Raw genomic sequence first — 288,358 nt, 5'->3', positions numbered from 1 at the left:
GCCTTTCGGCTAGTCCGGAGCTGTCAACCCTGGTACCTCTCGACGAAGGCTGGAAACGGCCAGCAGCGGCGGCCCCTGCGTTCCCTCAGCGGCCCGCGGCGCAGCGCTCTCCCCAGCGCCGGCGTCCCCCTCCAGCCACCAGTGTCTGCTGTAGCTCACAACAAAGGAAACATGTGACCGTCCGGGCCAAAACACTGAGCGTCACCGACCCCTGGCCAATCCGAGTGGGTGCCCCCCGCCCTGGGGCACCCTGGGATATGTAGTTCCCACTCCTGGGGCGCCTTCCGGGCCACTAGGGTTTCCCGCTATGGGTGCGGGGGGGGGGGGGGGTCGGTGCCAAATGTGAGGAGACCCAATTAGCAATCTAAGGGTGCTAATTCGGAAACACTTTGTTTTAGGTAGAAACGGGTTAAGGAAATCCATCCGTGTTAGGAGCCTAGTGAGAAACCCCGAGTCATTTGTTTATTGCCACGTCCCCAGGCAAAAGCGCGTTGCCGACAATTCTCAGAACCTTAGAGCGTGGGCCTAGGCATAGAGATCTTTTTTTTGACCCCTGTATACACAACCTGGAAATTTGAGGACCGGAGGGGTGAAAGGGACTAGCTCTGGTTGCTAGACAGGTCAGGGAAACTGCCTTTCTCTGCAAATCTGTTCATTTCACTCATATCAGTCATATCAAATGCTAGGTTACCTTTTATTTTTTTAATGTTTATTATATTTTTGAGAGAGAGAGACAGAACATGAGCGGGGGAGGGCAGACAGAGAGGAAGACACAGAATCCCAAGTAGGCTCCAGGCTCTGAGCTGTCTAGCAGAACCCCAGGCAGCTCAAACTCGCCTTAAGATCATGACCTGAGTCCAAGTCCCAGGCTTAACTGACTGAGCCACCTAGGCACCCCTACCTTTTATTTTAAACCTAGTGCAAGTGAACAACGTTGTCACAAATCCTTATTTTCTCAGGCAGATAGATACCTCAAAGGACAGCATTTTCTCCTTTTGTTTCTGCAAATATTTTGTCAACCACTTGATTTTTCAAACATTTAACTAGGTTTTGGCTTCTAATATTGGGATAACTTCTCTCCCTTCTATACTTTATGAATACATTCATACCTTTTTGTTAAATAATGGAATGTATTCCAATAACCGGAGGTGGAAATAAATAAAGAAGGCATGTTTCCAGTCCTTCTAAATATACTTTTTAGGCCTCTTTTCCATCTCTTATTAAAAACAAAAATACTCAGGGAGCACCTGCTTGGCTCAATCAGAAGAGCCCAAGACTCTTGATCTCAGGGTCGTGAGTTTGAATACCACCTTGGGTGTAGAGATTACTTAAAAAGAAAATGCCTGCAATTTATTATGTTTATATATTAAATATTTAATAAATATTGAATTATTTACTAAGCTTCAGACTCAGTGCTATGCACTTCACATATATTCTCTAATCCTCATAATAACCCTGCAAAATAGGTGTTACTATTCCAATTTACAGATGAAGAAACTACAGATAGGATAAAGAGTTGTCCCCTGGTCACTCCGTTATTGAGTGATGAAGCTGAGGTTTACACATAGATACTTAAGAGTTTTTATTTATATTAATATAGGTACATAATTATCTTTCTAAAAAGCTTATTTACAAAGTTACATATTACAAGGCTAGTGGTAAAACAGCAGTCCCATCTCCCATCCTTTCTACTCCTCATTCTTTAGAAGCAAACCACAATTATTTGAGCTATTCCGGTTATTTGTGTCTATATTTTCACATAACATGGCTATGTCTTTTTTTTTTTTTTTAATTTTTTTTTCAACGTTTATTTATTTTTGGGACAGAGAGAGACAGAGCATGAATGGGGGAAGGGCAGAGAGAGAGGGAGACACAGAATCGGAAACAGGCTCCAGGCTCTGAGCCATCAGCCCAGAGCCTGACGCGGGGCTCGAACTCACAGACCGCGAGATCGTGACCTGGCTGAAGTCGGACGCTTAACCGACTGCGCCACCCAGGCGCCCCAACATGGCTATGTCTTAATAAGGAAGCTGTCATGCCTGTTCCCGCCATCCTTCTAATATTATAATTTCTGGTTAAATTGTTATTTAATGTTTATGTTATTAAGACTGTGTATTATTCAGTGCTGACTCAAATAATATACAATTTCCTGTCTCATATGGCTTTTTGTTTTTCCTGGAGTAGGAACCCATGGCTCTCCCTTCCTTTATAAAGTCCCAATTCCCTGGCAATGCATACAAGATCCTTCTTGATGCACCCTGGGGTCTACCTATGCAGCCTGAACACCAGCTTCGATGAACTACTCACAGCTGCCCAAAGGACTTGCTCTGTCTCCAGGCCATTTGCATCCACAGCTTGCTCCCTATGCCTCTTATGCCACCTCCATTCCTTCACTGGGCTAACTCCTGCCTTTCCTTCCAGGAGTCCTGGGGAACTCTTCTTTCCTCCCCAATACCCTCTGGACTAGTTGCCTCTGCTCTGTCTTTCCACAGCAGCCCTTCCTTACCTCCTTCTTAGCAGTTAACACATTACTTATCCATGTTTATTTACATGTCTTTCTCAACTTCAACTTAGACCCCTGAGGTCAGGGATCAAGACTTTTCTTTTTTTTTAGATTTTATTTTTATTTTATTATTTTTTTTAACGTTTATTTATTTTTGAGACAGAGAGAGACAGAGCATGAATGGGGGAGGGGCAGAGAGAGAGGGAGACACAGAATCGGAAACAGGCTCCAGGCTTTGAGCCATCAGCCCAGAGCCCGACGGGGGGCTCAAACCCACGGACGGAAGGCTCGAACCCACCGACCGTGAGACCCACGGACTGTGAGATCGTGACCTGAGCTGAAGTCGGCACTTAACTGACTGAGCCACCCAGGCGCCCCTAGATTTTATTTTTTTTATTATTTTATTTTATTTTTTAATTTTAATTTTTATTTTTGGGACAGAGAGAGACAGAGCATGAACGGGGGAGGGGCAGAGAGAGAGGGAGACACAGAATCGGAAACAGGCTCCAGGCTCCGAGCCATCAGCCCAGAGCCTGACGCGGGGCTCGAACTCACGGACCGCGAGATCGTGACCTGGCTGAAGTCGGACGCTTAACCGACTGCGACACCCAGGCGCCCCCTAGATTTTATTTTTAAATAATTTCTATACCCAATGTGGGGCTCGAACTCACAACCCTGAGATCAAGAGTCACATGCTCCCCCGACTGAGCCAGTCAAGTGTCCCAGGGATCATGTCTTAATTCATTTTGTATCATAGATTCCCTAGTAGATGTTCAATATGTTAACTGATGGAATGAGCTCTACTTCTTGAGGTTATAGGGATCAGAGTGAAAAAATTGCACGGGCATCTGGGTGGCTCAGTCGGTTGAGTGTCTGACTCTTGATTTTGGTTCAGGTCATGATCCCAGGGTCGTGGGATGGAGCCCCACATAGGGGCTCTGCACTGAGCATAGAGCCTGCTTCAGATTCTCTCTCCCTCTACCCCCTTTCCCCATTCACTCACTCTCTCTCTCTCTCTCAAAAAAAAAAAAAAATGATTTGTTAAAAAAAAAAAATTGCCACCAGACACCCTGGACTCATCTATATACGGAGGTCCTCAGACTCTGTTACAGCAGTTGTGCAGGGTAATCTAATCAATCAGAGTTCTGAGAGTGGAAGAGATTGAGGGGACCCATAGAATAGGCAGCTCTGTAGACAGGAAGAGGCCTACTGGTGGGTGTGGGAGCTCCTCAGGCAACCAGAATACAGGTAGTTTCAGCATTGGTGGAGGGCCCTGGGAATTACACCTCTCCCACAAATCAATGAGCATGGCCGGGTGGCAGTCTTTTCCTCAGCTAGGGCTGGAATAGGAGCAGAGCAGAGATGTCAAATCCAGGGGGAATCTACTGAAGTTGAGTAAGATTAAGCTGAAACATGATTTATCTTATACAACGTTTACATTTCAGGTTGGCTTAGTCATTTGAAGGAGGCAGCTACGTGGAGTAGGGGAATCAGAGGGTCTTCAGACCTATTTTCTCTCCTTTCAGGGATATAGCATACTGTGCCATATTCTTTTCTTGCAAATACCCCATTTCCCTCTGTTCTGCTCTCCAGCACATCCACGACAACCTTTTTTTTATTTTTTAATTTTTTTTTAACGTTTATTTATTTTTGAGACAGAGAGAGACAGAGCATGAACGGGGGAGGGGCAGAGAGAGAGGGAGACACAGAATTGGAAGCAGGCTCCAGGCTCTGAGCCATCAGCCCAGTGTCCGACGCGGGGCTTAAACTCATGGACCATGAGATTGTGACCTGAGCTGAAGTCGGACACTTAACCGACTGAGCCACCCAGGCGCCCCCCACAACAACCTTTAAGGTATGGCCTTGATAGTTCTTCCATAGTTCTTCCAGCATTCTTTTTTTTCTCTCCAGCCTGCTCCATTTCTTCATGCAGACAACTGTCAGGACATAGTAAATCACCATTCTCTAAACAATATGAAACACTTTCAGACCTTTCTGCCTCCCCTCTTGGCCTCTCACACTTAAAGCCCCTGTGCACTATTGTAGTAGAAATGTTGGTCATTGGTTAAGGCTCATCTCTGGTGCTACCTCCTCTGATTGTTTCCTCTCTCTTTGACCTGCTGTGAAGCCGTGAATACCTCTCAGGTCCTTTAGAAGTGACACTCACACTGTGTTTATATCCAGTCTCTGAATGTAGCTGTGTCCTTTGATCTCCCTTGTAACAAATCCCAGTTGCAAAGCACTGATGAATGGAGATTTTACTGAAGGTTTCATAAAGAGAAAATCATAAGGCATTTCACACCACAAAACTCCATAACAATTCCCTTCAAACATCTCTGCTCCCTCATCTTACCTTCTCTATTGGTATTAGCTACTCCTCTTTTCCCCACCAGGCACCCTCTCTTTGGACCTCTCTCCAACCACAAACTTGGGCTTCCTCCCTTTCCATGTTCTTTGCCAACCTTCCTCCTAGATACACCCCCCCATCTCCTTTTCTGCAATTCGTATTTTCACACTCTTCATCTTTCAAAGAGGAGAGTTCCATTCTTCCGAAGACAGAGAATGTTGAGGCTCCTGGCTAGCTCAGTTGGAGGAGTGTGAGATTCTTAATCTCAGAGTTGTGAGTTCGAGCGCCACGATGGATATAGAGATTACTTAAATAAATAAAACTTAAAAAAAGGGGGGGTGCCTGGGTGGTTCAGCTGGTTGAGTGTTGGACTTTGGTTCGTGTCATGATCTCATGGTTTGTGAATTTGAGCTTCACATTGGTCTCGCTGCTGTCAGCGTAGTGCCCGCTTCGGATCCTCTGTCCCCGCCTCTCTCTGCCCTCCCCTGCTCATGCTCTCTTTCTCTCAACAAGAAACAAACATTAAAAAAAAAAAAACAAAAAAAACAAACCTTAAAAAAAAAGACAGAGAATAGCATAAATAACAAACGATCTCTGCCCACCCCACTCCCACCCCATTTTCCTCCATAGACTATTTAACGTCTTAGCAAGTCTATTACACAATACCACCTTGGAGTGTTGAGTGAAGGGGAGAGTAAACACAGCACACTATTTGCTCTTGGCACCTGAGTCTCTCCAGTCTTGAGGCCCACGCCTTCCCTCCCTTTTTCTCTGGTGAGGTTAGATGTGACTCATCTCTGAAGTCCTTTGAATGCAGAGATCTGACTCTCCCTGGCTATATAGTTACCAGGAAAGGTTTGAATTGTCCTCTTGAGGTTCTTACTCCAATCCCAACCCAGACAGTCTAGTCCCACTAGACCAGTTAAAACTTAAGGTCAAACATAGAAACATTAGGATTCCACAAGGAAAGATACAGCTGGAAATTTTTCCGTTTTGAGATCTGGGAAAAGAGGTAAGTCTGCCACCTGGTAGGTGAGCTCCCTCTCCCCTTCCCTGAGTTTTCCCCTCATGAGCACAATCTGCCATAAGGTGTCTTTCCTCAGAGCTGAAGCAAACCCATCTTCTGCTGGTGGGTGGGGTGGCATTCCTTGCTTTGTTCTTGAAACTGTCCCAGGTTGACGTCAATGAGATGCCAAGGGTTGATGATCCTGTTATCAAACTTGCTACACTAGTGCAGATAAGGGTGACTGGTCACCGTGAGTCCTGGGCTCTGACTTCAAGGGGCTGAGGCATATTTGCACCCTCCCTGCTCTGTGATGCCAGTCCCTACTCTGCTTTTCATTCTTCTGCCCTGAGGACATCTGATTTCACCTCCCTTTCTGCTTCCTTAATTCCTCAGTAGTGAGAATTCAGATGTTTCCTTTGGTCCCAGAGGAAACTTGACATTTTGGAAAAGTTTTGTCATAATTACTCCTGCCCTGATTGCCCTAGGTGGACCTGATTCTCCAACGGACACCCCCTAGCACCTTTTCACATGACTTGCTGTGAAACCCTCTCAGGTATGAACATATATGAAAAGTGTTTTCTCTTGTTCCTGGCATCTGGTCCCATGCTTAAGCCAGTTTAAAAAATGACTCTTCCCACTTTAAGCTCTGCTCAGCAATCTGTCCCACAGATGACTGTGAGTCCATATAGAATTCCTGCTGCTGGCCACGTGGACTTTGACGCCATCTCCAGTTTCTTGCTACCCTGTGTGACATTTAAGAGGTATATATAATTCCAACTTGATCTTTCTCTGCGGTCCCTAGCACTGCTCTCCTTCCAAATGACTGCAGTTTCTAAGAGTGTCTTGTCCCTTTGTGGTTCCCTTTTGCCTGATCGGAAGCCTTCCCAGGAATTCTTCGGCAGGTATGAAAGGGCTGGACCTGCCCAAGAATATCTGCAGCAGACCATTCCTGTTCTTGAAAGACCCCATCCAGTTTCTTAAGAAACTGCATCTGTTGAGGCTGGCACACTAATCTCCAGCCTGAGAATTCTCACTTTAGTAAGCTCACTTGATGCTTGCTCATCAGATCCTCTGTCTGCAACATTCATTTTGAACAGAGCAACCTTGCCAAAGCTTTAATGCAGATCTCAGAGCAATTCCCACACAGTGATAGATAGGCCAGGGACCACCCTAATTTGTGCTATACCATTTTTCACTCCTTACATAGGCTCGGCACTCTGCCGGTCATGTCCTCTGTCTCCCTACGAAGACTGAAAATCTAAGTGTTTCCAGTGGGGTTTTAGAGTTGGAGAGTCTAGGTTCAAAATTTATCTCGGTTTCTTAGTAGCTATATATCCTTGAGTAAATTACTTACTCTTTCCCAGTTTCCTCATCTGTAAAAATGAGGATAAAAATACCCACCTCATAGAATTATTATAAAGATGAACTGAGAAAAACAAAAACTATATATAGGGCCTGGAATATAGCAAGTGCTCAATAACAACCAAAGCTGTTACCCACCTTTTCTAGCTAAGTCCTATATGCTTTGTCCTCTGATTTAAGAATAGGAGGGGTGGGGGTGCCTGGGTGACTCAATCCATTGACTCTCTTGATTTTGGCTCAGGTCATGATCCCAGGCTCCTGGGATCAAGCCCCGCGTTTGAGATTCTCTCTCCTCTGCCCTCTGCCCCTCCCCTGTGCAAGTGTGCATCCTCTTTCTCCCTCTTTCTCTCTCCCTAAAAATAAAAAATTAAAAAAATAAATAAGGAGGGGTAAAGACTGAAAGAAAGGAAATGTAAAAGAACTTATAACCTCTGTTATCTATATTTGAAAAACAAGCCAAAGCAGCCTGTTTGAATATTCACCAGGGTCCTGTCCTCTAACTTCCTTTGTCTTTTCCGGTGGGTATTCGGAAGATTAAAAAATAGAGAGACTGACTACCAGATGTAGGAAAGCAGTTTGCCTCTGCTTTAAAATATCCACACTCAAAGGCCATGTATTTCCTCTGAGTTGCAGATCAAGGGGCTAGCAGTCAAGGGTTGAGGGAGATCTATGTTTTTTTCAGTAAATTTTTGACACTAAGGAAAAAAAAAAACTATGTACATATATACACTTTGCAAATTAAACAAAAATGTTTTAAAAAACACTTGCCTGACAAATGTGATCAAATAAGCTCCTGTGCTCACTACTGCAATCTCCTTTCCTTCCAGCCCCAGATCTCTTTGTAACTGGCCTAGAAACAGCAGGCCTCCTAGGTCACCAGTGCACAGGGACAGATACTCTTGACCCTGCTTGTGACAGCATCGCAAACACATGCCTGACATACCTTGGATAGCCAGTCTGGTTCTATTACTGGTACATGAAAGTTTTGCTCCTGCAGCAAATCTCTAAATTTAGATGCTTTTCAGGATGAACTCTGAATGATCTTTGTCCTGAAGACTAGTAAGGAATTGGAGGGCACCTTGCTTTTTATTTATTAATTCAAGTGCCAGAGTAAATGTTTCATAATATAAAACTTGTGAAGATTGCCATATTAATGGAAAATAAAATAAGACACAGGAAGTATCTAAGATTTCTCCTTTACAGTTCTCATAAAAATTTTACCCTGGCTTCCTTTTTTTTTTCCTTCACTTGAGTATGCAAAGCATTACCATATTATAGCAATACACTGTAGTAATACTTTGCACACTCAAGTGAAATAAAAATAAGTCCAGGGCGAAAATTTTTACCCTGGTAGCTTTATGAAGGTGTTTAGAAATAATACATTTTAGGAATTTAGTTCTCATATAATGTCAAGATGCTTAAATGTTGCCATTTTCATTAAAGAAAAAACAATTTCACTAATGAGAGAACTTTAGAGAATGATGAATTTACTTTACTAAAGGCTAGCCACATCAGAGTATCTTTTTCTTTTTCTTTTTTTGTACAGTCAAGGTATTTTTTAAAATTATTTTTAAATTTCTACTAGAATATATTTGATAATTAAAAATCATATAGGGGTGCCTTGGTGGTTCCGTTGGTTAAGCGTCCTACTTCAGCTCATAACCTCAGGGTTTGTGAGTTTGAGCCCTGCATTGGGCTCTGTACTGCCAACTCAGAGCCCGGGGCATACTTCAGATTCTGTGCTTCCCTCTCTCTAACTCACCTGGCTCATGCTCTGTCTATAAATAAATAAATAAAAATAAATAAAAATAAAATAAAATAAAATAAAATAAAAAACAAATTGTATGTATTTCAGGTATACAACTTCAAGATTTGAAATCATTGTGAAATGATTACCACAATCAAGCTAATTAACATATCTAGCACCTCAGATAGTTACCTTTTTTTTTTTTAAGATTTTATTTTTAAGTAATCTCTATTCTCAGTGTTGGACTCGAACTCACAATCCTGAGATCAAGAGTTGCATGTTCCATGACTAAGCCAGCCAGGCTCCCACTGTTTAATTCTTTCTTTATAAGAACATTTCAGAGCCCCCCTCTTAGGAAATTTCAAGAATACAATAAAGTATTGTTAACTATAGTCACATTGTTGTACATTAGGGTCTCAAACTTAATTCATCTTGCAAAACAGAAACTTTGTACTTTGCTAAACATCTTCACATTTTCCCAGCCCCCAGCCCCTGGCAATATCATTTTGTTCTCTGCTTCTACAGCTTCAACTTTTTTTAGATTCCATATATAAGTGAGATTATGCAATATTTGTCTTTCTGTGTCTGGCTTATTCATTTAGCTTATCCAGATTCACCCACGTTGTTCCAAATGTCAGGATTTCCTTCTTTTTTGAGACTGAGTAATAATCCATTATATATATAGTATAGTGTTCACACACACATACACACATGCATCAGGACATTTTTATGGATATTCAAGAAGGTAACTTCGGATTCAGATGGACTGGGTTCAGATCCTGACTCTGTTACCTAACAGGGTGATGGTGGATGGTTTATTTAACTGCTTTGATGCTTTGTCTGAAAATGCATTCTAATAATACCTTTTTATTATGAGAATTAAAAGACAGCTTATAAAAAGCACATAGGCCTCAATAAAGGATGTTATTCAGTCAGGACATAGTGGTAAGCATTATTCATCAAGATATTATGATAAATCATATTATGACAGGAGCTAACTTTGTGTTGATGTATCCCGGCAAAGAAAGATTCTTCTTGTTTAACATGGGGTAGTAGAAAACAAATACACAGAAAAAAGAGGGATCATGGGGGGCCCTGCCATACCTTACCCAGTCACCCTGGACAAATCACCTAATCTCCTTGGGCCCCGGTTTCCCCCCGGCTTTTAGAAAAGCCACAGTGCCTTGCACTCATGAGGGCATTTGGCTAAACTGTTTCCAAAGGCTTGTCTAGTTTTAGAAGTACGGGAAGTCTGTGTTTTTCTTTGTTAAAAGGACTTCATTGGAAAAGGTCGTTTAGTTAAAGAAGCACCTAAATCAGAACATACCTGCAGGTACAAAAAATTTTTTGGAAAGGAATTGGTTGGATCAGAGGCTACACATGACCAGAAATCAGGTTCCAGGTCTGGGAGTAGGAAAGCCTGCTTGACAGGCTAATGAGATTGGGGAGGATAAACTGAACATGGCTTCTCCACTGAACCTTTAAAACGACTCTTCCATTCATGAAGTAGTGCTCCCCACAAAGCCTCTCCAAGCTGCATCCCTGGCTGAGCACCAACTCCTTATGCAGTCCCCACTCCTAAGGGAGAGACTGAGCTAACCTTCCCTTTCTCTTAGTCACCCCACTCCTGTGCCGAACCCCAGTTTGCCCCGCTCACAGCCTTTCTTGTGGGACTTGTTGCCTCCCCAAATTCAGCCCCCAGCTCTTATTATTTTTAGCTCCCAACTCAGGGACTTTTTAGAGTAAACAATCACATGCACTAGGGAATTTACGACATCACTGGCTTGTGCTCTCCCTCTTCCCTTCTCATTAAAAATCCCTTGCTGTAAAAAGAAGAAATGAATATTTTTTTAAAGTTCTCTTTTTCCCGATTTAAAAGTATTATATGCTGAGTAGACAACTTTAGAAAAGACAAAGAAGAGATTGCTACCCAAAGATAGCTATTCTTAGCAATACATTTCCAATTTTTTACTTTATGTTTATATTAATACATCTATAGCTATTTATACATAGTTTTAAATGTTTGAGTCAATACTATACATACAAAATAAACTCATATATCAACATTTAATATTCAGTTTTCCATTTCCTTCTCTCTAATCTATTTTTTTTTTCCAACGTTTATTTATTTTTGGGACAGAGAGAGACAGAGCATGAACAGGGGAGGGGCAGAGAGAGAGGGAGACACAGAATCGGAAACAGGCTCCAGGCTCTGAGCCATCAGCCCAGAGCCCGTCGCGGGGCTCGAACTCACGGACCGCGAGATCGTGACCTGGCTGAAGTCAGACGCTTAACCGACTGCGCCACCCAGGCGCCCCTCTCTAATCTATTTTCATCTTCAACCTCTTGGCAGTCCCAATGACACTGACCTGTAGCCTGGAATTAGCTTCCATCAACATGTTATAACTAAATAATTGAGATCAGTTGGAGTTTTATATGTTAAAAAAAGATGTCTTTCCCCAAATTTTAGGTGATAAAGGCTCATCAACTCTGCAAACATGAATCCCATTTTTATTTTTGATGTTTTTTGAGTCTCCTACCGTACAACTACTTTAGTGTTACCTAATATTTTCAGTTTTATTTTTTATTCATCCCTCTCCTTTTCTAGTAAGAGGGAAGTTTGAAATAAGATTAAAATCTTTCATTAAAATATAATTCACAATGTCACTATGCCATCAATCCACTATTTCACATGTATTTCTCACAGGCTCAGCATTTGTTTACATACTATTTTATATATTTTTTTCACTTAAGACTGTACTGGGAACATTTTCTATGCTTTATTAAGTACACTCAATTAACTTCATATTAATAATGAAAACAGTAATGGCAACATTTTCTAAGCACTACTCTAGGTGTTTGTTAAGTGCTTTACTTAAAGTATCTTGTTCAATCTCCATAACAACAGTACAAGATAGCAACTATTATTAGCTAACCCCATTTTACAAGGGAAAACTGAGAAACAGGAACATTAACTACTTTGCACAAAGGATGAAGTTTAGAAAATCTGACTAGGGTCTGTGCTCCTTTTGAGCCATTATATAGTTCTTTGTCCTTCATAATGTGCATTGGTAGCTGTGCCTTACTTTGTTCAATTATTCCATTGTTTTTGGATACTTATATTACATCTAGTTTTTTTCTCCCCCAATTTTGATAATTCTGCAATGGACATCTTTCTGCATATAAACTTTTACTTTCAGTGCAGGATATCCTTATGGTGAATTCTCAGAAATGTAAAAGGGAAAATCATTTCGTCCAAAAATTTTATTCAAGGGGTGCCTGGGTGGCTCAGTCGGTTAAGCATTCGACTTTGGCTCAGGTCATGATCCCCTGGTTTGTGAGTTTGAGCCCAGCATCGGGCTCTGTGATAAGAGCTCAGAGCCTGGAGCCTGCTTCAGATTCTGTGTCTCCCTCTCTCTCTCTCTCTCTCTCTCTTTCTGTCCCCTCCCCCACTTGCACACACATACACTCTCTCCCTCTCAAAAATAAATAAATGAACATTAAAAAAATTTATTCAAGAGGCACCTGGGTGGCTCAGTCTGTTGGACACCGACTCTTGATTTCAGCTCAGGTCATGATATATTAATACATCTATAGCTATTTATACATATTTTTTGCATATTTGAGTTAATACTATACATACAACCTTAAGCACATCCTACTTAAGATTCTCTCTCTCCCTCTCTGCCCCTTCCTGGTGAGTGTTTTTTCTCTCTCTCAGGAAAAAAAAAAAAAAAAAAAAGACTTGTTCTCTCTCCCTCTGCCCCTACTGCGCCACCCCTCCAAATGTTTTTTTTATTCAAAAGGACCTTATTGGAGGAGCTGTTGGGAGAAGACAAGGAGAATTTATTCAGTTCTTTTGCCACAGGCTCTGAGCTGAGCCCCCCAACTTCATAGTATGGGGTAGGGGACATGGCACTGAGGAATCTTGTCCCTTTCAGGCTGTGTTTGGTGTCTCTCCTGTTACAGGACTTCCTATTGTCAAAACATTTATCACAGGCATTTTAACTTGTTTCATCATGTTACTCCCACTTAAAGAAAAGCACTGTTTGTTTTCCCTCTTTGTACCCAGGACTTAAGATAATGTCCTGTACATAGTAAGTGCTTTACAGACGCTTGTCAAGTGAACAAATGAAAAATAGAGAAAGAACTCTCTTAACTGTGAACTCTCAGTTTCAATGAAATTGAACTATGATAGTAAAGATCAATACCTCGTTAGGGTATGTATTAAGTACTGAGGTGTCTATTAAGTGTTTTTATTTTGGTGCTTTTGGGGCTTTGCCTGCTAGAAGGTGCTGTCTCTCCTGGGGTTAGCAAATTCCTACAGATAGCCAACAACTCTTTTAGGAGAGTATCTTTTATATGTAAACCAACCAATGTGAGACCTTATCCCAACCAGTGCTTCTCACTGGGCTCTCACCTTTGGGTCATTGTTCCCCTGCTTTCATTGCCCCAGGGCTACGTACCTGGCTACTAGAGACAGCCCCAAAGTCCTAGAGTCTGCTGAAATTACTCAAACCACCCAATTCTAAATCTGCTTCCCTGCCTCACCTATTCCTTTCTGTTCTTGGCCACGTTTTTCTCTTGCTTCCTCTGCCTCCTGATGGATTCTAGTGCTTCCGCATGTGGCCCCATGAGGCATGGTGTACCTCCTTTGCTGGGAACTATGAGTAACTATTTTTTCAATGACAGTCAACTGCTCATATGTTGGTCTTGCTATACTTGAATAATGAAATCTACATCTTCAAGCAGAGTAGTAAAGTTGACAATGACTGAGATAATGGCTGAAACATTGTGACAATGTAGGGGAACAGTAGGGCTGCAAGATGTAACTGACAGTAATAGTGGCATTGGGGCGCCTGGGTGGCGCAGTCGGTTAAGCGTCCGACTTCAGCCAGGTCACGATCTCGCGGTCCGTGAGTTCGAGCCCCGCGTCGGGCTCTGGGCTGATGGCTCAGAGCCTGGAGCCTGTTTCCGATTCTGTGTCTCCCTCTCTCTCTGCCCCTCGCCCGTTCATGCTCTGTCTCTCTCTGTCCCAAAAATAAATAAACGTTGGAAAAAAAAATTAAAAAAAAAAAATAGTGGCATTGACTACAGGTTACCATGGGTAACAGCCAAGGAGAGGGCATAATTATGATAGTTAGTAGCAATAATAATTTTATAATCTTACAGAGCACTTCAATAATCTCAAAAAATAATAATCTCACTGCTTTACACTTTCATACATAATATCTAATTTGCTTTTTACAACACGTATCTCCAGGTAATATTATTATCCTGTCTGATTACAGAATAGACTAGGTCTTCTGGTAAGTTCATAGAACCAGAAATAAAACTGAATATCACCAGAACCTATCTCCTCTTTGTAAAATTGAGGAAACTGAGGCCCACGGAGGGTATGATGGTTAATTTTAAGTGTCAGTTTGTTTAGGCTATGGGTTGCCCAGATATCTGGTCAAACGTCATTTCTGGGTGTGTCTGTGAGGGTGTTACTGGATGAGATTAACATTTGAATCTGTACACTGAGTAAAGCAGAATATCCTTTCTAATGTGGGTGGCCTCATCCAATTGGTTGAAGGCCTAAATAGAACCAAAAAGATGAAGAAAAAGAAAATTCTCTTTCTGCCTGATTGTCTTTGAGATGGGACCTTGGTCTTTTCCTGCCATTGGGTCAGACTCAAACTGAAACTATACCATTGGCTCTTCTGGGTCTCCAGCTTGCCAATTGCAAATATTGGGGCTTCTCAGCTTCCATAATTGTGTGAGTTGATTGCTTATTATCTATTTATCTCTCTCTCTTTCTCTCTAATGTACCTACCTACCTACTTTTTCCTATTGGTTCTGTTTCTTTGGGAAACTCAGACTATAACAGAGGGCAGGAAAGTCTGGCTTTGTTTGATTCCATCCCTCTGAATTGTCACCCTAGATGTCTTTTGCTGACTAAGCCTAACTTAAGTTAGGAGTCATCTCAGAGTCTGGCAGGAAACAGGACAAAGCCCTAGCATACAGTGGCTTGGGACCAACTTCTAAGGCTCCCTTCCTGCTGAGGTCTGGCTGACACTCCCTGGTTAGCACCCAAAGTCCATCCTTTTTGCCTTGGGCCAGAGCTGAGCCAAGAGCCCAGGTTGGGTCCTTTCACCTCTGCTCACAACATTTCACAACAGCACACATCACTCCTCTTGAGATGGTACCTGAGGAGGACAAGGCTCTCCTGTAAGGTAACTATCTTCAAGTTACTGGGATGCCAAGCTGGCTTGTCCTTGGGGACCCAGGCAGGGGATCAAGGTCGCTTGAGGTTTTAAGACAGAGGCTTAGATACAAGCCATTCCCATTCTTGTAGTAGGTTCAGAATGGAAGCAGCCACCAGACTAGGATATAGAAGGCTGAATTATTAGTCCAGGTACCTCAGATTGCCCAGAAAGGAAATTTGCCCTATAGTGTAAGGTTAGGCTGGATTTCCAGCCTAGAAGAGGTAGAGTTTAAAGCACTGCAGAATAGGGAGCTGGGCAGTGCTGCTGGAGACATTTCCTTCTGCTTATTTCATAACCACCCACATTTTATTAAAAGAACCATTGGGGGGCGCTTGGGTGGCTCAGTCGGTTGAGCATCCAATTTCGGCTGAGGTCATGATCTCACAGTTCATCAATACAAGCCCCAGGGTGGGCTGGCTGCTGTCAGCCCAGAGCCTGCTTCAGATCTTCTGTCCCCTTCTTTCCCTGCCCCTCCCCCGCTCATGCTCCCTCAAAAATAAACATTAAAAAAAAAAAAAGAAAGAAAGAAAGAAAAGAAAAAAAAGAACCATTGGGAGCTGAGGCATTTAATGTCCATTGATGGATCTGACCCCATTTAGAATCAGAGACCTTTTTTTTTTTTAACCAGAGAACTTTTATATGAGACAAATTTAATGGTAGCAGCAAAGCTTGGTGGGAAAAGAGAAGCAGCAGCAAGTTCAGACAAAGAGAAATGGCAAAAATAGAGAGCACTCAAATTGTCTGAGCTAGTTTCTGTGCTATTAACTATAGCCAGGAGCTACTCTGACTCCTGCTGATGTCACCACCAGAAATAAAATCTGACTTCTCTTCTGGATTGCAACCTTCGCTAACGAATGTTGTGTCTATAAAATGTGCTGAAGACATGACCAAGAGCTGCTGTGAGGGTGCTGGCTCGGTTGGTGGCCAGCAGGGGCAGGGAGCAAGGAATTAGTGCCAGGGAGAGAGGCACGGTGGAAGCCAAGGGCTGGGTCAACAGGCTCAGACAGGATCTGGGCAAGCGTTGGGCCTAAAGAGGTATCAGATCAGTAAACATTCAGAGGGAAGCCAGGTTCTCTGGTTTACAAAGAGATTCTGGACCAGAGGAATGGAGAAGGCAGAAATGGAGGCTGGGGGACAGATAGCATCAGGTAATTTTCAAATTTCCCTGAGAGGAGGTCACAGCCCTATAGCTTTGGATCAGGTTTTTAAGAAATGAAATTGAATAATTTTAATTTTTTTTTTGAGAGAGAGAGAGAGAGAGAGAGAGAGAGAAGGTGCATGCACGCTGGAGCAAGGGAGGGGTAGAGGGAGGAGAGAGAGAGAATCTTAAGCAGGCTTCACTCCCAGCTCGAAGACTGATGGGGGCTCAACCCCACCCTGGGATCATGACCTGAGCCTAAATCAAGATTTGGGCGCTCAACTGACTAAGACACCCAGGTGCTCCCTGCCTTTTTAAAAGTAATCTCTATATCCAACATGGGAATGAATGCATGACTTCAAGATCAAGAGTCACAGCACTCCTCAGCCTCCTTGCTCTTGCCTGTTGTCATCTCCTCTCTGTGGAGTGGAGAGTCTGAGAGAAAGAAACATAGGAAGAGACTGGAATTTCCTTCCTCTACCCTATCTGGTGCTGTTTGGTCAAGAGCCCAGCCCATGTTCTGATCTTGTCCTAATCTTTTATTTATTTATTTATTTATTTATTTATTTATTTATTTATTTATTTTTCAACGTTTATTTATTTTAGGGACAGAGAGTGTCCTAATCTTTTAAACTTGAATTCTTTTCCCTGGAAGCAGTAGGCTATAGAAAAATCTTTGGGTTCTGGAGTCAGAAAAAACTGGATTCAAATTCCAGTTCTGCTACTTACTAGCTAAGTGATATTGGACAAAAGTTGTTTGATGTGTCTGAACTTCAGTTTCCATATATGTGGAATGGGCAATATAATAGGGACGTAGTGAGGATTAGATAAAAGAGAAAATGGTGGCGTGTGGGTGGCTTGGTTAGTTAGGCAACTGACTCTTGGTTTCTGCTCAGGTCATGATCTCATGGTGTGTGATTTCAAGCCCAGCATCGGGCTCTCTGCTGTCAGCACAGAGCCAGCACAGGATCCTCTGTCTCCTTCCTCTCTGCCCCTCCCCCACTCATGACCTCTTTCTCTCAAAAATAAACAAACATTAAAAACAAAACAAAACAAAAAAACCAACAATGTGAAGCATAGGGCCTGGTGTACACAATGTATTTAACAAGTAATAGTCCTTCCCTATTCTTTTTTTCTATCATGAAGGGGTTAGATTGGGTCTGGAGTTGGCATCTTAAATGAGGCACTGGAATCATCTTTCTAATAACTGGAGTATGACTTGTATGACAAGAAGGTTACACATTTTCTCTACGCCTTTGACATTTTGTTCCGCAGCCTAGAACAGTGATTCTCAAACTTTACCAGGAACCAGAATCACCTGGAGGATCTGTTAAACAAATATTGGTGGGCCTGATTACCTAGAATTTCTGATTCTATAGGTCTGGTGAAGAGTCTAGGACCTTGCATTTCTAAGTTCTCAGTTGCTGCTGCTGCTGCTGCTGCTGCTCGTCTGGAAACACATTTTGAGAAGTGCTGGCCTAAAACATTTTATTACTCTCCTATCCTTCTGGTTAACTCCTACTCATCCTTTAAGTCTCAGATTTGATTTTTATTACCTGTAGAAAGTACTTTTTTAACTATTTATTTTTTTAAGTAATCTCTATACCTAATGTGGGGCTCAAACTCATGACCCCAAGATCAAGACTCACATGCTCTACCAACTAAGCTAGCTAGGTGCCCCTAGAAAGTCTTTCTTAAACCTGAAGTCCAAATTAGGCATTTATCCTCTGTACTTTCAAGGCTCCCTGGGCTTGCTTGCTCATAGGACTTATCACAATGTTCTGTAATTGTCTTATTACTTGTCTATATCTGTAATTACTTTAGAAAAGTGACTATGTCTGTCCTGTTCATGGTTGTATCTTCAGAGCCTTGCTCAATACCTGGTACATAATAGGTACTCAATAAATGCTTGTTGCATGGATGGGTGAGCTAGACCCTGGGTAATTGGAACCAGAGCCTAGTGACTCATGAGGGTGAGGCAGGTAAAGGGAATAAGTTCTAGTGGCCAATGGCCAGGCAAGTCTAGGAATTTAGTGCCAGGGAGAGAGGCAGAGCATTGCAGGAATTATAGGTACAAGTACTGGACCTGAGGAGCTTGGTTTACCCTCTGGGATATGGAGAACAGGGCAGAACCCCGTATCATAGAAGTTGAGCAGGGACTAAAGCTCTATTTCTGATTAAGATGATTGATTTATATATAGATGGACCTCAAGGGTATTATGTGAAATGAAATAATTCAGATGGAGAAAGACAAATACTGTATGACCTCTCTTAAATGTAGAATCTGAAAAACCAAAACCAACAAAATAAAAACCCAAGTTCATACATACAAAAAACAGATTAGTGGTTGCTGGAGGTGGGTGGGGTGAGAAAAATGGGTGAAGGAAGTCAAAAGATAAAAAGAAAAAAATGTATATATAATATGTGGCCATGAATTTGGACATTGTTATCTGGGACTTGGGACTTCCTATTGGTTTGGGCAAGAGATATTTGTGGTGTATTTTTGTGTTTAACATCATTTAAACTATCCAAAAATTTGTAGTATTTGGCAATTTCATTTTCTATTGTATAGACAGAGTGACACAACATATACCTCATTAAACTATGGAATTCCCCTCTCCCCCTAAAAAAGATGCTTGATCCAAAAAGCAGGATTTAAAACATTAGTGGTCCCATTATTGTTTGATAACTCAAACATATGGTCTATCTTGGTGACTGTTTCATGTACACTTGAAAAGAACGTATCTTCTGTTGCTGAGTGGTGTTTTCTACAAATGTCAATTAGGTCTAGTTAATCAATATAGTTGTTCAAATCTTTGATATCCTCACTGATTTTCTATTTACTTGTTCTGTCAATATTTGAGTGGGAAGTATTTATACCTCCAAATATAATTATAGATTTATCTTTCTTCTTTCAGTTCAGTTAGTTTTGCTTCATGTATTTGGAAGCTATGTTAGCTGTAGACACATCAAGTATTTTTATGTGTTCTTGAAAAAATTATTACTTTATCATTATGAAATGTTCTTCTTTATCTCATTCTGAGGTTCTGGGGTATAATCTGTCTGATTTTAATATAGCCACTCTAGGTTTCTTTTTAAAGAAAAGATGAGATACAGTTCACATACTACATAATTTACCAATTTAAAATGTACAGTTACTATTTTTCATTATTTTTAGATTGTGCAATCATCAATAAAATCTGATTTTAGGACATTTCATTGTCCAACTCTGTTTTGGCTAGTGTTTCATGGTATGTTTTTAATATTTTGGCTTTCTTTTTGTTTGTTTATTTATTTTGAGAGACAGAGTGTGCAAACAGGGGAGGGGCATAAAGAAGGAGAGAGGATCTCAAGCAGTCTCCACACTGTTAGCTCAGAGCCCGACGTGGGACTCCATCCCATGAACTGTGAGATCATGACCTGAGCCGAAATCGAGAGTCAGATGCTTAACTAACTGAGCCACCCAGGCGCCCCTCTTTATTTTTTATTTTTATTTTTTAAAATTCATTTATCTTAGAGAGAGAGAGAGAGAGAGAGAGAGAGAGAGAGAGAGAGAGAATGCAAGCACAAGCGGGGGAGGAGCAGTGGGAGAGGGAGGGAGAGAGAGAATCCCAAGCAGGTTCCAAGCTCTGTACTAAGCTCAACTCGCAGCTTGATCTCAAGATCTTGAGGTCATGACCTAAGCCGAAAATAAAGAGTTGGATGCTGAACTGACTGAGCCACTCAGGCACTCCAATCCTTTGACTTTCTTAAAAACAGCTTTATCAGCTTTATTGAGATACATCCTTTTACTTACAATCATTCTGTATTCTTACATTTAAAATGAGTTTCTTGTAGGTAGCATACAGTTGAGGGTTGAGTCTTGCTTTTTTATCAATGTGATAATCTCTATCCTTTAAGTACAGTGGTAGATAATTTACATTTAATGTAATATTTGATAAAGTTGTGCTCTAATTATTTTTAAAGTTTATTTATTTTTAGTAATCTCTACAAAGTGGGGTTCAAACTCATGGCCCTGAGATCAAGAATTGCATGCTTTCCAGGCTGAACCAGTCAGGTGCCTCAGACATAGCTGTGTTTCAATCTACCAATATACCATTGATTTCCTATTTGTCCCATTTGCTTTACTCATTTCCCCCATCTTTTCCTGTTTCCTTTTGGATTAATTGAGTATTTTATTTCCACAATAAGCTTATTATCTACATCTCTTTTCTTTGGCTTATTTTTAGTGGTGTAAGATTTACAATACACATTTTTAATTTAGAACAGTCTATTTTCAAATAATATTACACTGCTTCATGTGTAATGTAAGAAACTTATAACAGTATACTTCCATTTCCCTTTTTTTTGTCATTTGTGCTATTATAATACATTTTACTTCTACATGTATTATAAACTCTACAATATCTTGGGGAGTATTTTTGCTTTACATAGTTAATTATCTTTTATAAGAATTAAAATATGAAAGAGTATTTTATATTTACCCACATATTTACCATTTTTGGCATTCTTTATCCTTTATGTCAATTTAAGTTTCCATCTGGTATAATTTTCCTTTTGTTTGAAGAACTTTTTTTTTAACATGTATTCTATGACAGGTCCACTGGTGGAAAATTCTCTCAGCTTTTGTTTCTCTAAAAAAGTTTTATTTAACTTAATTTTGAGGGGATATTTTCAGGGTACAGAATACAGAATATAGAATTTCCTGGATACAGAATTCCAGGTTGACTTTTTTTTTATTTTTAAATTTTTTTATTTTTTAAATTTTAGTTTTTAAATTTTATTTTTTAAATTATTTTTTTATTTTTAAATTTATTTAAATTTATTTTTATTTTTTTAAGTTTATTTATTTATTTTGAGAGATTGCATGCGTATCCATGGGGAAGGGGCAAAGGCAGATTGAGAGAGATAGAGATAGAGATAGAGATAGAGATAGAGAGAGAGAGAGAGAGAGAGAGAATCCCAAGCAGGCTCTGCATTGGGAGCACATACCAATCCCGAGAACCTCGAAATCATGACCTGAGCTGAAATCAAGAAAGGGACCCATAACCAACTAAGCCACCTAGGGGCCCCTTGCTTTTTTTTTTTTTAAACGTTTATTTATTTTTGGGACAGAGAGAGACAGAGCATGAACGGGGGAGGGGCAGAGAGAGAGGGAGACACAGAATCGGAAACAGGCTCCAGGCTCTGAGCCATCAGCCCAGAGCCCGATGCGGGGCTCGAACTCATGGACCGCGAGATCGTGACCTGGCTGAAGTCGGACTCTTAACCGACTGCGCCACCCAGGCGCCCCCCTTTTTTTTTTTTTTTAATTGACACACAGCATTACATTAATTTCAGGTATACATAGTGATTCAACAACTATATGCTATGCTTACAAGTATAGCTACCATATATCACCATAAAATGCTATTACAATAGTATTGACTATATTCCCTATGCTGCACCTTTCATCCCTATGGCTTATTCATTCTGTAACTAGAAGCCTGTGCTTCTCCCTTTCACCTATTTTGTCCATTCCCCTACCCCCGCTAACCCTGCAACTATCAGTTTGTTCACTGTATTTATGGGTCTGCTTCTGCTTTTGTTTGTTCATTTGATTTGTTTTTTAGATTCCACATACAAATGAAATCATATGGTATTTGTCTTTCTCTGACTCATTTCACTTACCAATAATACTTTCCAGTTTCACCTACAAATGACAAGATCTCATTCTCTTTTTTAATGGCTCAGTAATATTCCATTGTATATATTTACCACCACTTCTTTATCCATTCATTGTTCAGTGAATACTTGGGTTACGTCTATTTTTTGGCTATTGTAAGTAATGCTGCAATAAACATAGAGGTTCATATATCTTTTCAAATTAGTGTTTTTGCTTTCTTTGGGTAGCTACCCAGTAATGGAATTACTGGATTGTATGAGATTTCTTTCTTTCTTTTTGTTTTTAAGTTTATTTATTTATTTTGACAGAGACAGACAGAGACAGACAGACAGACAGAGAAAGCGCTCATAAGTGGGGGAGGGGCAGAGAGAGAGGGAGAAAAAGAATCATAAGCAGGCTCAATGCTGTCAATGTAGACCCATGCTGGGCTTAATCCCACCAACTGTGATATCACAACCTGAATGAAATCAAGAGTGGGATGCTCAACTGATTGAGCCACCCAGGCACCCCAAATTACTGGATTGTATGACATTTCTATTTTTCATTTTTTTTTGAGAGAGCGAGAGAGAGAGAAAGAGGGAGAGAGAGAATCCCAAGCAGGCTCTGTGTTGAGCACAGAGCCCAACTTGGCCTGGATCTCATGAACTGTAAGACTGTGAGATCATGACCTGAGCTGAAATCAAGAGTTGGACGCTTACCTGACTGAGCCACCCAGGTGCCCCAGGTTCTTTGAAACTATTTTTAGTTCCCTGATCTCTGAAGCAATAGATTCTTTGTTGTCTTCTATGCTTTTTTCAAGCCCAGCGACTAATCGTATGACTATTATTCTAAATTCTTGTTAAGTTATATTGTTTATATATGTTTTGAACAATTCTTTAGCTGTCATTTCTTCCTGGAATTTCTTTTGAGGAAAATTCTTCCATTTGATCATTTTGGCTAGTTTTCTGTCCCTTATGTGCTTCAAAAGCTTGTTATGTGTCCTGCTCTGCCTATTTTAAAACTGGAGTTGAGGGGCAGCTGACTCAGTAAGTTGCCTTTTTATTTTTTTGGTTTCCTTTGCTGCGCAAAAGCTCTGTATTTTGGTGTAGTCACAATAGTTTATTTTTACTTTTGTTTCCCTTGCTTGAGGAGACCTATCTAGAAAAAAACTGCTAAGGCCAATATCAAAGGGATTATTGCCTATTTTCTTTTTTTTTTTTAATTTTTAATGTTTATTTATTTTGGAGATAGAGACAGTGTGTACATAGAGGAGGGGCAGAGAGCGAGGGAGACAGAAGCAGGCTCCAGGCTCTGAGCTGTCAGCACAGAGCCTGATGCGGGGCTCAAACCCACCAGCTGTGAGATCATGACCTGTGTCGGAGTTGAATGTTTAACCAACTGAGCCACTCAGGTGCCCCTGATTACTGCCCATTTTCTTCTAGACGTTTTATGGTTTCAGGTCTCACACTTAGGTCTTTAATCCATTTTGAGTTAATTTTGTGTAGGGTGTTAGAAAGTGGTCCAGTTTCATTCTTTTGCATGTAGCTGTCCTGTTTTCTCAGCACCATTTGTCGATGAGACAGTCTTTTCCTTATTATATATTCTTGCTTTTTTTTTTCATAGATTAATTGACCGTATAAACATGGGTTTATTTCAGGACTCTCTATTTCTGTTCCATTGATCTATGTATCTATTTTTGTGCCAGTACCATACTGTTTTGATTACCATAGTTTTGTAGTATATCTTGAAATCTGGGAATGTGATACTTTCAGCTTTGTTCTTCATTTTCAAGATTTCCTTGGCTATTCATGGTCTTTTGTGATTGAAATTGAAGTTTTAGCATTATTTTTTCTAGTTCTATGAAAAATGCTGTTGGTATTAATAGGTTGACTTTTTAAAAAAATTTTTCAGCACATTATAGATGTCTTAGTTTCTGATAAGAAGTCAGTGGTCACTCTATTTTTTCCCCCTCTGGATAAAATGTGTGCTTCTTTGTCTACTTTTTATTTTTTATTTTTATATATATATTTTTTTTTATTAAAAAAATTTTTTTTCAACGTTTATTTATTTTTGGGACAGAGAGAGACAGAGCATGAACAGGGGAGGGGCAGAGAGAGAGGGAGACACAGAATCAGAAACAGGCTCCAGGCTCTGAGCCATCAGCCCGGAGCCCGACGCGGGGCTCAAACTCCCAGACCGCGAGATCGTGACCTGGCTGAAGTCGGACGCTTAACCAACTGCGCCACCCAGGCGCCCCTGTTTTTATATTTTTAAAAGTAAGTTCTACTCCCAATGTGGGGCTTGAACTCATGGCCCTGAGATGAAGAGTCTCACACTTCATGACTGAACCGGCCAAGTACCTCTCTCTACTTTTTTTTTTTTCTCTCTACTTTTAATATTTTCTTCTTATCACCTTTTTTCAGCAATTTATGATATGCCTTGCTTTTATATATTTTAAAATGTGTGTGTATATAGGGAGGGGTTACTGTGTGTGTGTGTGTGTGTGTGTGTGTGTGTGTGTGTGTATTTGTCCTGCATGGGGGGTTTGTTGGGATTCTTGGCTCTGTGAATTTAGAGTTTTCATTAAATTTGGAAAATTTCAGCAACTTTTCCATTTAATATTTTTTCTGTCACTCTCTCACTTTTTCCTCTTGTACTCCTATTATATATATATATATATATATATATATATATATATATATATATATATTAGACTACTTGCTATTATAGGTCACAGAGACTCTTGTGGTTTTTTTGGGCCTTTCTCTCTCTCTCTGTGCTTTAGTTTAGATAGCTTTCACTATTATGTCACCAAGGTCACTGATCTTTTCTTCTGCACTGACTCATCTTTTGTTAATCCCTTTCAGTAAATTTTATTTCAGATATTGTATTTTTCATCTCTAGAATTTCGATTTTGTTCTTCTTATATCTTCCATTTCTCTTTGTATTATACTCATTTTTATTTTAAATACTTGAACATAGCTATACTTGTTTTAGTGTACATATTTGACAAATCCATCCCCTCTGTTATTTCTAAATTGTTTTTAACTGACTGATTTTTCTCCTTGTCATGGTTCAATTTTTTTAAAGGTTTCTTTGCATATCTTGTAATACTTGATTGGATGTTGGACATTTTGACATTTGTTGAGCATGGGATTTTTCTTTCTTCCTTTAAAGAATGTTGGTTACCAGCCTTTGTTCTGGTAAGCAGTTGAATTATTGGAAGATCAGTTTGATGCTTTTGAAGCTTATTTTAAAGTTTTGTTATTATAGGTCTAGAGTAGCCTTTATTCTAGGACTAGTGTAGTTCTGCTTGTGAGATGTGACCCTTTTGGATTCTTTACTGAATGTCTCAGGTGCTCAGTGAGGCTTCTGCACCCTGACTGATCAAAACTCAAATGTATCCTGGATCTGGGTAAGCTCTGGGAGTTTTTCAGGTGGTTACCACTGATTTTAATTTCCCGGGATTCTTGAGAGGATTAAATTAAGTTATGCACATATGAAGACTATTGCAGGGGGTTGTGATTAGGAATGGGTACATGAGGGATTTCTGGAGTGCTAGCAATATATTTTTTGCTGTGGGTGATGGTTACATGTTCACTTTATAACTATTTGTTAAACTAAACATATTCTTGCTGTATATTATACATCACAATAAAAATTTAAAGGAATAATGTAATAAAGTGCTGACATCTACTTAGAGCTTAATAAATGTTAGTCAGCCTGATTAAATGAGAGAAGATATAGAAAATGCTGGCACAGAATTCAATGTACAGGGGATTCAGGATCCTTTCCTGTAAATGAACTTCTCATGCAGGTAAAACCTATATGAAGACGAGTACACAAAACATAAACACACAACTCAATGAGTTTTTCCCTATGTGAATACACCCAAGTAACCAACCAAGTATGTCAAGAAACAGAACTGAATTGTTAATGTGCAAGGATATGGAATGGAATTTTTCTAGTGTCTCAGAAGTTTGGCCAAATTCCCAAAGCTGTGATAAGTACCTCCCCCTTTCTAAAGAATGTCATTACACATACCTTCAGAGCTTCTTAAAAGAAGACAGAGCTGGTGCTTTGACTATCAGCTCGCCCTCCATCTCCAGCCTCACAGCTCAAAGGTGGCTTATTTCAGAGTCTGCCTATGAGGGTGTGATGTGATTAAGTGATGGGCTGACAAGTCATCACAGCCCCTGTGCTTCTCGGCAGTCAGAGCTGGAGACTAAGAGAGTTTTGGGGGAGCCTGACATACAGACCCCGGAGTTCAGAGTTTGAGGGGGAGGGTGGTAGTGGGGTTAGGGGTGTTCCTAATGAAATAAACATTGGTGCTTGCTTGCTGCTGGGAGTATTGTGAAAGTAAGAGGCAGGCTAGAGCAGACGGTGATGGAGGGGCAAGGAGAGAGGGCAACAGTTTGGTGGCATACGGATGTGTAAGGTCCTCGGTCAAACGGAGTGAGCAGTAAGCAGTGGGCTTTGAGCTGTCCTGACGGGGTCCTGTCCTAGAGGGCTATCTGCCAGGACTCTAGGAGTATGACAAAGTGGGGAGGGAGGTTTGCCTCCGGGGGTCAGGAGCCAAGGGGTGGGTCACAATAAATTAGAGAGGACCTCATCCACATCAGGGAACCATGCACTGCCAAGGTACCACAGGGCCCCGAAGAACCCACAAACGCTTCCTCGCTAGAAGACCTAGTATTTGAAGTTCTCATCAAGTACTCATGGACGTGACTACGCTCTCCCCGGCTGGGCCTAAGCCACACCACAGGAGGGACGGCCATTCAGGCGAACGGGGCCGCTCTTCTCGCTCTGCCCGCAACCCCTCGCCTCTGCTCTCCGCGCATGGGCAGCCCACGGAAGGGGGGGTGGGGCTGGGGGTAGGGGGAGCGTGTGGGGAACCCGGCGCCCTCCGCCTCCCCCCCACCTCACGGGGGGCCGTTGTGCTCGTTCGCAGCGCTCTCCCTGGCCTCTAGACCCTATGTCGACCTCCTGGCGGTGTGTGGTGGCGAGGGTCGTGCAGCCACGCGCGCAACCTTGGCGGGGCCGCGTGTTTCTCTCGGCCCTCTGTGGTGACCCCGAGCGCTTCAGGTCTCCGCTCAGGTGCCCGCCCAGCGAACGCGTGGTTTCCTTTTCCCAGCTACCCCTCCCCCAGGCGGCCGCGGCGATGCGGTGTCCGAGCAGCCGGGAGCAGTAAGTAAGGTAGGCACGCCCGTCCAGTGTCCAGTCCGGCGGGCGGTGCTCGTCATCTCACTGAGCGCTGGGAGCTGAGGTGGCGGGCGCACCACGTGTCACTTCTGTCGGGTTGCACGCGGCTGTGTGAGCGATGGTGGTGGGCAGAGCCAGCCAAAGATGGCGCTTAGGCCATCTTTGAGAGCTACGGTGTGTGGCCGATATGTGTGTATTGTTCGCTTCCCTTTCTGCCCGAGAAGCGAACTTCCGGGCAACACAGGGTGCTCGGTAAAACTTCGACGAGACGAGGGAGGCAAAGGGAAGGCCTCTGGCACCACGGGGCATCACGATGCCCTAGGCTTGCTCATACCGCACCCCACCTCCATGCCCTGGTGTCTCTGAATGCCTTCCTGCCAGTGGGGGACAATCTGTGGCAGTGACCTGTGGAGTGGAGAGGAGGAGGGAGGGGAGGGGGGGAAGGAAGGGAAGGGTGGAGGGAAGGGGGACCTAACACTTGAACATCCGCTGATGTTAGTCAAGAGATCACAAACTGTACCCTTCTAAGTTAAAAGATCTTTCCCTTTCTCCCCCTCTCTCTGCTCCCCCCCCAAAAACCCCAAATAACTTAAAAAAAAAAAAAAAAGACCCTTCCCTTTCTACAAGCCAATCCTGCAGGAGCCAGGAGAGGTGGATGAGGTAGCAAGAAAGAGAAATTGCAGACCACACATGCCTTCTTACCCAATGTGGATTCTCCAGCCACAAGTCAGACCTGAGGGGTGGGGAAAAGTATGGAGTTCAATGTGAGGTTTTTTTTTTTGTTTGTTTGTTTACTATGGACTGGATTTTTTTTAAGGTCCTCAAATGAAGTTGTTCCTATAATCCTTCCACAGATCCTGGAAAACTTCCAGATCTTCCTGGGATGTTGGTTGTCCAGGGGCTTAAAAAGGAGATCCGGTAAGGCATGTTAAAAGACATTGTTAGACAAAGCCATTTCCTGTTTGTACCTCTTGAGTGCAGTCCAGTGTGTGTGTGTGTGTGTGTGTGTGTGTGTGTGTGTGTGTGCCCTTTGCTTCATCCAGGCTGTGGCAGAGTGTGAATTTCTCCTCCTCTGTTAGATGCACATTTCCAGAGATTAGAAGTAACTAAGTCATGTTTCTCTCCTGTGGACAGCCCTAGGTAAATGCAGGTAGATTTTTTTCTGTCTTCTTGGATTTATCAATCATTGAAGTATTCTGTATGTGAAGTTTTTCCTGATGACACTGTTTAAAAATATACAGTTCTTTTCCCACCAGTTGCATTTTAAATTCATGCCTTCTCTATAGGGAAGGCATCCTGGACCCCTTCATAATTGGTGATGCAATTAAATTCATTAGTAACAGATGTACAGGTTAGTGACCACATGATGGCATCATTGGTATTTCTGTATTTATCTCAGGATTTGTAAAATAAAACCCATGGAAACTAAATATTCATTATATTTCAGTAGAAAATAATTAAGTTTAGGGTGCCTGGGTAGCTCAGTCGGTTAAGCATTCTACTCTTGATTTCAGCTCAGGTCATGATCTCTTGGTTTGTGAGATTGAGGCCAGGTTCTGAGGCCAGATTTTGGTTCTGTGCTGACAGCCTCACAGTGTGGAGACTACTTGGGATTCTCTCTCTCCCTTTCTCTCTGCCCCTCCCCCTGCTCTCTCTCTCTCAAAGTAAATAAATAATTTTTTTTAATTTAAAAGAATAAAAATTAAGTTTGTTATATATCATTCTTCTGATCACTCCTGGTATGGCTGCTCCCTTGGATTCAGTCCCCTCTGTCTGGAAAGGGGGGGGGGGCTAGCAGTCAACAGTGGTCTTTTGGAGTTGCCAGATCCACCCCCTTCGGTATCTTTCTGTTCGGTTTAGCACTCAGGAATGAGCCTTCAGGATGACCTATTTCATTAGTTTCGAATTTTCTTTCCCAATTCTGGAGGGATGCACTTGGTTCTCTCCATGGCAGAGAGATTGGCCTCTTTGCAGGAGTCTTATGGGGGAATGGATGGAAGAGATGAGAGAAGGCAAACTGGCAGGAATTGATAGAACAAGAGAAAGAGTTTGTGAAAAGGGTGTCAAGGAGACAGAAAGAAGATACAGGGAAAGGGTTTGGAAAGAGGACCAAGACAGGTGCATGAAACTTTTGACTGGAAGTGGTCTTACATCAATTAAAACACCAGTATTTGGGTACTTAAAAAGTACAGTGTTGAACATTTATGTAATCACAATTGCAAATCTTTCCAGAAAGATCTCTATAGGTGGCCAGTAATAGGGAATATAATTTTGATTACTGCATCTTTTGGTCTCAAAGGTTTATGTCTTCTGATTTTTTTTAATGAACTTTGGGGTTTGTCATATTTCGATCCTGCAATTCCACGATAAAGTGGAAGGAATTTCTGAAAGGTTTTGAAGTCAGACAGACCTGAGTTGTCTGTCTGCTATTATTAATTGCAAACTTCAGCCCAGTACATAACTTATCTGAGCCTTAATTTCTCCATCCATAGCTATCTACCTAAGGTAGAAACTATTAAGCGATTAAATGCAAATACAAAATGGAATGCTTAAAAACATTGAGCACACTACCTGGCACATGGCAAATAAGTGCTTGATAGGTGGTTAAAATTGTAAATAGTGTTGTGTATAGTATTAGTTTGATTAATTATTTCTGTAGCTGTAGTCTTTGGCATTTCTAAGGTTTTCAAGTCTTGTTTGTCTGAACTATTCAAAACCATACTACTATAAAAGCTTTTGCCCAGAATGCAAATTTCCTTAGTGCTATATTCCTAGAAGTGAAATGATTAGGTCAAAGGTGTAAACAGCTTTGTAGCCTGCTATGGTGCTTAGAGACATTGGACCAATATGAAATGCAAATGCAATATCTGGGTGTATTTGTTTCCAAAGTCTAGTTGATAATGATACGTTTAAAATATTTAAATTTGTGATAGGTGCTGAAAACTTCTCTCTTATAAAAGATTCAAATCTTCATATTTAAAAAAAAATTTATTTATTTTTGAAAGAGAGAGCGAGCAGGGGAGGGGCAGAGAGAGAGGGAGACAGAGAATCCCAAGTAGGCTCTCCTCTGTCAACACATAGCCTGATGTGGGGCTCGAACTCACAAACTGTGAGATCATGACCTGAACCGAAATCAAAAGTCGGACACTTAAATGATGAGCCACCCAGATGCCCCTCATTTTTCTTCAGTAGTCATAAATTTATCTATCATACGTTAAAATAAAAATTTAAAAACATTTGGTTCTCTAACACAACTGCTTTATTATTATTATTTTTTAAAATTTTAACTTTTTTCTGGATTTTTATTTTTTTTTATTTTTAAATTATTCATTTTTTTTTAATTTTAGCTAGTTAACATACAGTGCAGTATTGATTTCAGGAGTAGACATCAGTGATTCATCACTTACATACAACACCTGGTGCTCATCAGAACAAGTGCCCTCCTTAAATTTTTTTTTAATGTTTATTTCTTTTTGAGAGCAAGAGAGACAGAGTATGAGTGGGGGAGCGGCAGAGAGAGAGGGAGACACAGCATCTGAAACAGGCTTCAGGCTCTGAACTGTCAGCACAGAGCCTGATGAGGGGCTCGAACTCATAGTCCTCAAGATCATGACCTGAGCCGAAGTCGGATGCTTAACCGACTGAGCCACCAGGTGCTCTGCAAGTGCCCTCCTTAATACTCATCACCCATTTAGCCCATCTCCCACTCACCTCCCTCCATCAATCCTGTTTGTTCTCTATAGTTATGAGTCTCTTGTGGTTTGTTTCCCTCTCTTCTCTCTACCCCCTTCCCATATGTTCATTTGTTTCTTAATTTCCACATATGAGTGAAATCATATGGTATGTCTTTCTCTGATTGACTTACTTTGCTTAGCATAATACATTCTATTTCCATCCACATCATTGTAAATGGCAAAATTTCATTCTTTTTGATGAATGAGTAATATTCCATTGAATATGTACCACATCTTCTTTATCCATTCATCAGTTGAGGGACATTGGAGTTCTCTCCATAGTTTGGCTCTTGTTGAGAATGCTGCTATAAACTTTGAGTTGCATGTACCCCTTTGAGTCTGTATTTTTGTATCCTTTGGGTAAATACCTAATAGTGCAATTGCTGGATCATAGAGTAGTTCTATTTTTAGTTAAAAAAAATTTTTTTTTCCACGTTTATTTATTTTTGGGACAGAGAGAGACAGAGCATGAACGGGGGAGGGGCAGAGAGAGAGGGAGACACAGAATCGGAAACAGGCTCCAGGCTCCAAGCCATCAGCCCAGAGCCTGATGCGGGGCTCGAACTCACGGACCGCGAGATCGTGACCTGGCTGAAGTCGGACGCTTAACCGACTGCGCCACCCAGGCGCCCCCCAAAATTTTTTTAATGTTTTATTTATTCTTGAGAGAGAGAGAGACAGAGACAGAGACAAAGCATGAATGAGGGAGGGGCAGAGACAGAGTGGGACATAGAATCCAAAGCAGGCTCCAGGCTCTGAGCTGTCAGCACAGAGCCCGACACCAGCCTCGAACTCACAAGCTGTGAGATCATGGCCTGAGTTGAAGTCAGATGCTTAACCGACTGAGCTGCCCAAGTGCCCCTTTTAGTTTTTTGAGGAACCTCCATACTGTTCTCCAGAGCGGCTGCATCAGTTTGCGTTCCCACCAATACATCTGCAGCTTTAAACAGTTAACACTGGGTATTAAAGATTTATTAATCCATTTGCCAAGATTTATTAAATAATGTTTCATTGTGTTATTATTTTGTACAGTTGGTGCTTATGGTCTAGTATTTTGAGTCTATTTCTAGGAGCTTGATTCACTTTCATTTGTCATTTTTTCCCTGATTATACTCCCATATCACAGCTGATTATGATTGTCTATTTAAATGATAATATTCTTGCTAGCTTTATTTTATTAAAATTCATGAAGGACTTTTAGTTTTTTGGAATATGATATTTTAATTGTTATCTCCTGCAATCTGTATTTAACTTTGTGTGAATGTTCATCCTATTTTTGTTTATCTGTATGTTCTAATTTTTTCCATAGTGAACATGGAGAAACAGTATACATTTAAAAATAAGAAAAATATGATATAAAAAATCTTTAGTGGTAATGAAATGCAAGAGGGCAGTAGCATGATTGTAACTTCATGACTAATGTTGATTTAAATAGGCAGAGAAACGTGGGTCATTGTCTCACTGGTTTCTGTACACAGATTCTCCAAGCTCTCCTGTTTGTTGAGGGCTGGAACATTTTATTCTTAACTACAACTCTCAAAGAATCACATTAAGACTTGCATGACCAGGAATAGTCTTGGCACAATATAGGTAGTTTGTTTGAATTTGCTAGACACCTAATAATGCCATCTTGGTATTTGTTCTTTTCTTTTATTGTGTTGACTAATAACAAATACCATGAATTAAATAAAAGGGTGATTTCTTGTCTGATTTCTGTTTTTTTTTTTTTAATATTTATTTTTGATAGAGAGAGAGAGAGAGATGCAGAGAGAGAGGGAGAGAGAGAGAGAGAATCCCAAGCAGGCTTTGCCCTGATAGCGTGGAGCCCAATGCGGGGCTAGAACCTATGAACTGTGAGATCATTCTCTGAGCTGAAATAAAAGTCCATGTGCAACTGACTGAGTCACCCAGGTGCCCCTGATTTCTGTTTTTGATTGAAATGAGATGACTTTGCTTCCAGACATGATAGAGTAAAATAGGGACTAGATTTACCCTCCAGATTTAAACAGCTAGAACTCTGGACAAAATATATAACAGTTTTGGGAACGTGGACAGCAGATAGAACAGATCTGTGATCCCTGAGAGAAGGAAAACAAATGAGATGAATTTTACAATTGACTCAGCATACTGCCTTGGATGGACTCAGTGCAGGGAAAAGAAACTCTCAGGCTATAAATATAAATTGGAGTTCAGAGAGGTTAACGCAGCTAGAGTTTTGGGGCTTTGTAAAGGAGAGGAGGATACTGTACAAAGAGAGAGTTCTGAATATTTATAGAGAGACCCCTTTAAGTCTTTGGTTGAGTGGTCTACACATTTGTAAGAGGAAACTACTGAGGCCATGGAAAGGATCACCAGAAAGCAGTAAATCAAACAATTCCTGGAGCTCACGTGGAGCTGGGAATAGCTGGTGTTTCAGCAGCCAGAGTAGAAAGATCTCATAATTTCCTTCATGGCACCAGGTAGACATCTCAGAAAGGTATTTCCTTAGCAGTAAGGCTAAATTAGTTAGCCCTAGACTAAGCTAAAGGCTGCTCTGGCTTCAAAGGAAGCTTTGAAAAGAACAAACTAATGCTAAGTAATGTGACTACACCAGAACACAATCCAGAACCAATTGAGGAAATTCAACAAAATCTAGCACTCAGGTGTAAAATTCATAATGTCAGGCATCCAACAACAACAACAACAACAACAAAAACCAGGTGGGAAAATATGACTTATAAACAAGAGAAAAGTCAACCAATAAAAACAGTCTCAGAAATGACAGACATGATGGAATGAGAAAATGTTAAAACAGCTTTTATAAGTATACTCCATATTTTCGAGAAGGTAGAGGGAAAACCTGAGACAGAAATTTAAGATACAAAATTGAAGTTCCAAATGGAAATTCTAGAGATGAAAATATATAAATGAAAAATATAGTAGATAAGGTTAGTTACTATACAAATAAAATCCGTGAATCTGAAATCATAGTAATTCAAATTCAAAGTGAGGCACAGAGAGAAAAAATACTGAAAATATATGAACAGATTGATTATGGTTTGTGGGATAGTATAAACAGTCTAGCATACATGTAATTGGAAGCCTAGAAAGAGAAGTGGGGAGGGGTTAAAGGAGGAAACAGGAAAAAATAATTGCAGAAACAATGGCTAAAATTTTTCCAAATTTGATGGAAACTATAAATAAACCTGTGCACAAAGAACCCCAAACAGAACAAATGTCAAGAAAACCACACCATGGCATATTATAATAAAATTTCTGAAAACCAGTGTAAGGAGAAAAAAAAAGCAGTCTTAAAAACTGGTAAAAAGGACAAATTACATAAAGAGGAACAAAGATAAGATTGAGAGTAAAGTTTTTATCAGAAACTATGCAAACTAATATCTGTGTAACTACTTACAAATTTCCTGTTGATCATTCCATTTAATAGAATATAATAGTTCTTCCTAAATTAAAAAAACAAGATTTTCTTTCTCTTTTGTGATTTTACTTACAAAATTCAGCTGACTTTGAAATTTGCTAATTCAAATATTGATGATTTCTATAGTTTTTTATTTCTATAGTTTTAAATTCTACTTTTTCATTTGCCTTAAACATTATTTTTCTTTACTTGTTTTGATTTTCTCCACTTCAGTTTTTTTTTTTTTTTTTATTTTTTTTTTCAACGTTTATTTATTTTGGGGACAGAGAGAGGCAGAGCATGAACGGGGGAGGAGCAGAGAGAGAGGGAGACACAGAATCGGAAACAGGCTCCAGGCTCTGAGCCATCAGCCCAGAGCCTGATGCGGGGCTCGAACTCACGGACCGCGAGATCGTGACCTGGCTGAAGTCGGACACTTAACCGACTGCGCCACCCAGGCGCCCCTCCACTTCAGTTTTTAAGAATATTTATAAACTCAGTTTAATAAATTCTTGTTTTCTATTTCTTTTTAAGATTATTTATTTATTTTTTAATTTGTGTTATTAAAAAATTTTTGTGTGTGTGTTAATTTATTTTTGAGAGAGAGAGACAGAGTGTGGGTAGGGGAGGGGCAGAGAGAGATGGGGAGACACAGAATCTGAAGCAGGCTCCAGGCTCTGAGCTGTCAGCACAGAGCCTGATGTGGGGCTTGAACTCACAGACTGCGAGATCATGACCTGAGCCAAAGTCGGACGCTCATCCGACTGAGCCACCCAGATGCCCCCAAGATTTTATTTTTAAGTAATTTCTACATACCCAACGTGGGACTCCATCCCACAACCCTAAAATTAGGAGTCACACACTCCACTGACTAAGCCAGCCAGGTGCCCCAATTACCAATTTTTTAAAAATGAGAACATTTAAGATCTTAGCAAATTTCAAATATAGAATACCTAACTATTAACTATGATCATAATGTTGTGCAGTACCTTCCCAGAATTTATTCATCTTATGATTGTACCCTTTGACCTGTATCTCTCCATTTCCCCCAGCTTGAGCCTCTGTCCACCACTATTCTACTCTCTGTTACTGTGAGTGTGGCCTTTTTAGAATCTATAGAAAGTGAGATCATGTAGTATTTGTCTTTCACTTTGTGACCTATTTCACTTCATATAATGCATTTAAGGCCAATCTATGTTGTTGCAGTTGGCAGCATTTCCTTCCTTTATATGGTTGAATAATATGCCATTGTATGTGTATGTGTTTGTGTGTGTATGTATGTGTGTAGTGTGTATCTCCATTTTCTTTATCCATTCATTGATCAATGGACATTTAAGATGCTTCCATGTCTTGGCTATTGTGAATAAAACTGCAATGAACATAAGGGTGCGAATATCTCTTCAAGATGGTGATTTTATTTCCTTTGAATATATACCCAGAGGTGGAATTACTGGATCATATGGTAGTACTATTTTTAATTTTTTAAGGAACCTCCATACTGTCTTCCATAGTGATGGTACAGATTTATATTCCCAGCAACAGTGCACAATGGTGCTAACACTTGTTACCTTTTGTCTTCTTGAGAATGGACATTTAACAGGTGTGAGGTGATACTTCACTGTGGTTTTGATTTGCATTTCCCCGATGATTACTAATGACGAACATCTTTTCATGTACCTGTCGGCCATCTGAATGTCTTCTTTGGAAAAATGTCTCTTTGGGTCCTCTGCCCATTTTAAAATCAGATTATTTGTGGGTTTTTTTTTGTGATTGAGTTGTATGAGTTCCTTATAGATTTTGGACTTTAACACCTTATCAGATATATGGTTTACAAATATTTTCTCCTGTTCTATAGATTGCCTTTTCATTTTGTTGATTGTTTCTTCTACTGTGCGGAAACTTTTAAATTTTATGTAGTCCTATTTGTTTATTTTTGTTTTCATTGTTTGTGCTTTTGCTGTCATATTCAAAAAGTTGTTGCCAAGGCCAATGTCAAAGAGATTTTCCCCTATGTTTTCTTTAGGAGTTTTATGGTATCAGATCACACATTTAAGTCTGGAATACATTTCTTTTTAAAAAAATTTTTTTTTTCAACGTTTATTTATTTTTGGGACAGAGAGAGACAGAGCATGAACGGGCAAGGGGCAGAGAGAGAGGGAGACACAGAATCGGAAACAGGCTCCAGGCTCTGAGCCATCAGCCCAGAGCCCGACGCGGGGCTCGAACTCCCAGACTGCGAGATCGTGACCTGGCTGAAGTCAGACGCTTAACTGACTGCGCCACCCAGGCGCCCCTGGAGTACATTTCAAGTTAATTTTTGTGAGTGACGTAAGATAGGAGTCCAGTTTATTTTTTTGCATGTGAATATTCAGTTTTCCCAGCACTCCTTATTGAAGAGACCATTCTTTCCCTATTGATTATCCTTGGCTCTGTTGTCAAATATGAGTTGACTGCATATGTATAGGTTTAGTTTTGGACTCCTGATTTTTTAAAAGAGAATCTCTGCACCCAAGGTGGAGCTTGAATTAATGACCTGGAGATCAAGAGTTACATGCTCTACCGACTGAGCCAGCCAGGTGCCCCTGGGCTCCTGATTTTGTTGTATTGTTTTGTTATGCATCTGTTTTTATGCCAGTAAAATGCTTTTTTGATTACTATTGCTTTGTTACATAGTATGAAATCAGGAAATGTGATGCTTCCAGCTTTATTCCTTTTTCTCAGGCTTGTTTTGGCTATTCAGAGTCTTTTGTGGTTCCATATGAATTTTAGGATTGTTTGTTCTACTTCTGTGATAAATGCAGCTGGAATTTTGATAGCGATTGCATTGAATCTGTAGATGGCTTTGGGTAGTGTGGACATTTTAATAACATTAATTCTCCCAATCTGTGAACATAGAATATCCATTTATTTATATCTTTTTCAATTTCTTTCTTTGATGTCTTATGGCTTTCAGGTCTTTGTACTTTGTGCTGAGCTGTCAGCACAGAGCCTGATGTGGGGCTCAGACTCACAGACTGCAAGATCATGACCTGAGCTGAAGTCAGACGCTTAACTGACTGAGCTACCCAAGTGCCCCTGCAGCTATTTTTTTAAAATACTTTGTCCTTTAACCTTTATACTAGAGTTAAATGGTTAATACATAACCATATTACTGTATTATTCAGAATTTGACTATATACTTACCTTTACCGGTATGTTGTACATTTTCATATATTTCAATGTTATTAATAGTGTCCTTTCATTTCAACCTGAAGAACTCCTTTCAGCATTTCTTGTAAGGCAGTTCTAGTGGTGATGAACTCTTTCAGCTTTTGCTTGTCTGGGGACATCTTTTTCTCTCCTTTGTAAGGACAACTTTGATGGGTAAAGTATTACTGGTTGGCAGTTTTTTCTTTCAGCATGTTGAGTATATCATCCCACTTTCTCCTTGCCTTTACAATTTCTTCTGAGAAATCCACTGGTAGCCTTGTAGGAGTCCCCTTGCATGTGAGGAATTTTCTTTCTTGCTGCTTTTAAAATTCTCTCTTTCTTTTTCTTTTTTTTTTTTAATGTTTATTTATTTTTGGGAGAGAGAGAAAGAGAGACAGAGTGTGAGTGGGGTAGGGTAGAGAGAGAGGGAGACACAGAATCTGAAGCAGGCTCTAGGCACTGAGCTGTCTGCACAGAGTCCACTGTGGAGCTCGAACCCACAAACTGTGAGGTCATGACCTGAGCTGAAGTCAGACACTTAACTAACTGCGCCACCCAGGCGCCCCAAAATTTTCTCTTTGTTTTTCAAATTAGACTGTTTTGTTATAATATGTCTTGAATAAAATCTTTCTGAGTTGAAATATTTTGGGGACGTATGATATTCATGAACTTGTATGTCTAAATCTCTCCCTAGGTTTGGTAAGTTCTCAGTCATTATTTATTTGAATAAACTTTCTGCCCCCCCCCCCTTTTCTTCTCCTGGGACTCCAGCAATGCACCAAATGTTTTCTTTAACGCTGTTCCATAGTTCACCTGGGCTTTCTTCACTGTTTTTCATTCTTGTTTTCTTTGTTCTTCTCTGTATAATTTCAAATGACCTGTCTTCTACTTCACAGATTCTTTTTTTTGATCCAGTATGCTGGTGATGCTCCTTATTGTGTTTTCGTTTCATTCATTGTATTCTTTTTAAACATATTTTTTTTAATGTTTATTTATTTTTGAGAGAGAAAGAGAGAGAGACAGAGAGAGACAGAGTGTGATCGGGGGAGGGGCAGAGAGAGAGGGAGACACAGAATCTGAAGCAGGCTCCAGGCTCTGAGCTGTCAGTACAGAGCCCGACATGGGTCTTAAACTCATGGACTGCAAGATCATGACCTGAGCTGAAGTCGGACGTTTAACTGGCTGAGCCACCCAGGTGCCTCATCATTCATTGTATTCTTTACCTCTAGAGTTTCTGTTTGTTCTTTTCTGTGATTTCTGTCTCTGTTAAATTTCTAATTTTGTTCATGTATTGTTTTCCTGATTTTGTTGAATTATCTTTCTGTGTTTTCTTATAGTTCACTGAGCTTCCTTAAAACAAATATTTTGAATTCTTTATTGGGCAAATCCCAGTTCTCCATTTCTTTGGGGTCATTTACTGGAAAATTATTGTACTTCCTTGGCTAGTATCATGTTTCCTTGATTTAAAAAAAATTTTTATGTTTATTTTTTTATTTTTGAGAGAGAGAGAGAGAGAGAGAGAGACAGAGTGTGAGCGGGGGATGAGCAGAGAGGGAGAGAGAGAGAGAGAGAGTGAGAGAGAGAGACAGAATCTGAAGCAAGCTCCAGGCTCTGAGCTGTCAGCACAGAGCCTGATGTGGGGCTTGAACCCATGAACTGGGAGATCATGACCCGAGCTGAAGTCGGACGCTCAACCGACTGAGCCACCCAGGTGCCCCTTACGTTGCCTTGATTTAAAAAAATTTTTTAAACTTACTTATTTTTAAAAGAGAGACAGAGAGAGCAAGTAGGGGAGTTGCAGAGAGCCAGGGAGAGAGAATCCCAAGGAGGCTCTGCACTTTCAACATGGAGCCAACATGGGGCTTGAACTCACAAACTGTGAGAGCATGACCTGAGTTGAAACCAAGAGTTGGATGCTTAGTGGACTGAGCCACCCAGGTGCCCCTGTTTCCTTGATTTTTTAATGTTTCCTGAAGTTTTGCATTGCTGCCTTCACATTTGAAGAAGCAGTCACCTTCAGTCTTTACTGACTGGTTTTGGGAGAGAAGTACCTTTTGTCAGCCCTGTTAAGGATTTCTGAGGCTTTCTCAGATCTTTTCTATGGATATCCCTTATACACATTTCTTGTTCCCTCTTGGGCCTGGGTGAGATTCTTAAGATTGTGTGCGAAGCCAGGCTAGGTGCTGACAGCCTTCTGTTTGCTTTCCCTGGGGTGGTGCTGAATGCTTAAGTTTGTTTGCTTCCACCTAATCCTGCAGAGCTGGCCAGCTTTCTGTGTGTGCTCACTAGCTCTCTGCAAAGGCTCACTCTCACTGCCCTTCAGGGCACACACAGAGAGCTGGCCGGGGGGTGTGGAGCTTTGCAGGTCCCTGTGGGGCCAGTTGGGGGGCCTCAGGTGAGGCATGCCCAAGAGCTCACAGGTGTGTTTTTTGATGGAGTACATGACACAGTTAATAAAAATCTCTGTCCCTTTGATGCTCTTCAAGAGCATCTTCGGTATTTTGGATGGGTGAGAAAGAAGTGGGATCCTTTAGCAGCATCATGCACAGCTGGGGACTCTGGGCACTTACTCACACACTCACTTTCCCCTGTGGGAGAAATCATGAGCTGAATAGGTCACTCATGACACTGAAATGTGCTGCCTTGAGGGAGGAGTGGTAAAGAGAAAATGTTTCCTCTTACCCTCATCAGTGTGTCCAACATAGATATTTTCTTGCTTCAACCGTCTGTTGGAACTTCTCCATTTGATTCCTGGACTTCCAGAAAGTCACTCTTGTCCGTGAGTGATTGTCAGAACTCCACTCTTTAGAGGGGAGTTGTTAGAAAACTCTTATTTTACCATTTTGATTACTTCACTCTGTGTGTTATAGAAACATTGGAAAGCGTTAGTCAACCTATATAGGTGCTTAACATATCAGAGAAAGAAAGAGCAGACCCAAGAACTCAGCAAGCATAAATTGTGGAAATTTAGTGTTAATTGTTGTTGCCAGTTGCTTTCCATAATTTAATAGGCCTTGAGGGCCTCATGATTTTTTGAAAGAAAACTTACTTCAGAGTTCCAGAAACTCCCTCAAACTTGCATAAGCTAAAAACAGACACAAGACTACAAGTGTTTCATAGAACAAAAGGTTTAGAGAGAGCCCCAAGAGGTACCAGATTGGATTCTGGAAAGCCACCAGAAACCATGCTGTCTCTTCTCTGTACCTCTCTTTGTGAGGCCCCATAGCCTTTTAGTTCTGTTCTCTTTGAGAGCATGCTTTGTTCTTTTCTTTCCTTTGCTTTTCTGTCTGCTCAGCCTCCCATCCATCCTCTTTAGTATCCATACAGCCTGATTAGAATGGCTATATTCAATTCCAAGTTTCCATAAAAGAATCTGATCAGCCCAGCTTGGCCAGGTCTCTGTCCTTGGACCACTTAAATGTGTCTGGGAGAATGAAATCAACAAGAACGTACCTATGGAAATTATGCCAATAGGAAAGAGCAGTTCTCAGAGGAGAATTCCCAAAGAGGTCTCTTATAATCATATATCATTGATGTTCATTACAAGAATTTATCATCAAGAGAAAGATCATTACAAAATAATTAATAACTGACTTTTTTTTTATTTTAGAGAGAGAGAATGAGTATGTGAGCAGGAGAGAGGGGCAGAAGAAGAGAGGGAGAATCTTATGCCCCCTCCACGCTGAATGTGGAACCTGACATGGGGCTCGATCCTGTGACCCTGGGATTATGACCTAAGCCGAAATCAAGAGTCAGATGCTCAAGTGACTAAGCCACCTAGGTGCTCCAATAATTGCCTTATTCTAAAAAGGGATATGAGGCAGCTAAATCTTAAAGTATGCAAAGATGCAGACTTTAATATAGTAAGCCTGGAAAATACATAAATTTAGTATTAATATGTTTTACTCCAAAATCATTAAAAATTTCAAGTGTGGCTTAGTTTAAGTTATTGTTGCTTTACTAAAGCCAGACAACTGGGTTGTAAAGTAAAGTTTTGTATTTTGTAAAGTATTGTAAAATAAAGTTTTACTCCCAGTGATTACAGATAAGTGTGGAGATTTTAAAAAGTGAGTATTTGACTGGTTTGTTTCTTTTTACTTAAACACAGTCTGTATTTTAGCCAAAATTATATTAGTAAGAAAATGTGATAAAAGGGTGCTGGGATGGTTTAGTTGGTTAAGTGTCCAACTCTTGATTTTGGCTCAGGTCATGATCTCACAGTTGTGGGGTCCAGCCCTGTGTTGGGCTCCCTGCTGGGCATGGAGCCTGCTTAAGATTCTCTCTCTCTCTCTCTCTCTCTCTCTCTCTCTCTCTCTCCCTCTCTCTCTTTCTCTCTCTGCTCCTCCCCAAGTCAAGTGAGCTGTCTCTCTCTCAAAAAAAAAAAGTGATAAAAATAAGAACTAGTAAATCATTTTGAATTTAACAGAGAGAGCTGGTTTTAGATATTTAAAATATCTTGGTCAATTATAATGTTCTGGTTAACGAATTGTTGAAATTTCGTAAGGAAATGAAACCCAGTTGTCTCGCCTTACCAGGTGTTTCTATATTACTGTAGACTGTGGCTAATCGTACCCCATAGCATGAATATTAAGTGGTTTAGGCTACATATCTTGTTTTACTGCTGAGTAGGGGAACTGAAATGCGGAACAGATCATTACTCTGGATAGGAAACAATAAAAAGGCAAATCAACGTTGTTCTTGACTTGGTCCTTTGCATTGTTTTTATACTTTTACTGGAAATGTTTTATAGAAATGCCCTTTTGGATCACCATTTAGTTGATCAGTAAATAGATGTCTGATACAGTGCAAGCCCTGCCTGGAACTGAATGTTTCTTTTCCCCTGGGGAAAGGCCTTATAGCCTGAGTTCATTTGCATATGACTTCAGGTGGCTGGGAAAGGGAGAGAGTGCTGCCTCGGGGACCAGGCTTCCCACATTTGAAAGGGACTATATTCTCCAACAGGCAACGGTGCATGCCCTTTTGTGCCATTATAATTAGAAGGTAGGAACGTTAAAGAAGGAGGGGGTTAAGTAACAACAAACTTTATTATAAGCTCAACAAGTTGAGCTGCTTGCAATTGCTGGGTGAGGTGGGGCTTACGGGTAGGCTCAGCTTGAGGCATAAACAAATAACTGCAAACTAGGTTCTTGGGTAGCTTAGCCTCTTGGGTCTCTATGTGAGGGGAAGTAAAAATTTGGAGGATTGGCCCTTCCTGGAGAAGAACCACAAGAGGATAAAAAGGTGGGCTCCTGCCAATTTCACTTGAGCTCAGAGTTCATCCTAAAGAGCCCAGACCTGCAGGGATCAGCCATTGCCTTTTCTCCAGACAAAGAAAGAGCTCAGAGATGGCTAGAGGGATTCTGCCAATAGGGAGAGCAATAGGGAGGGAGCACGCAAGCAGTTATAGTCAGAGAGTAGAAACAATAGTGTGAGAATTGGTGGCTCTTCCTCGATGGGGCATCCGCAAGATCAGTGAGGGAGACTCCCAGAGTGGCTGCGCATTTTAAGTGAGGCGGCAAGATGCCTGTACCTACAGTTCTGCCCACTCCCCTTTCTACTGGATCATTCCCATCTACTTACAAACTGGGTACAATGTCTCCCATCTTAAAATTTTTTTTTCAACGTTTATTTTATTTTTTTTTGAGACAGAGAGAGACAGAGCATGAACGGGGGAGGGGCAGAGAGAGAGGGAGACACAGAATCGGAAACAGGCTCCAGGCTCTGAGCCATCAGCCCAGAGCCTGACACGGGGCTCGAACCCACGGACCGCGAGATCGTGACCTGGCTGAAGTCGGACACTTAACCGACTGGACCACCCAGGCGCCCCTGTCTCCCATCTTTAAAAAAGCCTTCACTGACTTCTTCATCCCCCATCAGCTGTCAGACCATCTCTCTGCCTTTCTTCCCAGAGAAACATCTCAAAAGAGTCACCTACACTCTGCCTTTAGATTTTTACCTTCCTTAAGCCTATTTTTTAATCTTTAGGATGCTTTTAGCATTAAATAACAGAAAACTCAGCATCAACTGAGTATTTATGAGTTTAAATAACAAGAACCCCACAGTGGAGCAAGCTTCAGGCATGAATTCTGGCTCTGCTTTGTGGCAGTTCTTTTGACTTTGCTCTTCTTTTTGGCATTGGCTTTATCCTCAGGCTGGTATCCAGATGGTTTCTGCAGATCTAGGTGTCACATGCAGAAAATGACAATAGCCAATGGAAGAAGAGGAACTGTCTTTTCCTTATGTCTCTTTTTAAGGAAAAAGAGGCCTCTACAGAAATTCTCCAAAAAACGTCCCCTCACATTTTGTTACAACAGAATGATATCACATGCCCATTCCTAAACATATCATTGCTAGAGGAAAGTAGATTATAGTGTTCGACTTGGACCAGTCAGAATTTACATTGGAGCTGGCCACAGGATTCTGTTTGAGAGAAGGGGAGAACAGATTCTGGGGAAGTATCTAACATGTCAGTTTAGCTCTTGTCCCCAACACTACACTGAAATGGAAGAGCACAAGGCAACCAGATTTCAGTGAGCATTTCTTTATCTTCATCTTCTTCCACTTTTAGCAACATTTGGCTACTTGAGTACACTTTAACCTCTGCTACATCATGTTATCTTGGTTTTTATTTTCCCTCTAGTTGTTTTTTTCTTGGTTTTCTGGGTCCACCAGATTGTAAAACAGGATTCATCTTTGTCTTCAGCTTTAGCTTCCCCTCACAATCAGATGATTTCAATGTTTCTTTTTTAAAAAGTATTATTATTATTTTTTTTGGTGTTTATTTTTAAGAGAGAGGGGTGTGCACAAGTGGAGGAGGGGCAGAGAGAGAGAGAGAGAGACACAGAATGCAAAGCAGGCTCCAGGCTCTGAGCTGTCAGCACAGAGCCCGACGTGGGGCTCCAACTCAGGAACCCTGAGACCATGACCTGAGCTGAAGTCAGACACTTAATCGCTTAATTGACTGAGCCACCCAGGAGCCCCAGATGTTTCCGATATTTCAAAGTGAGGAATGAGACTATTAGCCAGGACTTGTAAAGGAGGTGGCTAAGTATGGGCTTTATGTCCATTAGTTGATTACAAATCCAAACTTCTAAAAGAGATTGAAGAGACCAAAGTGCATAGGAAATTGGAGAGAAAACTACTTTAGAGAGATCTGCAATATAACTTTCTCTCACAGTAGGGAGGCAGTGGGGATGCTTGGTCTTCTCTGCCAGTTTAGTGAAACGGGCTTTATTGGGGAGCACTTGGAGAGTGGGGGCACAGAGGACTGGAGTTTAACTGTGGCTGGCTAGCTCCTCTGATAGCAAAGTAAAAAGGTGATGCTGTGTTGGGGATGGCTGCTCTCCCAGAGTTTTGGGCAAATGATGTTCAGAGCTTCCCATAGACCTTATATAGTACATATAGAGAGCAGGCATGGGGTTTTCTTAGATCCTGCCCCAGAGAGCTGCTTGTGGAAAAACACACAAACAAACAAGCAAACCCTGGAAATATACCATTAGATTCTGGGGTGGTGAGGGGAGAGTTTTAAGTGACCAGCCCTAGGAGATGCATTTACTTACAAGGCAGCTGCCATTGCAAGATTTCCTGAGCTGATGGAGCTCCAAAAAAGCCATAGAATAGTCCCAGGAGATAAAGAATAAGCTCTAAATACCTGCCAAGCCCAAGTAGCTTTGTTTAGTTCGTAAGTCAATTAAGATCTTTCCTTTTCTCCCTCCCCACTCTACTTCAACCCTGGAGAAAGCAGAAGCAGAGAAATGGGACTGAAGGTTTTAGATGAGAGAAATAAAGAGCCAACTATACCCTTCTCCCACTGGAGGCAGCCAGGGTGGAGCACACCCAAGCTAGGGGATGGTGGGGAAACTTCAACTCTTCATTGATTTGGAAGTTGTTATTACTTTGGACCACTTGTAATACTTACTGAAATGAAACTCTGTGTGTGTGTGTGTGTGTGTGTGTGTGTGTGTGTGTGTGTGTGTGTCTGTCTGTCTGACCAGGGGTAATTTGATGGCTTTTTATTAAGAATGTCAACAAAAGTCACAGAATTGCCTTTGATTTTATTCAAGGAGCAGGGCACAAGTCCCACCGAGGGGGGTGGTTTTAACAGGTAGTGGAGGAAAAGAATAAAATGGTTTTCTAATTATACCAAGTGCATCCCTCTTGCTGAATGTATCATTAAGATAGATTTTTTTCTCTTTTATCCAACCTCTAAATGAGGTTGTGCCCAAGACCTGTCTTGGGTCTTCACCCCGTCTTTGTCTACATTTTCTTAATATGTTATCCCTTTCCATTTTATGGCTTTGACCCACTTTATGCTGATGACTTCCAAATGTGTACCAAATGGGTATCTTCAGCCCAAGCATTTTTTATGAGCCCCAGAATCACGAATCCAACTTGTTGCTTGTCTAATAGGCATTTAACATGCCCCAGATTTCCCTGTCCCATCTCCACCATTTGTTTTTCTCCAGTTCTTTCCTATAATTTTAAAGAGCATCACCTTTCAACCTATTGCTTAACCCCCAAATCTAAAAATCATTTTGGATTTCCCCTTTTTCCTTATCCCCTACTTCTAGCCCATAACCAAGTCTTATCAGTTCTACCCAAAGAAAAATCCCTAGTCCATCCTCTTCTTTCCATCTCTACCATCATCCCCTCCTCCAAGTTACCGTCAGCTTTTCCTGGACCACTCCAAGTCCTCCTACCGGGTCTCTCTTCTTCCATCCTGTTCCTGTTTGGTCTGTTTTCTACTTCACCAGAGTGAATTTTGAACATTTAAGTCCAATCATGTCACTGCTCTCCTTTCCTATTTCATGAAAATAAAATCAAACTCCTAATCCTGGCCTATAGAAGCCTTTGTGATCTAGCCTTTGTCTTCCTTTTTAAGTTCATATTGATCACCTCTTTGTTCACTGTGCTGCAGCCACTTTTCCTTGAATGGCCCAGTCTTCTGCTTACCTCAGGTACTTTGCACTTCTTGTTCCTTCTGCCTTGAATGCTTTTTTACTGACTCTGATAAGGCTGGATCTCTCTCAGACTTCATGTCTCTGCTCAAATGTCATCTCTTTGGGAAGGCTTTTGCTGAGCATCCCATCTAAAGTAGCTCCTTCTGAGTCCTCTGTTACTCTCTATCTGATCACTTTATTTCTTGGGGCACCTGGGCGGCTCATTCGGTTGGGCATCCGACTTTGGCTCAGGTCATGATCTCACCTCTCATGAGTTTGAGCCCCATGTTGGGCTTTGTGCTGACAGTTCAGAGGCTGGAGCCTGCTTCAGATTCTGTGTCTCCCTGTCTCTCTGTCCCTCCCCCACTTGCACTCTCTCTCTCTCTCTCTCTCTCTCTCTCTCTCTCTCTCAAATAAATAAACATTAAGAAAATTTAATCACTTTATTTCTTGTATCTATGGCACTTAACACAAATTTAAATGATCTTATCTATTTCCTTATTTTATTTTCTAGTTCCTTTACCCACCTGTAAATTTTATGAAGATAGAAACCTTTCCATCTTGTTCACACCAATACTCTTGGCACCTAGAATAATGCCTGAAAGATAGAAGGTGCTCAATAAATACTCAGTGAATTGATGAATGAAAGGGGCAACACCCAACAATGAGTAGGTGTCCTCTGAAGGAACCAGATGGACCTGCATTAGAAGAGCCTAGAATGAAAGCACAGTGGCCCTAAAGCTTGTTCAGAGGGGAAGATGTTATTTGAAGCTGAGGTGTTTCAAGGTGAGGGCAAGGTGAGGCCACTGCCCCCACTCCACCGTGTTACTTGGAACAAGGGGTATAGTATCCTCATGGTCCAGAGAAGATAGATGTTAGAAGTAATTAGTTTTCTCTTTTCTGCAGCCAGAAGATGATAGAGAAGGCAACTTGAAGCTTAGGCAGACTCTCCCCAAGAAAATCCTATTAGAATGGCAAAAAGGGCAACCTTTTACCCATTCCACCCTGTAATGGTCATGCTGAGTCACAAATCCTTCAGTACAGAGGGTCCAAGTAAAGACCTCTCTCCTTGGGGATGGAGTGCTTGCGTCTTCTGGAGCCCTCAAGACCTCCTAAAGCTGAAAACTTATTTAGTGTGCACCAAACCAGTAGAGGATCCAAGGTGCTTGGATAAGGTGCTGGGAGTCATAGAAGTGATGAGAAATTCTGGGATACCATCCTATTTATGTTTAGAACTTCCATCTCCTCCTCCACAGCCAAATTAATTCAAATTGCAAATAGCAATAGATGACAATGACCGTGTGACATTCCTGTGTGACAGAAAACACATGAGCATTGTGGGCAGACATCTGGGTTTGAATTCTCTCTCTGTCACTCACTGGCTTAATGATCTTGGTCAAGTCACTTAATCTCTTTGAATCTAAATTTCTCTATTTAAGGAATAATTACCTTTGTTAAGTTGTTCAGGTTTAAGGGTCTGATACATGGAAAAGACCTGACAAATAATGGTGTGATCATTATGGTGGGAGATTTTCTGCTTATAGCTAAGTGTGCTAAAACACTTCATAGGCATGATAAAATGCAAAAGCCTGCCTTACCTTTCTCCTACCATCTCTATAATAAACCTTAGAGGATATGAGTCTTTTAGTGAAGCTGAATGCTGTAAAGCAACAGTTGATTTCTTTTGGGTCAAGGTTGACATCCAGCATATCATTAGTATATTTTAAGACATGGAGACTCCTGTGATCCATGCTGGAAACAAAAGGCAATCTAATTCCAAGGGATAGGAAGTTGCCAGGAAGTAGCAGGGTTGAAAGGTGGCAGGCTGAATCATGACTTAAAAGATTAAGTCTAAACAAAGGAATGACAGTCTAGCCTGGTTCAACTTCTCAGTAGACAAATGGAAACTATTTTTCAAAGGCTGTGAGACTACATTAATTACTCCACATGTCATTCAGGTTCCTCAAAGCCTCTGTTTTCTAGCCATTTACCAATGACATCTTCCATATCCCCTCAAGCACTGGCATTGGATAATTGTTTGCCATGAGGGATGAGACAATTGTATATAAATGTGGGTGGTGGTAGCAGTCATATTTTCTGTCATAAGGATGAAGAAGCTAAAAGAGCCAGTCTGAGAAAAATAATAAATCAGATGTTAAGAGAAGGAATGTTTACTGGTTTATTATCTGCCCTGGAGAGCCTGGGAGCATTCCTGGGCATGGGTTCAAAGTGATCTCTGTGTATCTGTAACAATTTCATTTTTCACACTTGTGTCAATTTGACTTAGGTTTTGTTACTTGTAACAGCAAGAGTACTATTTTTTCCCTCCACTTAAATAGCACTGTTTTATTGGTCCCAAGCGGGTACCATTTTTATAACCATTGTTACAAGTATTTATAAACACTTCTCAAAATGCATTACAAAAGAGCTATCACATCCATTCTCTAAAATAAGACTCTTCTCAAAGTATCTTGCACAGAACATGCAAGAGTCCTGGGCAGTGCAAGTAAATGACAATGCTTGGTATATAGCAGCAGCTCTCTGACAAAAATGATTGCCATTATTATAACTGTTGCTATTGGTACCAGTCCATGAAGATCATACCCTTAGCCTCATTGGGGGCATTCCTGAAGCTCAAATGTCAATGTGGTTCTCAGAGATAGTTTGGGGAGGGTGATAAATCCTGGCCCTATTAAATTAAATCCTTGCAGCTGGTTCTACCTGTGGAATAAACCTGTTCCTACTTTTCTCTCTCCATCCATCCATCCATCCATCCATCCATCCATCCATCCATTGTGCCATAAGCTAGGGAAATAATTTCCTTTTAGTCAAATCATCCAAGAAACAGGAATTCTTCAACCTTCCTGAAGGAGACCCCAGCAGAAGCTACTTGGGAGTGAGAGAATGGATCTGGTGGTGGGGTTCTATGAAGGAAGGCCTTGTTGGACCCCTGAAGTTAGAGTTTTCTTGTCTTTGGACAGTGTTTAGATGAGCCATTCCTGTCTGTTAGCCTCTAACAGCAGCTACAGGCTCAGGCTGATCCGTGTCCTGCCTGACCTCACATCAGCTTTCTGGCGTCCTCTGCATTTTCCCTGACTTTAATTACCCTGTAACAGCTGCTGCCTCCTTTCCTGGTGTTGCCCCAAACTGGGCCTGCCTTCCAGCTGGCTTCAGGAGAGCAGGCATCTAAAGAGTTGGAAGAAAATTTCTCCATGTCTCTGCAGAGGGGCGTTTGTCCTGATAGCATGACCTCTTTGAGTTGCAGAGTCTCTTTTTTGTAATCTTTGTTATTAGCAGTGGCATTTTCTACTATTTGAGTTCACTGTTGCCAGAGATAGGTGGAAATGCAGTGCATATCACATAAGGAATGTGTCCTTGGATGTGGATCACTTTCATTAGGCAGGGAACCAAAATGCCACTCAATTCTGTCTCTCCTGAGAGTCACGGTCATGAAAGCATACAATGCATGGAGAGCTAAGCAGCTGCACTGATATGCCAGAAAATGCCCTGCAAAGGCATCAGCGCAGGAAATAGCCCTGGGACAGTGACATCACATCAGCCAGTGCTCAGCCTCCAGGACTGAGGCCTCTTCTTGGACCTATGTCAGCAGCCTTGGGGTGTGGTACTGCTAGTTTTAAGGGGGTGGGACAGGGAACCAAGGAGGAGCAAATGCTCCTGGGCCTGGGACTGTGGATTCCTGGTGGCCTGATGCCATTCTTTAGGACTGGAAATAGTCCTACTACAGGAGAGGGGCCAGGGCACAAGGGTCATAGGCAGGTCAGATGGGGGAGAGCTGTTGGCTTGAAGCAGGCTGTTGGCCTGAGCCCAGTGGCCAGGGTGGAGAATCAAAATCATCTCCCAAACAAGTACATATCAGAACGGAATAAGGCGTGAAAACCGGGTCAAGGAGACTGGCTCAAGATGAAGGCTGTGTACAGCAAGTTTGTGAGGGAGTCCTCCTTCCCTGTGGGGCCTGTGTGATCCTGGGGGTGGGTGTAAGGGCTTGAAGTAGCTGTTCAGGTGTACAGATGGAATGCAGAGCCTGGAACCTGGTGGAAGGGGAATCTTGCAAGTTCCTAGGGCTGTAGAACTGTGGGATTGATGGGATTCCTGATACAGTTGGCTGTTCTGACTATAAAGCTTTGTCTCATATGGATCTGTGGAATTTTGTTCATTTCCTTTGTCCATAATATGGACTGTTCTCATAAGAAAGGCACTTATGAAATTTGCAAGCCTATAAATAGCCTCCACTCTTTTAGGTGCTCTCTTTCAGACGCAGGATGAAGGCTTTGGTGTCTCCCATATGCTGAGTTATGGGATGCAGTCTTGCTAGTTTATAGGCAACCTCTGTTCCCCTATAAACATCAGTGTGGCTTCTGCAATCTGCTAAGTTACAGCTTAGGTACAAGTTTTTGGTAAATGTCTTCCATCTTTTCTCTGCAGCTGCTCCCACCATGTCTTTCTGAAGTATTTTTGTCATGCTGTCTAACCATTTTGTCCTCTACTAGCAGAAAAGGAAGCGTCTGAAAGTCTTAAGTGTTTTTAAAAATTTATGCTTAAAAAAAAAAAGAGAGGCAAGTTAGAGAGAGCTGTGATAAACTTGAGAAAGATCATATTACACACATTTTGAGGAATAATTAACTATTGGCTAAATCTGAAAAACACTAATGTAATGAAAACAAAGGGTCTAGTAGTAAAGAGGTCTCATTTGAGTCTCCAGTTAACAGAATGACCTCTGAAGTAACTTAGTCTTTTGGGGCCCCATCTCATGATCAAATGAGAGAGCGATCAGAGCAGTGCTTCTCAAATGGTGGTGTTACTACCTACCAGGTGGGTTACTTGGGATCTTACTGAAATGCAGATGCTGATTCAGTAGGTCTGGGTGATGAGACTCTGCTGTTCAGATTAGAATAGTTAAGGCTTAGGAGAACTTTACGGAGTTCTCAATCTTGGTTCTATCTCAGGATCTTCTTGGGAGTTTATTTATTTATTTATTTATTTATTTATTTATTTATTTATTGACAGAGAATGTGAGCAGGGGAGGGGCAGAGAGAGAGTGAGAGAGAAAGAATCCCAAGCAGGCTCTGCACTGTCAGTGCGGAGCTCAAACTCACAAACTGAACTGTGAGATCATCACCTGAGCTAAAATCAAGAGTTGGATGGATGTTTAACCAACTGAGCCATGCAGGCCCCCTCTTCTTGGGGGTTTAAAAATAGACTCATAGAAACTACAGGTGCCCAGGCCCTACTTCCAATGATATAATTGGTCTGGGATGGGCCAAAGCACCAGTCTTTTTTTAAAAAAGCTCTTGAGGTAATTCTAATATACTGTCAGGCTTTTCTATTACTGTGATGAACTCTAGGAGCCTATGAAAAAATGTATATACCCGAACATACACATATATGCATATACACATGTGTGTGTATGGATGTATGTATGTGTATGACTGTACACACACAGTAAGAGTGTTCCTTTTCATTTTTTCAGAGAATGTAGAAAATTACAATCTGCCCCCTTTCTGCTTGTTTTTTTTTTTTTAATTTTTTTTTTAATGTTTATTTTTGAGACAGAGAGAGACAGAGCATGAACGGGGGAGGGGCAGAGAGAGAGGGAGACACAGAATCGGAAACAGGCTCCAGGCTCTGAGCCATCAGCCCAGAGCCTGACGCGGGGCTCGAACTCACGGACCGCGAGATCGTGACCTGATCTGAAGTCGGACGCTTAACCGACTGAGCCACCCAGGCGCCCCCCCTTTCTGCTTTTGATGTGTGAGTAGGGATGGCAGGGAAGGATCAGAGGAAAAGGCAAAATGACTGTCAGCCAAAGAAGCTACAAAAGTAAACAAGACCGGCCCTTTGCCTTGAGAAACCCGTCTAACATCTAGGAGTGCATGTGCCACTGTGTGGCAGCATTCCTGAGACAAAGTTTGTCAACCAAAGGGACCTGTCAGATCTTGGGCCATGGCCTGACCAAGATTTTATACTAAAACTCTTTGTCTTTAAGCCTAAGTCACTAACACAATAAACCAGTAGGGCTAAACCACCTGCCAGTTGGTAATTTGGGAACTTTATTCTAAGCTTGGAAAATTTGAATGCATTGACCGTAAACCAAACACCTGCAATAAAAAGGGGGAAAAAAGGTTTCCACTGTTTATGCAAGCTGAAGAAGGAGGTTCAAGTACCTGATTTCCATTGCATCATTCATTATAAAAGCAAAGGCCAAGAGAAATGGCTCTTTGAAATCACAACTGTCTTCAAGAATGGTGAACGTTGTTAAAAAACAACTATAAGTCAAGGCCTCTGTTCAAAGATTAAATGGCCCCTTTATTCAGTTGAGCCCCTTGAAGGGTTTACTTTAAGTTGGGCCTGGGGTGACTCGGAAGGAGGAGCTGAGTGGCTCACTTCAAACTGTGTGGAGAATCTGGCCCTAGGGTGTGGTGGTGACAGGAAAGCAGGGAGAGGAGAAGAGAGAGAGGCATGAGCAAGGCCAGGATGTCCCTGGCTAGGTGTGAGAAGTGAGATATGTCTGGTAATGAGTGTCCGAGAGACCTTTGAGAACAGGTTGTCTACATGAGTGTCAGCTGGTGTAGGGCAGCCCTGTAACCTCTCCCCACAGCAGCCTTGTGTTCACATCTCAGGGTTCCAAGTGTAAGTGCTGGTCCCAAGTGAATCATACCAGGGCCAGGGTAAAAGAGCAGAATGCATGGCCGGGGAGGCTGGGAATTAGAGCTGAAGGAGCTATGAGAGCACAGTTCTTCCTGCCCTATTCCATTTGCAGAAACCTCAGGAGAGCCTGGACTTTTCCACAGGCCCAGGATTGGGGCTTAAACCTGTCCTCTCTAGATCTCAAAGGGGCACAGCTACCCCAGCTGTGATATTAAGACCACATTTCAAGTAAGGTTTATTGAATGATGTGATGGAAGAAATGATTAAGATTTTGCATTTTCCTTATGCCCGTGCTTTGAACAATTACCCGTTTACGGGCAATTGGAAGTGGCTGAACCCAAAGGATACAAAGAGTGGGTTATTTAATTAAATCAATTAATTGATTAATTAATTTTTAAAAGTTTATTTTTGAGAGAGAGAGCACACAAGTGGGGGGAGGGGCAGAGAGAGAATTCCAAGCAGGCTCCATGCTGTCAGTGCATAGCCCATCGCACTGAACCATGAGATCATGACCTGAGCCAAAACCAAGAGTCAGACGCTTAACCAACTGAACCACCCAGATGCCCCCAGAGAGTGGGTTATTTTAGTATAATATATGGCTAGAATGAGGGAACTTCTTTTTTTTTTTTAATTTTTAAGTTTATTTATTTTGAGAGAGAGACAAAGTGAGCAGGGGCAGGTCAGAAATGAGGGGATTTCTTGACTTGCTACTCGAGAAAAGTGACTTATTGCGAATTTAAGTTCCGAAAGACTCAAAAACTACTAGACTGTACTTCTTTAGTGATTTGACTTTGGCAAGTTGTGGGAACACTGACCTTGATATTTGTCCAGAGAGGTGCAAGGCTTTAGTCCCAAACCACACAACTGGAGACTGTGCTCATTTTCCATTTCTGAATTGCTCAGAGCTCAGTGAAGTCACAGGTTTTGAAGAGTTACAGAGTTATTTGGCAGAAATAAGTTGCAATCTTGGCAAAAGTTTAATGACTTTGAATCGTGTTTAACGTTTCCATGGCTGCTGCGTTTTAGGAAAGGATTTCCATACAGTTAAGTAATTTCACAGAAATACTGTTTTCCTTAGTTATGATGATAATTTAAAACACATATAATATAAAAGCACTAATGCATTTTGCTCCCAGTGCATGGGCTGGGGAGTTGGTAGCAGAGCTTCAGCATGGGACTATGCTGAGGGGGCATGCTGGGATTGAAATCCTGGCTGAGTTCCTCTTACCCAGCTCTGCACCCTGAGCAGGTCTACATCTGCTGGGGAAGAAGGGATGCCTTTTTTAATGTGCCTGCCAAGGGTGCTTCATAAGCAGGCAATTGAAAGACCTTACTTAGCAAATGATACTGCATGACATCCTTGTCTCCCTTAGGCCATTCTGAGATGGGTTATCCCTTTGCAGGTGCCCACATTGAAGATAGGCAAAAGGAAACTTGGATGTACCTCAGAACGGATCCCTTTGGACCGATCAGTTCTTAGTTGCCTTGGGAAAATTAAAATAGTTTAGCAGACTTGCTATTTTTTTAATTAAAAAAATTTCTTTAAAATATTTATTTATTTTTGAGAGAGAGAAAGAGAGACAGCGTGAGCAGGGAAGCGGCAGAGGGAGACACAGAATCTGAAGAAGGCTCCAGGCTCCGAGCTGTCAGCAAAGAGCCCGATGTGGGGCTCAAACTCATGAACTGTGAGATCATGACCTGAGCCAAAGTCAGACGCTCCACTGACTGACGCCCCTCCCCCCTTTAAAAAAATTTTTAATGTTTATTTATTTTTGAGAGAGAGAAAGAGAGAGAGAGAGCATGAGTAGGGGAGTGGCAGAGAGAGAAGGAGACACAGAATCTCAAGCAGGATCCAGGCTCTGAGCTGTCAGCACAGAGCCCAACATGGGGCTCGAACTCACAATCCATGAGATCATGACTTCAGCCAGAGTCAGTTGCTTAACCGACTGAGCCACCCAGGTGTCCCTGCAGACTTGTTATTCATTCTAGACAGCAAGTCTCCAGATGTTCCTGAATTAGCTTGGGCTTGCTTTATTAATGTATTGCATTTTTAAGAGCTTACAGATAAAAATGTATTATGTCCATGAGGCATTCTCAGAGTCTTTAGAGTTTCGGAAGTGAGGGGTAGACACCAGACCATAAGCTCCATGAGGGCATGGGCCTGGTTCTTTAATTTTCAGTGCTGCATGTCTTGCTTTTAACACAGTGCTTACCATAGAGTATGCACTCAATAAATATATTTGGGGCGCCTGGGTGACTCAGTTGGTTAAGCATCTGTTTTCAGCTCAGGTCATGATCTCGTGGTTCGTGGGTTTGAGCCCCGTGTCGGGCTCTGTGCTGACAGCTCAGAGCCTGGAGTCTGCTCTAGATTCTGTGTCTCCCCCTTTCTCTGCCTCTCCCCCGCTTGTGCTGTCTCTGTCTCTCTAAAAAATAAATAAACATTAAAAAAAATTAAAAACAATTTTTTGATGTTTATTCTTGAGACAGAGACAGAGCATGAAAATATTTTTAAAAATATATGTTTGAATTAAGTATGAATGGTGCTCCGTGGAGGTAGACCAGGACAAATTTCATACAATGGCTGACCAGAGACAAAACCATATTTATTTGGGGACCCATCTAAAACAGTGCCTTCTTTAAAATAACTTTTCAGGGAGCTGTGTTTTGTATTAGTAGGAAGAGCTAAGAGTCAATAAGATTTTATAGAATTACATGTTTATTTGTATTTAACCCTCAACATTCAAGTGACTTTACTGATGATAGAGCTGCCTGAGAAACATGTGTGTAGGGCATTCACTATTTTATTTATCAGATTTTACTGAATATCGACTGTGCCTGACATGAAGGAGATACAAATATCCAAGACATAGTTTCTGCCTCATGTTGCATATCAATATGTGTAATACAGGAATGGTTACTGTAATAGATGTTTCTAATAAAGGGTGTCAGGTGCCATGGCAGAAATGCTCCGGGTTCTCTGTGAACAAATTTGAGACACATCTAAACCAGTCTGAGTAGGATGAAGTAAGGATTCTTGGAGGAAGTGGTGTTTTTGAATTCCTCCCAATATATATGGTTCCTTTGGATTGGGTGGGCTGTGGCTTTCCTATTTTCTCAGTCTTCAAAGGTGTAGTCCCACTAGAGGTTCTGTCCTGGGTTTGGCCATCTCTCTTTCCATGGAAAGCAGCTTACACCTGAAACTTAGACCTGAAAAACTTCACCACTTACCCCGCGCTGCAGATGCTACTTGATTTTGTGGAGACCAGAATTGTACTTACATATCTTCTGACACTGGCCAAAATGTGTTGAAAAGAACCTAAGTAACCTTGTACTTAGGGATTTCTGAATGAAAAATAACCACTTATTTAAATGTTTCAGCTATAACGTTTACTGATTCTAAACTGGCCACATTCTTAGATTAAAAAATCTGATTTGATGTTGTAAAGTTTAAGATTCTCTTTTCAAGAATAAAAATTCAAATAACTTGTGTTCCATTCCTTAGTGTTAATTTTGTGAAGAACAGTAAAACAGGATGACACTACAAAAACTGGACCCTCTATCCTTTTTTTTTTATTATTTTTTTTAACGTTTATTTTTGAGACAGAGAGAGACAGAGCATGAACAGGGGAGGGTCAGAGAGAGGGAGACACAGAATCTGAAACAGGCTCCAGGCTCTGAGCTGTCAGCACAGAGCCCGACACAGGGCTCGAAGTCACAAACTCACGGACCGCGAGATCATGACCTGAGCCGAAGTCGGCCGCTTAACCGACTGAGCCACCCAGGCACCCCATGGACCCTCTATCCTTGGTGGTAGCAAAATAAAGAGCAAAAATTTGATTTGGGTTTGTCTCAATTTAAATAGAGTTTGTAGTATGTATGTAATTATCTATTGGTTGCACCCACGTCCTGTTCTCACTTAGGGTGCATTTTGAAAGGGGAGAAAATTTAAACTTATTGGTTATTAAAACAAGAGGCTAATAATATTCTAGATAGTAGGTGGTACTCAAGGCACTTATTGGTTGATTCATAGCTCCGCTGCTCGGTCAACGGTTGAAATGGAAAAAGATGTGGTGGTTTGCAGTTATCTACAGATTATCTCCATCTGGATGACCCCTTTATACTTTAAACTCAACCCTAAACCTGTATCTAAGCTCATCAGCTACTGTGTCAACCCTGCTCTGCCTTCGTGCCCCCTGTCTTGGTAAAGGGTATCACCATCCATCTAGTTGCCCAAAGTAGAAACCTGGGCATTTTCCTTTATTTCTCTCTTTTCTTGTTTCTTGTTTCTCTTGCCCCTCATTACCTACTTCTTATTACCTACCAAATCCTGTTGGCTCTACCTTTCAGTTTTGATTGATTGATTGATTGATTGATTGTTGTCCAGGGTTTATTAAAGATGTTACAGCACAGCAGAAAGATTTAAATGGTTCCATGTGGTATTTTGAAGTCAATTCATCCCAGCCGTAGGCTGGGTGACCTGAAGTTTGGATAGACTGCCGAAGTTTAAGTTTCATTTCCTTTAGTGTCAGGATCTACTTCAATGATCTCCTGATCCAGGACTGAGACCTCAGGAACGTAATTACTTCTTTCTCTCTCCTCCTGCTGCAGCTTGATGGAGATACCTGTCACTGGGCCTCTCTGAATCCGTTTCATCAGTTGTGTGACACAAGCCTGCTATCTTGTTGCTGAGCTTCTTGCTGGGAATAATGACGATCTCCTCTCACACGCACTTGTTGGTGTGGAAGTCATTGCCCAGGCACATGTAGTACTTCTCCATGATGACCTGGGCACCTTCTTCATGGTTTTGGTGCAAATGCAGCCCATGTTGATGGTTTTGGTAAAAGATCGGCTCTACCTTTTAAATGCTACTTGAATCCATTCATTTTTCTCCACCCTTATAGGGATACATCCCTCAGACCTCCATCATCTCTCACTTGGCTTGCTGGCAGGTAGCAGCTTTCTCATTTCCTTACCTTCCTTTTTACCTCACTCAAAGCCATTTTCCACATAACATCCGAGCTGATCTTCATAAAGTGCACATCTAATTGTCCCTCACTTGCTAAAAGCCTACAGAGGCCCTATACTGCCTCTAGTTAATGTCCAGGGTCCTGTGGCTCACAAAGCCCTGGAGGAACAGGTGCTGGGGGTCTTTTCAGCTTTGTCTGTTGCCCACCCCAATTTCCATGCCACAGTCAGCTTCCTTCCGTTCTTTGAATATTCCTTCCTCCCTCTTGCTCTAGGCTCCTCATGTTTTCCTTATATTTTCAGTGCTTACCAATCCCCTATTTGTGCTTCAGATTTCATCTTAAATGTGGCTTTTTCCACGAAAGCTTTTCCTGACTTTCTCAAGTCTACATCAGGTTTCCCTGTTAGGGGGCTCCTATACTTAGGGGGCTATATGTCCTTGGTCATAGCCCTGGTTGTGTCATCATTGCTTAACTGATTTCTCAAGTAGTTGATGAGACACTTGAAGATGAGGCTCTCTGTTGTATCTCCAGTAATTACCACATGGTTGGTGCTCAATAAATATTTGTCTGTAGTTCATGGGAGTCTAAAAGGGATGATTGCCCTCAGAAAGATTTGATAGCAAATATAATAAAATAATTTTTTAAGGAATTTTATTCTCAACTCCATCTCGATTCTTTATAGTTCTGACCTCCAAATACTGTAAAGTTTTGACGAGTGCATGTAACAGGATAGCCTGCTATGGTAGAAAAAGCCCCAGATGTCGCCAACTTTTTTAAGGCTCTTACAACATGCCAGGCTGTGTCTGTGTTATGCACACTACACATATTATCTCATTTAATCCTCATAACAGCTCTATTGGATAGATATTGTTATCTTCATTTGGCAGATAAAGGAATTGAGGCACAGAGAATCAGACTTCTGTTCAAGTCAATGCTCTGTCACCTATTAGCTCTGTGACCTTGGTCAAACAACCTCTCCTTCTGAATGTTCATCTTCTCAGCCATAAAATGGAGAAAACACTCGGTGACAACTTGGCTTCCAGATTTTTGGTTTTCTTGCACACCGTGTATATTACACCTTGGCCTCCCATAGGAAGGCCACTGATACAGTGCTGGATGTCATTGAACGAATGAATGTGAGCTGCAGCATGGTGATGTTCCAGCCCACCAGCCATCAGGACAGCATTAGCAGCATAGCTAGTATGTTTGCTCAGTTAAATATTTTGTTGCAACTTTTCCTTACTATACTATAAAAATATATGGAAAATGAAAATAAAAGTTCTGATGCTAGTGATTTATAAGAATAACTAACAGTTATTCAGCACTGTGCCAGTTATTAAGCTATTGGCTCTTAGCCTCAAACCCACTCTTCTATATTCTGCTTTGTGATGCAGGGACTGGGACTCTGCAAGCCACATTTTTCCTTTGCCAGCCGCTTCCTTTTAGGCTCTGTCAGTAAGGGACATTAGAGGGAGATTGCATGGCTAGATGAGGAGGAAGGGACTTACTCTTTCCTCTTTGCCTCTGTTTTTGTTTTTGTTTTTTTTCCTGGTTGGCCTCCTGTTGCTGACATCAGCATCCGGCAATGCTGCTTCTTCCGCTCTGGCAGAGGCAGTTCATTCCAGAAGCAGTTTGCTATGGTTCAACTGTGTCCCCTAAAATTCATATGCTGTAGTTCTAACCCTCAGTATTCCAAGACGTGACCTTATTTGGAGATAGGATCTTTAAAGAAGCAATCAAGTTAACATGAAGTCATTAGGGTGAGCCTTAATCCACTATGACTGATGTCCTTATAAGAAGAGGAAATTTGGACACTGAGATATGCATAGAGGGAAGACAGTGTGAAGAGACATAGGGGGAGGATGGCTGTCTATAAGCCACAGATAGAAGGCTGGAACAGATCTTTTCTTCACAGCTCTCAGAAGGAATGCACCCTTCTGATACCTTGATTTTGGACTTTTAGCTTCCAGACCTGTGACACAACAGATTTTTGTTAGGTCATCCAGTCTGTGGTACTTTGTTATGGCAGCCCTAGCAAATAACATACAGTTCGATCTAGTTTGAGGTTTTACCATCTCACAAAGGCAAACTCATTGTATCTCTGCAGAGACACCAGCTCAGATAGCTGGCACCTCTTTTGGGAAGCCTGGGTCCCAAACCACTGGGATTCGTCTCCAAGCTTCTGAGTTGTAATAATGACAACCTCTTCCCTTTGTTCCCCAAGCCCTGTGAACTGCTTCCTGCTGTTGCTACCTCTGTGATAGCTGCGTGTTCTTTTTGCCTTTTCAATTACTTAGTTAACAATTATATATTACCTAGTTAAACATTCTCTATTTTAAGTTCTCTCTGTTAAAATAATTGGAGCCTCAGGGGAAGGTTTGCTGCTGGCAGAGCCTTGGGGGCACTACCCTGGCCTGGCAGAACTATGGAGGTGGGGCCCCAGTGGGTCTGGAAGGCCAGGCATCAAGCCTAAGAGGGTTTTTCTCCAGACTAAAGATCTAATGGCATTTACCTTGCTGGGTTTTGTATTTACTTGAAACCTATCCTTCCTTCTTTCCTGTTCCTCCCTTTGGAATGGGAATGTCTGTCCTATGCCTGACCCATTGTTTTATTTGGGAAGCACATATAACTTGTCTGGTTTCACAGGGTCACAGCTGGAGAGGAATTTTGCCTTGGGATGAATCACAATTCTAATCTCACTTATAATTGATTTAGATATTTAAATGAGAGTTTGGACTTTAGACTTTAGAGTTGATGCTGGGATGAGTTGAGGCTTTGGGGGTTGTTGGAATGGAATGAATGTATTTGGTATCCAATAAGGACATGTTTGGGAGGGGGGCCAGAGGCAGAATGCTATGGACTGAATTGTGTCCCCACAAATTCATATGTTGAAAGCCCTAATCCCCAGTATGGTTCTCACAGAGAGAGTGGCAGAGAGATCTTTCCTGGCACAGCCTTCTCCAGGCTGTATTAGGTAACTTTCCTCTGTTGCTAGAGACGAGAATCAAAGAACTCACAAATTTAGCACAATCGAAACAAAGATGGCAACTCTTAAGCAAACCGAAAGTGATGAATTTTGTTTTCATTTGAATGCTCATTGGACTTAAGCCTACTTGCTGAGAGTTTAATTGTTAAGGAAAATAACTAAACTGCAGAACAAAATAAAATGTTGAAAATATATAAAGATTAGGTCCAAAAGGCCCCATAAAATTTAGGGTATCTTATTTTCTCACAGTAGCCTGTATGTTTCATATTCTGTTCAGTTTTCCTCTTCACATGCTGGCCTCATTAGGCTGGGAGCATCTTGAGGGCAAGACTGGGGGCTATTTAGTCACCTCTGTATCTCTTAGTATCCACTTAGTATCCAGCACTGGGGCTGGGCCATGCTTGACATTTAATGCAAATTAATTAAACTTAAACTTCAATTCTGGAAAAGGGCCTGTTTCAACTCCCCATAGCCAGTGTCTTCTCCGACCCGTTGATGACCCAGATCAGAATCCATAGATAAAGGGACAGCCTGGTGAAAGGGGTATACTTTGTCCAATTTAGACATAGAAATGACTTTCCGTTAAGGTGGGTTATTTTGAGAGGGTTAGACATGATTTACATGTCAGTCAGTCAGTCAGTGGCCAAAATGGTTCTCACGTCTGGAGGGAATTTATGTCTCTGCTCTTCTTTACTGAGGTTTTGAAACTTTCGTTACTTAATAATAGTTATCTGTTTAGCACTACTGCATGTCAGGTGCAGTGCTGAGGGCTTTACACACTGATCTCTCCTTTAATAACCGCAACAATGCTATGAGATGGTGAAGCCATCTTACAGGTGAAGAATCTGAGGATCTCCAAAGTTAAGCAAATTGTCCAATGCCACACTGGGAAATGTAGTAATGGGGATTAAAATGCACACTAGAGTTTGGACCTTTTCCAGTGGTGTTCTTTGCTGCTCAAGCAGAGCCTCTCGCCCCTTACAATGGGATGATGGATTTCCTAACCCTCTCTCCACACCAGGATCCTTTCTCTAGGCATAAAAACTCAAAATCCCAACTATCCCTCTGAGAAAGTGATGGCTAAATTTTCCAACCCCCAGGTTGAACTGGTTAATACATCTTCCCCTTCTCACATGCCATGCTGGAGGAGGCAGTTTGCAAAGTGGCAATGTGAGGTTCGGAGTGAGCAAGGACCTTTACTTTGTATGCACCCCGCACCAACATCTGTTGTCATCTCTGTACTTGGAAGGGCTGATATGATGACTAATTATGTTATAGATAGACTGCTGGTTATATAGGGCACATTTAATATTTTCTCTTTTCATTTATATATATCCACAGTGCTGAGCAGCAGCATTGTTAACCCAATACGGGGATCGTGTAAAAGTCTTTCCTAAATGGCTTTGGAATGTGTTAAAATATTTCTACATATTTTTATTTAAAATTTTCTTTAAGGTTGATTTATTTTTGAGAGACAGAGAGACAGAGCATGAATAGGGGAGAGGCAGAGAGAGAGGGGACCCAGAACCCGAAGCAGGCTCCAGGCTCCGAGCTGTCAGTACAGAGCCCAACATGGGGCCTGAACTCACAACCCATGAGATCATGACCGGAGCCGAAGTTGGACACTTAACCAACCGAGCCCCCCAGGCGCCCCAAAGTTTTAAAGAATCATAAAAGATAAGAGCTACTGGATCATATTTACTGTATCAGGTTTCCAGTATGTTAAGGCTAGAAGAACTTAAGTTAATTCAGAAATCTCTGGATAATGTGGATGATATACCCATAGATATACATGAAAGTTTCCCTTGAAATGGAGATGCAGAAAAAGTAGATTTTGTTAATTCAATGTTTTTCTTATTTTTCACCTGTCGTCTAAATGTGTATTGAAATTCTGTAGCTTGAAACTTCAAACAGACTTGATCACATTTCTTTACCCTGGGTGAAGTGTCTTAAGGGTGAGAAGGCCACCTGGCTGTTTCAGAATGACATTGATTGGAAGTCCCCGTTCCCCAACTCCTCTGCCCCAAGCTACACCTTGTCTTATCATCAGCTTATCAGGTTCACACATTAATTCTAATGGTATACCCAGAGGTGACCATCTCTGCTGGACTTATTTACTCAAGTTGAAGGTTGTTGTAAGACCGAGTCCTTGGGGGAAGCGATGGCATGGGTGTGATGGTGGCATTCCATGCCCTGCCCCAGCAGTATTACTGCTGCCATGCTTCAGCATCCTATGCTTGGAGGATGAGGAAAAGGGTGTCCTCACAGGCTGATCCTTCAGGGTGATTTTGAGCCTGTTCTTATCTGCCTCTCAAGCATCATTCTTCTAAGTTGGAGATTTTGTGCTCCCCATACACCCTCCAAACATTTTAAATTTAAAGTATAGAAGAATAGTATGATGAACTCCCATATACTCTTTGCTTTATCTCTCTCTTTCTATAAAATATTTTCTTTTGCTGAACCATTTGAAAGTAAGTGGCAGGTATGATGCTTCACTCTAAAAACCACATGTATCAGCTGAGTACAAGGACACTGTTCTGCATAGCTATAATGCTATTATCACATGCAAGAAACTTAACCTTGATATAAAATCACTGAGTATAGTTCATATTTAAATTTTCCTTAGTCCTTAAAACATCCTTTGTAGCTATGTTTTTTGGGCAATGCAATCAAACCTTTAATACCACTTTTGTGCTAAGATGAATTCATACATAATTGGAAATGTCTTAGATTATCTCAAATATCCCAAGACTCAACTTTGATTAATTTTCTATTTCAAACCTAAGTCAATTTTCAATAGTGTTTGATCTAACAATATATTGAAACATGTGACATTTGATGTTAGTACTTTTGGAACTGTGGAATAATGCATGTGCAATATTCTCAATGTGTTAAAACTAGAAAGAAAACTTTTTTTTAGCTGTTTTTGTTGTTCTTGTTGCTTTTTTTTTTTTTACCATGTTAACCATATATTAATACTGTTGTGCACCAATGTCCATAACCCTTCTCATCTTGCAAAACTGAAACTCTGTACCCATTGCAGAGTAATGGCCCCTGTGGGAGCAACACTTCTACTTTCTGTCTCTATGACTTTGACTACTCTAGGTACCTCACATAAGTGGAATCATGCAGCATTTATCTTTTTGTGACTGGCTTATTTCATTTAGCATAGTTTCCTCAAAGTTCATCCATGTTACAGCACATGATAGGGATTTCCTTCATTTTTCAGGCAGCATAATGTTCGATCCTATGTAAATACCACATCTTGTTTTTCCATTCATCTGTCAGTGAACTTGGGTTGCTTCTGCTTTTTTTTTTTTTTTTTTTAATTTTTTTTTTCTTTTTTCCAACATTTATTTATTTTTGGGACAGAGAGAGACAGAGCATGAACGGGGGAGGGGCAGAGAGAGAGGGAGACACAGAATCGGAAACAGGCTCCAGGCTCCGAGCCATTAGCCCAGAGCCTGACGCGGGGCTCGAACTCCCGGATCGCGAGATCGTGACCTGGCTGAAGTCGGACGCTTAACCGACTGCGCCACCCAGGCGCCCCGGGTTGCTTCTGCTTTTTGACTATTGTGAATAATGCTGCTGGGAATATGAATGTTGTTTTTCTATTTGAATCCAGGATCCAAACAAGAATTATGCATCCAATATTGTGTTAACAAATTCAATTTCTGCTAGAGATTAGCTGGTGTTGACTTATTGCTAGTCACCAGGGACTCAGACTCTATCCAAATGCACATGGATAGCATAGTATCTTATACATGATTGAGCTTGATTTAGAAACCTGATGCTAAACACAGTAACTCATAGTGGGTGTTGGTGAGTGTGAGTGCACCTCACTTCTGGTATTAGCCTTTCACCCCTGGCTTTTCTCCATCCGTACATCCTCCCTCCCTCATTGCGCCTCAAGGAAAATGGTGAGTGAGGAGTGAGGAGGTAGAAACTGTGTGTGCACGATCCAGAGTCTTCCTCTCCTCTTCCTTTGGTTTCTGGCTATTCTAACGTGTTTTGCAATTCTGGGGATAAGGTGGTGAGAGTGGGGGGCTGGCTCTGTTTCAGTGTTGCCACAACTGGGTAGATAATCTGTTGATTATACAGTTTGTCTCCCCAGCTTAGCTAGTACACAGGTATTTGGCCCACATCTCCTAACTCTTTGTTTTACTTGTCAGTTGGTTCATCTCCAGTATGAGGGGCAAAATATTTCTTTTTATTGGACTTCTTAAAATGCCTCAGTTATCAGGGGGACACCTGAATACCAAACTCGACCATCTATCTGCATGCTGGACCTCCTTCTGTTGTATAAATCTGATTAGGACAACAAGTTACAGTTTGGAAGATGCCTAGATCTCTGTAGACCCATGTAAAAGAAATAGGGTATTGCCAAAGAGTTATTAATGTTAAATTAATTTGACTTTCCTCACTCGAGAGACATTCCTGTTGAGGTTACTAATGCCAGTTATGAGAAGTAGAGAACTCCTCTTTGCTACAAGCACAGGGAAAATTTTACTCTTTTTAAAAACTCTGTTTAGAAAAAAATTATTTTTCATTGCTAAAAACATGAGAAATGCAGAAAAGTACAAAGAATAAAACAAAAGATACAAAAGCTTATCATCCAGAAAGAACCACTTTTCATGTTTTAGTACATCAGTTTTATCTCCAATCCACACTTCTCCTTTGAGCTCCAGACTCTGTATCAAACATCTCACTTGATAGCACATCTTGAATGTCCTAGAGTCCACATTCAGCATGACCAAGAATAAACTCATATTCCTCTCACCCAAACCTGTTCCCCTTAGCACATGTTTCCCATATCAGAGTGTTGGTGTCTTCCAGCTGTTCACACTAGAAACCTCAGCCATTCTGAAAGTTCTTTTTCCTTTACATTCCACATCCAATCCTACGTGAAATTCTATTGATTTTAATTTTTCTATATGCCTCAGATTCTTTACTTGTTTATATTCTCAGCACTACTCCCCCATCCATGCTGCCATCATAGGCCACGTGGATTATGATCGATTCCACACTGGTTCTTTTCTCTTCTAGCTGCCTCATGCTGGCCCCTCGTAATTTGTTCTCCATACAGAGACAAATATTTTCAAAGTGCAAATCTGATGATATCTTCCATACCCACCCTCACTTGTTTCCCCAGTCCCTCAGCAGTAAAGACTTCTGACCCTGGCATATAATGCCCCGCATGACCTGGCCCTATTACCTCTCTAGCCCCATCCCACACCATTCTCTGCCCAGCTTTTTTTACTTCAGCCACATGGCCTTTTTTAAGTTCCTTATACTTGCTGTAGTCCCTCATACCACTGGGCTTTGCCCATACTGTAGTCCCTGCTGAGACAGATCTTTATGTAGGTACTGCACAGTCGTCCATCACAGCTCAGTCACCAGAGAAGCCTTCACTGACCTCCCTAACCAGGTCAAATTGTCCCTGATAAAGGTTCTCCACCAAGCACATCTCCATCACAGCATTTAGAATGTGCAATGTATGTGTGTGTGTGTGTGTGTGTGTGTGTGTGTTGTTTGTTATTTAAGCTTTTATTTACATTCCAGTTAGTTGGGGCACCTGGGTGGCTCAGTCGGTTGAACATTTAACTCTGGATTTCAGCTTAGTTCATGATCTCATGGTTCATGGGATCAAGCCCCGTGTGGGGCTCTATGCTGAAAGTGTGGAGCTTGCTTGGGATTCTCTCCTTCCCTCTCTCTGCCCCTTCTCTGCTCACGCTGTCTCTTTCTCTCAAAATAAACTAAAAAAATAAATAAATTCCAGTTAGTTAACGTACAGTGTAATATTAGTCTCAGAAGTGCAATATAGTGATTCCACACTCCATACGTGTGTGTTTGTTTCTTAATGTAGGTCCTACCTCACTGGACTGGGAGCTCCTTGAGGGTGGGAAATGTGACAATATTTGCTCACTCTGGTATCCTGAACACCTAGAACATACTCAATAAACATTTGAGGAATAAGCAAATGCCTTTACTTCTGGTCTTCTATATACACTCATATTTGCAAAAAATGGAAACATAGTCTATCTACTGTTTTTCCCCCTGCTTAACAATAAGTGAACATTTGAGGACTATTCTTTGACAAAACCCACTCCTTGGAATTTTTGCTGTTTCCAGTTTATTCTGTGATTCTTCATTTGGAAAGTCTACTTTAGAGTTGGATAGGGATAAAGGATCTGAAATAGTACTGGCCACAGCTATGACATCTGATCCTCTTTCAAGGCCCATTTCTGCACCTGGAGACATCTCTGGTCTGTGGAGAAAGATAGGACAGTCGTTAATGTGTGGGAGCAGAGAGATGAGCTTTACAGCACTGCTCTGCTTCTGTTCCACTGAGGTCCTTTTGGATGTAAGGAACAGTTTCAATAAAGTTACTTCAAGAAAAGTGCGATCTAGGCAGAAATCTCTCTAAAACCCAAGAGCAGAGCCCTAACTAGGGCTGGAGGGTGGTTTCAGGATCAGAGTGGCCTCAAGGCTTCAGCAACAGGAGCCTATGACTTTCTACCTAGTTTCAGAGTGACCTGTCTCAGCTTCTCTCTTCATGTTGGCTTCAGTCTTCTCTTCGTACCTTCCAGGTCTTTCTGCTCTCTCTGCTTACTTACCTTCTGCATCTCTTCTGCTTTTCAAAAGTTGGCTTGAAATGGCTTTAGTTTGGTTCTGACTCTATCATCTGGTATTTCTTTATGCTTCCTTTTACCTCCTATTTATTCTCTCAAATGGCAAACTCTGTGTTTCTTATTTCAAATTAGAGAGAGTGTCTCTGATTGTCCTGTTGGATTTTTTTGAGCCAGCTCTTTGTGTCCCTAAACTAATCTCTATATACACTCTCTATGTATACCTTTGGATGGGTGCACCCACTCTAGTCCAAATAGCAAAGGGGAGTAGCAGAGTCACGTAGTACCCTAAATGGCTTCCTGGGCAACATCGGTCTGGGCTAGGGATTTTCCATTAAATTATGGCCTGGGCAAATCAGATGCTATAACTTGACTTCCCTAATACAGCCGGTGTAACTTGGGATAAAGTGCCCAACTTCAGTTTGGAGTCTTGGTTTCCTCAGGTTTAAAAAGGAGAAAATAATCTATTTTATCAAGGCATCAGGATAAAAGGAAATAGGATAACACAAAGCATACGGAGCACTTAGTCCAGTAACATCTTAACAAACGATGCTTTCTATAGTAATAGTGTCATCTATAGTGTATTAATATACAGTTGACCCTTGAACAACACAAGTTTGAACTGCATGGGTGCACTTATATGCAGATTTTTTACAGTACAGTGCTGTAAATGTATTTTCTCTCTATGATTTTCTTTATAACCTTTCCTTTTCTCTAGCTTTCCTTATTGTAAGAATACAGTGTATAATACATACGTATGATAATACATATAATATGAAAAATGTGTTAATTAACTATGTTATTTTTTTTTTTACTTTATTTATTTATTTTGAGAGAGGGAGAGGGAAACAGAGAGAGAGAGAATGAGAGCATGAGCAGGGGAGGGGCAGAGAGAGGGAGAGAATTCCAAGCAGCTCCGCATTGGGAGCACAGAGTCCGATGCTGGGCTCAGACCCACAAACCATGAGATCATGATCTGACCCACAACCAAAAGTCAGACGCTTAACCGACCAAGCCACCCATGCACTCCTCAATGATTTATATTATTGGTAAGGCTTTTGGTCAACAGTAGGCGACTTAGTTAAGTTTTTGGTGGTAGTCAAAGTTATATGTAGATTTTCAACTGCACAGAGTTTGGTGTTCCTGATCCCCATGTTGTTTAAGGGTGAACTGTATTTGTAATTAACATATATTAATATATTACATATATTAATATAATTGAAATAATATATTTTAAAATTGCCTCTGATTAGACTGGGTTACTTCTGGGAAGAATTTCCCAATGGATAAATTCTTCTATGAATTGTTGTGACTCTGGGTAGAACAATATTTCTGATGCACAGGGTGGAGTAATGGGAATGTTTATTTCCCTGGGGAGATGGTGGTCTATGGGCCTCTCTACACTGACTATATGGAAATTAGCCAAGATAACATGGGGACAATAGATAGCCTGTAGGTACTAACAAAGGTCAGTGTACTGAAAGAGTTTTTGGTCTGAAGCCAGAAGTCAGATTTAGACTGAAATACACATACTTTCTTTTATATAGAAAGGTTTATTTTATTTATTTTTTTCAATGTTTTTTTATTTATTTTTGGGACAGAGAGAGACAGAGCATGAACGGGGGAGGGGCAGAGAGAGAGGGAGACACAGGATCGGAAACAGGCTCCAGGCTCCGAGCCATCAGCCCAGAGCCTGACGCGGGGCTCAAACTCACGGACCGCGAGATCGTGACCTGGCTGAAGTCGGACGCTTAACCGACTGCGCCACCCAGGCGCCCCTAGAAAGGTTTAAAAAATGTTTTTTTACATTTATTTATTTAAAAAAATTTTTTTTAACGTTTATTTTATTTATTTATTTATTTTTTCAACGTTTATTTATTTTTGGGACAGAGAGAGACAGAGCATGAATGGGGGAGGGGCAGAGAGAGAGGGAGACACAGAATCGGAAACAAGCTCCAGGCTCTAAGCCATCAGCCCAGAGCCTGACGCGTGGCTCGAACTCACGGACCACGAGATGGTGACCTGGCTGAAGTCGGACGCTTAACCGACTGCGCCACCCAGGCGCCCCAACGTTTATTTATTTTTGAGACAGAGAGAGACACAGCACGAACAGGGGAGGGGCATAGAGAGAGGGAGACACCGAATCTGAAACAGGCTCCAGGCTCTGAGCTGTCAGCACAGAGCCCGACGTGGGGCTCGAACTCAGGGACCGTGAGATCATGACCTGAGCCGAAGTTGGACACGTAACCGACTGAGCCACCCAGGCACCCCTTACGTTTATTTATTTTTGATAGACAGAGAGAGACAGAGCACAAATGGGGGAGGGGCAGAGAGAGAGGGAGACACAGAATCCGAAGCAGGCTCCAGGCTCCGAGCTGTCAGCATAGAGCCCGATGCGGGGCTCGCACTCACAAACGGTGAGATCGTGACCTGAGCCGAAGTCAGATGCTTAACCAACTGAGCCACCCAGGCGCCCCTATATAGAAAGTTTTGAATAATAATAACTAATGCTTACATAGGGCTTCATATATGTCAGACATTGTTTTAAAGGAATCACATATATTCATTCATTTCCCCTTTTTCACAACACCTGGAGGTGGACACTATTGCTACCACCAATGTACAGATAAAGATACTGAGACATTGACCTGTTCTTAAAATCCTTTCAATAAACTGACCTTACTTTAACCTTATGCCTATCTCTAGTTCTTTGTCTTCTGGGTACCACGTTTGGTATTGCTATTCCTTCAGGGCTGGAGTCTTGCCTCACTCCTCCAGCTTATTTCCAGGGCTAATATTCTTCCATAAACTTCAAACCTGAGGGCTGCTGCCAGAGCCCTTAATACCCCCCACCGCCTTTTTAAAAACAGTCCAGAGTTTTATTTATTTATTTATTTATTTATTTATTTATTTATACACCTTATTACACCATGAATTCATAAGGAATGGGTCCTAGAAGTTCAGGTTCCTTTGTGTTGATTTTTACAAAGTATGATTTTTACAAAGGCTGGCATTTTGGTTTGTTGGGGCTCTGGGAAGTTTGTAATAAGATGTGCTATAGAGGCATATTGATTATCCTGAATTGAAGTTACTTAAGAAACAGCCAGTGTGAGAGAAACACTCTAACCTTCTTTTGTCTCCAGAAAGCAGGAAATAAATCTATCATGTGGAAGGTAACTTCCCTGTACCCAGAGGTATAGAGACATCCGTACAGTCAGAGATTGGAAATTGAGGGCCAAGAAGGCTATGTAAGCAAACTCTGTTTAGATTCTCCACTAATTAATAACCAAACCTAAGTTTGTCTTATCAATTCATCAGAAATTTATTTCTTTGTCTAAAAAGTATAAAAGCTACCTGCCTTGGTTACTTCTTATATCTGTGGGATCTCCATACATATGAATTAAATCTGTTTTTCCCCCCTGTTTATCTATCTTGTGCCAATTTAATTATTACACAAGCCGAAAGAACCAAGCAGGCTAGGGATAAAATTTTCCTCCTCCCCGACAAGTTGAACCCAAGTACTTTTCTTTTTGGTTTTCTTCTTTTTCCGATCATACCCCTTCACACATTTCAGGAAGCTATCTTGGCTCTTAGAATGCTTAATTTGCTTAATGTATACATTAATTCTCTTGGCAAGAATCTTGCCCTTAACTTGTTTGCTTATATCAATGCCAGAAGTATGCTGGGTAATATTGTAGACTCCTGCAGTTTTACCGTGGGAACATTTGTGGGGCATTCCTTTTAGAGCAGTGCTATTCCCTTAATGTCTACGACATTGCCCTTCTTCTATATTCAGATGTATGTGGCCAAAGGAACAAGTCCATGTTTTCTAAAAAGCTTGGAGAACACATAGTGGGTGCCTCTTTCCTTTTGTGTTAGTCATTTTGGTGAATTACTGGAATATGGTGGTTTGGGGGAAGGAAGGAAGGAAGGAAGGAAGGAAGGAAGGAAGGAAGGAAGGAAGAAAAAGAACCTCTTAAAACCTTGAGCAAATTTGGCCAAGAGGCAAACTGGGACAAAAAACCATAATGGGGCAATGAGTGAGAGGTACATGAAGATAAATGGTTCAAAAATAAGTGTCTTTTGGGAAATTCTCTTTTTGAGAAAACTGGAATTGCCATGAGGGCAGGTGTAGAAGCTAGAAGGTACCAAGTTGGGCTGTAGATGTTTCCATAGTGAGTGCTTGGAGGTGAGGCCCACATTGGAGTCTGTGGAGGAAGGGTCGTATGGTGGTTAGTGTGTGGGTCAGACAGAAGAACATCCTGATATTGCTCTGTTTCTGTCTAAGCAAGCCCATTTGGTTGTAAGGAGCAGAGAGGCTCAATCAAGCTACCTTGAGAAAGGGGGATTTAGGGATATAGAAATTCAGAATTTCTCTGAAATTTGATAATTAGAGTCTTAACTGGAGCTGGAGAGTGGTCCAGATTCAAGGTCACCTCAGGACCTTGAATAGTCTAAAGGGGGAGGTGGTATATGTTTAATAACTGGATTTTAAACAAACAAACAAACAAACAAACAGCCTCTGGTTTATAACACTTGCCAATTTCTATGATGTAAATACTCCTATTGTGGCCAATTTCAACCAACATAGTATCACTTAATCTGAAGTTGGGAATAAATAGACACAACTCTCTCTAGTTAGTTAAAGTCTATTCCAGCACACCAAATGTTAATTTTAGTTTTTTTTCCTGAACTTTCCAAGTTTTCAAGAAGGTGATTTATTATTGTTTTATAATCAGAAAAAAGTAACAAAAATTATTAAAAAATAAATATAAATATATGGGATGTGGGCTGGCGTATTAAGGACAAAATTCTCCAATTTTGCCATTTGTTGAGGGTCAGTCTTCACTTTTGCTGTTGGCCCCTGGGACCACCTTAGGGCTTGCAGCAGGTTTGGTTGGACTCACAGCTGCCTTCAAGAAGTCACTTCCAAATTTTGACTCCCTATTTTGTGGACATTGTTGCAGAAAGAGTTTACTCAGAACCACCTGGTGGGGGTCTCAGGAACCCCTGGCCTTCCTTAAGTTCAGGTCTGCAAAGGACACTCCAGAGTGATGCTTAGGGACCTGGCAAGGTGGCTCTGAATAGAGTTTGGGAAAACTATAACCAATATATGGCAAGTCTTTCATTGTGTTGACTAAAACATACAAATTTAGACTATGGAAAGTGTTTGCTGTATGTGGCATTTGTAACAGAAAATGAAGCCTTGACACAGATCTTTTAAAAATAATCACCTCCAGATTTAAATTATGAAACAGTTGGCTCTGGGCTTGGCCCTGTACTCAGATTTTGGTTTCTGGGCTCCCCACTTAGATCAGCCTTATGTTCCTTCTCATGCAACCTTCCAACTTCCCGTTTCTGACTCCTGCAGCCCCCCAGCTCATTATTCTCTTATGAAAGCATTTATCTTTTGTTACTATTATGCTGGGACCAGGTTGTCAAGAGGAGTTGGCTTGAGGGGCCCAGGGCTAGGCCTCTGATGGGCAGGGGCTAGGGGCCTTGGGCAGCCTTGAATCAGGCAGGGAGGAGAGAGACCAAGCCATAGCGTCTGCAGGATGGGAGTGGCAGAGACTGGGGTGCACCACCCATAGGCTGGGGATACACAAGTGAACCTGACCTGAAGTAGAGGCTGTAGGTTCTCTGTCCTCTGGAACCAGAAGGAGATCACAGAACAGAAGGTAAGGCTACTCTTATTTGAGGCATAGGTGGACGTTCCAGTCACCTCCCACTTACAAGCACAAACATACAAAGTCTTGATTGTGCTCCTTGAGCCTGAGGTGGGTAAAGCACTGGCTCAGGAGCTGCACGTCCTGAATTCTTGCCCCATTTCGGCTAATTACTAGCTGACGTTGCGTGAGTCACATAATCATCTGGGTTTATTTCATGATCTGTTGTTTGAAGCAGTTGTAGGCCAGCCGGTGATGACGCTAAGGATTTGAGAATTCTTCACATCGGACCCCAAGTGGCCTGCCTGTAACTCTTTTCTGTTGGGTCTTTCTTGATTCACTGGAGTCATCCTCTACTTTCTTCCACCTGATGGCCTTGCAAATCCTGTATCAGAGCCCTTCTTTTTCCCTTTGTTAAATACCTACAGAGCCTCTGACAGATTCACATATAACAATGGTTCTCAAGGAATAGACCTGGGACCAGGACCAGCAGCAGCAGCACCACTTGTGGCTTGTTAGAAATGCAAATTCTCAGACACCACCCTTGATCCACCTAATTAGAAAGTCTGGGGTTGGGGCCCAGGTAATGCTGATGCATGCTCCAGTTTCACATTGCTGCCAGAGGGCATGGCTCACTGGCTTGCTCTCTTACTATTGTACCCCATTCTCCAACCCCACCCCCCTCACACACCTTGTCTTCTAGTTCTACCTAATGGTTTGTAGTTCTCCAAATACTCCTTGTTCTTTTATACCTCTGAGTGTGTTCATTCTTCCTTTCCCCTCCCCTTTTTCTCTCCTCACAAATTCTTCTTGTCCTCCTGGGTCAGCTCACACATTATCTCAGCCATGCAGGAACTCCTCTTAAGAGAGCCACTGGCTACCAAGGCAGAGCTCTTGTTCCAGTTTTTGATTATTCTTTCATCCAACCATGAAATCTGTCTATCCGCCCCATATTACTTGACTGAATCATATGTAACTGGGCTTGTGCCAGACTCTGGGATGTAGAATGACTTGACTTGTGTGCTCACAGCTTACTGGGGGAGACAGACCGTGAGCCAGACTAATGACAATACAGTGCTTTAGTGCATCTGCAGAAGCATGAACACACACGCAAGACTTGCAATAAATGTAGGTATGTTGGGGAAGCTTTAGGAAGACAAGAGAGACATTTATCTTGAAGGATAAATAGGCATTTTGCAGGCAGCAAGGAAAGTATGAAGTCCAGGTCTCCCTTGGTAGCATTTAGACCCTGAAGCAAATATTTCTTTGTTCACTCTGCTGCTCATCCTGGAGAAATCAAGTGAAAATGAACTCATGTTAAATGTGTATGTGTGTATATATTTCAGTTTTTTCTTCTGACAGGAAATACGAGGTCTCTGAATCAGAGAAAAGATCATTTATTACTCACAGATCATCTTCTTACCAATTCCCTGCATCCCTATCTCTTTAGATAATGTGCAGTGGGGTTGCACCACAGGAGATAAGCACTGAAACTGGAAGACTCAGCTTATATGGATAGCACAGGCATGTGAGGCCATTTTCTCCTCCTCCTCCTCCTGAGAGAGAAACCTTTATTCTGGAATGTAAACAAATCCTCTCTGGGGAGGGGGCGAGCCGTCTCTACTTTTCCTTTTCTACGCTGGAATATATATAAGTGAGTGGCTTCAGATACTACACTTGATCTTAGCCAAAAGGCCCGAGAAGTGATAAGCAAATGGTTTCAGGAGGAAATAAGTCCCTAAAGCTCCCAGGGGCAATACACCATCTCTAACTTCTGAGGCATGTTCTTTATTGAATCTTCCTTCAGCCCGGTATACCAGTGCTCTTTGCTCAGAAAAAGAAAAAAGGGGTCTTCCCCTTCTCTGGGATACAGCAGCAGAAGCAGTGTTGTTGGCAGTGGTGATGTTCAAGGAAGTGTGGCCCTGAAAATATGGCAGGCAGAGGCCCAGAGCACTGCAGGCGTAGCTTGTGATGCTTTGGTGCCATTGCAGTTGTGACTATTTCCTAAAAAGGTAAACACGGTCTCAACTGACTTTGTGAAGTCCTTCTGTCAGTGATGAGTTAGGTGCTTGAGTGTTGATTGAAGTGCAGCAGCAGACAGCAGGAGATAGAGCTGACTGGACATTGGTGGGGTTGGTGGAGAGAGACTCTCAGGTCAGGGGACTGGAAGGTGGGGTCCTCTAACTTTGATCAAAGTCACAGTTACACTGAAGTGTTTCTGGGAAAGCCTCTGTTGGAGATTATGATTCTACTGGGTCATTGGGGAACAGTGGAAGGTGAAAACGTTGGGCTTTAGAATCAGCCAGACCTGAGTTCAAATCTCAGTTCTGTCATTCAGTAGCTATGTGTCTTAATTTGTCTTCACCACAAAGTAGATATTAGACAAGGACCAGCTACAGGTAGTTTATTTGAGAAGCACAGTGATAGGGTGGGGAAGTGAGAGGATGAATGGGCTACTACTATGAGCAACTAGAGCTCAGTGCTCTGAGAGTCTTATGATAGACAGGGTAGAATGCACTCAGTAGTGTCCCATGAAGAGACAAGGAAGCTAGCGTTTTTATCTACCGACTTCTGGCTTTCAGTTGCAGGTCAGTCTGGGGGGCACCTCTGGTGAGCCCACATGCTCTTGTAGCTGGAAAACTCTCTCAGGCAGAGTGATGCTATTGGTGTGCTTCTGGGAACTTTCTGTGGGTGACCTCCAGGATGTACTGAGGGGCTATGGACAAGATACTAATTATGTGATCTTACCTGTCTCCATGTCTCCAAAATGGAGTTCATAAAACTTAACTACACTGGATTGGTGGGAAGATTAAGCACAACAGAGTTCATAAAATGCCTCTCATAGTTCTTGAAGCATAGTCGATACTCTATAAATGAGAGCTTTAGTAGCATTAAGTTAACATGACAGAACAGTGGCTTTTCCTTTGTAGCTGACTTAACACTTGTTTCTATCACGGTAAGTTGTGTTAGAGAAGAAAGTTGACTGGGGTCAGAAGGGGCAATCTGTGGTTTTAGGAATAGAGATTTCCATTGAGTGAAGCTACCCATTTGTATGGGGACAGAATCTATTCCTTATAAGCATTATAAAGCCAACTAACTAGCCTAATAAGATATAATTAGATTGTTTTCCCAGTATTAAAGCTTTTGCCAGTGGCTTGTACATTTTGTGGCTATAAAGAATATCTATAAAGAATATTTGTCGGTTAATGCTAAATCTCAGAGCATATCCAGGTTGACATCGATGCCAAACTGGTTGTGTTTTTTACGTTTGCACTAAATCTAATTGTAGGTATTACCACACCTACAGTACAAGTCTGTGAATACATCCCTACTAGGAAAATGTGGGGTTGGGGAAAAGGTAACAGTTATCTGCTTATGTCAAGGGAATGGGGTGGGTGGACTTGGAAGGTATGTGAAAAATAATAAGGGAGCTTGGTGAACAGGATCCATCATGAATGGAGAATTGAATTTTATTCTTATTTTGTTTTATTTGAGGGGGAGTTGGAGTGGAGCTGAATATGGCCAGTGTTGTTCATACTTTGAGAGGTTCTGGGGGACAAGATGCCATGAGAGAGATTGGGTCATGTGTTGTCCTCAGCTCTACCAGAGGTGGTGGTTGGAGTCATTTGGGTGAAAGTGCTGAGTTCCTCCTAGTTGAGGCCTGCAGGAAGAGTCAAGGTGTGTTCGTCCCTGTGATGGGCACAGGAGGTCAACTGTGTACCAGCCCTTCCCTCTCCTCTGTGCTAACAGACCCTGATTTTGTTTGGCTATCAGGTATCTACTCCTTGATCTTGGGGAAAGTGGACTCGAGCCAGCAGATGAATCATGTTTGGTGCAAGCCAATCATGTTATTCCATTTGTATTTCCTAGAGTTTGATCTCTGGTAGTCTAGTGACCCAGGAGAAGCCTAATGGGGATTTTAGGAAATATTTTCTTTGTGGTAAAAAGAAAGAGATGAAGGAGAAGAGGACTTCCCTTCTTCCTGCTTTTGGACTGGTTAGTATTGTGGCAGCTATTATGTGATCATAAGGGGACATCTCCGTCACACTGAGAATGTAACAGAATGGGAAAGTGGAAAAATTCTGTGTCATTGATGACATCACTGAGCTTCTGGATTAACCTGAGACTGCATACATTTGCCTTCTTATAGTGTGAGACTTCTGTTGTTTAAACCACTTAAAATTTTCTTCTAATGCTTATTTATTTTTGAGAGAGAGAGACAAAGAGCAGGGGAGGTACAGAGAGAGAGGGAGATGAAGGGTCCGAAGTGGGCTCTGCGCTGACAGCAGATGGCCTGATGTGGGGCTCGAACTCACGAACTGTGAGATCATGACCTGAGTTGAAGTTGACCCTTAACCAACTGAGCCACCCAGGCACCCCTGTTTAAACCACTTTTGATGGACTATTCTGTTGTTGAAGCCAAAGCATCTTGATTGACAGAGCTCTGGATAAAGCACAAGTCTGGTGGGAGGGGAGATATGAAAGACCCTGACCTTAGGAATAAGTATCTATGGAAGAGAGGAAGAGCTGAGGCAGAACTGGGACCTGTGGAGGAGGCTCAGTCACCACTGACCAGGGCAGAGAATGGATTGGGACTCCCTGTTGATCACGAGGACAGCCAGTGTTCCCCACTGCTAGAAAGTGCAGTCAGACCAACACACTAGTGTTGTCTGTACATGAAAGCAGAAGCCAGACAGCAGAGGCCACTTTGGTTAGGTATTGTGGACTGGTGCAACCATGGCAAGCAAGCCCTACCATTCCTTCTGTGGGAGATGTGGGGGTCAGGACCAACATGATATTACAGCTCTGGGTAGCCTGATGGTGGTGGAAGAAACAGGGGCTTGGAAGCCAAACAGATCTGGGTCCTGCCACTCACTTGGGCAGAACTTCACTTTCCTTCTCTGTAAAATGAGGACAATCATATCTGCCCCACTGGGTTCTTATAAAGGTTAGAATACATTAGAGTGAATTAACTTCTCTAGTCTATAATATAGTGGGAGTTTATTAAAAGATGATTATTATCACTTAATAGAGACCTGCAGAGGTAATGAAGATGCTTCATGGTGTACCACTAGATGCATGGCCAATAGATGCTGAGTGAGATTAGGCCAATTTGAGACTTGCTAGGGTAATCTGGTGTTGACCTACTCTGATTAGTCTTCTAAGAGAGAAGACCCTGGGGATGGAGTTTCTGGAGATCATTTGTTCTCTGTCCACACAGACATATCTGAAACAATAGACTTTCTTGGTAGGGGGGAACATTAATATTTGCAATGACATTGTTTTCCCCGGAGCAGGGAGGAAGACAAAGACAGAACATGTGCAATGCTGATATAAACAAGAATGCCAGCGATAAGTGGGTTTTCCAAAGTTCCCAAGGGACTGCGTGGGGGCTTATCATGGGGTCCCACACTCCTGAGAAGAGGGAGGGGGAAGAATGTAGAATGTTCCCTGCACATCCTATCATTGACAACTTGCATTATAAAAGCACCAGAGGTATGAATGTAATAACCAGAATCAGAAGCTTCCTGCTCACGGATATGAGGGGGAGATGGACCAAAATAGCCTCACAGCACTAATAGCAGACTCTGGGAAGCCACCCCTTCTCCTCTGGAGCCCCTTTATACACACCTCTTCTAAGTAATTTCCAACCTTTTGTTGACTCACAAAAAGAAGAAGAATAGAAGTTACTGGCGTTTGTAGTAACAGGATGAGAAAGTACGAGACTTCCTGTTGTGCGTGTGACAGCTGGTGATAAGTGGAGGGCTCTGCACAGGAAATCCGCTCAACTTCTGCAATGTGACCTGCCTGAAACTTGGGCGCTCCTTCAGTCTGGATGTTGATGGCAGGACAGGGGGGCGCCTGGACCATGGGCGACGTGGTAGAGAAGAGTTTGGAAGGGCCGCTGGCACCTTCTACGGATGAGGCCTCCCAGAAAAGAGGAGACCTGGTAGAAATCTTAAATGGGGATAAGGTAAAATTCGATGACACGGGACTCTCCTTAATTCTGCAGAATGGCCTGGACACCCTCCGCGTGGAGAATGCTCTGACAGATGTCATCTTGTGTGTGGACATTCAGGAATTCTCCTGCCACCGCGTGGTGCTTGCCGCAGCCAGCAACTATTTCAGGTCAGCATGCCTAGGATTGCAGTCAGATTGGGTGCAGGTTGTGAGGAAAATCGATATTGATGTGATAACCCAATCTAACTAGTTGACTGTTGTTGCATGTATGTTTTGTGTATCTATTTAGGTTCATGTGTCTATTCCAGATACAAGAAAGGAAGCTGTTAAGCCTTAGATTTTAGATTTGTTTAAGGCATATTAAAAGAGAGATTGGTGTCATTTGAAAGCAATGTTTATATTTATGGTAAATCTTCTGTATATGTGTCATTGTTTCAGAGGATGGAAAATTACTGAAGTCATGGGGATTTTTTTTCCCCCTTGGTTTGACTAGTGTGTTGGAAACATGATGTTGTCTTTGTTCACCAATGTTGTGGCCCCTCTTTTGGAGTTATCAAATGACTTGCTGAAAATTAGGGGCATCTGGTTGTGCAGCAGGTGGATTGGAAAAGAACGTAGTAACAAAGGTGCTTTAGCAGGGAGAGGCTCCCAAATATAACACACTCTGAGACCTGGGTTCCATCCCTCTCTTCCCTTCCTGACAGTGAGACTTGAGGCAAGTCACTTCATGCTCTGAGTTTCTGTTTTGTTATCTGTACATTGGGGATAATGATGATTACCTCTCTGGATTGTTGTGATAATTAAATATGAGAGGGAAAGGGTCTTACACAGTGCCTAGGGTATAGTGGATGCTCAGTATGTCTTTGTTGAAAATCTTCACCTCATTCTGTTTGGTTCAGCTTAGAACCATTTATTGTTTACCATGAGCAAATGCCTGGGATAGGAATGTGGGAAAATCAGGAACACAGTGAGTAGGGCTGGATCCAGAGATCTCCAGACCAATGTAGACATGGTGGGAAACAGTCCCAAAGAGAAATGGGGATGAAGAAGGTATCTGGGGAACTTGAAAAAGAAATACATTTAGAATTTCTTTTTTTTTAAAGCTAATTTATTTATTTATTAATATTCATTTATTGTTGAGAGAGAGAGACAGAGTACAAGTGGGGGAGAGACAGAAAGAGAGAGGGACACAGAATCCAAAGGCTCCAGGCTCCAAGCTGTCAACACAGAACCTGACATGGGGCTCGAACCCACGAACTGAGAGATCATGACCTGAGCCAAAGTTGGTTGCTCAACTGACTGAGCCACCCAGGCGCCTCTACAGTTCCTTTTAATGAGATTCTTCTTAACTCTTGGTTCTGAGGAAAGTAAAAACTATCTATGTAAACATCATGAAAAGTATTTTATCTTTTTACTTTTTCTGAGATGCTTAGAGGGAAATTTTTACTTGGAATTCAAAGAGCAGTGTCAATGGATTGTTGTGGGATTGATTAGGTCCCCTATGTAAACAAGGCAAGGGGACACCTGGGTTTGTGGGAAGTAGCGCCAGCCATGTGCCAGACAGACATAGTATCTGATTTTATTTTTGCAGCACTGCGGTGAGGTGGCTGATGTCCCCTTTTACAGATGAGGAAATGGAAATCCAACATTACAAATGTAATCATTGCTGAAGTAGGGATTAGGCACGTTCTAGAAATCCTTGTTTTTACTGCAATAAAAATTGCCACTAAATTTGGGGCTCCATTCCAGAGGAAGTATATAACAGGTAACATGTAGGTACAGCCATAAAGTTGGGATGACAAAGATAAACATTTCTCACCCCACCGGTATTGGTTGTATCTTTCACATTGATCAACAACCACTTTCAGAAGTGAATGAAAGTCAACTTAGCTCAATGTACTTAGTATCCATTTTTAGATTTATTGATTCTCTTTTGAATCACTGGAAAATGGCAGTCATACAAATGTATGCCTGATTAGCAATTTAGTTAGTGGCTCAGCCTGCCTATGGAACAGGACCGCTGGCTGTGTGCTCTCAAGCACATCATTGATTCCTCTGGTCCTTGGGTTTCTCATTCTAAATGGAAGGTGTTTAGGCCCAGGTCCTTCCCACCCTGCTGATGTAGGATACTTAGGGAAAGTGTGTACCAGCCCTCAAAGGTGGTGGTGGCCATGAGATCCTGGAGGCACCCACACAGTGTGCATGTGTGCCTATGGTTGAAGACTCTCTTCCAAAACTGCCTGGTCACGTAGGGAAATTCCTTCTTTTCTTCAGAGCAGCAACTTTTGATTCTTATCTTGGTATTTCCAGGATGACTTTCCTCCTATAATGAACACAGTCTTGGAGACAGAATTCTTTTTTCCGGTATTGCTATTAACTGCTATTAATAATAACTTCTGTTGTTGAGCACTTAGTGAGAGCAAACCTCTGTGCCACCTGTGTCCCATACACCATCCCACGGCAGCCCTGCGGGGTAGGGAATTTTATGCCCACTTACAGATGAGGAATGAAAGCCCGGAGTGTCTCGGTGAATAAAGTGACCGAGTGGGATTTGGACTTAGGACTGACATGAAGTCTGACATTGCCTCACCACCCGTTTTGCTTAGTTTCTAAGGTTTTGAAAGGGCTAGGGAGCCAAGTTCCTCTTATGCTCACACTTAGGAAGGGCAGAGAGCCTACTCTGTCTGAGAGGCTTCTGACACAGCCCTCTTTGCTTTGGAGGGCCTGGAAGCTGGCTATTAAATTTTGTACACTTTTTCTTTATTCATTGAGAACATAAATATTTTCCATGGAGTGACTGAACCACAGTTTATTTAACCAGTCCCCTGTTGACAGACATTTGGATCATTTCTAATCTTTTTTTTTTATTATTTTTTTTAACGTTTATTTTATTTTTGAGACAGAGAGAGACAGAGCATGAATGGGGGAGGGGCAGAGAGAGAGGGAGACACAGAATCGGAAGCAGGCTCCAGGCTCTGAGCCCTCAGCCCAGAGCCCAACGCGGGGCTCGAACTCACAGACAGCGAGATCGTGACCTGAGCTGAAGTCGGACGCTTAATCGACTGAGCCATCCAGGCGCCCCTCGTTTCTAATCTTTTGCCATACAACAATGTTGTAATGAATAACCTTATACATATGTCATTTTTATATGTGTGCAGGAATACCTGGGAGTGCATTTCTAGAAGAGGGTTTGCTGAGTTAAGGAGAAATGCATCTGCAGTTTAAGTGGATATATATGCCAGATCCGCCTTTATAGGGGTTCAGTCATTTTGAACTCCCGACAGGCTTGCCAAAAGAGGACGGCTTCCAACTTCGGGATTTTTCCCAGTATGACAGATGAGAAACAGTATCTCAGTTTTGTTTTAATTTGCATTTCTCTCATTTTGAATAAGCTCAAACGTCTTTTTGTATGTTTAAGGATTGTCTGTAGTTCTTTTCTGTGAACTGTCTCTTCACGGCCTTTCAAATTTTCACGTATATATATATTAAATGTTTATTTATTTATTTTGAGGGAGAGACAGCAAGAGACAGGGAGTGCATGTGTGAGCAGGTGACAGGTAGAGACAGGCGGAGAGAGAGAATCCCAAGCAGGCTCCATGCTCAGCACAGAGTCTGATGTGGGGCTTGAACTCATGAACCATGAGATCATGTCCTGAGCTGAAATCAAGAAGTCTGTTGCTTAACCGAATGAACCACCCACCTACGCCAAATTTTCAGATATATATTTAAAAAAAAAATTTTTTTTTTTTCAACGTTTTTATTTATTTTTGGGACAGAGAGAGACAGAGCATGAGCGGGGGAGGGGCAGAGAGAGAGGGAGACACAGAATCGGAAACAGGCTCCAGGCTCCGAGCCATCAGCCCAGAGCCTGACGCGGGGCTCGAACTCACGGACCGCGAGATCGTGACCTGGCTGAAGTCGGACGCTTAACCGACTGCGCCACCCAGGCGCCCCCAGATATATATTTTTTAAAATTAAAATTTATTTTTATCAAAGTACTGCATGCAGATAGTTAACAAAGAGTCAAATAGGATTTAAAGACTTATAATGAAAAAACAAAATTCCTCTTCACCTCTTCTACCCTTCAGGATTGTTCACCAAAAGTCACCATTTTTTATGTTTAGCTGTTTCTTCTGGTATTATATTTATATTTCTTCAAAATATGCTTATGCTACTATTTCTTGATTTCTCAACGTTAGACATCATTTACTGATTTCCTAGTATGTCTGATAAGGACTTAGCACTTACTCCAAGCTCCCTTACCATACACTGACCTTTACTACAATCTCTCAGTATAATGTTTTCACATTTTTCCTGGATAAGTTTGTATTAAGAATTTGCATGATGTTCATGAAAACATTTTTCTTGTTGAACCAAGTTGTGTGAAATGATTACATTTTGTTTCATGTAAAGCTTTTTGTCTTTCCTGAAGTTAATAATTCATTGTTTTTTTCCATTTGCTTAGTTGTGGGACTATCTTTTGCTCGCATCTTCTCACCATGATCTTTCATGTGGTCTAGTGCATCAAAGAATCTACCAGTTCCATTTTCCCCCAGAATCTTCCTCACCGACATCATTTTACACATGTTCTCTGGACCTGCTGCCCAGCTATTGTCTACCTGCATATATAACCATGGTGGCTATAAACAGGGACTATATTAGTAACTCAGACAATGTAGTTCCCTTTGGGGGCCTATTTAGAAGTCTTGAGTGGAATGAGGAAGTTGGGAAAATACATAGAGTTGAGGCTGAGAAAAGCGCAAGGGAGAATAAAGCTGAAAAAGTAGCTCGTGACATACATTAAATGTCAACAGCCAAATGTCAAGGTGTCTGAATATTATCCTAGCAGGAAAATCAAGGAAAGCATAATTTAATATTCATAGTAATTGTTTTTTAAAATGTTATAAAACTAGTCGTGTGTTTTAAAAGACCACTAAGGGGCGCCTGGGTGGCTCAGTCGGTTGAGCGTCCGACTTCGGCTCAGGTCATGATCTTGCAGTGTTTGAATTCGAGCCCTGCGTCGGGCTCTGTGCTGGCAGCTCAGAGCCTGGAGCCTGCTTCTGATTCTGTGTCTTCCTCTCTCTCTGACCCTCCCCCGTTCATGCTCTGTCTCTCTCTGTCTCAAAAATAAATAAAAACATTAAAAAAAAAAAAAAAAAGACCACTAAGCTGCCATTTGTGTTATGCCTTTGGACATGTCCCCGAATCAAAGTCTTTGGAACTGGTTGTGCATCCTACATGCTGAACCCACCTCCCATAGGATCTCCATCTAAACCAGTGGTTCTCGCCATTTTGGGGGGCAGGGAACAACAAATCATTGCAGATATGGCACACTCCATAGGTGAGGCTGACCCCTGAGGGCAATCGTGTTGTGATTTCAGGGGTGGCTGAGGGAAGGAGTGGTGATGTAGGGAGGGATCATCAGGCTCCTCATAGTCCTACTAGATGACTGCCCTTCCCACATGAATAAAAGAGCTTCCAGGCTGAGGCTGAGTCGATAGCAAGCTCCTTTGTTGCTGCTGCTGCCCCAAATCTGCCTGGACCTTGGCTCCTGCTTGTACCTCAGTACCTTGGTCTTTGGGTCTGGTTCCCTGAGTCCATGATGAGGGGATTTTGACCACTGGCTACAAAAATCAAGCACAGGTCAGGAATGGGAATGGCATTCTGGGCCCAATCTATTAATATTATTATTATATATTAACTAATTACTGTATGGCAGCAAGTAGGGTGAGAGGCTACCCTTTTTTTTTTAAATATTTTTTTATTTTTAAGAGAGAGACAGAGCATGAGTGGGGGAGGGTCAGAGAGAGAGGGAGACACAGAATCCAAAGCAGGCTCCAGGCTCCGAGTCTTCAGCACAGAGCCTGACGCGGGGCTTGAACTCACGAACTGTGAGCTCGTGACCTGAGCCGAAGTCAGACGCTCAACCGACTGAGCCACCCAAGCGCCCTGAGAGGCTACTCTTAAACCACGTGTAGAGGTTATAATCCTTTGCTTTTTCTGCATAATGGTGTAAGGGGTCTACAAGGGAGCCGGCAAGCACAGGTGAGAGAGTAAGTGCTAAGGAAAACAAGAATGAGTTAAGGCCATCTGGGTCTGGATTAGAAATCTTGCTAATGGTGAAAGCATTGAGTATTGCTGTTGCCACAGTGGGTATGCCTGATCAAGTGAACTGGTGACTGTACTTCGAGCATTGGGTCCTGCATTTTATGCTTTTAGTCTTGTTCATTTAGTAGAATCAATGTGGTGGTTAATATTTAAGTACTATAGACCAGGACACCTGGTTGGCTCAGTCAGTCGAGCATTTGACTTTGGCTCAGGTCATGATCTCTTGGTTTGTGGGGTCAAGCCCTGCGTCGGGCTCTGTGCTGTCAGCTCAGAGCCAGGAGCCTGCTTTGGATTCTGTGTCTCCCCCTCTCTCTGCCACTCCCCTGCTCGCACTCTGACTCCCTCTGTCTCTCAAAAATAAGTAAGCATTAAAAAAATATTTAAGTACTATAGATCTATAATTTCTTATCAGCAATTCTAAAATCCCCCAAGTGCTGATAAATGAGAAGGTTTTTAGAACTTATTTGGCAGACAAATTTGTGACTTGAGCTGCACATGTCTGATGGAGACATCTGTCCTGAACTGAGAAGAGGCTACTTGGAGTCTGTTTATTCCATTACGCATATATTCATTGCTGGAGTACTAGTGCTCTGGATATAGGAATGCTGGTGTTGCTATATAATATTCAAGATATGGTAATATTCAAACAATTCTGAATGTCAGAGCACATCTGACTGCAAGATTTGGGGGACAGGGGATTATGGGACTTTTCTGATAAAGTTTGTTTTCGTTTAGGTGTTATTATTCTACTTTGTTTCATATGAATATTTTACATACTTGTAAAATTAGTTTAGATACAGTTTTGCATCTTGCTTTGCATCTTGTTTCATTATAATCTTTCCCCTATAGTTTTTATAACTCTTATTTATTTATTTAGCTACCATTTTTAATAGATGCATAATATGAAAATCATTCTCTCATTGTGAATATAGGTTACTTCTAATATTTTTGTTTTTATAAATGATGTGGTGATAAACATATTTGGAATAAGTATTTCTGCAGTTTGGGATCTGGAAAGGACAATATTTTTTGAGTATTTACTGCATGCCAGGAACTTTGCTGGATTTCCACAATATCAACAATCAGGTAACAACTAGTGGATAGCATTGTCTCCATTTCACCCTCCAGGGAACTCACTTTGATAGCAAGAATGGTTTCCCCATTGGGATCCAAACTGAGAGCAGACCTTTCTATCAGGCAGAAATGTGGCTGTTGGGACATTAACTGTGCAAGACTATTAACTTTCCCTCTCTACCATACACTAGTATAGTCTATGTAAGCTATAGGTGAGGAGAAAGTGTAAAAGTTATTGCCTCCATGTGCACGTACACACACACACAGGCAGAACACTATGGGAACATTCAAGCCAATTTGCATCTGGGGGCTGAGCTGACAGATCCCCATAGCATTGAAGACTCAACATGCCTTAGGGCACCAGTCTGGGTCAAAGGATTAAATAAGAAATAAGGAAGTAGGTCAGGATGTGAGGTGAAGAGACAGTATGCTTTGAAAGCATAGGGCCTCAAGAACCTGTAGGACATCAATTGGGGCAGGAACCAGTAACTGCTTGGTATAATGGAAAGAACACCATCTTAGAACATTGTCACTGGCATTTGAGTCTATACTCTGCCACTTACTGGCTGTGTAAATCTTGGAGAAATTGCTTGGCCTCTCTGAGGTTCAGTGCTGTTCTACAACACAGTGAAGCTACTGATTTGTGTCTATCCATCCCAGTAAAGTTTGCGAAATACATGTAATAAAATAGATCATTTATGAATTTTTTTGCCTAAACATTTTATGCATGAGAACAAGTCAGATTTCTTCATTCTAAGGAAGAGCAATCAGCTGGCTTTTTTGAAGATTTATGTAGGTAACTCACAGAATCCCTCAGAAGGCCAAACTCCGAAAACAGACAGGAGCCAGGGAGGCCAGGTCGTGGCCAGGACCACAGCTTAAAGCCACCCAGAACCCATCTGGGGAGAATTCCCCCACTGTTGCAGGATCCTGGAGGCCAAGGCTAGCACAGCTCTGGCCACTGGCACTGTCTCCCTTGCAATTCCTGGAAACTGGAGGCTGCTGCTTCCACCAGAATTAGTTCTCCTCTGTCTCTGCTTCTTTGCCTTTCCAGCTCCCAGTTCCTAGCCTAGGGTAAGTTTATCTAATTGGTCAAAGCTGAGTTACGCATGTTAATGCAATAGCTGTGACAGAAGTTGGGAAAGTGTGCATTGGGCCTTTGCAGCTTCTGGATCAGGAAGTGCTTCTGCCACACACCACATCTCATTTAGAGGGAGAATTTGCTATACCTCGGGAGGGTTTCAGATGCTGGGCAACCAAAAACTGACAAGGATCCATTATATGCAGCTACTATGTGCCAGTCCTGCATTAGGTGCAGAGTAAGGGTTAAGGTATCATGAAAAATATACAGATAGTAGAGAATTCCATGATTCCTGTCTCATAGGCATCAGAGATAATGATCCTGAGATCTTACAGGCAAGAGGACAATTATTTTGCACTTTTACTTCTCTTCTCCCTTCAGACTTTGAGTGGCTCTTGTATACATGTGAGACTGTGTGGCATGTAAGCATCCTCCATCATGCATGGTCTAGAAACTGGCTGGGAGTGTGAGCTATGGGAGGGTCCTTGACACCATTGCAATGGCCGACATTCAGCAGACACCTACTACATATTTGATATCCATAAAAACTTGACATTCCTCCTGAAGGTTCAGTCACTGATAGGCAGCATCCTGGTCAGAGCAGGAAGTCCTCACAGAGTTGGGAGGCTATTGCATAACTTTAAAAAAGGGAAGGATGATAAAGCGTGGTCATTATAGGAAAGATTTGAAGGATCAGTTAAATACAGAATGCTTCAGAATGTTGTGGATTCAGCAGGTTACTCACATGACCATCTGGACACAAATGTGCTATGCCTACATAGAGACTCCTGCAGACCTTTTTTTTTTTTTTAGGATTGGAAGGTACTCGGCAGGAATTGCTGCCTCAAGGCAGAAGTGCATGTAGGTCCTTTGAATTTTTAATAAAATATCATCTCTGTCATCTCCACCCCTGGTGTCTAGGGCATGTGGGTCTTCTTTCACTCAAGAATAGAAAGTCCATTCTTCTCCTGTTTTGAATAATGCTCCATGGAGCTCTCAACTAAAACACAATACAAACACTCATCATTGACATCTTAAGTTCTGAACTTTACCCCTATGCCAAGTACACAGATATGTAACTGTCCATTGATGAAAATGCCTTTGCAGAGTAGATTCTAATATAGCAAACACTAAACAGTCCATGAGAAGAGCTGCTCATATGAAGAACATGTATGTTTTTGGTGAAACTGCCTTGGAGCTCACCATTGGTCACATTGCTCAATGTTCCTATATTAGTCAGTGTTCTTTTGATGGCAAGGAATAGAATCTGAGGTCAAATCAGCTTTGGCAAAAGAGGAAGGTATTTGGCCACACAGCCAATTAATAGGAAGGGCCGGGATGCAGCAGAGCCCGGGGAGAAGAGGAACCAGGGCTTTGAATGCAGTCAGGGTGCTTTCTTTCGACTCTCACTTGGCTTCTTTCTAAGGTGGGATTTCTCAGATGTACTTCTGCCACATGGTTGGGGGTCTGCTCCTTGGCAGCTCTAAGACTCCCTCCTTTTCAGTTGGTTCCAGAGAGAAACTGAAGGGCTGGCTTCAGTTTGAAAAGCCCCCAGGAAAGACTCTGTTCCATTCTATTACCCAATCCTAGACCAATCATTGTGTCAGGGAGGTGGGGCACAGTGATCAGCCCAGTTTAGTTTAGGAGTTCAAGGTTGGCCAAAAGCAGGGGCGGAGGGCAGGGCAAAGGAGGGGAGATTGGTAAAAAGGTAAGAGCTTCTATTTGAACCACATGATTTGAGTGGGACTTGGGAGAGCATTTCCCAGAAAGGGAAGGCACTAGACAAAAGGAAAAATTAATGTACACTAAAGAGGGCTAATAAATGCTGGTTTACTTTCTTTTCTTAGCTAACTTATTGTACTTCTGCCTTTGCTTTGGCTGTCAGGAAGCTTATGCATTAGCTTTCCTTAGCCTAGATTTCAGTGACATAGTCTCCTACTTTAATTACTTAGATCTTATTTTATTACTTTTTGTTGTTACTGTTTTGCATTTTATAATATCTCTGAGACTATAAGCCACCTTAAGTTATTTTGGAGAGGCTTTTTTTTTTCTTTTTAAAGTAAGCTCTAGGCCCAGTGTGGGGTTTGAACCTATGACCCTGAGATCAAGAGTTGCATGCTCTACCAACAGCCAGCCAGGAGCCCCTGGAGAGGCCATTTTTGTGTAAGTCTCCTTTGCTATGAAAAAAATATCATTCAGGCAACCTACGTATCCTCTGCTGTAAGGGTAGTCATTCTGTTATTATGTTTAACTTTTGTGGAAATCTTTAAGGCCACAGTAATTATAGGAGTGCTGATATTGTTATGACTTTAAAACACAATCAAACCAAAAGTTGCATTGTAGCTGTTTCTGAGGAGATATTCAAGGATCTATAAAAATTACCTGCTGGCAGGTATGCATATAATAATTCAGGTTCAGGGTCAAGTAAGAGCTTACTGATATTCAGGAGATCATGTGTCATGTAGAGTAAGCTCAGGTTTGTCTGGGGTAGATATCAAGGGAATTTTGGTGTTTGGGGAATTAAGTGAGGGGCAGATGCCCAGTGAATAATTCTTGGAAGGTGGGGTTAGTGGACATAGCACTCAAGGTCAATTGAATGAATGACCCCACTCTCTACCATGCACTGAGTTTACAAAGATTAATGAGTTCTTGTTCCCTATTGACAACAAAATCACAGTCAGTTAGAGGAGAAAGATAAGCAAATCAATGCTTCAGTATAGGGTAATAATATCAATGTTTCAGTATAGGTAATATGATGGAGTTCTGCTTACAGAAGGGGCATTAAGTCAGACCGTAGAAAAAAGGCAATCAGAGAGGGCTTCCTGGAAGAGTATAGGCCAATCTATGGTAGCTCCTTCTTCACCTTTGGCTTTAAAACTCCTCTCCACTCTCAGCTGGAGGATCTCTTATTTTTTTCCCCTCTCCCTCTGGATCTGTGTCATAAAAGCCCAAGGAACAGGCCTGGCAGTCCAGATTCCTCTGTGGCAGCCGGTGAAGGGAGAAGTCTGGAACACGTATGTGATCACTTTTGCCCTGTCATAATAGGGATAACTTTTATGCCTCAACATTTGAATACCTTGGGTGAGGATTAGGACCAGTGCCAGTTCACATGTTTCTAAGTGATCAGAACCAGGGAATGCTCAGAAAAGTCTCTAAGCCTAGGCTGATCTTTGACTTTTGGTTAATGACATGGAGGTCATAAGGAGGCCAGGATGGGGTCCTGTGGGTTGGGATGGAAAATGTTTGGAAAGGGGTGGTGATAAGGAGCCTTTAGGGAAACAACCTGGTCAGGATGTGGCAGTGGACAGTGAGCACAAATGCTGACCCTGCTCGTGGCCCAGTGGGAAGTGAGAATCAGAGCAGACCTCATTGAAGAGGGAAGTGGTGTTTTGTCAGGGGAAGCCAGGTTTCGTCTCTGGCAAGGAGATGGAAGATGTGCTAAAGCAAATTAAGGTGGAGAACAACCACCATGTTTTGTACTATAACATCTCAAGTGGGAGGGCTTAGGGTAAATATCATGGGCCCGGGTTACCAATTTGGAGAATCACTGGATAATACAGTTATCTATACACACACTTCATTTCAGGTCACTGGGTCTTGGAGCTCTTTGTTATTTATTCGCATGGCAGTTAGAGGAGAAATGTAGATGTGGACAGTATGGTGTAAAATAGGCAAATCCTCTTGGCCTTCAGGACCAGGTACAGGACTGCACTGTATGTGTAGTTTCCTTCTGTCCACTTACCTATCCATCCATCCATCCATCCATCCATCCATCCATCCATCCATCCATCTTACAAATATTAAATCTATACTGTGGGCCAGCAAATAAGAATTGAGAGAGAAATAAAATCTAGCCCTTGGCTTACAGAGTCTTATAAATCTAATAGAGGAGAAGACTCATTAAAAATAGGCTATATAGGGGCGTCTGGCTGGCTTAATCTCCAGGAGTTTTAAGTCATAGAACATACGACTCTTGATCTTGGGGTCATGAGTCAATCCCCACGTTGGGCCTAGATTTCACCTAAAAAAATAAGCTATATAGAGTGTACATAGAGAAGCCTGTCTGGCCCAAGGGTGTTGATGTAAACAGAGGCACACACCGGAAACTGCTAGTTGTTGGGCATAGCTGCTTCAGGGGATTCGGAAGGGGGTATTTAGACCAGACTCTGAGGGGTCTTGTATGGCAATATTGAGCGTACATCAACATTTCCTTTTCTGGGCACTTTTAATACAATGTTCTTTAGCATTTGGGCCCATTTGTTATTCATTATTCATTTGTCTAATTGTGTCAGTCAGGACTGTGCACTGCAAATGGTAGCTACTCAGTTCAAACTGGGTTCAAGCATATCAACAAAAGAAGTTATTTGCTCACATTATTTAAAAGTTTAAGAGTATTGACTTTAGGTCTTGTTTGATCCTTGTGTTCAAATAATATCATCAGGACTGTTTCTCTCTTTGTCTCTTTTCTCTGCTTTTCTCTGTGTTGGTTACTCTCTCAGGGAGGATCTTCACAGATGGAGGCAAGAAAATATCCAGCTGCTCCAAACTTTTATTTCTCCCAGCTCAGCAGTTACAGCAGGAAGAGAACTTCTCTTTCCCAGGGGTTCCAGGGAAAGTTCTAGGATTCGCTTTGATTGGACTGGCTTCTTCCTATGCCCATCAGTGAACTGATCACTGTGGCATGGGAGACTAATGTGCCATGGACTGTGCTCACCCATGGTCTAGGATATGGGACCAGCTCTATTCAAACCTTGCAGACTGAAATTAGAGGAGGGATAGTTTCCTAAAGGAAAATCTGGGTCCACCTACTAAAAAAATTAGGAATAATAAGAAAAATAAGGAAAAATAAGAACTGCTTATTATATCTTTGTAGTTGAATCATTGCTGAATCCTGGTCATAAGCATTTGCTATGACTGATACTCTACCCTGCTTGATGTAGCAGGACAGAACAAGCCCTTTCTGTCATAAATTTGGATGGGCTGAGTTACATGACATGCTGAGGCCTCAGCAATGGTCCAGTGGAGCTGGGAGGGACACTGGTGCTATAGAAACATGGCTGGAGTTCTGGTCCCCAAAGATGCCTGTGCAGTGTCCTTGAGGAGTGGTGAAATTGGGCAAAGAGCTTGGTAGGAGGCAGTTATTTCAGGGCTTAATAATGTTTAGAGTCAGGTGGGGGGCAGCTCTGGGGTTCTAGCTCCTCTGTCAGTTTGGAGCAAAGACTTAGTCAGCAGCTGGGCGTTCAGGGAGCTGACTCCAGGCTCCAGATAGAGATAGCAGCATGTGGTTAGTCATGTCTCTTGGAGATGGCCATGAACCTTCAAATCCTTCTCTGAAGACTCCTCTCCAGGTGTGTGAGATTTACATGTGAACTGCGGGTAAGAACAGAGAATTGCACACTGTTTATTATTAATAGGGTTTGGCACCACATCCTGTTTCGGAACTCCTAGCTCTAATGAACTGTGTTACTTGAATATAAGCTGCAGGGACCCCGTCTATACAGCTAATCTTGAGAAAGACTTACAAGGCCAGGATGAGGCCAGCTTCCATCTGAGCCTGCGTGCCCCACCCTCTACCCGCAGTTTGGGAGGCAGCTTTAGGCCTCATGGAATTCTAGGAGGGCTGAATCTCAGAAGGTGAAAGGGAGAATCTACAGAGAGGGAAGATTTTCAAGGGCATGTCTGCCCCAGCACCATAGCCAGTTATTTCTTTGACGTAGAACTGTGTGCAATCTGCTCCTTCTCAGGGTGAGCCATAGGGGCTTGTGTTGGGAAGTGAGGTGACCTCTTCATAGGGCATTGGTACTTGAACATTGGTTTGCCAAAGAATTATGGGTAAGGGTTAGGGGAGCCTAGTAAAATTCATATTTCCAGCCCCATTGCCAGGGATTTTGATTCAGTAGGTCTAGGGTGAGTGGGGTTCAGGATTCTGCATTCTTAACAGCCATCACAGGAATTCCAAATGCAAGTGGTCCAGGGAACATACTTTGAGACCCACTGGCTTTGAGGCTGGACTGTCTGCAGGCCAGAAATGTGGGCGGGACTCCAGTGTTGGGACAGCGTCTATATCGTAAGGCTTAGGGAGCACCTTGAGGTCAGAAATGGGGCTGAACCAAATGTTTATGTCCTTCCCTTGGTTAGGAAATGGCAGGTGAAAGGTTTTGGTGCCCTCAGCGTAGAGGAGCTGGGGACCATCAGGAGTGTTGTCATCCCATGCTAGGTCACCCCTGCATGTGCTCACTCCCTGCTTTTTTTCAGTGGAGACCCCTTTGACCATCCACATTGGGTTTATATCCAAATAATCTTTTCTTAATAATACTATTCATTGAGCAGCACATGATTACTAATTAAATTTTTTAACCAATTATGTAGACATTAACATATATATATATGTATTTTTTTTTTTTTGAGAGATAAAATGTGTGTGCAGGGGAGGGGCAAAGGGAGAGGAAGAGAGAGAATCTTAAGCAGGCTCCATGCCCAGCTCAGAAGCTGAAACAGGGCTTGATCTCATGACTGTGAAATCATGGCCTGAGCTAAAATCAAGAGCCAGATGCTCAGCTGACTGAGCCACCCAGGTGCCTCAACATTTATATTCTTAAATAGAATTTACTCAGTTAACCAATATTAGAGCTAGTCAACACAGAGTATGTCACTAATGCAGAGGAGATAGTTCCTGGTATAAATGGGGTGGTGAGGGGATTAGAGGAAGAACAGAACAGGGGCAGTATGGGTGGACCTAGCCTAGGAATGAAATAGTGGGGGTGGTGGGTGTTGGTCTGTAATTGGGTTTAGAGGTACAGGAGGGAGGAGGTGGGTGTGGAGGCTCAGGGAAGGGGTAAGCCATAGTAATGTTGGGCTAGGTGAAAGATTATGAATTGGTAACATTTAGGAATAGCAGAGGTCTAAGTGGAATGTTCTGGTGTGGCTGTGTCCTTTCCAAGCTCCAGGCCCTGGACTTGGGGGTGTGATGGGAGTTCTCTGTGGAGGTGGAGGGCTTATGAGGCAGGCCTCCTCAGCCTCAGTCTCCCAAGTGTGTTTGGTAATTTTGGAGGTGCTGATTCTTGTCAAAGCCAAACACACAGGGGTTAGGAAGGACATGTCATTTGTTCATTCATTCATTTTCTCCCCAAATATTTACTGAGTCCCTACTAGGCTCCAGGCACCATTCTAGCCCCAGGGATACAGTGGTGATTACAACGCATGCCCTCACTCAGCTCCCGTAGTGGGAACACAATTGTTAAACTAGTTAATTTCAGGTTGTAACAGGTTGTAAAGAAAAATAAAGGAGGTGAAGATGTTAGGGGGTGACTATATTGGGGGCAGCATCAGAGAGGGGCTCTCTGAGGAGACTTCTGAGCAGAGACCTGAATGAAGTGAGGATTAAGGCCGGCAGAACTCAGAAAAGAGTGTGGTCCAGGCTGTGTTTGAGGCCATGCCCTGATTTCATTCCAGAAGACTCTTAGGCCCATGGAAGTTTTCATGGCTATTGTGGGAGACGAGCTCACTTGCCCAGCCTCTATTTTGGGATTGGCACTGACTCACTGCTGAGTATTGGGCAACTGGCTCCCAGCTTGAGACTGTTTCTACTGTAAAATGAGGATCTTAATAGCTACCTCTGTTTTACTAGAATCTCATGAGAATTGGTCAGTGTCTGTCTAGAAAGTATTTTTTATTACAAAAAATTGTATTTATCTTGAGTATAAGCTAAGGAGTAAATGGTTAGCAACTAACTCAGTTTTGTTTTTAGAGAGCAAAACTTAGTCCAGTTCACTTAGTGTTCTCACTCAGTTGACCCCCCAATGGCCCCCAATATGGCCTTGAACTTCTGCTGATTTTCTTGGTTTCAGCTCACTGTTCAGCTCTAGAATAAGAGTCCAAAACTAGATTCTGATCTCCATTCTATTGCTGACAACCTGTATGGCCTTGGGCAATTCACTTAACTTCTACTTCTATAGTCTTATCACCTATAAAATGGGTATAATAATCAAGGAAGATAAGGCTGTTTGTCCTGCAAAGTGTATAAACATAAACATAAGAGATAACTGTTATTAAAGTGGATATCTAAGGGTGACCCACCTTATATAGGTTATATACTGTTTATGGGGTCCCAACTTTGCCTCAGTGTTTCAGTGGACTGCTCAAGAGAGCAGGAGGAAGCCTGGGAGTTTGGTCTTTAAGAAATATGTAGTTCTCTCGTAGTTTCACCTTGTCTGTATTCAATATGATTGTGTCCCAGGAGAGTGTATTTAAGTGACAGAAAATCAGTGACAAAGTCTCAGAAGAGAGCAGAGAAATGCTGGGATTTGGGGAGCCAAAGCAGGCAAAAAGAGCCTTAGAGAGAGGACTCTGTCTTTAGAGCACTTCCTTTCTCCTACTGTGTGACAGGCACCATGCTAATGTCTCTGGACCAGTCTGTGTGTAGCCCTAGCCTGACTCTATTCTGGAGGGGTTGTGGACAGCAGTGCAGTGACTCTGACACCCACTTACCTGATGATATGCACCAGGCTGAATGCTGGCAAGTCAAGGGTTGCAAGACAGAGTGTGATGGGTCTGCCTACTCCAAGTATCTACCGTCAGCCTGACAAGATTCCTCTGGTCTGGTCCCAAATGCCTTCCCTTAGTAAGTGCTGGGTATTGTGCTAACACCTTGTTTATATTATCTCACTCATTCTTCTCAACAACTCAGTGGGGTGAGTTTTTGCTCACTAGTACAAAGTCTTGTAGTGAGTTTGTATTAGAGCCTAGACTAGACCACAGCCCCCTTTGCCTTCCAACAGCCAGCACTGCAGGCTCTTCCTACTCCTAGGAAGAGCCCCTTTGTGCACACCCATTCACATACACAGAAAGCCAGAAGTGCCTGAGAATTTTCCTGCTCCTGGGGTGGCCCCTAGCTAAGACTGTCAGGAGGTGCTGGAGTATCAGACCAGCGCCTTCGCCACTTGCTGAGACGGCTCTGGAGTATATATTCTCCAGCAGTCCCCTGCAGGGTTAGGCTGAAGTTACTTTCTATCCAACTTTTGTCTTGCTTGGCCTCCTCCCTTCCCCTGTCCTGCTCCTCCTATATCCCAAACACGTCACTAGCTTACAAGGGTCAGCTTCTGGGCAATCAAGATACCCACTCGGGTATGGGCTGAGCTGGAGCAGGATGTTATTCAGTGACTGATTACAAGAAAGAATTCGGAAGCTCTGTCTAGCAGTGACAGCCTGATCAAGAGTCCAGATGATCCCAGAGATCCCAATAATTGTGTCATACACAGAGACTTCAAAAGAGCCCCTCAAAGTGGAAGGCATTGAATTAGGGAATTTATATTCCTATCTTATTTAATATTAAAACATCTATTAGACTTTTCCAGTTTTCAACGTTGTTTTTTTTTTTTTTATTTATTTTTGGGACAGAGAGAGACAGAGCATGAATGGGCAAGGGGCAGAGAGAGAGGGAGACACAGAATCGGAAACAGGCTCCAGGCTCTGAGCCATCAGCCCAGAGCCCGACGCGGGGCTCGAACTCACGGACCGCAAGATCGTGACCTGGCTGAAGTCGGACGCTTAACCGACTGCGCCACCCAGGCGCCCCACTTTTCCAGTTTTCATTGGCATGTTTGAGATCATACAGATTCAACAAAGTTCACCTTTTACTAATCTTAAAATCACATTGTACGTGAGGTAGCATTTCTCAATTGCACTTCGGTGGGACTCTGTTGATATGTTGCCTCAGTTATGTGAAGCTTTGTTTGACCCCATCATCACTGCCCACCGTCTCCTGCTAAACGTCCTGTTTTCTGTGTATTGATCTACATAACATTTATGTGGGTGACATTTAAAAAAAAATTTTTTTTAATGTTTATTTTTGAGACAGAGAGAGACCGAGCATGAGCAGGGGAGGGGCAGAGAGAGAGGGAGGCACAGAAGCTGAAGCAGGCTCCAGGCTCTGAGCTGTCAGCACAGAGCCCGACACAGGGCTTGGACTCACAAACTGTGAGATCGTGACCTGAGCCGAAGTCGGACGCTTAACTGACTGAGCCACCCAGGTGCCCCTTATGTGGGTGACATTTACTTCACCCCCTGAGATGATTGCAGATCTGGGTGATACTCTAGAGCAGTGCTATCTAATAGAGTAGCCACTAGCCACATGCAGCTATTCAGCATTTGAGTTATGACTGGTCTGAATTGAGATGTGCTTTTTTTAACGTTTATTTATTTTTTGGGACAGAGAGAGACAGAGCATGAACGGGGGAGGGGCAGAGAGAGAGGGAGACACAGAATCAGAAACAGGGTCCAGGCTCTGAGCCATCAGCCCAGAGCCCGATGCGGGGCTCAAACTCACGGACCGCGAGATCGTGACCTGGCTGAAGTTTGGACGCTTAACCGACTGCGCCACCCAGGCGCCCCGAGATGTGCTTTTAAGTATAAAATGTCTATGAGGGATTTTGTAGTCTCTGTGGGAATAAGGATGTAAGTTATCTCATTAATAACTCATTAAAAATATTTATTACATGTTGAAACAACATTTGAGGTGTATTGGGCTAAATAAAAGATACTAAAATTAATTTCATCTCCTTTTACTTTTTAAAAACATGGTTAGTAGAAAATTTGAAATTACACATTTGGCTTACATTATATTTCTATGGGCAGTGCTGCTCTAGGGGCTCGAAGAAGGGGAGGTTTAGCAAGTGAAGTTGTCCAAATCCTGGACAGGCTGATCTGGGAAGAAATTGTGTGGATGTTGTGATGGCAGGGTTCTTTATGTGATCAGGAGGCAGCAAGGTGAGTCCTGTGTGACACCACTTTAAAAGGCATGCGGTTCTGCAGATGACCATTCATCTCTGGCTAGGAGGATTTATGGCTGACAAAAATGGCTTTTAAATCGGTCATCTGCCCACATGACATCACTGCCTTTCTGTTTCCAAGTACTTTGCAGAATTCACATTTGTTGTTTCTTTCTTGCTGTCATATTCTTGAGGGAAAAGAGGCCAGTTGAAGAAAGAGAAGAGGAGGAGGGAGGGTGAGAGGATTACTGTTGATTAGACCAGGGGGGGGGGGGGGGGGGGGATAGGACACTAGGAGACCTTAGGGAGAAGATCTCATTGGCTAACACAAAAGGTTCAAAAAGTCAGCTAGTCAAGTGATTTCTCTCTTTTTCTCAATCTCTTTCTTTCTGGGGACTTTTGATTTTTGATGTTTATGATTGTTCCTGGGAAACCAGAAGCAGGTACCTTTGTTTTGCAGATTAGGAAATAGGGAAAAGAAACTGATGGGGGATTCCCAGACAGAAATAGGAGGTGTGGAAAAGGGAGGAGGAGCAGGATTTAAGGATCAAATTCTCTCTGTGTTGGTATGGAAGTCCCACTTTGGGGAAGTGCATTCTATCATCAGGGCTCTACACTGGGACTTTCCCATTTCAGTGACTTACTTGGCTGGGAGATAATGATTCTCTAAGGCTCCTGTTCATGTGTCTAAAGCTCAGGAGGTCCAGTCACTTAGCAGCATGGTGACTGCCTCAAGTAGTACAGTTTCTGGGACAAGGCTTTGGCACTGTCACAAGCCTCCCGGCTCTGTTTGGGTGCAATTAATGCTTTACTCCAAATGCATCCATCACCAGCAAACTAAAGTGAGAACACACCTGTTAAAAATGTTATTTTTGGGGCACCTGGGTGGCTCAGTCGATTAAGTGTCTGGCTCTTGGTTTTGGTTCAGGTCATGATCTCACGGTTCATGGGATCATGCCCTGAGTTGGGCTCTGTGATGATGGCGTGCGGAGCCTGCTTGGGATTCTCTCTCTCTCTCTTTCTCTCTCTCTCTCTGCCCTTCCCCTGCTTGTTCTCTCTCTCTCTCTCTCTCAAATAAATAAACTTAAAAAAAAAGTTCTTTTTGAGTCCTGCCTCTGTTCATAAACCTTCATTGGCTCACCATTGCCCACTGAATAAAATACCTAACTCCTTAGCCTGCCTCTAGTACCTTCCACAGTCAGGACCCAGGTTATCTGTTTGGACCGATCTCTCCCCACCCTCTCTCATCACCCCTGGGCTCCAGCCAAACCATGTGCTTGCTAGATCCTCTGCCTGTCCCACACTCTTGCATCTACTTACCATGTTTACTACCTGGATGTCCTATCCACAGTTGTCACATAGCAACCTTTTCCTTCTCCATGAGAAGCCACCCCTTGCCTCCACAGCACTGTATAAGTCTTTTTGACCCTTGTAGACTATTATTTGTGCAGATGTGTCCCTGCTAGATTCTGAACAACTAGGGACTAGGGGAGAGACAGCCTGTATTAGTCAGCCTGGACTTCCATAAAAAAATTGCCATGGACTGGGTGTCTTCAACAATAAAATATTATTTTCTCACAATTATAGAGTCTGAAAGTCCAAGATAAGAGTGTCAGTATGGTCGGTTTCTGGTGAAGACTGGCTTATAGACAGACACTGTATGCTTACACAGCAGAGAGAGAGATAGAGTTTTGATGTCTCTTCCTCTTCTTTTAAGGACACAAATCCTATTGGATTATGACTTCACCTAACCTTAATTACCTCCTAAAAGCGCTGTCTACGTTGGTGGGTTAGGACTGCAATATATGAATTTTAGGGGGACTCAGTTAAGTCCAGAGACTGCCTGATATTTAAATCCCTTCCAGCTTTAGCCCAGTATTCTATGCAGAGAGGGTGCTCAGTAAATGTATGGCATATTGAAAGAAATTTAATTCCATTGCCTCCAAGTAATTGTTTTTATAAGCTGTGCTGTTCAAGCCTGTGGGACTGCTGGGATCCCACAGCTCCTGGGAGGGCAAGAGGGAGTTAACAGGTTTTTGTGGGAATCAGACTGAAGGAATTGTGTCAGCTATAGCTATTAAGGATCAGCCTCATGAATATACTGTCTCTGGTGGGAATGTTGCAAGGCTGCTGTCCATTCATAAGGGAAGTTCCACATAGTTTTTGTGCTGAGAACAATAGTAATTCTCTGAGCATTTGGATTTGTTATATATAAAATTGTGTGATTGTGCACTCAGATATCACCTCACGCCAGTCAGAGTGGCCAAAATGAACAAATCAGGAGACTATAGATGCTGGAGAGGATGTGGAGAAACGGGAACCCTCTTGCACTGTTGGTGGGAATGCAAACTAGTGCAGCCACTCTGGAAAACAGTGTGGAGGTTCCTCAAAAAATTAAAAATAGACCTACCCTATGACCTAGCAATAGCACTGCTAGGAATTTACCCAAGGGATACAGGAGTACTGATGTATAGGGGCACTTGTACCCCAATGTTTATAGCAGCACTCTCAACAATAGCCAAATTATGGAAAGAGCCTAAATGTCTATCAACTGATGAATGGATAAAGAAATTGTGGTTTATATACACAATGGAGTACTACGTGGCAATGAGAAAGAACGAAATATGACCCTTTGTAGCAACATGGATGGAACTGGAGAGTGTGATGCTAAGTGAAATAAGCCATACAGAGAAAGACAGATACCATATGGTTTCACTCTTATGTGGATCTTGAGAAACTTAACAGAAACCCATGGGGAAGGGGAAGGAAAAAAAAAAGAGGTTAGAGTGGAAGAGAGCCAAAGCGTAAGAGACTCTTAAAAACTGGGAACAAACTGAGGGTTGATGGGGGGTGGGAGGGAGGGGAGGGTGGGTGATGGGTACTGAGGAGGGCACCTTTTGGGATGAGCACTGGGTGTTGTATGGAAACCAATTTGACAATAAACTTCATATATTGAAAAAAAAATTGTGTGATTATGTAACTGACCAGATGGTCTCTCTTTTGCATTGGTCAAATGGGAGGCCCACCTATAGTGACAGTTCAGTGGCACTCCTAGCCTCATTCATAGACTATCTTCATGTCTCCACTCACATATTTAATCATCTTTACCCTGCTTATCATTTATGCAATCATTATATTTTAGATACCTTTTAAGTTATCAAAACTCCAGAAACACAGTAGGACTTCAGTGCATTTTAAAAATAAATAAAGGGGCGCCTGGGTGGCGCAGTCGGTTAAGCGTCCGACTTCAGCCAGGTCACGATCTCGCGGTCCGTGAGTTCGAGCCCCGCGTCAGGCTCTGGGCTGATGGCTCAGAGCCTGGAGCCTGTTTCCGATTCTGTGTCTCTCTCTCTGCCCCTCCCCCGTTCATGCTCTGTCTCTCTCTGTCCCAAAAATAAATTAAAAAACGTTAAAAATAAATAAAATTACTCATACTTTTCTTGAGAGGAATTGATAATTCAAATATCAATGTCCAGGTAGCATGATAAATTCACATATGAGCCTGGGAGGGGGTAAAAAATATCTTTGTATTTCTACTTATCTATTAGTTATTGAGAATCCTTACATCAAACTTTTAAATGACTGCTAAAATTCCCATTATAGACGAGAAAGCTGAAGCTCCTGGAGATTAAGTAACATGTCCAAGTTCTGAGTTGGTGGATCTGGTTTTCAAATCTTGGTCCATCCCATGTCAAGATCAACATCTTTTCCATCTGTTCCCCTGCTTCCAGGATAGACACTAAATATCCAATAGTCTAGTCCTGGGGAGGGAATAAGCATAGCTAGAGGTGAGACAGAGTAATGGCCTTGGGGAGTTCTGTCCTATGATAAGGCAATTCGAGGCTCCCAGTTGGGAGACAAGCCATAGACAGGGGTTGAGCCTCTGGAGTGAGAGGTACTAGCAAGACCTCTTGTGTTACTGGAGGGCATTCGGGCCCCAGCTGGCCAGGCCTGGGTGTGGAGGCCAGCTTCCAGGACAGAGGAAGGCTTAAATGAGAACTGAGAACTGAATGAGAAACCCTGTTTTGGGGTACTAGTAGTTGAGAAGGCCTGGGCAGGAGAAGGGTGCTACAATGCTCCCAGAAGACTCTCCAGCACTTTGAGCCATTAAAGTAGTTCTTTGGGCCAATAAAGTAGTTCTAGATCCCACCAGCTTTGCCAGTAGGGCTCCTACTCTTCCTTCAGATCTGGGATTGCCTTAGGGACCACAGCTGGGTACAGCAGAGCAGGACACCTCAGTTCAGTAAGTATTAATTGAATGTCTGGTGTGTTCTGGGTGTTAGAGGAACACAGAACAATCATCCCAGGTCCTGACCTTAGGGACCTCGCTGTTCTGTGGGGGCAGATAGGTGTGAAGGGGGTCTGTTAAGGTCATGGTAGCACTCACATTCACACATCTCTCTTCCAGGGCCATGTTCTGCAATGATTTAAAGGAAAAGTATGAGAAGAGGATCATTATCAAAGGGGTCGATGCTGAGACCATGCACACTCTTCTGGACTACACATACACCAGCAAGGCGCTGATCACCAAGCAGAATGTGCAACGGGTCCTGGAAGCTGCTAACCTTTTCCAGGTGTGTGAAGAAATAGTCTCAGTGCTTTCCTCTGGAGCAGGGGAAAGCAGTGATTCCTCAGAGATCTGTCTGGACTGGCTCTCAGGCCTATACCTGGGACATACATACAACCATTCTCATACCCACACTTAGTTGGGCCTCTACTTACTTGAAAGTCAGAAGATGCTCCTTTGGAAGTTTCCTCAGAGGGGGTGAGATGTGGCATTGACTCCTTAATGCCATAAAGCCAGGGCAGCTTGGTGCCTGGAATCTATATGTATTTCCTGACTGCAGTAACTACAATTTGCAGAAGCCTAATTGGAGCCAGGGGTTCCAGTCACCACTTCATATTCATAACTTCGAATCCTTACTGGGAAGGAAGGGAAGGCAGTTTCTTCTCCCTATCTTACAGGTAGGAAGAGCAAGGCACAGAGAAGGGGGTTATTTGCACCCTGGGCCTTCTGCATCCAGGGGCTACATGCTTGCCACTAGACCCTACAGTCTCTCTGGGAGCAAGTGTCTAGACTTGGGGGGAATGCCCGACCTTGACTGGTCGGCACTTTGCGGTGGGTATGAAAGAAGAACACTTTTCATGAGGGCTATTGCAGAAGATAAAAGACAACCCTGGGGATTAATTAAGTTTATTCATTTATTTTGAGAAAGAGAGAGAGAGCGCGCGCGCACACACACACACACACACACACACACACACACACACGTGGGAGAGGGGCAGAGAGAGAGGGAGAGAGAGAATCCCAAGCAGGCTTTGCACTGACAGTGCTGATGCAGGGCTCAAACTCACTAACCTCGAGATCATGACCTGAGCCAAAGTCAAGAGTCTGATGCTTAACCAACCAAGCCACCCAGGTGTCCCTAGGATTAAGTTTTATTGTTTCCTTTTGACTACATTTGTTTCAATCTGACTACAAGTATATTTAGCTTCATTGACTAATTAGATCCATAGATTCTGTCAGTTGCATCTACAGTTATCATTGGGGCCCCATCCCAAGTTACTATCTTTGCCTAGGTCTAAAAGTACACCTTAAACTTGGTTTTGCCAGGTGAAGACAGAGATTGTCTCACTGAGGATGTTGAGATTTATTGACAAACAGAGTCTAGGGACAAACCAGGTCATTCCCAGGGACTGAGACAAACATCAGATCTTGTGCATGGTTTGGGACTTGGGGAGGTGGTATCCTTCTGAATCCTCAGTAGGTCAGTGGTTGAGGGGAAACAGGTGGGGAATGAGGGGCCCAGAGTCAAGACCAGGGGCTATGGGATTTTTTTTTGTTGAGACTGGAGCCTAGGCAGGATCTGTGGAGTCCAGCAAGGAAGGGAGAGTAGAAAGAGGGAGGAGAGTCAACTATAAAACAGCACTGATGAGTTACGAATAATTGCCAATTTTATTGTCTCAGCTTTCTCAGGGTATTGTAAAGATACAGAGCAAGTTACTTCCATCAGGACTGGTCATGCCTTCTGGTGATGTGTCCAAATCAGTTACCACCCCCACATACAGCCCTCCCCCCTTTCGCTGTCCTTACCTGCTTACACCTTTAGCCTTACTAACCGGCAGGGAAATACTCCTCATTATGTGGAGTGAGGGACTCAGTAGCTATATCGTATTCCTTCCCTCCCCCACAACTGCTCCAACAATCTGACCTCAGCGAAATCCTTCCCAGGTCAGATAGGGCCTCTATCTAGTTCAGCTTTTACCTGGGGGCTAAAACAGAGCTTCATGTATTCTACAGTGGGTGTGTGGGTGTGGGTATATGTGCAAATCTTTATTTAGCCTCCTTGTTTTCAGTAAGATGTCCTCATGTGTCTTTCTCAGTTTCTGGTGTCCCTGAGTCCAGAACCTCTCTTGTGTGGTTTCTCCAGAGATAAATCTTTTCCGGCAGGAACAAAAAATCTATCTTTTGTTCGGTTATAAGAGGTGGGGAGGAGTCCCAGGAGGCTTAAATTCTTCTTAAACCCACCCTTGTTATCAGCCCCATCTGCCCCGGCCTTGCTATTTCCCTGGGACTTTAATATTTCTGCTTTCTGGATTTCTGAGGGACAAACTCCTTTGTAGGCACTTGGTCTGACCTCTCTTCTCTCAAAAAAAATCACTCTCCAGTCTTCACATTCTGTGGTTTGGGGTTACTGATATCTCCTGGTTTCAGTGAGGATGGAGTTTGTGTTTCTGTTTCTTGTTCTCCTTTTCAGTTTTGGGTGATTTTTATAAAAACTCTTTAGATGGTAAAGACTGTTATCTTTTGTAATAATGTTGCAAATATTTTCCATTGGTTATTTGACTCATGATTTTTAGTAATGACTTTTTTTACATATAAAATTTTAAAATTAGTGTTTAGTCAGATCTATTGATCATCTCCTTGATGTTTTTTGCCTTCGTTGTATGTTTTTAGAAAGACCTTCCCTATTGCTTAATCATATACTTACTCACTTCTAATTTCTATTAGTTTTGTTATGTCCACAGCTTTGATATTTAAATCTTTAATGTATCTGGAAATCATTCTGGCATAAAGTTTCTCCGTTGTCTTCATTGTCGTCGTCCTCCTCCTCTGCCTCCTTTCCCTCCTTCTCCTCCTTCTTCTCATTTTCTCTCAAGTTGTGAGCTTCAACAGAGATTTTGGTTTTAATGAGAGGTGGAAGGAAGAGGAAGACAGAGACAGGATAGAGATAGAGCACGTTCTGTTTCTTATTGATTCCCCTATCCTGGTAATCCCTCACCTCAAAATTTTCCAAATCTCATTCACTTTCTAGGCAAAAAATAGTTCTCTCTGAGGCTGTTTTACTAATTTTCCTAATGAGTGTTAATTCTTATGAAAACAAGAGAAGAGTGCTCTAGGTGTCTGGTTAGAAAGTCTGTTGCTTCTGGATAACTTGCTTTGAAGACTCAGATGTAGAAAACTGGGGATATCTTCATTCCTGAAAACACCACAAAGGACAGAGATTTGTAGGTTGTTGAAATCACTTTGTGGTCTTAAAAAAAAATATTCTTTTGAATGGATAAAACATACCCTTGTTCCAAATTCAGAAAAACAGAAGGGGAGACAGTGAAACATTTTGCTATCTTCACTTTTAGTAGTATCTTGCTGTCCTTCGTATTCTTTTTTTAAATTTTATTTATTTATTTGTTTTGAGAGAGAGAGCACGCGTGCATGCTCTTGTGTTGGGGGGGAGGGGCAGAGAAAGAAGGAGAAAGGGAATCCCAAGCAGGTTCTATGCTGTTAGTGCAGAGCATGACACGGGGCTCGATCTCAGAAACCATGAGATCATGACCTGAGCCAAAATCAACAGTCAGATGCTCAACCAACTGAGCCACCCAGGCGCCCCTGTCCTTCATATTCTATGCACACCCCAGTGTATATGTGCATATATCATTCCCACTCTTTGCTTCCAGTTTTTAACACAAATATTGGTGCACTATACACTTTTTTTTTTTTTTGCATCTTGCTTTTTTTGGCTTCACAATATATTTTGGAGATTGTTATATATCAATATATACAGAGCCTTTTTGATGGCTGCATAATGTTGTTGGGATCAACATGTTTCAGAAGTGAAACATGTTGAGTTATCTGTAATAGTCTCTTATAAGGCAGAATGGTGGATTAGAAAGAACATGGGTATTGGACTCAGACAGAACCTGGGTTTAAATCCCAGTTCAGTCATTTATTTGCTGTGTGCATGTGGACAAGTTACTTAGATTGTCTGAGTCTCACCTTTCTTATTTGTGAAATTAGGATGATTATAATACTTACCTTTCAGGGAGAGTTATTGTGAGAATTAAGTGAGATGCTATTTGTAAAATACCTAATACATAATAGATGCTGGGTGGAATTTTCTTCCCATCATTTGTGCGTTAATTTTTACTTTACTTTGGATAATTTGTGCCTTGAATAAACTGACTGACATTGAGCTGTGAGGACATTTTCCTATGCTATACCCCAAGTTTTGCTTTTTCCTGGATTAGGATTTTAAGAGACCATGATTTAAAGTTTTGTTTCATCATGTTCATGTAACACTTGGTTAGTAGAATGAATTGGACTGGTGCTATATTTAATTGACTCAGAATTGTAGATGGAGAAAAGTGTGCCAGAGTTGGCATTTTATCTTGTTATTTTAGAATGTGTACAGAAGCTGATACCACCTTTCTTGGATGGAAATCAATGGGAACCAGATGATCTTGGTGTTTTCTACCCCATCTGGTAGTCAAGGGTTTTAGCTGTTACACCGTCACTGTGCCTCAGCTGCCCCCTCCCTTCCTCCTTCTCTTTTCAAGTTTCTTCCTGTTATCCGTTGATTCCTTCTATGCCAGAATTTCCTAGTCCAGAAAGAGATAATTTGATTGACCAAGCCAGTCACCGCTAATGCTGTTTGAAAAGACCTTTTCATGCAAAGCAACTTCATGAGTTGCTGGCCTCCTGAAGACTGATAACCCTGGGGTCAGCTACCATTACCACTGTCATTGGTCCAGTCAGCTGTGGCACAGGGTGGGACAGTTTCTTTTAGGAGGAAAGTTAGGGTGTGGCAGGTACTAAATGGGCTGCCACGAGAGGAACTTTGCAGTCACTTAGCTGTGATTAATTAGCCAATTATGGGGAGAAATATATTTTCTCCAAGTAGTTTCTAGAAAAGGTAAGAGTAAGAGAAGCACCTATGAGGAAAGGCCCAAGCGACCCTTCACAATGTGAGGCAGGGTTTTTGAGATGAATGTCATTCAGTGGGGGCTGCCCGGAACTTGCCTTATCTGGAACTTCAGGCTTCTGAGTTCTAGATAAGCAAGGCAGTGAGAAACTGTAGAAACTGTAGTTGTGGGACAATGGCTATAAGAACTTGGTAAGATTTTTCAGTTGTGGAGAACTGCCATGTTAGTTTGGAGAGCTTTGTCATATTTGTTACTTTCATTTTTATTATTAAAAACTCATGAAAGAATAAGGGTTTGTGAGCTTATCTGCAGGGTAGCAAAAGATGTGAGGTCGGAGACCATGCTTACCCTTCATTCAGTTTTGGGACAGAAGATGGCTAAGATAACAGAGCAGCTGGTTAGAAGGAGCTTAGAAGAGAAAGGGAAATCAGGCTGAGACCTGAGGGGTGATGTGAGGAAAGAAAGAGGGATGCCAGAGTGGTGGTCTGGTCATCTGGCCTGGGCCCGAGAAGACCCAGCTGGGGCCTCCACAACACCTCTGGGGCTGAGATCTGTATGGATGAGGTAGCCATGTAGTCAGTGGCTGACCCGGATGGCTGGGACTGGCTTCTTGGCTTACTCAATATCTGGATCATAGTACATTAATATTTGTTGAATCGGTGAAGGCATGTGTCACTCTTGTCTATTACTAGTTGAATATGAGGACTGCCTCAGAAACTGCTCAACGCCCCATCAAAAATTGCCTGACCTCCTTTAAGAGGACACTAAGAAGCCCACTCCTGGCTTTTAGAAATGTTGTGGGCTGGTAGAGGAGGAAGTATTCCACAGGTTAATACTAATAATTGCTTCATTTTTAAGCACCCACTAAGTGCCGGGCACCTAACAAAAGCAGGTCTCACTCATTACATGACATCATTACGGATGGACTTGTGTTGTCATTGATAGGGACCCACAGATTGTGTCTACCCACCATCGGAATAGCCAGTGGATCCAGGCGAGAAAACCAGCCCAACTATTTCTTTGCTACTGTCTAGAGAAAATCAATCTGTTGACCTGATGCATCCTCTCCCACACATTCCCTTTGTCAACCAATGTTGCTGTGTGGCCATTGTAGGTGATAAGAAATTGGGGTTACTCTCCTGGGTCCGCAGGACAGTAATAGTTGTGCTTCCCAGAGCATTCACAATGTGGCAACTGTTTTGCCTACATGGTTTCATTTAAAATGAGGTATGTATTTTTACCCCCAATTTTTAGTGATGTAAAAGATCAAGGTTTCATGGCTAATGAGAGAGGAGCCTGGATTTCACCCCATCTGCTTATGCTAGCCTGTGTGTTCCCCACTACATACTGTGTGCGTCCCTCAGAGCAAGGCCTGGAGCAAGTCAGGATCCTGAAGGCAGCTGGGGCTGTTGGCATCCTCAGGGAGGGCTGCCCAGTGGAAAATTCTGGAAACCAGTGGGGCCCTGTAATTGTGTCAGCAGGTGAGACTGGCACAGCTGCCACCCCTCATGCTTGACTCCCTCTGGGGAAACCAAATGTCCCCATCTCAACAGTGAGCCTGCTGCTGTCCACACAGTGTCTCTTTAAACACATTTCTGTGTTTAATCTCAATGTTTACTCTTTTTTACTTTTAGGTATAACTTACGTTTAGTAAAATGCACACATCTTAAATGTACAGTTTTTGATTTTTTACACGTGTTTGCAGTCACGTAACCACCACCCAGATCAAGCTCCAGAACATCCTTGGCATCCCAGAATGCTCTCTTATGCCCTCCACAGGTAGTACCTCCCCAGGGAGAGCTATCACTCTGGCATCTGTCACCATACATTAGTTTTGCCTCTCTGAATTGCATATTGTTCTTGAGTTCTAATTAGTATAGAGGATCTAAATCTGAGGCTACAAATGTAGGTGTGCAAAGATAAAAGCATGATTTAACCTATTATTTTTCTAACATTGAACTTAATCTGTTTCCTGAGCTTCCCATTCTATCAGTGATAGAAATTGTAGTCAACCTAATGATATCTCATTTGAGGAAAGCTTCATCAATTTAGCATCTGGTTTGCTTAAATGGTTCCAAGGGGGTGTTTACAGATTACCAGGACATTATAGAAAGAGGCATCTGGCCCAGGCTTACCATGGTTATTTGCATCATTGGTCTATGCTGGCACCTGCTGGAACATCTGTGTTCCCATTGGTCTCTCTCCGATCATTGACTCCTTCACCCGTGGCATCAGCTGGAAGTCCTCAGGCCCACCTGGTTCAGGCCCTCAGTCTTTGTGGGTCACTGTGCATTCTCTTTGTCCCGTTTGCAAGGCCTCCTCAGGTCTGCCAGTCCTCTCAGTGATTTCTTTGTCCCTCTCAGGAACACACAAGAAACTTCCATTTGCTTGCCTGTGCCAGTCTGGAACTATAGGGAATTTGGAGCAACTGCCATAGGTCCCCTTTGTCTAGAAACAACGCATTCCAGCTTCTCTTCTGCTTCTGCTATACTGGACTGCCGCTTTTCTGATTTCCTTTAGGAAGTCGAGGCACACATCCTTTTGCTCTCAGCTCCACAATCTCTAAGGAGCTTTTTGCTTTTCCTTTACTCTAGAGTTTGGCCTGGGTTGGGAGGCAGGGCATCATCTCAAGGACCCACACCTGCTTCTCGCTTTATCACTAGACTCTCCTCTTTTTTCTTGGCTCCGGAATCATTGTTGGAAAAGCTGGCTGCTGCATTATCATCCATTCTCCTACGTCTGTTGCTTTGACATAAACTGTATGCCTAGACTCTTTGGTATTCTGGCTTTTCCAGTTCAAAGGGCCCAGTTATTACTACTAACTGGTGTTTCAAAACTAATTTTCTACTGTAGGTTCTGAAAGTGTATTTAGAAACTCAAAAATCAAAATTGTCTTCTTTTGTCTATCCTATCATTCTTTCCCTGGGTATTCAGCCCTAGTTGCTGCCCATGGGTGGTGAAATACAGGAAGTGGGATATGGGGTTTTTGTTGTAATGAAAATCCATGTTACTACCAGATTTTGACTTTTACTTCTACCTAATTTCTACAAATTACTAACTATTTACTACATTCAAGGTACTTTGTAAGAAACTATCGGGGAAATAAAGACAAAAATTATAAATATTGATCACATTTGTTTAGCAATTTATTGTATTCTTTCCCCTGCACGATCCATTCTGATGTTGACAATATTTCTGTGAGTGGGCTGGCCAGGTAATTCCTTCACAGTGAGACTGCAAAGTGGGCTTTATTATTCTCAACACTTTCCAGACAAGGAATCTGTGGCTCAGAGAGAGTTCAGCTCATCAAAGAGTTGAAGCCATAATCAGAGGCCTAAACCCAAAACTTCTGACCCCTATACCTGCCTCCCGCCACTACCCCCAAAGCCTCAAAAGCAAGGACTCCCACTGAGCTTTCAAACCACAGGGCAATCCAGCCAGACCCCAGGGCAGAGTATAGGGTAGAAAAACGTTCTGGCCCTGAAGGAGGTGGCATTGACTTGGACTTCATAGAATAGGTAGGATTTCAACACGTGGCAGCTGGGTTGGGGGAAAAGTATTTAGGCAGAAGCAAAGACTTAAGTTTCCACTTCCCTACCTGATACCTTACCTGTTGCAGCTGTCTGCTCATGGACCTGCTTCTCAGGACTTGGCTTTGCTTAGATGCCCTACTGCTTCTGTGCCCTAAATTTGCACGCGCGCACACACACACACACACCCACACACACACACACCATATCCTGAGAATCAAACATATCCCAGACATAGTCATTCCATTTAATCCTCATAGTGGTGTCCCTTCTTGGCCTTCATCGTGTCCCTGAGCTGAGTCACTAAGCTCCAGCACTTGCCCCTTGACTCTTAGTATGGCCCAGGTGGCTCCCTCATTGTGTGCTGCTGGCCCGTTGGGGGCCCCACTAGCTCCTCTGAAAATTCAGGGGCTGTCTGTTGCCTGAATCTTGACCAACCTTCCCACACCCTTTCCTTTCTCCCTGATCCCACTTCTGAGGTCAGTGTACCTCTATAGTTGCCTCAGTCCCCCAGAACCTGCCCCACCTTAGTGAGCGGACCATTTGCAGGTCTTAGCTCCCTTTCCTGCTCACCCCATATAGTTTCCAGGAACCAGCAGACCCCTCAGCCAAGTCTAGAGCAAGGACTGAAAGTTTGGAGCAGAGGACATCCTGGGAGTAGGGGGGCGGCGTATGGCCTTTGGTCTGAGGTAGATTATCATCTGAGAGAGGGGGAAAGGGGCAGGGGTGGAAGATTAGGATCAGTGGCAATTTACAAATTTTAAGTATGAAGATCCTTCTTTCATATCAATACACACCCCATAGAAAAGTTTTATTTTTTATGACTATTATCTGAGAAGAAAAATGGTGACAAAAAATATTTACTATGAATTCATAAACAGGGGTGCCTGGGTGGCTCAGTTGGTTAAGCATCTGACTTTGGCTCAGGTCATGATCTCACAGTTCAAGAGTTCAAGCCCTGTGTTGGGCTCTGCACTGACAGCTCAGAGCCTGGAGCCTGCTTTGGATTCTGTGTCTCCCTCTCTCTCTGCCCCTCCCCTGCTCATGCTCTCTCTCTCTCTCTCTCAAAAATAAACAAACATTAAAAAATTTTTAAAAAATAAATAAAGTTAAAAAAATGAATTGACACTTTCAAATAAATTTGAAGTTTTTAAATCTCATCAACAAATTATATGCTCTTCACATACACTGATTTGTTGGGGCTTGAAGGTAAGAATACCAATGTCTTTATACACCCTTTGCAATAACTATAAGGTCACTTAGGGACTGTGGTCAATGGAATTATTGATTTGGGTCAAAATATGGCTTCAGTTTTTCTGGGGTGGATTTGAAGGCACCTCTAGGGAGATGTGGAATTACATTGGTTAAGTCTGTTAAGATCCCAGATTCTGGAGACCCTGAAGGGAAGCAGAGGAAGGACAGTGGAGATGGGGAGCAGGGCGTACATTCTCATTGAGACAGACACTTCTCATGGGAACTGCAGCTATGTCTCAAGTGGTTTCTTTGATTGTATTTTTAGTCCTTGTTCGAGGTCAGGTGCCTGACTGTAACCTTTTGCTCACATGTCCCCTCAAACAGGAAGTTGGCTGTCTGTTGCCATTATCTGTCATCGCTCAGCTTTAATAAACAAGTTCATGTGTCATTTGGACAGGCTGAGAATGAAAATTTACACTGGCATCTTAAATAATCTTGAATATGAAGAAATAAAAAACACATATATTTTAAATAAAACAATTTATTGTTCCCATGACTCCCCTGCCCATCAGCAGTTTCTTAGCCATTGGTTAGTATGCTGCTCTATACCCCTCATACTCAAAAGTGTTTATTGAAGCATATCCTGAGGGGAATGTAGACAATTTGGAGATCGCCACTACCCTTGTTCTCATAAGGCCTCTTCAGACTCTCCTTGAATTTTGTTAGCTTAACAATGTTACAGTTACAGAGGCAGTGTGATGCCCAATGAGAAGAGTGAGCTAGCCATGACCTTGAGCATCATCTGTACCACTTACTGGCTGTGTGGCCTTAGGCAACACACTCAACTCTTTGAATTCTCTATTTCTTCCTTTGTGCAAATGGTCTGTGCTAATACCTACCTTATTATTACTTGTTAAATAAAGTATATTTGTTAAAAAATAAAATGTATTCATTAAAAAAATGGGTGGGGAAGTGTCTAGCATAGGTCTTGGTACATACTAGGTATCTGAAAACTATTTTCCTCCCCTCTCTTCTTTTTGGCAGAGTTTGTGCTAGGGGCTATTAGAAATAAAAACACAAATATGACCCAGAACCTGCCCTTGGGATGCCTGACTGTACAAAGGAGAAATGTAATTGGTGCTCCACAGAGGGTCAAGTGAGTCGCTCAGTGGAGCACAGAGGAGGCAGGGATTGATTCTGTGTTGGGCAACTGAAAAAGCCATGAAGCAGGAAGTGGCTTTTGAGAAAGAACTTCATGAATCGGCAGGATTTCTCCATTTCTTTTCCCTTCCTTTATCTTTCATTTTCCTTTCTTCTTAAGCACATATTGACCCAGAATTAAAAATGTCCAGAGGCAGAGAAGGCTTAAAACACAGTTAAGACTCTCTGGTCTTGTCGTCCTGGCTCTCCTTCTTGTGTTGGCTTTGTCCTCAGGTGCATGGATACTAGAGAGCAACTCACAGCATCTCCTGTAAACTCAATTTTCAGAAAACTGCCACAGGTGCAAACAAATGCTTGCACACTGTTATAGGGGTTCACAGACTCTGGACCCCCTCCGTCAGTCCCAAACTTAACACTCCAAATGAAAAAAATAACCTGTGTGTAGATGAGGCGATGGCCATGGTACTCCTTCCCCCCCTTTTTTTTTTAATTTTTTTTTTTTTTTTTGGGGGGGGGGTGCAGAGAGAGAGAGAATCCCAAGCAGGAGAGGGAGAGAGAGAGAATCCTTTGTCGGGCTCTGCACTGTCAGTCGAACTCACGAACCGTGAGATCATGACCTGAGCCGAAATCAAGAGTCACTTAACCTACTGAACCACCCAGGCACCCCTCTTCCCCTTTTTTTGAAGTTAATTTAAAAGGGGCCTTCTCAGTTGAAATTGGGGTGAGCTATCCTGATTCCTTTCTTAAACAGTGGAGCTCTGGAGTCAAACTTGCCTGGGCAGGGAGAGCAGGATTTTAACAGTGATGAGAGAGGAAGCAGGTTCAGGCTGATGAAACAGCCTGAGCACAGAAAGGCTCTGTGACAGACAAGCTTAGGAATGTTTGGGGAAGGTGAATAGACAGGTCTGACTGTGGAGAGGTTCTATCAGGGAAAGTCCTGGTGACAGTGTACAGCTTGAGGGGTAAGAATAGGGCTGCCTTCACTTTCAGGCAGTGGAATCACCGAACTGTGTTATATAGCATTTATCACAGTTGTAATTTGACACGTGTGTGATTATTTGATTACTGTTTGCCTTCTCCACTCGTCTGTCAGGTCCAATGAGCACAGGCACTGTGTCTCTTTCTGCTCACCTCTGTTGTCCGATACTGACTGATGGCCTACTACATAACAGATGTTCAGTACACATTCTGGAAATTAACAGGTGGATGAATGGGGGAATGAATGGTGTCTGGCTGGGGAGGGACACTCTGGATCAATGTTTCTAACAAATGTGAGCTCCAGTACTTGGTTTGATTCTCCTTCACGGTTTCCTTCTTTGCTTATTAGTAGTCATGAAGCAGGGGTAGGAATTGGCACCTTGTGGGTCAAGCTTTCCTCCAGGCAGATCAGATTACTGGAGCTCTTGTTGGTGAATTATGCAAATCATGGTTGGCATCTGCCAAGCCCTTGTCCTGTACACACACTGCTCGACCTGAGGAAGCTTGAAGTTGTCTTAAAACATGCATTTTTGGAATTAGATAAGACTGCTTCAGATTTTAGCTCTACCTCTTATTAGCTATAACTGTTTGAGGAAATCACTTCTCTGGATCTCCTTTCCTCATCTATAAACCAGGAAAGATAATAAACATCTACTTTATAGTATTGTGAGGATTAAATTAGCTCAGTAATATAAAGGGGCTGGCACATCATAGGTGTTCTTTGTTTTATTTTTTACATTTTATTTTCTCATTGTGTCCTTGAAAATTGCAAGGAGTATTTCTTTTCTTTTCTTTTTTCTGATTTTAAAAGCAACTTCATGCTCAGTGTAGAACATTTGTTCTAAACAGCAAAGTCTAAAAGAAAAATTAGCAACTGCATTTGAGATAAACACGATTCGCGTTTTGATGTGTTACCTTCAAGTGTTTTTGCCATTCATGAGAGACTTTATTGTAAAACAGATAATTCTGTCACATGGTGGACAATGCAAGGGAGGACATAAAGGTAAACAATGAGAAGTAAGCCTTCCTCTGTACCCAGACCCCAGCCACCAGTTCCCCTCCTCAGAGACAACCACTGTTACCAGGTTCTTAGGTGGCCTCCTAGAGACAGTTTACATATTTAGAAAATCTGTTTTATTTTCATACCATCTTCTTCTTATGCAAACACTGGAATAGTGTATGTGCTATTTACACTAGAGGCTGTCACAAAAGTGAGTTCCCTTTTAGCGCTCATAGATATCTCTGTGGGCAGGGCCACATACGGCTCTGGTGACAGGTTCTGAGGGCTCAACAAGGTTTGGTCTCAGATGTATATTTTTACTCTTTGAACTGAAAATCTGCAGACAACTCAACAGGTGTTAGAGTTCTCAGTCTCAACCGTTTCTACAGTTGCTCATGCGAGGAGTAGATCTGCAGGCCATGGCTGGAGCCAGCTGACAGGGCAGTCTGAGGTAGAATTAAAGCTACTCCAACATTTCATTGACCCTCAGTCAATTTTCTTAAAGTTTATTTATTGATTTTGAGAGAGAGAAAGCGGGGGGGGGGCGGGGGGAAGAGGGGCAAAGAGAGAGAGAGAGAGAGAGAGAGAGAGAGAGAGAGAGAGAGAATCCCAAGCAGGCTTCATGCTGTCAGTACAGAGCCTGATGCAGGGCTCGATCTCACAAATCTGTGAGATCATGACCTGAGCCAAAATCAAGAGTTGGACACTTACCCAGCTGAGCCACCCAGGTGCCCCTGACCCTCGGTCAATGTTTTCTAAACTGACAATTGGAACGAGAGTTCTGACGTGGAAAGGTAATATGTTGCAATTGGGATTGATCCAAAAATCAGGGATGTGTGCCCCCTAGAATGCACTGGACTGAAGACCAAAGCCCAATCATTCTAAGACCAGTCCTGCCCCTGCCCCCACCCTTCAGGCCCCACAACTCTGCTACCCTCAGCTCCTGTCACTGGAGCTCTTCTCTGCAGGCTACATCCGTCCCAGTGCACGTCTGTCCCATTCATACTGTCACTGGGCCCTGCCTTCAAATTGGCCCTCCCTGCCAGGTCCTCTCCACTCAGCCTCCCTCTTTCCCTCCTGTTAATTCATCAACACAAGAACACTGAGACCTTGACTCTCCGTGGAGCCCAGTGGATATGGAGTGGGGATAGGAAGTTGGATGTGTTCAAAGCTAAGCTCCAGAGAACAGTAAGAATGGACTGATACATTTGAATATCGTACACTTGAAACTAATGTAACACTATATGTTAATTATATTGGAATTAAAATTAAAAATGAAAAAAAGAATGAACTGATGCATTTGAGACACCTCATCTGGAAAATGAATATTAAGTAATATAATGGATATGGCAGTGCTTTGTAAAGTGTTAAGTGCTATATAAACATAAGGGACTCATATTTTTTTAAAGTTTTTTTAATTTATCTTGAGAGAGAGAGATAGAGAGTGAGCAGGGGAGGGGAAGAGAGAGGGAGACACAGAATCTGAAGCAGGCTCCAGGCTCCACACTATCAGCACAGAGCCTGACGTGGGGCTCGAACTCACAAACAGTGAGATCATTTCCTGAGTTGAAACCAAGAAGGGACTCATATTTTTATGAGGATGATGATCATTTAAAACTAAGACACGTAAACCAACGATTTTACAAATGAACTTTTAAATTACAGAAGTGCTACTTCATTTTAGAGGATTTATAAAGTATGTAAAAAAAAAAGGAAGAGAAATTCTCAGAGTCTTATTAGAGAGTGTAGTATCTTGTATTATTTATACAGTATATTCCCTTTCTATCCTTATGGGACTGTTTCTGTGGGAGGATTATTTTTTCCTTGACAACAGATTTTGCCATGTGACTTACTCTGGCTGGTTAGGTGTGAGTGGAAATGGCATGTGCAACTTCTGAGCTAAAACTTAAGAGCCTTTCGGTAGCTCTGCTGTCTTTTTTCTCCTTCTGTCATAACACTGGCATATATCTCAGTCAAGGGCTTTTCAGTCATCTTGGAATGAAGACCCCTGTAGGACATATAATGTGAGTGAGAGATAATCATTTATTCTTGTCAGCATCTGAGATTTGGGGGTTGTTTGTTACTGTAGCAAAAATTATCCTAAGATACCTGATATCCTGAGATATCATACCTGTTAATATTTTGATGTACACACTTCAGCCTTTATTTTTATGCCTGTGTCCCATATTTTCAATAAAAAGTGGATTATAACATACCTATGGTTTTGTGAAGTGCTTTTCTCACTTCTGCAAATGTTTTAGTATATATTTCTAAAAGACAAGGATTCTTCTTTAACCATAATCACAATACCATTACCACACTTAAAATGAATAATAATCTGAATTAAGGATCCAAATAAAGTCCATACTTTGCACTAGCTTGATGTGTCTCTTACATCTCTGTGCGTTTTCAGGTTCCTCCTCTCCGTCTCTCTCTCTCAGCCTTGTGATGTATTTGTTGAAGAAATTGAACTGGCTGTTCTGTAAAGTTTCTCACAGTCTGGATTTTGCTGATGGTATATTCCCATGGCATCATTTAACATGTTCCTCTTTCTGCTGTATTTCCTGTAAATTGCTGATTAAATCTAGAAGCTTGATCAGGTTCAGTGAACAGATTTTTAAACTCAGTACATTATGAACATTTTCTATGTCATTTAATTTTCTTGTACATACTTTATTAATGACTACGGGGCTGTTGAAAACAAGAATGTACTATCATTTCTTTAGCTATAGTCCCCTATTGTCAGTCATTGGGATTGTTCTAATTTTTTGTTGCTACACACAACTCCCTGATAAACCTCCTTGGGGACTAACGGTTTTCTGGCCTGATTTGCCTCCCTTCTGTTCTCTTAGTTCCTGCGGATGGTGGATGCCTGTGCTAGCTTCCTAACAGAAGCCTTGAATCCAGAAAACTGTGTTGGAATACTGAGGCTGGCAGATACACACTCCTTGGACAGCCTGAAAAAGCAGGTGCAAAATTACATCATCCAAAACTTTGTGCAGATTCTGAACTCTGAGGAGTTCCTAGAACTTCCCGTGGACACTCTGTACCACATCTTGAAGAGTGATGAGCTGTATGTAACAGAGGAGGCTCAGGTGTTTGAGACTGTGATGAGTTGGGTCCGGCACAAACAGGCAGAACGACTCTGCTTGCTCCCCTACCTCCTTGAGAATGTGCGCTTGCCACTGCTGGACCCGTGGTACTTTGTGGAGACGGTGGAGGCAGATCCTCTCATCAGACAGTGCCCGGAGGTCTTCCCGCTGCTTCAGGAAGCCAGGATGTACCACCTTTCAGGCAATGAGGTGAGCTGACGATGAGCAACACTAGCTAACCAGTGAGGTAAAGGAGTCTGCGGGCCTCACAGAAATATAGGTGAGGCTGGCTTACAGAACCTTACTTCATGGTGAAGACAATTGCCACACCGTCTACGGTTTGAGTCAGGCAGTTCCAGATGCCCTGGATTTCTGATCTGTGAAATGGGGATGATACCACATCATAAACAGCTACTGAGAGGATTGAGTGAGATAGGAAATTGCTCAGCACCGTGCCCAGCACATCCTTCCTCTTCCCAGGGCTTAAGGGTAGAGGTTGGTGGGGGTGACGTACACAGGACAGAATGCGCCCTGTTCAGTCACCATTCCACAGGAGCACAGCTTTCCTAGTTTGCCCGCTCTGGGAACTGCGAGTCTCTTGGATATCCTGTGAATGTTACCTTGGTTCAGACTGTCGTTGTTTCCTTTCCGAATTTCCAAAAATTCCTCAAAACTCACCTTCCTGCCCTCAGTCTAGCCTCCCTCCAATTCATTCACCAGCTGGATAATCTAAAACTCAAGCCTCATCATTGTGTTCTTGGGCTTACCCTCTTCGTGGCTCCCCGTGACTCCCAGGATCAAGCCCACACACTTCCTGCCTGAGCTCCTGTTGCAGGGAGTATGGCCGGAGTCGCAAAAGAGGAGTCCGAAAACAAAATGCAGTTAAGTGAAGTTCCCCATACTCGAGTCGGAATGAGGCCCCGACTCCAGAATGAAGCTTCTTTTTATTAGGATAATTGCTAAAGACTACGTGCATAAAGTCAGCTAAGTAAGTGTGTTAATCAGGCTAATGGTTTAGCTTTTTTCAAGGTTGAATTTTGAGTTAATTGGTTTCTATACCACTAGGAAGGGTCAGGTGTGAAGGACGATCTGGCCCTGGACAAATGGCTCTAGGTGTTCCTTAGGAGCCGCAGCCGCATTCAGCTGTGTAAACGTGTTCTAAGCCCTTGCACCTTCTCCAGCCCTTCCCTTTTGAAGTCTCCTCCTTTGAGCCTTCCCTCCTGCATCTCCCACATCTCCCAGAGCCTGGCCCTACACTCTTCACCTCCTGCCCACTTCTCTGGCTCCATCTCCAACCTCTCCCTTCTGCTACACGCTAATGCTCTGCTTGCAATTCCCCAAAGTGGACGTGCCTTTTCACCCTCTATTGCAGGAGAATGAGGTGCTGTTCAAATGCCTTTTCCTCTCTCCATCTAATTAACTTTACTCTGGCTTCAAAAAGTTAAAGCATCACCTTCTTCAGAGACCTCTCCTCATAGTCCCTGGTGCATTGCTCTATCGTAGCACCAACCACTGCGTGGTAACCATTGTGTTCCTCATCTGTAAATGTCTCTATACTGGGAGCTTGTAATGGTAGGAAATATATCTTATGGGACTTTTCATCTCCAGACCTTAGGAGAATCCCTGGTGTAGAGTAAGTGATTGGTAAATGTTTGTTGAATGAAGAAATGAGTACCAAGATGATGAATACATGTATCATTTGGATGTTCCTGGTTCTGCTTAACAAATTTCTGAAGAAATGTTTTATTCAAATCTTTATAAAGACAAAAATAGGCTTAATGGAGAGGAACAAAACTATCCGGAAATAATACTATAGGGATAGTGTATTTAAAATTTTTTTTTTCAACGTTTATTTATTTTTGGGACAGAGAGAGACAGAGCATGAACGGGGGAGGGGCAGAGAGAGAGGGAGACACAGAATCGGAAACAGGCTCCAGGCTCCGAGCCATCAGCCCAGAGCCTGACGCGGGGCTCGAACTCACGGACTGCGAGATCGTGACCTGGCTGAAGTCGGACGCTTAACCGACTGCGCCACCCAGGCGCCCCGGGATAGTGTATTTAAAGCTTATACACATGAACACACACACACACACACACACACACACATATATATATATATATATATATATATATATATATATACCACTGTCCAGTAGATCTGGGATAGGCTACCAAAACTTCATTAGGCCATTGATAGAAATCCTAGCCACAGGTGGTTTAGAAATTGTCTTTCTGAGGCCCCTAGGAGCCTCCTTCTTTTCCTGTGTGTCCTCTTCTCATTCTTTGTTGCCCTCAGATCTGCTGTCATTGGTTCACTCTGCGAATATATCCTTAAATGTTTGGCAGAATTTACCAGTGATACTATCAGAACCAGGAGTTTTCTTTGTGAGGTTTTTAGCTATAAACTGTATTTCTTTAGTAGATATAGGGTTATCTATTTCTTCCAGAATGAGCTTTGGTAGTTTGTGTCTTTCAAAGAAGTTGTGGAATTTATTGCCATAAAGTTGCTCACGGTATTCCTTTATTATCCTTCTAATAACTATAGAATCCATAATGCTGTCACATCTCTCATTCTAGATATTGGTAATTTGTGTCTCCTCTTTTTTTTTTTCCCCCTGATCAGTCTGGTTAGAGGCTTATCAATTTTATCAAAGAAACAGCTTCTGGTTTCAATTGTTTTTATAGTTTATTTCACTTATTTGTACTCCGATCTTGATTATTTTCTTTCTCTGCTTGCTTTGGGTTTGATTTTCTTGATTAAAAAAAATTTTTTTTAATGTTTATTTATTTTTGAGACAGAGACAGAGTGTGAGTGGGGGAGGGGCAGAGAGAGACACACACACAGAGATCTGAAGCAGGGTCCAGGCTCTGAGCTGTCAGCACAGAGCCCGACGTGGGGCTTGAACCCATGAACCATGAGATCACGGCTTGAGCTGAAATCTGGCACTTAACCTACTGAGCCACCCAGGCACCCCTAATTTTCTTTGATTTTTTTTTTTAAGTGGGAGCTGAAGTCATTGATTTGAGAACTTTCTTTTTCTTTTTCTAGTATTGCCAGCAGTGCTATAAATTTCCCCCTAAGTACCACTTTAACAGCATCCCATATATTTTAATAACCTTTATATGTATGTATGTATGTTTGTATGTATGTATATATTTAGTTATTGCAAATAAGTCCTAAACACCAGCTATTTGCCAGATATGGCCCTGGGCACTACAAAAACAGTTTCTGCCTTATGAAATTGATGGTCTATCAGAGAAGCCAAGACAGTAAGCAGATGAACAGTGATGAGTACACAGAGGTAGGAGTCTAGGCAACCATATGGGCCCTGCCCTATGCTGGATATGTGGGTCACTGGCAGATGGCTCAGCACCGAGCATTAAAGCTCTCATAAAATTGCAGACTGTGTCAGTCTCTGCAGCTGCTCTCAGTTCAGGGTCTTGATCAACTACACTTCCAGTATTCTAGCTATTTTTATTTCTGCTTCCTGTTTCCTAAGTCCCTGAAATGCAGGTGATAAAGGTTTTCCTCTTCTATAAAATATCTGTACTATGCCTTCTGCAAAATTGCTGCTCTGAAATATGTGCTCTCACTTCGGTGTTTGCAGCGTGGGGGAGAGTGGGAGACAGAAGTCTTCTATCTGGAAGAGTTTCCAGTGGCAGGAACTTGGGCTTGCGTTTAGGTAGATCTGAGTTTTAATCTTGACTGTACAATTTACTGACAGTGTGACCTTGGGTAAGCTACTTAGCTGCTTTAAAGCTCTGTCCTGCCCTGTAACGTGGAGATAATGATGTCTACCAACTGATACCAGTTGTTCTGAGAATTAAGTAAGGTAATGAACGTGATGTGGTTAGCAGTGTCTGGCTCATGGTGTAAGACCCCACAAATGAAGACTCTTCTTGTTCTTCTGCAGTTCCTTTATGGTGCTCTGTCTCCCACAACCAAGCATTTTCCTTCTCTGAAGCTAACATTTCTCTTTTCACTGTGTCCTAGGGTTGCTGATTTATTGTCCTAAACCCTCCCCAGGGCACTTTCTCATTCCCATGTTACAGTCTTGGTAGCTGAACCAGCCAAACACAGTGATCTTCGAATCAGGGTCTCATTGCCAGTTGATTCCCTGAAACTCCCTGTCTGTTTGCTGCCTGAATGATCTTGGGTTTACTCCTCAGAAGAGTAGTGAAAGCCTGGAGGCTAGTCTCTGAACACACTTCTCCCCTTAACCTTCCTTTTCCAAACTTGAACCCTTCTTGCCCTATCATTATCTCTCCCTTTTAACCTTGTTCCTCCCCTAAGCTCGTGGAGGTGGCAGCGGTGGGATATTTTAGAACCCTAAAAGCAGATGTCAATCCACATTTGATTTAGGGGTGGTAGCCAGTACCTTCACTGAGAGAAGTCTTTTGGGGCAGAGAAAGTTTCTCCTGTATTTAATTACCTCCTAAATTTCCTGCGACCACCTTGATCTGTACCAAAGACTGCTCTGACATGTGTGGTGTCATTCATTCCTGAGGACAGAGGGGGCAAAGGCTCAGCCTTGAGGACAGCTTTGTTGAAGCAATATGATCACTTCTGTTGGTCCTCTAGTACAGGCCCTGTTAATGAGTAGTCAGTAAGGTGAAACTGCCTGTTCTATTGAAAAAAATTTTTTAATGTTTATTTTTTGAGGGAGGGAGGGAGAGAGAGAGGGAGAGAGAGAACAGGGGGGAGGGGCAAGGAGAGAGAGGGAGACACAGAGTCTGAAGCAGGCTCCAGGCTCTGAGCTGTCAGCAAAGAGCTCAACATGGGGCTCGAACTCACTGGCTGTGGGATCATGACCTGAGCCGAAGTCGGACGCTTAAGGGACAGAGACACCCAAGTTGCCCCTGCCTGTTCTGTTTTTAACAATCTGAAAATAAACTGGTTAGGCCTGATTGTTGCATGCGATTCTTTGGCAAACACTTCTGTGTATCTGCAACAAAGTTGCACGTCTCTGACTTCAGACAGGCACGTCTCATGCCTTTGGAGTTAATATTTTGCCAAATGTAGCTGTGTTTACAGTTTGATAATTAGTGCCACCACTGAGGAGTCCTGCGGTGCCAAGTGATAAGGCAGGTCTTAATACCCAGCAATTCCATCAACTAGATGCCTGTATTAGTTTTCTATTGCGGTGCAACAAATTATCCAAAACTTTACAGTTTAAGACAACAAACATTTATTATCTCACAGCTGGCAGGAATCTAGGCTTAGTGGTTTAGTTGGGTGGTTCTGGTTCATAGTCTCTTATGAAGTTGTAGTCAAGCCATTAGCTGGGGCTGCGGTCATCTCAATGCTCAAGAGGGTTTGGAGGATCAACTTCCAAGCTCATGCATAGGATTGTTGAGAGGTGTCTGTTCCTTGCTGGCTATTGGCTAGAAGCCTCAGTTTCTGCCAGATGGGCTTCTCCATAGCAGCTGGCTTTCCCCAGAGCAAATGGCCCCAGAAAAACTGAGAGAGCAATCAAGATTAAAGCTATAGTGCTTTTGATAACCTAGTTTCAGCAGAGATATACCATCACCTTTGCTGTATTCTGTTGGCCCAGGGACCAACCTTCGAATACTGTGGGGAGAACAACATAAAATGTAAATATCCTGAGGTGGGGATTGCCGGGTACCACTGAGGAAGCTGTTTACAACAGTGATCTAGACTGGAAAAAAATATCTGTATCAGGTCCTGAGTTACCTAGCTCTCCTATTCATTCATTCATTCATTCATTCATTCATTCATTCACTCATTCAACAAAGGTTTATAGAAACTCACAACCTCCAAGCACTGTTCTTGATGCTGAGAATCCATTGAAGAATAAGGGCTGTTCCTGCCCTCAGGGATCTTCTAGTAAATTACAAAGAAGTATGCAAAGTGCTGTGATGGGGAAATTCAGGACTGTGGGAACATGTGTGGAAAGTCAGGAGGCACCTGGATGGCTCAGTCAGTTAAGTGTCTGATTCTTGGTTTCAGCTCAGGTCATGATCTCATGGTTTCATGAGTTCAAGCCCTGCATGGGGCTCTGTGCCAACAGTGTAGAGCCTTCTTGGGATTGTCTCCTCCCTCTCTCTCTGCCCCTCCCCCACTTGTGCGCGCGTGTGCGCGCACGCTCGCGCTCTCTCTCTCTCTCTCTCTCGTGCACCTGGGTGGCTCAGTCGGTTAAGCATTTGACTTCGGCTCAGGCCATGATATCCAGGTTTGTGAGTTCAAGCCCCGCATTGGGTTTTGTGCTGACAGCTCAGAGCCTGGAGCCTGCTTCGGATTCTGTGTCTCCCTCTCTCTGTGTTCCTCCCCTGCTCCCATTCTCTCTCTGTCTCTCAAAAATAAATAAAGATAAAAAAAAAAAAAAAAGAAAGTCAAGAATAGGCTCTTGGAGGAAAGGACCATGGGACATTACAAATAGTGCCAATGACTTAAAAGGTAAGTGGGTGGGGAAGTGGTGTGGGAAATCAAGGACAGATATTAGGTGGGGATCCAGATAGCAGGCAGAAATGCAGGGGTTTTAGTCAATTGGAGCAGAGTCTTACATAGCCCAGGACTCAGGAATGGGGTACCAGTCTGGGAATCAGGAGTAAGATCACAGTCCAGCCCCCTACTGACCAGCAAGCTATTGAGGCAGGAAAGCAGTCACTGTGAAGAAGATAGGGGGCTTTGGAGGGAGGCTGAGGCATGGCTCTCAGAGCTGGAATAAAGGTCACGTGGGGACCAGTTCTGGGAGGAACCCATTGCTGTCCTCTAAGCATTGCCCTACAATCCCTAATCCTCTTGAGAGGTTGTGCTGTGAACCAGGGTAGATAGTTGGAAAGAAAATCACAGAGTGGCAAAAACTGTCTTTGGTGCTCATCTCTCAGCTCCTGTCCTGCCAGCTTGGTATTCTCATAGTGCCTCCAAGTTCCCAGGACCACCCCTCCCACCTTTATCTCAGTTGTCTTTTCCACTGTCAATGCCCTCAGGTTCTGCCCATTGCCTCACACATCCTTACTTTCTGCTGGCTCCCAGAAGAGAGTCCTGCCACAGACTTTATGGCCATGAATTGAGGATGCAAAATTTACTGTATCTGACTCTTTGGTTCAAAAAAACGAAGTCTGTGATGGACAAGTAGAGGTTGGATTTGGCTGGCCTGATTACTTGTGACCATTGATTGGATTCACCACTTAGGGTGCAGTTTTTGCTACTGTAACTTGTTTGTTGCATCTGTGGTCAAGACTGAAGCTTCATAGTCTATGTTAGGTCAGCTTGACCTTGCAGGAAAAAGCCGCTTTGGTCATCTGGGAAATGGGTGCTGCCTCTCTGTCTCCCATCAACCCACCTGCAGAACCTTCCCCACTGAGCCCAAGGGACAGATGGAACCAGGAGGAGGGAAGCTGTCCCCTTTCCCTAAGAATGCCGATATGACATCTCCAGCTTCTCCTACCATCATGACTACCTGTTAAGGGCTGTGCATGTGCCAGGTGCTCTGCTCATCCCTCTACATCATGACTTCATGAGTGCTCACAATGACCTCATGGCACAGAAGTGATGACAGGCATTTGCAGAGATTGTGTTGCTTCTCCAAGGTCACACGGCCATACGTGATGAAACCAGGACCAAACTCTGGTGTGTTTGATTTACAAACCTCTGTTCTTTAAGCTGGGTTCAGATATCTGTGGTGTGGGTGTATTTGCTTGTTCAAGGCTCTGAAGGGTCATATCTTTGGTGTTGGAACCCAGTCCTCCAACCTCCCCGGCCACACCGTGCTCCCTTTTGGTTTTTCCTTCCTAAGTCTCTAAGTGCTCTTAGGTGCCTACTATCAGGACTTCTCTTTCAGAAGAGGTCGGGTGGTGAGCAAAGTCTGGGATATCATCAAGAAATTGAAACCAGGAGAGAGTGGAAGGTGGCCAAAAATGAAATTTCCGGATTCAAGCCCTGGTGAGGCAAGAAGTGCATTTGATGGTAAATGGACCTGGATTTCTTAAGAAAGCAGCAAAAGCAACAATAGGTAGCCTTTGTTGAGTGCCTGTTATACACCAGGCCCCTTTCAGGCCAAGCACACCATGTATATGATACCATTTAATCCTCACAACAAACCTATGAGGTAGTTACCACTAAAATTCCCATTACACAGATGATGAAACTGAGGCTCAAGGAGGTGAGGTCACCTGGTCATATGGTGGCAGAGTTGGGAATTGGTCTCTTCTCTGTCTGGCTCCATAGCCTAGTCTCTGAACCTCTGTGTCATCCTGCCTTTATGTACTCCCGTTGGTTTTCCAGATCATTTCCGAGCGCACCAAGCCCAGGATGCATGAGTTTCAGTCTGAGGTATTCATGATCATTGGTGGCTGCACAAAGGATGAACGTTTTGTGGCGGAGGTAACCTGCCTGGACCCCCTGAGGCGCAGCCGCCTGGAGGTGGCCAAGCTCCCCATGACGGAGCATGAGCTGGAGAGTGAGAACAAGAAGTGGGTGGAGTTTGCATGCGTGACATTAAAAAATGAGGTCTACGTCTCAGGTAAGCAGGAGCCACATGATGCCAAAGGAACCCCCAGTGGCACGATGTACTTTCCTGAGTGAGAGCCAGGCCACCATCTTACAAGAATTACTGTGAATGGCAATGGTCTAACTCTGACTGGATCAGCATAGAGAAACCCAGGGGGTCTTATCTGGGAAAGCACATTATTACTTAATGGACATTAACCTGTGAGCAGTATTGTACTAGGATCTGGGGTAGCAGGCAGACAGGTCCAGTCCTTCATGGAAAAGGAAGAAGTAAACTGATACTAGAGTTTATTTGGTGTTTGCTCTAGGTGTAGGGTTCTGAGCTGGTCACTGGGAATACAGTAATGAATAAAAATGTCTGCTCTTCTCCCCAGACCTGAACCTCAGCTCAAGTTTACTGTCATACTTTTAGATGCTCCAGTAGAACATAGTACTTTTTCATTTCACACTTCTTTCTTTCTTTTTTTGAGAGAGAGAGAGAGAGAGAGAGAGAGAGAGAACGTGCAAAAGTAGGGGGGAGAGAGGCAGAGGGAGAGAGACAGAGAAAGAGAGAGAATCCCAAGCAGGCTCCACACTTGGCACGGGGCCTGTTGTGGGCTTGATACAACAACCCTGGGATCACGATGCCAAGTTGAAATCAAGAGTCAGATGCTCAACTGACTGAGCTACCCAGGCACCCCTCATTTCTCTCTTCTAAGTTATTTGCTTAATTATTTGCAATTACACTATGCCTCATTCCCATTAGTCCTTCAATTCTACAAGAGTCAATACTATATTGTCAGTACCTAGTACTGTGCCTAGCTACATAGTAAATAATAAATATTTATTAAGTGACAAAATCTGTACCGTTTTAACAGCACAGTAGGTGAATTTTCACTTTGGTGTCATTTCATCATTTGCCTATCACACCAACTCTGTAAGGTAGGTGATTTTAATCTCCAAGTTACAAATGGAGAAAATGGAGGCTCTGAAAGATTATGGAACATATCTAAAGACAGGTCATACCTTGGTAAATGTCAGACAGGGTTCCAACCCAGGTTCTGTGAGTCCCATCCTCTCCCAATGACATCAAAAGTCACCCAGCTCTTCTGGGAGCCCCAAGGAAGGAGACAAGCATACCTTGTCCTCTCTTGGAGGCTTTTTCTAATCTGAACTTGTTTGGGGAAGAGCTTCTTCGCAGAACTGGCTTCCTCCAAAGTCAAGGGCAGGTCAGTTCTTCCCTGGGTATGTTAATACCATAGATTAGATTATAGCTTTCATTTATCTTGTAGAAGTATTTTTTTGATTGTTGTAGAAGATTCAAATAATACAGGATGTAAAGTAAAATATGGCAGTTTCTCTGTGCTATTACAATCCTATACGTTTTAACTTTTTTACAAAAATAGTTTTATATTGGCTTAGAGTAAGTAATGCCAGCTGCTGTAACAAACACTAAATCTCAGCGAATTATGGCAGTAGTATGTGGGCACTGGGGGGTGTGGACCTCCTCACTCAGTCATTCAGGGACCGAGGTTCTTTGCATCTTATGATGCTGCTGTTTTCCACACGTGGTCTTCAAGTTTGATGCATTAGAGGAAGAAGGAGACACTGAACAAGTTGAGAAAGCATACCTGCTCATAACAACCTCAGCCTGGACATGAGGCATCAGTCTTCTCGCATGCTATTAGCAAGAACTAGCCACGTACTCCCACCCCTGCAGCCCCAGCCCCCATGAGGTGGGCTAGGAAATGTAGTTGAGCTGTGTGTCAGTCTTTGTCACATACACTACACATGTTGTTCTACAACTTGTCCTTCGCCTCACTTAAACTTGTTGTTGTCTATTTAAAAGTGACACTGGGGGCGCCTGGATCGCTCAGTCGGTTGAGCATCTGACTCTTGATTTGGGCTCAAGTCATGATCCCAGGCTCATGAGATTCAGCCCCTTGACAGGCTCCTTGCTGAGCATGGAGCCTGCTTAAGATTCTCTCTCCCTCCTGCTCTTCTCCCCAGCTCTCATGTGCATGCTCTTTCTCTCTCTAAAATAATAATAATAATAATAATAATAATAATAAATGACATGAGCAATACATGAAGTCAATGCTTGTTATACACAGTTAAATCACAGAGATTTGTGCTTCAATTAACAGTCTCTTTTGGGCATCATCACGTGTTGACATAAGGGATCTGTCATGTGGATTAAGTGATGTAATATGTATTACATAAAGCACAGCACAATCCCAAGCACATAGGAGAGCTCAGCAGTGCTATTCTTCATTATTGCTAGTGTTCTTTCCACCAGCTTCAGGGCAGTCTACTGATTGAATGAAATACAGTTTTTTCAGCTTTTATTTTCCCACTGGAAAAAAATGCTGCAATAGGCATTAAAAAAATTTTTTTTCAACGTTTATTTATTTTTGGGACAGAGAGAGACAGAGCATGAACAGGGGAGGGGCAGAGAGAGAGGGAGACACAGAATCGGAAACAGGCTCCAGGCTCCGAGCCATCAGCCCAGAGCCTGACGCGGGGCTCGAACTCACGGACCGCGAGATCGTGACCTGGCTGAAGTTGGACGCTTAACCGACTGCGCCACCCAGGCGCCCCTGCAATAGGCATTTTAATACACATGTATTTATGAACTTGTGCTGCTCTTTGGAGAGATTCCTGGAAGTGGTCATAAGATGTGTCCATTTAGAATTTTTGTAGATGTTACTAAACTGGTACCAGTTTGCAGTTCAACCAACGTTGAATGACATGGCCCATTTTCTTCATCCTTGCTGACATTTTTTTCTTATCAATTACATTTTTTTTCATAGCCCAAAATGTTTATATTTACATTCTTGGATCATTAATGATGTTAGCATATTTTCATATATTTATTAGCTAACACTTTATTTTTGAAAATTATCTATTCTTACCCTTTGTTCTTTATTGGTTGTTTGTCTTTTTAGTAATTTTTTGCAGTTCTTATTCTATGTCCTTTGCTATTTGTATTGCAAATAGTTTCTCTCAGACTATGGTTATCTTTGAACTTCAATTTATATTTTATATAGTAACTTTCTTTCCTATGTGATTCTGCGTTTTGTGTCATGCTTAGAAAGCCCCTCCTCACCCCAAGATCATCAGCATCTCCCATATATTCTCCAGTTACTTTTATACCATTTACTTTTGAATTTTATTTTAACTGTAATGTGAAAGAAGGCTCTAACTTCATTTTCCCCTAAGTAGTCAATTGTTCTAATACCATTTATTTAATGATCCTTATATCTTTCAGTCTGTTCTGTACTCTTGTTTTTCGTTGGTCAGTTTGTCTCATTTGATGCTAGTACCACACTGCTTTTATTATTGTAGCTTTTTAGTATATTTTAATATTTGCTGGGAAAATCCTCCTTGTTCATTCTTTTTTCAAAAGTTTCTCAGACATTTTTCCAAATTTACTCTTCCAAATGAAATTTAGAATGATCTCTTCAAGTTCCCTGAAAAGTCCTGAAGGCACTGAATGTATTGATGAACTTGGGGAGGGCTGACATCTTTACAGCCCTTGTCTGTCCTCTCGTCTATGCACATGTCATGCCTCCAACCTAATCAGGTCTTCTTTACATCTTGAGGTAAAACTCATAGAGTTTTTGTTTCCTTTTTAATACAGTATGCATACATTACTTTGAAAGTATATAGTTATTTTATAACTTTAGACACTGTCGCATTGGGATCAATATCACGCACAGTGTTTTGAATAGAGACCTCTAAAATGCACACAACCCGAGGAAAAAATGGTTGAACTATGTGAACAGAAACTTCATGGAAGAAGAAGCTCAGGAAAAACCAAACCATGGTGTTATTTTTCTCCATCAGCTTGCAAAACAAAATAAGCCAAAAAACGCTCTTAATATATGCTGTGAGTGGGGTATAGGGAAAGGTCAACCAGGACAGCTCTGGTAGGCTCTTTGGCAACACCTATAAAAATTCAAGGTGTGCATGCCTTTCCCTTAGAAATCTCACTTCTGGGCTCTACCTTAGAGAAACATTTACCCAGGACACAGAGCATCATCAGTGATACACATTGCCCCACTAGTGCACATTTATAAGTCTGAAAAGTACATCTTTTTTTTTTTTTTTTTTTAGATTTTATTTATTTATTTTTGAGAGAGAGAGAGAGCAGGGGAGGGGCAGAGAGAGAGGGAGAGAGAGAATCTCAAGCAGGCTCCATGCTCGCAGTGCAGATCCCAATGTGGGTCTCGAACCCACAAACCATGAAATTATGACTTGAGCTGAAATCCAGAGTTGGATGGTTAACCAACTGAGCCACCCAGGTGCCCCTGAAAAGTACATGCTTTGCTTTAAGTAGTTGGTGATACTCTATGCTGATGGGGAATAGAAACACAAAGCTGTTAAAATATTTTTATTAAAATCCCCCCAAAGATCTTGGTCTCTCTCCCTAACTGAATTATGTATTTTCAGAGAGTTGTCTCAAAAAAAAATATTTACCATCTCATTCTCAAATTATCTATTGTGAGCATCTAATTCTTTTATAATAAAATCTTTTAACAATAGGACAAACCCTACTTATGTTTTTTATATAGATCAGAGATTTGAACCAAGACAATTTTGTAAGATTTCTTGGTGATTTTCCCAGGTTTGTATTTGCCTAAACAAACAAGCAAACAGAACTTAAGGTACTTCCTAATTTGCCTGCCGGTCAAGGGCCTCCTATCCCCACTGCAGTGGTCCAACCTTACCTGTCCTGCTTTGCTTCCTACCCCTTGGCTGCACAGACACTGAGTCCAGGTGCCTGCTGGCCCCCATCCACCCAGGCCACTTGGGCGCCACTTCCCTGGAGACTTCTCTGGACCCAATTCACTCAGCCACCTCTTCTCTGAACTCTCACAGCACAGACGTGACACCTAGCACAGTCTGGTACACAATTCACCCCAGCCTCACCTGGCTTTCTCTATTCCCCTATGTTGATTTCCCCATCCAGACCACACACACCTTCACGATTTCTTTTGTTTGGGAGCGGAGCTGACCCGGGGATATAGCATTTAAGGACTGTGGGAAATTATGGGGGAAGCTGTGTTTCTGATATATCTGGTGGCTTCTTAAATGCTCTGTATCTCTTCTAGGTGGCAAAGAGACACAGCATGATGTTTGGAAATATAATTCTTCAATCAACAAATGGATTCAAATTGAGTATTTGAACATAGGCCGCTGGAGGCATAAAATGGTGGTATTAGGTGGCAAGGTCTATGTGATTGGAGGTTTTGATGGCTTACAGAGGATCAACAATGTGGAGACCTATGATCCCTTCCATAACTGCTGGTCAGAGGTATAGCAGATTATTTCTATGAGTAATTTTGTATTATTACTTCAAAGCTTTAAAAAAGAAGTATGTGCCAATGTAGGTATATGGCTTTCTGATCTCTCTGCTCCCACTGAGAACATTTTTGGTGGCTCCAAGCTTCCCTCTTAATAGGAGCCATTGCTTCAGCATTGCTGATCAGGTCAGAGAAACAACTTCCTTCCAGACGGGGAAGCTCTGCGTGGGCACCTGTCTATCCTGGCAAGAAGCCCAGATGTAGAGGGGAGGCTTGGTTCTAACCTCAGTCTGCATGTCTGAGCTCAGAGTCTGTCTCCTCAGATGCCATCCGCCCTTGTTGTCTCCCCAGTGGGCATACAGAGATCCCTTTCCTACACTGTTTACTGATTCAGAGTCATTTGGTAGTGTTTAGAAGTTAGCCCTTGTAATTATGCTAGGTGAATAAACTCCGGAGATCTGCTGTACAACATTGTGCTTACAGATAACAGCACTGCATTGTATGCTTAAAAAGTTGTTAAGAGATATCCTTTTGTAGTTCATAAGTGTGATGATTGGGTCTTCAAACCATTGTGTGACATGTGCCGCCCTCAAACCTTGTTACAACCTTGGCACATTACCTGTCCGATAAAAAAAAATTTGTTAAGAGAGTAGATCTCATGTTAAATGTCATAATAATAATAATGATAATAATAATAATAATAATAAGAGTAAAACAGTTTCACTTCCTGTATTTCCAGGTTATTCTTAATTACAAATTTTCTTTCTCCTTATGAGACTATATGTCAGAGTATGTTCCACTTTGGGGAGTGTAAAACATGGCCATCAGAGGCACAAGCAAAGGTAGCTACATCATCATGGCATCTAACCAAGCAAGACCTGTCAACCTGAAAACTGCTATATAGCCCTTCATATTTTATAGGAGTGTGCCCTACATCTTCTCAACTTGTCAAGTGCCATGACAGCTGCTCTGTGACCCAAGAGGGCCATGTCAAAAGGCAAGAAGCTCTTGGAAGTCCCCTTGAGTGCCCTGGGGTTCACAGGGTAGAAGCACAGGTCTGGCTAAATACCAAAATCTTCATGCTGCCCCAGAGTGGGAGTCTGCTTACCTATGGCCCCCTGAAACCCTTATATCAGCTTTTCTTCCTAGATAAAAGCAATAAGGGCAATGGCACATAGTAGGCACTCAGTAAATATTTTTTGAATGAAGGAACACATGAATGAATAGAAATATGCATGTTTGAGAAAGTATTTTCCTCCAAATAGTGGCTGGTTTCATCTGTATAAGCACTTATTCCTATGTACACCTTCCCTCCCCTGATAGCTGGACTCTGGGAGAAACAGGCTGGAAACATCCAACACTGAACCCGTTCTAGCCTGTCCAGAGCCTGCAGAGAGGGTGGGAACTGAGTGCTTTGACCTCATGTCTCAAGGGGAGTCAAGCCCACAGGCCTTGTGACTTCAGGCAAAGGATGCCCAGGCTTATGTTCTCGAGCTCCTGGCCTGTGTCCTGTGAACCACTGCAGCAGTCTGGGGGCAGTCTGTAGCTGTGTGACTGACAGCTTCTCCTGATGCCCTGTGCCTCCACAGGCAGCACCCCTTCTTGTCCACGTCAGTTCCTTCGCAGCTACCAGCCATAAGAAGAAACTCTATGTGATTGGGGGCGGGCCCAATGGGAAACTGGCCACAGACAAGACTCAGTGTTATGACCCTTCAACCAATAAATGGAATTTAAAGTCGTCCATGCCGGTGGAGGCTAAATGCATCAATGCTGTCAGTTTCCGGGACCGCATCTATGTTGTTGGTAAGTAAATGAATGGCATCTTATTTATCTGAGGTCCGCCACCCATGGAGCCATGGGGGTAGATCAGATAAGGCCCTCCTGGGAACTCACATGGATTCCTGGGTGATGTGGGTGAGGTGGAAAAGGAAGAGAAGGGATTGGTCCAGGCCTTGGTGGGAATTACCTTGTAGTACTACTGGACACAGAGACAGCCCACGTTTAGGGTACATACAAAATAGACCGACAGTGGGGCCCAGTGGAGGAGCCAGAAGTTGCCACAGGAACGAAGTGTGCTGCAAACATTAGCAAATGTGTGAAAATTGAAGTGTGCACAGTACAGTAAGTGACCGATGAATGGTAGCTATCATTATTTCTTATTTTGTGTTCATGGGAATTTTACTCTTTCCACTTGCTCTGGGGCTCTGAAAAGTTGCATTTAGCCACAAGGAAAGCCTGGCTAGCCATACCACAGTTGGTATGGAATTGTTAAGGACGACGGATCTCAATACCAACTACTCATTAGAATCACCTAGGGAGCTTTTTACAAAAATATGCATAGCTAGGCCCTATTCCAGAGCAATTATATCAGAATGAGAGGGAGCATGTTGGTCTACGGTACAAGGTGTTTCTTTTTTTTTTAATTTTTATTTAATGTTTTACTTATTTTTGAGAGAGAGAGAGAGAGACAGAGTATGAGCAGGGGAGGGGCAGAGAGAGAGAGAGAGGGAGACATAGAATCTGAAGCAGGCTCCAGGCTCTGAGCTGTCAACACAGAGCCCAACGCCGGGCTTGAACTTGTGAACCTCGCAATGGTGACCTGAGCTGAAGTTGGACATTTAACTGACTGAGCCACCCAGGCGCCCCAACAGTGCAAGGTGTTTCTAATGTGCAGGTGACTTTCATGTGCAGCCATGACTGAGAATTACTGATTAAGGAGATGCCAAAAATATGTAACTTCAGCAAACAAGAACTAATCAGAGCAGGCTTCCTGGAGGCAGAATACAGGAACAGATTAAGGAAAACCCCCTTCTCTCTCTTGCTTCAGGTTTCCTGTGTGTTTATGGTCAGCCTCATGACTTCAAAGCTCATCTTAAAATGGGTAACTTGGGCTGGCGTCCCAGGTCATGCTCAGTCTACAAAGAGACGCCACCACCTCTAGTCACTGCCATGTATCGATAGCTTCTGTGTACCAGGCTTTCTGCAGGTGCTTTATGAGCATGGTCCTTCTGACGTCTTACAACCACCGCAGCCTCAGTGCTTATGGTTACAGTAAAAAAGTGGCAGAGCTGGGGTCGTGAGCTGAGTGCCCCAGCTGTACCAGGCGGTATTTCTTCTAGGGAGCAGTCTTAGGATACATTTTGGCACCACGTGAAGCCAGTCCTGATTAGCGCCTGGCAGCAGAGTTTAAGGGGCTCTCTGAAGTGTTTCCAGCACAGACATACTGTCCCTAGAATCCATTAGAGCTTTCTGGAGAGCCGTGAAGCTCCTGTTTCCATTGGCGAGATGGTAGATTTGACCTAGCAGAAGTGGGCTTTTTGTGGTTAAAGGGGAAGAAAACCAGAAAAAACAGTGAGATGCCCACCGTGTTTCCCTTCCTCCTCAGGAGGGGCTATGAGAGCGCTGTACGCCTACAGCCCTCTGGAAGACAGCTGGTGCCTGGTGACCCAGCTCAGCCACGAGAGGGCCAGCTGCGGCATCGCGCCCTGCAACAACCGGCTCTACATCACTGGGGGGCGGGACGAGAAGAACGAGGTCATCGCCACGGTGCTGTGTTGGGACCCCGAGGCCCAGAAACTGACGGAGGAGTGTGTCCTGCCCCGGGGGGTGTCGCACCACGGCAGTGTCACCATCAGGAAATCTTACACCCACATCCGGAGGATCGTGCCCGGAGCCGTGTCGGTGTGACTGCGGGAGGGCGGAGCCACGGGGGCGCGGGGCGAGGTGCCAGGAGACCTCCCTCCTCACCTGTTGCCCGGGTTCGTCCCACTTCAGACAGCAGGCTGGGCTGGAGCTACAGGCCACACACCTGGGTTCCCCGCTGCTCCGCATGGGAGCTCCTTTTGGAAGTCACAGCTTTGGGACACCAGCCAGGAATGTTTGTGCGACCTACCTCAGGAGGGAAGAAGAGTAATATGTAACATTCAGGACAGACCTGTCCCCTGCCAGGTTCTGTGCCAAGCACTTTTGTGTATCAATTTGTTTAACCACCATACTGACCTGGTCACTGGACATTATCACTTCTGTTTTACAGGTGAGGAAACTGAGTTTCAGAGAGGCGAAGTACTTTGTCCCTGGTCACCCAGATTATAAGTAGCTAAGCCAAGAGGCTAACTCCAGGTCTTTTCAATTTCAAGGTCAGTGACGGTTCTGTCATGCTGCCTATTTCTGCATAGGAAAACAACAAACTAAACTGGCTCATTTTTTGTTTCTGACAAGTTTGCTGAAGGATTCACTCAGCAAGGTGGGGAAATAAAGTTTTTTGTTTTTCTTTCTTTTTTTTCTTATATTTAAACCACATGGAATCCTTGGTGTTAGAGCCTTGGGCTCCTTGTCAAGAGGGTTTCAAGTGTTGTTCCATCTGACAGCACTGGAAGATGGGTCTGGGAAGACCTATATGCTTTGAAAGAGATAAAAAATAACTTCTCACCCATCAAAACCTCTTTTTTTTTTTTTAATGATCACAGAGGTGCATTTTGAACTAGAACTCTTGTTGCCACACACAATTGTACCTTCAGCAGAGTCCAGTGCCCCGGCCTCTCAACGTCCAACACTTGTACAAGGGGTTTCCCAGAGACTCAGAATACTGTTTTTGTTGTTGTTTTTAAATTTTTTTTTCAACATTTATTTATTTTTTGGGACAGAGAGAGACAGAGCATGAACGGGGGAGGGGCAGAGAGAGAGGGAGACACAGAATCGGAAACAGGCTCCAGGCTCCGAGCCATCAGCCCAGAGCCTGACGCGGGGCTCGAACTCATGGACCTCGAGATCGTGACCTGGCTGAAGTCGGACGCTTAACCGACTGCGCCACCCAGGCGCCCCTGTTGTTGTTTTTAATGTAAACATCCCTACACTGCTGGCCACTGCAAGAATGACTGACTCTTGACAGTATACTTTCTGCTTTTTAGACTGTGACTCGAGTCCATGTCCCTGAGACCCCACCCTCCTGGAACCTTAGTTTTCAGGATCCTTTCAAGCCCTTCTGTTTGGTTTTTGGTTCAGTTTGGCACAATTTTGACTCAAGGAGTGGAGTCTGTCCTTCGCTCTGATAGAGCTTTCCAATGAGCTCACTGGAAATTCATTCTAATCCCCAAGTTGGGGAAACAGATTAAGAGATCCTATTTCATGTGCTGTACTTAAAGAGCAACAACAATGATAGCAACATAGTAACTGTATTACCCAATGCGTTTTATTTTCATCATATGATTTCAAATCTCTTTAATAGAGTTTTATTTCATGTCAGAGGCAGCACATTGTGCCTGTACTTCTGGAACAGTTTGGGCAGTAGCGGTTTTAGAGTTTATAGTGAGTTGAATTTTCATAGAAAAGTTATGGTTAGAAGAAGCTTAAAGTTCCAAGCTGATAAAAAAGGACTTGGAACATTACAAATGAGATTTCTGTGTATGCTTAGATCATTGAGGATAAATATAAACACATGTTGGTGTGTGAAAAGCTCTGTGCCTTAGAATCAGGTGTGACAGTTCAGCTCCCTGCTACAAAAAGTAGGAAGGGAAAATACAAACATATCTGGGGACATTTAGAACACATTACAGTACGTGATGTACTTACTCATGAGCACTAATAACCTTAACAAAGCTTTCAACTGAAACAAGTTAATCTAGTTCCATTTAGCAGACATTCAAGGAGTTCTTTCTGTTTGTCAAGACTTTGGGACACAAACAGGTAAGATAACCACCCCTGAAACATTCAATAAACAGGTAAACAGGCCACTAGTCAACATTATAGTTTTTCTTTTCATCAAGTTAGAGAAAAATGATACATCTGCAAAGTTTTGAGGTTACACCCACTTCTTTATTGCCCTTCCAGTGCTCTTCTTGGGAAGCTGTGCTCTTAGGTCAATGATGCGGCCATCGCTTACATACTTGACTTCCTTTGAGATAGTCTTCAGAAACCATTTATGAGTTATAGGAGCAATCGTTTTCTGAAGATGATTTCAGGAAGAACTTCCAAAAAGTCTATCCAATGACAACATCAGTGGCATTTGCAGAGAGCTCCCCTCAGAAAGAGAGTGCTCCTTGTCATCGAGAACTTTTGTTAAGAACAGTTGGCAAATTTTGTGCCCATCAGCGGATCAGCCTTACTCTGGGAAAGTGAGGATTCAAGACCTCTGTGTTATAAATCTGCTTCTAACTGCAGGACCCAAGTTTCAGGACTAGTTCAGAAAATGTAAATGAAGTCAAGGAAAGGATTCTGTGTCATTTTTCATTAAATATTTATTTTTGAGACAGAAAGAGACAGAGCGTGAGTGGGGAAGGGGCAGGTAGAGAGGGAGACCCAGACTCCAAAGCAGGCTCCAAGCTCTGAGCTGTCAGCACAGAGCCAGAGGCAGGGCTCAAACCCACAAACCGGGACATCGTGACCTGAGCCGAAGTCAGATGCTTAACAGACTGAGTCACCAGGTGCCCCAGCTTCTATGTCATTTTAATGTCACTAGATATGCAGGTCAATTGTAAAATCTCAGATGCCTGGCCCTCAAGAGAGATCCTCAATAATGGCATGGGTTGGCAGACAGATACACCTGTTAAGACGACACAGAGTCCTGCACTTAAGGCTGCCAGTCAGTAGCTTTTAGGGAAATAAGAGTTCAAGTAATTCAGAGAAACTTTATAAGCGTGTCAGGATTTAAGCTTTTAGGCACTAGCCAAGGATGGAAGCTCTTAAAATCTAATTTCCATTTACAGATAAACAATCAATCGAAAAATCTAGTTTGTGTGATTGTCGTATCCATACCACCATCGGGGGATGAGGCAAATTGGCACCAGATGAGTAAGAGGCAAAGGGCCCTAGGACTGAGGAAGGGTATGTGGAACATCCTGGCATAACACAATGGATCTTGAAGCAGGTCATGTGAATGGACAGAGCATCCCTGTCTGGGAGGAAAAGGATGAGGTAGGAGGAGGAAGACAAGGTCAGGTTTAAGGATACAGGTCTAGAAAATGATATCATGGTCCCTAGAGTTTGTGAGCATGACTGCATTCTAGAGAAGGGTAAGGGAAGAATAAGGAACAGAGGTTTCAGGGAGTGGCTTCCAGGAGAAGAAAGGCACAAATGAGAGCAGGACTGGCAGCCAGACCCACTTGTTGGGGGGGGGGGGCGGGGGTTGCCTCTGAGCTTCTTGGCAGGGTCTTCTATTTTACTGCACTTAAAGAGAATGAGGCCCAGAGGCTCTGATGGGATGGAAACTGTAGGAAAGGTTAAGGGACCCTAGTTCCCACAGCTGATCTGAAATGGGCAGGGAGCTGGTCTCACCTGAACATCAACAGATACATGTTCTCTTCTTAGCCTTCCCCACATCTTGCAATCAATGACTTCAGGAAACACACACACACTCACTCACATTTTGCCCTTGAACTCAAACCATTTCTCAGGGAAATACAAATATCATTTGCTTATAGCTGTGAAAGTATAGCTTTGCTATTTATAAAAGCACTTGAGGTACTGTTGTTATTTATATATCCTACTTGATTTTGAAAAAGAAAAGTACTCATTAGAATTTTCAGAGTGGGCAAATACCACAGGAATTTCCTATATAAGGTCCTAACTTGGGGTTGAAAGTTCATTTTTTCCTTTAATATTTGATTTGAGTGTTGTATTGGATCTCATAATCTGAAGAGTCAATCTTCATGGAAATCCACAAATATCTCAAGTATGGCTATTGCAAAACCAGTTTTGGCAGGCTGAATATTCATATTTATGGGTAAAAATAGTCAACACTTAGTTGGCTAAGTCCTTCAAGCATTTTGGTTATATGAATCTGTATTTTTTTAAATGATCAAACTAAGGATATTGTTTATATGTAAGTATACAAATAAAATTTGTATTTATTCAATAATGTGTGTGGAATGGATTAGATGATGTTATATACAATCACTAGGTGAATTTTTTTTTTTGCTTGTTTTGGCTGATATGAGTTAGTGGTATCTGAATAGAAATTAATTTATGAGGTGGAAATTTAAAACATTTCATTTGGTTCAAGAGGGTTTCAATAAAATCATAGGATAGAATTGATCAGAGGTGGTCTATGGAATGGCAAAAATTAGATAGCTTTTACCTCCTTAAAGTCTCGTTGCCTCTGAGCATGCTTTTTACCAACGCACTTGCAAACTATGACTCTTATTTTGCCTGCCTTATCCCTTCTTACAAAAGCCACCTTCTAGGCTTCTGATTTCTGACTCTTAACCCTGTCTTCACCAGTGTCACTGTGTTGTTTCTGAAGCCTTAACCAACCTGTGTGTCTCAAATCAGGGCACAGGGAACTTGGCATAAGAGACAGTGAGCTGTACTTTTCGGCCACTGGAGAATTTGTCATCAATTTAGTTTGTTTTGGATTACAATACAAAGATCCTATGCCACTGAAATGGAGAATCTGAAGTTTTAAAGAAATGTGGGGTCACATGAATAGCTTTAGACCATTCCTCCTGGGCCTCCCAAGAAATAGAGGTTCTGGCTTATCTGCTCCAGGGACTCTGGGTGGAAAACCTTGGGAAGCATAGCCCCATCTCACCGGTGGGAAGTGTTCTAGAGTTAATCCTGGGCAATAGATCTGACAACCAGTGCACCAGCTGTGGGTCAAAATGGAGTTTTGACCTTACATTCACTGCTGATCCCTCCAGTTCCCCTGCTGCGTCTAAGTAAGTGGCAATCTGATGCCTGGGCATCCTGGCCAGGGCCTGGCATCTGCCCAACTCTCCTTGGCTCCTTTCCTGCTCTTGGTGTTCCCTGCTGGTGTGTGGCATCCTCTGGACCAGCCTCCTTTTCACTGGAGATGTGGCCTTCATATAGGATCTCTATTCTCCCCTGCCTTCTATGGGCTCATGTCTCATTGTCTGTCCCCTTGGTGCTGGGAACTGATTTGGGTTAGGTCCCACCCACTCCCAAGCTGCCCAGTATCAGCCTGCCTGATTACCAGTCACTCCGGTTTTCACTTCCATGTTTGTTTTGAACACCTAGGGATTTTCCTTTTCTTCTTGCATGCTTAGATGGCTCCTTTGTTTTGGTTCCTGCATGGCAGGCTACCTGGACACCCATGCCTGCCCCATCCAGTCATCCATCTGGGTCCCCAACGTGCTGTCTCCCTTGGGGTCTCCAAGCATAGAACCCTCATTACCCTTCTTGTGTTGTCCTCTAGCTATCCCAGCACCAAAGCATCTCTAAGGGTCTCCTGATTTCTGAAGTTTGGACAAAGAGCAAAATAAGATATGAGACTTCCTGGCTACATATTCTTTGAGATGGTTTGTGGGTAAGGAAACTTTCCTTTTCCCTTAGTAAAACTAACCCGGATCCTCCAAGTTTGGCAGTGGAGGGAGAAACTCCCCGCGGAGACAGAGGGTTGGATCTCATAGTCCCAACTGTTGTCCCTATAAGGAAAGAGTCCTATACATGGCTCTGAATTTCCCAAAGGACATTGCAGACCAGGCTGGAACAGCTGAATAAGACTTTACTGATGACTGAGAGATGATATAGGGAAATAAGGACAACAAGGAGCAACGCTCTGGACAACGAGGATAAGATTCAGCTGTCCTTGAAAAGCAGTGTTATCCATAGGAGGTGTGTGTGTGTGTGTGTGTGTGTGTGTGTGTGTGTGTGTGTTCACGTGTGTGTGTACATGCTGTCAACAATAAAGCTGGACATAGTTAAAATGGAAAAAACAGATTTTATCCAGTAACTACTGACAGTAGAGAAAAGAGCTGAGCCCCATTCTGATTTGTGCACAGCTGACTAGGTGCTTTAAAGGGAAAATTGAGAAGGGGAGGGGATGGGGAGCTGGTGGGCACCGAAGTAAAGGCCGGGATGTGAAAAATTACAAAACATTGGTCAGTAAATGTGATTATTCCAGCTGTCTGCTGGCTGGCAGTGTTGAACTTAGGGTTGTATCCTCCCACAGAGACTGGCAGCCAGGGGCCCTGTACTTCCAGATTGTTACATTCAAAGGATGACTTTCAGGTCCTTGAGAAAGACATGCTGGGCCATAAGAGATACATACGTATATCTCTCAAAGGAACAGAGGAAGGGTTTACAATCCTAAGCCCTTTTTAGTAAATGCCCTAAGAAAGGGAGGTTAGGGGCCTATCATCAGGTATTGGTTAGAACAGATGGCAAATTCTTTTGACAGTCTTGACCTTTTCCAGACAGATACATAAAAGGAGGGCTGGTTCACCCCGGGGATGTGTTCTTAGGCAGCCATCCTAGGGTTGATCAAGTCTGTTAATGCAAGAGTTTGAATGGAGTGTTCACGCAAAGAATTTTTGCCATTTTCAGTGACCCAGGTATATTTGCTTCATGGAAGAGATACAATTAAAGGAATAGGTGTGCTCACCACTTGTACTGCTGGTGGGGATATTTTAAGAGTGAACTGCCCATTTTCTGCAACTTAACACAAGCCCACTGTGAGACCAGGAGTGCCAAAACCCCTCCTTCTAGAATATTCTAAAGACAACTAAAGAGAAAAATAATACTAAAACTTCTTTCAATGTACATAGGCCAGAGTGGTGTTCTAAAACATTTTGGACTATGTCCCGCAGTTTCAAAATGGAAACATTTTCAATATTCTCTGTTCTGTTTTTTAAGTTTTATTTATTTATTTTGAGAGAGAGAGAGAGAGAGAGGAACTCAAGCAGGCTCCACACTGTTAGTGCAGAGCCTGATGTGGGGCTCAGTCCCATGAACTGTGAGATCAAGCGTCAGATGCTCAACCTACTGAGCCACCGAGGTGCCCATCTATTCCATTTTTTTAAAGTTTTATTTATTTATTTTGAGAGAGAGACAGAGCAGGGGAAAGGCAGACAGAGAGGGAGAGAGAGAATCCCAAACAGGCTCTGTGCTGTCAGTGCAAAGCCCAGTATGGGGCTTGAATTCACAAACTGTGAGATCATGACCTGAGCTGAAATCAAGAGTCAGATGCTTAACTGACTGAGCCACCCAGGCGCTCCTATTCTATTTTCTCTTAAAATGCTGTTCACAACTTATTAAGGTAATTTCATCACCTACCCATGGGTCACAAGTCACAACAAGCCACATCTGAAAAATACAAGGTGTCTGGGCACAAACTTAGACAAAGACAGGGCAGGGGTGAGGGAAGAGGCGGTTGACAAACCCTTGGTTTAACACTTACAACAGATACCAGAGGGAAAAATCTTGAGTGCACGAAGAAACCCATGTGACTGACTTTGTAGGTAATAGTCTATTCTTTTATAACAAAAGTATAGTAATGGTAGCATCTATTGTGTAATTTCCCAGAAACATGGCACACAGCCAGAAATAGTAGACGAGGCTGGGATAGTGACAAAACCAGTCTAGGAAGGAATGATGGGGTTTTTCATGATCAAAGTGCATCCTGGTAGAATGTTGCATTCCCAGAAAACTTCAACCTAGAAACCTGGAGGAAAACAATACATTAGGCTTTGTTCTGGCTGAATCATAAATAGACATTGGTTGGAGGAAGTAATGGGGTTGGTCTTTGTGAAACAATGCCGCAAATGTTTATTGAACACCTACTATGTGCCAGGCACAATTCTAGGCACTAGGGCTCTACATCCACAAATAAAACAAAGCTGCTGCTCTCAAAAGCTACCATTCTAGTGAAGAAAGGTCACAACGAAACAAGTATATAAATACGCCAAGTAGTGATAAATGCTGGAAAAGCAGGGTAAAGGGTACACCTGCTACTTTAAACAGGGTTAGCAGATGTACTTTCTGATAGAGACAGTTATGTAGAAATTTGGGTGAAGAGAAACTGCGATGCCTGTGAATATCTGGAGGAAGCATGTTCCAAATAGAAAAAACAGCAAAAAAACAAAAACAAAAACAAAAACAAAAACAAAACAACAACAACAAAAAAACAAAAACAAAAAAACAAACAGAAGGAACAGCCAGTGCAAAGGCCCCAAGGCAGGAGGCTCAGTGTCTTTGAGAAACAGTAAAAAGATCTGTGTGGTTGGAGTGAATTCTGAGCGATGATAAGGAGTCTCAAGGCCACTGTAAGCACTTTGTATATGATCAGGTAAGATGATCAGTCACAAGACAAGTTTAGAAATACTAAAGATTCACCAATGTTACATACTCAAGCTTGTGGCTTACACATTCAACTGTGCTTCATTTACGGTGGCAGTTAGCAGCTAGGATCTGCTGAACGCACGGTTTTTGTGAATCCAGCAAACATTATGCTCTTTCTCCAAATCCTTGGTCTTTCTGATCCTGCCCTGTGCACTCACATCAAGGTGGGCTGGGCTGACTCTCGCAAAGGCCTAGTTACCGGAGCCTGGGGGGTGGGGCTTGGGGAAAGCCACTCAAATAACTAAGATCTTTACCATTCCCTGCATAAATAAAAATGGCAGCACTCATGCATGGACATCCTGGTAAGAAGACCACTGGTGATGATATTGGTGGGGCGGGTCAAGGGGGATGGAAATAAGAACTTTTAAAGTCAGTGGCCCCCAGAAAGCCTAGATGATATTTGAAAACCTCTCATCAGTAGCCCAAACTAATGTGGACTGTGATTCAGCATGTTTAAAAACAAGTAAAAATCCTTAGTGGTTAAGTGCAAACCAACAATCTATTTAAAAATCTCTGTAAAATGTGTGGCAATTCACATTTTAGAAGTTAGATGCTAAAAGCATTCTTTCCAGATGACTTTAGAGATTGTGTCTTCCCAGACGGTGGCTGGAATCTTCAGTAGGAACCAAAGCTGGAGATGAGGTGCATTAGACTGTTCCAATGTTGTCACCAGCCTCCCTGACTCCCAAGGGGAGATATCATAGAGGCTGGATTTTTCTGGCCTTTGTAACTACAGCATCTTACATAGAACCTGTCGCCCGGCAGAAATAACGTACGGGGTCGGGTCCTGAGGAGTTGTCACCACAGCCGTTACCACCACCATAATTGATCACCTCCCAGACACTGTAAACCACTGATATCTTTTGTTTGGACTGTGCAATATTTCTAAAAATTGGCAACACTGGGGGGCACCTGGGCAGCTCAGTTGGTTAAGCATCCAACTTCGGCTCAGGTCATGATCTCGTGGTTCATGAATTCAACCCTGGCATCAGGCCCTCTGCTGTCAGCATGGAACCCACTTTGATTCCCCTGTCCCCCTCTCTCTTTGCCCCTTCTTCGCCTGCTCTCTCTCTCTCTCAAAAATAAATAAACATTTTTTAAAAATTGGCAATACTGGGGCCATATTTCTACTTAACAAGTGTCTGGAACAGAACAGGGGATGTTCTCTTTAGAAAGGGGCTGTGTTTTCTAGTTTACCAGACTCCACTGACCCGCTTGGCCCCAGATGCATTTGAATTTGTAGCTTCTGACATATACTATCTTGTTTAACCCTTGCACCAACTCTGTGAAGTAAATTGGTGCTTTATGGATGTGAAAACAGGCTCAGAGATGTTGAGTAACTTCAAAGGGTCAGGGCTGGACACAGGTCTGTGAGTTTCCGAAGCTGGTGATGCTTCTGCTATGCCCACTGCTGCTTGTGAGGAGGGCCCATATTGAATGCAGTGATGACATGGGACCCATGTAACTCCATGATTGTTTGATTTGAGGATTTAGATCATGTATGTCACAATTCCAGAGTCACCCTGAAAAATATAGAAATCCTTATGGCTAACACACTATGTGGTCTGTGCAAAGCCAGAGACCTCTAACAAAATAACAAGGGATTGGAGATGACTTTTAAGTTGACTTCCAGCCCTGATGGACCTCCCTGCGGAGGAAGGACTGCACTTTTAAAAGGTGTCCACTTGGGGGCGAAATATGATAATGAATTCCTTAGTTACACCATGGTGATGGGGCACAGCCAAAGACTCCCAGGGTTTATTGTCTTAAAAGGGAAGGTCTGATGGGAACTGCCAAGCCCCAAGTCTCTGTCCTCTCCTTCTAGTTCTCTGCCAGGCGTCCTGCCTCAGAATGAGGTATTCCTTAACCTAAAATTGGCAATCTTTAGCACATATTCTCAGTACTAAAGCATAACAGCATCATTTCCTTAGGTGTTTTACAGCAGTTGCTTGTTGCTTTGCAAGAAAAATGTGGGAGTGGGGTCAATCTCCCTCTAATGAATATTGATTTCCCTAATATAAAACTTATGTCCCAATGCTCTATTTCCTTGCTTTTCTGGACACGGTAACTTTTTGTTTCCGTGCCAAATCATAGCATTATTATCTTGAAGTCATTTCTTAGAAAAGCCTAGTTGAGATATAACTGGCATACAACAAACTGTACATCTTTAAAGTGTACTATTTGGGGGCACCTGGCTGGCTCAGTCGGTGGAGTGTGCAACTCGTGAACTCACGGTTGTGGGTTCGAGCTCTACATTGAATGTAGAGATGATTTTTAAAAAATCTTTTAAAAAGTGTACTATTTGATGTTTTGACATGTGTATACTTTCATGAAACCATCATTACAAACAAGGTAATAAAACCATCCACCTTCAAAGGTTCTCCTGCCCCTTGGGACTCCCTCCCTCTCACCCATCCCCATCTCTCCATCAACCTGTACAGGCAGCCAGTGATCTGCTTTCTGTCAGTGAAGATCAGTTTGCATTTTCTAGAACTTTATATAAATGGAGTCATACAACTTGTATAAAAAAAACCCAGCTTTGTTGAGATATTACATGGGACAAAATTCACCAGATGTAAGTGTACAATTCAGTGGGTTTTAGTCCATCTACAGAGCTGTGCAAACATCACCAAAATCTGATTGTAGAATATTTTCATCACCCTAAAAGAAACTTCATGCCTCTTTGCAGTCAGTCCCTGTTCTACCCCAGCCCTAAGCAACCACTATTCTACTTTTGCCTCCATATGTTTACCTTTTCTTGACATTCCATACATATGGAATGATATAATATGTTCTGGCTGGCTTTTTAGATTTAGCATAATGTTTTCAAGGTTCATGTATGTAGTTAACATATATCATGTTTCATTCCTTTTTTTTTTAATTTTAATTTTTTAATTTACATCCAAAATAGTTAGCATATAATGCAACAGCGATTTCAGTAGATTCCTTAATGCCCCATACCCATTTAGCCCATCCCCCCTCCCACAACCCCTCCAACAACCCTCTGTTTATTCTCCATATTTAAGAGTCTCTTATGTTTTTGTCCCCCTCCATGTTTTTATATTATTTTTGTTTCCCTTCCCTTATGTTCATCTGTTCTGTGTCTTAAAGTCCTCATATGAGCGAAGTCATATGATATTTGCCTTTCTCTGACTGACTAATTTCACTTAGCATAAAACCCTCTAGTTCCATCCACGTAGTTGCAAATGGCAAGATTTAATTCTTTTTGATTGCCGAGTCATACTCCATTATATATATATACCACATCTTCTTTATCCATTCATCCATTGGTGGGCATTTGGGCTCTTTCCATACTTTGGCTATTGTTGATAGTGCTGCTATAAACATTGGGGTGCATGTGTCCCTTCAAAACAGCATACCTGTATCCCTTGGATAAATACCTAGTAGTGCAATTGCTGGGTCATAGGGCAGTTCTAGTTTTAATTTTTTGAGGAACCTCCACAGTGTTTTCCAGAGTGGCTGCACCAGCTTGCATTCCCACCAGCAATGCAAAAGAGATCCTTTCTCTCCACATCCTCACTAACATCTGTTGTTGTCTGAGTTGTTAATGTTAGCCATTCTGACAGGTGTCAGGTGGTATCTCATGGTGGTTTTGATTTGTATTTCCCTGATGATGAGCAATGTTGAGCATTTTTTCATGTGTCGGTTGGCCATCTGGATGTCTTCTTTGGAGAAGTGTCTATTCATGTCTGGTGCCATGTTTTCACTGGATTACTTGTTTTTTGGGGTGTTGAGTTGGATGTGTTCTTTATAAGATTTTGGATACTAACCCTTTATCTGATATGTTGTTTGCAAATATCTTTTCCCATTCTGTCTGTTGCCTTTTAGTTTTGCTTATTGTTTTCCTTCACTGTGCAGAAGCTTTTTATTTTGATGAGGTCCCAGTAGTTCATTTTTGCTTTTGTTTCCCTTGCCTCTGGAGACATGTTGAGTAAGAAGTTGCCATGGCCAAGGTCAAAGAGGTTTTTGCCTGCTTTCTCCTCGAGGATTTTGATGGCTTCCTGTCTCACATTGAGGTCTTTCATCCATTTTGAGTTTATTTTTATGTATGGTGTAAGGAAGTGGTCCAGTTTCATCCTTCTGCATGTCATTGTCCAGTTTTCTAGCACCACTTGCTGAAGAGAAATGGATATTCTTTCCTGCTTTGTCAAAGATTAGTTGGCCATACGTTTGTGGGTCCATTTCTGGGTTCTCTATTCTGTTCCATTGATCTGAGTGTCTGTTTTTGTGCCAGTGCCATACTGTCTTGATGATTACAGCTTTGTAGTATAGCTTGAAGTCCAGGATTATGATGCCTCCTGCTTTGGTTTTCTTTTTCAAGATTGCTTTGGCTATTTGGGGTCTTTTCTGGTTCCATACAAATTTTAGGATTATTTGTTCTAGCTCTGTGAAGAATGCTGGTGTTATTTTGATAGGGATTGCATTGAATATGTAGATTGCTTTGGGTAGTGTTGACATTTTAACAATATTTGTTCTTCCTATCCAGGAACATGGAATCTTTTTCCATTTTTTTGTGTTTTCTTCAATTTCTTTCATAAGCTTTCTGTAGTTTTCAGTGTACAGATTTTTCACCTCTTTGGTTAGATTTATTCCTAGGTATTTTATGGTTTTTGGTACAATTGTAAATGGGATCAATTCCTTGATTTCTCTTTCTGTTGCTTCATTCTTGGTGTATAGGAATGCAACCGATTTCTGTGCATTGATTTTATATCCTGTCAGTTTGCAGAATTCATGAATCAGTTCTAGCACTTTTTTGGTGGAATCTTTTGGGTTTTCCATATAGAATATCATGTCATCTGTGAAGAGTGAAAGTTTGACCTCCTCCTGGATGATTTGGATGCCTTTTATTTCTTTGTGTTGTCTGATTGCAGAGGCTAAGACTTCCAATACTATGTTGAATAACAGTGGCAAGAGTGGACATCCCTGTCTTGTTCCTGATGTTAGGGGGAAAGCTCTCAGTTTTTCCCCATTGAGGATGATATTAGTGTTGGGTCTTTCATATATGGCTTTTATGATCTCGAGGTATGATCCTTCTATCCCTACTATCTTGAGGGTTTTTATCAAGAAAGGATGCTGTATTTTGTCAAATGCTTTCTCTGCATCTATTGAGAGGATGATATGGTTCTTGTCCTTTCTTTTATTGATGTGATGAATCATGTTAAATTGTTTTGTGGATATTGAACCAGTCCTGCATCCCAGGTATAAATCCCACTTGGTTGTGGAGAATAATTTTTGTAATGTATTGTTGGAGCCGGTTGGCTAATATCTTGTTGAGGATTTTTGCATTCATGTTCACCAGGGAAATTGGTCTATAGTTCTCCTTTTTAGTGGGGTCTCTGTCTGGTTTTGGAATCAAGGTAATGCTGGCATCATAGAAAGAGTTTGGAAGTTTTCCTTCCATTTCTATTTTTTGGAACAGTTTCCAGAGAATAGGTGTTAACTCTTCCTTAAATGTTTGGTAGAATTCCCCTGAAAAGCCATCTGGCCCTGGACTCTTGTTTTTTGGGAGATTTTTGATTACTAAGTCGATTTCCTTACTGGTTATGGGCCTGTTAAACTTTTCTATTTCTTTCTGTTTCAGTTTTGGTAGTGTATATGTTTCTAGGAAGTTGTCCATTTCTTCCAGATTGCCCATTTTATTGACATATAATTGCTCACAATATTCTCCTATTATTGTTTTTATTTCTGCTGTGTTAGTTGTGATCTCTCCTCTTTCATTCTTGATTTTATTATATGGATCCATTTTCTTTTTGATCAAACTGGCTAGTGGCTTATCAATTTCGTTAATTCTTTCAAAGAAGCAGCTTCTGGTTTCATTGATCTGTTCTACTGTTTTTTGGTTTAGATAGCATTAATTTCTGCTCTAATCTTTATTATTTCCTGTCTTCTGCTGGTTTTGGGTTTTATTTGCTGTTCTTTTTCCAGCTCCTTAAGGCATAAGGTTGTGTATCTGATATCTTTCTTCCTTCTTTAGGAAGGCCTGGATTGCTATGTACTTTCCTCTTATGACCGCCTTGGCTGCATTCCAGAGGTTTTGGGTTGTGGTGTTATCATTTTCTTTGACTTCCATATACTTTTTAATTTCCTCTTTAACTTCTTGGTTAGCCCATTCATTCTTTAGTAGGATGTTCTTCAGTCTCCAAGTATTTGTTACCTTTCCAAATTTTTTCTTGTGGTTGATTTTGAGTTTATAGTGTTGTGGTCTGAAAGTATGAACGGTATGATCTTGATCTTTTTGTACTTACTTAGGGCTGATTTGTGTCCCAGTATATAGTCTATTCTGGAGAACATTCCATGTGCACTGGAGAAGAATGTATATTCTGCTGCTTCAGAATGAAATGTTCTGAATGTCCATCTGGTCCAGTGTGTCATTCAAAGCCATTGTTTCCTTGTTGAGTTTTTGTTTAGATGATCTGTCCATTGTTGTGAGTGGGGTGTTGAAGTCCCCTACTCTTATGGTATTAATATCAATGAGTTTCTTTATGTTTGTGATTAATTGATTTATATATTTGGGTGCTTTCATATTTGGCACATAAATGTTTACAATTATTAGGTCTTCTTGGTGGATAGACCCCTTGATTATGATATAATGCCCTTCTGTATCTCTTGTTACAGAAAGTACTTTATTTTAAAGTCTAGATTGTCTGACAAGAGTATGGCTACTCTGGCTTTCTTTTGTTGACCATTAGCATGATAGATGGTTTTCCATCCTCTTACTTTTAATCTGAAGGTGTCTTTAGGTCTAAAGTGGGTCTCTTGTAAACAGCGTATAGATGGATCTTGTTTTCTTATCCATTCTGTTACCCTATGTCTTTTGATTGGAGCATTTAGTCCATTGACGTTTAGAGGAGTAATGAAAGTGATGAATTTATTGCCATTATGTTGCTTGTAGATTTGGAGTTTCTGGTGGTGTTCTCTGGTCCTTTCTAGTCTTTGTTACTTTTGGTCTTTATGTTGTTTTTTTCACCTTTTCTCCCTTCAGAGAGTCCCCCTTAAAATTTCTTGCAGGGCTGGTTTAGTGGTCACAAACTCCTTTAATTTTTGCTTGGGAAACTTTTTATCTCTCCTATTTTGAATGACAGCCTTGCTGGATAAAGAATTCTTGGCTGCATATTTTTCTGATTCAGCACACTGAATATATCCCACCTCTCCTTTCTGGCCTGCCAAGTTTCTGTGGATAGGTCCGCTGCAAACCTGATCTGTCTTCCCTTGTAGGTTAAGGACTTTTTTCCCTTCGTGCTTTCATGATTCTTTCCTTGCCTGAGTATTTTGTGAATTTCACTATGATATGCCTTGTTGATGGTCGGTTTTTGTTGAATCTAATGGGAGTCCTCTGTGCTTCTTGAATTTTGATGTCTGTGTCTTTCCCTAGGTTAGGAAAGTTTTCCACTATGATTTGCTCGCATAAGCCTTCTACCCCTATTTCTCTCTCTTCCTCTTCTGGACCCCTATGATTCTGATGTTATTCCTTTTTAATGAGACACTAATTTCTCTAATTCTTAAATTGTGCTCTTTTGCCTTAATCTCCCATATATATATATGAATATATATATATTCATATATATAGAGGATATTATCCTCTATATCGCTGATTCTCCGTTCTTTCTCATCCATCCTTGCCACCGTGGCCTCCATTCGAGATTGCAGCTCAGTTATAGCATTTTTTATTTCATCCTGACTAGACTTTACTTATTTTATCTCCACAGAAAGGGATTCTAATCTATTTTTGACTCCAGCTAGTATTCTTATTATCATGATTATAAATTCTGGTTCAGACATCTTGCTTGTATCTGTGTTGATTAAGTCCTTGGTTGTCATTTCTTCCTGCTCTTTCTTTGGGGGTGAATTCCTTTGTTTCATCATTTTGAAGGGAGAAAAGGAATTAATGAGGAAAAAAATTAAAATTAAAAAAATATTAAAATTTAAAAATTAAAAACAAATACACACACACACACATTTGACTAAATGATGCTAAATCCTAGGTGTGTTTTGGTCTGGGTGTTGAAAGGGGCCTGATAGATTAGAGAAAAAAGGGGAAAGAAAAAAAAGGAAATCGTTTGAAAATTTGAAAAAAATGAATACACTGAAGTAGACTAAAATGAAGTGATGGAAATAAAATACAATTTGAAAAAATTTGCAGGAAAGTAAAAAATATAGTAGAAAAAATTAAAGAAAATATTTTTAATAAAAACTGAAAATAAAAATGAATTTTTTCTCTTTCTGTATTCAAGAAAAAGAAAATAAACGAAAAAGAGAAAAAAGGAAAAAGAAAAAAAAGAAAATTTAATAGATGGACCAGCGAACAGACTGAAATACGACTGAAATTACTTCGTTTTCCCCTAGAAGTCAAACTATGAAGTGCCTTATAGTTCATAAACTAATCAGGTTGAGAGATTTGTGTTCCTGAAGAGCGAGGTTGGCCCAGTTGGGCAGGGCTTAGTGTAAGTGCTCCATTCTCCACTAGATGGCTCTGCTTAGCTTACTGGGGTGGATTCTTGTGGTGCTTGTAGGTGCGTTTGCTCATGCGTGGGAGCGGTGAAAATGGTGTCGCTCAGCTACCGGTCTCTAGTATGGAAACTCTTCTCCTGGATCAGCAGTCGCGCACCTGTTCTTTGTCTCCAGCTTCTGTCTACTCCCCGCTTTTACACAGTCCGTGACCAAGCCCCAGGGAGCTCCTCCCTCCTGAGTTTTGTCTCAGATGCGGCTGTTTTTCCCAACCCTTTACTTCTGAGGGACTGCGGCTTTGACCCGTCCTGCCCCTCTGCAGGAGAGTCTCACCGAGCAATGGCCAGGTGCCGGCCGCACCCAGGAACATTTGTGGGTTTGTGCTGCTGCCGATGCCCACAGACTGTGGCTGGGTGCCAGCTCCCCCCAGAAAAAATTCACGAGATAGTGTACCAGCAGCGTTTCAGGGATTATGGAAAATCACAACACGCATCTGGCACCAGGCTTCACCCTTAATGACCTTGTTCCAGCACCAGTGAATGTGGTTGTCTCCTGGGTCAACTGGGGCCTTGCCTTTGGGGGACCCACACGGCCTCTACCAGGTGTCCTCCCAGCAGGGGAACCATCTCTCCCTGTGTGGCCTGAAGAACCCCGGACCCCACTCTGCTCCTGGGGATTCGCCCTTCCCACCAGAGCACCGCCAGGTATGGAGCTGCAGAGTTGCAGCCTTTGCGCTCCCCTTGTTTACGGTCTTAATGGAATTTAAACTCTCTCCTTTCTCCTTTCTCCCTTTTTAGTTCAGTCCCTGAGGCTGCTTCCACTTTCTCTCCAGCTGCTTTTGGGGAGGGGTGCTTTTCCCATATTCTCCTCACTGTCTCTGTCCTCTCTCCACACGCAAAGCACCTCCCTGCCCTCCGCGGCTTCTTTCTCCTCAAATTCACCTCTCTGCGCCACGTTCCTGCTGAATTCTGTGGTTCAGGGTATGCAGATTGTTGTGTTAATCCTCAGATCAGTTTTCTAGGTGTGCAGGATGGCTTAGTGTTGGTCTGGCTGTATTTCATGGACGCGAGACACACAAAAAACTTCTATGCTGTTCTGTCTTCTTGGCTCCTCCTTCATTCCTTTTTTTTAAGTTTATTTATTTATTTTGAGAGTGAGAGCATGAGCTGGGGAGGGGCAGAGAGAGAGGGAGAGAGAGAATGTGGCAGGCTCTGTGCTGTCAGAGTGATGTGAGGCTTGATCTCACCAACTGTGAGAGCGTGACCTAAGTCAAAATCAAGAGTTGGATGAGGCCTCCTGTCTGTAGCCATGCTGAACTGATCTGTCCAGGAAGTGGATCCTCCAGCCCTCAAGTCTTCAGATGACCACAGCCCCAGACATTGGTTTTACTGGACTCTCAGGAAAGACCCACCTAGAACCACTTAGCTGAGCCGCTCGCAGAAACCATAAGATAATAAATGTTTGTTGTTTTAAGCTATGAAGATTTAGGGAACTTACAGCAAGAGATTACAATATATGGAATGAAATGTGGAGGGCAGCGGAGAAACTGGCTCAGGAAAACTGGCTTCCACTGCCTTCCTCCGGATGTGACTCAGGGACATCTGCAGTAACGCCCAGAGACTCCTCTTTAGGGTGGTCATCCAACACGATCCCCTGATGCCCAGAGCAGGCAGTGAGGACAAGGAATGGCAGTCTTGCTGAAAGGCTGTAAGGGAGGAATGGAGAAGACTCACCCTTGACCACCTACCATGGGAACAGAAGGGTTGAGTCTCCAGGGGCTGTGGCCTCAGTGTCCCAGACAAAGCCAGGCCGGCAGGGCTGGGGTAGGGTGAAGGGTAGTGGCCAGGGACCCCAGAGCCACCCACTGGGAGGCCAGGGGTGAGGCCGGGCTCTGAGGCCTCTGGCAGCCATGGAGCACCCAGGGCCTGGGGCTGGCAGGGCTGGGGGACAACGCAGGAACTGGGAGACCAGCCAGTTCCAGCCACTCCACAGTAAGTGGCACCTGGGGTAAAGTGATGACCAGGCACTGGTGGCTGCTTTCCTCTCCCTCCTGGGGGCCCTGCCGCAGGGGGACGGGGTCTTCAGCCTGGCGCAGGGCTGGCACAGAGGACCTCTCACACACTTGGCCACACATTGACTGCATTATTTCAGGGTCGTCTGGGCCATTTCCTGCCTCCAGGAAGGATCTGTCTGAGCCTGGAAAGAGAATCGACCCTCCCAGCGCTGACAATATCCAGATACCCCCTCCCTGCTGGGGACTGTCAGCACACAGGGTACCCCAGGTGAGGGTGGAGGACACCGTCAGTTTAGTCCAGAGTTTTCCATACTCCTTAGAGATGCCAACATTGCGTCCACACAGACTACATTTCTAAGAGGAAAACTGTGGAACAATATTACCCTTACAGGTATGATGTCCTCATCTGATCTATTCTATGCTATTATTCTATTCTACTTTATTCTGTTGTGTTCTATTCTATCCCATTCTATTCTGGGACACAGAGGAGGAGAGGGGCTGTGGAGGTGGTTGGGTCACAACAATCCCCTCACAACAAGACCCTTCGAGGGACAGTTTCTTCTGACACAGCCCGCAGCTGCTCTGGGTGAGCCCTCACTCGTCTCCCCCTTGGGCCCTGGGGCCCGTGGCAGCAGTGACTATACCCTATTCGCCCAGCATCCCCCGCGGCTCCTGGAAGGAGCTCAGAATTCTCAGGACCCGCAAGCCTTGGAGAACGTCCTTCAGTCAAAGCTGGAAATGTGGGGGCCGAAAGTGCAGCTCACAGGATGAGTTTTGCTATATCTTTGTCATTCACGTATTTAATCCCTTCCTCCTGGATCCACTGGCCATGGGCTCCTAGGGGTCTTAGGTACTATAGCGGTGACAGCACTATGGAGACCCCAGAATCTTGGGCTCAGGGTCTGGCAGGTCATATGAGTGAATAAAGGAAAGACCCTCTGCCCAGTGGCAGGAGCAGGGGCTTTGGAGTCAGTGAGACCGAGTGCACTTCTGACTTTGCCACTCACTCACTAGCTGTGTGATCTCGGGTAAGCCACTTAACTTCTCTGAGCATCAGTTTATCTCTAAGATGGGGGGTGATACTACCTATTTGCAGGGTTGGGGTGAGGATTAGTAAAAATGCATATAACATAGAGCACCTGGGAATTCAAAAATAGCACATGCTATGATTATTATTAGTGATAATTACAACCACACTAACTAGAGGGTCTCAGGACCACTCTGGATACTTCAGGTGTGCTGTCATTGCTGAGTTTTGGGGGAGACTAGGCTGCTATTGTTTTCATCCTAGACAAAAAAATACTCATAAACACCCAGGGGAGGAAGCTGGTTATGTTTGTCATGAACAGCCTTAGTAATAAAAGGAGAGGAAAAACACACTCAGACACACACACACACATACACACACACACACACACACACACAAGCACATGCACACACACAAACCAAGAACACGGGCCCTTGCCAAGCATTTATCCTGGTTGCAAAGGATAGTTGCATCCTTGAAAAATGAACGGAGTGACTCTGATCCTGGTCAGTGTCTGTCCAGCAGTCTGTAGGGAAGACATAACCCTGGTCTCTGGTGGAACTCACAGTCCTCATGCCAGAATAAACACCAAGGGTGCTGATAGAGAAGGACCAGATGAATGAGAATGGCGGGGCATGAAAATTCATGCTGGTAAGACCTGGGGAGCATTCTCTGTTTCCTAAGCAGACCTGTTTTCATCACTGTGCAACAGGAAATTCAGCGTTTGGGCTTAATGTTTTAAGTACTAACACTGTCGATTTGCTTTAACTATTGAATAACATCTCTTAACTAGTGAATATGATAGGAAATTTAAATTATCTTGATCATTTTCAGGGGCATCTGGGTGGCTCAGTCAGTTAAGCGTCCGACTTCAGCTCAGGTCCTGATCTCTTGGCTCGTGAGTTCGAGCCCTGTGTCGGGGTCTGTGCTGACAGCTCGGAGCTTGGAGACTGTTTAAGATTCTGTGTCTCCCCCTCTCTCTATTCCCCTCCCCCACTCGCGCTCTGTGTCTCTCTCCGAAATAAATAAACATAAAAAAAATTAGAAAACACATTTTCAGTGAATTAATTGAAACATCATGACTAGGTTACTTTCCTCTAAATTTGTATTTTCTGTAATTGTCCACTAGATGGCGGGATGAGACCACACTAGATATCACTAGCTCAGAGGCTGCTCTCCCACAGTTTTAAAGTGAGGAAAACTATATTTTGGTTCCTTCTAATTTTTTGTTTTTCCTTTCAGAAAATAAAGGTAAACAATTTATGCACAACTTTTTAAGGACCCTCTCTAACACTTAAAGGGAGGTATGCCGTTTCCCTGTCTGAAGCTCTAACCTCAGGTATTTTCCTCTTATCTTTGAGCAACAAACAGTTGATGGCACCAGTTAGTAATGAGTGAAAGCTTACCCTGAACCGCGTGCTATGCTAGGAGCTTCATCTCATTTATTCTGCACAGGGAGACTAGAAGGTGTCACTTCCATTTTGTTTAAAAAACTCTATCATTTTGTTGCATGTACGTTGTGTAGGTAAGAGCTCTGATATGAGAATTTCAAGTGTGACTTCATCAGCCAAATGAAGAATCTGTCTAGTGAACATGACCTCCAGAAACAGACCACACTCTTGGGTGCCATTCCTGGCAGTGACAGCAATGTGACTTCTTGCACAAAGAAGGAAGAAACATCTGGATAAATGCATCAGCACAAAGCCAGTCCAGAAACAAAAAGCAGAAGCTATAGGACAGAGGAGCCTGTAATTATAATCACTAGAAGCAAAAGGGTTCCTTCCTTTCCAATCTGATCAAGTATCCAAATGAGTAGGTCCTAGGGCCCTTTCTTCAGCATCTATCAGGTGCCAGGCATGGTGCTAGGTGCTTTATTTATGATTTAATCCTCATTTACTCCTTTTTTTATTTTTTATTAAAAAAAATTTTTTTTGATGTTTATTTATATTTGGGAGAAAGAGTGCCAGTGTGTGAGCAGGAGAGGGGCAGAGAGAGAAGGAGATGCAGAATCTGAAGGAAGCTCCAGGCTCTGAGCTGTCAGCACAGAGCCCAACTCGGAACTTGAACCCACCGACCACGAGATCATGACCTGAGCCAAAGTTGGACGCTTAACCAACTGAGCCACCCAGGCGCCCTGACGCCTTTAAAAAAAAAAGAAAAAATTATCTATTTATTTTTGAGAGAGAGAGAGAGTGCTTGTGCATGCACATACACAAGCAGCGGAGGGGGCAGAGAGAGAGGGAGACAGAGAATCCCAAGTAGCCTCCGTGCTGTCAGAGCAGAGCCCAATGCAAGTCTGTAACTCACAAATGGAGAGATCATGACCTGAGTTGAAATCAAGAGTTAGATACTTAGGGACGCCTGGGTGGCTCGGTTGGTTAAGCAGCCAACTTTGCCTCAGGTCATGATCTCACGGTTCGTGGGTTCAAGCCCTGTGTCAGGCTTCTGTGTTGACATGACAGCTCAGAGCCTGGAGCCTGCTTTGGATTCTGTGTCTCCCTCTCTCTCTGCCCCTCCCCCACTCACACTCTGTCTCTATCTCAAGAATAAGTAAATGTTAAAAAAATTTTTTTAATAAAATCTTGACTGAGGCCAGTGTTATGTCACTGTTTTTCACATCTCTCATATTCTAACCATCTTCAAATATTCGGTTCCAATCCCAGCCTTCAGTCAAGCTACCTCTTTAACAAATTCAGCCAGAATCAGTACTACAGACTTGATCTTGTTTCCTGCTCTAAAATAATACAATTCATTCACCAAATATTATTGATTTCCTGCTATGAGCCACGCATAATTATAGGTACTTAAGATAGAACCATGAACCAGACACACTCCCAGCCTTTAGTAAATTCTTATCCTAACAGATGAGATGAGAAAAAAACTATGATAATGTAGAGTGAGAAGGTGATAGTGATATTTACACAAGATTTTACAGGAGCTGTAGAGACATCTAATTTAGCTAGTTGTTGGGAGTGGGGGCAGACGCTGGCTATGTTAAGTGTGCACAGTTTGCGCAGAGTTTTGAGAAAAGCAAGGGAAGGGATCAGGAGGGAGCAAGTATGTCCTGGGCTCAGGAACAGAGGTGGGAGATGCCCACTCTCCCAGCCTGGAGCAGGGAACAGAGGTGGGAGATGCCCACTCTCCCAGGAGTTCTGAGGCAGGGCTGGGCCAACGATGATAGGTTTATAGAATGATAGAATCAGCTAGAACCTTAAAGGCCATCCAACTCTTCCCCCATCTTTTACAGAGGAAAGAACAAAGGCCCAGAGCTGTGAAGTGATTTGTTACAGGCCTAAGGCTTTGGAAAGTTAGAATGGAAATCGAGATGTCCTGACTCTCACTGATTTCACTGTTCTTTTCCCTGATCGTGATGTTTTGGGCCTGTATTGGTGCATATCTGAAATTCTATTTGCTGGCTATTAAATAAAACACAAAATGAAGCTGGTGTTATAAAATACTGAGATTCCCTAGTGTTCCAATTCTGGAATTAACCTACTGGAGAACCTCAAGCTGGTCACTTCTTTTCTCAGGGTCTCAGTTTCATTATGTGTCGAAGAACTGGGATAGATTTTCATGACCCCTTCGCAGTCTAAAATTATTCTATAAATGTATGCCTATTTCTAGAATATTTTACCATGTGGTCTTTGGTCTAATCACACCTTGCTTTTCGTTTCTGCTAGAAATGAAACAACGCTTGTAAGACTGTCAATTCATTCACATCCTCAAGGGGCTAAATATCCAGTGGGTAAATGGAAAGTGCACCAGGACAGCAAGAGGAAGGCAAATCAACATGGGCTGGAGACGTCCTGGAGACGGTGAAATCTGAACTGTCCTCTGTAAGAGGTGAGGGCTTGGCCAGGAAGACAGAGGGCTGTTCCAGGAAGAAGGAAACACGAGCAGAGTCTAGGAGTTCTGGCCACTTGTGGGCCTTGCGTGAACCACGCTGCTGGGGCAGGGGCTGGATGGGGAGTGAAGGAGGTGGTGGTGGTGGGAGGGGCAGATGGAGAAGATGGTTGTCCTGCTGGGCTACAGTGTAAAGTTGATGCAGGAGCCCAGGGGAAGGTGCAGGAGATTCATTTGGCCTGCAGGGCAGACAACTCTCCAGGAACCCTTTTCATTAGCACAGAATGGGCCCTGACTTAGGAGAGGATGTTCTTAGTTCAACATCTTTCTTCTGTTTTGATTAGGTGTTCTGTAATTACACAATAAATTCTAGAACTGTAAATGATAGCAACATGGACAATGCAGACCCATACAGTGATCATGTTGAAACCAATGATTTTTTAAGCATTAATTTAAAAAAACTGGTTGATATAAACACTTCCCTGTTTTTAGGAGGCTCACTGTTGAAAGTCTTGCTCACTTGCTCCTGTCATTGGTTCCTTCCCTTCTCTTTTTGTGTCTCATTTTCTGCCTTTGTGATCATTGGACTTGGTCTTATATTTCTTTTTTTCTTTTCTTTTTTTTAAATTTAAATTTTAGTTGGGGCACCTGTGTGGCTCAGTTGGTTAAGCGTCCAGCTTTGGCTCAGGTTGTGATCTCATGGTTCATGAGTTTGAGCCCTGCATCAGGCTCTGTGCTGACAGCTCAGAGCCTGGAGTCTCATTCGGATTCTGTTTCTTCCTCTCTCTGCGCTCCTCCCCTGTTTGTGCTCTGTCTCTCTTTCTTTCTCAAAAATAAATAAACATTAAAAAAATTTTTTTAATTTAAATTTTAGTTAACAAACAGTGCAATATTGGTTTCAGGAGTAGACTTCAGTGATTCATCCCTTACATACAACACCCAATGCTCATCCCAACAAGTGCCGTCCTTAATGACCATTACCCATTTAGCCCATCCCCCCACCCACAACTCTCTGTCAACCCTCAGATTGTTCTCTATTGTTGAGAGTCTTTTGTGGTTTGTTCCCCTCTCTCCTCTTTTTTACCCACTTCCCATAAGTTCATCTGTTTTGTTTCTTAAATTCCACATATGAGTGAAATCATATAGTTGTCTTTCTCTGACTGACTTATTTCGTTTAGCATAATACACTCTAGCTCCATCCACGTCATTGCAAATGTCAAAATTTCATTCTTTTTGATGACTGATTAATATTCCATTGAATATGTACCACACCTTCTTTATCCATTCATCAGCCAATGGACATATGGGCTCTCTCCATAGTTTAGCTACTGTTGAGAATGCTGCTATAAACATTGGGGTACATGTACCCCTTCAAATCTGTATTTTTGTATCCTTTGGATAAATACCTAGTAGTGCAATTGCTGGATTGTAAGATACTTCTATTTTTAGTTTTTTGAGGAAACTCTATACTGTTCTCTAGAGTGGGTGCATTCCCGCCAACAGTGCACCAACAGTTGGCATTCCTACCAACAGTGCAAGAGGGTTCCTCTTTTTCTGCATCCTCACCAACACCTGTTGTTTCTTGTATTGTTAATTTTAGCATTCTGACAGGTGTGAAGCAATGACTTATTGTGGTTTTGATTTGTATTTCCCTGATGATGAGTAATGTTGAGCATCTTTTCATGTGTCTGTTAGCCATCTGGATGTCTTTTGAAAAGTGTCTATTCATGTCCTCTGCCATTTCATAACTAGGTTACTTGTTTTGGGGGTGTTGAGTTTGATAAGTTCTTTATAGATTTTTGATACTAACCCTTTATCTGGTATGTCATTTGCAAATATCTTCTCTCATTCTGTCGGTTGCCTTTTAGTTTTGTTGATTGTTTCCTTTGCTGTGCAGAAGCTTTCTATCTTGATGAATCCCAATAGTTCATTTTTGCTTTTTTCCCCCCTTGTCTCCAGCAATTTGTCTAGCAAGAAGTTGCTGTGGGTGAGGTCAAAGAGGTTGCTGCCTGTTTTCTCCTCTAGGATTTTGATGGTTTCCCATGTTACATTTAGGTCTTTCATCCATTTGGAATTTACTCTTGTGTATGGTGTAAGAAAGTGGTCCAGTTTCATTCTTCTACATGTCACCGTCCAGTTTTCCCAACACTATTTGTTGAAGAGACTGTGTGTTTTCCATTGGGTATTCTTTCCTGCTTTGTCAAAGATTAGTTGACCATATAGCTGTTGGTCATTTTCTGGGTTCTCTATTCTGTTCCATTGATCTATGTATCTGTTTTTGTGCCAGTACCATACTGTCTTGATGACTACAGCTTTCTAATATAGCTTGGTATCTGGAATCATGATGCCTTCAGTTTTGTTTTTCTTTTTCAGGATTGCTTTGGCTATTTAGGGTCTTTTGTGGTTCCATACAAATTTTAGGAGTGTTTGTTTTAGCTCTGTGAAAAATGCTGGTCGTATTTGGATAGGGATTGCTTTAAATGTGTAGATTGCTTCGGATAGTTTTAGAATGTTTAGAACAAACATTTTATTTAACAATGTTTGTTCTTCCAATCCATAATCATAGAATGCTTTTCCATTTCTTTGTGTCCTCTTCAATTTCTTTCGTAAGTGTTCTATAGTTTTCAGACAGATGTTTTATTTCTTTGGTTTGGTTTATTCCTAGATATCTAATTGTTTTTGGTACAGTTGCAAATGGGATCAATTCTTTGATTTCTTTTTCTGTTGTTTTGTTTTGGTGTATAGAAATGCAACAGATTTCTGCATGTTGATTTTATATCCTGCGACTTTGCTGAATTCATGTATTAGTTCCAGCAATTTTTTGGTGGAGTCTTTCAAGTTTTCTACAGAATATCAGTCTTATATTTCTAACTTTTTTTTTTTTTTTTACATAATAAACTACTTCAAATGCTCTTTGGAAGTGGGTAGGATATAAATAAATAATTACAATTTCTCTAGATCTATTTTCTTCAATATCTTATTATACTAATAATTATAAAATAGCTCTTCATAGATGTACCCCTTTTGGACAGAGGACCTGAAGTCCTTCATAAACCCATGTTATTAAACCAAATTCAAATTAGTTTACATTTGTATAGCATTTTAAGGATTAAAAAAGGTGGAGTTTTTCTTGGTGTCCATTATTTTAATTGAGCCACAATCCTGACAGTAGCTCTTTCATCCCCAGTACCTAGCACAGTGCTTTGACATAGATTCTACATAAATGCTTATTGAAAAACATGAATGATTGAATTAAGTCAAAATAATTCTGTGAGCAAGAATATGTTCTAGTCATTATTCCTGTTTTACTGAAGAGGAAGCAGTGGCGTGGAGTCAGGACCATCTTGAGAGAGCCAATAGCATATATTTCTTCCCATTTCAACTACCACTTAATGACTTCACCCCAGCAGCTTGAAAGTGGCCTTGGCAGGAATATTTACACCAATGAAATCAACAAATATTGTAAGTCAGCACCCTTCCCGGGCGGGCGCCCCGCCCCTCTATCCCTTGAGAGCAAGTTTTTACGCATTGGCTAGTGATGAGGGAACAACAGGCAAGTTGAGGGCAAAGCACAAATGAGCACCCAGCAACCTCTCCCCCCAGGTGGCATATGTGTGACATTCCTCAGGCACTCCTGGCTGGCTGCTCAGGAACAAAGGAAAGGGAAAAACAAGTGGTTAACTGATAGAGATCACAGACACGCAGGACAGGAGTCTCCATCAGTTTGCAACTGTCTCAATGATTTATAAGAAAAAAGCAATCTTATCAATAGAAAAACCTCCAGAAACCTATAGACTTAATTTCCTCGGACCCTAGCATCACCCTCCCCTCTATAGGATAGAAAATCTTACATAGTCAATCACTCCTCACAGTTATAATGCAGCTCTTTCTGCCCACAGGTCCTGTCCTCGTGCTATAATAAAACCACCTTTTTGCACTGAAAACATCTCAAGAATTCTTTCTTGGCCATTGGCCAAGACAGCACACCACAGAAATCTCAGTTCTTACTAATTCAGTGACTCAACTGAGGTTAGACTGTGGGCTAAGCAGTCAACTCCAATATCATACACCTGATGCTAATATAATATTTTATGCTAACTATACTGGAATTAAAATAAAAAAAAATAAGGAGGTCAGTTCCACATTCTAAGAAGAGAGACCATTAGGGAAACTGATGAGTCAAGGACAAGGGAGTAGCTAGCCAATGTCTGACTTTACAGCAGAGTTCTGTGACAGGGTCTGCACAGCAAGGTCACAGACAAGCAGGTTAGAGACAGGAGCCTGCAACAAGCACTCACCTGTGTATGCCTAGGATTTAAGGAACCTGGCTTGACAGAGTCACAGTGCAGCACACCTACAATCCAAATGCAGCAAGATGTTGAGTGAGAGAGAGGTTCCTGGCATACCATGGAATACTACAGATGGGGACTATTGGAAAAACTATCGTTGGTTCAACACACAGGGGAGAATTGTGCTGGCAGTCATTCCCAGCAAGAGTATCCAAGTAACTAAATAATCTTCAATAAAGAAAAACATGCTGAAATCATCAATGTGCTCTCAGCTCGATTACATAGAAGTAAAAGTAGATCCAGTACAAAAATTCTCATGGGTGAAAAACATGACTGTTGAATATTCCAGAAATGTTTAGAAGATCCTGCTGCCTTTTCTACACCCATTTTCATCTTTATGGACCAGAAGGTAGTCTATTATTCTACTAATTAATCCTCTGACTCCCAAGAAAATGTGTAGGGGCTGAGGGCATGCCGCTCCAAAATGTGCCACTTTGGCATAAAGATTCCTTTGAATTAAAAGTCGTAAATACTCAGCAGATGCAGGAAAAGCTCTCTGCCTCCCCCATAACTGCCTAAATTTACTCTGGAAGGCAGAGCCTGCAACAGGAAGGAAGAGAGCTAGTAACAAGAGACTCCCTTTAAAGAACCTATCTGCATAATAGGGCAAACTGTTCTAAACATCTCCTTGCACCTTCTTGCTAAAGAGCTTTCTCCCCTTTGTGTCCTCAGACCCTCCCCCTATCCTAAGCTTTTCTAAGCTTCCTGTTGCCTCCTTGTTTTTGGAATCTCATGTCTGTGTGGATTCCTCCTGTGACCCGATTAAATTGGATTTTCTCCTGTTAATCTATCTCATGTCAAGTTGATTCTAAGTCCAGCAAGAAGGACCATAGGGTGGAAGGTCTTCCTCCTCAACAGGAGGGATACTGTTCACTGTTTCTAACACTGCTTTGCTCTAAATTTGCAGCATCAGTGAGGTGTTGTCATTGTGATTTGGACCATTTGACCAATCAGGACTAAAAAAATTATATTGCTTCAGGTTACTTGCATGTTACTTGTACTTTACTGACTTTTAAGAAGTGTTAGTATAATAAGAATATCTGAATGTGCAAAAAATACTTAACCAACAGTTTATTTTTAAAAACATATACACTATCTCAGTTAAGAAATGGGCAGAAGACATGAATAGGTACTTTTCTAAAGAAGACATCCAGATGGCTAACAGACGCATGAAAAGACGTTCAACATCACTCATCGTCAGGGAAATACAAATCAATATCACAATGAGATACCACCTCATACCTGTCAGAATGATTAAAATTAACAATGCAAGAAACAGCAGGTGTTGATGAGGATGCAGAGAAAGGCAAATCTTTTTGCCTTTTTGCACTGTTTTTCTGGGAATGCAAACTGGTGCAGCCACTCTAGATAACAATATGGAGGTTCCTCAAAAATTAAAAATAGGACCACCCAATGATCCAGCAATTGCATTATTAGGTATTTACCCCAAAGATACAAAAATACAGATTCAAAGGGGTACATGTCCACCAATGTTTATAGCAGCATCAACAATAGCTAAACTATGGAGACAGCCCAAAAGATCATCTACTGATGAATGAATAAAGAAGATGTGGCATGTACACACACACACAGACACACAGATACACACACACACACACACACACACACACACACACACACTGAAATGGAATATTACTCAGCCATCAAAAAGAATGAAATCTTGTCATTTGCAATGACATGGTTGGAGCTAGAATGTATTAAGCTAAGTGATATAAGTCAATCAGAGAAAGACAAATACCATATGATTTCATTCACATGTGGAATTTAAAAAACAAAACAGATGAGTATATTGGAAAGTGGGTGGAAAGAGATGAAAGGGAAATAAACCATAAAAGACTCTTAATGATAGAGAACAAACAGGAGGTAGGTTGGAATGGGTTAGATGGGTGATGGGTAATAAGGAGGGCACTTTTTGTGGGGAGCACTTGGTGTTGTATGTAAGTGATGAATCACTGAAGTCTGCTCTTAAAGCTGAAAAATAAAAACAAAAAACCAAACCAACCAACGAACAAAAATATCCACTATAAATTCCAGACAGACTTATAACTGCCATTTGGAATTGTTTTGAGTGGGATTTGAACCACATATCCTCCACAGTGAGCACTTAGTAATTATTAACTACCAAGAAAATGGACATAGAGAATGATATTCTAGTTGTCTCTTAAATATCAGCACAATCAAACTTAATTAAGTACAAAATTTCTAACACAAGTGACTGCATCTGGGCCAGGCATGTAGCACCCCCCACCCACCACTGTAGCATAGCCTATAACTATTTTCTGAATATTTTCATGCTCTATATTTTTCTTCTTTTCCTCTGTACCACCCCATCACAGGACCCAAGTCATTTTGCTCACTTTAGATAGCTCTGGCAAGGCTGGTGAGTTGTCTTTTAAAATATAAGTGAGGGGCACCTGGGTGGCTCAGTTGGTTGAGTGTCTAACACTTGAATTTGGCTCAGGTCATGATCCCAGAGTTGTGGGATTGAGTCACGAGTTAGCTCCATGCTGAGCATGTAGCCTGCTTGAGATTCAATCTCTCTCTCTCTCTCTCTCTCTCTCTCTCTCTGTCTCCCTCCCTTTGCCCCCTTCCCCACTCATGCATGCTCTCTCTCTCTCTAAAGTAAAGTAAAATAAAATAAAATAAAATAAAATAAAATAAAATAAAATAAAAGTGATAACCAGACAGCATTCAAGATCGTCCCTCCACAAATGTCACTCATTCACTCAATTTGGATATGCCCTCCTGAGTAGGAGGAGGAGGTGGAGTGAGAGGCAGCCCCTTGGAACTTGCACAGAACCCCATAGGGCCCTGGGAGTGTGGAGCAGGTGTCAGATCTGCAGGTGGGGAGGGGAGAAGGAATGCTGAGCGATCCACTGTCAGGGAGTGGTACTGAGTCACTGTCACAGGGGCTGTCTGAGCATTGGCAGCATGGAGGGAAAACCTGTGCCAACCTCACTCCCACCCCCAGTCCTCTCCCCGAATCCTTCCCCCAGTGAGGCTCACCCTATCAGCTCTACTGGGCCAAGGAAGGGCCCAGAGAGCAGGGCCTGCCTCCAAGACTGTCCCCATCCCTGTGAGGCCCCTAATGAGAGGTAGATGAGCACATGAGAGATGCCCTTGTGCATTGATGTGGAAGGAGATGATCACTAGGGTCAGGGGGTGGGGGAGACTTCCCCAGTGCAGAGGAGGAGAGAAAGGAACAAGATGGATTCTGAGAATGGCCTGGGGATGAGAACTGCTGTGTGCCATCAGTTCCCTTCACTTCCAGTTCTGGGTGTACCTACAATGGTTTCATCCACCCGCCGAGGTCCTGGAACTGAGGGAGAATGCTGAATGGTGCCAAACACAGGGGCAGAGGCAAGAGCTTTAGGAAAGGCGCTAGAGTGCCTCCAGTGTCTGTGTTGAGCCTCGAGGCATCTTGGGAGCAGTACACCAGGGCCATTGTGTTGCTTCATCTTCTTGGAATGAAAGTTTGAACACTTGAAGAGTGTGGGATGCTTTAAGCAAAAACTCAACTTGATTGGCAGTTAATACGTATTCGCTCTGTGCCAGGCATTGTGGGAGGTTCTGCAAGGGAACTGGAGATGAGCAAGGGAACTGTCCTCAAGAGGTCTGAGGACTAAGAGTAGGGAAAACAGATCCACACAAATTTGTTTACTGAGGAACAGATCACCAGAAGAAGCCAGGGGAAAGTACTTAGAATGTAGAAATTGAGGTAGCATAAATAATTTAGAGGTAATTTTATCTTTCTTTTGCCATCCTTGAACAAGAGTCAAGAATTGTTCTACTTTGGTGCTGCAAGATTAAAAATAAAAGATACAAAGCAGTAAAATTGAGGTTTACTGTGGCTTCCTAGGGGATCCTCATCAGTTTATGTTCATAACTTTTGAACCTGCCACTTTCATGCTTAATACTGATGATTTGAAGTGTTTTGAATATCAGATTGATTAAAAAAATTTTTTTAATTTACATCCAAGTTATTTAGTATATAGTGCCACAGTGATTTCAGGAGTATATTCCTTAATGCCCCTTACCCATTTAGCCCATGCTCCATCCCACAACCTCTCCAGTAACCCTCTGTTTGTTCTCCATATTTAAGAGTCTCTTATGTTTTGCTCCCTCCCTGTTTTTATATTATTTTTGCTTCCCTGCTCTTATGTTCATCTGTTTTGTATCTTAAAATCCTCATATGAGTGAAGTCATATGATATATCTCTTTCTCTGACTAATTTCGTTTGGCATAATACCCTCTAGTTCCATCCACATAGTTGCAAATGGCAAGATTTCATTCTTTTTGATTGCCGAGTAATACTCCATTGTATATATATACCACATCTTCTTTATCTATTCATACATCGATGGACATTTGGGCTCTTTCCATACTTTGGCTATTGTTGATAGTGTTGCTATAAACATTGGGGTGCATGTGCCCCTTCGAAACAGCACACCTGTATCCCTTGGATAAATACCTAGTAGTGCAATTGCAGGGTCATAGGATAGTTCTAGTTTTAATTTTTTGAGGAACCTCCCTGTTTTCCAGAGTGGCTGCACCAGTTTGCATTCCCATCAGCTGTGCAAAAGAGATCCTCCTTCTCCACATCCTTGCAAACATCTGTTGTTGCCTGAGTTGTTAATGTTAGCCATTCTGACAGGTGTGAGATGATGTCTCATGGTGGTTTTGATTTGTGTTTCCCTGATGATGAGTGATGTGGAGCATTTTTTTCGGGTGTCGGTTGGCTGTCTGGATGTCTTCTTTGGAGAAGTGTCTATTCATGTCTTTAGCTCATTTTCTAATTTTCTAATACTTGTTTTTTGGGTGTTGAGTTTGATAAGTTCTTTATAGATTTTGGATACTAACCCTTTATCTGATATGTCATTTGCAAATATCTTCTCCCATTCTGTTGGTTGCCTTTTAGTTTTGCTGATTGCCTTCTTCACTGTGCAAAAGATTTTTATTTTGATGAGGTCCCAGTAGTTCATTTTTGCTTTTGTTTCCCTTGCTTCCGGAGACGTGTTGAGTAAGAAGTTGCTGCGGCCAAGATCAAAGAAGTTTTTGTCTGCTTTCTTCTCAAGGATTTTGATGGCTTCCTGTCTCACATTGAGGTCTTTCATCCATTTTGAGTTTATTTTTGTGTATGGTGTAAGAAAGTGGTCCAGGTTCATTCTTCTGCATGTCGCTGTCCAGTTTTCCCAGCACCACTTGCTAAAGAGACTGTCTTTTTTCCATTGGATATTCTTTCCTGCTTTGTCAAAGATTAGTTGGCCATACGTTTGTGGGTCCATTTCTGGGTTCTCTATTCTGTTCCATTGATCTGAGTGTCTGTTTTTGTGCCAGTACCATACTGTCTTGATGATTACAGTTTTGTAGTATAGCTTGAAGTCCGGGATTGTGATGCCTCCTGCTTTGTTTTTTGTTTTTGTTTTTGTTTTTTTTTTCAAGACTGCTTTGGCTATTCGAAGTCTTTTCTGGTTCCATATACAAATTTTAGGATTGTTTGTTCTAGCTCTGTGAAGAATGATGGTGTTATTTTGATAGGGATTGCATTGAATGTGTAGATTGCTTTGGGTAGTGTTGACCTTTTAACAATATTTGTTCTTCCTATCCAGGAACATGGAATCTTTTTCCATTTTTTTTTGTGTCTTCTTCAATTTCTTTCATAAGCTTTCTGTAGTTTTCAATGTACAGATTTTTCACCTCTTTGGTTAGATTTATTCCTAGGTATTTTATGGTTTTTGGTACAATTGTAAATGGGATTGATTCCTTGATTTCTGTTTCTGTTACTTCATTCTTGGTGTATAGGAATGTAACTGATTTCTGTGCATTGATTTTATAGCCTGTCAGTTTGCTAAATTCATGGATCAGTTCTAGCGGTTTTTTGGTGGAATCTTTTGGGTTTTCCATATAGAGTATCATGTCTGCGAAGAGTGAAAGTTTGACCTCCTCCTGGCCTATTTGCATGCCTTTTATTTCTTTGTGTTGTCTGATGGCTTAGGCTAAGACTTCCAATACTATGTTGAATAACAGTGGCAAGAGTGGACGGACATCCCTGTCTTGTTCCTGACCTTAGGGAGAAAGCTCTCAGTTTTTCCCCATTGAGGATGATACTTGCGTTGGGTCTTTCATATATGGCTTTTATGATCTTGAGGTATGCTCCCTCCATCCCTACTTTCTTGAGGGTTTTTATCAAGAAAGGATGCTGTAGTTTGTCAAATGTTTCTCTGTATCTATTGAGAGGATCATATGGTTCTTGTCCTTTGTTTTATTGATGTGATGAATCACACTGATTGTTCTGTGGATATTGACCAGCCTGTACGAAATGTACTCCCAACAGGGGCACTGCCTCTCCCCGTGTGGCCTGAGGACTGCTGGACCTCACTCTGCTCCTGGGGATTTGCCCTTCCCACCAGAGCACTGCCAGGTATTGAGCTGCAAAATTTCAGACTCTGTGCTCCCCTGTTTATAGAGTCTTAATTGAATTTAAACCCTCTCCTTTCTCCTTTTTCCCTTTTTTGTTCAGTCCCCACGGCTGTTTCCACTTTTCCACTTACTCTCCAGCTGCTTTTGGGGGGGGGTGCTTTTCCCATATTCTCTCCCCCTCCCCCCCCCCCCCCCCCCGCCCCCGCCCCATCTCTGTCCTCTCTCTGCAAGCAAAAATAGCTCCCTGTCCTCCGTGGCTTCTCTCTCCCCCAGTTCACCTCTTTGTGCTGCATACCTGCTGAATTCTGTGGTTCAGGTTGTGAAGATTGTTGTGTTAATTCTCAAATCAGTTTTCTAGGTGTGCGGAATGGTTTAGTGTTGATCTGGCTGTATTTCATGGATGCCAGATGCAAAAAAAAAACCACAAAAAACTAGGTTGAGTTTTGATGAAAATACCAGTCTTATTTCCTAATTCATATGAAACTATTCACGCTGAAATAAGAGACCTAAAATATGAGTGTATTTCCATAGAGGGGATTTAGAGACATTAGGAGTGCAGGTTTTATTATAGTATTTAAAAAAATCTTTTTGGGGGGCATCTGGGTGGCTCAGTTGGTTAAGCACTAGACTTCAGCTCAGGTCATGATCTCACAGTCTGTGGGTTGGAGCCCCATGTCAGGTTCTGTGCTGGCACCTCAGAGCCTAGAGCCTGCTTGAGATTTTGTGTCTTCATCTCTCTCTGCCTCTCCCCTGCTCATGCTCTTTCTGTTTCTCAAAAAAAAAAAAAAAAATTAAATATTAATTTTTTTTAATTTTAATTTTATTTTTTAAGTTTATATATTTAGAGAGAGACAGAGACCGCATGAGTGGGGGAGGGGCAGAGAGATAGAGAAAGAATCCCAAGTAGGCTCTGCACTGCCAGAGTAGAGCCCAATGCAGGGCTTGAACCCAGCAACCTTGAGATCATGACCTAAGGTGAAACCAAGAGCCAGACTGAGCCACCCAGGCACCCCTCATTATAATGCTTTATTTCCCTAACAGAGGAATGTAGAGTCAGAATGGAATGATTGAATGACTTAGCATTAAAAAAAAACATTTTTTAAAAAATTTAAATGACTTAGTTTTTTTTCTAATAATCATATAGTATCTCCTACTTATAGTCCTCTAGTCTTCTCTTTGGATGACATCACCTCCTTTGAGGAACTTTGGGGTTGGTTTTTGTTTTGGCAATGATCCGAAAGGAAGAGGATGCCTTTACTGTCGGAGAGAACTTTGGTGCCCTCTACTGGTGGTTTTGGTTTCTTCAAATTTGCAGGCCTCCATTTGATGGTTCATGGAATCCATTTAGTGGGTTCTATCAGAATTTTCTTAAAAAGTGAAAATGTAGATTACCATATAATAAGTATAAATATTTGTGAAACTTTGTTTCCAGTATGTATATGTGAATGCAGAATCCAGGTGATTTCCAGTTAGCAACATTTAGCACCTATATCCAGCAGGATATAGAATTAGCATGAGGGGAGTGAGGCAGGGTGGAATGAGTGCAGGGTTAGATCCTATCTCTATTTAAAATTTTGAAATTTGGTTTATCATGGGTTTTGTGCATTAATTTTGATTTTAAAAAAGCATTGCTTTACAATAGTATTTATTTTGATTACTGAGCTTTTTGGTGCCCTAAGTGAGTGTCTCGCTTGTGTCTCTCTGACAGTCAGTGTGCTTTATGGAGGGCCTGGAGAAGGTGGGCCAGCCTGTGGAGCCGTGAATAGGAGGCACACGTGGGGATGAGAAGGGACAATGCGTGTGATGTCTTCTCCTTTTTTTGAGGTAGGAGGTGAAGCCATCAGCAAAGAGTGAAGCTCACAGGCCTCAGAAGAGGGGGAAGATTGAGCATGGCTGATGAGGGGAAAGGAGAGGGAGAAGGTCCAGGAGAAGTGGAGGCTGGTCACACAGCATGAAGCCCTCTGCCCACAGCTAGATACTGCCATTGTGGCAACGCCGTCCGCATCTCCGGCAGCCACAGGTGTTGGGGAAGTAGGGAAGACAGGAGGGACCCGAGGTCTGGGGTTGTTGGGGTGGAAGGACAGGAACAGAGAGAGGAGGGCAAAGGTGCCAGGTGATTCTGCATCTGAGACAGGGAGGCGGGCGAGAAGGAAGGTCAGGAGATTGCTGGGTGGGGTGCAGGTTAGGGAGCAGGCAAGGGGTTGGCAGAGGATTCCAGGTGAATATTAAGAGGCTGTGGTCAAAGAGTGAGTGGACTACAGAGTGAGTGGACTGGAATTCGAAATTTCAGAGGAAATGCAGTTGTAGGTGAAGCCCCTTAAACGACTCTCCCGCTGAGAAGTTGCCTTGAGTGTGTGAACGGTCACGTGAACAAAATGGTATATACTTGATGACATAAGGGCTCCTGAGACTTCTGAGTATTGCGTGTCTACTAGGTAAGATTTGGAAATATAGTTCCTCTAAAATTAGATGTTGATAATATATTACAACAATGGCCAGAAACAGTGGTCAAGAAACATACATATAGACGCAAAAAGGGATTCATTTTGAATTCGAACCCCCTGGCTTTCTCTGGCTCACATTCCTCAGCCTTTGGGTCTCGGATTCCCTGTTGCTCCTCCTGGAAGATGACTCCTCTGCTCCACCCACCCCCATCTCTACCCTCCTGGCTCCCAGCATGGCACCCACTCTTTGCCCCATGGCTCTCTTCCCGCTCAGAGCGCCACCACGGGCCTTGTCTGTCCTGCCTTCTGGTGATCGCCCTCTACTCATTTGTTAATCATCTCAATTTGCAATGAACCAGCCTTTTAAAATAGTTCCTTTTTAGAAGAAATAACTATCTGAAGTTTACAGAATTTGTACAGTATTCTCTTTCATTTGTCAAAAGGTATTACCTAGTCCTTGAATTCAAACCCGTGCACATAAATTGAGAGGCCACATAAATACATGCATGCATGCATACATACATGCATCCACTAAAACGCATGCAACGCATACACACATCCATCCAGGAAAACCCATGCATGCATCCAGTAAAATGAGATGCTTCCTTTCTCTGTGCCTCCTCCCTCTCTCCTTCCCCTGAGTTTGCTCTCCCCCAGGCCTCTCTGCTCCTCTCTCACCGTGGGGGCCCACAGCTCTCCCACAGCCATCTTCCTTGCACTCAGAGTGCTCCCCCAGTCTGCAGTCCCGGCAATCTCAGGCCCCCATTGGACTGCTATACCTGCTGCCTCCCAGCACCTCATGCTCAACACCAGCCCAAGCCCACATATGCTCCCTCCTCACCCCTAAGTCAGGAAGCCAGTTTCCCCTCAGTTGTCAGTAATGCTGGAAACTAGAATTCACCCCACCCCCACTCCTCCCATCCTAGGCCACTCCTCAGGTACTGCTGGGTGTGTTTTTCTCCAAAGGGTCTCCTGACCCCTGACTTCCCTCCCCACCTCCATCACCCCAGATGAGGCTCTCCTCACCTTATCCTGCTTCAGTTTGAGGCCCTGATGGAGCCGGGGTCCAATCACCACTGTCCCTGCTTCTGCCCTGCATACCACTGCTGCATTAACCCCTTTCACATAAAGCCTAATACATATGGTGAGGTTTTTTTGGGGTGATAGTGGGGCTCACAAGGTCTGCAGCTGATGGCCAAGAAAGAATCTTTGAAGATGTTTTGGTACAAAAAGCTGATTTTATTAAAGCACAGGGACAGGATCCGTGGGCAGAAAGAGCTGCTCTGGGACCACGAGGAGAGACTGGTTACATACTAGGAGATGGGGGAGGTAAAGTCCAGGTTAAGTTTCCAATGAGACTTCCATATGCTAAAGAAGACTCACAGGATACAGGAGGCCTTGACAGTGTCAAGCTAAGGTTTTCCCTCTAGCAAAGCATTAGCATTAAGACAGTAGGGAGTTCCTGGAGAACGGTTTTACTCTACCTGCCTCAAGTATTTGCCAATGGGCTGCAGGTTATAAGGAAATTGAGTTCTATCTGCCACTTCCTTCTGCCTTTGTTTCCCATATCACTATGGAGGGGTGATATTGGGGCTCCAGGAAACAGAGTCTATAGGTTTCTGGAGATTAGGCTATTGACAAGATTGCCTTTTTCTTGTGATTTACTAAAATATTTGTAAATAGATGGATCGGGTCCTGCAGGACTATGATCTCTATCAGTTAGCCATTTGTTTTTCCCCTTTCCTTTGTTCTTGGGCAGCCAGGAGTGCCTGAAGAATATCACACATATCCCCCCTGGGTGTGGCGCCGGAGTAGTGGTGCGGCCTGTCCCCTTGCCTTATACTCCCTCATCAGGAGTTATCATTAGAAGCAAAAACAGAAACTCCTGTGACTTCTTGCTGCCCTTAGCACACACTGACTCCTCTGCCTCACTTGCAAAGTTCTCCATCTCCCTGCTTTCAAATAACTTGCCTATGTCTCAGATATTAACCATACTGCAATTCTTTCTTTGGGTGAAACAAACTTTCCACAAATAATGACTCCGTCCAAACCCTTGCACTAAGACTTGACCTACCGTGACTTCTGGAAGCCCAAGTTTGCATCCCTGTGATGACCCAGCCTCCTTTTGAGCTCCTATTTGAAAAAAACTCAAGGAATGCATCGTTTGTCCTAACCAAGACCTGCAGATAGAGCTCTGACACGCCTCTTTCTTGGAGCATTTACTAAAATAAGCTTACAGTTGTGTATTTTTCCTCTGTTCCTTTGAAATGTATACATATCTCCTACAACCTGGGAGTGTCTTTCTCAAGGACCCAAAAGCCATTCCTCTGAAATGTAATCATCAGAAAGGACTGGACCTCTTCTGTCTGCCAGTCTCCGTGGGAAGACAGGATCCTAACTTCATGATTGCCAGCCAGCAGATACAGCTGAGCTAACCATGATTACACTGACACCCACTTCTTGAAAGTTCTCATTTCCCTGCCTCTATTGGGCCCCTGCCCACACCCCCTCCCTACTCTCTCAGTCTCCCTTTGAAAATGCCAGTCAGCTCTGCACAAATTGGGGTGGGCTCAGCTCTTTCCCCAACTGATAGGAGCTACTCGATAAAATCTGTTTCCACCACTTTAAGGTCTCACTTTATCTTTGACACCTGAAGCAACGATTGTGCCTCCTCCTGTGACCACCTAAATCCTGTTGATCCTCAGCCTCTTCTGAAATCCTGTGACTGATCCCACCACCACTGATCTCTGCTCTCAGGGACCCTCCATTTGGACTGCCATTGGGATCACCCAGTTCCAGCTGACGGGCCATCTGAACCTGACTGAGGTGCCAGTTTTCTGTCATTTAGGATTGAATCCAACTGGTTGTTTTCAATACTTCAAGGTAGAAGAAACTCCTACTTTATTATTCTCCTTTGTGCCTAGTATAAATGTTACGGAACCAGGCTGGAATGCTGGTGGAAAAACCAAGCGGCACTCAGAGATCTTGGTGTATCAGAGATTTATTTAACACCAGCGGGCTCAGAGGAGACTGTTTCTCCAAAGATCTGAGCGCCGAATGCAAGTGGGGAGGGTAATTTACAGTTGTCAGCTTCCATAAGTGTGGGGGTTTTCGTGAGCACAGCAAACCAAGGAAGAACCCGGAGGAGTGGTCTCTAAGCTAGAGACCAGAGCTTGTTTTAGTCCCGTTGGCCATCTTTGGCGCAGTATTTTATTCATTTCTCTGACATAAGTACTTACATAGAAAGTACTCAAATACTAACAGGATGAATCGAAATACTGGAAATTGTTGTAGTTTAGTGTAAATTAAAATGCAGACCTCGATCACCTTAATTACAACTTCAATGGGTATGGTTGGTTTTGCATATATTTTAGGATCAGAAAGTAGACTCAACAAGGAAATGAGTTACCAGCAGGGGTGAGGCAATAAAGGAGAGTTGACTGTAGTAAACCAGCTTAGTCCAGAAAATATTAAAGGGAACTCGTTTGTGAAGAAATATGTTTTGAATAGTTGTGAAGCATAGCTCCCAGACTTGGGGTGGGGTCTGCCACCTGCTTCTTAATATTCCTTTACTCTCCTATTCTCTTTTTCATCCTTCTGATCACTCCCCACCTATTAAAAAAGAGGATATAGGGGCACCTGGGTGGCTCAGTCAGTTGCGGTTAACCATCTGACTCTTGATTTTGGCTCAGGTCATGATTTCACGGTTTGTGGGTTCGAGACACACATCGGGCTCTGCACTGGCAGCATGGAGCCTGCTCGGGATTCTCTCTCTCACTCTCTTTCAGCCCCTCCCCTGCTCTCTCTCAAAATAAATAAATAAACTTTTTTTTTTTAAGAAGATATAAATCTGTCTCCAGTCCAAACACAGACCCAAGTTATATTCCAAATATTTGCCTGTTTCCCTCTAAGCAGTTCTTTGTCCTGTTCTCTCTCATGGTCTTTCTTGTTTCCTATTTCCTGAAGCCATCTATAATTTTTATATCCCCTCAGTAACAATACATGGACATTCACCCCCGGTTTGCAGATGAAGTCACCAAATCAGAGTGCAGAGAGGGTTGCCCGAGGTTACACAATGAACCTGGCCCCACGTGGGGGTAGCGCTGGAGTTTGCAGCCTGTGGCCTGGTGCCTGAGCTGGAACACGGGCACACAAAGGAAGCTGCAGGCACAGCGTTCTGCTGTGGATGGTTACTGAGCTCACATGCATTATCGGGATCTTTTGTTTCCTGTAAGGCTCAGCATTTTCTTTCTCCAGGTCAGGCAGGCCTGTGGGTTTCTCTGCAGTCTCCTCCCCTGCACTTGGAATACAGAAGCTAGAAGATATGCTTTATCTAGACAAGCTTTAAGATTGTGCAAACCAGGAGCACTGGCTGGGGCTCAGTCGGTTAAGCGTCAGACTTAGGCTCTGGTCATAGTCTCACAGCTCATGAGTGTGAGCCCCACATTTGGCCTGGAGCCTGGAGCCTGGAGCCTCCTTCAGATTCTGTAACTGTGCAGACCAAAAGAGCTGGCATTGGTAATTTGTGTGAATTTTTTAATCAGCAAAGCCAGGGTTGGGGCAACATCTTTTAGTTGTAATTAATGAATTTAGACCCTGAAAGTGCTTTTGCTTTTGGTTGGGCAAGCTTGCCTTGTGACTATGTTCAATTTGGGGAAGTTCACGTGTTCTTTTGTTATAAAAGAGAAGCTGTCACCAGCTAGACCCTAAGACCTGACCTTTACTGCCCACCTGCTTGTGCCCCCCAAACTTTCTCCCATAATTATCCTTAAGCTCTTCCTTCTAACTAATCTCTGAACACGGGCAAATGGAAGTCAAAATTGCCCCTCCAGCAGTAGTGACTCCTGTGACAAAACCTGCAGCCTGCAGAAGCCACTTAGACCAGTTTAAGCTTGAACCACTGATTTGCACCTGTGCAGATGGACCATGGAGTGACCTGTAGAATGACCAGCAACTACCTCTATTTCATTATAATGCTGAAATCTCTGCCCAAGGAGGAGCACAAGCCTTATTTACATAACACACAATGAACATACAATGAATATGCACATAGGCATGTTTCCTTAAGGTGCATGTGTGACCTTATGCCTGCCCCTATACACGGTGACAAGACTTCCCTATCTACATATTCATCCTAACACTGAATAAAAGGAACCCATCCACCCTTGCTTGTGCAGTTAGACCTCCTTATTAGCTACAGATAAAGTTTTTTTGTGTCACAATTCAACCTGATGCAGTTTGACTCAACAAGGAGCAAACTCACATTGGCTTGGTTACAAAGCTGGGTACTGCAACAGAGTAGTTCATCTTTCCTAATCTTGCCCTCATCAGATCAGTACTACCAGTGGGGTTTGGTTATAGTTTATGTAAATGGTGCTTCTGAGGATGGGGCATTTGGATTTGAAGACTTCCTAACTACCCTGAACTGAGGAGGGTGACTGTAACTGAACTCTTTTGAGTTTGCTCCTTGGTGAATTACAGGTAGACACTACACTGCGGGGGTGGGGGGGGGGAGAGGAGGGTTGTTATACCAAGTAAACTTTACTTGCAGCAATTAAAGAGATCAGGGGAATAACTTCCAAAGCCATAACTCCCTGAGCAGGGGTGAGCAGTTTCCTTTTATTTAGGGTTTAGAATGAATATTCAGAAAGGGGAGCTTTCTCATTGTCTGTAAAGGTTGCACAAGCTTAGAAAACACGAAAGGCATGGTGTGTTAATGAAGCTTGGGCTCCCGCTAGGGCAGAGACTTTAAAATTATAGTGAGGCAGAGGTAACTGTCAGAGGAGGGGAAGTGGCTAAGGGCAAGCTCCAAGAGCTAGTATAAATTAGCTGGGGTCTTGGGCTCCTTATCTTGGGAGGGGGCTTTAGGGCCTTGCTTACTTTTGAAATAGCACTGGAAGTTTTAACCACTGATTATTGTCTCTGATACAGTTAGACTATTTTCTTGCCTGGTAGAGACTGTTAGTTTTTGCACTTTCTTTGTTCCCTCAAAGTCCTTAACTGCTGAGGTTTTTGCGTTGTGTGTGTGTGTGTGTGTGTGTGTGTGTGTGTTTCTGACAGCTCCTAGGAAGTTCTGTAGGAAGTGTGCTTGGAAAAGTAGGGTATAGATGGGGGGCGGAGGACTTGGGGTGGGGTTGGGGTGGGGGTGAGGGGATGGGGATAGATGGGGGCCTGAAATGACTTCTTTTGTATCAGAAAAGCTGTGTCTTGACTTTCTTTTACTGGAGACCCCTAACTCCTTCTGCTTACAAAACTGGCTCTTCCTATTTACATAGCACTGTTGAGTTAGCATGGAAAGTCCTGTGTTCTAGGAAACCACTGCCCCAGCACATGAAAAATCCCAGCTTTAGACAATGTACGCTGAAGGTTGGGGAAAATGTATAAATCCATATGGCCAGCCCCCAAGTGTCCCAAAAGCAACACTGCTTTTAGTGTCAAATGGATACAGCATAGATTATCTGTCTTCCAGAGTTGGTGTTGCTGATGTTGGCCGTCATGATTTGCAGTTCACAATAATCGATTATTCATTCATGTATGACTCTAAGTGATGCAACTGAAGTCTGCAATCTCAGTGTGTCCTAAGTGTTCATTATTTTAAAGAAAGATGGAAGGACACATACAATTGGATTAAGAAATTTAATAACCATCAGTGTTCTATAGTTTTCAGAGTATAGGTCTTTCACCTCTTTGGTTAGGTTTATTCCTAGGTGTCTTGTTACTTTTAGCGTAATTGTAAATGGGATTGTTTTCTTAATTTCTCTTTCTGGTGAAAGAAATTGAAGAAGACACAAACAAATGAAAAGACATTCCATACTCATGGGTTGGAAGAACAAATCTTGTTAAAATATCTATACTACCCAAAGCAATCTACACATTTAATGCAATCCCTATCAAGATACCACCAGCATTTCTTGTAGAGCTAGAACAAACAATCCTAAATTTGTATGGAACCACAAAAGACCCCAAATAGCCAAAGCAACTTGGAAAAAGCAAAGCAAAGCTGGAAGCATCACAATTGCAGACTTCAAGTCATATTACAAAGCTGTAGTCATCAAGACAGTATGGTACTGGCACAAAAATAGACATACATCAATGGAACAGGATAGAAAACCCAGAAATAAACCCAAAACTATATGGTCAATTAATCTTTGACAAAGCAGAAAAGATTATCCAATGGGAAAGGGCAGTCTCTTCAACAAATGGTGTTGGGAAAACTGGACAACAACATGCAAAAGAAAGAAACTGGACCACTTTCTTACACCATACACAAAAATAAACTCAAAATGGATGAAAGGTTAAATATAAGACAGAAAACCATCAAAATCCTAGAGGAGAAAACAGTCGACAACTTCTTTGACCTCAGCCGCAGCAACTTCTTACTAGACACGTCTCTGGAGGCCAGGGAAACAAAAGCAAACGTGAACTATTGGAACCTCATAAGGATAAATAGCTTCTTCACAGTGAAGGAAATAATCAACAAAACTAAAAGGCAACCTATGGAATGGGAGAAGATATTTGCATATGACATATCTGATACAGGGTTAGTATCCAAAATATATAAAGAACTTATCAAATTCAACATCCAAAAACCAAATAATCCAATTAGAAAATGGGCTAAAGACATGATTAGACATTTTTTTCCAAAGAAGACATACACATGGCCAGCAGACACATGAAAAGATGCTCAACATCACTTATCAGGGAAATGCAAGTCAAAACTACAATGAGATATCACCTCTCACCTGTCAGAGTGGCTCACCCAAGTTCATTCTTCTTCATTATCACTATCCAGTTTTCCCAATACCATTTGCTGAAGACACTGTCTTTTTTCCATTGGATATTCTTTCTTGCTTTGTCAAAGATTCGTTGGCCATACATTTGTGGGTCCATTTCTGGGTTCTATATTCTGTTCCAATGATATGTGTCTGTTTTTGTGCCAGTACCATACTATCTTAATGATAACAGCAGAAACAGACTCTTAATTATAGAATACAAACTGATGGTTACTGGAGGGGAGATGGGTGGAGGGATGGGTTAAATAGGTGATGGGGATTAAGGAGTGCACTTGTTGTGATGAGCACTGGGTAATGCATGGAATTGTTAAATCACTGTATTGTACACCTGAAACTAATATAACACTATGTTAACTAAGTGGAATTAAAATAAAAACTAAAAATAAGAAACTTAACAATCAAAAGAGTACATTCTGCCCAAAGATAGAAAAGAATTTGGGATTGGACATTGCTATAGCTTGAATGTTTGTGCTCCCTCCACCCCCCAGCCCCAGCCAAATTCCACATTCATGTGTTGATGAAATCTTAATGCCCAGTAGGATGGGACTGGTATGTTGGGCCTTTGGGAGGTGATCAGGTCATGAAGGTGAGTATTCATGAATGAGGTTAGTGTCCTTATAGAAGAGGCTCGAGAGAGTTTTTTTTGCCTCTTCCACCATGTGAGGATTTGAGAAGTCTTCAACTAGGAATAGGGCCTTCACCCAACCATTCTGGCACCCTGGTTTGGGACTTCCAAGTTCCAGAACTGTGAGCAGTAAATGTTTGTTGTTTATAAGCTACCCAGTCTGTGGTATTTTGTTACAGTTGCTGAACTAAGACAAGTATGGTGAGGAAGGGGATGTGAAGTCATATATGGAGGCTAAATCTCACAACTTGGATTAGATAGCCAAGTCCCTCTAAATCAATCCAAAATTTTACCATCTGCCAAAAACTATATTTTGAAAATAGTGGCTGCTATATTAGCTTGGATTGAATACATGAACACATGCATTATCACACCTTTGATTGCTTTATGAAACTACATAAAATTACAATTCCTGATTCAGAGGTGCCAACTAAAATGTTTTGTGGGTGAGCAAAAGGGGAAATTTGATAACAGATATCTTGGCCCCTTACAATGTGGAACCAATTTTGTCAGGTCTTACTACAGATGCTTTTTATACTAAATCAAAGAGTATGTCAACTCACAGCAACAACAACAAAAATGTTCCCCCTACTTCCTAGTTATTCTGATTTGAACAATGGAGTTTCAAATGGTCTTCTTGACTTATGTGGATATTTTAAATTTTTTTTTTTCAACGTTTATTTATTTTTGGGACAGAGAGAGACAGAGCATGAACGGGGGAGGGGCAGAGAGAGAGGGAGACACAGAATCGGAAACAGGCTCCAGGCTCTGAGCCATCAGCCCAGAGCCCGACGCAGGGCTCGAACTCACGGACCGCGAGATCGTGACCTGGCTGAAGTCGGACGCTTAACCGACTGCGCCACCCAGGCGCCCCTTATGTGGATATTTTAACAATGCTGCATAAATAAAGAGAACGTTGATATCTTGGCCAAATACAAACTAGATTTTGCTTATTTATGAACATATTTGGCAGATATTGTACATATAATTTTGGCAAATTCCATTCTGTCTATAAACTTCTTGGTAGAGAAAATGAAAAGATGCTACCTCCCAAATATCCTGCACACCATGTATACAAACACCATTAAAAGGGGTGTCATTGGCTTATTGTGATATTTAATGCAAGTTTTGATCATTTTTCAGTTTTCTCAAAATGTGCTACTAATGAAATTTTTGCCTTATAGAAATAGAAGGAGATAGCCTCTTTAGACATGTACCCACAAGACGGCTATCACTGTTGCTGGTCATACATTAATAGAAACAAAAGACTTGATTGACAAACAGCTGGTTTACAAAAACAAGTCTGTAGATACAAAGTGAATACTATTGAAGAGCTAAGACCTAATTCCTACAAGTCTGAAAACCTTTTCTTCTGGTTTCTGGCCCAGCATGTAAGAAACTGGAAGTTGCCACTCCATCCTAACAAGAAGTAAAAGGCTGACCAAATTGAAAAATCAGCAACTCTTCTTATCCATGGGAGAAGTGAGGTCACAGGGCAAATAGCTGCCCTCAAATTGGAGAGACCCCCATGTGAATACAGGGAATCACAACTTACCTGACCAGAAGCCCGCAAGCATAGTTCGCCATGGGAACAAGTTCCAGAGTAGGGAAACTTCAACTGTAATTGATGAATTCGTGGGAACTCAGTGTGGACAACTCTGAGAGTTAAAAACTTCAAGGGGTATAGTTTCATCAATTGTAATACTCTAGTTGGGAATGGTGATAATGGAGGAGGTAAAGGGTATATGGGAAATCTCCACCTTCCCCTCAATTTTACTTTGAATCTAAAAATGCTCTTAAAAAAAGTCTTAATTAAAAAATTTTACTTTTAAACCGAAGAAGGACCCAATCATTGATGGCTCCATACTTTTGTATATTTTACTTCCAGGATTTTTTTTTTAATTTTTAATGTTTATTTATCTTTGAGGGAGACACAGCATGAGTGGGGGAGGGGCAGAGAGAGAGGGAGACACAGAATCTGAAGCAGGCTCCAGGCTCCAAGCTAGCAGCAGAGAGTCTGAAGCAGGGCTTGAACTGGTGAGATCATGATCTGAGCTGAAGTTGGCCACTTAATCGATTGAGCCACCCAGGTGCCCCTACTTCTAGGATCTTGACCAGGTTCTCACAGTGAACACTGAGGGAAAATCTCCTTATGTTTCCAGCAGAAGAGGAGAAAAGTCACCTTTTTGAAATAAGCCAGAGCATTCTGTTCTTTTTAACAAGGCTTCTCTCAGGAAAATATATCTACTCAGAGACTGACTGACCTGGGGGAAGGAAAGTACCCAACTCCAGCTCACTCTAGCTATACTATCACATCAAAGGGTAGGAGTTGTGGGTGGAGGGAAGAACTGAGAAGCATATGTGAAGTTCACAGCTGAGGGACACAGTCTCACTAAAACACTAAGACCTATTCATAGGATTGTAGAACACTTAAAAAAAAATCTCACCACTTCTTTTCAAAATCATAATGAAATTCCTAGCTAATCCAATAAGAAAAGAAAAAATGAAATGTATACAGATTGGGAAGGAAGATATAAACCGTTTTCTATTCACAAATGACTTAATCATATATGTAGAAAATCTGAAAGAATCAACAAAAAAGTATTGAAACCAATAAGCAATTATAGCAGGGTTGCAGGAATGGAAGATTAATACACAAAAATCAATTTCTTTCATATATTCCAGTAGTGAATAAGTGGAATTTGAAATTGAAAACACACTACCATTTACATTAATACCCCCAAAATGAAATACTTAGGTATAAATTTAAGAGACTATGTACAAGATCTATATGAGGAAAACTTCAGAACTTTGATCAAAGAAATCAAAGAAAAATATAAACAGAGAGATATTCCATGTTCATGGATAGGAAGACTCCATATTGTAAAAGATGTTAATTCTTCCCAACTTGACCTGTAAATATAATGCAATCCCAATAAAAACCTCAGCATATTATTTTTGTGGATATTTAAAAAATTGTTTTGAAAGTTTATATAGAGAGGCAAAAGATCCAGAATGGCCAACACAATATTGAAGGAGGAGACAGAGTTGGAGGACTGATACCACCTGACTTTAATACATACAATACATCTACATTAATCAAGATAGTGTTGTATTGGTAAAAGAATAGATGAATAGATCAATGGAACAGAATAGAGAGCTGTGATATTGTGATTTATAATAGGAAATATATATTTGTCTTCCACTGTTCCTGGCACATAGCTCCTAAAACCCTTGTAATTTCCTATATAATAACTATAGGAACATCTTTCATTACGATATTTAGTTTTATTCCCAGTACCCGAAATAACTCCAAAGGATAAAGGTGAAGAAAGTGTCTTTTGTTTTTCTTAATAAGTCCCTTTCAACCACACCAGCGTTTATATTAATGAGATGACTTTTAGAAAGCCCCTAAAGAGGGAGGCTGGTTGCCAGAGGAACCAACCCTGTGGTTACAGGGTTAGAACTTTAAGCCCCACCCTCTGACCAGAGGTTGAATGGGTCACCAATGACCACGGATTTAATCAATCATGCCTATATAACAAAGCCTCCATAAAAATCCCAAAGAACAGCGTTCAAAGAGCTTCTGGGTTGGTGAACACGTGGATGTGATAGGAGAATGTTCCTTCCCTCATACCTTGCTCTATGCATCTCTTCCATCTGGCTATTTCTGAGCTCTATCCTTTTTTTTTTTTTTTTTTTTTAAATTTTTTAAATGTTTATTTATTTTCGAGAAAGAGACAGAAGACAGAGTATGAGTGGGGAGAGAGCAGAGAGAGAGGGAAACAATCTGAAGCAGGCTCCAGGCTCTGAGCTGTCAGCACAGAGCCCTATGTGGGGCTTGAATTCACGAACCATGAGATCATGACCTGAGCTGAAGTCAGATGCCTAACTGAGCTACCCAGGTGCCCCTAGCTCTATCCTTTTAAATTGGTAAATTTTCTTGAGTTCTGTGAGCCACTCTAGTGTATTAATCAAACCCAAGAAGGGGGTCATGGGAACCTCCAGTTTATAGCCAGTTGGTCAGAAGCATAAATAACAAGGACTTATATTTGGCATCTGAAATGTTTGGTTAAGGGGTTATTCTCATGGCATCGAACACTTAACCTTTGGCATCTAAACTTATCTCTAGGTTAGATGGTGTCAGAATTGAGTTAAATTTTAGGACACCAGTTGGTTTTGCAGAACTGTTTGTGTGGGAAAAGCCCCAACATTTGATGACCAGCAGTGTCAGAAGTGTTGTGAAGAGTAGAGTTTTGAGAGCAGAGGAGAAAAATAGAGTTTCTCTTACAAGAGCCTAGAAGTAGACCCACATAAGTATAGTCAACAAATGTGCTGGAATAACCGGACATCACATGGAAATAAATGAATCTACATACAGACCTTAAATCCTTCAGTAGAATGAACTCAAAATGAATCACAGACCTAAATGTAAAATACAAAAGTATAAACCTCCTAGAAGATAACATAGAAGAAAATCTAGATGACCCTAGGTTTGGTGATGATGTTTTAGATGCAACACCAAAAGCAGGGAAGCCTTGTACTTTAGACTTTATCTTGAGGAAAAGGAAATCCACTGAATAACTTACATGTTTTATGAGATCATCCTGGGGGTTGAGTGATAAGTGGATCAGACAAAGCAAGACCAAGGGCGGGGAAACAAGTTTGGCGACTGTTGCCAAAGTCTAGATAAGAGGAGGAAGTTCAAGGTAACGGGAAAAGTAGCCCTGGGGCAAAATGAAAAGTTGGGTTTTGAACATGTGGAAGTGCCAGAGTCATCAGATTGAAAACATCAGGGAGCAGTTGGTCTGATGCTTGGAAGGATATATAGGAAGCCAAAAAGGGTGTGGAGAGGAAGCAGAGGGCCTTGTGCAGAGGAGGAAGAGTGGAAGTGAGGTCCTGGAATGGAAGAAATGTGGAAGAAGGGGCAGTGCCTTGTTCTAATGAGTTCAAGAAAGTAATCAAAGGTGTCCTTGGATGGAGGTAACAGACCAGCATGATCCTGAATACAGTCCACATTAGACAGGGAAATGAAGGCCTTCTAGTAAGTTTGGTGGTTATACCTTTTCCAAATACAAGTTATGTTTGTTTTGATCTCACCTTTATGCAGTTCTTTCCACCTGCCTTCTAGTCTTGGCAGGGAATGAACATCAGAGTAAATATCATCCCTTCCATCTCATTATTTAGGATTTCCTTTTGCACATTGACTTACTGAAGGCAGTGATGACTTTTAATTGCTCTGATAACTTCCAAGGATTTTAGCCTTTGCCTTATTTGCCACAGCAGCAGTTTTGTGAAAGCAGCAAACTTGCATCAATACTAGGACTGAGGAAGGATGGGGGCTGTTTCCACCTAGAAACTCACCACCGTATTCTTTTCTGTGTGATACCAGTCAAAACAACTGGTGGAATATTCACTGCCTATCAGTGGTTCTTTTGATAAATTATGAGCTGTGTTCAACGTAAAGATTGCTCAAGAAGTAATTTGTAAGAAAAGACCAGGATCATACTCGGTTTCAATCCTTCCCTAATAGGGCCTGTGACTCCATGTTATCGTTATGGAAAAAGAGCTTTACTGATTAATTAGCTTATTAACATAGAAAGCGTTGCTGTTAAATAGCTACTTTGCATATACCAGGAAATTTTTGCCACATGAGAAGGAGAAACCTTGCATTCTAATACTTCTTTTTTGTCAAAGAAGCAGAGGGTGCTTAGCCGATGTTGCTGTTGAACATCTGCAGTTGACCAAGTGACTAGTCTTTGTGCTATGGCCAAACAGCAGCTAGCTTGGAACTATTAAAACTTTTAATGAAAAGCAAGGATACAGTGATTGTATCCTTTGTTTATAATTCTGTAACTAGAATAAAATATTTATTGTCGTGTGCTGTTTTATCTTATCTTGGAAAATAGGCAATTATGGCAAAAAGCATAATTCTTTAAGGAATAAGGACCAAACAACTTTAAAGAAAAAATATTTGTTATTATAATTTATTGAATATTCATATACAATACGGCAAATTTTCTGGGATTTAACCCTAGGATATGATTGTTGCTGGTGCTTATTAGTAAAAGGCTCCAGTTCATGCTTATGACTAGTAAAATGTTTTACTGTTGGAGAAGTGGATAAAGTACACCAAAGATGGCTGATTGGACTAAAACAAACTCTGGTCTCTAGCTTAGAGACCCCTCCTCCGGGTTCTTCTTTCTTTGTTTGCTGAGTGCCCGAAAACCAACCCCCCCCCCCAAATATGGAGGCTGAAAACTATAAATTACCCTTCTCACTCACATTCAGGGCTCAGATCTTTGGAAAAACAGTCTCCTCTGAGCCCGTCAGTGTTAAATAAATCTCCCAATCCACCAAGGTCTCCAAGTGCCGCTTGGTTTTCCCGCCATCATTTCAGCCTGATGCCGTAACGTTACAAAGTGAAAACACAATGCCATACAAAATGAAATCAAATACTTTATTTAAAAAAAAACATTTTCGAGTTTGTTTTATTCAGTCTAATGACTAACGCAATAAAAACAGATAAACTAGTTTAATATAATTGGATGCTTTTTTTAAAAAGAGATTTTATTTCTAAGTAGTCTCTACATCCAACCTGGGGCTTAAATTTACAATCTCAAGATCAAGAGTCACATGCTCCACTGACTGAGCCAGCCAGGCACCCCATAATTGGCTGCTTTTCTTTTCTTTTCTTTTCTTTTTTTAAAGTTTATTTATTTTTGAGAGAGAGACACAGTGTGAGCATGGGCAGGGGAGAGGCAGAGAAAGAAGGAGAGACACAGAACTCGAAGTGGGCTCCAGGCTCTGTGCTGATGGCACACGTAACTCGTAACACAAATGGCCATCAGCACAGAGCCCAATGTGGGGCCTGAACTCACAAACTGTGAGGTCATGACCTGAGCCGAAGTTGGACGCCCAACCAAGTGGGCCACCTAGGCACCTCAATTGGCTGCTTTTATACAGCACATATTGTCCAGTCCACAATATAGTATTAAATGATGGAGCACATTCAATATAACCATTTTTACAGAACTAGGAAATACATATCTAAGAATAATTGTTACAACCCCATCTGTCATATCCAACTCCAATATTCTAATTCTGAAGCAGATAAAACCAATGACCATCCTCATATGGGCTCACGAGTAAGAGTAGTGTTACCATCAAAATCTGTATTTTTGATCCATTATGAGCATTGAGACGAGCTTCAAATATTCCCATGAGACGAGCTTCAAATATTCCCAAAGAAAGAAGCACAGTGGATGTTATCATCACCTATTCCACAATAGCGAGTGCTCCATTCAAAACTATCTCATCCCAGGAATTAAATAAGGTCAGTCACATTCATTGGCATTTCCTCCACTGTGCTATTGTAGAAAGTCTGAATGTCACAAAGAATCCACTTGTCTTCTTCAATGTTTATGGCCACAGCTTTCCTCCCAAATCAGCCTCCACTGCCAATTCTGAACAAACAAAAATTATTAATCAGAATATTGCTTATCAAGTACAATATGAACTACTAACAATATGAGCTACTTGTTAACCATCAGTGGCTGTTTATTTCCCAAGATTATATATAGAGTGATTCTAACTAGATGCCAATTACAATATCTAGAGAGAAAAAGGATTTCTTTTGTAGTTAGTGGAAAGGATTCCTTTGGCTGCAAAATCAGATTCTATCAGGCATCTTAAGCATTATTATTTATAAAGCAGATGACAGTATTGTGTTTGTGGTAGTGAAATTAAAGCCCATACCCAAGAGGGCTAGCCAAGAGCAGTTGTTGGCCTGGGACAGATGTAAACACCACAGACTAAACAAAAAGAACAATTACGTAATTCGTCTTGACACACCTTTGGAACTATAAAGTGCAACTATAAACTCTGGAATGTTAGCTATTGTTTAGGACTATGCAGTCTAATACAATAGCCAGTAGCTACATGTGGATATTGGAATTAAAATTAAATAAAATAGAAAATATAGTTAACCGGTTGCATGAACCACACCTCAGTAGCTACGTGGTGGCCTGTCACTTCTGTGTTGGGCAGCACAGATATAGAATATTTTCCTTGCTGCAAAAGTTCTATTGGACAGACTTGGTCTAGGACTTAAAAACTTTTTATAGCGTGTGTGTGGAAGGAACTTGCAAAGATCTGTCACGATAACCCATACTTATCACTGCTTTCTGCTCAGTTCACCTAAGACACCGTAACACAGATGGCTGAGATATATGTACCACCATGGCTCTATACCAAAACAGATAATATAGCCAATCAAAAATGCCGTGGCTGGAGCAATTTAAAATATCAAATCACCGGAACAAGAAAAAAACAAATATGGAAATACTGACTCGCTCTTTGTCCAAACTACATGTTGTTTCACTCATGAAACCATGTCCTAAATTAGGCCAGTGCCATCTCTGAGCACCATCTCATCATCTATTCTTTTTTTTTTTTTTTTTAATTTGTTTTTTCAACGTTTATTTATTTTTGGGACAGAGAGAGACAGAGCATGAACGGGGGAGGGGCAGAGAGAGAGGGAGACACAGAATCGGAAACAGGCTCCAGGCTCTGAGCCATCAGCCCAGAGCCTGACGCGGGGCTCGAACTCACGGACCGGACCGCGAGATCGTGACCTGGCTGAAGTCGGACGCTTAACCGACTGCGCCACCCAGGTGCCCCAATGATTGATTTTTTAAAACAAAAGTTTATTCTTAAATGTACAACAGGATCTAAGACACTCCATTCTAGCTATCGGTAGCAACAGGGTTATGACAGGGAATCCAGATGTTTAAACAGGAATGGAATTAAGGATTACCATTGCCTCAGGCACAAGGAACAGTTTACTTTTTGCCAGATTTCTTAATTCTGCCTGTGACCAGGGGGCCCTTCCCTGCGGCCTGGTCTTGGCCTTTTAGCTCCTGGAGTTTCTTCTGCTCCTCTTTTGGCTCCTGCTTGAACGCCTTCTGTTGACCATCTCCTCGGCCTATTTCTTGGGCTGCTTCAGGGGCTTCTTCCTGCCCCCTTTGCGGCTGGACATGGTGCCTCTATATCTTTTTAAAGTTATTTTTACATTAGTAGCAAGACATAATTTATTTAGTAATAAAACCACTATACCTAAGCCAGTGTCAATGTAAATTGATACCAGAAAATGCTAACAAAATCCCAATTATAGAGGAATCCCCAAGAAAGCACAAGATATGAATAACACGACTAAAAAAAAAGGACTCACGTGTAAGCTAAGGCAGCCGGATCTAACAGCATTGTTGATTTTTCCTTTGAATATCAATTATACAAAATCCAAAGTCTGGGCTACATTTCACATTTGTTTTTCTACTATGTTCTGATCAACCATGAATCTCTCCAAGTAGAATTTAAATACATCTTACCATGTTACTAGATGATAAGATTGTTGTCCTCATTCATATACCTGATTTTAAAGGTTGTCTGGCTAACAGAATCACACTTGAACAACAACACATAAATTTATTTCACCAGAATAAAGGCAAATACTCAATGAAGATGACAAATATTCAGTTGAGAATACAGTTTCCACAAGTGGTGGGCGGTACATAGTTTATAACCATAGATACCATTGTACATAAAAATCATGAGCCTGAGATCACGGTAGTATACGTTCAAGTTCTGATTCAAACAGCAGCTGCTGCACACTCTTCCAGGCCACAAAACGGTAATGAACCGCATAGAAATCATACAGCTCACTGTGGAGTGTGGGCTTTATTTCCCCACATAGCTTGAGCTGACAAAGACTGCTAAAAATCTTCCCCTCAAAACCAAAGTTTGGCAGATAACTATAATTAAATGAGGAATTGAAATACCAGTAAGTTGGCAGTAATCAAAACGTGGTTTGTCCCATACCTGAATTCCTTCCTGATAATGCCTTTCTTTCTTTTCTTTCTTTCTTTCTTTCTTTCTTTCTTTCTTTCTTTCTTTCACTGTCACCACCTGCAAAATATTAATAAGACTGAATTCTCAAGAGTCATTCCTCAAGTCAGTGTTTAACTTGGTAGACATGTCTGAGACCACGCATCCCTGGCTGCTAAGCACCAGGGCAGACAGGGCTAGAAAGGTTACAGTTTTATTTTGAGCAGGGGTAAAGACAAGGCAGCACTTTACAGCTACATTGTAACTACATCCTGCATCAGTTTATTAAGGAAGTAATTAGATATTAACTGTGTCTTAACTGGAAATACTAGGGAAGAACCACTCTCACCACATCAGAAACTGAACTTCCTGGCATGCATTTTCTCAGAAGCCAGTCTACCCTCTGCCTTGTGTTCTGAAAAAGTACAGCCTGTGTACTGGTTGGTCTCTTGTATGCCACAAGGAGCATGTAATTCCAACCCCCCCCCCCCCCCGGTATTGCAGAGAGGAAAATGTTAATAGAGTCAGAAGAAAAAGCCATTTGATTTCTTACTCTCATCCCTGCCATTGCAAGGGGCAAGTTAGAAATTCATTCTATTAATTCTACTTAAATACAGATATTATTGTACCAAATTTTAGAACAAAGTATCCTGGACTTAAGAAAGAGATTCAGCTCAGTTTTTCTATTATCTGGTATAGTTGTTTCTCTTCTTTTGTTTACTCTGCTGCTTTATTTATAAATACTAAAACACGGTTACTACTTTCTGTGATTTTAGTACAGAGCTTAAGCAAGAAGGTAAAAAAAAAATTCTGGCCATAATTTTTATGTATATCAACTAGAAAAACATTACCCTCTTTCAAAAATATTATAAAATACTGGTCCTTTCAAGGGTCAATTCTTCCTTCTTCATTAGAAGTTGAAATGGATTTCTCATGAACTTTTTGATAACTTCCAACATATCGATTGACATTAAGGCAGAAAACAACCCAACCTTAAAAGAAAAGAGAGAGATAACTAATTATGTTGACACATCAATTAAGTAGATATAACAGAAATGTTTGAGACCAAGCGTCCCTGTCTTACTATAGAATTGAGCTAGACAGAGATTGTAGGAAACAATTGCTTTCAGCAGGGGGAAAGGACAATATAGCACTTCACAGCTATACTGTAACAATTAACCCAACCTGCTAGCTATAGACAAATCACGTGCCCACCTTAATGCTTATATTTAATTTCTGGTAAATCTCATGGATTTGACCTTTAATCCCTTGACTCCACATTTTTATTTGCTTCATCCAAAACAAGCATCTTGACCCATTTTGGAAAGTTAAAAAAATAAATCTTACTTAAATGTGGGTTGTGCATAGGGACTTCCTTCCAAAGACTACATTACGGAAGGGGAGTGTAACTTTATTGGAGAAACCAATGAGGAGTAACTTTATTGGAGAAACCTAACAAACACCACCTCAGCCAGGGGACCAAGGTCAACTCAACAGTAATAATCCTTAATTTAATGAGATGAAAATGGCACTTTACTTCTGTGGTCTTCCTCCCCCAAAACCCATAACCCCAGTCTAATCTTGATAAAGACATCAAATTCCAATATAAGGACATCCTACTAAATAGCTGACTGTATCTGACTCCTAAAAACTGTTAAGGTCATCAAAAACAGGGAAAATTTTAGAAACTGTCACAGCCAAGAGGAGCTTAAGGAGACATGACAAATATAAATTAAATGGGTGGGATACTGGAACCCCAAAAAAAAAGGACATTAGGTAAAAACTAAAGAAATCAGAGTAAATTCTGGACTTCAGTTCACAATAATGTATCAAGGTTGGTTCATTAATTTTAACAAATATCACACTAATGTAAGATATGGGAAACTCCTTACAAAGTATATAGGAACTTTCTAAACTATCTTCTCAATTTTTCTGTAAACCTAAAATGGATCTAAAATATAAAGTTTATCAAAGGAAAGTTCTAGTATCATGTCTAGGAATTCATGCATTTGGCTTAAACAATGAGGCGAATTATTTTCCCTCCTGTACCTCAATATCACCAGTTTAAATATGCCCTAAGTAAAATATGGTGATACTTACAAAGATAGATTCTATTTAACATATCAGACGCTCTCCCTGAAACAGCAGTATGTGCTGCTTCAACTGTATGCTGTGCCTTTCGCTTGGAACACCATTTCCACAATGCAGGCATGACAAATTGTCTCCTTACAGCATTCAAATGTCAGAATTACCATTTGGATCTAAAAGTTAAAGCTTAAATTATTATGTTGTAGAAATACAGGCTCCACCAAACCATTTCTGAAGCACATGGCTAAATGCTGAACTGCTCATATTTAGAATCTTAAGATTCTGGTCTGCAAACAGCTTTTATGCAGCACAACACAGAATCACTTCTAAGCTTACGATGCAGAATAATCAAACTGCTTCATGATAAAATCCCTTTCAGCATCTCATTTTTATTTTTATTTTTTAAAAATGTTTTATTTATTTTTTGAGAGAGAGTGGAAGTGGGGAGGGGCAGAAAGAGAGGGGGGCAGAGGATCCAAAGTGGGCTCTGAGCTGTCAAGCTGACAGCAGCCAGCCCAATGTGGGGCTTGAACTCATGAACTGTGAGATCATGCCCTGAGCGGAAGTCTGATGCTCAACCGGCTGAGCCACCCAGGGGCCCCACAGCATCTCATTTTTGATTAGATTTCTGTGCCTTTACAAACTTGAGATCCTCAGCTTCCTAGAGATACCAGTTAGATAATTAAAGAATCCAAACAAACATTTCGTACATTATTCTTCTATGTGCAGGATATGTAAGTAGTGAAACAAGTTCTTTATAGCTCCAAGACAAATTGTTCTGTTATGTAGTCACTGATTATCAGTTACTTTAAAAATAAACCTTTCCAATGGGAAGTTATGCCATATAGCCTTGATCTTAATAAAGCCTACAGCTTGGTTAAGAAAAGCTTTATTTCATAGCTAGTAACAGTGAATTTTTTTTTAAGCGTGTATTTATTTTGAGAGAAAGGTGGGGGCGAGGGACATAAAGAGAGAGAGAGAGAGAGAGAGAGAGAGAGAGAGAAAGAGAGAGAGACAATCCCAAACAGGCTCTATGCTGTCAGCTCACAGCTGGATGTGGGCTGGATCTCATGAACCATGAGATCAAGACCTGAGCCAGAATCAAGAGTCCGACACTTAACCAAATGAGCCACCCAGGTGCCTGCAGTGAGCTTTGAAAAACAGATAGCATGCAACAGATTTATCACAAACTACAAAGATTCCCAACTAATTACTGATCATTGCAGTTTTCATGTTGCAAAATTGCATTTAGACTTAACAACAATAACACAAAGGGCATGGATTCTGTCTACCCTGAAACAAAGACAGCTTTAGTTTCTCAGGCTGGGGAGATATAGCCCTGCAAACAATCTCTGCAAACCTAGTTCCTGTTTAATTTGAAACAAGAACTCTGGGATGCCTGGGTGGCGCAGTCGGTTGAGTGTCTGACTTTGGCTCAGGTCATGGTCTTGCAGTTTGTCAGTTCAAGCCCCACACCAGGCTCTGTGCTGACAGCTCAGAGCCTGGAGCCTGCTTCGGATTCTGCGTTTCCCTCTCTCTGCCCCTTCCCAGCGCATGCTCTCTCTTTATCTCTCAAAGATGAATAAACTTTAAAAAAAAATTTTGAGACAAAAACTATATGCTTGCATGTGGACAATAATAGAAAAAAAAAGGTTCTGAATGGACCACTTTACACCAAATCTTAAGCTATTCTTCACTTTTGTAAAACCTGAAGTATCTGAAAATTTATGTTCCCCTGGGGGACAGCCATTAACCAATGACTGATGGTGTAGATGTAAATAAACTAGTGCTGGCCTCTTTGGTAAGGACAACCCTGAGGACTGACTACACTGATCTCACAGTTCTTCTGTGGGATGGAGCCACCTCCAGGGCAACACCTGCTTGAGAGTAAAGCTTGCCCGGCCTCCGAATGCACTGAGATGAACACAACATCACTTCTGTGCTTTCTCTTCCCCAAATGGATAGCCTGAATCTATTTGGGGAGAAGTGTCAGAAAACAAACAATGGGGGAATATTCTATTAAAAAACTGTCCTCCATTCTCAATGATTGACACCATCCTCTACTCACATATTTTTAGTACGCAGAGATCTCTATTAAGGATACGAATCCAAAATCACTTCATCATCTAAACTATTAAAATCACGAAAGACGAAGACTGAGGAACTGTTCCAGAATGAAAGAAACCAAAGAGACATAACTACTAAATCCAACATGTGATCCTATATTATATTTTGGACCAGTAAACAAGCCATTTTTTTTTTTTGTAAGATGTTCATTAGTTGGACAACTGGTGAAATTCGAATTAGGTCTACAGATTAAATAATATTGAATCAATGTTATTTTTTTATTTTGATAATTGTGTTATGATATAAGAGAATGCCCTTATTTCTAGATAACACACACTGAAATATTAAGGGGTAAACAGGCATAATGTCAGTAACTTACTGCCAAATGCTTCAAAAAACATTATGTGAGTATATGTGCAATTGTATATATATACAGAGAATAAAACAAATGTGTTATAAATAGTAACATTTGAGAAATACAGGTAAAGAATACTGGAATTCTTTGTCCACTTTTGTAACTTTTCTAGAAGTCTAAAATAATTTCAAATTTAAAGTGGAAAATTCAAAATAAGAGTATCAAGCCTATTAACATAATTTACAGAAGAGAAGCCACAGAAGTCTTAAACTGGCAGCTCATTTGTTTTCTTTGTTCTGCACAGTGTTTTAAACCCGAATTAGATGCTTTCTGAGGAAATTTCATATGCAAATCCAAATTTCCACCTTTGCATGAAAAGTCCGCAGATTGTAATCCTATTCCTTATCCTTTGGTGGCAACTAATGAGTGGCAACTAATAAGTTTGTAGGTAAACAAACATTCAACCATAGGATGGTAAACCAAGAGGAAATAACTCATCAACAAATCATGGGAACTCGAGGGCATCTGAATCTCCAGAGTGTGATTTAGAAGGAGAAACCACAAGCCAGCCAGCTAGGGTCCCCGTGGCACAGCTGTATCTCCAGTCCCAGTGTCCAAGGAAGTGGCTGCAGATATGGAGGGCACAGCCAAGAGGACCATGAGGAGGAGCGAGCAAAATAAATTGGAAGGGATCAGCATAGGATGCAGGAAGACCTAGTGTGTGGGTGAAAGAGACCCATTTCTACAACGTTAGTGGAATAAATTTAGCCTTTATGAATGCAAAGTTCTAATTGGTAATAAAACATAACTGCAGAAAATGGTGTCAAAGAAAGAAAAGCAGGTTTAAGTGAGGCTTCAATAAAAATCCTTGACAATCAGAGGAAACAGAAAAGCATTCTGCACCTTGTGTCATGTCTGAACTTTGAAAGCACTGATCCCAGCTTTCTCCTTGAGGATAAGACCCAGAGCTTCCTGCAGAAAGCTTCTCCAGCTGAAGCCCACAGACGGGAAATTGATCACTCTGTTGCTAAATGATGTGTGTGTGATTTCTGGCTTCAAACTCTGGATGGCCTCACAGGTGGAGTAAGAAGCCAGTGTGATGTACAGGCCACAATCTAGGAAGAAGCACATCACAGTCCCTAATGAACGGGAGAATATCATTTTCACGAAAAACGCTTTAGAGCCTGTGCTCTATTACATTACCATGGGACTACAGGACTCCAAAGTGAACTATGATATGACAAGGATGACACAGGCAGTGGGGCAGAAACATTAGTGTTTGCTGGCAGGAAGCTCAGAACACAGGGATTCTATTTCCTCATTAACATTGACATCATTTGCTGAGAATGGCTTGTGAGGGATGTCAGAGGTTTAAAAAGAATGAAGAGAATCTGATACAGCAGTTGCAGAAAATGAAAGAATGAGGTGGCTAGAGAAACGCTATGGGCCTGCTGTGCAGTGCAAAATGACTAGGCAACGTTGACTCCCATGAATTTCTTTTACTATCAAGTCTTCTCAGTGCACAAGTTTCTCCAGCTCTTCTAGGAAGCTTGATGCAGGCACAAAGAAGACAAATAGTTGGCTCCATCCACCATTGCAGTTTTCTCGGGTGAATAAATAGCTGGTAATAATTGACAGCATTTACAAACCTTGGGGGTGGAGACTCAGGTTTTTGTTACGATTTTACAAATAATCAAGGATCAGATATGATAAGTGACTTGTTTACAATCACTTGGGTAATAAACAGTAGTTGCTAAGATTAGAACTTCAATCTTTGTAATTCTACATTTCTCTTTAGGTGGTGGAAAGGTTTTGTAGCTTTTTGAAGGAAAACCAGGAAAAATTCCCAAAGGAATATTGGAGAATAGTCTGCAATTAAACTATTTTAACACTGTAAACACTAAGGAAATAAAACAATATACAAAGAAATAAAAAACTCTTGTAAGGCTTGACCTTTGGCTTTTAAAACATACTAAGTCTACCTTACCATAAATAACCACTGAATGTAAACTTATTTTCTAGCTTTACCCATTACCCTGTAGTTATTTTCTCTCCCATAGTGGTTGGTAATGTTTCTTCTGTTTAAAACACAATGAAAATAAAAATAATATAAAATTATGCATGGGGAACAATGAATGAAACTGATACATAAATATTTTTATTAGCCCAGCTTATGGATATTTGATTTGGTAAAATTGGTATATTACAATCTAAAATACTTGCTTTATCTATTATTGAACAGTACATTTCTTTTCACTGAAACTCAAATATCCATAACATTCTTAATTGTTTGGCCTTTTAAAAATTGAAATAAAAATTTAAAAGTTAAAAATATAGAATGTTATGCCAAAGATTCACTCTAACGGTCAAATGTAATAGCTAATAGCTAAAATTACTTTTGATGTCCCAGGCACTTGACAATCCTATGAAGTGGGTACAATTATTATCATCTTTATTTTAAAGAAGAGGAAACTGAGGCCCAGAGAGATTATATAACTTGCCTACTGCCATCAAAGTGACAGAACTATGCTTTAAACCCAGGTGTGTTTCATTCCAGAATTCGAGCTCTTAGCCTCTACGTGCCAAATGTACTTAATCCCTACTTTTGTGGCGATGTATGGAATTTTTGCAATACATATGAGTATAACTTTGTCCACTGACATCAAAGCCAAATGATATGCCATTGTGTAGTCATTATAAAGTATACTTTAATCATCACAGAGCAAATCAATATTCCTTGACAGCTTAATACAGTTACTTCTTCCCTAAAATATAAATGCTGTAGAGGAGAACTTGAATAAAACTTATTCTCCAGCCCTCTGAAGGATAAGTTTGCTTTTGTTAACTGGATTAATCCCAACAATAAGAACGAACTCCCCAGGCGTGTTCTTCTGATGAAGGGCAGCAGAACTAAAATGGGTTTTTAAGGTGTTCTGGCCTCATTACCCACTAGTTGCATAACCTTGGGCAAGTCTTCTTCAGGCTTCTTCAGAACTTGGATTACAACAACACTCCCCACACGGGGACTGCTGTGAGAGCACGCTGTAAATGGTTAGGAGGTGTACAAGTCTTAGTCTAGTCTAGGTTTGCCAGATAAAAAACAACATGCTCAGTTCAAAATTTCACTTTATATTGGGGATATATTTATAGGCAAAAATTATTTGTTGATTGAAATTTAAATTTATCCAGTGTCTCGTGTTTTTATTGCCAAATCTGGCAACTCCATGGCGAGGGGAGCATGGAGAACGGCAAGCCTAGCTCCACGGTCCTCCACCCCTCAAATGGAGAAACTGAGGCAGTTAGTGGGCTGAAGGGTGAACGCAGGGAGGGGGAGGAGAGGAAAGGGCTAGGTGTAAGAGGATGCCCTTTCGGGGGCGGGGGTGGGGGGTGGGACTGAAAGCAGATTCCCGGGTCCCTCCAGTCCTCCTCCCCCTCCTCACCTCCCACTGCTCAGGCAGGCCAAACATCCCCCGCCCCTGCGCGGGAAAGCAACCTTTACCTCGGCGGCAGTCGCGGGCTCGGGGGGCGCTCCCCTCCGGTTCCTCTCAGTCGCCATCAGCAGCACCAGCACCACAGAGGCCGTGGCCACGTCCCCGAAGCCCGGCTGCTTGTTGATGTGCGACTGCGTTTCATATGTCACGCAAATCATCCCTCCATTCTTTCTGGAAGTCTCTTGTCCTCCTCTGGCCACCGTCCAGGTCAGAGCCAAGAAATGGACCAATCCAAGCAAGCAATTCAGGAGGGGGCGTCACCGCTAAAGCCAATCACAGAACAGAGCTGCGCTCCGTGGTGGCGATTGGCCAATCGGTTTCTTTGCCCTGTAGGTGGTCTGCCTAGTGGGGAGGTGTCGGCCCTGTTTTCAGCCTTTGTAGGACCGTAGGTGTCGGCTAGGTGGGTCCTCCTGTGGTCCGGGGGGTTCTTTCTCTCTCGTAGGCTCTAGGACAAGGAACACCCCACGACCTTTAAGCTTTAGAGCCTCTGAGGGGAAGAAGGGAAGGGAGCTGGTTTAGAATATAAAGGGATATGGGCTAAGAATACACAATTTTATGTTTTCAAGAATGTGAAAAACATATACTTACAAAAGCCCTCTTAATCGCCTGAAAACTGAAATCACAGACTTTTTAAATAGACTATTTTTTTCTATAATGGTATTTGAAAATATTGTGAAATAAGTGACACATCACATTGTGTAAGTTTAAGCTGTACAGTGTGTTGATTTGACACATCTATACATTGCAATATGATTACCACCACAGCATTAGCTAACACCTCTATCAAGTCACATAATTATTTTTTTGTGCATAGTGAGAACATTTAAGATCTAGTCTCTTAGCAACTTTGAAGTATAAAGCACAGTGTTGTTAACAATAGTTCACTATGCTGTGCATTAGATCTCCAGAACTTACTCATCTTCTGGTTGCAAGTCTATAGAGTTTTTAACAGAAGTTATAGGTTCATAGCAAAATTGACCAGAAGATACTGAGATTTCCTGTGTAACACATAGGCCCCCCCCCCCCCACCTATTATCACCATCACCCACCAGAGTGGTACATTGTTACAACTGATGAATCTACACTGACATATCATAATCACTGAAAGTCCATAGTTTACAATTTAGTTCATTTTTGGTGTTGTACTTTTACGAGTTCAGATGAATTTTTAACCATATATATCCAAGAGTAGTTTTACTGCCTTAAAAATCCTCTGTGCTCAGCATATTCATTCCTCTCTCCCCAATAACCCCTGGCAATCACTGATCTTTTAAATTGTCTTTATAGTTTTGCCTTTTCCAGAATGTCATATAGTTGGAAATGTACAGTAAGAAGTTTACAGCTTTCACGAGGTAATCACTTCTTTCAGATTATGTCTTTCACTTAGCAATATGCATTTAAGTTTCCTCCATTTCTTTTCATGGCTTGGTAGCTCATGTCTTTCTAGTGCTGAATGATATTCCATCATCTTGATGTGCCACAGTTTACTTATCCATTCACCTACTGAAGGGCATCTTGGTTACTTCCAATTTGGCAATTGTGAATATAACTGCTATAAATACCCATGTGCAGGTTGTTGTGTGGAAGAGTTAAAGAAGCAATTCATAATTTAGAAAACAGAAATGGGAGTACTAATAAATATAAGATCTGAAAAAAAATAAGAATAGACACTTGGCTAGCCTGAGGAAGTACAATCAAAATAAAAACAAGGTGAAATAACTTACACAAAAAATTCATAGAATTGTATGGGATCATGTTACTCACCTCTGTGTAATAAATTTGAAAATCTGGATAATACAGATGAAATTACAAGAAATATAATTTGTCAAAATATCCCAGAAAAGATAGAAGCTAAGTAAACTGGTTACCATAGAATAAATAGATGTTGTCAGAGAACTGTATTTTCCCACACCTCCATCCACAAAAGCATCAGGACTACATTATTTCACAGGAGAATTCTACTGAGAAACTTTAAAGAACAGATAAGTTGGTTGCTATTGATTCTATCCTGAGCACAGAAATAGAGACAACTTCCAAATTCTATTTATGAAATGAGTATAACACTGATAACAAAATCTAATAAGCCACACATATATCTGATGCATACACATACACAGCGACCATAGACATTCTTATCCAGTAATCAAGACAGCATGGTGTTGGTGAAATGATAGACTAATAGATCAATTGAACAGAATAAAGTGCCCTGTTACAGTCCCACCCAACCTTAGTCAACTGATCTTTGAAAAAAGAGCAGTGGAAATTCAATAGAAGAAAGACAGTCTTTTCAACAAGTGGTGATGGAAAAACTGGGCATCTATCTGCAAAATAATGAATCTAGACACTAACCTTACATTTTTAACAAAAATTATCTAAAAGTGGAGATAGACCTAAATGTAAAACACAAAACTATGGAGCTTTTAGAAGAAAACATGAGAGAAAATCTAGGGGCACCTGAATGGCTCAGTCAATTAAGTGTCCAACTTTGGCTCAGGTCATGATCTCACAGTTTGTGAGTTTGAGCCTCTTGTGGGGCTCTGCACTGACAGCTCAGAGCCTGGAGCCTGCTTTGGATTCTGTGTCTCCTCTCTCTCGCTGCCCCTCCCCTGCTTGTGCTCTTTCTCAAAAATAAGCTATCAAAACAAAACTAAATAAATAAAACAAAAATTAAAAATTAAAAAAATAAAAAAGATTTTTAAAAAAAGAGAAAATCGAGGTGACCTTGGGTTTGGTAATGATATTTATTTGTTTATTTATTATTTTTTACTTTAGAGAGAGAGAGAGAGAGAGAATGGGGGAGGACAGAGGGAGAGAGAGAGAGAGGGACAGAGAAAGAGACAGAGAGAGAATCCCAAGCAAGTTTTATGCTCAGCATAGAGCTTGATCCCACAACACGGGGCTCGATTCCACAACCCTAGGATCATGACTTAAGCCAAAATCAAGAGCTGGATGCCTAACTGACTGTGCCACTGAGGCACCCCTAGTAATGACTTTTAGATACAACAGCAAAAGCATGATCCATGAAAGAAAAAAATTGATAAATTGTTCTTCATTAAAATTAAAAACTTCAGCTCTGCAAAAGACATTGTCAAGAAAATGAAAAGACAAGCCACAGACTGGGAGAAAATATCTGCAAAACACATCTCTGATCAAGGACTTGTATTCAAAGTATACAAATAACATTTTTTTTTTTTAGTGTTTATTTTTGAGACAGAGATATAGTGTGAGTGGGGGAGGGGTAGAGAGAGAGGGGGATACAGAATCTGAAGCAGGCTCCAGGCTCTGAGCTGTTAGCACAGAGCCCGACGTGGGGCTCAAACTCACAAACCGCGAGATAATGACCTGAGCTGAAGTCGAATGCGTAACCAACTGAGCCACTCAGGCTCCCCACAAAGAACTCTTAAAAACTTAACAATAAGAAAACAAACAACCTAGTTAAAAAGTGGGCAGACACCTCACCAAAGAAGATGTACAGATAAGTGTACAAAAAATTGCTCACCATCATATGTCATTAGGTAGTTGCAAATTTAAACTACTACGATGTATCACGAATACCTATTAGAATGGCCAAAATCCAAAACGCTGAAAATACCAAATTCTGGTTAGGATGTGGACCAACAAGAACTCTCATTCATTGTTGATGGGTATGTAAATGGTTTTATGAGACAGTTTGTTGTTTTGGGACACCTGAGTGGCTCAGTTGGTTTAGCATCTGACTCTTGATCTTGGCTCAGGTCTTTTTTTTTATTTTTTTAGATTATTTTTAATGTTTATTTATTTTTGATAGAGAGAGAGAGAGTATGCTCGAGTTGGGGGTAGCAGGGAGAGAGGGAGACAGGAACCTACTGTACTGACAGCAGAGAGCCCTATGCAGGGCTCGAACTCATGAACCATGAGATCATGCATGACCTGAGCTGAAGTCAGATACTTAACCAGCTGAGCCACCCCAGTGCCCCTAGCTCAGGTCTTGATCTTGGGTCATGAGTTCAAGCCCTGTATTGGTTCCACATTGCGCTCTGCATTGATTGGGCTCCACGTGAAGCTTCCTTAAAAAAAAACCACACACACACAGTTTTAGTTTCTTACGAAAGTAAACATAGTCTTACCACACAATCCAACAATTGCATTCATAGGTATTTACCCAAATGATTTAAGAATTTAAGCCCACATAAAAACCTGTGCACACTGTTTACAGCAGCTTTATTTATAATTGTCTGCGACTGAATACAACCCAGATGTTCTTCAGTAGGTAAATGAATAAACAGATACCTCTATACAACAGAATATAAGAAATACTATTCAGTGTTAAAAAAAAAAAGAGTTAACAAGCCATAAAAAGACATAGAGGAAACTTAAAGGCGTATTGCTAAGTGAGGGTGGTCAGTCTGAGAAGGCTACATACTGTGTGATTCCAACTATATGACGTTCTGGAAGCGACAAAAGTATGGTGACAGTAAAAATATTAGTGGTTGCCCCAAATCTGAAGGGAAGGGAGGATGAATCGGTGGAGCATAGAAGATTTTTAAGGCAATGAAACTATTCTGTATGATTATTGCAATGGTGAATACATACATGACATTATGCATTAGTCAAAACCCAAAGAACAGTACAACAGAAAGAGTGAACCATAATGTAAAATATAGGCTTTAGTTAATAATAATGTATCTATATTGCTTCATCAATTGTAACACATGTGCCAAACTAATAAAAGATGCTAATAATATGAGAAACTGCTATGAGCGAGTGGGTTTATGGGAATTTTCAGTACTTTCTGTTCAATTTTTCTGCAAGCCTAAAACTGCTCTAATAGTCTATTAATGAAAATAATGCATCAAATACACTTTGAAAATTCAAAGGGGTTGTGCCTATGGGTGGTGTAATTATGATCAATTCTCCATCTCTCCTTTTTCCTACCTCTTTTTTCAATTTTCTGTACTTTGCTAATATGTTCTGCAAAGAAAATACATTATTTTGACAATAGATTAAATTTGAGAAAGGACATATATGGGGGAGGAGAGTGGTAGTACAGAGAGATAGAGGCAGGGGTGCTGTTCCCCTCCCCCTATATGCACTTGCGTACTCACACGCTCCCCTGTGCCAGGGGCACCTGGTTTCAGGAGACACAGATGACAGTGGAATGACTGTCAGGATGGTGTGAGCCCAGGTGACTTTTCACTTTTCTTGGGTTCACCTCTCCAGTCAGCTGTGCAGTAGATGGCACATGGTGTGACCCCTTAGGCAAGAATCCCAGTGTGGTCTTATGCATTAGAACAGCTGGGCTCCTAGCTCAGAGAGGTTTATCGTAGCAGGCAGCACTGGGGGAAAGAGGCAACACTGCAATGTTGAGGCAGGTGAAAGTCCTTTGTGAAATGAGAAGCTTTGACTGATGGATGTTCTCTAATTCTGGGCTTGCTCCAGGAACTGGGGTTTACAGAGATGAATAAGGTATTTTCCTTGCCAAGTAGCCCAGGGTCCAATGGGGAAAGTACACTGAAAATTGAGTGGGATGTGGAGGAAGAAGCCTTTAGAGGGGTATTACCTTGAGGCACTTGTGATAACTCCTATCACCTCCCACAGTGCACTTCTCTCTGTCCTCCTCCATCTCCTGTCACCTCCCCACTCTCCTTCCCTCCTCTCTACCATCTCTCTTCCTCTTCTCCCTTTGTTTTCCTCAGCTCTGCCTTAGCACACAATTTTTCAAACAGCTGGCAGCAGTGGGTCATAACAGCAATTGAGTAGGTCCAAACAATCATTCTAAAAAACTTTTTTATTATGAAAAATATTTAAACATGAATAAAAGTAAAAAGAATAAATAGTAGTAAAAGAACCCATATGCCACCTCGATTTAACAATTATGAACATTTCCCAGTATTTATCTCATTTATTCTCTTTGCTAAGATAGTTAAAATTACAAACAGTGATGTTTCATCCCTGAAAACTTCTGTATACATCTCTAAAAGAACAAGGGGGTGCCTAGGTGCCTTAGTTGTTTAAGTGTCTGACTTTTGATTTCAGCTCAGGTCATGATCTCAGGGGCATGAGAGCAAGCCCAACATTGGGCTCCATGCCAAGCATGGAGCCCGCTTAAGATTCTCTCTTTTGGGGTGCCTGGGTGGCTTAGTTGGTTAGGCGTCTGACTTAGACACCAGCTCATGATGTCACAGTTTGTGAGTGTGAGCCCAGGCTGTCTGCTGTCAGCACAGAGCCTGCTTCAGATCCTCTGTCTCCCTCTTTCTCTCTGCACCTCCCTGGCTCATGCTCTCAATCTCTCTCAAAAATAAACATTAAAAAAAAAAATTCTCTCTTTCCCTCTCTCTCTGTCCCTCCCCCACTCCTGTGCATGCTCTCTCTCTCTTTCTCTCTAAAAAAAGATAATAAAGAAAAGAAAATAAAAGAATAGGGACATTTTCTTACATAACTATAATACCCTGCTTTCCAAATGCAACTTTCCCCAATTTGGGCCATTGTTTTTAAAAAATGAAGTTGAATAGAAAGTATTTCAGGGCTTCACAAGTAGTAAGGGAAAATAAATTGTTCATACAACTTTTGTTTTAATTATGTGTATATATGTCTACTGTGACATGATGTAAAATTTATGTCACACTGTGGCTTGCAGTCTAAGAAGTGTGAAGAGCCCTGCTCTAGGCCAGGGTGCTCAAAGTCTAGTCCTAGGACCGGCAGCATCAGTTTTCCTGGGGACTTGTTAGAAATTTCTCAGGTCCCATTCCACACTACTGAGTCATATCTCTGGACATGGGGACCAGGAATCTGTATTAAAAAAAAAACAAAAAAACAAAACCCAAACCTGTATTTTAGGTGATTCTGCTAGCTTGAAAACCACAAGTCTAGACCCAAATGGGTGACCCTGTGAGGCCCAGGCATCCCTCACCCTCATCTGCATCACCCAAAGTGGGTCATTTTTCTTTCCTCTTCATTGTGAGGTGGTGCTGAGAGTTCACCAACAGAGGTGGAATCTACCTTGGCAGTGCTTGGAGGATGGTTTCTCTTTCCAGGCTTAGGCAAATCTTTACCTGAAGGTAGAGAATGGTCTAGGTTCATAAGATTAGTAACACAGTTTTGTCTTTGTACTAGCAACATCCGTAAAATGAGACTAAAGCCCTTAGAAGTTTGCTTTGAGGCTTGAATGATGTTTGTGAAATGCCTACTATTGCACCAGGCACAGAGTAGTCATTTAGTATATGGTAGTGGCAGTTGCTGTACTGGGCACTACCTATCACAACCCTGGGCATATAATAGATGTTCAACAGATGTGACTGGCTGCTAATTCTTTCACTGGAGGAGGCAGGTTATCCTGGCTTGTTCCTTGATTTTGCCAGATATGGGAGCAATGCAATTTGTCAGAATCAGGAAACAGATCATAAATAGGAAGGAGAATAGGAAGCTCAGAAAGGAGGATGGTGGACAGGAAGAAGAGAACACAGCAAGAATGTCCATATTCACAAGAGCAATGGAGACGGTGACCGTTTGTTTTCTTGGGGGAAAGGGGAGGCATTGAACACTATGTGGTCCTACCAATGGTAACTTCTTAGTTACAATTACAGGATTTCAGAACTGGAAAAAGGAACTTGGAGTTCACAGACCCACCTCCTCACAGCCCACATGAAGCAGTTGAGGGCCTGGGAAAGCATGTGTTACACATGAGGGGCAGAATTGGTTTCTGAGGACAGGCACTGCCTGCTACATCTTGCCATAAACTCAGACAACTCATCTCCATGGAAACCTTTGAAGACTGAAGGTACAGATGTGGGAAAGGACAGCGGCACTCTGAGTGTGATTTCTTTTGTATCCCTTTTGTTTTCTCCCTCATTCCTATTCATCAGCTTCTCCTGCCTCCTCTTCCTTAGCCCCTTCCCTATCTTCCTCCTTTCCATGATTCTCACACATAAGGACCAGGCCTAACCCAGGAAGCTGAGGTCATTGGATCTGCAAAGTCCGGAAAGCCGCACATCATCTGTCTCCTTAGCAATGTGCTTGTTTTTAGTGATCAAAGCTCAACAGCTGGCTCTGACCAGACACCAGGCTCCTGAACCACTATCAAGAAACGTTGCATTTTGGTTCCTCGAAAATACTTGTGACTCTTGAATAGGCAGAAACCACCATGGAAATGCAATCCAAAGCTGCCGTACTTCTTTGTGCCTTTAACCCTTTTCTGAATCTCTTGCAAGAAGTTGCTGTGAAAATGGTTGCTCTACTTGTGCAGGCAGAGTGTAAAGAGACCATACCTCAAAGGAAAGAGTAACCTTTTACATGAATCGCAGGCCCTAGGTGGACTAACATCTCTTAGACACAGCCCATAGTTGTTACAGAAAGCATTTACAAATGTCCTCAAACCCCTGGGATGAGTGGCTACTACTAGAAATTGGATCCAGAGTGTTTGGGGTCTGACGTTTTACATGTCAAAGAGAAGAGCTGAGCTTCCTGACATCGGCTCAGAACCTGGGATGGTCCTGGCATTCTTTTGACCAGACAATCAGGCTCCCTCATTGCAGAATGGATTGAAGAACAACCTGACCAGATTCGCATTTGCTCAGGCTTTTGCCGTGGAGTTCTGATGAGCTGGATTAGTCTTTTGCTACCTGTCTGGTAGTATCTGAGGCCACCTGAGGAAACTGCGTGACAGCGATTGCAGCGGGATAGCTGCTCGAAGACGCTCCGGGAGCTGACAGGGAGGAGGGCCCCGCGTGGGACTGGTGCCAGAGCCTTTTTAGGATGGAGCATTGGCGCGCCTCTCTGTGGCAGACGGAGCGGTGGCGCCCTGGAGTAGTTGCACAAAGGAAAAGGCCCACACGGTGGAGATGTGTGTCGCACATGCGTGCCCAGCCCTGTACGCGCACAGCCCGCGCTCCCGGCTCCAAGTGCGAGTGCGCCCAGTGCACGCTGATAACTGCGTGTGACAACCCCTGGGGCGGGGGCGCGAGCAGCAGCCCCTGGCGGGATGACTGCACCTCTCCCCGTCAGCCCTCTTCTCGCCTCGGCCGCTCCGCAGACACCTGGCGGACAAGGAGAGGGGCCGAGGCCGGCGTTCAGAACCCCGGCACCGGCAGGAGCGCGGAAATTGCTGTCTCCTCTCCCCCACAGCGGCGAGGACAGACCCTGAGTCGCCCCCACTTCGGCGACCGCAGCGCGGGCTCCCGGCAGAGCAAGGGGCGCAGCTTCTCCACCTGGCAACAGATGGTGCTCGGGCGCGTGCGCGCTGCGGCGGGCGGGGAGAGGTGGGCGCGGAGACCCGAGCTCCGGGCGCGCAGCGGGGCGGGAGGCGGGCCGCGCACGGGAGCCGGGGCCTCAGGCAGCCTGTCGCTTACGCTCCTCCGCTGCTCCGCTCTTCCGTCCTCCGCGTGTGCCCGCCAAGCATCCTTCTTCCCGACCCTCCCGAAAGGCGGCGCCGAAGACCCGACCCATCCGGACCGCAAATCCCGAAACCTACGCGCTTCCTCGGCGGGGGAAGCCTGACGCGCGGTTACGGCGAGCTTTGGGGCGACTTGCTTTTCTCACCTCCAAAACTGCCATTTCCCTCTCTCTCAAAGCCAGACGTTACGTTTGCAAAGCTACTGGACTTTAATCTTTAAAACAATACCCCGCAGGGCGTGGCTAGCGGGGCTGGCCGAGCGGCCCAGGAAAGTTGGCCTGGGCTGGGAGTGACTCGTTTTGTGCCTGAAGAGAGAGAGGAAGAGTGTGAGGGCATCGCATCCTCGGGAGGAGATGCTTTTGAAACACCATCCGTTAGCAGCCATACAAACACTTTCCTGTTGCTTTGTTTTGTTTATATACTGAGTGGCTTTTCGGTGAAATGCTATTTTGGTTACTGGAAGAAATGGCCCCCCAGGAGCTCAGCCGGCGACTGGCCACAGTGATCACTCATGTCGGTAAATGGAGCTTTTTTTTTTTTTTAACCCCCCCCTTCCCCTTGCGTTTTATTAATGGAGGTGGGGGCGTAGTCTCGGGAGCCGGTGTCCTCCCCGCGCTAGCCCGCAGCCCCCGGGCAGCGCCCTCCGTGGGAAGGCCGTGGGGCGCGGGCCCGGCCTCTCGGCCTCGCTGCTGCTGCTGCTGCTGCTGGCGGTGGTGGTTGTGGAGGCGGCTAGTGCGGGGGGCATCCCTGAGGTCCCCCACGCCCGGCGAGGCCGGGGCAGGCCGGTGGCAGGTGCCTTCACCAGGCAGGTGCCTAGTCCCCCTCGGGGGCTGCTGGGCTCTGAGGATCAGTTACCTGCGCAGACCCGGTCGGGGTGGGGAGTTGTGTAGAGGTTTTACGAGATGAAGAGAAAGGAGAGGGAACTTGAGGAACGAATGCCGGTGCTTTCCAGCAGAAAGTACTGCGAAGCGCCCGAGGCTCGTTCCCAAGCTCGCGTAGTGCAACGCAGGTTAAGGTAGAGGGTCGCTATACAGCCGGGCTCCCGGCCCGTTGGTAGTACCGCCTGGAGGTGTCAGCACACTCCTAGTGAACCCCAATGAGAAGCCTTGCAAGCTTCAAGGGACTGAGCAATGTTAACCCTCTTCTGTTGAGTTAAAAAAGGGCAGCTGAACATGAATGCCTTGCTCCTGAAATAAGGGTTGTGGTGGAAGGACAGTCCCTGTTTAGTAAAGAGGACACTGAGGCAGTTGGTGCGTTGATTCCATCTTAGCCTTTTCTTCCCCCACCCCTTCCCTGGGCCTCCCCAAATAAAAACACATTCAGGTAGAAATCCTTTGGATGTTGATGACTAGAATTATCGGGGTCATTCGCAGTGTTGGTCACTAACTTTGAGATCCTTCCATAATGCAAATTAGTTTTTACTGATAAAGTGAGGAAGTTTTTACCTCAGTGTTCCACTCCTTTGCTAAAAGGCCTTCTTAGCATTTGTATGTTACATATTGCTTCAATTAATGAACTATCATTGCTCTTCGAGCACCCTAGTCCAGTGTATTTAGTGCAATAATGATATACGTCTTGAATGATACACATATAGGGATATACTTTGTGAAGATGATTTATCTGGAAAGACCCAGTTTTGATGATTCATTTTAAAATATGTTTCTGGTACCAAGGTGGCTGCTGCACTGGTTTTTCTTTAAGATGAAAGGTCAGTAGAATTCTACTGGGGAAGGTTGAATGTGAAATATTGCTGAAGGCAGGCTGAAACAAACAATTTGGAGTTTGAAATATATTGAATGCTGAAATGATTGTTCTTGAAATGGCACATGTGTGTGAAATTGTGCTGTAAGGAAAGAGCAGTGGACTGGGGGGGGGGTATGGCCATTTGGATTTGAATCCCTCCTGGACAAGTCTTTGAACCTCACACTAAAAATGGGAATTTTAAAAATCCTTTCCCACCCAGCTCAAAGGCTATTTGTAAACTGATGTGGGTAAAATCACCATCTAAACTGTGAATGTGTTATTGGCCATATCCCCATATGCCACTAAAGATCTTGGTCAGATCACTGGGCCTCTCTCAGGGTAAAACTTCCCATTTGTTAAACGAGGAGGTTGACCTGGATGATTATCAAGGTCCCTCCTGTTTCTCTGGATAATGGGATCTTCTCCAAGATCTGGTAGGCAATATTCCTTGGTTAACATAGGCCCCTGGGGTCCAGGCTATGGTATTTTCTTGCCCACCTTGCTCCCTCCCTTTTTCTATACTTAGCTCTATGAAGGATACAGACGTGACTTTTTTTTTTTTTTTTTTTTTTGTAGTTTCTGCTCAGAGAACTTCTGGCATTTGTGTGTCTTACAGCAGTCTGCATCTTCCTGTGTAACCTCACAAACCTATGAAATAGATGTAGTATACATTATCATCCCCATGTTACAAATGAAGGAGACTTAGAAAGTTCATCTTTTAAGGTTTCAGAGGTAAAGAATGGCAGGACCAGAAGGCAGCCGTTCAGATCGTCTATTTGGGGATCTCACTGAGGGGGCAACCAGCCCTTACTATCATGGAGACTTACACTGGGTAGCCAGTGAAGCATCTGCTAGGGAGGATTCTGTCCAGGACATCTGGCTCTGTGTTTGATTGTTCTTTTCAGGCATTTTCTTGTCAAGCAGCCTCTGAGCCCTATGGAGTTGGGGAAAGGCTGAGAAGTGCTTGGAGCAAGACTGTAGGTTAGAACATTCCCCCAGTTCTATCCTAACCACTCATCTGGGTAATAACACTGTACTTCCATATTCACTCTGCCACTCTCAGTCCCGCCGCCAGCCAGTTCCTCCTCCAGCTGGGATTTCTGCTGTTTCCACGGTCCCTTAGATTTGCCAGTTCAGGTCTAGGGTTTGTTGATTCAATTTCTGAACTATCTCATTGGTCTCTCTCCAAACGCCACTGTGACCTTCTTGAGACCTGCTTCGGGACTTCATTTCTCATAACCATTGTGCAAGCCTCCTGCCTCTCCCATGTTTGCCTCTAACTTATACCAGGAATAAACACCCACACCTATACACAGCATTTGTATCTTCTAAAACCTTTAACAGTACCTTTGCATAGTCATTCTCTGTAGCTTAGAATACAAGTTCTTTGTACTTTATTTGACACCCTTCTAGTTTTATCCCCCAATAATTGATAGCTCTACCTGTATTGTTGGTCAGCTTGGGCTATTCATTTCTTCAGCTTTGTTCCACCATGATGTCTGACTCTGTTTCCACCTCTAAACTTTTGCTTCTGCTTTCCCTCCATCTGGAATGACCTCTTAATATATTTCTCCCCACAAAAATTAGTACACACCCTTCATGCTCAACTCAATGCTTCCTTTTTCCAGGTGCCTTTGTCCTGCCAGTGGGAAATAAAGACTCCTGCCTCTGAATTTCAAAGTAGGTTTTATTCTACTCACATGACACCTCTCATTCTCTCCCTTGTACTATGGTTAGTTTTTGTGAGCTTGTCTTATCTCTGCTCCTAGACTCTACATTATCAATCTATCTATCCTAGGCAGTTACCTAACACAGGGCCTCCTTCTAAGGAAATGCGGAATAAAGTTCATTGAACAAATGAATGATTTGTTGTGCCTTGGAGTGGACTTTGAGTATTGAGTAATACCAGTAAATTTATATATATATATTTTATATATATATATATATAATATATATATATAAATATATAAATGTATATAAATATATATATATATTTAAGGCATTAAAAAAAAGTTTCTTTATTTGTCTTTGAGAGAGACAGAAACAGCATGAGCGGGGTAGAGGCAGAGAGAGAGAGAGGGAGAATTCCAAGCAGTCTTTGCACTGTCAGCACAGAGCCTGATGCGGGCCTGGAACCCATGAAACTGTGAGATTATGACCTGAGCTGAAAACAAGAGCCTTAATTGACTGAGCCACCCAGGCACTCTGGAAATTTTTATATTTTGAAGCACAATTCTGAAGTGTTTGTGGATAACTCTTTTGCCTCCTAAATCCCATTTTTCAGGTAAACATTTAGCTCTTCAAAAGCTCTTCATATGATGTCTTTCGCTGTGGAGACTTCCTTCTTTGGATTTTGTTAGTTTGTCAGGTACCCTCAAAAATATGCAGTTCACATGTGAGAAGTGTCCAGGTGTGTTTTACCCATGCAGTACACAAGTAGAACTATCCTTTACCCTTTATTCTGGACTATAGAATCACATTGTTCCTTTATGGAATTTCAGAATCCAGAAAGAGTGAAACACCAGATCACTTCACTGGCAAATTCTATCAAACATTTAAAGAAGAATTAATACCAATTACTCACAAGTCTTCTAAAAAATAGAAGAGCAGGAACATCTCTTAACTCATTTAAAAAATTTTTTTTTAACTTTTTTTTAATTTATTTTTGAGACAGAGAGAGACACAGCATGAATGGGGGAGGGGCAGAGAGAGAGGGAGACACAGAATTGGAAGCAGGCTCCAGGCTCTGAGCCATCAGCCCAGAGCCCGACGCGGGGCTCGAACTCGCGGACCGCGAGATCGTGACCTGAGCTGAAGTCGGACGCTCAACCGACTGAGCCACCCAGGCGCCCCTCTTAACTCATTTTAAAGGCAAGTGTTACCCAATGTCAAAACCAGACAAAGACATTACACGAAAAGAAAACTACAGGCTAATATCTCTTATGAATGCTGATACAAGAAGCCTCAACAAAATATGAGCACTAAATCCAGCAACATATAAAAAGGATTGCACACCATGATCAAATGGGATTTATCCCAGGAATGCAAGGGTGGTTTAGCCTCTGACAATCAATTGATGTAATATACTATATCAATAGAATAAAGAATAAAAGCCACATAATCATCTCAGTAGAGGCAGAAAAGGTATTTGATGGAATTTCATACCTTTTTGTGATTAAAAAAATACCCAACAAACTAGGAATTGAGAGGAGTTTCCTCAACTTGATAAAGGGTATCTTAAAAATCCACAGCTAACATCAGGGTTAGCTGAATGCTTTCCCCTTAAGATCAGGAACAAGACATGGATGTCTACCCTCACCGTTTCTATTCAGCATTATGCTGGATTCAGCATTACGCTAGCCAGCATTAACTGACTGGCTCAGTTAAGTGCTTGATTCAACTCAGGTCAGGCTCACAGTTTGTGAGTTAGAGCCCTGTGTCAGACTCTGTGCTGACAGCTCAAAGCTTGGAGCCTGCTTTGGATTCTGTGTCTTCCTCTCTCTCTGCCCCTCCCCCACTTGTACTCTGTCTCTCTCTCAGAAATAAGTAAACATTAAAATTTATAAAACAAAACAAACAAAAAACATGCTGGAGAGTCTAGTCAGAACAGTTAGGCAAATGAAGTAAAAGGCATCCAGGTAGGAAAGGAAGAAGTAAAACTATCTGTACTTGCAGATGACATTGTGTAAATAGAAAATCCTAAGGAATACATTAAAAAAGCTGTTAGAATTAATAAAGGAGTTGAAGGTTTCAGAATACAATGTCAATATACAAAAACAAACTTTCTAGGGGCACCTGGGTGGCTCAGTTGGTTAAGCATCTGACTTCGGTTCAGGTCATGATCTTGCGGTTCGTGGGTTTCGGTCCCATGTAGGGCTCTGTGCTGATGCTTGGAGCCTGCAGCCTGCTTCAGATTCTGTCTCCCTCTCTCTCTGCCCTTCCCCTGCTTGCGTGGTCTCTCTCTCCCTCAAAAATAAATAAACTTAAAAAAATTTTTTGAAAAAATCCAAAAAACAAACTTTCTAAACATCGGCAATGAATAATCTGGAAATGAAATTACGAAAACAATCCAATTTACAATACCATGAAAAAGTACAAAATACTCAGGAATAAATTTAATAAGAGGTGAAAACGTGTCATCTAAGAACTATAAATCATTGTTGAAAGAAATTAGAAGAGCCAAATAACTGTGAAGACATGCCATGTTCACAGATCAGACTTATTATTGTTAAGATGGCAAGATTCCCCAGGTTGTTCAATAAAGACTCTGGAGTGAAAAATTATATACTGATTTCTTCAGTGAAAATTACTTCTCCTTAGAAGGCCTATTTAAACTAGATTTATTCTTGTGATATAACATGTATAATAGGCCATGAACTTTTGTTGTTGCTGTTGTGGGATAGTGTTTTGCTGTTTCATTTATCTGTTTTTTAGGTAATAAACTACTCCAAAACTTAGTGCATTGAAACAGCAACCCTTTAATTATATCTCATAATTCTCTCAAGCTGTTGTAATCAGATGGCAACTGGGGCTGTGGGGATGGTTTAGTGTTTCCTCATGTGGTCTCTCTCCATGGTGGCATCTTACCTTCCAGGTCCTCTCCATGTGGTCCTTTCTCCAGGTCTTACTTCAAAGCTCAGGTCTCTGATAGGGGTGAAGCAAGAAGCTGCCAGGACTTCTTGATGACTGGGCTTGATGTCCTGTTAAGTCATTTTTTTCCAAGTTCTTTTGGTCAAAGCAGTCCCAGGCCCAGCCCAGATTCAAGGGGAGGGGGCACAACTCCTTCTCTCAATGGGAGGATTAGCATGCCCACCCATGAGGCATGGAAATATTGGTTTCTGTATCCATTTTCTACGTGGCTATAACAAATTACGACAAAATTACTGGCTTAAAATGCCACAGATTCATTTTCTTAACAGTTTTGTAGCTCAGACATTGACACATGAGTTCTAGTTTTAACTTTCTGAGGAACCTCCATAGTGTTTTCCAGAGTGGCTGCACCAGTTTACATTCCCAACAGCAGTGCAAAAGAGATCATCTTTCTCTGCACCCTGCTAACATCTGTCGTTGCCTGAGTTGTTAATTTTAGCCATTCTGACTGGTGTGAGATGAGGTATCTCATTGTGGTTTTAATTTGTATTTCCCTGATAATGAGTGATGTTGAGCATTTTTTCACGTGTCTGTTAGCTATCTGGATGTCTTCTTTGGAGAAGTGTCTATGCAGGCCTTTTGCCCATTTCTTCACTGGATTATTTGTTTTTTGGGTAAGTTTGATACTTTTTTTAGATTTTGGATACTAACCCTTTATCTGATATGTCATTTGCAAATATCTTCTCCCATTCCGTTGGTTGCCTTTTAGTTTTGCTGATTGTTTCCTTCACTGTGCAGAAGCTTTTTATTTTGATGAGGTCCCAATAGTTCATGTTTGCTTTTGTTTCCCTTGCCTCTGGAGACGTGTTGAGTAAGAAGTTGCTATGGCTGAGGTCAAAGAGGTTTTTGCCTGTTTTCTCCTCTAGGATTTTGATGGCTTCCTGTCTTATGTTTAGGTCTTTCATCCATTTTGAGTTTATTTTTGTGTATGGTGTAAGTTTGTGTATGGTGTAAGAAAAATGGTTCATTTTTCTGCATGTTGCTCTCCAGTTTTCCCAGCATCATTTGCTGAAGAGACTGTGTTTAGTCCATTGGATACTCTTTTCTGCTTTGTCAAAGACCCATACGTTTTTGGGTCATTTCTGGGTTCTCTGTTTGGTTTCATTGATCTAAGTGTTTTTGTGCCAGTACCATACTGTCTTGCTGATTACAGCTTTGTAATACAGCTTGAAGTCCAGGATTGTGGTGCCTCCGGCTTTGGTTTTCTTTTTCAGGATTGCTTTTGGCTGGTCTTTCTTGTGTTGCCATCTCTATGGTTCTCTCTTTTGCTTCCCTCTTCTACTTTTAAGGACTCTTGTGATTTCATTGGGCTCTCCTTATTTTAAGGTCAGTTGATTAGCAGCCTTAATCCCATCTGCAATCTGAATTTCCAGACCTACACAGTGTCTGGGCATTAGGATGCAGATATCTTGGGGGTAGGGTTAGGGTTTAAGGAGTTTTTCTGCTGTCACAGTTGCCTCCTTGGAGACCAGCTACCTCACTACTTCACCGAGCATTGGTAATGTATGCTGTGACTTATGCCTTTGAGTTGTCCATTTGGGGATGGTGAAGGAGAAGGAGTGGAATTTCAGTTTAATGGTAATTGAATTTACTCAGATATAATGTGGTGCTCTAAAGAGACTGAATGGATATCATTGTCTTTATGGTGTGAAATGCCAGCTTTGGGTGAAGGGTACCAAGCAAGTATTAGCCAAAATGTTGTCACGATGATAACAACTATCCATATTATAGAAGATGGTCATTTGTTAAATTAGGATTTCTTAGTGTCTAAATAATATTGATTATGGAGGTGATCATCTTCTATAATGTGGGAAATATCAGTGACAAATCCTGCCTTTCCAGATGTGAACTAAGGCCATGCACAGGCTTTGCCAGAAAACAGCTGTGTAGCCTTTAGCACATCACTTTACCTCTGAGTCATGGCTCCCACATATGTAAAATGCAGATAATAATACTTCACAGGATTGGTAGAAGATGAATGTGTAAATGCTGCCTTGTGAGTCCCTAGTAACTGTTGGAGGGAGAAACTTGAGAAGCAGTGATAGTGAGAATGACTTAAAAAAATTATTTTAAACGTTTATTTATTTATGAGACAGAGAGAGATAGAGCATGAACGGGGGAGGGTCAGAGAGAGAAGGAGACACAGAACCTGAAACAGGCTTCAGGCTCTGAGCTGTCAGCACAGAGGCCGATGCGGGGCTCGAACTCACAGACCATGAGATCATGACCTGAGCTGAAGTTGGACGCTTAACCAACTGAGCCACGTAGGAGCCTCAAGAATGACTTTAGATAAAAGGACAGCATCATCTCCTACTTTGTCCTTTGCTCTAGTACATCATAGACACCACCAATATTCTTCTCTTCCTCTTGCATCCCTCTGCTCCTTGTGGAAGTCTGTTCTAGTAGGGTTGAAGGCTAATCCTGAAATGCTGCTTTGGAGAAGAGTTTATGTTCTCCCCACCTGGGGTCACACCTTTGCTTTCTCCTCTGCAGTGCCAAATGCAAAACTCAGAAACAGAGCCCAGCTGCCTGAGTGTTGCTGTCTCTTGGCACATGGGACACCCTCAAGGTCTTTCCACTGGTGGTGGCAAGTTATAAAAGCAGAAGAGAGGGAAATATTGCTGCCAACGAGTGTTCTTCCTCCTGGTTTCAGAGAGGACCTCCCACCAATGGTTTCTATTTCCAGTGTGTCCGTAGGATGTGACTGAGCTTATTACCCCAGGGTCTCATCGACTTCCAACAGATGCATTACTAAAGCTTTAGTCCTCTAGTTCATTGCTGGCCTTCACACCAGGATTCTTCATTGTCTGCCTTTGAAAAAAACCTGTGGAGTTAACCTATCTGAAGATGCAGATTTCAAGCAAGAAACCAGAAAGACCAACATAGATCAGTGGAACAGAATAGAAAACCCAGAAATGTACCCACAGCTATATGGTCAACTAATCTTCGACAAAACAAGAAAGAATATCCAATGGAAAAAAAGACAGTCTCTTCAACAAATGGAGTTAGAAAAACTGGATGGCAACATGCAGAAGAATGAACTGGACCACTTTCTTACACCATACACAAAAATAAACTCAAAATGGATGAAAGACCTAACTGTGAGACAAGAAGCCATCAAAATCCTAGAGCAGAAAGCAGGCAGCAGCTGCTTTGACCTTGTCTGGAGCAACTTCTTACTAGACATGTTGCTGAAGGCAAGGGAAACAAAAGCAAACATGAACTGTTGGGACTTCATCATGATAAAAAGCTTCTGCACAGTGAAGGAAACAAAGGCAGCCTATGGAATGGGAGAAGATATTTGCAAATGACATATCAGATAAAGGTTTAGTATCCAAAATCTATAAAGAATGTATCAAACTCAACGTCCAAAAAAAAAAAAAAAACCCAGTTAAGAAATGGGCAGAACACATGAATAGACACTTTTCCAAAGAAGACATCCAGATGGCTAACAGACACATGAAAAGATACTCACCATCACTCATCATCAGGGAAATACAAATCAAAACTATGATGAGATACCACCTCACACCTGTCAAAATGGCTAAAATTAGGGTGTCTGGGTGACTCAGTTGGTTAAGTGTCCAATTTCAGCTCAGGTCATGATCTCATGGTTTGTGGGTTCAAGCCCCACATCAGGCTCTGTGCTGACAGTGTGGAGCTTGCTTGGGATTCTCTCTCTTTCCCTCTTTCCCTGCCCCTCCCCCACTCGTGCTTTCTCTCTCAAAAATACATAAGTAAACTTAAAAAAAAAAAGAAAGGCTAAAATTAACAGCACAAGAAACAACAGGTATTGGTGAGAATGCAGAGAGAGGGGAACCCTTTTGCACTGTTTGTGGGAATGCAAACTGGTGCACCCAGTCTAGAGAACAGTATGGAGGTTCCTCAAAAAATTAAAAATAGTGCTACCCTACAATCTAGCAATTACACTACTAGGTATTTATCCAAAGGATAGAAAAATACAGATTCAAAAGGGTACATGCACTCCAATGTTTATAGCAGCATTATAAACAATAGCTAAACTATAGAGAGAGCTCAAATGTCTATCAACTGATGAATGGAAAAGAAGGTGTGGTGTGTGTGTGTGTGTGTGTGTGTGTGTGTGTATGTATGTATACACACACACACACATATATATATATATATACACATACACACATATACATGTATATATGTATGTACATAATGGAATTTTTTAATGTTTGTTTATTTTTGAGAGAGAGAGAGAGACAAAGCACAAGTGGTGGGGGGCAGAGGGGCAGAGAGAGAGAGAGAGACACAGAATCTGAAGCAGGCTCCTGAGCTGTCAGCACAGAGCCTGGCGTGGGGCTCAAACTCATGAACCATGAGATCATGACCTGAGCCAAAATCAAGAGTCAGACACTTACCCAACTGAGCCACCCAGGCAGCCCTATGTACAATGGAATATTACTCAGCCATCAAGAAGAATGAAATCTTGCCACTTGCAATGATGTGGATAGAGCTAGAATGTATTATGCTAAGTGAAATAAGTTAATCAGAGAAAGACAAATACCATGTTTTCACTCATGTGGAATTTAAGAAAAAAAACAGATGAATGTATGGGAAGGTGGGGAAAAGACAAGAGAAGGCAACAAACCACAAGAGACTCTTAACAATAGAGAACAAACTGAGGGTTGATGGAGGGAGGTGGGTGGGAGATGGGCTAGATGGGTGATGGGTGTTAAGGAGGGCACTTGTTGTGATGAGCACTGGGTGTTGTGTGTAACTGAGGAATCACTGAATTCTACTCCTGAAACCAATACTGCGCTGTATGTTAATTAACTCAAAGTTAAAAAAAAAAAAAAAGAAAAGAAAAAAGAAACTAGAAAGTCTAAGAAGAAGCATAAGTGTTTAAACTTTTACCATTTAGGAATATTGGTGGGTAACATTTATTGAATGTGAGGCCTTTCCATATGCCTTTGTATCCTTACAACTCTGAAAAGTAGGTGTTATTACTCTCATTTTGAAAGATGACAAAACTAAGAATAAAAAAAATCAAGTTCAGTAGCATGCTTAAAGCTATAGTGCTACCAAGTGGTAGATATCAGGATTTGAGCTGAGATCTGATTTCAAAGCCAATGTTCTATTATATCAAGGCAAAAATTTTTACTACTGCTTGAAAATAATTCTAAAAAGCCTGGATATTTATGTTAATTTGGTACTGGGGAAGGGTTTCTGCCTTACCACCCCACTGTCTGCTCTCTGAAGGCAGGGAGATGTGTGATTCATCTATCCTTAGGTTTAGCTCAGTACCCAGCACTGTTCATGAAAAAGCTCTTTCTTTTGTTTGCTCTATTTGAATGGGTTGGAAAGCACCCTGTTTTGCCCATGCGCCCTGCCAGCCTCTCTTGGTCCCACTTTCTTCTGTGTAGGACCCATTTGTAGTTCCTTTCACTAGCGACACTCTGCCTGCCTATCTTAATCTCTGGGGTTTAACCTGAAATCTGGCCTCCCTAGGAACCCTTTAGAATGGGCCAACCAGGCCCAGCCTCCCTCCCTTTTCTGAACACCTATAATAGTTGGTGTTCATCTCATAGACGTTTGTGAGCATTTGATTTCAGTCTAGCTTGATTTTTCTCTCTCTTTTCCAAATACTGATACATTGGTTGTTAGTTGAATGTGTTCTAACGTCTTTTCTAATAACATGACTGTGTCTTACCTAAGGGTAGAATTCCCAACTAATATTGCTTTATGGCCTTGTAGGCTAAATTAAACACAGTATAGGAGATCAAGAATCACATGTTTAATTGAATGGAAAGACTTTCTTTATTCCCTGAATTTCCTCATCGCTAACATAGGGTGATAATTATGCCAGTCCCTCTGCTTATTTTACAAGTTGGGATGATACTATATAGTGGAAAGTGGTTAAAAAGAAATCCTTTGAGGACTATAGCAAAAGAGTCTGTGAGTATAGAATAACTTCAATTGTTTGCTTTATGGACTAGCAAGAGAAGCATGAAAATGAGTATTTTATTGTCGCTCCAATCTAGTCAAGAGGAATATTCTACCAGTAGTCCTCTCATACTTAGTAGAGAATGCAGCATGAGCAGTGCATGCTTGCTCTGTAGGGCACAGGTTTGAAAAAAGGATGGCTTAAATGCCTGCAGGATGAAGCAGTGGGGCCAGCATGGCAGAGGAAGTGAGGCAGGGGTGGCAGAGGACATGAGAAGGCCTCTGGACTCTGGGCCTTTACTGGGGCAGCAGCGGGAATTGTGAAAGGTTGCCTTGAATGAGTGTGGAATAATCTATGTTCCTGCTGAGAATCAGCTACTGCCCTTAATTCTTTCTTTGGAATTAGCCTGGGGTGTCCTGAGCATGCCTCTCACACAGTGCACTTTGGAGATGGTGAAACCATTTCGTGGTTGGGGGCCAGTGTTCAATATTTTATCATTACTGTAGAGATGGGATAAATTCACATGAAGCATCAGATCTGGGGTGTGTTTGCAAGTGCTTTAAAATAATTTTAACTAGATTTTTTGGCAGATCTTCTTTGAGAGAGATTTCTATGCCTCCCCCAGGAGTAGGGGTTTTTATTTGTTTTCTTTTAATCTTATCCAAGCTGCAGTGTCCAAGCACAAGCTTCACTTGTGCCCTGGAGTCCAGTTAAAGGGTTAGCTGCTTTCCCTCAGCATCTGAAGGCTTTTGTTCATAGGGAGAAATGTGCTTTTCCTGGGCACCTCCCCTCCTCCTGGTCTGCCCCCCGACTCTCTCCAGTCTCCTACCCTATACTCAGTCTAGGGAGAAGAGCCTGAAGGTAGTTGGGGGCTCCCCTTGCATTCTGGCTTATGGTGGCCATACTTAAGACTTTCACAATTTGTTTAAAACTTTAAGGTGATTTCTTTCTTTTTTTTTTTTTTAATTTTCAATGTTTATTTATTTTTGAGAGATAGAGAGAGTGAGCGTGAGAGAGCGAGCGAGCAGGGGAGGGGCAGAGAGACAGGAAGACACAAAATCCATAGCAGGCTCTAGGCTCTGAGCTGTCAGCACAGAGCTCCACACAGGGCTGGAACCCACCAACTGTGAGATCATGACCTGAGCTGAAGTCAGGTGCTTAACCGACAGAGCCACCCAGGCACCCCTTAGGTGATTTCTTTTTATTTGTTTATATAGGTTCTGGACAGGTTATAGTTTTGTAGTTTATCTTTTTCTTGTTGTTAGGGTGAGAGTGAGCCTCTTTCCCATCATTGTGGGTTCCAGGGGAAAGCAGAATGTCTCCTTTTTTTTTTTTTTTTACCTTGTGTGTATTTCACAGGGAAAATGTGCTTCATTTACACAGCCTCTTTCCATTACAGTGTTGTTATAGGCAAGGTACTAGGAACTTTGCAAGCCATATTAGTAAAATGGGTCTCAAAATGTTTTCTTTGTGTTTTGCCAGGTGTTGGGGATCTTGAATGTTAAAAAACTGTAGTTCATGTTTAAGAGTGTTCAACTAGATGAAAATTCTTCCTCCCACCTGTTATCCAGGAACCAGCTAAGCATAGGGATCTCTCATGTCAGAGAGTCATGGATGTTAGGCACAGTCATTGGATGCCTGTCCCCCTAATAGGGCCTCCCTTGGCCTGCTATGGCCAAGGGCCTACCTTTGTGCTACAAGGCATGTCTGTGTTTCCTATTTTTAAAAAATGCTAAATAGCCTGAAATTTCTGCTGAATTATACTTAATTAATATAGCTAGTGGAAAAAAATCTCTGCCAGGAGAGCTGAAATCATTGAGGATCAAAATGGAAATGGCCCTGCTTATCTTGGAACTTTTCCTGAAGGGTAAGGCTGTTGTCACATCTGCTTCCCTTTAGATGTTAGTGAGTATGGCTCAGCCAGGGAGGCTTTGAGCCTAGTCTGGCACCATGGAGTAGCTCTTCCCAAATGGATGTAGGTTCTTTTTCTGCTTGTTTCAAGAGGGAGGAATTGATTGATTTTAATGAGTCTAAAAAGGAAGGCTATCTCATTATCATAGACTTACTGAATTCAAGTACTTATTTCTTACTAGCAGGCAATGATGATTATAATAAACTAGAGATTTTGGAATTTAACACATTGCTGTTAACAAATGACAAAATAGTTTGTTTTGTAGCACCCTGCTAGTAGTGGCAAGGTCAGGCTTTGAACTCAGGCAGATTTGGCTCCAGAATTTGAGTTCCTGACCACTAGTTCTCAAGTGCTCCACACTCTTTAGGCTGTGGAGTGTGGGAACCTCAGAGCAGGAAGCTTCACTAGGCCTCCTCAGCAAGATGTACAGTCAAGAACTGAGGTGGCTGTTCTCTCCCAGATGTCATCTAGTCTCTGGTCTCTGCTTCTCTCTGGTGTCTGCAACGTTCTTCTGCTCATCACTGCAGACTGGCCTCCTATTTTTTTTTATCAGTGAGTATGAACCCAACATGGCCACCCAAACCATATCCCTTTCCCGATCTAGGGACAATCACTAACTGACTCTCAGTCTCTGGGTCTCTCTGTACAAATTCTTTCTCTAGAGAGCCCGATTGGACCAGCTCAGAGGAAACTTAGGCATTTCTGATCATGTCAACTGTGGGTTTAGAATTTGGTTTGGTCTTGGGATGGGGAGGAAGTCCGCAGAGAAGAGGTCTTTAAACTGTGCAGTCGCCTATCGGAACAAGTGTAGTAACTTGGAAAGTGCAGGCTTTATGCTTTCAACCTTTAGAATCAGTAAGAGTGTGAATTCTTTGGGCAGTTTTAAGAGCTAGCCCTGGGCAAAATAGAAGCCATTCCCTGTGTGCAGTGTGCTGCTTCTTTCTTTGGGGTATACTCCAAGGCTCATTGACTATGTGGTCACTACGGTGCTTACACCACACAACAGCTATGTCAGGATACCAACTGGTCAATGAACAGATTTTTGGAGAGTGCCCACCATGAGCAAAGCTTTGTGCTAGATCTACAGACCATGAGCTGTTAGGGGGCTGAAGTTTTGAGCTTCAGCAATTCAAGAAAGCTGTATATTAGATGTATGATTTGAGCTGGGTTTGAAGAAAGGAGAGGATTTAGGTACGTGGAGAGGGGAAAGCTTTCTCATTGGGCAGAATAAGGGGAATGACCACTTTTGGCAACTGTGTTGGTCTTCCTGTGTTGGTTGTCCTGTTTATTCCATTCTCTGCTCAGACCTCCCTGGTTAGTGGACCTCTCCCAGACAACTAAGAAGCTTTAAGCGTTACCTTGAAAGAAGGACTGACCTCAAGCTAGAAGGCAGATCTATGTCTGGTGTCTCACTTTTTTTCCTTCTTCATTTAGATCCTTCTCTAGGGATTGTAGAGGCTAGAGGATATGGAAATAATATTAAGAGTGATGTTATCATAGCTACCATTTATTTTCTGTCTCTTCAATGTCACATATTGTGCTTTATACAGTGTTGATTTAATTAAATTTAGTTACAAGTACAGTCCTTTTTTATGGAGGAGAAATTTGAGGCTTAAATAGATTAGGAAACTTGCCCAAGGTCATACTGAGTGGAATTAAAAGTCAAGTTTGGCTGGCTTCAAGGCCTGTGAGTTCTCATACTCGATTTAATTTCTCATTACAGAAGGAATATAAACAAGCAAATGATAAATGTGTTATTAGTTTTAAAAATCTTTTGAAAAACCTAATGGAAGCTTAAAGCATTAGTCACCTGAGTGTAAGTATTTTACCAGCCACTTGAAGTGTTCATTTATTAATAGTCACTTTCTTGCAAAGAAAAACTGTCATTTAAAATGTGAGGATTTAGGGACACCTGGTTGGCTCAGTCGGTTGAGCATCTGACTCTTGATCTCAGCTCAGGTCATGATCCCAGGGTTGTGGGATTGAGCCCCACATCCAGCTTTGTGCTGACTGTGGAGCCTGCATAAGATCTCTCTCCCTCTCTCTCTCTCTCTCTCTCTCTGTCTCTCTGCCCCTGTCCCCTGTTTGTGCACTCTCTCTTCCTCTAAAATTAAATAATAATAATAATAATAATAATAATAATAATAATAAATATGAGGATTTATTTTACAGTCTTTAAGCAAGCAAAAGTAATAAGCAAAAATAAATAAAGCACTTAGACAGCAATAGGTCTTTGTAAAGAAAGACATTTTTAGGAGTGCTGCCTACTTGCTCTTCCTAAGCTAACCACCAGAGCTTTAGGGGAAAAAAAGCCTAATAAAGTTATAACCCTCAGTCACAATGGCATTTTTATTTAGTATAAAAAAGTCCCTGTGTTTAGAGGACTTTCCTATGAGGGAGATTCAAGCAGAAAGCAAACACAGGTACACAAACTACAGGTGTCCCAAATGCTTGAGCATGTTGGTCTTACCCGGTCTAGAAGAGTTACTTCTGGATTTCTTTGTCCAGTTATCTAAGCCCAGATGATGGTCAGCCCAGGTTTTGTTTTGTGTGTCTTGTTTGTTTGTTTTTATCTGTTATCAGATCAATTTAAGTTCATTTTAGCCCCTTTCTCTTTCTCTACCCAAGGAGGCTAGAATTAATTCAGTCACTGAGGGGAAGTTTCTGCCAGTTTCTCTTTATTTAAGCCCCAGTTTGAGACTAACCACATTTACTGAGGCCTCCACTGCCCGGCAGTAGGCCAGGTGCTGGGGACGGTGTGTGAAGGAGCAGCCATGACCCCTGTGAGGGTCAGAAACCTGTCGCTTCCACTGCTGCAGCCCTGTTGCTGCTCCCCAGGTATACTGGGGTCTGGGAGGAATGAAAGATGTCCTCCTGGAGTTTACAGTTTAACAAGGGAGGCAGATATTCAGCTGTAAGCTCCAGTTTCTCTCTCTTCTCATTGGGCTTCTCTTGTGGCTTTCCAGCCTCTCTGCTTCTTTTTCTTCCACATTTGCTGCTTTGCTTTTGCACTTCGTTGATTTAGTTGTAGAACTCAATTCTCCCTCAATATTTCAAAAGTCATGTACACAGAAGATCAGAAGAATTTTCTGAAGATGGGAGAGGAGATGTTTATGGTCTAGACAAACAGACACTTTGACATGGAGCTGTAGGCATCACTGTTTTTAAAATGTCCTCTTGCCACCCCAGCTCCTAGAGGTTTCACAGGTCCTTTGAGTCACCATTTCACTGGCTCCTTCCCTCCTCCATAGCTTCCTTCTCTTTTCTCTTTTTTGCTTCCTCAGTGGTGCGAAAGCTCTGGTGCAGAGCTAGAAAGATGACTAGACTAGACTAGACTAAACTAGACTAGAAAGATGGTCCTCCTGAGCTCCCTTACCCAAGCCCTCTACTTTTCATTCCATTTTGCTTCCACTGCAGTATCTATCCCTTCAGTAACCCGAAGAAGCTTTGCTTACAAAGGAAGAAAAACCCCTCAGGCCGTAAAGTAGTGCAGAGAAGAGAAGGAAAATTCCACTATTAAAATGTGATTTGCCCTTCAGGTGTGACATGAGCATTTTCTCCCTGAGCACCTGGGGAAAACCAAACCAGAATTTATTATTTTTTTTATTTTTATTTTTCAACGTTTTTATTTATTTTTGGGACAGAGAGAGACAGAGCATGAACGGGGGAGGGGCAGAGAGAGAGGGAGACACAGAATCGGAAACAGGCTCCAGGCTCTGAGCCATCAGCCCAGAGCCCGAAGCGGGGCTCGAACACACGGACCGCGAGATCGTGACCTGGCTGAAGTCGGACGCTTAACCGACTGCGCCACCCAGGCGCCCCCCAAACCAGAATTTAAAGAGAAAGATAGTGTTCATCATTTCCTATGGCTTTGTGGTAGAGTCTAAAAAAGAAGCAGAATAAATGAGTGAAAATGAACATTATGTGGTTTTCAAAAGGGCTTTAAAAACTGTTTATAAAAATAATACCTAGTCTGTGTTTAAGGTTTAGAAGAGTCAATATTAAGATGTCACTCCTCTCCAAATTGATCTATAAATTAAACACAACTCCAGTCCTAAGTCTATCAAGTTTGTTTTTGTAAAAATCAATCACAGATTCTAAAATTTACAATCAGCAAAAGGTGCTGTAGTAGGCAACGAGAATTATAATAGTCAAAATCTTTTGAAAAAGAACAAAGAGGAGGACTCACACTACCTAATTTCAAGATTTACTATCAAGCAAAGTAAGCAAGATGATGTGGTGTTGGTAGAAGGATAGAAAAAAGAATCAATGGAACAGAATAAACAACCCAGAAATAGTTCCACACAAATATGGTCAATTGATTTTAGACAAAAGCATGAAGGCAATTCAGTGGAATAAAGTGTAAAGGCAATTTCAACAAAAGGTGCTGGAACAATTGCACATCCATGTACAAAAAAATGAACCTTGACCTATACCTCACCCCATATACACAAATTAACTCAAAGTGGACCATGTATCCAAATGTAAAACCTAATGAGAAATCTGTTAGAAAACATAGGAGAAAGTCTTTGTGTTCTTGGTTGGACAGAGAGTTCTTAGGTTGACATCAAAAGTACAACTCATAAAAGAAAAATTTGATGAATTGGACTTCATCAAAATTAAAAGTATTTGCTCTGAGAAAAACATTGTTAAGAGAATGAAAACAAAACATTCAGGGAAAAAATTCTGTGAATCATATATCTGACAAAAGACTTCTATCCAGAATACGTAAAGAACTCTCAAACTCAACATTAAATGAAAACCAAACAACCCAACTTAAAAATGGATTAAAAAAAGTTGAATGGATACTTTCCCAAAGATGAAACACAGATGAAAATAAGCACATGAAAATATGCTCAACATCATGGAAGTTGCAAACTTATTACAGTAGTTAAAAAAATGGCAATACCAAGTCCCAGTGAGGATGAGAAGGGTCTGTATCTCCCACACAATATGTTGGTGGGAATGGAAAATGGTAGGGCCACTTAGAAAACAGTTGGCAGTTTCTCATAAAATTAAACATATACTTACTGTACAGTCCAGTAGTCCTACCCCAAGAGAAATGAAAACACGGTCATATAAGAATCTGTGTGTAAATGCTTATAGCAGCCTAATTGTAATCACTAAAAACTGGAAACAACCCAAATGTCTCTCCCCTGAGGAATGGATAAACAACTTGTGGCACATCTGTACAATGGAATCTTCAACAATGAAAAGAAATAAATTATTGATACACACAACAGCATGAATAAATCTGAAATACATATGCTAAAGAAAGACACCAGACTAAAAAGGTACATACTAAATTATTTCATTTATATGGCATTTGGAAAAGGTAAATTAGGATGGGGTGGTCGCCCGGGGTTAAGGGTGGGGAGGAGGTGCCATGATTACAGGGGATGATGCAACTATTCCCCATCCTGATTGTGGTGAAGGTTAAATGACTCCATGCATTTGTCAAAACTTAGAACTGTATGCTAACAAGAGTGGATTATACTGTATACGAGTTTAAGAATAAATTTTAAAAAGCATTACCAAAGAGAAAAATACAGAAAACAAATACATGCTTGTTGCATAATATTTGGAAAAGACAGAAAAGTACAAAGAAGAAAGTCAACAATTCCATCTCCTAGTTACAGTCACAGTTACTCTTTGAGCATATGTTCTAGGTTTTTTCCTTTGGCATTTTCACATTCCTTTGGCAATTTGTATCATTTTACATGATATGATCTATCTCTCTTGATATATCTCATACATATTATTTATGTAATTATATAAATTCTATTCTGCTTTTTAAAGCTACACTACAAATTAAACTAAATTATATTACAAACAATTCCATATATTATAAAACATTTCCATAAATAACATTTTAATAATTTTATAATTTTCCCCTACATGGTTATAATATAATTTATTTTTAAATATTGCCCTAGTGTTGGTCAGATAGGTTGTTTCTAGTTTGTCAGTGTTATTTTTTCAAAAATGCAAGAAGACTCTTTTTTTTTTTTTTTAAGTTTATGTATTTATTTTGAGATAGAGTGTGCACTAGCAGGGGAGGAGCAGATAGAGAGGGAGAGAGAAAGAAACCCAAGCAGGCTCCACACTGTCAGCACGGGCCCACGTGGGTCTCCAGCTCAGGAACCGGGAGATCATGACATGAGCCGAATTCAAGAGTCCAGTGCTTAACCGACTAAACCACCCAGGAGCCCCAAAGAGCATCTTTGTTCAGAAATCTTTGCACACATTTCACACATTCCAGATTTTTTTTAAAGCATAGAGTTCTAGCAAATGTTATTATTGGATCAATAATAGTATGAGTATGAGTATTGAGTTTTAAAATACATTTTGGTCAAATTACCTTCTGGGAAATTTATACTATTTTAGTGATGCATCAACAGAGTGTGGGATTTCTTGATTTTACCAGATCTCTTTATCAGCATTTGGAATCATCTGCTTCCTCATATGTCAAATGGGGTAATGAGAGAACTTCTCGTATAGGATTTTGAAGTAATGCATGTTAAGTGCATGGCACAATAGCTGCAATGTAATTGTTAGCCCTTTTTGGTGATATTATTATTATTATTATTATTATTATTTTAAATATATTTTCAATGTTTATTTGGAGAGAGAGAGAGAGAGAGAGAGAGAGAGAGAAAGGGAGAGTGGGGGAGGGGATGAGACAGGGAGACAATCCAAAGCAGGCTCCAGGCTCTGAGCTGTCAGCACAGAGCCCGATGCGGGACTTGAACCCACAAACTGTGACATCATGACCTGAGCCAAAGTCAGATACTTAACCGACTGAGTCACCCAGGCGCCCCTAGAAGAGCTAAAAAAGCACTTTTTTCCCCTACCTATAATAGTAGTTTCTTGCTGGGGGGTTGGGGGAGGAGATGGGGGAAAATATTCATCTCCCATTGCTATTACTATTGAAATAATCAGCTTTTTTCTAAGAGTTACCTAGTACCCAGTTATTTCAGAATCTGTTGTTCAAAATAAAGAAAATGTAGCCCTTTATTGGATATTTGATCTTGGTGAAATGATAAAGGTCAGTGCATGGAATATAGGATTTGTAAGATCTGTACAGCTTGTTCATATAAGAGATTCAAATGTAATAAAGAAAATTTCCAAGATTTTACAGTCTACCCTCTCCCTAGAGTTCTGTAAACTGCAAAAAATATAATTAAGGTCATTGCTGGGTGTGTGCAATTGCATTTACACTGCCATTGTGGATTTATGTGGTTAACAAAGATAGCTCTTATGTTCGTAGGTGTTGTGATGCTAGCCAAGCATTCATGGCTATTCATAACTGAATGAATGGGTAAAAAAGTTAATGTAGTAGGAGAAAGAGCCTCCATATGGTGACTCAGGCACTTTCTATATTGTTGGTGGGAATATAAACTGGCACAACCATTTTGGAGGGAAATTTGGCTATATACAACAAACTGTTGCTTAAAAATTGCCTTGTTTGCTGCCCTGTAATTAGGACTTTCAGACTTGGTGTTTAATTGGAGTTAATATATTCACAATACCTAATGGTGGAGAAAAAAAAAAAGAGCTTTCATAAGTTTTAGCATCTCAAATTATATTACATTTCTTCCTCTTAATTTTTAGGTATTTTTCTTAAAGTACTTCACATGCAGTTAACACTAATAAAGAATTGGCACAGAGGATTACTAAACAGAGCAGCCTCTAGTCTTAAGGGACTTTCTGGTATAACCAATTCAGGAAAACGTTTGGCAGTTTCTTACAAATTAAATATACACCTCTCCTTTGACTGAGCAATACCACTTGTAGGTATTTAGCCAAGAGAAATGCAAATGTGTGTCTACACAAAGACCTTTACATGAATGTTCAAAGCAGCCCAAATTGGGATAAAACCTGAATGTCTATAAGCAGGAAAATGGACAGACTGTGACCATCCATAAGACGGGATACAGCTCAGCAATAAAAATAAATGAACTTCTGATACACACAACATGGGTGAATCTGAAAAGCATTATCCTGAGAGAACCTAGACACAAGAGCACACACTATATGGTTACATTATATGAAGTTTTAAAAAAAGCAGGACTAGTCTCTATTGAAAAATCACTTTGATGGTTGCCTGGCAGTTAGGAACAAGGGTTGGCTGGGAAGGGAAATGAAGGTACTTTCTATAGATGGAAATGTTCTATATCTTGAAAGGAGTGTGGGTTACATGGATGTATCCATTTGTCAAAACTCATTAAAATGTACACTTCAGATTTAAGTATTTCAATAATATTCAATTTTACCTTCTCCCTAAAAAATAAATATTTATTATTTACTTATTTAGTTTAAATTTTACTTTTTAAATGTTTATTTATTTTGAGAGAGAGAGAGAGAGAGAGAGAGCGAGAGAGAGAGAGAGAGAGAGAGAGAGAATATGAGTGGGGGAGGGGCAGAGAGAGAGGGGGAGAGAGAGAATCCCAAGCAGGCTCCATGCTCAGTATAGAGCCCTCCTCGGGGCCCAGTCCCACAATCGTGAGATCGTGACCTGAGTGAAAATCAAGAGTTGGATGCTCAAACTACTAAGCCACCGAGGTGCTCCTATTTATTTTTTATGAAAAGTGTTTCCAGTTTCTCCTTGGCTAGTTGCAAGTCTTACTCAAATTTTATCTTGAAATATACAAATAAAAATTAGAAGTTTATATATCAATTTACTTATCACTTTTTGGATATTTCATATTGTGCCCTTTCCTTAAATCTTGGAGCATAACATTACTAAACAGAAACATTAAGCATGAAGAACCAAGATAAATACATTATGAAAAATCAGGCTCTTTCTGAGTGTACCACACTTGGCATAGCACAGTTCTGAAAGGCAAGCTTGCTTTTCTCCGAGTGGTAGTAAGGGTGGGAGGTCTTAGTCAGATCATGACAGACAAAAAACATCCTTCATTTTAGAATCATGATATTGTACTTGCACCTGATCTTTAGAAGTGGTTCAGGACACAGTCCACATTCCTTCAGGACTTGAACACTGATCATTTCCTGTACCAACCCATGTTGCCTGTCTAGATAGTGACGTCTACTGGCTGTAGTTTTAAGTCTCTGTATTTTATTCCTCTGCAGTTTAGACAGGTTGGAAAAGAGGGAGGGGAGGATTGTGGCCTGGAATAATACACCAGTGGCCTGATGTATGTCTCATATTGTGATTCCTCTAAAAAAGAAAAAAAAGATTCTGATTCTCATTGACTCTAGGATTTCCCTCTCTACCCCACCTCCTCATCCTCCAGTTTCCCTTTGTCTCCAAATGAGTAAATCCAGTAACTATTGGGCCTGTAATCCTGTGAGCACTCACCAATCCAAAGGATAAACTCTTAGCAATGAAATGACCTTGAATGAACTTCAGTGAGATTAGCTCAGAGAAGGGATTAAACACATTTATGTGAGTACAGTGCTGAGAGGAACCAAGAGAGAACAAAGTGGCACGGTGTCCTGGGATCCAATGGCCTCCTGGTGCAGGAAGTGTGGGCAGCAAGACCCCAGATACTTGCCTTACACCTCTGTGCGGATCACAGAGGCAGAGATGAGGGCTTACCACCATTTCCTGGGAAGTTGCATCAGGCTAGAATATATGGCAAAACAAGGTACTGTGAGAGCAATGATGCCTTTCTTTTATTTTTGTTTTGTTATTCATCCTCATTCTCAGTGGAATAATGGTTTAACTAACAAATTTTACATTGAAAACATTTACTTGCAATACTATCTCAAGTTTGCTAAAAGGACTTTTTAAAATGCATTAATCAGCCATTAACAATATTGTAGATGGCTATTTATCAAAAAATTCATATTGAAGAGAGATGACCAAATAGTCTGAAAAAAGTCAGGTTGTAATATGCAATGTGTAAGTATGAATCTATTTTAAAAGCATATATGTCTAGGTATACATATATGAGATACTTATTTAATTTGGGGTGAAGGAGTGATAAGGAGTTTTATTTTTCTTGCTTTGGTTTAGTTGTATTTTTTATTTTATTTCAGATTATATTTATATTTATTTTATATATTTATATATTTATATATTTATATATAAATATATAATATTTTATTTCAGATTATATATACATGTATATGTATGTGTGTGTGTGTGTGTGTGTGTGTGTGTGTGTGTGTATATATATATGAAGCAATGAAAACAATTACCGAGCTTCATCTTCTGGATAAGAATGCCAAGTTAGTTTCTCTTCATAAAAAGCAATTACAATTTGAGGACACTTCATATTTGCCTCTTTTGCCAGCACCGAGTGAACGTCATCTAAATCTTTCCGTTTCATGAGGAACATTAATTCTGCACTGCTGTCTGTGGCACCAATTATTCGTTCAGGATCAAGACCTCTGGTAAAGGCTCTGGGTTTCTCAGCACCATCTCGTTTCTTCTTTGACTTGCTATCATCAGATTCACTGTCAGATAAAGATTTTCATTTTGTGCCATCTTTTTCTTTACCAGCTTTTCGGGAATTAAGAAATGCCTCAGGGGCGCCAGGGTGGCTCAGTCGGTTGAGTGTCAGACTTTGGCTCAGGTGATGATCTCTGGGTTCGTGGGTTTGAGCCCTGCATCAGGCTCTGTGCTGATAGCTGGGAGCCTGGAGCCTGCTTCGGATTCTGTGTGTCTCTCTCTGCCCCTCCCCCACTCATTCTCTGTCTCTCTCAAAAATAAACAACAACAAAAAAATGCTTCAAGTAACTCTGGACAATCTAAATTTTCTTCAGGTTCCCAAGTATTGTCAGTATCTGTAAATCCCTTCCACTGCAAGAAATGCCCCTCCTTCCCATTCATTACAGGTCTGTCCAGTACTTTTTCCACCACAGATTCTTCAGGCTCTGCCTCTTCTACTTTTTTACTCTTTCTCTTCTGTTTCATTCCCTTTTTTTGCATTGTGGTTTTACTGGAGGCCTTTTTTTTTTTTTTTTTTTTTTTTTTTTTTTTTTTTTCAGACTTGAAGGGCTATTATTCACCGCCTCCGAGCTGCTCCGGGTCCCGGGTCTGCGGTGTCCCCAGCCCTGACTCCTGAAGCCCTGACTCCTGAAGCCCGGCCACATCCTAGGGGGAGGGCCGGGCAGCCGCTGGCGGGGGTAGGGGGTTGGGGTGGTGGCACCGTCCGCTTCGGGCGGCTGCGAGGAACCGTATTTTTTACTTTGAAAAATAACAAACATATGTTGCTTTTGTAAAATGAAAATATGAATCCAGGTAAAGAAACTCATGGTACTGAAGAAAAGTGTCTGAAAAAAAATATTAAATCCGAAATGCTAAGATTTCACTGAAAACATATGAACTAATAACAGACTGGTGGTTTAAGAGTAGAAAAAAGAGGGGCGCCTGGGTGGCGCAGTCGGTTAAGCGTCCGACTTCAGCCAGGTCACGATCTCGCGGTCCGGGAGTTCGAGCACCGCGTCAGGCTCTGGGCTGATGGCTCAGAGCCTGGAGCCTGTTTCCGATTCTGGGTCTTCCTCTTTCTCTGCCCCTCCTCCGTTCATGTTCTCTCTCTCTGTCCCAAAAATAAATAAACGTTGAAAAAAAAATTTTTTTTTAAAGAGTAGAAAAAAGAAAAAAACACTTCCCTTCAGTGGGCTGGGTGAGAAGGAACAGCATTTCTAAGTATAAGTATGCCTTACATGTATTTGGAAGCCAGTAAGACATTCTCTAAGAGCTGAAGCAACTACTTGTTTCTAAGACTGCTTCTTTTATGGATCGGCTTTTTTTTTTTTTTTTTTATATAGTTACACCCCCCCTTTTTTTTTCTGGCCGTGAAAATGTTTATAATACATTCATTCCCCTTGGATCACAGGCTAGGAAAAGTGATTAAACAACTGTCTTTGTCTCCCTCATTACTCTTTACTTATATTTGGAACCTATTTCTTCAAGAGAGGGGAATTACTGAATAGAGATCATCATTGTTGCAGGATACTTTCTGAATTCATGCTTATAGTATATACCATACACTTATATAGGATATAATACATATACTGTGTTATGAAAGGCAAGGGGTACTATGTATTTGCTACATAAGAACGAACAACTTGTTAATCAGATTTTGCTTTCCATTCTTAAAACACATAGGTACTTGCCTGTGCATGCACACAAGTCCCACAGGGCTTGAATTCAAGTGTAAATTATTGCCTTGATTTTGTATTAAGGTTGAGTCATAAGGGCTTTACGGTTTTGTTAGCAGTGAGGAGAAGAAGTAACTTGAAAGAAGATTATGAAGACTTTCTGGATTCTAAACTCACAGCATTACATACACATTGTTGCTTTTCTTTTTGTATCCCCACTGTAAAAGGTTGTGAAATGCTTGCCTATATGCTTTAGCTGTCAATTATTTTATTCTGTCTGTGATTCAAGATAGCAATGAAAATTTGAGTATCTTAATGTAAGTTTTGGGAGTGTCTAACTGGCCTTTCTGACCATTACTGCAGTCTTACATCAATTCATTGGCTGTATTTATTCCATGAATTATCTGTTTTTAGTTTGTGCTTGTTTCATGTGGCTGCTATAACAAGTAAGCACAGATTTAATGCCTAAAACAGCAGAAATTTATTATCTCATAGTTCTAGAGACCAGAAGTCCGAAATTAAGGTGTAGCTTTCTAGGGGCTATAGGGAAAATTTATTTTCTTGTCTCTTTCAGGCTCTGGTGGCTCCAGGCCTGTCTTGGCTTGTGACTGCTGGATTCCAATCTCAGTTTCCATCTTTACCTGGTCTTCTCCTCTGTTTCCCTCTCTTATAAGAATGCATATGATTGCATTCTGGGTCCACCCGGATAATTCAAAATAGGCTCTTCCTCAAGAGCCTTAAGTTAATCATATCTGCAAAGACCCCTTTTCCACATAAGGTAACGTTCACAGGTACTGGGATTAGGACATGGCCATATCTCTTGGGAGGGGGGCACCAGCCAGCCCACTGTTGCTCTTTATGTTCTAGGAAGATAAGCCTTTTATTACCACATGTGCTGTGAATTTTCCAATTTGTTGCTATTTTTTTGAGTTTGTTCAAGGTGTGTTTGCCCTGCCAAAGTAGTTTTTAAATTAACTTTATCAGTCTTTTCTTATTGGTATTTCTGTCATACTTTGGTAAGCTGTTCTAATTCCATTATTGTAAAAATACCCTCCTATATTTTCTTCTAGTATTTTTATGGTTTAATTATTTAATTTGGGTGGGCTTCATATTGGAGTTTATAGTTTCATTATTTAATGTGACTGGAGTTTGTTCTTTTGGCAAGAAGTGAAATATGGATACACTTAAACATTTTGACAATAAGAAAATAACCTTACATAGCACTTACCATATACCAGGAATTTTTTAAAGCTCTCTAGCTATATTAACTACATTCTTACAACAGTTATATCAGGTGGATGTATTATAATTTTCCCCATTTTCAGACCAAGAAATTAAGGCACAGGGAAGTCCAGCAACTTGCTTAAGATTAATTGACTGTAGGGCACCTGGGTGGCTTAGTCGGTTAAGCGGCCCACTTCGGCTCAGGTCATGATCTCGCGGTCTGTGAGTTCGAGCCCCGCGTCGGGCTCTGAGCTGACAGCTCAGAGCCTGGAGCCTGTTTCAGATTCTGTGTCTCCCTCTCTCTGACCCTCCCCCATTCATGCTCTGTCTCTCTCTGTCTCAAAAATAAATAAACGTTAAAAAAAAAATAAAAAAAAGATTAATCGACTGTAAATGGCAGAGCCAAGATTTGAACTTAGGCATTGTGGTACCAGAGGTGATACTCTTAGTCACTAAACTTGATGTCTTTTGGTGGCTAGTAGATTGACCTGACACTACATGTTCAATAATCTCTCCCTGTCCTCATGTGAAATGCCACTTTTATCATATTCTACATATTTATATTTTGACCTAATTCTAATCTCTGTTTTGCTCCTGAGTCCTTCTGAACTCAAAACCAATTCTATCAGACTTATTTCATAGTGAAAGAGGAAGGTCAACAAGGGGAGTTCATGAGCAGAAATTCAAAGCAAACCATCAATGCATGGCAACAACATGGGTGTTTGTGAGAAACCTATTGTGGCATCCTTGGGATCATATAGCTCAGAGGACCGAATGATAAATTTAATTAGCATCTATTGAATCTCTTATACACAAACTGTTTTCACATGTGATTTTAATTAGTTAAGTTAGAAAATGTATGTAAAACATGTAGCAAAGTGCCCAGTAGTTAAGTGTTCAATAAATGGTAGTATTAATCCTCACAACAGCCCTCCAATTTTTGTTCATTCCCATTTTACAGAGGGAGACCCTGAAGATGGAGGGACTGGGTAGTGTCAGAGCTGGGATGCAAGTCCAGTTCTTTTAATTCTGCTTCCACACCTGAATGAATGAATGAATGAATGAATGAATGAATCGAGAGAGGAAGGAAGGAAATTTTGCCAGAGGTTCCAGGAGTTTTTCTTAAACAAAAATTAAATTGTTTATCCATCATATTGCTAAAATTTCTCAAGTCCTACCATTTTTATTTCTTTGTATTAAGATTTTTTTTTTGTCTAGGAGCTTTAGAAGGAAAGTGGAGAAACGTTTGGAAGAATGCTATGTTAAATGATTATTACTCATATCACGTCTTCTCACCTCCTATTGTACCATATTGTATTGTTTTGCCCAAGACACTGCTTCCAGACAGTAAACTTGCCTGAATCCAGGGATAGGAGCGGGCCAAGAACGAGAGGGTATAGGCGTGAAGGAGCCCACCCTGGGCAATGGGGCAGGGCTTGAGGTGTGCTGGAAGGAGAACTAAGCAGGTTCTCAAGCCAGGGTTGGCTTCTTTCCCAGGGTACTGACCTCACAGTCAGCACAGAAGGGAAAATTTACACCATCTGGGCCTCAGTTTCAAGAACACTTTCAACACATAGCGATGATTATTTTTATTGAATGATAAGAGAAGCAGCGAACAACCCAAATAAATACTTTTTTTTTTCTCCTGACCTGCATTTTCAAAAGCATCAGGAAAGGACCAAGCATAGTCTAAGGCCTTGGAATCAGTGTTGTGCTTGCTTCTCTGTTGAATCAGCAGCATCAGGAGAGCTTGTTAGAAATGCTTGGCCCTAGGCCTACTAAATCAGAATCTGCGTTTTAAAGCCCATGTGATTTATATATTGATTATAATGTGAGAAGCACGGCTGGGGGTGGGGTATTGATTAAAATGCAGGTGGGGGTACTTGAAACCCAGTGGTGAAACAGGAGAGCCTTATGGGAAAAGGAGGGATTAAGTATTTTCACAGATTTTCTGAATTTCCTCCAGGGCCTTGATTGCTTTTTATTCAGAATACCCCAGGCAGCAGAACCTGGTTCACCTCTCCTCTAGTTATGAAGGGCTACGGGGAAATGACATCTCCAGCTCTTGTTGCTAAGGAAACCCATCACATAGAAACTTCCACCTCTGCAGTGCTTGTCTCCTACAAGGGTACGATGTGAAATGTCAGCAGAAATTAAGGAGTTTTAAGAAAATGTATCAACTTTGTGAGGGAAAGAAAAAGGAGAAAAGGGATTTGGATAAATATTAAAAAACAGAAATGCTATGCTTAGTAATATCTTACCAGTTTTCAAAGTAGTTTTAAACAGGCATTGCCGACAGAGACTGGGACAAGAGTACAAATAAAATAAAATAAAATAAAATAAAACATGTTTTATTTTCCCACCTACCTTATAAACATACTCTCATAAGAACAAAATTAAAATGTGTAGAAAGCTGTGGTTTTTATATGAGTAAAATTCAGAAAATAGCAAAGATGAAAAAAATTGAATTATTGTGTTTCTGAGTGTTGTGTTGATGGCCCTATGAAATTTGGATGGGTAATGAAGATATCTGTAATCTGTAAATCACTAATTAATCCATAAAATATGTATTTTTTTCTTGCCTTTATGTTAGCAAAAGCACTGTTGTTATAATTGAGATTTTCACATAATTTGAGCTCTGGTGAGAGCAGTGATCTAAAATGTGATCTAAGTAGGGGGCGCCTGGGTGGGTCAGTCAGCTGAGCATCTGACTTTGGCTCAGGTCATGATCTCACACTTGTGAGTTTGAGCCCCACTTTGGGCTCTGCGCTGGTAGATCAGAGCCTGGAGCCTGCTTCAGATTCTGTGTCTCCCTCTCTTTCTGCCCCTCCCCCCCCCACTCTTTCTCTCTCTCAAAATAAGTTAAAAATTTAAAAAAAAAGCGATCTAGGGGCGGCTTAGTCAGTTAAACGTCTGACCTCAGCTCAGGTCATGATCTCACAGTTTGTAGGTTTGAGCCCCATGTAGGGCTCTGTGCGCTGACAGCTCAGAGCCTGGAGCCTGCTTCAGATTCTGTGTATCCCTCTCTCTCTGCCCCTCCCCAACTAGCACTCTGTCTCTGTCTCTCAAAAAATAAAATTAAAAAAACCGGTAAAAACAATTAATTAATTAATTAATTAATAAAAAAGAACTCTTTTAAAAAAAAGTGATCTAAGTAAAATTTTGTAATTGGATTCAAGGAATTCACATTTTGAATATATGTATTTGCATCATGAAATAGAAAGAAGAAAGAGGGTTGGGGGCCCCTGGGTGGCTCAGTCAGTTAAGCACCCAACTTTGGCTCAGGTCATGATCTCACAGTTCATGAATTACAGCCCTGCATGGGGACTCCGTGCTGACAGCTCAGAGCCTGGAGCCTGCTTCAGATTCTGTGTCTCCCTCTCTCTCTGCTCCTCCCCCACTCATGCTCTGTCTCTCAAAAATAAATAAAAACGTCAAAAAAAAAATTAAAGAAGGGAGAAAGAAGGTTGATGATTGGTAGGACTGGGCAGATATTTCATTATATAAGAATCTACAACATTCACACCGTGTGAGAGGGAGGATTTGACATGTTCATTAATTTGTCTTTTCTCTTACCTAAGCACTTCCGCTGCTCCAATCCTCCCAGCGCTCTGAAGCAGCGTCTGTCCCTGATACGAGCAGTGGCACAACCCACAAACCGTCATAGCATTGGATGCAGACGTCCTTTCTTTTGAGGATATAGATCAAGAGATGTGGAGAAGTATTTCCCTGGGTCTCCAGTGGTGTTAAAAGAGTAGATGTGTGGGGCTGCCCTGCCAGCCCCGAGCACTGGATCACGAGTGACAGAGCCACCCATGTGGTCTTTAACACATGTATTTATGAGAGGGAGGGCTGTGAAACGTGGAGCTCCCAACAGTGTGGGGTCTGGGGCAGGGGTCACAAGGAAGCTTTTGGGGTGATGGAAATGTTCCATATCTTGATCTGTTTGATGGTTATGTGAGTGTATATATTTATCAGAATACATGAAACTGTACACTGAGGATCTGTGCGTTGTGCTGCATGTAAATTGTACTTCAATAAAGTCCTATTAGCATAAAAAATAAAGGCTACCAGAGCATATTTTTCTGTATGTAAGCTAAGTGGGTAAGAACAATATGATTCCGTTACTCTAACACAACTATTTCAAATATTCTTTTCTCATATGCTCACACACATGTGCACAAATACACCACGTACTTTCTTCTTCTTTTTTTAAACTTGTCTGCAGTCTCACCTCACATATAGTTTTTATGTCCTTGATATTATATTTTGAATCTTTTTCTGTGGAGATGGTTTTCACAATTATATAATGAATGCTTTCATCTCTTAACTCTTATAAATAGTATTTCCAGTCTACCTTTTTTATGTATAACATTTTAATTTTACTATTTTCTTGGCCTAAATTTCCAGATATTAGATGAATGAATAAAAGATTATGAAGATTTTAATGACTGTGTATTGAAACTCTGTATTGCAATGGTTAAGATGTTGGGCTTTGGAGTTCAGAATGAGATGGGTTCAAATTCTGGCTCTGCTTGACCTTGGATGAGCTTGGATGACCTTGATTGACCTTGGATGAGCAAATCTAGTTCAATATCACCCTTAGCATTGTTTTGAGGATTAAATGAGATGCTGCATATAAAGGGTTTGGTATGTAACTACACAATAATCACTGGATAAAATATTGTGAAACCACTTTCTAAAAGGGATCTACCAGCTTCACACCCCAAGGTCATGTACATGTATTAGTTTTCCAAGAAAACCCCAGGATTGGGTGTTAGAGTCTCAGTTATTTTATGGATGAATGAGGTATTCTATTATTGTTTTAATTGCATTATTTGACTAGTGGGAAATTGGACATTTTTCAGTGTTCTTGCTATTAAAATTCTAGATTTCTCCTTAAAAAAATCTTCCATCTGCTTTTCACATGCCTTTTATTCATTGCTAATTTATAGACAAGACTTCAATACTAAGTCTTATGGTTTGGGTTAACCATTGCTCTCATACAGGGCCCAGTAAAAGAAGGAAAATGGGTTTGTGTTATTTCTGACCTGGCCAATGAGAAAGAGAAGTGAAATGCGTGACCCCGTGGGATGGCCCTTCCTACCAGCCTGGCAACTGATTTCTCAGAGCTGTTGCTCTACACGTGTTTTCCTGGCAGTCAAGTCTGGTCTAGTTGTGGGGGTGAGAGGGTGGGGTGGGTGGGAGGAGGTTCATTTTAGTGAAAAGGTGCATTCCTTTACTGTCATTATCCGACCGATTAAATGAGTTAATCTGTGAGGTGCATTGTCAGGGCCAGCTCACAGCTGGTGTTCATTAGTATTACTAGCAGAGAAGTGTGCTGCACAGAGACTGAGACTGGGGATCCTGGGCCCATTCCTAGTCCACCTAAGCGGCAAACTCTTCCATTTTTTTCTGTTCACCAGATTCTCTTGGCAAAGTAGAAGTGTGGCAAGGTCCGTCAAAATTGGGGCTGCCTTCCCTCTTCGGTCCAGACCACACTTTGTTCCCCTAACTTACTTATTTAGCAATTTGGTTCTTTTTCTCTTCAGACCATACTTTTAAATCCCAGTGTGACTGAACTTTCAGAACAGCCAGAGTGGGAGGCTGAGGGTTTTACTCCCTTTATTCCTGATCAGTTGCAAACTCAGACTGCATAAAGCCGTTATCAGCAGTTCCCTGCCCTCTGCCGTGAGGGTGGGTGCAATCAGTAGGAAAGGTCCTGCCCCAGAGCCTGCATTGCTCGCTCAGACTGGGTAGTGGACGACACAGGGGTGTTGCTTACTGCCTTCCTAAGCTGAGTTTCCATGGGATGTACTAGGTTTGTTATTCCACCACCTAGGAGGCTGTTTGTGCAACTTTGATACCTTCTGCATCTCTGGAACTGTGGGTCCTGGGTAGCATACAATCTCACGCCTGTATACTTATCAGGGATAGAAAAGGAACAAGTTTTTCCCTGATCTATTTGTAACTTTGTGCAGGATAGAAATTGTGTTGATGTTGAATGATCACCTCCCCTTGCCTTATGAGGGTTGAAAGAGATAAGCTTCTGCCTAATCCATGTACATCAAAAATAGCAAGCAGCAAACAGGAAGCCTCCACACAGGACCAAGTGGCCAGGCAAAGTGCATCAGGGACCACCACTTCGGTGGGTTATCACTGCTCAGGCTCAACTGTTTCTAGAGAAGGAAAAGCCATTTCACAACAGAGGACACTGAGACTCAGAGTGTTCTTGCTCTGGCAGCCTAGCTAGAAGTTGGCAGAAACCGCCCTTCCCATGTGGGGGAAGGGCTGTCTGGGTTCTTTCCCACTGCAGAGGAAGGTGTTCCTTTAGACTAAAGAGCTTCCCAACCCCATCTATGCAGCAGTGGAGAGCAAGGCCCTCCAGCAGCAGGCCTGGTTTTTTATGTCTCTTTTGGGGCTGAACCAACCTTGCCCCTATTCCAACAGGCCCATAGATGTCAGGCATCACTAAAAGCTGGGTGTGTCTGAGGTCATCTCCATGCTCTGGGTCAGCCCTGAGTCTGAGAAACTCACATGATCTGTTGCAGCCAGCCAGATGGGGTCATGAAGCTCCTTTGCTGGGAAATCTTCAAGGATAACCCTATCCCTTCCTGGCTGGGGGCCAAGCTCTTTCAGCAAAGGCAAACCAGCTCATTTCTATGCTTGAAAAACAAATTCTAAATTTTAGTCCTGTTCATTTGGTAACCTCAGGTGGGAAAGGTCTCTGTTGAAAGGCTACGCAGACCTCTACAGATTCCCACAATGAGAGACACTAGTTCTCCTCTCAGCGGTGGTCAAAGACAGTGCTCCCGAAGACCAAGGGTCTGGGAATCCTATCATAGAAGGCTGAGATTTGCCCTCTTAGAGTCAGGTGATCCTAGGCTGAGCCCACCTCCATGCTTAAATTAGATGACCACAGGCAGGGTCAGAATCTCTCTGGGTCTCCATTTCTTCACTTAAAAAATGAGATGGGTTGGGGGATGGTTGGCTTAACTCACTTCTGTTGTCCATTTTCAGCTCTTACCTCCTTAAAATGTCAAAAGCACACCTCAAATATTGAGGTACAATAACGATATATTTTATAACTTGGTTTTTCTTTGGGGTCACTATCTCTTAAATATGCTCCCTCAGGCATGCAAAAATAATAACCCAGCTCTATTTTTGAATATGCCACTTTCCCAGACCACTGGGAGATTATATTCTGAAAAACTCTTCCATTATGTAACTCCTATTTCTGCTTAAATTTTCTATGTTGGTGTCCATTTGTAACTTACATTTTGTTATGAACAATTTGAAACATATGCACAAGAATTATACAATGAACTCTCATGGACCCATCATCAACCAACTTCAACAATTATCCACATTTGTCAGTCTGGTTTCATCTCCCCCTCCCCTTGCCCCATACATTTTTGGTAGGGGGTAGTGCCTGAGCATTTTTAATCAGACCTTAGGCTTATGTTATTGTTAAATACTTTAGTTCATGTATAAAACAGAGAAGGCCCTCCATTTTTGCCAAGTAGAACTACAGTGCCATTATTGCATCCACCAAAATTAACAGTGAAACAGGAAATTAGTGAATTTTTAGTGAAATCAGGGTGGAAAGACAAAGGAGGGATAAAGGAGCTCTGGCCTGGGTTTACCTGCTTTCCTCCAGAGAGAGTGGTAGAATTCATTGAGAAGGGTCTTGGCATTTAAGTTGGCACTTGCCCCCAGCCTAACAAGACTTTCAGAAAGCATATATGGGAAAGGCCTTTCCAGATCAAGGGATATAAGTAGCATTTGCTGAGCATCATGTACATCCTGTAAGTGTCATCTCCTTGAACCTTCACACAAAAGCCCAGAAGTGGAAACCAAGGCTCTGGGAGGAGTTTCCCTAATATAACCTTCTGATTGGTCAACATTGTAATATCAAAACGTTACCCCAGCTCCAGGCTGAATCAATGGGAGATTCCTATTTAGCATCAATGTACAAGACTGTTTGACTCATGCCTTAATCTAACTTGATGTTTAACTGCTGTAGAAACAATAACCAGTTCATTTTTTGAGATTCCCTGGGAAACAGTTAAATGAGGATAATGATATCTTAGGCAGTGAGAGTTGAAAATGCCTTTCTCTTTTCAGCCCAGGTGAAGGATTTCCATTCAGTCTTCTCCCTTCTCTAATCTCTTTTTCCTAAATGGATAGAATACAAATCATAGGGCCTATAGATCACTCTTAGGGTTAGAGGACATTTGTAGGTTTGTGCTTGAACGATTTGAACTTTTGCCTTGAAAATATGTACCTCTTTATTCAGTATGGAGCATCTTTAATTAGCAAAATGGGGAAGTGCTTCCTTAAACATGCTTGGCAGTGGGAAGAGTCCCCTTGAAGTATTCTGGAAGGGGAAAAAATAAAAAGGCATTGAGGTAACTAAGGAGGGAGGCAAAAAGGAAGGAATTAGGGAGGGAAGGAAACAAAAGCAAAGAACCTTCATAAATCTCAGATTGATTTTATGGCCCAGCTTGAGATGAACTCTGATGATTTATGTTGTTTGTATTTAAAATGTCCTGCAGACCTAAAGGAGTAGGCAGATACCTGAGTACCTGCCTTGATAATGAGACCATCCTAGCAGGTATATTGTGAAGCTACCTAAGCTTAAACTTCAGGGCCCCTTCCTTGCACTGGTCCCTCCTAAAACCTTGGGAGAGGCTCTAGAAGTGTGCTTCTGTGCTCATGGGTATAAGCTTCAAACCGCACAAAACCCAGATCCATTTCTGCATCTCAGGAATCAAGTGTGCAAGAGAATAGTGTGCGTATAACCATATTTTGATAAGTCCCAGATTTCCTGAGTAGTGAAGCTTCCATTTCTTCCTTTTAAAATTCTCTTTGTAATTTACAAGGATTTAACCTAATTTGTATTTCATTTGTGCAGATGAAATCATGCAACAGGAAATCAGGCCTTTGGTGGCAGTGGATATAATTGAACAACTTCACAGACAGTTTGCCATTCTCTCAGGTAAGGGGCAAATTAGTTTGTATTTTAGATTTTGTTGTGGGGGCAGGGGTCTTGTTGGGAGGGCCCAGTACACGCAAATCTTAATGAACCCTAATGAACAGTACACCCAAGTCTTAATCTTAAGCCTCTCTCAGACCTAGAATGAACTGAGAAATGTCCATCTGGAGGAGGGTAGATCTCAGAGATATCATTCCTGTTGCTGTTGGGTGTCATTTAATCTTTCCTAAGGGAGTACATTTCCTTGAGGTTGTAAAGAACAGAGCCAAAAAGATTTTGAGGAAGGAAAAAGAAATGGCTATTGATATCAGCTGCCATCATGACATTTTCCCAACATTCTTCTTGGATATTTTTCCAAGATCCAACCTTTAGAGAGTTTGGTTTTGAGGGTTCACGAGCACTGGTGAGGTTATTTGTTCTTTGAGAGATTTGTCTTTTATTCTTAGCTCTTATGGACCTAATTTTAATGCATTGATTTCCATTGAACATTTGGGAATAAAGAGAGGCTAATGTTCAGAAGAGGCTAGAAATTTTCTGAGCCTAGGCACAACCCTGAGAAGCTGTCATTACCAGAACACTCTTCTTTCTTATTCACTTAGCTAATGGTGACATGACTTTCATTACTGAAACTGGAGGTACATACCAAACCCTGAATTATATTTAGACCTGTCTTAGAAGTATGGCATGAAATTAGTTGTCCTTAGCACATGTCACAGAGGAATAGATGGCAAGTCACTTTCCTCATCTTTACATCTGTTCTGAAAAAAAGCAACAAAGCCACCTTAGTTCCATTTCGGAGAGTATGTAGTTGGTATGAATTTAACTCTACAACATGGGATGTAAAAAAAAAAAAAGGCGAATTTCTTTCCTTTTGCTAAATCATATTTAATCTGCTCCAAAATCTTTATCCTACCGAGTTTGAGGGAAATGCAGTCTCCGTTACTGGGATACTTCTCCCATCCATGAGTCACATCCTGGGTGGGGACATCTTACACAATCCAGACATTCTGGGGAATTCTCTGGTCTTTCCTCCACATTGATCACTGCTCATATAGTTACTGAAAGCTCCATAAGCAGAGTCCTCATTTTTTTTTATTTCTTCCTGTATCACTTAGAACAGAGACTGTGATATAATAAGTGCTCAGTTCAGAATTATCCGAGTCCTCCTGGTGTGTCCTGTGAGTCCTGCTCCTCCATCGCTGCCGTAGGCAGCCCAGTGTTGGCCCTGGCGGGAGTGCCTAACCAGCCTCCTGAAGGTGCAGCCTCCTAGCTTCTCACAGTGAGCCTAGGACACTGAAAAACAAAAGGCAGGGTGGGGACTGCCCTCTGGGTTTTTGGCAACTGCTGCTGTGGTCTTATGGCACAGAAGGCTGCAACGCTAATGGGCATCCAGGTCTGGAATGGATGAAGGCGTGAGGTGAAGTGGATTTCTGTAGCCTTACGCCAAAACCCTAATGCCCCAGCACATGATTCTGGCGTAGATAATGGCTCATCTGGGGAAGAAGTCTAGTGACCAATTAATGTGTGCATTTAGTGCTCCAAAGTTACCTCCTTTGAGTGTTACTGAAGTGCTTCTCTCTATTCTTATTTCTTAGGATGACATAGGAAAACATAAATGGGTACCAGACAGCCCTAGATACGGATTTAGGTTCTGCTGTTGACCAGCTGCATCTCTTTGGCAACTTAATTCCTAAGCCTTACTTTCCTCACTTGTATAATGAATAGGTGGGATCATCATAACTTGGAGGATTAAAGATGCAGTGTATGAAAAATGCTTATTAGCATTGCAACTGCCAACTGTATGAGTATTTTTCCTGGTATATTGTAATCCCATAGAAATGTTTATTTTAGGATTATATTACAACGAATAGTTTTCAGTATGATATAGTTTGTATAAGGAACCAAAGCTATGCTCACAGTTGAAGTGGTGTATGATGTCACAATGAAGTCAGTAATAGAGATAATTGTCACTCTTTTTAAAAAAATTTTTTTTAAATGTTTATTTATTTTTGAGAGAGAGACAGAGCATGAGCGGAGAAGGGGCAGAGAGAGGAGACACAGAATCTGAAGCAGGTTCCAGGCTCTAAGCTGCCAGCACAGAGCCCGACATGGGGCTCAAACTCATGAACCACGAGATCATGACCTGAATCGAAGTCAGATGCTTAATCGACTGAGCCACCCAGGCGCCCCTAATTGTCACTCTTTAATGTAGAACATTGAACTATAAACACGCACATTGGACCAAGAGGACAGCTCTGCTCTAGGAAAGTCACTTTGACTGTGGCAAAGACAATCCTTTCATTTTCTAGCTTCTTTTGTCATGTTGTTGCCTCAAGTTTCCCCATCCTATGAGAGAGAAGCATGGATTAGCTGTGGTAAGATTTGCAGTATTGCAAGTCTGGAAGAATATCAGTAGCCAAGAATATCAAGTTCTCTGAGTCAGCACTTTCTTGGAATTACTAGGCCTGCTTTTCATCGTTACCTGCCAGTGGCAGCCAATGTCAGCAATGAGGCCCTTGTGGGTACCTGTGTAGCTGTAAAACACTCAGGTCTTTTCTCAGCCCTGTGGCCACCGAGCTGTGGCCTCTGTTCAGGGTCACAGCAGTTCTCCTGATTCAGGCAAGCAGGGTGAGGATGTCCCAGCTGCAGACTTTGTGCAGATTCCACTGAGCTCTGGAAAGAGCTGGGGCCCTATCAGCCAGGAATGCTGGGAAGGACAGGATGGAGCTTTTTCTTCAGTGAGGCCCCAGTTGCCTGGCCTGCCGTGCTCCGTGAGTGTGCTCCCATGGCTGGTGGGAGAGCAGGGACTCACTGCACCATGGATGACCCAGATTTGTGGCCAGATGTCTGGTTTGAAGCCTTTGGACGGTGAGGTCTGTGAACAGGGGCCACCAGCAGGAATTGGATAGTGACCAGGGCTGGGCCTCTGCTGGCTCTTGACTTGAAAGACAACTGGCATGTTCCCAGTGAACTTGGGATATTTCTAAATTTAGGGCTTAGCTAGGAAACAAGAGAATATAAGCAGGTTAATATGGTGGAAACACTCTAGGCTTTGGACTCAGATAATTCTGTGTTCACATTCCAACATGATTAGATTGTTGCTGTGAACCTCAGGCTTCTCATTGGTAAAGTGGGTTCTTTTAAGGAAAGTGTGTCATGTGGTATCTGGCTATAAGAGAACCTAGCCTATAGGACTTGTTTGTTTGTTTTCTAAGCCACATAACAGAGGCCCAAAAGTAGAAATTTCTGGTATTGGGCCAGTGGCTCAATGACATTAAGGGTGCATCTTTGTGGTTCTCTCGATGTTTCTCTTGTTTTTAGTCTTAATGTCAAAATGGCTGCTGTAGCTCCACACATCAAGTCTGTGTCCAAAGCAGGAAGAAGGAAAAGGAGCAATGCTGGCTTCTTCTGTCCCTTTTGCCAGGAGAACAAAAATTTTCCCAGAAGCTCTTGGTAGACTTCTGATTATGTCTCATCCTGGAATTGTGTCATGTAGCCATTTCTACCAGCAAGGAAGTCAGAAAAGGCAAACATTAGCTTTTAAATGGCTACAGTGGAAGGTGGTTGGGGAGAGGGGGTTGGTTATAAATTAGTCATTCATCAATCTCTACCATAATACTTGGGATTAAAAGGAATCTAATTAAAAGAAATTACCGTTTTCTTTTTATTTTAATGGTTATGTCCCCCCTTGGAATCATTGTCTGAAGTTTCCTCTCTCACATACCATCTTTTAGAAATAATCAGTAATGAAGGCATAAAATACTCTTAGGCTTATGGAGTCCACCAGTGGAGCCTAGGGTTGGTAGAGGTGGAGTTCCCAGGGGCAAGTGGGAAATTCTCACTGAAACAATGGAGAATGTCACATTAAGAAACTGATCAGAGTCAAACTTATATCTAAATCAGAGATAGAGTTAGTAACTTGGCATCAAGGAAATGAGAACCAGTGCAAGAAGGTGTAGGGGGCAGTATTTTTTTTTTTTATTTTTTTTTTCAACGTTTATTTATTTTTTTGGGGACAGAGAGAGACAGAGCATGAACGGGGAAGGGGCAGAGAGAGAGGGAGACACAGAATCGGAAACAGGCTCCAGGCTCTGAGCCATCAGCCCAGAGCCTGACGCGGGGCTCGAACTCACGGACCGCGAGATCGTGACCTGGCTGAAGTCGGACGCTTAACCGACTGCGCCACCCAGGCGCCCCAAGGGGGGGGGGCAGTATTTTTTAATAGAAACATAATGTGACTCACATATGTGTTTTTAAAATTTCTAGTAGCCATATTAAAAAAGCAAAAAGGAAATTAATTCTCATAGTATTTTTATTTAACCCAATATATCTAAAATATTATTCCAACATGTCATCAATATTCAAAATTATTGTTGAGATGCTTTACATTTTTTTGTACTAAGTCTTGGAAATCTAGTTTGTATTTCAACGCTTACAGTTCATCTCAATTTGGGCTGGTCATATTTCAAGTGCTCAACGACCACATATGTCTAGTGGCTATTGTATTGAGCAGTGTAGACTACAGAAATGGTTCTCAATCATGTTGGTCCCAGTCCTTCTTTTTATAACAAATGATTTGTATTGCCCCCACTATCCTGAGTTGAAATTTGTGGATACCATGACCTGTGTTAGTTAGGGTGGACTGAACAGCTATACTAAATAGACTCTAAGGTGCATAGTAGTTCAAACAAACACAATAGAAATTTAGTTATTTCTCTTGGAGCAGTTCAACATGTATGTTCATGGTCAGCAGATGATTTCTCTCCATCTTCATCATGAAGATTCCTTTCACTTTGTGGCTTATATTACTATTATCCATTTTATGGCTGTCTTATGATTTGTATCCAGAAAGCAGACAGGGAAAAGAGAGCATACTGCTTCTTAAAAGCCTCGGCTCATGGGGGAGGGGAAGGAAAAAAAACAAAAAGAGGTTAGAGTGGGAGAGAGCCAAAGCATAAGAGACTGCTGAGAACTGAGAGCAAACTGAGGGTTGATGGGGGGTGGGAGGGAGGAGAGGGTGGGTGATGGGTATTGAGGAGGGCACCTTTTGGGATGAGCACTGGGTGTTGTATGGAAACCAATTTGACAATAAATTTCATATATAAATAAAAAAAAAAGACAATTAAATAACATGAACATCCAAGCAATAAAACTTTATATCTAAATTAAAAAAAAAAAAAAAAAAAAAAAGCCTCGGCTCAACAACAGCACACACCATACACCATTGACTTGAACCTGGATCGCTTACATAGATACATTTGATAGCATGGGAAGCTAGCAGTGTAGTTTAGTTGTGTGCTCACAGAGGGTGAATAGCTACCCCCTGTTTATGTATATACAGAAAAAAAAAAAAAAGAAAAAAAGAAAATGTAAAGGAGAGCAATAAAGGAGAAATAAAAGGAAAATAAACATAGTAAAATAATATGTATTTCAATATGTATTTCTAGCTATACTAGAAAAAAATAATAAAGTAGTCAGGTGCTTGGTTACCATGAATGTGATAGCTGTAAATGCTGGGGTGTGGTATAGGTGATCAGACACCCTGAGTAGCCTTACTGTAATGGTTTTCTGAAAGGGTAAATAATGGTTGATACAGTTCTGAACAAAGTTGATACATTCTGAACAAAGTAGGTATTAACTTCCTTGAATGTGTAGGGTAGTTGCATTCTTGAAAAATTTAGTATATATTAAAACCATATAAAAATAACTTCTTATTTGTGACAACATGGGTGGACCTTGAGGGCATTATGCTAGGTGAAATAAGTCAGATAAGGAAAGGCAAATACTTTATGATGTTACTTGTAGGTGGAATCTTAAAAAAGTGAACTCACAGAAACAGAGAAGAAAATTGGTGGTTGCCAGAGGTGGGGTGGGGGTGAGGAAAATGGAGGAAAGTGGTCAAAAGTACACACTTTCGGGGCGCCTGGGTGGCGCAGTCGGTTAAGCGTCCGACTTCAGCCAGGTCACGATCTCGCGGTCCGTGAGTTCGAGCCCCGCGTCAGGCTCTGGGCTGATGGCTCGGAGCCTGGAGCCTGTTTCCGATTCTGTGTCTCCCTCTCTCTGTGCCCCTCCCCCGTTCATGCTCTGTCTCTCTCTGTCCCAAAAAAAAATAAATAAACGTTGAAAACAAAAATTAAAAAAAAAAAAGTACACACTTTCAGTTATAAGATAACTAAGTTCTGGGGATGTAATGTACAGCATGGTGACTATAGTTAACAATACCGTATAGTGTATTTGAAAAATGCCAAGAGAATAGATCTGAAGAAAAAAAATTGTAAGGTGATTTGTGAGGTGATGGGTATTAGCTAAACTTTTTGTGGTCACCATTTTATAATGTATACATATGTCAAATCATTATATGCATACCTTAAACTAATACATTGTTAATTGTGTCAGTTATGTCTCAATAAAATGGAAAAATATTAAAAAACCCTCTATTATTATGTATAAAACTGGGTTTATAGGATCTGATCACTATAAATATCACTATAAATGGATTTTTCACTTACATAGAGTTTCTATTAAGATATTCAGAAATCACACAGGATGTGGGACAATATTATGTAGGACAGATGATTTGGTATCCCAGGCCCTGAGTTTTCTAAAGTGCCTCCCAGGAAGTGGTATTGCCATTTACCCAGCTGAAATCTTTTTTTTTTTTTTTTTTTTTTTTGGCAGGGAGAGAAAAGGAAAATGGATATTGGAAGGCAAATAGCATTAACTGCCTCACTCTCTCTTTCATTGTTGGTCTTCACCATCTTCTATAGGATTTGCTAGCATTCCAAATTCTCCTCTATAGTAGGACAGAAGTCTCCGTGCCAGCCAACACTCAGACCCTCATAGGAACAATTTTATGTCTCTCAAGTACTCACTACTGTTTTCTGCAGTAAACCTAATCCTCTTCCATTTAGTGAACAGGTAAAAGTTATGCCAGGAGTACTGAAATTTATTTTATTTAAGTCACCATTTTACTTCCAAGTAATTTGGTGTTCTTTATTTTCCTTGAATAGGGCTTCTTTGGTACACTTTCATCCTTTTGCATTTCCACATTTTCTCACAAGGTGGCACCAAATGCCGTGGTGTGCGTGGTCAATGGCTGTCTGGAGGCTTAGCTTTGTTTCCTTGGTGCTTCTGTCTGTCACGTTTAATGTTCAACCGCAGGTGGTGTCCCCAGTCAACCTTGGGCCTCTCTGGTGTTCAGTATTGGTATAAACCAAGATACAAGAACACTCCACCTATCTTTCTCCATTTAGGTGTGAAGAGCTTTATTTTATAATCAACAGTAAAAGACAATCATTAAATAGTATAATCATGCCCTAATGAATATTTTTAGGATGTTTTGATTCCTTGAAATGTTTTAGCCATTTTCTTGGCAAATATTGGCTATGCAATTAGTACAGTGTTATAATGCATTTAAATTTAGCCTTACTGGAGATGTAAATTCTCTTAATTTGCATTCATCTAAGACTTCCTATGGCTGTATGACTGCAAAGAGGAAAAATATGAGGTGAAAGCTGATAGTATCCTGATTTAAGTTGTTTTCAGTCAGCATAATGAGGCATCTTAATCTCCAAGTCAAAGTTTGACAAACATTTAATATGCAGTTAACTGTTTTTTTTTTTTTTAATTTAAAATAAACGCATAGAATTATTAAGGAGCTACTTCCTGGAGAAGAATGTCTAATCATCCAGACAAGTCTCACACAGTTTCATTCCATTGCGATTGGTCTCTGAGAGCCTAACCCTACGTGAACAATACCTAGAAGATACTGGTATAGAAAACTACAAGACTGATTTAATCTTTTCATGATGTAATTTTTTTCATGATGTGCTTGACAGCACATTTTTTGCCTTGGAAGAAATTTACATGGAAAGTCAGAGTATAATCAGAAGATGCTTATCAGGTATGGACTCAGAGCAGCAGAGTGGATTGGATAACCTTAATGGTACTGTCATCTGGTAGACTGGCCTAGATTCTCATGATGGTAGGCCAGGTCCCTCCTTCCTTAGGATAGCATCATTGACAAGACATGACCTGCATTTGCTTCTCTGAGTTGCCCTTTTCTGTAATTTCTTCATTGATCCCACACCCTTCTTAATCACACAATTGTCATTAAACCACACCCTGCCCTACCTCTTTCATTACATATGTGAAATACATGCAGTCATTTGTAGTTGGCTTCTCTTGGGAGCCATTATTTTTCTTAAAGTGGTTTCCCTCCATAGACATAACCTAGAAGTGCTCTCAGCAACTCAGCTCCTGTCCTGTCAGGGAGGGCATAGATTCCCCAATTTACTCAGTTCTTGGTGCTTAGTTTTTCAGTCTCAGATATATATCTCAGTCTATCTTAGTATTTTCACAGCCTTTCTTGGCCAAAAACAATACCTAACAGTTAAAATCACTTAGTAAGTCTGTATGTCCTAACAGTTTGGTAGCTGTTTGAAAAAATAATACATGTAAATTGAAAGAAAAAGTAATGTTTACATTTCATTCGTAGGTAACTACAATAATCTTGAATCTCGGAATGAGACTGGACATCACCACCTTTATTTCCTGTTCTATATTAATTTTCATACTGCGCTTGCTTTTTATCTCAGCAGTCACCAAAACCCCAACTTCACAAGCATGCAATGACTTTCAAAAGAATGTAGTGCAATTTAATGTTGAAACTGTGAACTCCCTCAAGCTAGTAGCATGCATGTTGTCTGATACATGCCAACTATTGCTGTTTCCCTCAAACATTTAAAATATTAATGATGTTCTTGCGAGTTCACCGTGGTTCCCTGGGTACCTGGGACACAATTTGAGAACCACAGGGCTAGAACTCAGTCATGTAGCTGCATCTAGCTGCAAGGAGATGAGGAAATATAATCCATTTAATTTAATCTAGTGGCCTCTGCTCCAATGGATTAAATACATAAAAACTTTTTTAAAATGTTTATCCAGTTTTGAGAGAGAGGCAGAGCATGAGTGGGGGAGGGGCAGAGAGAGAGGGAGACACAGAATCCAAAGCAGGCTCCAGGCTCTGAGCTGTCAGCACAGAACCCAATGAGGGGCTTGAACTTACAAACAGTGAGATCATGACCTGAGCTGAAGTCGGAAGCTTAACCGACTAAGCCACCCAGGTGCCCCTGGATTAAATATTTAAATATTAATTTTACATTTTTATTCTTACAGTGATGTTTTATACCCCTGTTGGTAAGTTATTGAAGGGCAGGTGGTTATTGCCTCCTTGTAATAATAATAAATATAATATTGCCTCCTTGTAATAATAATAACCATATAATGGTCACTATTTATTAAGCACTTATATGTAATAAGCACTCTACTAATGTGTTTTTCATATATGTTCTCACTTAATCTCACAATACCTTTAGAGGTAGGTAAAAATATTATTCCTATTATATATGTATATATATTTATGGAAAATCCTATTTAGATGAACTATCTTTGCATGAAGTCACATAGAAATTAAGTGGCAGAGCAGGATTTGAACCAGGCTGACTTTAGAACAAAACTCACTTGGCCACCATGCTTTAACTTTGACATTTATTGACTACAAAAATTAAGAACAATATTATATATTTGTATTGACATTACTTACTGTTCCACTTGTGCTGAAGTAATTAAATTAGTACTATCTTTTATACACTAACTGTCTTCAGAGGATTTAAAAATTGAACTCTCACAATATCACTTGAGCAAGCCTGAAGAGGAGACTTGTTCAAAATAGTTCCATGTCAGCCTTCCCACTTTCTAGTCTGAAATAATACAGATGGAAAAGGGGAAGGCCAGTATGTATCTCCCCACTTGACATTAATCAAAGTCGCTTACCTGCAGAGATGTGACATGAAAACATTTTGTTAACATCTTGACCACCCATTTTTGTTGCAGGAGGCCGAGGGAAAGACGGTGCCCCCATCATCACTTTTCCAGAGTTTGTGGGGTTCAAACACATCCCAGAGGAAGACTTCCTGAATGTCATGACCTACCTGACTAGCATCCCCAGGTGAGTTGAACACAGCGTTTTGCTGGCTTCCCAGTCACTTAGTTTATTCTGAATTTCCCATGTGATAGGGCTGGGTTGAGATGGAATTTTTGCTGAGTGCAGCCCACGCTGGTATGTAGCGTGGCCAGTTTCTCTGATGTATCCCTCACAGACAAGGGGTAGGGGAAGAGGCTAGAAAACAATGTCAGTTTTGACTATGATTCACACATAGGAGGTACTTAGTCAACACTGTTGAGTGAATGAAACATTGGTTGAACATGCTAATGCTGCATCTGCCCCTTCAGGTTTATTGCAGTAGAATAAGGTGATTCTAGCTTCCTAGGGCCTGTCATCTGGGACACGTGACCATTTCTCAAGGAGGTCAAGCCATATTAGGAGTTATTTAGTTTATCTTCCCTAAATAAGGAGGAATTCTCCATATTCAGATGGAGAATCTAAGGCACAGAGCAAGAAAACAAAGGCTGAGAATAAAAACTGTGCTTGTAGCTGAGAATATGACAGAGATGTTTTTGGGCATCTGCTGTTTCTCTAGCCCGAGCCTTATACCTTTATCGAGTTGAGTCAGTCAATACCTAGGCTTCCAAGGGGTGGAGTGTGGGACAGAGTTCATATTGATGAACCATTTTACAGACAAAGATAGAGCTGGGAATGAGGCCCAAACCCAACTCTTTGATAGTGCTGTGTCCAGTCTCCAGCCAGGAAAGGCCCTTCCCTCCATGGGTTTATAGGGCTTATGATGTCATCTCTTACTTAAATTGCTGTGAGGTTAGGAATTTACACAATGGCCATGTGTGTGCTGTTTAGCTTGTCTTCCATCTGCCTCATGTGATTTCGGGGTCAACACCAGCTTTGTCATTGAAAGGCCACTTGCAATTTCATCCCGCCTGTGGAGATTAGGAAGTTGAGTTGTTTGCTTTAACCAAAGCCACTCTAAAAGATTTATTTTTGTTTTTGTTTATTACTATTCATATTTCATCAGAGAGAGCTATGGATTTTATTTTTTAATGCACTTCTTCAAAGTTTATTGCTTAAATTATATGTAACCAATTCCTTTCCTTTCTTCCTTTGATCCCTGAAAGTGGTATGTGTTATGCAGATGAGTAAGGATTTGGGGTTTTGTTGCTTTGAAGGAAGGATGCTGTGTGTGTCTCTGGGCTGTGCTCATGTGGTTCTCTCTGTTGAGACCTTTCCCATCCTTCTTGGCCTGTCTAACTTCTACACATTCATCAGCCTTCAGTCTGACCTCATTTCTTCAAGGAATCCTTCCCCAACTTCAGTTTCGCTCTCACAGACTCTTAATTTCCATAGATACCTGAGCTTAGCTCTTATATAACACTGTAGTATATGGAAATTGTTTCTGCCTTTCCCATTAGACTGTGAATGGCTCAAGATTAGGGGCCAATGCTTTTGTTTTGTTTTCTTGTTTTTGTTTTTTTTTTATCCCTAGCTCTAGCACAGTGTGCCCTGCACATAGTAGGCTGTCAGAAGTATTGTTGGTAGAATTTCCAGTTCTGATAGAATTCATTTCAATCAAAAAAAGAGTATTTGCTGTAGGGTGAGAAGGAGGCTGCTGACAGAGAGAGAGGAACTCAGTCCTCACTCCTGCCTTAACCTCCTTGGGTTGTAGGGAGTTGAACCTGGTCTCCCTCTTTGACTCAATTGCATTCCAAAATAATGACACCCAGCAGTTCAGCAACTTCTTCTTCCATAGGGAGCTGCAAAGGAAAGGGTTGAGCAGGGAGGTGGGCAACAGGTGGAAGTGCCTCCACCTATTCTCATTATATTTGGTTAAAACTCACTGTTGAATTTTACTGAATCCCCGATGGAGTCATATGCTAAACAAAATGGGTTGTTTTTGTCTGGTACTTGTAGCCTTTTCTGAGTCACACTGAGAAGCATACGTTGAGTGCTATCTGGACCAGTGTAGAGAGAAGCATAGAGGGGTAGAACCCCTATCTCCTAGATGTAGAAGATAAGACAAAACAAGGAGCTACTGTTTTTTTGGCTTGATGTCTTTTTTTCTGTTCTATATTCCTTATACAATTTCTGGCAAATAGGAAGTTTTTTAGTTTCCTAGAATGCTGTTTGTTTCTTGAGAAAGAATAGCTGTCTGACCAGTTATTCCCCTTTTCTCTTCTTGGCATTTGCTCATATCCACCCCTCTTTCTTTCAACATAAAGAGCCCCACCCCTCTTTCTTTCCACATAAAACAGAGACAATGGGTAAGAAGGCCCAAAAGGGGAATGTGACATGAACCTTGCTTTCCAGGTTCCATTTCAGGTTCCACAGAATGAAACCAGCCTTGTTTTTTATGATTCCTATTTTCACAATATGCATCTTCCTAAGTCTTACAGTGGTAACCAGGCAACAGAGCCCTTCCCAGGTTGCAAAATGTTTTATAGGCAGTTGATGGAGGGCTCATGACACAGAACAAGAATTGATGTACTAGAAGAGGAGGATGGCAGGATATGCAGGGTGGGGAAAGGGTATCTCTGTTCCTGAAATTAATAAGGACCTCTCATTGTGGCTGGGTTGGGTGAGTGAAGAAAGCTTCCCACGGCAGCTCATTCTTCACTAGATCTTTGCTGAGTGCCAACAGTGTGGTTGGTGTTATTAGGTGCTATAAAGGACCAACAAGGCCAGAAGACAATGTCTTGAACCTCAGGAAGCTCATCACATGACTCTCTTGTCATGATAGCTTGTGAAATATGCCAACAAAGTATTATAGAAGATCAGAAGAGAGAAAAGTCACTTCAGACAGGAAAAACAAGGAAAGCTTTAGGAATGAAGGTGAAAAGATAGGTAGGATTTCCACAGGTAGATATGCAAGGCAACATTCCAGAAAGAGAGAATAAGGTGGTGTTTAAGAGCTCTGGACACAGCCCAGATCTGGAACGCAATCCACATTCTACTGCTCACTAGCTGTGTGATCTGGGGCAAAATATTTGACTTCTATCCACCCCCCCCTTGGTTTTCGAAGTCTTAAAAAGAGTACGTTAGGGGAACTTTGGCTATCCAAGTTGATCAGAACAGAGTGAGGCTCCTTTTCAGTAGTGAGAAACGAGAGCTGGAAAGACATCTGGAAACAGACTAGGCAAGGCCTTTCCCACCAAGTTGAGTAGTTTAGACATAAGGGGCAGGAAGAGGTGGCTGGAGGTTTTGAGGTGGGGAATGACAACCAGATTAATCTGGTGGTGGTGTGCAGAGTGGATCAGATGGAGCCAAGAAAAGGATGCAGGAGACTGATTAAGGGCTTCTAGACTCGGATGGGCGCAAAGTGAAAGGGTGTGAGCTAGCGTGTTGACAGGAGGACTGGGTAGAAAGGGATGGACAGAAAGGACAGGCGTTGGGGCCAATTGGGATGGGGGAGGGGGAGAGTGAGAAACTAATGGCTTTAGGAACTGTACTACCAGACAGATCTTACTGCTTGTCTGGGCATGTGGGATTGAGCCCCCATTTTGGTTTTCATTGTCTCATCTTGTTTTATTTCATTACTTTGCCTGGCTCTTCCTTTCCAAAAGTATGCTAGGATGTGGTTCCCATCTTAGCTGCACATTAGCATCACTTGGGGAGTTTTAAAATATCCTGACGTCCAGACCAGACTAAAATCAGAATTTTTCAAGGTGTGACTTGAGCTCCAGTAGTGCTGGAAGCAACTCAGGTGACCCCAGTGTGCAGCCAAGGGTGAAACTCACTGTGCTAGGTGCTGATAGGGAGACACTGTGGTAAAAGGGAAGGAACATTTGAGGTGTGAGGAAGAAAATGCGGACTCAGGCTTAGCTTTTGGATAAGATGCAGTACTGGGGCATGTGGGGAAGTTAAAAGACAGAACGAGAGCAGCACCCGGTCTTCTACTTTGGCCTTCATAGTTCTGTATTTCTTCTCTCTAAATGCAATAAAAGCCAAAAATTCTATTTCCTGAGCTTCCCTGACTCTGGGGTATCTTTGTGAATTATATGTAATACATAACCATTGAATTATAAATCTTCCCACATGGATCTCATGGTATTAAAATATATATAAAATATAAAAAGTATCATTGCCACATCACCATTATGTTTCCAATAACAACTGAGGGCTCACTTTAGCCTATCAGGCACCATCTGCTATGTATTTATACTACTAAGGGTTTTCAGAATCTATCTTATAACAGTAGCAGGATAAACCTAGGAGTCAGTTTCTCAGAGGTATTACTTATGTAAGATATTGTCACTTAAAACATGTTTCCTGTGGCTACAGATTGTAGCCAAGCAGTTTGAAAAGGCATGAGTAAAAACATTCTGAACAACTGAGAAGGTCAGCTATTTTTAGATCACAGTTGTTTTTCTCAAAATCAATATTTGTATAACTCAGCATGGATTTTTATTACTGAATTACTCTATTTAGTTTCTTTGTTTTAGTCCAATTCTGAGTTCATTATTTGTAAGGGATTGGGGGGTGCCTGGGTGGTTCAGTCCATTAAGCCTCTGACTTTGGTTCAGGTCATGATCTCGCAGTTTGTGAGTTTAAGACCCGCGTCGGGCTCTGTGCTGACAGCTCCGAGCCTGGAGACTGCTTTGAATTCTTTGTCTCCCTCTCTCTCTACCCCTTGCCCACTTAGACTCTCTCTCAAAAATAAGCATTAACAAAAAAAGAATAAAAAAAAAAGAAAGGGATTGGAGAAAGTATTTATTAGATAGTACAACAGTCACGTTTCAGAACAGTGGTGAATTTTATGATTATTTACTATTTCTTAAATTTATTAAAAATATTTATTTATTTTTGAGAAAGAGGAGACACAGAATCCAAAGTAGGCTCCAGGCTCCCAGCTGTCACCACAGAGCCCAAAGTGGGGCTCAAACTCATGAACTGTGAGATCATGACCTCAGCCAAAGTCGGATGCTTAACCAACTGAGCCACCCAGGCATCCCTGATTATTTACTATTTCTAAAGGACCTTTTCTATAATGAATATGTTGAGAGACCTGTTTAAGTTTGAAGAATTCTCCTATGTCCATTTTCCTCCCATAAATTCTGATTAATAGTCTTTGAGATGAGTCAGATCCTCATTTATGATATGCTGTCTGATAGAATGCTGTCTGGCATTTCTACTTTAGGAAAGGAGGGGAGAAGGACATTGCAACTATTTGCCTCGTGAATTATAATGAGAGTTTCTCTTTTGTATTAAAAGACTGAATGGGGCGCCTGGATGGCTTAAGCAGTTAAGCATCTGACTCTTGATTTCAGCTTGGGTCATGACTCCAGCATTGTGGGATTCAGCCCTGTGTGAGGCTCCACACTGAGCTGGGCATGGAGCCTGCTTGAGATTTGCTCTTTCTCCCTCTGCCCCTTTCCCCTCTAAACAAAGAAACAAACAAACAAACAATAAATAAATGAAAACACTGAATGAATATAACAATTTGTCAGCTTTAGAAACTAGCCCCACCAATGAAGTTAGTTCATTCTGGGCCTCTTACTTATGGAGGCAATAGAAAAGCACCTGTTTTTAAATGGCTTTGAATAGCATTAATTGGAAAAGATCTGCTTTGATTGAGTGGCAAGGGTGAGGTATGTTATTTCTTGGGCTGGCTGTGGCATTGCTCCTCAGAGTCAGGGAGATGGAATCATTTCTTTGACTTCTAAGGATAGAGGTCCAGGATGAGGAGTCTTGTTGGCCTGTTGCATTGCCCAGGGTGGGTGGATTTGCTTCAGAGCCCTCAGAAAGGATGCCTTGAGAGACCAGACCTTAGACAGCCAGCCAAGACTTCAAATTGGAGAGCACCCCATGGATTTGTTGTGAATAAATGGTAACACTGGCAAGTAAGTTTTATAGGCCAAGATAATTTGAATGAATTATTTTAGAGGGCAGAAAAACATTTAATATGTTAGATTCTTGTCCTTCTCTGTGTAAGACTAGGAGTCTGACAGTATTTCTCACCAGTAGGATGAGCTAGTGTGTGCATAATGGCTTTTCTTTGTTCATTTGCTTTAGAATATCTTAACTATCCTGCATTGTGTCACCTGTCCTTTTCAGATAGGAGCCTACTTTCCCTTTTCCGATATGTTCAATTTAGATTTCTTTAGACATTCAAAGCACAGCCTCTTGCTTGAATTTATGGGTGCTAATGGTTGTAAATATCTGGAATTTGGCCTTATTCAGTGGTATTATCAGTTATAAAGAAGATAATTGCCACAGTCTAACAAATAGACTCATCTATTTATTATGTGATGTGGGTTGTTTTGGTGATGGGGTGGTCTGAAGAATTGAGATAAAATTGGGCAAGATGTTGGGTGTGGTATTAACTTTAAAATGTGAATGCTGCTTTTTTTTTAAGCTTATTTATTTATTTTGAGAGAAAGAGATGGGGGGGGTGGGTAGAGAGAGAATTCCAAGCAAGTTCTACACTGTCAGCACAGAGCCCGACTTGGGGCTCAAACTCACGAACCGTGATATCATGACCTGAGCTGAAACTAAGAGTTGGACACTTAACTGACTGAGCTACCCAGGCACCCCTGAATGTTGCTTTTTAAAAACCAAGCATTTGGTGGAGAGCAAGCAGCTCATCATGCCCTCTACAAGTCATTATGTGGTCAGTAATGTTTCCTAAAACTCTGTGAGCCACAGAGCGTGTTGACTTTTGCTGTTTATTTTATTTTTTATACTATTTATTGATTTACCAATTATTACATGGTTCTTTACTATTTATTACTTACTAGTTTAAGGGGTCCTGAGAATGATGGGGTAGGAGGATTCAGTTACTCTATAATACCTTATTAAAAATACCTTATTAAAATATTATTAAAAGACTCTAGACATTATTAGCACAAGTACCTTTCTGATTGAATAATCTATACAACTTCACTGGGATGGTAAACATTGAATTGCATTTAGTAATGATGTGCACTCAGTATTATCAGTCAGAATATTCTAGGTTGAAGGCCATCAAACTTTTTCTGTAAAGGACCAGAGAGTAAATATTGTAGGTTTTGCAGGCCATATGATCTCTGCCTCAATGACTGAGCTCAGCTGTTTTTGCTGAAAAGCAAATATAGATAATATATAAACCAATGAGTGTGGCTGTGTTGCAATAAAACTTTATTTACAAAATGGGTGTGGAGTGGATTTGACACATGGACTGCAGTTTGTTGGCTCCTGGTCTAGATTAGTTGTTCCCAGACATTAGCATACAGCAGAATTTGGGGGACTTGCTAAAACACAGATTGCTGGTCACACTCCAAGTTTCTGATTCAGTAGGTTTGGATGAGGCCACATAATTTGGATTTCTAACAAGTTTTCAGGAGATGCTACCACTGCTGGTCTGAGGATCACAGTTTGAGAACTATACATAGCTAGTGAAAAGTAAAGCCTAGGACTTAGATTTCTTGGCTCCTGGCTTGGTGCTATTTACACCAACCATAATGCGAAACTTTTAGATAATATTATGGTGGTGATGTCCATGGTGCTAATTTACATATTTGTTTTTATTTTTTGATTATCACCTTTAGACAATATCTTGTGGTTCTTTGCTATGAAAAGTGAATTTTGCATATTTATGATGCTCTGTCCTTGCTCCCTTTCATCCCCCAATTTTTGTTAGTTACATTATTATTTTTAGATCATACAATGGTTACCATGATAAATTAAAAAAAATTTTTTTTCAACGTTTATTTATTTTTGGGACAGAGAGAGACAGAGCATGAACAGGGGAGGGGCAGAGAGAGAGGAAGACACAGAATCGGAAACAGGCTCCAGGCTCTTAGCCATCAGCCCAGAGCCTGACGCGGGGCTCGAACTCACGGACCGGACCGCGAGATCGTGACCTGGCTGAAGTCGGACGCTTAACCGACTGCGCCACCCAGGCGCCCCTACCGTGATAAATTTAAATAACACAGTTAATTCTGTCTGGTGATGCAGCAACCTTAGATAATATCTGTTGATTTTTTTGCCATATATTTCCATCTTTTTTCTATCTCTCATCTTTCAAGTTCTTCTACCTATATACCACTTTCTTTCAGTTGGTAAGACTTATAATGTATTTTACATTTTTACTATATGTGGGTTTTTCTTTGACTCTAGTTGATTCTATACACAGAAATCAGTAAAATGCATTTATACATGTAATATGTTCATACCTCTAGAGTAAGAAATGTAATTCTATGTCATTAAACCTGTGTCACTCAAAGGAGTGCTACACATGTTAAGGTAAATAGGCTTTCTTTTCTAAAAATCCATGCCACAGTTTAATTCATTTCAGACTCAGGCAATGTCTTTTTTTTTTTTTTTTTTACCTTTTCCCTTGGCATTTCTTTTGCTTTTTTTTTTTTAAGTTTATTTATTTATTTTGAGAGAGAGAGCGTGTGCACGTGCATGTGTGTGCGACTTACTTTGAGAGAGCATGTGCACGTGCATGTGTGCACAGAGAGAGGGACAGAGAGAGGGGGAGGGACAGAGAGAGAGGGAGAGAGTATCCCAAGTAGACTCTGGATTGCTAGTGAAGAGCCTGACATGGGGCTTGAGCCCAGGAACCGAGATCATGACCTGAGTGGAAACCAAGAGTTGGAAGCTTAACCCAGTGAGGCACTCAGACACCCCTCCCTTGGCATTTCTAATTGTCTTTTTTTCTTGTTTATACAGTAGCATATATCATTGCATTATTAATATCTTCTAGATTCTTTGTTGTAGAATTTATGTAATACATATATTTTTTTCATGAAGACTTTTTTTGAGGCCCGCTGGCCTACCCTTATAATTGCTGTTATCTGAACCTGTTGCCAGATGTCAACCTGGGATTGCTTTTTATCATATCTCTGGAAAGATTGTTCCTTCTTTTTTATTTAAAAAAATTTTTGGGGGGGGATTGTTTGGGTGGCTCAGTTGTTTAACTGTCTGACTTCGGCTCAGGTCATGATCTCAGCCCCTTCTTGGGCTCTGTGCAGACAGCTCAGAGCCTGGAACCTGCTTCAGATTTTGTCTCCCTCTCTCTCTCTGCTTCTCCCCCACTCACACTCTGTCTGTCTCTCTCTCTCAAAAATAAATAAACATTAAAAAAATTAAAAAAAATTTTAATTGAAGTATATGTGACACACAATGTTATATTAGTTTCAGGTGTACAGCATAGTGATTTCATTTTCATTGGAAAACTTTCAAGTTGTTTCTTTTTCAGAAAGGGTGTATGGTAAGTGAAATGCACAAGATTTAATTTTTTTAATTTAATTTTTTAATTTTAATTTATTTTTTCAATTTACATCCAAGTTAGTTAGCATATAGTGCAACAATGATTTCAGGAGTAGATTCCTTAATGCCCCTTACCCATTTAGCCCATCCCCCCTCCCACAACCCCTCCAGTAATCCTTTGCATGTTCTCCATATTTAAGAGTCTCTTATGTTTTTGTCCCCTTCCCTGGTTTTATATTATTTTTGCTTCCCTTCCCTTATGTTCATCTGTTTTGTCTCTTAAAGTCCTCATATGAGTGAAGTCATATGATATTTGTCTTTCTCTAATTTCCCTTAGCATAATACCCTCTAGTTCCATCCACATAGTTGCAAATGGCAAGATTTCATTCTTTTTGATTGCCGAGTAATACTCCATTGTGTATATATACCACATCTTTATCCATCCATCCACTGATGGACATTTGGGCTCTTTCCATACTTTGGCTATTGTTGATAGTGCTGCTATAAACATTGGGGGCATGTGCCCCTTCAAAACAGCATACCTGTATCCCTTGGATAAATACCTAGTAGTGTAATTTCTGGGTCATAGGGTATTTCTAGTTTTAATTTTTTGAGGAATCTCCATACTGTTTTCCAGAGTGGCTGCACCAGTTTGCATTCCCACCAGCAGTGCAAAAGAGATCCTCTTTCTCCACATCCTCGCCAACATCTGTTGTGGCCTGAGTTATTAATGTTAGCCATCTGACAGGTGTGAGGTAGTGTCTCATTGTGGTTTTGATTTGTATTTCCATGATGATGAGTGATGTTGAGAATTTTTTCATGTGTCGGCCATCTGGATACTCCAAAGAAGTCAGAAACTTCTTTGGAGAAGTGTCTATTCATGTCTTTTGCCCAATTCTTCACTGGATTATTTGTTTTTTGGGTATGGAGTTTGATAAGATATTTATAGATTTTGGATAATAACCCTTTTTCTGATATGTTGTTTGGAAATACATTCTCCCATTCCATTGGTTGCCTTTTAGTTTTGCTGATTGTTCCTTTCACTGTGCAGAAGCTTTTTACTTTGATGAGGTCCCAATAGTTCATGTTTGCTTTTGTTTCCCTTGCCTCTGGAGACATGTTGAATAAGAAGTTGCTGCCAAGGTCAAGGTCAAAGAGGTTTTTGTCTGCTTTCTCTTCAAGGATTTTGATGGCTTCCTGCCTTACATTTAGGTCTTCATCCATTTTGAGTTTATTTTTGTGTATGGTGTAAGAAAGTGGTCCAGGTTTATTTTTCTGCATGTCGCTGTCCAGTTTTCCTACCACCACTTGCTGAAGAGACTGTCTTTATTCCATTGGACATTCTTTCCTGCTTTGTCAAAGATTAGTTGGTCATCCGTTTGTGGGTCCACTTCTGGGTTCTCTATTCGGTTCCGTTGATCTGAGTGTCTATTCTTGTGCCAGTAGAAATGTACAAGATTTTAAATGTCAAAAAAATGGCTGCACTTTGTCCTCACACTTGATTGGCAGTTTGTCTGAATATGGAATTTTTTTTATGTAAAATAGCATTGATGTATTGATTTCTAGCAGCCAGTGTTTAGTAATAAGAATGCTGTTCTGTCTCACATCTGAGTCTCATTCCTTCATAGGTAAGCTGTTTCTTTTGTAACGTAGGAAGCTTTTGGGTTTTTTTTTTTCTTTAGGTTTTGCAGGTTTGAAATTTCATACTTTTTCTTTCATTCTAATGGACCTTAGAACTGGAGGTTCAAGTCTGTCTTAGGATTAGAATTTTTTCTTTATTTTTCTGTTTTTTTTTTTTTTAATTATATTTTCCCTCCAAGTCTGTTTTCTAGCTTCTGGAATTCAAATTAGAGGGATATTGTATCTTCTGAATTTCTTTTCTGTGTCTTTAACTTTTCTTTCATATTCTTCATCTTTTATCACTTGACATTTTTAAAATATAATCTCTATGCCCAACATAGGGCTGGAACTCATAACCCCAATATCAAGAGTCACGTGCTCCACTGACTGAGTCAGCCAAGGGCCCCACATTTTATATGTATACATAGTCTATTAATGTCTTTGCTCTTTTTTCCATTGAGGTGTTTTTTTTCTTTTTTTTTTTTTTTTACCTTTATCTTCCTCTTCATTTTTAAGAATTCTTTATGGATTAAGGATATTAGCCCTTTATCTGTGATGTATGCTACATATATTTTCTCTCACTTTTTATTGTCCTTTCACTTTGCTTAGGATGTTTTTGGCCATGCAAAATTTTTATATCATCAGATGCATCAATGTTTCTTCTGTTGCATCTGGATTTTGAATCATTGTCAGAAAACTTTCCTATACCTAGGTGATAGGGGAATTCACCCATGCTTTCTTGTAATAAATATTTCCTTTTTTACAGTCAGCTTTGATGCACTTGGTGTTTATTTTTGTGTGTGATATGAGATATAGATATAAGTTTATCTTTTTCCAAATGGATGTTCAGTTATTCCAGCACCAATAATTTTAAGAGTTCATCTTTGCCTCAGTGATTTGAGAGTTAATTGGTCTGTCTATTCATAAGTGAGTTACACACTATTTTAATTATAGAGAATTTAAGTATGGTTAGCATCTGGTAGGATTAATTCCCTTTCCCCTCCAAGCCCCTTAAGCTTTACTTACTTTTTTCATTTTTTTCCCAACTGTTCTTGTTTTCTTTGTATGCATCTTGCTCCATTGAAAAATTAAAAAAAAAAAAAAAAAGCTTGCTGGTCTTTTCATTGGGACTTTGTTAAATTTATAAAGTAACTTAGGGAAAAGTGATATATTTATGGTGTTAAAATAATCTCATCAAGAGCATGAAAAGTCTTTCCATTTGTTAGAATCTACTTTTGTGTCTTTAGGAGTGTTTAAAAACTTCCTGACATAGGTTTGTACATTTATTGTTAAGTTTACTCCTAAGTATTTCATCATTTGTTGCCATTATAAATGAGATCTCTCTACCATTATGTCTGTTAACTGGTGATTTTATTTTTGTACTGTTTTTATTAGGTGTAGGTATTAATGTCATTCTTGCTTCATAAGTAGTCTTTTGAAGTTTTCTTTCAGTTTTTATGCTCTGAAACAATTTTTGTGGCATTGGGACTTTATGGTCAATGATGATTTGAATTCCCTTCTGAAATTCCTCTGTGGATCTGGGCCTTGATAACTTTCTCTATTTCCTCTATGGAAATTGGTCTGTTTAAACTTTGTATTTCTAATGAGATCAATTTTGGTAAATTATATTTTCCTAGGAAATTATTTATGCCTTGGTCTCTGAGTTTATTTGCATAGAGGTATATGCAAAGTTTCTTGAAGATTTTAAGTTTCCGGTGTTTCAGTGGTTATTTTTCTTTTGCTGTTTCTTAGTTTGTATAACTGTTCTTTGTCCTTTCCTTGCCCTTGATTAAGTTAGCTAATAGCTTATTTATTTTGTTAATTAAAAAATGGGATTCTGATTTATTAGTTAGATCTATTGCTTTCTTTTTCTCTACCTTTTTCATTCTGTCTTTATCTTTAATACCTTCTTCCTTGTGCTTTTTTTTTTTTGGTTTTTCTTTATTTTTTCTCATTTTTGAGTTGAAAATTAAATTTATTTTCTTTCTTTCATTTTATTGATATAAATGTTTAAGGTTATGAATTTTCTCTGATCACTGCTTTAAATATATTCCATAGATTCTGATATGTAGTATTTTTATTATCACTATATTTTAGAAATTCTGTAACTGTATTTTATATTCCCTCCTACTAAAGAGTTGTTTAATAGAAGGTTTTTAAATTTTTAGGTTTTTTTTTTTTTTGTGGTCCATATCATGATCAATTTTTGTGATGTTTCATGTGTGCTTGCGAGGAAGACGAATCCTCTATTACCAGGATATTAAGTTCAACACATATCCCTTAGATCTTACTTATTGATTATATTTGTTAGGTCTTCTATAACCTTTTTGACATGGTGCCTATTCTGTCTTGTGTTCAAACTGGTATATTGAATCCTCCTGTGTAAAATGTATTTCTGTCTCCTTAGATCTCCTATAGTTTCTGCCTTTAAAAAGCTGGTTATTTTTGTGAATGGTGTAAGAAAGTGGTCTAGTTTCATTCTTCTGCATGTTGCTGTCCAGGTCTCCCAACACCATTCACAAAAATAAACTCAAAATGGATAAAGGACCTGAATGTGAGACAGGAAACCATCAAAACCCTAGAGGAAAAAAGCAGAAGAAAAACCTCTCTGACCTCAGCCGCAACAATTTCTTACTTGACATATCCCCAAAGGCAAGCAAAAGGCATTTGCCCCAAAGACATCCCCAATTAAAAGCAAAAATGAACTATTGGGACCTCATCAAGATAAAAAGATTCTGCACTGCAAAGGAAACAATCAACAAAACTAAAAGGCATCCAACGGAATGGGAAAAGATATTTGCAAATGACATACCAGACAAAGGGCTAGTATCCAAAATCTATAAAGAGCTCATCAAACTTCACACCTGAAAAACAAATAATCCAGTAAAGAAATGGGCAGAAAACATGAATGGACACTTCTCTAAAGAAGACATCCAGATGGCCACAGGCACATGAAAAGATGTTCAACATTGCTCCTCATCAGGGAAACACAAATCAAAACCACACTCAGATACCACCTCATGCCAGTCAGAGTGGCTAAAATGAACAAATCAGGAGACTATAGATGCTGGCGAGGATGTGGAGAAACGGGAACCCTCTTGCACTGTTGGTGGGAATGCAAACTGGTGCAGCCGCTCTGGAAAACAGTGTGGAGGTTCCTCAAAAAATTAAAAATAGACCTACCCTATGACCCAGCAATAGCACTGCTAGGAATTTACCCAAGGGATACAGGAGTGCTGATGCATAGGGGCACTTGTACCCCAATGTTTATAGCAGCACTTTCAACAATAGCCAAATTATGGAAAGAGCCTAAATGTCCATCAACTGATGAATGGATAAAGAAATTGTGGTTTATATACACAATGAAATACTACTTGGCAATGAGAAAGAATGAAATATGGCCTTTTGTAGCAATGTGGATGGAACTGGAGAGTGTTATGCTAAGTGAAATAAGTCAGGCAGAGAAAGACAGATACTATATGTTTTCACTCTTATATGGATCCTGAGAAACTTAACAGAAGACCATGGGGGAGGGGAAGGAAAAAAAAAACAGTTAGAGAGGGAGGGAGCCAAAGCATAAGAGACTCTTGAAAACTGAGAACAAACTGAGGGTTGATGGGGGGTGGGTGGGGGTGGGTGATGAGTATTGAGGAGGGCACCTGTTGGGATGAGCACTGGGTGTTGTATGGAAACCAATTTGACAATAAATTTCATATTAAAAAAAATAAAATAAATTGGATTATTTGGGGTTTTGGGTATTGAGTTGTATAAGTTCTTTATATATTTTGGATTCTAACTCTTTATTAGAAATGCCATTTACAAATATCTTGAACCATTCATTTAGCTGTATTTTAGTTCCATTGATTGTTTCTTTCCCTGTGCAGAAACTTTTCATTTTGATGTGGCCTCCAATAATTTAATATTGTTTTTTTTCCCCTTGCCTCAGGAGACCTATCTAGAAAAATGTTGCTATATCTAATGTCAGAAAAGTTACTGCCTGGGCTCTCTTCTAGGATTTTTAAGGTTTCAGGTCTCCCATTTAGGTCCTTAATCCATTTTGAGTTTATTTTTTTGTATGGTGTAAGAAAATGGCCCAGTTTCTTTCTTTTGCATGATGCTGTCCAGTTTTCCCAGCACCATTTGTTGAAGAGACTGCCCTTTTCCCACTGGATATTCTTTCCTGCTTTGTCAAAGATTAATTGACCATATAGTTGTGGGTTTATGTCTGGATTTTCTCTTCTGTTCCATTGATTTATGTGTCTATTTTTGTGCCAGTACCATACTTTTGATTATGATAGCTTTTTGGTATATCTTGAAATTGGGGATTGTGATAGCACAAATTTTGTTCTTCTTTTTCAAGACTGCTTTGGCTGTCTAGGGGCTTTTGTGGTTCCATATGAATTTTAGTATTATTCTAGTTCTGTGAAAAATGTTGGTATTTTAACAGGGATTGCATTAAATGTGTAGATTGCTTTGTGTAGTATAGACAATTTAAAAATATTCATTCTTCCAGTCCATGAGCATGGAATATCTTTCTATTTGTTCATGTCACCTTTAGTTTCTTTCATCAGTGTTTTACAGTTTTCAGGGTATAGGTCTTTTACCTCCTTGGTTAAGTTTATTTCTAGTACTTTATTATTTTTGGTGTAATTATAAATGGGATTGTTTTCTTAATTTCTCTTTATGCTACTTCATTATTAGTATATAGAACTGCAATAGATTTTTTTATATTGATTTTGTAATCCTATGGCCATATTGAATTCATTTATCAGTTCTAGTGGTTTTTTGGTGGCGATTTTAGAGTTTTCTCTATATAGTATCATGTCATCTGCAAATAGTGGAAGTTTTACTTTTTCCTTACCAATTTGGATGCCTTTTATTTCATTTTCTTGTCTGATTGCTGTGGCTAGGACTTCTAGTACTATATTGAATAAAAGTGGTGAGAGTGGACATCTCTGTCTTGTTCCTGATGGAAGAGGAAAGGCTGCCAGTTTTTCCCCATTGAGTATGATGTTAACTGTGGGCTTTTCATATATGGCCTTTATTATGTTGAGATATGTTCCCTCTAAACCTACTTTGTTGAGAGTTTTTATCATGAATGTGTGTTGTACTTTGTCAAATGCTTTTTCTGCATCTATTGGAATGATCGTATGGTTCTAACATTTTCTCCTATTGATGTGATGTATTTGTTTCATTTATTTCTGTTCTAATCTTTATTATTTTCTTTCTTCTACTCGTTTTGGGCTTTGTTTGTTCTTTTTCTAGCTTCTTTAGGTGAAAGGTTATGTTGTTTATCTGAGATTTTTCTCTTGTTTGAGGTAGGCCTGGATTGCTATAAACTTTCTTTTTAGAATCATTTTTGTTGTATCCCAAAGATTTTGGACCATTGTATTTTTATTTTCAATTGTCTTCATGTGTTTTTCAATTTCTTCTTTGATTTCTTGGTTGACACATTCATTTTTTAGTACCATATTATTTGACCTCCCTGTATTTGAATTCTTTTAAGATCCTTTCTTGTGGTTGATTTTTACTTTCATAGCATATGGTCAGAAAACATGAATGGTATTGACTTCAATTTTTTTAATTTGTTGAAATTTATTTGTGGCCTAATATGTGATCTATTTTATTTTATTTTATTTTTTAATTATTATTTTTTTAATATATGAAATTTATTGTCAAATTGGTTTCCATACAACACCCAGTGCTCATCCCAAAAGATGCCTTCCTCAACACCCATCCCTCCCTCCCACCCCCCATCAACCCTCAGTTTGTTCTCAGTTTTTAAGAGTCTCTTATGCTTTGTCTCTCTATGTGATCTATTTTAGAGAATGTTCCATGTGCAATTGACAAGAACGTGTATTCAGCTGTTTTAGTATGGAAGATCCTGAATTTATCTGTTAGGTTCATCTGGTCCAATGCATCATTCAAAGCCACTGTTCCCTTGTTGATTTTTTGTATGGACGATATATCCATTGATGTAAGTGGGGTGATTAAACAACTCCTACTATTATTGTATTCATATTAATTACTTTCTTCATGTTTGTTATTAGCTGCTTTATGTATTTAGGTGTTCCCATGTGGAGTGTGTAAATTTACAATAGTTGTTTCTTCTTGTTGGATTGTTTACTTTATAATTATATAGTGTCCTTCTTTGTCTCTTGTGACAGTCTTTGTTTTAAAGTCTATTTTGTCTGATGTAAGTATTTGTACCCTAACTTTCTTTTCACTTCTATTTGCATGATAAATGCCTTTCCATTTCTTCACTTTTAATCTACATGTGTCTTTAGGTCTGAAATGTGTTTCTTGTAGGCAGCATATAGATGAGTCTTGCTTTTTTATCCATTCAGTCACACTGTGTCTTTTGATTGGAGTATTTAGTCCATTTACATTCAAAATAATTATTGATAGGTATGTACTTATTGCCATTTTTCTTACTTGTTTACGGTTGTTTTTGTAGTCCTTCTCTGTTCCTTTTTCTTCTCTTGCTGTTTTTCCTCACACTTTCCTGGTTTTCTTTAGTGATATACCTGGATTCCTTTCTTTTTATTTTTCACTTATCTATTGCTGGTTTTTGATTTGTGGTTACCATTAGGTTTGTTTATAACATCTTCTGCATTTAACAGTCTATATTAAGTTGATGGTCACTTAAATTTGAACCCATTCTTTACTCCTCCCCTTCCCTCCCCCATGTTTTAGGTAAAAGGTGTCATACTTTATATCCTTTTATTTTGTGAATCCCTTGACTGATTTATTTTATAAATTTTATAGATTTTATAGATATATTTAATTTTACTGCTTTTGTGCTTCCTACTTTTCTTACTCCTACATGTGATCTTCCCTTTCCATTCAAAGCATCCCCTTTAACCTTTTTTATAGGGCTTGCTTAGTGGTGATGAATTCCTTTAATTTTTGTTTGTCTGGGAAACTCTTTATCTTTCCTCCTATTTTGAATGATAACCTTGCCAGATAAAATATTTTTGGCTGCAGGTGTTTTTCTTTCAGCACTTTGAGTACAGTCTGCTATTCCCTTCTGGCCTGCAAAGTTTCTGCTGAAAAATCAGCTGATAGCCTTGTTTTCTTTTCTTTCGTTGTTTTCTATTTCCTTTTCTCTTGCTGCTCTTAAAATTCTCTCTTGATCATTATGTTTTTCCATTTTAATTACTGTGTGTCTTGGTATGGATCTCCTTGAATTGATTTTGTTGGGGGCTCTCTGTGCCTCTTAGATCTGGGTTTCTGTTTCCTTGTCCAGATTTGGGAAGGTTTCAGATATTATTTCTTCAAATACATTTTCTGTCCCCTTTTCTCTCTCCTCTTCTCAGGTCCCTACAGTGTGAATGTTATTACAGTTGATAATGGCACTGAGTTCCTTAGGTCTGTTTTCATTTTTAATTTTTTTCTCTCTCCTGTCCAGCTTGATTGCTTTTCATTATTCTGTTCTCCAGGTGGCTGATCCATTCTTCTGCTTCCTCTACTCTACTATTTATTCCATCTAGTGTATTTTTAATTTCAATTATTGAGTTTTTCATCTCTGATTAGTTCTTTTTTATGTTTTCTGTCCTTTGTTAAGGTCTCACTGAGATCTTCCACTCTTTTCTCAAGTCCAGTGAGTAGATTTATGGCCTCCATTTAAATTCTCTATTACACATATTATGTATCTCTGTTTCATTTAGCTCTCTTGCTGTGATTTTCTTCTATTCTTTCATTTAGGACATATTCCTCTGTCTCCTCATTTTGTCAAACTCTGCTTCTATGTGTTAGGAAAGTCAGCTATGTCTCCTGCTCTTGAAAGTAGTGGCCTTATGAAGAAGAATTCCTGTAGTGCTTTGCAGTGTAATGTCCCCTATTCATCAGAACCTGGTGCTTCAAGGATATCTTCTATGTGTGTTGTGTGCACCCTACTGTTAAGAATGAGTCACTTTTACCTTTGGTCCAGTTGCCCACAAAGTCTGTCTTGGCCTGTTGTGGGCAGAGTTTGTTCCCTGTGTTGTTAGTGGGCCAGTCTGGGACCATCTTGGGCTTGAGTTGAGTCAGACCAGGTGTTTGCACAGAGATGTGGTGGCATGGAACTGCAGGGTACTTTCCCTATGTTGTTTACTGAGAAGCTTTCATTAGTGGGCAGGGCTTATAGTAAGATCAGATGTCTGCCCCCAGCCCACTGCTAAACCTGCAATCTGACTTGTGTGTATGGTTATCTTCCCCTCTCTTCAGGACAGAAATCACTTTGGAGTAGTGCTGGTCTCTGTTGGGACTGCTTGCAAACTTCCAGGCTTGTGGCACCACTTTGGATGGGCTCTGGCCAAGGGTGTATTGGAGGGCACAGGTCCACAGGAGAACACCAAGTTGGAGTGTGTGATATTAGCAAGGTTTGTGTAGGTCTGCTGTGGGAGGGGACCTCGAGCGCTTTAGAAATCACCTGTCACATGAGTGGAGGGGGGTAGTCCTCTGGAGAGTGTGTGGGCATGGTGCCAGCAAAGTCCATAGGTCTGCTATGGAGGCTGGGTTGGAGGGGGTGTGTCTACACAAGTGTGTGGAGGCAGGGGTGCATTGTTAGTGAGCTAGGTAGACAGTGTTGATGCTGCACTCTTTATGGCAAGCGTCTCTGTATCTAGGTTGGCAGGGAGGGAAAGGATGCCCACCAGCTCTTTTGTTCTTGAGAGAGGTCTCTCAATGACCCCTACTCCTCCAGCACATACTCTGAGATTAGTAAATAGATCTCCTTCCTGTATACTCCAGGCATTTTTCAATGCTGCATCTCAGTGGGGCTGTTTGTTGTGCTGTCTCTTTAAGAATGTGGACTCAGTTTCTTATTGCTCTCTCTGTTCTCCCAGAGTTGAGCCTTCTGATTTTTAAAGTTCCAACTCTTAAGCCCCATTGATTATAAGAACTAGTGAAATTATGTCCCTCTGCTTTTCAAAGCCAAGTATTATGGGGATTCATCTTTTCTATGTGGGCTTCCCATGCCTTGGGTGCCTGGTGTGAGGGTCTGATCCTCTTCCCTCTCTGTACCCTAGGTGAACCTCCCTCCTGTGGACAGTCCTGAGGGGTCTGTTCAGCTTCCAACAGTGTCTCCACCTTTCTTACCCTCTTCAGTGTGGCTTCTTCTCTACATTTAGCTGTGGAGTTTGTTTTGCCAGACTTTGGGTTGTTTTCTGGGTTATTTACACTGATATGGGTGTTGTCTAGTTGTATCTGTGGGACACAGTGAGCTTAGGGTCTTCCTACTCTACCATCTTTCCCAGAAGTCTCTAGTCCATTTTAATTATTTTTTAATTTTATTTTTTATATTTTTAAATAAATATTTATTCATTTTCCTTTGAGAGATTGTAAGCAGGGGAGGGGCAGAGAGAGAGGATGACAGAAGATCTGAAGTGGGCTCTATGCTGACAGCAGTGAGCCCAATGTGGGGTTTGAATTTATGAACAGTGAGGTCATGACCTGAGCCAAAGTCAGACACTTAACCAACTGAGCCACCCACGCACCCCAATTTTAAATAAAGACCTTAGTTTTTTCCTACAGAGAAAATGGGAAGCCACTTTCTACTCTTGAGGAGACATCAAAGAATACATAAAAGATGACAAAAGTTGAGGTTCTAGGTTTGAGGAGAAAGGGAAGATATAATGAAGAATTTGATATATTCAAAAGATCAAAATAAATTGTCCCCTATGTGTTCCATCCTTAATTTGAGATTACCTCATAATCTTTTCCAAACTCTAAAAATTATCCACTGAATTTGTATATCCATGGACCCAAGGACTTGAAGTTATTACAGTAAAACCTTGGTTTGCAAGCATAATTTGTTCCAGAAACATGCTTGTAATCCAAAGCACTTGTATATCAAAGCAAATTTCCCCACAAGAAATAATGGAAACTCAGATGATTCATTCTACAACCCAAAAATATTCGTATAAAAATGATTGCAATAGTATAACACAAAATAATAAAGAAAATACAAAATATAAAGAAAATAAACAAATTAACCTGCATTTACTTTTGAAAACCTTCATGGCTGGTGTGAGGGAGACAAGAGAGACGAGGGTTATTGTGTAGGATGACTTTCACTATCACTAATGGATGTTGACTATAGGACAGTATTAATAAACTCTTGTCATATATAGTATTCAATGTGACTGGCAATGAGGCAACAGAGGAAATGGTCTATATCTTCAGACAGCCTAACCTAGAATGAAGCAAAGCATTCCTAAGCTTATTCTTGTATGGGAAAGCAAAGGACTGTCCATTGGTGCTTTGAAATGACAAAAATACACTAGTGCCAGTTGTCGGCAGCTTTCAGTGTTCTGAAAAATCACTGATTTCTGCCAAACACCATGGCCTGAGACAGACCATTCAAACATGGAAGATGATCACCCACAATCCCACAGCGAGAGAGAAGGAGAGAGAGAGAGAGAGAGAGAGAGAGAGAGAGAAGTACCATTGGCTCAGTTGTGATCATGTGACATTTGGCATTACATACTACTTGAATTGCAAGACATCGCTCATTTATCAATTTAAAACGTATTAGAAATGTTTGTTCATCTTGCGGAACACTTGCAGAACAAGTTACTTGCAATGCAAGGTTTTACTGTATACAGAATTAGAGTCATAGAATGTTAGAGTTGGAAGAAATACTTGAGATGAACTTGTGCCAGCCTGCCATTTTACAGATATAGATGCCAAGAGAATGTTGTAAGGCTGAATGCATTATGAATCCTTTACTTCTGAATTAGAATAATACTTTTCAAAAAATAGGTTAATTATTCTAACTCCATTCAGGAACAACTTTGAGGACTTCCATTCAAAAGAGAATTTCTAAAACTACTTAAAATCACAGGGTAACTGCCAACAAGCCTAAATGGTCCTAAAAAGAAGTTTGATTTTCTCCAGTAAGAAGTCCCATGGGCAGTATGCCAATGGGAAGTCATATGCTTGGAATTAGGCATTTGAGTTAGGGTTACCAAGGTATCTTGGTTTTTCTGAGACTGTCTGTGTTTTAGCACTGAAATCCTGGTTCCCAGGAAGCTATTCAGGACACTGGGATAGTTGGTTACCCTATATTTGACTCAGTTTTTATGGCAATGTGGTAAAATTTCAGTTAACCAAAAAATTTTTTATACCTAGCTTACTGAAAAAGGCAAATCATAAGAAAATATATTAACACCAGAGCTTAATTAGGGAAATAAATACCACATTCACCACAAAACTGCTTCAGTATTTTGGGATCAGACCACATTTATCCTAATCTCTTAAACTTATATATTTATATTTAGTCATGTTTAAAATGTCAGGTTTCACTCATTAAAAATTCAGTTCAGTTACATTTGTTACAGAGGAGTTACTAATATTGGAAAATGAAGAAATATAGTGTTAGAATATTTCCATACCAAGAGAGGATGAATTTTGTGGCATGAGCATTGGTTTCAGAGTCTGAAGACTTTGAATCTTGACTGTGTACATGGTGTGTGACTTTGGGCAAGTAATTACTATTTTTTTAAACATCTCTGAGGATTAATTTCCTCATCTTTAACATGAAGCTATTATTACCAACCTGGTTGTGAGGATTATATTGTAGCATTTATGCAGGTGTCTAGCACATCATAGGACCTTAGTGTTAAATAGAACAATGGGGATCAAAACAGCTAAGTGTTACTTAAAGAAATACACTGTCCAGAAACTCCATTTCCTGTGCATTTGGTTTAAGTTGAGGTTTTGGTGCTTTTGTTGGATCAGATAGGGTGGAAAAACAAAACCAAACAATCCCACAGTAGTTAATATAATTGAATGTTGTTTAGCATATTTATCATATGGGAGGACTGTACTAAAAATCATTGTCATGATTTATTATTTCTTCTTTCTGAACTGAGGTCTGTACACAGTTGTGTCACAGGTCTGTACACAGTTGTGGGACACAGCCCATTATGTACACAGGTATTTTCCCAGGAGATCCCACCCTGTTTAATCAGATGCTTTGGCCCTGGCACTTGATCTGCATGGAGCTAAGAAGAACCTTGTTGTGGGGGCATTTGCTGTCAGTTTGGATGGGGAGGCCACACAGGTATCAGCTGCTTATTTCATAGATCAAAGGACAGTCTGTGTTTATGTGCTGTATGTATTTGCTGAGCCTTTCCCAACTCCACCTGGCTTATGAGCCCTAGATGTTCCCATAGAACATTATTACTCAATGACTATTTGGTTTAAAGAAAAGAAAAACACTAGCCACAGCAAAATACACAAAATAAAACTGCCATAAGAATGTAAGCAGATCATCTATGAGAAAAAATTGAAGGGGAGCAGTGGGATGGGGTTAAGAACATGAATATTGGTATCAGAGAGCTCTGAGTTTGAAATACAGTTTTGCTAGTGTGATATCAGGCAAGTTATTTTATTTCTATCAGCCTCTGTTTCATCTTCTGTAAAACGGAGATAGCAATATTTACTGCATAAGATTAAGTGAAATAAAAAATAAGTGTGCTTCACAAATAATAGGAGCTCAATATACAGTGGCTATCATTATCTAAATTATTATTTTTGTTTTTTTTATCTATTTTGAGAGAGAGAGAGAGAGAGAGAGAGCACTGAAGGGGCAGAGAGAGAGAGAGAGAGAGAGAGAGGGAGAGAGAGAGAGAATCCCAAGCAGGCTCCACACCATCAATGCAGAGCCTGATGCAGGGCTTGAACTAACGAACTGTGAGATCATGACCTGAGCTGAAAGCAAGTCAGATGCTTAACCGACTGAGCCACTCAGTGCCCCTATTTTTGTTATCAATCTCAGGGGGTTTTTTTTGTTTTGTTTTTTGTTTTTTGTTTTTTGTTTTTTGCTGTACTCTAGAACAGTTTTGGTCATTCTTGTGTCCCCTTTGATCAGTGCTGGACACATGTTGGGCACGTGATAAGTATGGATTTTGTTCTTAGATTTTATAATATTTTTCCTTTCTCACAACTTGAATCCATTTAATTCCTTGTTTCTTTTTTTTTAAACTGAGTTATAATTTACATGTAGTAAAATATATAATTCTCAACTGTATAGACGAATGAATATTCGCATGGTTACACACCATGTAACAACCACCAAAATCAGGTTGTACACCATGTAACAACCAGCAAAAACCTTTAACCTGTCAATGTTCCTTTCTGCTTCTTTCCCATCAGTATCTGTAGCCTTACCTGCTCGCTTCTTTACCCCCTCCCTCAAGAAAACCACTATTTTTGCTGGTCCATCTATTCAATTTTCTTTTGTCTTTTTTTTCTTTTACTTGAATACAGAAAGAGAAAAAAATTATTTTTTTTCAATTTTTATTAAAAATATTTTTCTTTATTTTTTCTACTAATTTTTTTACTTTTTTGTAAATTTTTCAAATTCTATTTTACTTCAGTCATTTCAATTTATTCTATTTTATTGTATTCATTTTCTCAAATTTTCAAACGTTTTCCTTTTCTCCCCCTTTTCCCTCTGATCAATCAAGCTCCTTTCAACAACTAGATCAAAACACACCTAGGATCTAGTATCATTTATTTGATTTTGTGTGTGTGTGTTGTTTTTAATATTTTAATTTTAGTTGTTTTTTACCTTATTAATTCCTTTTCTTCCTTCAAAATGATGAAATGAAGGAATTCTCCCCAAGAGAAAGAGCAGGAAGAAACGATAGCCAGGGACTTAATCAACACAGATACAAGCAAGATGTCTGAACCAGAATTAGAGTCACAAGAATAATAATACTAGCTGGGGCCGAAAATAGAATAGAATCCCTCTCTCTGGTGATAAAGGAAGTAAAAGTTAGTCAGGATGAAATAAAAAATGCAATAACTGAGCTGCAATCTTGAATTGTTGCCCTGGTGGCAGGATGGATGGGGCAGAGCAGCGAATCAGTGATATAGAGGACAAACTGATGGAGAATAATGAAGCAGAAAAAAAGAGGGAGACTAAAGCAAAAGAGCACAATTTAAGAATAAGAGAAATCAGTGACTCATTAACAAGGAACAACATCAGAAACATAGGGGTCCCAGAAGATGAAGACAGAGAAAAAGGGGTAGAAGAGTTATGTGAGCAAATCATAGTGGAAAACTTTCCTAACCTGGGTAAAGACACAGACATCAAAATCTAGGAAGCACAGAGGACTCCCATAAGATTCAATAAAAATTGACCATCAACAAGGCATATCACAGTCAAATTCACAAAATACTTAGGCAAGGAAAGAGTCATGAAAGCAGCAAGGGAAAAAAGTCCTTAACCTACAAGGGAAGGCAAATCAGGTTTGCAGCAGACCTATCCACAGAAACTTGGCAGGCCAGAAAGGAGTGGCAGGATATATTCAATGTGCTGAATCAGAAAAATAGGCAGCCAAGAATTCTTTATCCAGCAAGGCTGTCATTCAAAATAGAAGGAGAGATTAAAAAAAAAGTTAAAGATAAACACAAGTTAAAGGAGTTCATGACTACTAAACCAGCCCCGCAAGTAATTTTAAGGGGGACTCTCTGAGGGGAGAAAAGACAGAAAAAAAAAGACCAAAGCAATAAACACTAGAAAGGACCAGAGAACACCACCAGAAACTCCAACTCTACAAGAAACATAATGGCAATAAACTAATCTTTCAGTATTCACTCTAAACGTCAATGGACTAAATGCTCCAATCAAAAGACATAGGGTAACAGAATGGATAAGAAAACAAGATCCATCTATATGCTGTTTACAACAGACCCACTTTACACCTAAAGACACATTCAGATTGAAAGTAAGGGAATGGAGGGGCGCCTGGGTGGCTCAGTCGGTTAAGTGTCCGACTTCGGCTCAGATCATGATCTCATGGTTCGTGGGTTCGAGCCCTGCATTGGGCTCTGTGCTGACAGCTCAGAGCCTAGAGCCTGTTTCAGATTCTGTGTCTCCCTCTCTTTGCCTCTCCCCCACTCAGGCTCTGTCTCCCTCTGTCTCAAAAATAAATAGACATTTAAAAAAAATTGAAAGTAAGGGGATGGAGAACCATCTTTCAAGCTAATGGTGGACAAAAGAAAGCCAACTAGCAATACTTATATCAGTCAATCTAGACTTTAAAATAAAGACTGTATCAAGAGATGAAGCAGGGCATTATATCATAATTAAGGGGTCTATCCACCAAGAAGACCTAACAATTGTAAACATTTATGCGCCAAATGTGACAGCACCCAAGTATATAAATCAATTAATCACAAACATAAAGAAACTCATTGATAATAATACCATAATAGTAGGGGACTTCAACACCCCACTCACAACAATGGACAGATCATCTAATCAAAAAATCAACAAGGAAACAATGGCTTTGAGTGACACACTGGACCAGATGGACTTAACAGATATATTCAGAACATTTCATCCTAAAGCAGTGGAATATAAAGAGCACACGGAACGCTCTCCAGAATAGACCACATGCTGGGACACAAATCAGCCCTCAACAAGTACAAAAAGATCGAGATCATACCGTGCATATTTTCAGACCACAATGCTATGAAATTCAAAATCAACCACAAGAAAAAATTTGGAAAGATAACAAATACTTGGAGACTAAAGAACATCCTACTAAAGAATGAATGGGCTAACCAAGAAGTTAAAGAGGAAATTAAAAAGTACATGGAAGCCAATGACAATGATAACACCACAACCCAAAATCTCTGGGATTCAGCAAAGGTGGTCATAAGAAGGAAGTATATAGGAATCCAGGCTTTCCTTTAGGAGGAAGAAAGGTCTCAGATACACAACCTAAACTTATACCTTAAAGACCTGAAAAAGAACAGCAAATAAAACCCAAAACCAACAGAAGACAGGAAATAATAAAGATTAGAGCAGAAATCAATGCTATCTAAACCACACACACACACACAAAGTAGAACAGATCAATGAAACCAGAAGCTGGTTCTTTGAAAGAATTAACAAAATTGATAAACCACTAGCCAGTTTGATCAAAAAGAAAAAAGACCCAAATAAATAAAATCAAGAATGAAATAGGAGAGATCACAACCAACACAGCAGAAATGAAAACTATAAAAAGAGAATGTTATGAGAAATTATACACTAATAACATGGGCAATCTGGAAGAAATGAACAAATTCCTAGAAACATATAAACTACCAAAACTGAAACAGAAAGAAATAGAAAAGTTGAACAGATCCATAACCAGTAAAGAAATCAAATTAGTAATCAAAAATCTCCCAAAAATCAAGGGTCCAGGGCCTGATGGCTTTCCAGGAGGATTCTACCAAACATTTAAGGAAGAGTTAACACCTATTCTCTTGAAGCTGTTCCAAAAAATAGAAATGGAAGGAAAACTTCCAAACTCATTCTATGAAGCTAGCATTACCTTTATCCCAAAACCAGACAAAGACCCCACTAAAAAGGAGAACTATAGACCAATTTCCCTGGTGAACATGGATGCAAAAATCCTCAACAAGATATTAGCCAACCGGCTCCAACAATACATTAAAAAAATTATTCTCCACAACTAAGTGCGATTTATACCTGGGATGCAGGGCTGGTTCAATATGCACAAAACAATCGATGTGCTTCATCACATCAATAAAAGAAAGGACAAGAACCACATGATCCTCTCAATAGATGCAGAGAAAGCATTTGACAAAATACGGCATCCTTTCTTGATAAAAAACCCTCAAGAAAGTAGGAATAGAAGGAGCATACCTCGAGATCATAAAAGCCATATATGAAAGACCCAACGCTAGTATTATCCTCAATGGGGAAAAACTGAGAGCTTTCTCCCTAACATCAGGAACAAGACAGGAATGTCCACTCTTGCCACTGTTATTCAACATAGTATTGGAAGTCTTAGCCTAAGCCATCAGACGACACAAGTATATGAAAGGCATCCAAATCAGCCAGGAGGAGGTCCAACTTTCACTCTTCTCAGATGACATAATACTCTATATGGAAAACTCAAAAGATTCCATGAAAAAAACTACTAGAACTTATCCATGAGTTCAGCGAAGTGGCAGGATATAAAATCAATGCACAGAAAACGGTTGCATTCCTATACACCAACAATGAAGCAACAGAAAGAGAAACCAAGGAATTGATGCCATTTACAATTGCACCAAAAACTATAAAGTACCTAGGAATAAATCTAACTGAAGAGGTGAAAAACCTATACACTGAGAACTATAGAAAGCTTATGAATGAAATTGAAGAAGACACAAAAAAATGGAAAAAGATTCCATGTTCCTGGATAGGAAGAACAAAAATTGTTAAAATGTCAATACTACCCAAAGCAATCTACGTATTCAGTGCAATCCCTATCAAAATAACACCAGAATTCTTCACAGAGCTAGAACAAACAATCCTAAAATTTGTATGGAGCCAGAAAAGACTCTGAATAGCCAAAGTAATGTTGAAAAAGAAAACCAAAGCAGGAGGCATCACAATGCCGGACTTCAAGCTATATTACAAAGCTGTAATCATCAAGACAGTATGGTACTGGCACAAAAACAGACACCTGGATCAATGCAACAGAATAGAGAACTCAGAAATGGACCCACAAACATATGGCCAACTAATCTTTGACAAAGCAGGAAAGCTATCCAATGGAATAAAGAGAGTCTCTTTAGCAAGTGGTGCTGGGAAAACTGGACAGCAACATGTAGAAGAATGAACGTGGACCACTTTCTTACACCATACACAAAAATAAACTAAAAATGGATGAAGGACCTAAATGCAAGGCAAAAAGCCATCAAAATCCTCAAGGACAAAGCAGGCAAAAACCTCTTTGACCTTGGCTGCAGCAACTTCTTATTCAACACGTCTCCAGAGGCAACAGAAACAAAAGCAAAAATGAAATATTGGGACCTCATGAAGGTAAAAACTTCTGCACAGCTAGGGAAACAAGCAGCAAAATTAAAAGGCAACCAATGGAATGGGAGACGATATTTGCAAACGACAGATCAGATAAAGGGTTATTATCCAAAATCTATAAATATCTTATCAAACTCAGCACCCAAAAAACAAATAATCCAGTGAAGAAATGGGCTAAAGACATGAACAGACACTTCTCTGAAGAAGACATCCAGATGGCCAACAGACACATGAAATGATGCTCAAAGTCACTCATTATCAGGGAAATACAAATCAAAACCACAGTGAGATACCACATCACACCTGTCAGAACGGCTAACATTAATAACTCAGGCAACAACAATGTTGGCAAGGATTCAGGGAAAGAGGATCTCTTTTACACTGCTGGTGGGAATGTAAGCTGGTGCAGCCACTCTGGAAAACAGTATGGAGGTTCCTCAAAAAAATTAAAAACTAGAACTACCCTACGACCCTAGTAGCAATTGCACTACTAGGTGTTTATCCAAGGGATACAGGTATGCTCTTTCAAAGGTACACATGCACCCCAATGTTTATAGCAGCACTATTGACAATAGCCAAAGTATGGAAAGAGCCCAAATGTCCATCAATGGATGAAAGGATAAAGAAGATGTTGTATATACAATGCAGTATTACTCAGCAATCAAAAAGAATGAAATCTTGCCATTTGCAACTATGTGGATGGAACTAGAGGGTATTATGCTAAGGGAAATTAGTCAGTCAGAGAAAGACAAATATCATGACTTCACTTATATGAGGACTTTAAGACACAGAACAGATGAACATAAGGGAAGGGAAGCAAAAATAATCTAAAACCAGGGAGAGGGACAAAACATAAGAGACTCTTAAACATGGAGAACAAACAGAAGGTTACTGGAGGGGGTGTGAGGGGGGGATGGGCTAAATGGGTAAGGAGCATTAAGGAATCGACTCCTGAAATCATTGTTGTTCTATATGCTAACTAACTTGGATGTAAATTAAAAAAATAAATTAAATAAAAATTAAAAAAAAAAAAGAAAACACCACAGAAATTGTCAGTCCTGTTGCTGGTCTTGTGAGGCATTTCTCCTTGTCTAGGTAACCACATGCTCCCAGGTTGAAACAATTATAACATAAATCTTCAGTGTTTATACTGTACATGGAGTCACATGTATAGAGAACAGCTTTTCCTTCTTATACCCAGTACATTTTATACTATAATGGAAGAAGAACAAATGACTCTAAATCTAAAATTGTAGCTGAATAACAAATAATCCTAAAATATGTGAGGAACCACAAAAGACCCTGAATAGCCAAAATAATGTTGAAAAAGAAAGCCAGAGTGGGAGGCATCACGATCCTGGACTTTAGCCTCTACTACACAGCTGTAATCATCAAGACAGTATGGCGTTGGCACAAAAACAGACACAGAGACCAATGGAATAGAATAGAGAACTGAGAATTGGACCCACAGATGTATAGCTAACTAACCTTTGACAAAGCAGGAAAGAGTATCCAATGGAAAAAGATAGTCTCTTTAGCAAATGGTACTGGGAGAACTGGACAGCAGCATGCAGAAGAATGAAACTGGACCACTTTCTTACCCCATACACAAAAATAAACTAAAAATGGATTAAAGACCTCAATGTGAGACAGGAAACCATCAAAAACCTAGAGGAGAAAATAGACAGCAACCTCTTTGACCTCAGCTATAGCAACTTCTTACTCAACACGTCTCTGAAGGCAAGTGAAATAAAAGCAGAAATGAACTATTGAGACTTCATCAAGATAAAAAGCTTCTGAATTGCAAAAGAAACAATCAACAAAACTAAAAGGCAACCAACAGAATGGGAGAAGATATTTGTGCATGACATATCAGATAAAGGGTTAGTATTCAAAATCTATAGAGAACTTACCAAACTCAATACCCGAAAAACAAATAATCCAGTGAAAAAATGGGCAGAAGATATGAATAGATACTTTTCCAAAGAAGACATCCAGATGGACAACAGACACATGAAAAGATGCTCAACATCACTCATCATCAGGGAAATACAAATCAAAACCACACTGAGATACCACCTCACATCTGTTCAGAGTGGCTAAAATTAACAACTCAGGAAACAACAGATGCTGGTGAGGGTGTGGAGAAACAGGAACCCTCTTGCAAATTTGTGCAGCTGCTCTGGGAAACAGTGTGGAAGTTCCTCAAAAAATTAAAAATAGAACTACCCTATGACCCAGCAATAGCACTACTAGGAATTTATCCAAAGGATACAGGAGTGCTGATTCATAGAGGCATATGTACTCCAATGTTTATAGCAGTGCTTTCAACAATAGCCAAATGATGGAAAGAGCCCAAATGTTCATCAACAGATGAATGGATAAAGAAGATGTGGTTTATGTATACAATGGAATATTACTTGGCAATGAAAAAGAATGAAATCATGCCATATGCAACGACGTGGGTGGAAATGGAGGGTATTATGCTAAGTTAAATTGGTCAGTCAGAGACAGATATCATATGTTTTCAGTCATATGTGCAACTTGAGAAACTTATGGGGGAAGTTATGGGGGAAGGGAAGGGGAAAAATAGTTTCAAACAGAGAGGGAGGCAAACCATAAGAGACTCTTAAATACAGAGAATAAACTGAGGGTTGATGGGGAGAGGGGTGGGAGAGAGGGGAAAATGGGTGATGGCCATTGAGAGGGCACTTGTTGGTATAAGCACTGGGTGTTGTATGTAAGTGATGAATCATGGGAATCTACGCCTGAAACCAAGAGCACACTGCATACAATGTATGTTAGCTAACTTGAAAATACATTATATTTAAAAAAATAAAATAATAAAAAAGAAAACCACTATTTTCACTTTTATCACCACTGATTAGAAAAATTGCAAACTATTTGGAAGTTGAGCAACCCTCTCTAAAATATCTGTGGACCAAAGAATAAATCAGAAAGGAAATTAGAAAACATTATCACTAAATAATAACAAAACAGTATATCAAAATGTAAGTGATATAAAGCTTTAGTTATAAACATTTTTATTAGAAGAGAGGAAGGTTTTAAATCAATGGTCTGATCTTCCACCTTGAGAAATTAAAAAAAAATAATTACAATTAAACCCAAAGAAAAGAGAAGGAAGGATATTGTGAAAAAAACCCCTCTCCCACCAAAAAGCTAAATGAAATAGAAAGCAGAAAAATAACAGCATTCCATTTTAATTCCACAGTGATCAGAAATACACCCTGTACAATTGCAGTCATTTAAAGATTTGTTGAAATTTGCTTTATGGCCTAGGATAGTGAAGTATTTTGATAAATGTCCTGTGTGTATTGGAGAAGAATGAGTGTTCTGCAGTTGTTGAATGTTGAGCTCTTCAAGGTCAAGTCTGTGTCCTTGCTGGCTTTTAGTTACTAAGACAGAAGTCTCTAACTTTATGGAACTTATCTATTTTTCTTTTAGCTTTATTAATTTCAAATTAATGTGTTTTGAAGCAATGTTACTGTATATGTACACCTTTAGGATTGTTATGTCTTCCTGATGAACTGACACATGTTCAGTGTGAATCACATGTCTCTGCCAATACTCCTTGTGTTGAACTGGCTTTCTTATAATTAGTAATTGCATGGTACATCTTTTATCATACTTTTTCTTTCTATGACTGTTCCCATGTTTCAAGCATAATCATTCTCTTCTAATCAAGTATTTTTATTCTAACACTCTATGCCTTTTCAGTGGAGTAATATAGACCATTTCCACCTAATGTGATTATAGAGATTGGTTGGATTTAAATCCACCATCTTGCTATTTGTACCATTTGTGACTTGTTCTTTATTTCTCCTTTACCGCTATGTTTGTCTGCTCTGGCTACCATAACAGTTTACCATAGACTGGATGACTGAAATAACAAAATTTGTTTTCTCACAACTCTGGAGGCTAGAAGTCCAAAATCAAGGTTCTTAGGAGGGCACTAACCCTATCAACCTTTATGACCTTATTTAACCTTTATTACCTTCTTGCAGGCCCCATCTCTAATTATAGTCATATTGTGAGTTACAACTTCATAAGAATTTTGGAAGGACACATTTAGTCTACAGCACCTGCTCTCTTTTGGGTTATTCAGATATTTTCAGTATTCCATTTAATCTCCAGTAGATTAAAATCCAGTCCAATAGACTGAATTTTAAGCAATGGTTTCTCTAGTGTTACAGTATGTAACTTTTTACATATGTAATGTATTTAATAATACTTAAATATTGTTTTCACTTTTAATAGGCAACAGTCTTTTAGTGAAAATAAAAAACACAGTTGATAATATTTGTCCACATATGTAATGTTTAGAATGCTCTTCATTCCTTTTGCAGATTTAGGTTACTGTGTGGGATTATTTCCTTTCAGGGACGTTCATTTGCCTATTATCAAAATAAGCAACCACCACTTCAAATGAAAGCCTCTTCTAGTATCTGCTCACTATGGAAGTTTTCTTTGTCTTCAGAGTTCTCTAACATCTTTAAGGACAAATAGAAGTTTTTAATATAGCCAGTTTGTTGTTGTTGCATCAACTGCTTTATAGACATCTATTGTCACACTGCATCCCATTAAATGTCAGTAAACCTCAGTGTTACA

The 288,358-nt window shown here is 41.4% G+C and overlaps 4 protein-coding genes, 1 long non-coding RNA gene, 4 other non-coding genes and 2 pseudogenes across 16 annotated transcripts in view; 4 read left to right on the top strand and 7 right to left on the bottom strand.

Annotated features, from left to right (window-relative positions):
* The window catches only part of KLHL24 (kelch like family member 24), a 45,593-nt gene extending 45,386 nt beyond the window's left edge, over positions 1–207 (bottom strand). For 2 of the 4 annotated variants that reach the window (XM_040480889.1, XM_040480891.1), the window contains exon 1: positions 37–206. The gene's annotated coding sequence lies outside the window, so the exon portion shown is untranslated. The other 2 variants (XM_040480893.1, XM_040480890.1) reach the window with 2 other exon arrangements.
* Positions 208–57,544: 57,337 nt separating this feature from the next.
* Positions 57,545–57,949, bottom strand: LOC121034061 (40S ribosomal protein S17-like; annotated as a pseudogene).
* A 21,213-nt stretch (positions 57,950–79,162) lies between these two features.
* On the top strand, positions 79,163–176,651 carry KLHL6 (kelch like family member 6). 5 transcript variants are annotated; one of them, XR_005792268.1, is made up of 9 exons: positions 79,163–79,502; positions 102,772–102,937; positions 118,280–118,729; positions 126,768–127,005; positions 132,089–132,291; positions 133,870–134,083; positions 136,314–136,416; positions 141,429–141,539; positions 175,694–176,651. XR_005792268.1 is itself a non-coding variant. In XM_040480888.1 (7 exons), the coding sequence occupies exons 1-7, from the start codon at positions 79,210–79,212 to the stop codon at positions 136,370–136,372; spliced, it is 1,623 nt and encodes a 540-aa protein (XP_040336822.1). In that variant the 5' UTR covers positions 79,163–79,209; the 3' UTR covers positions 136,373–136,732. The 5 variants fall into 5 exon arrangements, 2 of the variants coding, with proteins under 2 accessions (XP_040336822.1, XP_040336821.1); XR_005792267.1 differs by lacking the exon at positions 136,314–136,416 and adding an exon at positions 135,666–136,313; XR_005792266.1 differs by lacking the exon at positions 175,694–176,651 and having other exon boundaries at positions 135,666–136,416; positions 141,429–141,439.
* Positions 132,806–132,909, top strand: LOC121034275 (small nucleolar RNA U13). Its single transcript, XR_005792355.1, has one exon. It is a non-coding gene; the product is annotated as a small nucleolar RNA U13 (small nucleolar RNA).
* Positions 176,652–188,509: 11,858 nt separating the features above from the next.
* Positions 188,510–190,580, bottom strand: LOC121034059 (translation machinery-associated protein 7-like). The gene is given in 3 exon segments (XM_040480886.1): positions 188,510–188,820; positions 190,173–190,328; positions 190,331–190,580. Coding segments are annotated over 2 exon segments (195 nt in total). The 5' UTR covers positions 190,395–190,580; the 3' UTR covers positions 188,510–188,820; positions 190,173–190,197.
* Positions 190,581–191,027: 447 nt separating this feature from the next.
* On the bottom strand, positions 191,028–191,162 carry LOC121034267 (small nucleolar RNA SNORA4). The gene has a single exon (XR_005792348.1). It is a non-coding gene; the product is annotated as a small nucleolar RNA SNORA4 (small nucleolar RNA).
* Positions 191,163–191,387: 225 nt separating this feature from the next.
* On the bottom strand, positions 191,388–191,517 carry LOC121034263 (small nucleolar RNA SNORA63). The gene has a single exon (XR_005792344.1). It is a non-coding gene; the product is annotated as a small nucleolar RNA SNORA63 (small nucleolar RNA).
* Positions 191,518–191,857: 340 nt separating this feature from the next.
* Positions 191,858–192,037, bottom strand: LOC121034278 (small nucleolar RNA SNORA81). The gene has a single exon (XR_005792358.1). It is a non-coding gene; the product is annotated as a small nucleolar RNA SNORA81 (small nucleolar RNA).
* Positions 192,038–208,067: 16,030 nt separating this feature from the next.
* MCF2L2 (MCF.2 cell line derived transforming sequence-like 2) overlaps positions 208,068–288,358 on the top strand; it is a 271,514-nt gene continuing 191,223 nt past the window's right edge. The window contains exons 1-3 of the mRNA XM_040480870.1: positions 208,068–209,124; positions 245,046–245,129; positions 255,021–255,135. Coding sequence (XP_040336804.1) covers positions 209,049–209,124; positions 245,046–245,129; positions 255,021–255,135 — 275 coding nt within the window. The 5' untranslated portion in view covers positions 208,068–209,048. The remainder of the gene's footprint in view (positions 209,125–245,045; positions 245,130–255,020; positions 255,136–288,358) is intronic.
* LOC121034058 (uncharacterized) lies at positions 232,175–241,029 on the top strand. The gene is made up of 2 exons (XR_005792265.1): positions 232,175–232,440; positions 239,710–241,029. It is a non-coding gene; the product is annotated as an uncharacterized LOC121034058 (long non-coding RNA).
* LOC121034056 (chromobox protein homolog 3-like) lies at positions 232,980–233,747 on the bottom strand (annotated as a pseudogene).

The sequence above is a fragment of the Herpailurus yagouaroundi genome, unplaced genomic scaffold (genome assembly GCF_014898765.1).
Source record: "Herpailurus yagouaroundi ecotype Mexico unplaced genomic scaffold, PumYag 159, whole genome shotgun sequence".
In the NCBI taxonomy this organism is placed as follows: domain Eukaryota; kingdom Metazoa; phylum Chordata; class Mammalia; order Carnivora; family Felidae; genus Herpailurus; species Herpailurus yagouaroundi.
The sequence above is the reverse complement of the archived record's forward strand: the minus strand, read 5'-3'. Positions and strand labels throughout refer to the sequence as shown.

Excerpts from the sequence above, each read along its gene's own strand:
- KLHL6 (XM_040480887.1), top strand. The coding sequence starts at position 79,210 with ATGTTGATGGCAGGACAGGGGGGCGCCTGGACCATGGGCGACGTGGTA. Across the intron at positions 102,938-118,279 it reads AAGCTGCTAACCTTTTCCAG|TTCCTGCGGATGGTGGATGC; the intron begins GTGTGTGAAGAA and ends CTGTTCTCTTAG. Across the intron at positions 134,084-135,665 it reads GGACCGCATCTATGTTGTTG|GAGGGGCTATGAGAGCGCTG; the intron begins GTAAGTAAATGA and ends CTTCCTCCTCAG.